This window comes from Pseudochaenichthys georgianus, chromosome 14 (assembly GCF_902827115.2).
Source record: "Pseudochaenichthys georgianus chromosome 14, fPseGeo1.2, whole genome shotgun sequence".
Classification (NCBI taxonomy): domain Eukaryota; kingdom Metazoa; phylum Chordata; class Actinopteri; order Perciformes; family Channichthyidae; genus Pseudochaenichthys; species Pseudochaenichthys georgianus.
In genome coordinates this window covers 20,472,884-20,761,241 of record NC_047516.1, presented here as the reverse complement: position 1 = coordinate 20,761,241, position 288,358 = coordinate 20,472,884, and the positions used below count along the sequence as shown (strand labels likewise).

At 40.8% G+C, this 288,358-nt stretch overlaps 14 protein-coding genes and 1 pseudogene across 25 annotated transcripts; 8 read left to right on the top strand and 7 right to left on the bottom strand.

Moving 5' to 3' along the window:
• Positions 1–8,177: 8,177 nt before the first annotated feature.
• On the bottom strand, positions 8,178–9,883 carry LOC139435052 (putative leucine-rich repeat-containing protein DDB_G0290503). Its single transcript, XM_071205360.1, has 2 exons — positions 8,306–9,883; positions 8,178–8,186 (listed from the first exon to the last, which is right to left on the bottom strand). Exons 1-2 carry the CDS (start codon positions 9,881–9,883, stop codon positions 8,178–8,180), a joined length of 1,587 nt encoding a protein of 528 aa, XP_071061461.1.
• Positions 9,884–65,822: 55,939 nt separating this feature from the next.
• LOC117458773 (nectin-3) lies at positions 65,823–72,989 on the top strand. 2 transcript variants are annotated; one of them, XM_034099433.1, is made up of 7 exons: positions 65,823–65,927; positions 66,152–66,487; positions 66,897–67,006; positions 69,658–69,814; positions 70,893–71,348; positions 72,057–72,165; positions 72,493–72,989. In XM_034099433.1, the coding sequence occupies exons 1-7, from the start codon at positions 65,846–65,848 to the stop codon at positions 72,644–72,646; spliced, it is 1,404 nt and encodes a 467-aa protein (XP_033955324.1). In that variant the 5' UTR covers positions 65,823–65,845; the 3' UTR covers positions 72,647–72,989. The 2 variants fall into 2 exon arrangements, with proteins under 2 accessions (XP_033955324.1, XP_033955323.1); XM_034099432.1 differs by lacking the exon at positions 72,057–72,165.
• Positions 72,990–76,430: 3,441 nt separating this feature from the next.
• On the top strand, positions 76,431–80,374 carry LOC117459028 (uncharacterized). 2 transcript variants are annotated; one of them, XM_034099858.1, is made up of 6 exons: positions 76,431–76,515; positions 77,262–77,360; positions 77,491–77,533; positions 77,671–77,765; positions 78,183–78,241; positions 79,251–80,374. In XM_034099858.1, exons 1-6 carry the CDS (start codon positions 76,509–76,511, stop codon positions 79,725–79,727), a joined length of 780 nt encoding a protein of 259 aa, XP_033955749.1. In that variant the 5' UTR covers positions 76,431–76,508; the 3' UTR covers positions 79,728–80,374. The 2 variants fall into 2 exon arrangements, with proteins under 2 accessions (XP_033955749.1, XP_071061569.1); XM_071205468.1 differs by lacking the exons at positions 76,431–76,515; positions 77,262–77,360; positions 77,491–77,533 and having other exon boundaries at positions 77,680–77,765; positions 78,164–78,241.
• Positions 80,375–82,730: 2,356 nt separating this feature from the next.
• On the top strand, positions 82,731–85,787 carry timm10b (translocase of inner mitochondrial membrane 10 homolog B (yeast)). Its single transcript, XM_034098923.1, has 3 exons — positions 82,731–83,034; positions 83,121–83,216; positions 84,485–85,787. The coding sequence occupies exons 1-3, from the start codon at positions 83,008–83,010 to the stop codon at positions 85,148–85,150; spliced, it is 789 nt and encodes a 262-aa protein (XP_033954814.1). The 5' UTR covers positions 82,731–83,007; the 3' UTR covers positions 85,151–85,787.
• A 2,280-nt stretch (positions 85,788–88,067) lies between these two features.
• Positions 88,068–95,742, top strand: ilk (integrin-linked kinase). 4 transcript variants are annotated; one of them, XM_034099631.2, is made up of 14 exons: positions 88,074–88,206; positions 88,308–88,374; positions 88,768–88,926; positions 90,893–91,058; positions 91,154–91,249; positions 91,422–91,518; positions 91,623–91,706; positions 91,797–91,882; positions 91,963–92,072; positions 93,847–93,974; positions 94,435–94,556; positions 94,643–94,742; positions 94,976–95,106; positions 95,256–95,742. In XM_034099631.2, exons 3-14 carry the CDS (start codon positions 88,838–88,840, stop codon positions 95,403–95,405), a joined length of 1,359 nt encoding a protein of 452 aa, XP_033955522.1. In that variant the 5' UTR covers positions 88,074–88,206; positions 88,308–88,374; positions 88,768–88,837; the 3' UTR covers positions 95,406–95,742. The 4 variants fall into 4 exon arrangements, with proteins under 4 accessions (XP_033955523.1, XP_033955522.1, XP_033955521.1 ...); XM_034099632.1 differs by lacking the exon at positions 88,308–88,374 and having other exon boundaries at positions 88,068–88,206; positions 88,859–88,926; XM_034099630.2 differs by lacking the exon at positions 88,308–88,374 and having other exon boundaries at positions 88,792–88,926.
• Positions 95,743–98,196: 2,454 nt separating this feature from the next.
• smpd1 (sphingomyelin phosphodiesterase 1) lies at positions 98,197–104,642 on the top strand. Its single transcript, XM_034099801.2, has 9 exons — positions 98,197–98,333; positions 98,517–98,772; positions 99,614–99,934; positions 100,577–100,857; positions 101,225–101,398; positions 101,679–101,850; positions 102,057–102,133; positions 102,357–102,502; positions 102,587–104,642. Exons 2-9 carry the CDS (start codon positions 98,566–98,568, stop codon positions 103,003–103,005), a joined length of 1,797 nt encoding a protein of 598 aa, XP_033955692.1. The 5' UTR covers positions 98,197–98,333; positions 98,517–98,565; the 3' UTR covers positions 103,006–104,642.
• A 2,238-nt stretch (positions 104,643–106,880) lies between these two features.
• On the bottom strand, positions 106,881–124,373 carry LOC117458025 (thrombospondin type-1 domain-containing protein 1-like). Its single transcript, XM_071205359.1, has 27 exons — positions 124,234–124,373; positions 123,364–123,480; positions 121,566–121,960; positions 120,319–120,970; positions 119,278–119,439; positions 118,394–118,820; positions 117,785–118,301; positions 117,108–117,694; positions 112,778–112,823; positions 112,234–112,322; positions 111,402–111,482; positions 111,284–111,331; positions 111,028–111,189; positions 110,422–110,541; positions 109,693–109,792; positions 109,482–109,545; positions 109,311–109,375; positions 109,086–109,146; positions 108,921–109,002; positions 108,541–108,629; positions 108,351–108,412; positions 108,182–108,262; positions 107,832–107,937; positions 107,650–107,747; positions 107,468–107,563; positions 107,306–107,376; positions 106,881–107,216 (listed from the first exon to the last, which is right to left on the bottom strand). The coding sequence occupies exons 2-27, from the start codon at positions 123,413–123,415 to the stop codon at positions 107,117–107,119; spliced, it is 4,413 nt and encodes a 1,470-aa protein (XP_071061460.1). The 5' UTR covers positions 123,416–123,480; positions 124,234–124,373; the 3' UTR covers positions 106,881–107,116.
• On the top strand, positions 112,329–117,111 carry fgl1b (fibrinogen like 1B). Its single transcript, XM_034098667.2, has 10 exons — positions 112,329–112,470; positions 113,851–113,943; positions 114,021–114,119; positions 114,395–114,662; positions 114,845–115,004; positions 115,145–115,242; positions 115,333–115,421; positions 115,510–115,635; positions 115,723–115,787; positions 116,080–117,111. The coding sequence occupies exons 2-10, from the start codon at positions 113,938–113,940 to the stop codon at positions 116,258–116,260; spliced, it is 1,092 nt and encodes a 363-aa protein (XP_033954558.1). The 5' UTR covers positions 112,329–112,470; positions 113,851–113,937; the 3' UTR covers positions 116,261–117,111.
• A 1,990-nt stretch (positions 124,374–126,363) lies between the features above and the next one.
• Positions 126,364–132,160, bottom strand: vps36 (vacuolar protein sorting 36 homolog). Its single transcript, XM_034098842.1, has 14 exons — positions 131,994–132,160; positions 131,751–131,819; positions 131,570–131,640; positions 130,884–130,998; positions 130,697–130,786; positions 129,589–129,675; positions 129,128–129,160; positions 128,869–128,946; positions 128,332–128,466; positions 128,152–128,217; positions 127,946–128,010; positions 127,518–127,602; positions 126,989–127,065; positions 126,364–126,840 (listed from the first exon to the last, which is right to left on the bottom strand). The coding sequence occupies exons 1-14, from the start codon at positions 132,087–132,089 to the stop codon at positions 126,750–126,752; spliced, it is 1,158 nt and encodes a 385-aa protein (XP_033954733.1). The 5' UTR covers positions 132,090–132,160; the 3' UTR covers positions 126,364–126,749.
• proser1 (proline and serine rich 1) lies at positions 130,148–147,364 on the top strand. 3 transcript variants are annotated; one of them, XM_034098841.2, is made up of 12 exons: positions 130,148–130,258; positions 133,085–133,150; positions 133,667–133,735; positions 133,942–134,036; positions 134,188–134,281; positions 134,600–134,710; positions 135,060–135,161; positions 135,783–135,861; positions 136,106–136,198; positions 137,168–138,458; positions 145,435–145,579; positions 146,087–147,364. In XM_034098841.2, the coding sequence occupies exons 3-12, from the start codon at positions 133,670–133,672 to the stop codon at positions 146,201–146,203; spliced, it is 2,193 nt and encodes a 730-aa protein (XP_033954732.1). In that variant the 5' UTR covers positions 130,148–130,258; positions 133,085–133,150; positions 133,667–133,669; the 3' UTR covers positions 146,204–147,364. The 3 variants fall into 3 exon arrangements, with proteins under 3 accessions (XP_033954732.1, XP_033954729.1, XP_033954731.1); XM_034098838.1 differs by lacking the exon at positions 130,148–130,258 and adding an exon at positions 132,394–133,007; XM_034098840.1 differs by lacking the exons at positions 130,148–130,258; positions 136,106–136,198 and adding an exon at positions 132,394–133,007.
• Positions 147,365–148,562: 1,198 nt separating this feature from the next.
• On the top strand, positions 148,563–154,317 carry stoml3b (stomatin (EPB72)-like 3b). The gene is made up of 7 exons (XM_034099831.2): positions 148,563–148,682; positions 151,224–151,327; positions 151,438–151,510; positions 151,763–151,845; positions 151,926–152,129; positions 152,903–153,037; positions 153,854–154,317. The coding sequence occupies exons 1-7, from the start codon at positions 148,619–148,621 to the stop codon at positions 154,040–154,042; spliced, it is 852 nt and encodes a 283-aa protein (XP_033955722.1). The 5' UTR covers positions 148,563–148,618; the 3' UTR covers positions 154,043–154,317.
• Positions 154,318–154,794: 477 nt separating this feature from the next.
• On the bottom strand, positions 154,795–207,603 carry mtus2a (microtubule associated tumor suppressor candidate 2a). 4 transcript variants are annotated; one of them, XM_034099091.2, is made up of 17 exons: positions 207,452–207,603; positions 206,516–206,573; positions 191,664–193,904; positions 188,846–189,104; positions 185,116–185,370; positions 167,584–167,748; positions 164,101–164,199; positions 161,604–161,791; positions 161,404–161,529; positions 159,902–159,968; positions 159,372–159,586; positions 159,182–159,287; positions 158,928–159,001; positions 158,745–158,843; positions 158,526–158,645; positions 158,342–158,442; positions 154,795–158,080 (listed from the first exon to the last, which is right to left on the bottom strand). In XM_034099091.2, exons 3-17 carry the CDS (start codon positions 193,665–193,667, stop codon positions 157,657–157,659), a joined length of 4,302 nt encoding a protein of 1,433 aa, XP_033954982.1. In that variant the 5' UTR covers positions 193,668–193,904; positions 206,516–206,573; positions 207,452–207,603; the 3' UTR covers positions 154,795–157,656. The 4 variants fall into 4 exon arrangements, with proteins under 4 accessions (XP_033954982.1, XP_033954984.1, XP_071061591.1 ...); XM_034099093.2 differs by having other exon boundaries at positions 158,342–158,439; XM_071205490.1 differs by lacking the exon at positions 164,101–164,199.
• Positions 207,604–209,536: 1,933 nt separating this feature from the next.
• On the bottom strand, positions 209,537–229,924 carry slc7a1a (solute carrier family 7 member 1a). 2 transcript variants are annotated; one of them, XM_034099095.2, is made up of 13 exons: positions 229,809–229,924; positions 220,479–220,760; positions 220,218–220,400; positions 219,979–220,137; positions 219,552–219,729; positions 219,327–219,460; positions 215,700–215,922; positions 214,261–214,397; positions 213,783–213,885; positions 213,232–213,428; positions 212,964–213,115; positions 212,748–212,856; positions 209,537–211,273 (listed from the first exon to the last, which is right to left on the bottom strand). In XM_034099095.2, the coding sequence occupies exons 2-13, from the start codon at positions 220,663–220,665 to the stop codon at positions 211,089–211,091; spliced, it is 1,947 nt and encodes a 648-aa protein (XP_033954986.1). In that variant the 5' UTR covers positions 220,666–220,760; positions 229,809–229,924; the 3' UTR covers positions 209,537–211,088. The 2 variants fall into 2 exon arrangements, with proteins under 2 accessions (XP_033954986.1, XP_033954985.1); XM_034099094.2 differs by lacking the exon at positions 229,809–229,924 and adding an exon at positions 222,939–223,100.
• A 458-nt stretch (positions 229,925–230,382) lies between these two features.
• Positions 230,383–240,900, bottom strand: paxbp1 (PAX3 and PAX7 binding protein 1). Its single transcript, XM_034098981.1, has 18 exons — positions 240,479–240,900; positions 240,123–240,242; positions 239,341–239,577; positions 238,801–239,022; positions 238,611–238,711; positions 237,960–238,180; positions 237,447–237,636; positions 234,831–234,954; positions 234,127–234,229; positions 233,703–233,818; positions 233,405–233,604; positions 233,161–233,308; positions 232,892–233,013; positions 232,692–232,768; positions 232,537–232,603; positions 232,191–232,337; positions 231,376–231,530; positions 230,383–231,202 (listed from the first exon to the last, which is right to left on the bottom strand). Exons 1-18 carry the CDS (start codon positions 240,789–240,791, stop codon positions 231,082–231,084), a joined length of 2,784 nt encoding a protein of 927 aa, XP_033954872.1. The 5' UTR covers positions 240,792–240,900; the 3' UTR covers positions 230,383–231,081.
• A 4,109-nt stretch (positions 240,901–245,009) lies between these two features.
• Positions 245,010–246,825, bottom strand: LOC117459039 (uncharacterized; annotated as a pseudogene).
• Between the last annotated feature and the right edge of the window lie 41,533 nt (positions 246,826–288,358).

Here is a 288,358-nt window from a genome sequence, read left to right as displayed (position 1 = left end):
ACGTTTAGCTTTAGCCAGCAGTTTAAGATGCGCCTCAACGTCGCCCGCTCTGGCCCCCGGAATGCATGTGACTGTGGAGGCTTCGGTCTCTAAATTCACGTGTCTCATAATAGAGCTACCAATAACCAGAGTTGGCTTCTCAGCGGGTGTCTCGCTGAGTGGGGAATATCTGTTAGATACGTGAACGGGTTGGTGGGGACCTGCGGGTTTCGCGTTATGCCCCTTCTGAACAGTCACCCAGCCTCCCTGCTGCTCGGGAGTTGCCGGGGGACGGCTAAGAGGAGCTTCCTTTTGCCGGTCCGCACATGCTAACATGGGCTTTACTTTAGCTGAGTTACTTTCTAAGATGCGGAGCCGGGCTTCTATGGCTATGATTCCCGCCTCCAACCTAACAACTATACTACATTTAACACATGTATCCTTACCAGTAAGGGAGGCCGGGAAGTAACCAAACATGAGACAGGAAGAGCAGGAAATAGCACCAGAAGGTGGGGAAAGAGCCATGGCTAGCTATCAAGCTAAAGTAGCTACCGTTAGCAAACCCGAAAAGAGTGTAGGCAACTGTGTAGGCAACTGAGTTACAGTCGCTAAGAGAATGAGAGTTGTGAGTGCTTAAGCTGTAGTAACGTGTGATTACAACGTCAGGCAGTTGCCGTGATCAAGAGTTTTAAAACGATCGATTAAGTTTAAGTTAATAAGCTATCAGCAACAGAACAGGCACACGGGATACCCGGAGATGACAACAACAACCGGAAGTTGCAACGTGCTCACCGCAATAGGTTCCTCCTTCCGCTCCTATATCCTACAGTAGATATGTAGGCCTACTAAGTAAATAGCCTACATTAGTTCCTGCTCAAGATTAGATTCAACTTTATTGTTATTGCACAGATTACAGGTACTGAGACAACGAAATGCAGTTTAGCTTCTAACCAGGTGCAACAAGCAGCAGGGTGAATTGCCCTAATGTGGACAATTTTTGCATTTCAGACTTATTGCGACATGAAGCCGATACAATAAATCAAAATCCAGTAACATTCTGAAATCCCCAGGATGTGTCCTAATCAAACCAAAAGAGAACATGCAGATATTAAACTCATACAAGAAATGGTAGACATATTAGTACTCTTAGTGCCAAGTTGTCTCAGACAATCTGTTTTCCTAATGTGGGACAGTTCTGTGCAAAATGTGGGACACTGAAAAGTCTATATTAAAAAGCACCTTCATTCATGTAATACAAAAATCTCAGGCCAGTAACACTCAAAGCTACAGTAAATGTGCAATACCATGCTATGTTACTATTTATAATGTTATTGTTGTTACAACAGAAGATGTTTTTATTTAAATTGAAGTTAAATGCATCAATCTGGTGCACTGAGGGCAAAATTAGTAGATTTGTGGATACGGCTCTCAACACTCATATGAAACAGAACTGTTCTTACAATGTGTGTTGGAAGGTATTAAATTACTATGCATATGTTATTGTGTAAACACACAGCTGATCACCTGAGAGCTGCCGTTTCATTCAGAGCGTTTAAAAAAAACGACGGTCTGATTTCAACAACTCAATGTGTGATTATTATAGCAGTAATATTAGACACTAATAATACAGTAAACTATGAACACTGTACATATTATTGTTTGCCCGTGGGATTAGGATGATCGGTGGAGAGCCGCTGCGTCGGATGTGATATAAAAACAAAGCGATTATTGTCGTTGTTGTAAACTCACGTGGATTAAATTGAGTGCATTCATTTCAACTCGCGAACATATGATACATTAAATGATCGCGAGGATCACGATCGAACATCGTTTGTTTGACCCTGGATGCATTTCCTGATCTAAAAACATAGCGATGGTTTTGTACTTACGCCAACGTGAATTAAACATTATTTTGTTAAATAAAAACATGGTGATGTTTAGTAAATGATTACATGTCTCTTACTTAAGCACAGAATATGATCCTATCCGTGACATATATGGATCTTAACAAATATCCGCTATATCAGATCCCTGTAGATCAGCTGTTTATTTCACATGAGTTCCAGTGTGGCAGCTTTTCACGGCTCCCCCTGGTGGATCCATGATCCATTGCTGCTGGTTTCATTATAATTAAATGTATTTATCAAGGGGGCGTTTCAAATCCTGCGGGGGGGTTTTCCTTTTCAGCAGGGGCCCACCCCGTGCCGATCACGGACCCGCCCGGGTAGGCGTCTGAAACGAAGCGCTACATCTGTAGGTGTAACATGGGTGTAATTATTGTGTAATATGGGTGTAATGCTGGTGCAATAATGGTGTCATATGGTGTAATAAGGGTGTATTAATGGGTAATCGGGTGCAATAACATTGTAATATGGGTGCAATAATAATGGGTGCAATAACAGTGTATGGGTGAAATAATAATGGGTGCAATAACAGTGTAATATGGGTGCAATCAAAGTGTAATATGGGTGAAATAACAGTGTAATATAGGTGCAACAACAGTGTTATATGGGTGCAATACAATTTTAATGTGTGTGTAATAATAGTGTAAATTGGGTGTGCTAATGTGTAATATGGATGTACAAACAGTGTGATATTGGTGCGATAAAATGCAATATGGATGTAATAACAGTATAATATGGGTATTATATTGTTGTAATAACGGTTTAAAATGTATGCAATAGGTATGGATTAATGTGTAATGTCGGTGTATTAACAGTATTATATAGGTGTAATAATGGTGTAATAATTGTGTAATATGGGTGTATTAAGGGTGTAATATGGGTGTAATGCAGGTGCAATAATGGTGTAATAAAGGTGTATTAATGGGTAATAATCGGGTGCAATAACAGTGTAATATGGGTGAAATAACAGTGTAATATGGGCGCAATAACAGTGTAATATGGGTGAAATAACAGTGTAATATGGGTGCAATAACAGTGTAATGTGGGTGTAATAATAGATATGGATGTGTTACGTTCCATCTTTGCTAGGGGTAAGAAAGGGGAACGACACGACCAGTTTGTAATTGGTATTGGTTACCGGTGGGTTTATTTATGACGGTAACTGAACAAAACAATGATAAACACACGAAGGGTGAGGCTGACTATAAACAGTCCCCAAATTGGTCAAATACATTCATCACCTATTGATTATACACAGCCAGTCTTCTCCCTGACAGAGACTTCTGAATCCAAAGTTAATTCTATAATTTCTTCTTTAAACAATTCCAAATCAAAAGACACTTTTGGACTGGATTCTCTGTTTCTAAAGAAACATGCTACTACTCTCACAGGGACAATTACCAAAATAATTAACACCTCTTTTAGGGAGGGAACATTCCCAAAAGACTGGAAGTTAGCCATTGTTGTGCCAGTCCACAAATCCGGGGACACAACTGATGCAAACAACTATAGGCCCATCAGTGTTTTACCTGTCATGTCTAAGATCTCTGAGAAATGTGTAGCTGAGCAATTGACTGGACATCTTAACAGTAGTCCTTTCACACTACACCCCATGCAATTCGGTTTCCGAGCCAATCATTCCACTGAGACCGCAAATTGTTTCCATGTGGAAAATATTAAATTAAAAATGGACAAAGGAGGCATTGTTGGAGCAATCTTCTTAGATCTTAAGAAAGCTTTTGATACAGTCAATCATCAAGTACTCATTCACAAAATGTCCTATTTTAATTTCTCACCCAGTGCAATAGACTGGATGAGCTCCTATCTGTCAGACAGAGTTCAGTGTGTAAGGGTAAGTGGCGAGACATCACCACCCCTGAGGAATGAACTGGGTGTACCCCAGGGATCTATCCTGGGCCCAATACTATTCAGCCTTTATATAAATGACTTGCCCTCAGTGTGCACTGGATGTGAGGTGAAAATGTACGCTGATGACACTGTCATTTATGTCCATGCAAAAACCAAGGCCCAAGCTGCGGCCAAATTAAATGATGCAATGGTTCATGTAAATCAATGGCTTACTGACTCACAGCTATGTCTGAATGTTAAGAAGACAGTCTGTATGTTTTTTAGCAAGACCAACACTGTATCACACTGTGAACCCAAGGTCTATGTGTCTGGGGAGGTCATTCAAACAGTTACACATTTCAAATATCTAGGCATTATCCTTGACACTACTCTATCCTTCAATAAACAAGTGAGAAAGGTAATGCAAATAACTAAATACAATCTAGCAAATGTTAGATATATAAGGAACTGTTTGACAACACCTGTTGCAAAACTCTATATGACTGCCATGATCCTTCCCCACCTAACATACTGTATGACCAGCTGGACCCAGGTGAATAGCACAACATTAAGGCCTATCCTGTCACTTTACAAGCAAGCTCTCAAAGTTTTTGACAAAAAACCAAAGCTATACCACCATTGTAAAATCCTGGACAAACATAACCTGCTCAGCTGGGAAAATATATTAAAACACACTGATGCATGTCTCATTTTTTAAATTCTAAACGGCAAGGCACCCCCACCACTCTGCACTTTTATACAACAGAAAAATTCAAACAGCAGAACCACAAGGTCTGCCCTAAGGGGGGACTGTGTAGTCCCTCTTAGGTCCAGTTCCTTTGGCAAACACTGTTTCTCTGTGAGGGCATCACCACTCTGGAACACACTACCGATACAGATCAGGAATAACACCTCTTATCATACATTTAACCACAATCATAAGAATTGGCTTTTAAACAATCAAAAATGTGAACACTTTTAACTGAATCAAGGTATGATGATATTTCATCTGTTTGCATGTTTGTTTGTTCCTCTCTATTGTTGTACTACTGTTCCTATTTATTGTTGTACTGCTATTTATTTATTGTTGTACTGCTATTTATTTATTGGTGTACTGATGTTGTCTGCTGTACTCTATTTAATTATGTTTTTATTGTCTAGTCTTGTTGTGGTCAGTTAACATCTTGCCAAGGACAACAGTTGAAAATTAGCCTGCTGGCTAATACTGGCTCATTTACAGCAATGTGAATTAATGTGCACTGTCCTTTAAATACAATAAACAAACAAAACAAACAAAAAACGAACAGCCTGGACCAACAACGGACCAAACAACACAGGACTCCAAAAGAGAGTTGCACAGTAGTAGGCTACAAAAGAAAGAACGCACCTCACTTCTAAAGTGGAACAAAACACTAAACAAAAGGAGACTGTGTGGAAACACAGCTGTTGCTGATCAACCGGTGCTAATCACCGGGGTCTAAGCAATATACACAAATGCTGATCTACAGGCGCTAAGCTAACCTGGGTCTAAGCTGTTTCACAATGTCACTAATCTAAATGCGGGTCTACAGGAGCTAAGCAACCTGGATCTACGCAACACACACACACCAACCCTACTCTAAACACAGAATACCAAGACACACTGCTAACCAGTGAGATCGCACAGAACCCTACAGACTATACTGCTAAGCAGTCTAACGAGGCACAGAAAATACACTGTTACGCAGTCTAACAGAATCACAGGATGAAGGCTTTGTCACAAGTAGAGGGTTGAGGCATCTGTCACAAAATACAGGGCCTCCAGACAGATGTTCGTGCCCAGCCTTTATCCTCCTCCCCCGGGTGAGGTGGCAGAAGCGGGCAGGGCTTGAGTGACGTCTGTCCAATCCCCGCGAATGTTGCGAGGTCGGGGCGGCCACTGACAGCATAGGAAGGCACAGCTCATTTGCATACACACAACGTTAAAGGCACAAGGTAGCAGCGGCTGTAACAGGATGTAATAACAGTGTGATATGGGTGTACTAATGCATAATATGGATGTAATAACAGTGTGATATGGGTATTATGCATTCATGTGTAATGTTGGTGTATTAACAGTATTATATAGGTGTAATAATGGTGTAATATGGGTGTAATGATTGTGTAATATGGGTGTAATAATAATAAGGGTATGATATGGTTGTATTAAGAGTGCAATATGGATGTAATGCTGGTGCAATAATTGTGTAATATGGGTGTATTGATGGATAATATGGGTGCAATAACAGTGTAATATGGGTCTTATAACAGTGTAATATAGGTGAAATAACAGTGTAACATGGGTATTATATGGCTGTAATAATGGTTTAAAACGGGTGCAATAGGTATGCATTGATGTGTAATGTCGGTGTATTACCTTACATGTAATTTGTTAGACGCTTTTATCCAAAGTGACTTACATTAATACGTATTAACAGTATTATATAGGTGCAATAATGGTGTAATACGGGTGTAATAATTGTGTAATATGGGTGTAATAAGTGTAATAATGGTGTAATATTGGTGTAATAATTGTGTAATATGGGTGTAATATGGGTGTACTATGGGTGTAATATGGGTGTATTAAGGGTGTATTAAGGGTGTAATATGGGTGTAATGCTGGTGCAATAATGGTGTAATATCGTGTAATATGGGTGTAATAATTGTGTAATATGGGTGTAATAATTGTGTAATATGGGTGTACTATGGGTGTAATAGGTGTAATAATGGTGTAATATGGGTGTATTAAGGGTGTAATATGGGTGTAATGCTGGTGCAATAATGGTGTAATATAGTGTAATAAGGGTGTATTAATGGGTAATCGGGCGCAATAACAGTGTAATATGGGTGTAATAATAGTGTAATATGGGTGCGATAACAGTGTAATATGGGTAGTATGCACTAATGTGTAATGTCGGTGTATTAACAGTATTATATAGGTGTAATATGGGTGTAATGATTGTGTAATATGGGTGAAATAATTGTGTAATATGGGTAGTATAATGCTGGTGCAATAATGGTGTAATATGGTGTAATAAGGGTGTATTAATGGGTAATCGGGTGCAATAACAGTGTAATATGGGTGCAATTACATAGTTATATGGGTGCGATAAAATAGTAATATCGGTGCAAAACAGTGTAATGTGGGTGTAATAATGTGTAATATGAATATAATAACAGTGTAATATGGGTGCGATAACATAGTAATATGGGTGCAATACAATGTAATATGGGTGCAATAAAAGTGTAATGTGGGTGTAATATGTGTGTGATATGGGTGTAATAATAGTGTAATATGGCTGCATTAACAGTGTTATATGAGCCCGTCTCTGGAGGTACTAGCTGTGGCTCGATGTAGCCGCCTCCTGAGATGAAGTCGTCTCTTCCACCATTTCTTTTTTGGCTTTTTGGGAAGCATCTGATTTAAATGAATTGAATAGCAATCTGAATACAGCTAGCCAGTGAAAGTGTGGTCCAACATTTTCGTTTGTTATCAAACTCACAGAGTACTATCGGCTGTGCTTTTAAAAACTGTAAAGTTGAAAGACAGATGTCATCTTAAGGAAGATATCAGGGTGTTTAAACCCTAACCGAGGTGTTGGGAAAACATATTTGAATACAGGAAAACAATTGTGTCCTCCTGCTTATAATAGCATCAGATAAGAACATCACATATTTTCTTCTACTCCAAGAGATAGATGAAAATATTTATTTTACACTCATGTCTGTGTTTAACACAACAGCTAGAACTGCAAGACTATCTAAGTTTAGCATACATTCTGGAAGTAGGTGGAACCAGCCACAACCTCAAAAACCTATACAGTATCAGTACATTTAAAAATCCCAAATCAAAACTTCTCACACCCAAGTCATCGCTGCTGTTTCCAAAGAAATTGTTTCTGTAATGCTTATAATGTCTTGAGATAAAAAAGCCCTGGTTTTCAAAGGGGGGTAAGTTGGATAAAACCGCTAGCCTAGCTAGCTCTTTTTAAAGAGGGAATTTGTTTGATACTCTTATTTGCATTTTCCCCAAGACTTCAATACTTATGCCTGTTTTTGACGGAGCTAAAACTGCAACATTAGCTTAACTTAGCATAAAGTCTGTAGCTGTTTACACCTACTCATGTTCAAACTAATATAATATCCTAAAATGTGAATTGAAAGTAGAGCAGTCATAACTGCAGCTGCCTTTTCTCTCTGATTAGCCGCTGGATCTCCTCCTCCAGTGCGCTGGTCCTACATATGCCCTCTGCTTCTTTTTGGAGCAACAACTTCTCCAGTTTGTTCCTGCTCACCATCTCTGCCACTCTTCTTTGATCGCTGTTCTCCTTCTCCGTCAGCTCCGTCTCGTAGGTTTCTTCCAGAGCCTCGTGTTTACTCTCAACGCTCTTCTGGCTCTCGTGACTGTCTGCGGATGCTCTCATTTTATCAATCAAGCTGGAGATGAGATCTCCTTTTGATTCAATATTCTCTTCCAACTCTTTAAATCTCCCATGCGACGCTTCCTTCGATTCCCTTAATGTTGTGGCAGCTTCCTCCTCTGTGCCTCGGATTACCTCTCTCCAGTGATCCACAGTGGCAGAAATCCTTGCAGAACTCTCCTGTATCTGAATGCTGAAACTTTCTTGAAGAGATGTGATTTCTCTCTCTGCTTCTCTTCTGCTATCCAAGAGCTCCTCCTTCAGATGGTCAATGTTTGAATGAGCATCCAACAGCTCCATCTTTAAGCTTGTCTTATCTTTTTCAAATTCCTCCTCCATCTCATATATCTTGGCCTCCATCTCCTCATTCTCCTCATTGACTTGGGTCTGAAGGTCAAACAATTCCTCAATGGCTTCAGAGGTGCTGTCATCCTTCATCGTCAGCTTGGCAATTTCTTCCTTCAGGTGGTCGATGTGTGACTGAGCATCCAACAGCTCCGTCCCTAAGCTACTAATTTCTTCAAGCCGTTGGCAGTTCAGATCCGACCAAGTTGTTTTCTCTTTATTAAAGTCCTCCTTCATCTGATTTATCTTGGCCTCCATCTCCTCATTCTCCTTCTTGGTCTGGGTCTGAAGGCCCATTAGCTCCTCAAAGGCTTCAGAGGTGCTGTCATCCTTGATCGTCAGCTTGGCATTTTCTTCCTTAAGGTGGTCGATGTGTGACTGAACAACCGACAGCTCCGTTCTCAAGCTTGTCTTCTCTTTATTAAAGTCCTCCTCCATCTGATTTATCTTAGCCTCCATCTCCTCCTTCTCCATCTTGGCCAGGGTCTGAAGGCCCATTAGCTCCTCAAAGGCTTCAGAGGTGCTGTCATCCTTGATCGTCAGCTTGGCATTTTCTTCCTTAAGGTAGTCGATGTGTGACTGAACAACCGACAGCTCCGTCCTCAAGCATGTCTTCTCCTTTTTAAAGTCCTCCTCCACCTCATTTATCTTGGCCTCCATCTCCTCCTTCTCCATCTTGGCCTGGGTTTGAAGGCCCATTAGCTCTTTGAAGGCTTCAGAAGTGCTGTCATCCTTCATCGTCAGCTTTGCATTTTCTTCGATCAGGTGGTCAATGTGTGACTGAGCAACCAACAGCTCCGTCCCTAAGCTACTAATTTCTTCAAGCCGTTGGCAGTTCAGATCCGACCATGTTGTCTTCTCTTTATCAAAGTCCTCCTCCATCTGATTTATCTTGGCCTCCATCTCTGTCTTGAACAGGGTTTGAAGGCCCTTTAGCTCCTCAAGGTTTTCAGATGTGCTGTCATTCTTCATCGTCAGCTTAGCATTTTCTTCGTTCAGGTGGTCGATGTGTGACTGAACAACCGACAGCTCCGTTCTTAAGCTTATCTTTTCTTTTGTCAAGTCCTCCTCCACCTCATTTAATTTCCCCACCATCTCCCCCTTCTCCATCTTGGCCTGGGTTTGAAGGCCCTTTAGCTCCTTGAAGGCTTCAGAAGTGATGTCATCCTTTATCGTCAGCTTAGCATTTTCTTCGTTCAGGTGGTCGATGTGTGACTGAGCATCCGACAGCTCCGTCCTCAAGCTCTTCTTCTCTTTGTTAAAGTCCTCCTCCATCTGATTTACCTTGGCCTCCATCTCCATATTGGCCAGAGTCTGAAGACCCATTAGCTCTTTGAAGGCTTCAGAAGTGCTGTCATCCTTTATCATCAGCTTAGCATTTTCTTCGTTCAGGTGGTCGATATGTGACTGAGCAACCAACAGCTCCGTCCCTAAGCTACTAATTTCTTCACTCAGATCCGACTAAGATATCTTCTCTTTATTAAAGTCCTCCTCCATCTCGTTTAACTTGGCATCCATCTCCTCCTTCTCCATCTTGGCCTGGGTCTGAAGGCCCATTAGCTCCTCGAGGTTTTCAGAGGTGCTGTCATCCTTCATCGTCAGCTTGGCATTTTCTTCCTTCAGGTGGTCGATGTGTGACCGAGCATCCGACAGCTCCGTCCTCAAGCTTGTCTTCTCTTTGTTAAAGTCCTCCTCCATCTGATTTATATTGGCCTCCTTCTCCATCTTGGCCAGGGTTTGAATTAACATTATCTCCTCGAAGGCTTCAGAGGTGCTGTCATCCTTGATCGTCAGCCTGGCATTTTCTTCCTTCAGGTGGTCAATGTGTGACTGAGCAACCGACAGCTCCGTCCCTAAGCTACTAATTTCTTCCAGCCGTTGGCTGCTCAGACCCGACCAAGTTGTCTTCTCTTTATTAAAGTCCTCCTCCATCTGATTTAACTTTGACACCATCTCCTCCTTCTCCATCTTGGCCTGGGTCTGAAGGCCCATTAGCTCTTCGAGGGCTTTAGAGGTGCTGACTTGCTTCAGTGCCATCTTGGCAATTTCTTCCCTCAAGGCGACTTCCTCAAGGCTCTGCTTCTTGAGCTTCTCATCAGCGGAGAGAAGAACTTGATCCAGAGGCTGCAGCAAGGATTTAGGAGACATGGCAAGATGTTCTCCATTGTTGTGACCCTGCACAACATCTGTATGTGCAGATGCAAACATCGGCGCATGCCACGAGCCAAAAAAGGGCTGAGAGCTTTGCTGTTTGGGAAATTAACAATATGATCAGCAATAAATTGACATAATTTAAGCCAAGAAACATATGCACAGATTATATTATATTATGCACAGATTATATTATACTATATTATATATTACATAAGTTCTGATTGAAAAAGTAACAAGGAAATCAAGAAACTGTGATCGCTACTGTGTGAACTCTGATTCAACCACAATTCACTAATCCGATAGTGTCTTCACACTGCACCTTGAACATTTATATTTAATTGAAAATGCTATTTCTTGCACACTTGATGTGAATTATATTCTATGATTAAATGTTGAGCTGTAAATTGGCGCTGCATAGTGTACTGTATATTTGACAGATAGTCTACAGATATATATATATCTTTCACTGTCAATATGCATATATATATATATTTTTTTTGAACTGTTTATTTTCCTCTTAACAAAACAAGACAAGACATATCCTGACATAGGACGTTTTCATTCAAATGGCAGATGATTACATGACAAAGCAAAGTATAGTTAATATTGAAATAAAGCAAATCCATTATAAATTGAAATAATTAAGTAAATAATATAAATAAATACAAACTGGGATATAAAAATAAATAAAGTAAAATCAAATTGTACATAGGGACTGACATCTTTGGCACAGCAGGATCAGTTACACAGGGATTTCTTCCCTAGTATTCATCTTAAGTTCAGTTCAGTTTCAACAACCCTCTTCAACCATTGATTCATCCAGATATATTTTAACACAGTTCCATCTTTGGGTAAAATAGTCCATTTTTATCTGCAGGCTCGCCGTCATTTTTTCCATCGTGTAGACTTGTTTAAGTCTGTGCTTCCACTGAATGATTGTCGGAGATTTTGCATTTTTCCAGTTCACAGTTATAATCTTTTTGGCAATTAATAACAGTATCCGTAATATGTACCTCTGGTCTGAATCGTAAGTGTCTGTAGGTATAGCTCCGAGCAAGAACAACATAGGCTCCAGAGGAACAGTCATTTCCAGGATGTTTCTAATCTCCTCTTTAACAGATTTCCAAAATCCTTCAATTACTGGGCAATCCCAAAAGATATGTGTATGATCCACTATTTTTCCGCATTTCCTCCAACATAATGCGACTGATGGTCCTTGTACATATTTAGAAATTAAAAAAGGAGTGTTAAAAAATCAGATTTTCAGCTTCCAATCAAACTCTTTCCATAACTGACTATTAATCCCTTTATGGCTACCCACACATAAGCTTTCCCAGACTGCATCTTCGATTATAATGTTTAGTTCCAATTCCCATTTATCTCTAACATTCCAGGTGTTTTGGGAGTCGTCTGCCATAAGCCTCTTATATAAGTGAGAGACATGTTTGTTATTTGGGAAGCATTTTTCTGCAATACTAATAAAATATGCTTCTATAATGTTTGGATTTTTTTGGATTGCTTCTCTTTCCTTGTGGCTTGTAATATAGTGTCTTATCTGGAAGTACCTATATAAATCATTTGACGGGAGCCCATATTGTTCTTGAAGTTGGGAGAAGGATTTGACATCTGTTCCATCAAACATTTGGTTAATTGTGATAAAACCTCCATCCCTTATAGATGGAAGAAACTCTATATTGCCTATAATTGGCATGGCTCTTGATATTGATTCTGGGCTCCTGAACATTTTTTTAACTGCCGTGCACAACTTCAGGGTATGCCCTATCCATTCGTTCTCAATCTTAACTTTCTTGACAGATTTTATATCAATAAAAGGCAAAATTGATAATGACAAACCCTTAGTTGCACTCTGCTCAATCTGTGCCCATCCTGTTTCCTCGTCCTTTCTAATCCAGGCCACTATAGCCGTTAACTGAGCAGCCCAATAATAATATTTCAAATTTGGCAGGCTTAAGCCCCCCTTCTCTTTTGGTAGAAAAATAGTTTTAAGTCTTACTCTGGGTCTCTTATTCTGCCAAATAAACTAAGATATAAGTCTATTTAACATGTTGAAGATGGAGGCTGGAATTCCCACGGGAAGGGATTGAAATAGGAAGAGTAATCGAGGGAGTAGGTTCATTCTTACAGTTTCTACCCTTCCGAATAGCGACAGGGGAAGAATTTCCCACCTTATCATGTCATTCTTTATTTGCTTTATTAATGTATTATAGTTAGCCTCAAATAAATGCATTGGGTGGTGAATAATGATAATCCCTAGATATCTAAACCCCTGCTTGGACCAACGGTAAGAAACATCCTTGTTTAATTGTGGAGGCCAACTCCCTGTAATCATCATTGCTTCTGATTTAATTGGATTAATTTTGTATCCCGAAATGGCCCCATACTTAGACAAGCACTGCATAAGAGCTGGAATAGAAGATAGGGGGTGTTTTATAAAGAGTAAAATGTCATCTGCAAATAAGGATATTTTATGTATTGACCCTCCCTCGTCCGCTATTCCTTGAATCTGTTTATTTTGGCGTATAGCCTCCGCTAAGGGTTCAATACTGAGTGCGAAAAGAAGAGGTGACATTGAGTCGCCCTGCCTCACCCCCTCTCTACTTTAAAAAAATCCGAACAATGCTCATTTACTCTTATTATTGATTTAGGATCCTTATAAAGCAAACTAATCCATGTAGTACATTTTTCTCCAAAACCCATTTCCAATAATGTTTGTTTAAGAAATAGCCAGTCCACTCAAATGCTTTCTCAGCATCTAGGCTGAAGGTTGTTTATCTTTTGCTGCTATTGATTGAAGGTTTAAAGCTCTCCTCGCGTTATTTGTCCCTTGACGACCTGAAATAAATCCTGTCTGGTCCGGTTTGATCAACTTCTTTAAAATATGTTGTACTCTGGTTGCTAAGATTGAAGTTAGTATTTTTGTAATCAACGCATAGAAGACTTAGGCGATAACTAGTGCACTGTATGGGGTCCTTTCCCTCTTTATGCAGGACTGTGATGATAGCTTCTGACCACGATTTTGGGGGGTCTCCTGTATTTAATACATAATTATATACTCTACATAATATAGGGGAAAGATCATTTATTAAGGCTCTATAATATTCACCTGCAAACCCATCTACTCCCGGTGATTTGTTGTTTTTTAGTTTAGTAATAGTTTCCTTAATTTCCTCCTCTCTGATAGGCTCTACTAATTTAGATGCTTCGTCAGTTGCCAGTTTATTCATATTGAGGGGCTTTAAAAATGCACTAATTCTTTCTTCCTTAAATTCCTGATCTTCGCTTTTATACAGTTGCGCATAATATTTTGCAAAAGCATCTGATATTTTCCTAGGATCTGTTTCTGTCTGGTTAGTTTCAGGATGTTTAATTTTGGAGATAATGCGGCTGGACTGGGCTTTTCTAAATTGAAATGCCAATAATCTGCTAGCCTTATTTCCCATTTCGTAATATTTTCTATTTATGAACCTGAGGGCTCCCTCTGCTTTGTAAGTTAATTCTGCATCTAGCTTAATTCTAACTTCCTTCAACTTTTTGAGTACTTCCTCTTTTCTAGATGTCTTATGTTCCCTCTCTAATCTTCTAATTTCTGTTTCCAATTCTTGTTGTTTCGCCAGTCTTTGTTTCTTTAATTTAGATCCTATAGAAATAATTTTGCCCCTAATCGTGGCCTTACCAGCATCCCATAGCACCGAGGGGGAGACCTCACCATTATCATTCGTATTCAGATATTGCAGAACGTATTTCCTGTTTTATCAGGTTATCTGCCAATAGTGAGACGTTAAGTCTCCAGTACTTAAACCATTTATCTAACCCCAGATTAATTTTCATAGAGACAGGACTGTGGTCTGAGATTGTTATTGGTTCAATTACACTATCTTTTATCCGGTATGTATCCTTTTTCGACACCAAAAAGTAATCTATTCTTGAATAACTTCCATGTATATGGGACATGAACGTAAAGTCTTTGTCACTTGGGTGTAGGTGTCGCCAGATATCAACTAATCCCAGCTCCTTCATCATGTTTAAGACATTTCTGGACATTTTAGGCAGGGGTCTTATTGTTACGGGTAATCTATCCATTTTGTTGTTCTTCATGTTCGCCCATTTGAACTTTTATATCTAGCACCGTCTGTTCCAGTCGATCCAGAGACATTTTTGTTTGATTATGCCCCTCTTGATTTTCCTTGCGGAGTTTCCCCAGCTCACCCATCAACGTAACTTCATGGTCCGACTCGCACATGTTGCTATCTGTTGTCAAGCTAGCGCTAGCTGGGCTGGCCGGTCTCCGTTGTTTATCGTTTTTTTCCTTTGAGATATCTTGTTTGTTGGGGGCTTTGTTTCTGGTTGACGAACTCATCATGCAGGAGTGCTCTTTCTTATTTTTTAAAACGTCTTATATTACTAGTTGTCTCTATTTTTGTGTATAGTCTGGCGGAGCTCCACTTCTAAGTTGCTGCTTCTCCCATGACGTCACCAGAAGTCAATATGCATATATTTTGAGTTACATTTTATGTTGTATTTTGAAAAGTGTATATTTACTGTTTATGTTTGTTTATTTTATACTCTTTTCATTTACACATTATGTGCAATACCTGTGTTGTTAGCCAAGAGGCAATTGTTCATCTGTAGTACCTGGACAGATGTTTTAAGTCACGCTAAAAACAAATTAAATGTAAAGGTCCCATGTCAAGCTTTTCCGGTTATTCCCTTGTGTGTTATGAAGGTTTTTATGCATGTAAATGGTCTGTAAAGTCACAAACCCTCAAAGTACACCCTGTAGTGAGTAAAACTCTAACACAGAAAATACCTGTCTATGCTGCCCCAGAACGCCTCATTGGAGTTTTCTCTTTGTCCATTGCTTTCTTACTGGGTACAGTGACGTGCCCATACTCAAATGGACCCATTGGTCCTAATTGACCAATCCGCGGACTTCCTCACACACACACACTCAATCTTTTCTCAGCTGCAGCTCCGCCGATTTCTCCTCCCTTAGACGGCGGGATGCGGCGAGGCTGTGAGTCGGTGTGTGAGCACACACACAAACTCCCAGCCAGGCTGCGGGTGTGTGTGTGTGTGTTCGGGCTGGGTTTTGCTGTGTCTCGCTGTCTCGCAGACGGCCACTGGGCTCATAGGGAGGGGGGGGCAGGAGCTCCAACAAGCCGTTTAGGACAGAGAGTGAATACACATACTATACAGAGATGCTGTATGAGAAACCAATGCGATTTTGGAAAATGTCACAATATAAATCTATTTTAGTATACCTCAACAATGGAATTATGATCAGTAGAAATGGACATGACATGGGACCTTTAAAGTAACAAGTAAATAAAATCAGTAAAAACATGCAACATACACTGTAAAAACAAACATACGTACATATTACATAGCAAGAAGATAGCAGCAAGTTAAGGCAGAGGCATTACAGGCAGCCAGTGTGTTGTAAAGTGCAGTAGATTATTGCCAGTTAAACAGGACTGTCATTTGTAACAAAGTATTTTGTACAGTGGTATTGTACTTATAGTTACCTGTTAATACTTCACCCACCACTGATAGTGCACACTGCATAATCACTCCAAGCATAGGAGGACATTACAATTAAAGACTACAGTTAAAACATATTTGTGTTTTTCTTAAACATAATAATAAATGAGCTGATGCTTTGGCACTGGTACCCCTCCTTCAACACTGTGATTACATATCATTGTGTTGGACATTACACAAACACTCCATGAAACTGCACATCAGTCTGAAGCAGCTGAGAAAAGCAATATTATTTATTCCATGTATGTATTATTCCAGTAAAATAGTAGATGTACTGTATCATCTTTATTATTCATCTGTGTATTCTTGGCAATAAAAACATATTGTTAAATCAAAAGAAAGTCCCTCCTGATTGAAGTAATGTTGATCAATATCTCCTTATGTGTCAGTAATATGCAGTTATTGTCAGGACCTCGACACAAACTGATGAACCCAAATGCACGACCCAGAGACAAAGTCTTGAATGTAAAACATTTTAATTGTAATTTCACAGATCAGGTAATCCCTCTCAACAGAGTAGGTTCTGGAAATAATAAAAGGCGCTCACAAAGAGGAAAAAAACTAGGCATAACAAAAAGAGAACCTATCATGCAAAATGCACTTTTGTACATCTTGTATACATGAATATGTATCCCCGGTGTGTCAGGGAACTCACCAAGTGTCAGAAAACACAACCCTCTCTCTTTTCCTCCATACCCAAATCTCTAAAAACGGGGCTGCAATGGATCTGATACAGACTGATACAGATTTGAAATATCTCTGATGTCAGAAACGAGGAGCTCCGCCTGGGCAACTCTCCACCTATCAGGAGGAGACAGCCACGGCCATTGCCGTTCGAAAGCGCTGGAGACGCTGTAGTACATATGCCAGGCCTGTAGGTGGCGCTGTAGTCTGCCACAAAAGCAGCGAAGAAGACTTCCCGCGCATGGTTGCCATGGTTGCCCTTCTGTTTATTCTCCGCTGTGGCTCTTTTTCTCCCTCCCCGAGGCAAGCGTTTGCGCCTCCTACTGCTGTAATTCAATGCAATCCCTCTCCGTCGAGGCAAGCACTGTAATTCTCTCCGGTAGTCCACCAGCAGATGACAAACACCCACCACTCCGCCTCTTCCAAGGAACGAGGGGACCGTGCAGAGTTTCAGTTAAAGTTTAAATCTTCCGGACAAAATTAGAACAGTGCCGGTCAAAGGTCTTATTTATTGAGCTTTAAAGCAAATGAATAATGACTCTATATAATCATATAAGAATAAAACACGGAGGACAGATATCTTTTTTTCTCCCCCTCTTCTGACAGCCGAGCAGCTGATCTCAAAGCATGCTCCCCTCTCCTGCCGGGGGGCGTGGTCAGCTGCAGCTTATTTGCATTAAAGCTACGTCACAGAATCAGCACCTGCAAAAACAGGGCTGGAAAGAGCAAATAGAGCGAAATGAGGCATGGCTAAAATGCAGGATCTGTTTGATATTTTGAAAAAAAAACTATATTTATATACTTTATATAGGTCAAATATAGCATGATAGGTCCACTTTAAGAAAAAACTTAACTTGCTTTCACTGAGTTGAGCTCTTAGCCTGTAACCTAACCTGGTCGGGACCAGGGGGGTATACTACGAAGCAGGATTTTCGCTTAGCCGGCTAAATTCAGGGAAAACTCGGGGTTTCCGGTCCTACGAATAGGCCATAAGGTGAACCCTGTTATCGTTTCAACCCGCTCCACAGAAGTGGAACTACATAATCTTCAGTTCATAAAAAAGAACGAGTCATGCTTATCCACCAAAAACAAGTTCGTCGTTAAAATTCCTGCCAATTCTTCTAGGCACGTAATTATTGGCTGAACTAGTCCCTTCAAAGCGTAATAATATCTTGGTCCAAATTAGTGCCACGGTTCGTCACGTGATCGTGCTACACCAATTGGGTAGCTGCATATTGTCAACAGAAGTGAAAGATGGCCGCCTACATGGTTGCGCTAAACCAGACCAAATGGATTCTAAACAGTGCTGTATGCTTGTTTTATGTCATGTTTTGTCATATGTCTTAATACATCACTAAGTCCGAGGTATTTGCGTTATATACGCGGTATTTGTGAGAGGTTTTACTATCTGGGAACAGAGTTGACCATCGAATCAACATTGACTAGCAGCGTTTATCAGCCAACTCCAGCTACAAACAATTTCCCCACGGGAATTAATAAAGTATATCAAACTCAAATGTATCAAACTATCATTCCTGGACTACCATGTTCGCATCGCTAGGTTCATTGGCTGAGCTCGTGGATTATTCCATTAGACTGAGGACTTTTTGTCTGTCTGTTGTTACCCTGTACACGTTAAATGCACTCTTAAAATGACTTGATTTAATACATAGCTGCGTCCAAGAAGAAGGTTAACTTGTTACGTTAAGTAATTTAGATCAATAAAAAGCAGTACTTCCAGGCTGAAGACTTTTCTTTTTGTCGCTGCTTTTAATTGAACTATTCATATTTTAGACTGCACTGTAACTTTTATCCATGTATTTTTTCTTTTAATGTTTATTTTATTAGCTTTTCTTTTTAATGACTGATTTTAAATGCCATTTTCTTAATGTCTTTCTTAAAACATGACATAAAACAAGCATACAGCACTGTTTAGAATCCATTTGGTCTGGTTTAGCGCAACCATGTAGGCGGCCATCTTTCACTTCTGTTGACAATATGCAGCTACCCAATTGGTGTAGCACAATCACGTGACGAACCGTGGCACTACTTTGGACCACGATATTATTACGCTTTGAAGGGACTAGTTCAGCCAATAATTACGTGCCTAGAAGAATTGGCAGGAATTTTAGCGACGAACTTGTTTTTGGTGGATAAGCATGACTCGTTCTTTTTTATGAACTAAAGATTGTGTAGTTCCACTTCTGTGGAGCGGGATTTATTTTCTAGAGGACTTTTCGAGGTTCACCTTGCGGCCTTTAAGCTGGTTCTCTTTTTAGCAGGCTAGATCTCCATGGTAACTTATGCTTAGCGGCTAACCTGGGGGGTATACTACGAAGCAGGATTTTCGTTTAGCAAGATAACTTCTGGGATTTCCGGTACTAAGAAGCTGGTTCACTTTTTAGCGGGCGAGATCTCCATGGTGACTTATCCTGGAACCTAGTCTGTGCTCCGAAGCAGGATAGGTTCCAGGATAAGAGATCAACTCAGCGAAAGCACCACGCCTGCTGACCAATCAGAGCTCAGTGTGCAGAGGAAATACAGTTTAAACTGCGGTTGCAGGAATGACGGCCGGCCTAAATCACCGACTGTGTGAATGTGAAAATGAATAGAATATCACCTCCCTTCTTCAGAGCAATCGGGCTATTATAACTATCATTATACTATTATGTTAAGAAAGCTTAATTAAATATCTGCCACGACATAAGTAACCAGATCAAAGTAACATTAGCCTACGTAGCCTACAGTCCGCGGCACTGTGAGTGCAGACGTCGATGTGTCCCATTATCATTCATATCACATCATATCACTTTATAATGTATCCAGTGGCGGCGCCAGGGTATGGCTGGGGTAGGCTGGAGGTGAATATGATTTCAAGCGACAAACTAAATGCAACGTGATGGTATCGAAATCTATATTACCTCTCAGCATCGTGGTTAAATGTCCCACATAGTCCACTTAGTCACCCAGATGAATGTGGTTTGATTAATAGGCTACTTCCTGCTAGACACTCACGGGGTGATTGGCAGGCAGTCCCTGTTCTCCTGATCCAGATCTGATCAGCAGAGGCAAGCTAGAAGTTGTCTCAGTTGCCTGACTGGAAGTTTTAAAGATGGCATCAAACAGTAATCTGAGATCTGTTCATTACAGCTCCTCTGATTAAATGCTAATGGTTGTGAATTATGAACAGAGAAAGAGAGAGCATCTGAATGCAGGGCAGTTACATTCACAAACACATTGAGAATCCTTTACTTGCAGTACGTATATTAGATGACACTGAACAGTTTATGATGATAGGACTTGGCCATAAAAATGAAATAAAGTCAATTAAGGCATATCAAATATCCATTCTGGTAAGGAAAACATTTCTCCCAACAACACTTATCACAAATCATTAGCTTCATAATCTCCTTTAAGTTAACTCACTTGACTTCAAGTTCAGCTGCCTTAATGCTCGGGTATTAATCAAAAGTTGAGGCAACAGGAAGTGTATCACCTGTCTTCATATTTAATATATTACCTTGTTTTTCTTGGCATGAATTACAGTCAGTCATTTATTTCAGATGGTCAACAGAGATATCAATTTATCCTTCATATCTTGAATGCAATATACACTGCAGCTAAATGACGCTGATGATGTACCTCACTTAGGTCCTGTTTCCAGTAAGAGCACTACATTAAATCTCTCACTATGTCTTTTAATTTTTGCTGCAGCTCAATCTTCCGCCTCTCTTTTAATTTGATTTAAAGCTGTCCTTGGGTGTGTGTTTTTCTCCAACATAAATCTGTCAAAGATCAATGCAAACTTGTGTTTGACATTGGCCTTTCCTAAATACAGGACAGATTGGTTTCCTATCGAAGTAAATTAGTTTTGCTTATCAAATGTTATTATGGTTTTACTATAGTATATATTGTTACTGCATTTCAGTGTGGAATATGTACTTGCATTACTGTTATTGTATTGGTGTGATTATACTTAAAGGCTATTCCAGAAGATTAAAGACTTGTCTTTTTCACACAAATCATTTTGACGAGAGATAAGATGTATTACTTTCATCCACCTCCAACAGGTGATTCATCAGTAACAAGATCAAATCCTTGGCTGTATCCGTGTTATGTTGACATTAAAATGACTTTTCAGTCATCAATATTGCACTCGTGTCTTCAGGTTGTCTTTAACGGTTGACCTTTGTTGAGTCAATCCACTGATTTACAGCCATTTGCACACTGTTTGTTACGGTTGATGAGCACTTAGAAAAGCTCTGATTTGTGGACGCCTAAAAGCCAAACAAGTTTATTGTAAATGGGCTCTTTGCATTTCTTCACACTGATGGTGGGTTGATTGCTGAGTCTTCATCTGTAATACATCTTGGCCATGTATTAATACCATATGCTGATTTCCAGAATAATCTGAGCCATGCTTTCTGATTGCCATATGGGAGGCATTCATTTCCCTGAGTGGCTGGTGGCCATGTGATGATGTTCCAGATGAATAATCGCATTGGCTTTTATTCACTGGGTTTCTGGCAGAATAGATATGGGTCTAGCTATACGAAGTTTGGCAAATTGAGGTTTGCAACATTTCTTGACTGACGTTCCTATCACAAAGAACATGAGGCATCGCAAAAAAGGAAATTCAAGTGACTGGTTTACTGATTTAAAAAAAGGAGGTCAGGCCAGTTTTCTTATTAGACTTTCATGAAGGCAGTAATGTGCTTTTCAGAGTCTGGAACAGGTGTGATTTGAAGGTGAATAACTGGTGTGAGCTCCTTGGGTTAGAAACCAGGAGCTCAAGTCGGAGGTGTCGAGACGAAAGTCAATATGTAATAATATCTGTGAAAAACTGACTAATAAATAATTATGTGTTTTCATTTAGATTATTATTATTATTATTATTATTAATATTATAGTATTGTGTAATACCAGGAGAGGGTATTTGTTTATTTTGGATAGCGTAGGCTACTTTTCATAAGCGAGCTGTAGAAAAAATATGAATGCCGCTTCCGGCAACATGGCTACAAAAGGGGTGTAGTTTGTGATGGCCGGTCTCAAAGCCACGGAGAGAGAACCAGGCGACAGTGTGTGCGAGGCTCCGGAGACGCCGTTGGTATGTTTATTGTGTTTATGTACTTGATCTGTTGCCGCACTTTGCAAGAGTGCTGTTGCGCAATCAGCTGTTTTTTTTATGCAGCGCGGTCTGCCTGTGCTCCATTTGTTTTCTGTGTAATTTAGACAGCGCAGGTGTTCAGATGAGTTTTTCTCTGGTGCTTGTTTCCAAGTGGAGATAAACACTCTTATTAATTCATTTAAGTTAATGATTAATATTATTATTATTATTATTATTGAGAATGCAGTGAGACCTGCAAAATGTTGTAATTTGTGTAGCATGTGAGCTAACTTTTGTTTGTCCTTTGTGTTTTGAAGGTTTTCAACCTGATCAATTCTTGGAGCTGTCTTGAATAAATAAAGACAAAAAGAACGAATTTGAGTTGAGTCCAAAGCGTCCTCTGTTGCCCTCTAGCCTATCAAGTCAGGCTAAATCACTGGTAGCCTACAGGCCAAAAACCTGAAGGACTTTACAGTAGTCCATGAACAAATGGATCGAAGAAAATACAAAAAAAAACAGTTCTCCTAGTATTTTAGTTCTCATTCATAACACTCCGTTCGGTGTCTCACTATGGGATGCGCCTCATCGCGGAGCAAACGGAAGCATCAATCTCATTACGCCAATCCTGATTGGCTGGTGATCTTGACGTCAGCGTCAGGGGAATCCACCCCCTAAAAGTAGCTTGCGCTACGTTGCATGCGTAATTCAAACACCTCTTCTCGCTTCAGAGCACATCTCTATGGTAGCCCAGGCTAGCTTACCAGTCCACAGACTGAACCCAAATCTAAATTTCGGTCGACGGGCGCTCGCCGGCTACCCTTCCTGCTTCGCAAGAAGACTGCTAATACTAACACACCAGTTAGTATTATAATCAACCTCACCGTTTCTTCCTCGGGAATTAAGGTAAGGTTTTGATTTGTTTTCAAGCTAGCAACACACCTGTCGCTAGCTTGCTTTCCCTCACTACAGACACCACGGTAGCGAGGACGTTTTTATTTTCTCTTTCTCACGGAGGAGGAAAGGATTAAAAGAATATTAACACACCAGTTAATATTCTTTGAGAAAAAATACCTACACCGTCCTTTTTTCTCCGGATTAAAGACAGGTTGGTAACACTTTTTTCTCGACGACGTACCTGTTACGAGCGGGTCCTCTCCACGCGGCGAACAAGATGGACGCCTCTCTCCCTCACACCAGAGGAGTCAGGGACTCGGAGGCTCGACTCGGAGGCTCGACTCTGTGGCTGCGGGTTGAAGATATCAGGCACAGACTCACACCAGGTCTGCTCGTCCTGCCTCGGGCTGGAACACGCCCAGGAGGCTATTGACAACCCCGGCTCGTGCGGGCATTGTGCCCGTTTCACCATAAAGAGCCTCCGCCAACGGTTAGCACGCCAAGCTAGCTTGTCGGGACAGGACCCCCTCATGTCCGTTGATTTACCGGCTGGCAATCAAGACGCGGGGGCGTCCGCCACAGAGATTGAGCCTCGCACTGTGTCGGTCTGGGGCACATCAACAGCGGCAGGTGCAGAACCGGAGTCCCGCGCCGTGTCAGGCTGGGACCCGGTGGCGGCAAGAGACGCGGAAACGGAGCCCCACGCTTTACCAAGCTGGGGCTCCCGGCTGGACCTCACCATGGTTTTGCCCGCGGAGGATGTCCTGGAATTGGAGTTCCTCCTGTCTGATTCGGATGAGCAAGAAGACGATATCTTCATGTCATCGGCTCAGGCTGCAAAGCCGGGAGCGATGGCTGCTCTCCCGGGCGATGGCACACCAGCTTCGCCCTGTCTGAGCATGGACCTGCAGGCCGTGTGTCAGCGTGCCGCGTCCAGACTAGACATCCCGTGGCCCGAAATGGCCAAGGAGACCTCCAGGTCCCGTTACGAGGGGAAACATTTTCCCCAAGCAACGAGGACAAAGAGGCAACTCCTTCCGGTCTTCCCGGATATGTTGGATGAGGTGTCGGTCTCGTGGAGAGACCGGCCCTTTAGCAACAAGGCCCCAATCCAGGGTGCCTCCTCCCTAGACTGTGACTCACTGCTAACCGCATACCAAGCGGAGCTCTGCGAGGATCTGTCAAGCAATCCTGGACCGGCCGTTCTGGACGAAATGGCCGCGATCACAGACATTTGTCTTCGTGTTCAACGCTGCGCCGTCCAGGCCACGGGCAAGGCAATGGGGATCATAGTGGTGCAGGAAAGAGCTAGATGGCTCAACCTCACCAACCTCCCAGACCGGGAAAAGGAGGATGTGCTAGACATGCCCATCGTTCCCGAGGGGATTTTCGGCTCCGCTCTCGCCTCCATGCAGAGGAGATGCGAGTCGAAAAAGAAGGAGGACGAGGCTCTCCACCTCTGTCTCCCTCGAAGGGTCCAGCCGCTGCCTTCACAGCGGCAGTCCTTCGCCCAAGCTGCCTCGAACCCTGCTTGGTTCAAAGTACCGAAACGGCAGAGGTCGCAGCCCGCCCCGAGTCCCCAGCCAAGGCAGGAGACGAGGGTGAGTTGGCCTAGAAAATCTCCGGTTCCGGCTACAGCCCAGGCGCAGCCAACCCAGAATTTCGGCCAGCAGTCGAGGAATAAGAAGCGGGAGGACAGCCCCCCCTTCTCCCCTCTGTGACAGAACTGGAAGTACACGGTTCCCCAGATGTGTTCCCGCTGCCTCAAGAGATGCCTCAACACCATCCTCAAGTCCGCAAAAACACATGTCACAATATTGTTGTTGTTTCTCACATAAACCATTTTCCGCTGTCGCATCCAGGCTTCAGGCCAAGGGCGCAGCTCAAAAAAATGAAAATAAAAACAATAAACAGTCTGTCAACTGTTCCCCTTCTGAGAGCAGCTACGGCCTCTCTTAAAAGGCGGATAATAGACGGGTCTGTGAAGGCACCACCGTCACGCGCAGTGTCGGTGGGGATTGTCGAAATGGGGTACCACCGTGTTCAGACACTAGAGGGCCCCATAACACAACAAATAGAGACTCAGAGGGTAAGAGACGTGACATCTCCGCTGGCTCTAAGGAGCATGCAGTGGAAGATGCTCACAACATCTGCTTGGGTTTTCAAGACAGTAACACGGGGCTACAGACTCCAATTCGCTGTCACCCCCCCTCGCTTCTCGGGCATTCTGTATTCACAAGCCCGAGGAGAGTCAGCCCATATTCTGGAGAGAGAGATCCTCTCACTTCTAGAAAAGAGGGCTATATCTATAGTACCCGCCGAGCAGAGTCAGAGCGGGTTTATTCCAAGTATTTCCTCGTTCCCAAACGGGGAGGGAACGGAATTCGGCCAATACTAGATTTGAGGGCTCTGAACAAATATCTAAAAAGATACAAATTCAGAATGCTCACTCACACATCTCTGCTGCGTCTCGTGCGACAAGACGACTGGTTTACATCAGTCGACCTGAAAGATGCGTATTTCCACATCCCAGTATATTACCCACACAGGAAATATCTGAGGATCGCATTTCAGGGGATCTGTTACGAATACAGAGTACTTCCCTTCGGTCTGTCTCTCAGTCCAATGGTGTTTGTACGATGTACGGAAGCCGCGATAGCCCCGTTAAGACAACAGGGTATTCGCCTGGCGACCTACCTAGACGACTGGCTGCTTCTCGCACAGTCGGAGCAGGAGGCTATTACGCAGACAAATGTCCTCGTAAAGCACCTGCTCAACCTGGTTTTCATAATAAACACAGAGAAGAGCATGTTGTGCCCAGCACAGACTGTACTCTTCCTGGGTTTACACCTGAACTCGGTGCCCTTTACAGCCCGCCTGTCAGCGGAAAGAGTGAAAGCTTTCAGAGCTTGTCTCGCTTTATTCCAGCGTCGCAAACATGTTCTCTTCAGATCATGCCTGTGGTTACTGGGGCTCATGGCGTCAGCCATCCTGGTTGTACGACTAGGACGCTTACACATGAGGGAGTTTCAGCGCTGGGTAGCCGCTCTAAAACTAAACCCCGCGCGGAGAGTAATGGTTACGGTGAAATGCGTAATGGCACTGCGTCACTGGCTGCACCCAACTTTTCTAGTACGTGGCGTGCCTATGGGTGCTGTCCTTTCACGGAAGGTGGTCACCACGGACGCATGTCTGACAGGCTGGGGAGGTATTTACGAAGGTCGCCCGGTGAGGGGTCTCTGGAACAGAGACCTCCAGCAGGCGCACATAAATTACCTGGAGCTTTTAGCGGTGTTCCTCACCCTAAAACGCTTTCTGCCTTTTCTCAAAGGACATCATGTCCTCGTGAGGACAGACAATACGACCACAATATCGTATATAAACCGCCAAGGGGGTTTGCGTTCTCTCCAGTTACACATGCTGGCACGCAAACTGATCTTATGGAGCTGCGGACGTCTCCTCTCTCTGAAAGCGACACACGTACCAGGAGTGATGTACCTTGGGGCAGATCTGCTGTCCAGAGGTGCACCACTATATGCAGACTGGACTCTACATCCAAGGATTGTGATCCAGTTGTGGGTGCGTTACGGCAGAGCCGCGGTAGATCTGTTCGCATCAAAAGAAAATGCGCAATGTCAGCTGTTCTTTTCAATGCGCGATCTAAATGCACCGTTAGGCGTGGACGCGCTCGCGCACGTTTGGCCTCCGGGCCTTCTGTACCCATTCCCACCCCTGGCTCTGATACCCCCAACTCTGGCCAGAGTGAGGGAACAACGCCACACACTTATCCTGATAGCTCCGCACTGGCCCGCAATGTACTGGCTGGCGGAGATATATCAGCTGCTGTGCGGGCAGCCGTGGCAGCTCCTACTACGCAGGGACATACTGTCTCAGGCTGGGGGGGCCATCTTTCACCCACACCCAGAGCGCTTGGCACTATGGGCCTGGCCCGTGAGTGGTACAATCTGAATACAGTGGGACTCCCTCAGAAGGTGATAAACACTATTCAGAGTGCGAGAGCTTCCTCCACCAGGTCTCTTTACGACTGTAAGTGGAGGGTGTTTGAGGAGTGGTGCCTTCAAAAAAGGACACATCTCTTTTCAATGTCCTGTCGGGGTGATTTTATCATTTCTACAGGACTAGATTGATAAACACAGAGCTTTCTCTACGATCAAAGTGTACCTGGCTGCTATTGATATGAGTCAGGGTTTGCAGGCACCTTCGGGTCGGCATGCTCATTCGACTCGTGGTCTGGCTACATCCTGGGCTTTGTTCAAGGGTGTTTCCATCCAAGACATTTGTGCAGCGGCGAGCTGGTCCTCGCCGCTCACTTTTGTCCGCTTTTACAGGCTAGACGTCTCTGCTCCTAGTGTGGCCTGAGCAGTGCTGGGCACCTTGTTGAGTCAGAGCTCTACCTGTTAAGTTCTGGTTGGTTTGGTGAATTTCGAGATAAGCTCGTCTGGCAATACGGGAGCTACAATATCCCATAGTGAGACATCGAACGGAGTGTTATGAATGAGAACTATAGGCTACTTACGTAACCCCAGTCTCAGAGTAACATGTCGTGAGATGTCTCACCAGACGGCCCTCCTTTCTATGGTGAAGCGAGAAGAGGTGCTTATTTTGAATGACGCATGCGACGTAGCGCAAGCTACTTATAGGGGGTGGATTCCCCTGACGCTGACGTCAAGATCACCAGCCAATCAGGATTGGCGTAAAGCTGTGCAGGTTTATTCGATACACTGATGTTGCCTCTTAATTGGTGACACAGTGATCTGTCTTCAAATTCATCTCATATAACTTGTGTATGCCTGGAAGCACTGGGTCCCAGGTTGACTTTTTCTCATTTGGCCATGTTTATCTCTTTTAACTTTTTGATGTTAAACACGACCAAAACTGAAGTTATTGTACTTGGCCCGAAGAATCTACGAAACAAATTATCTAAAGATATACTAACTATGGATGGCATTAATTTGGCCTCCAGTGAGACTGTAAGGAATCTTGGTGTTATATTTGATCAGGATTTATCCTTTAACGCGCACATAAAATCAATTTCAAGGACCGTCTACTTCCATCTACGCAACATTGCAAAAATCAGGCATATCTTGCCTCAAAACGATGCAGAGAAACTAATCCATGCATTTGTTACTTCAAGGCTGGATTATTGTAACTCCTTATTATCAGGGTGTACCAAGAAGTCATTCAAGTCGCTTCAGCTGATTCAAAATGCTGCAGCTCGTGTACTAACCAGAGTTAGGAAAAGGGACCACATTACTCCTATTCTGGCTGCCTTACACTGGCTCCTATAGAACACAGGATAGAATTTAAAATTCTTCTTCTCGCCTACAAAGCCCTTAATGGGCAGGCGCCATCTTACCTTAAATAACTCATTATACCCTACTGTCCTACTAGGGCATTGCGTTCCAAGAATGCAGGGTTGTTGGTTGTTCCTAGAGTCTCTAAAAGTACAATGGGAGCCAGAGCCTTTTCTTATCAAGCTCCACATTTGTGGAATCAGCTTCCAGTTTGTGTTCGGGCGGCAGACACCCTATCCGTTTTTAAGAGTGCGCTTAAGACCTTCCTTTTTGATAAAGCTTATAGTTAGGGCTGATTAGATTCAGACCCTAGTTTTGCTGATATAGGCTTACCCCCTAAACGCACCAGGAGCGTCTGCGACGCGTTACGGCCGCGCCGCGGCGGTCGTAAGGATCGCGGCCACTCTAGTCAATGGGTGCTATTCCACCACACGCGCCGCGTTACGGCTCAGACGCGTCCCAGAAGCGGCTCGGCGCAGCGCTTCTCTAAAATTAGGATGAATCCTATTTTTGCCGCGGCGCAGCCGTAAGGTCGGGCAGGCAGCCCCCCCCTCGCAGGAAGTGGAAAGGTGAGCATCCGGGCCAGGCCCATCCCACATATATACTAATTTAGCAGACCCCCCTCCTTCATCACAACACCTCCACTACGATACGCACAATGGACGACGAGGTGTTCATAATGGATGTGGAGAAACACACCATTTTATACGATGTAACCCATGCTTTTTACAAGGACAACATCAGAAAGGACAAGGCCTGGTTTTTAGTCGCTGCAGTTTGTGGAGTGGAAGGTAACAACTACATATTAATGTTTTAAAGTTAATTAAGAACTGCGAGGCTGCACACACGACGCTCCGCTTCCGCAACGTTTTGAAACGCGGCTGGTGTGTTAGGTCGCAGGAGGAGGTCGCAGCGTGGCGCAGCCGCAGCGTGGCGCAGCCGCAGCGTGGCGCAGCCGCAACGTAACGCGGCGCAGACGCTCCTGGTGCGTTTAGGGGGTTAGTTTGTCGGGGGACATCTTACTTCTTCCTTCTCTCTGTCTATACCTGTGTACTCTCATGTTCCGATTAACCCAGCTTCCCCAAATGTCTTTCTTTTTGGTGTCTATATACACTGGGATCCGGAGTCATGGATGATCCTGCGGTCCTGTGTCCTGCATCGCAAGCCCTGGATCTTGAGTCGTGGCTGTGGTCCTGGATCATAGGTCCTGGATGGATATCCTCGTGGATTCATCTTCCTATTATACACACATGCATTTCCAAACATTTGGACTACCTATGTTGCAAATGTATTATCTTTCAATTTACACACGGCATCTATTGCACGTCTGTCCGTCCTGGGAGAGGGATCCCTCCTCTGTTGCTCTCCCTGAGGTTTCTCCCATGTTCCCTTTAAACTGTGGGTTTTCTCCGGAAGTTTGTCCTTGTACGATGTGAGGGTCTAAGGACAGAGGGTGTCGTATTGTCATACTGATATTCTGTACAAACTGTGAAGTCCACTGAGACAAATGTAACATTTGTGATATTGGGCTATATAAATAAACATTGATAGATTTCTCGCAAACAGTTTCATTATTTTATTGTCTGGGGTTTTCCCAGAATAGACTCAGTCCCCTACCCCCCACAATATATTTGTACTCTCCCATAACCACCTACCGAAATAGTATAGTATCTTCTTGATCAATGAGGATGGATAGATCAAATGCTGTGCCTTAAAGTGTTTCCATTAAAATGAATTAAAGGATGCTTCTGCTAAAGTTCGTAAGCTCTAACACTTTTGGAATCCAACAAATTGAAAGAAATACATTTAAGGTAAGGGGAAGAGGCAGGTTGGGAGGGCAAGGCAAAAGAAGAAAAGTAAAGTGGGAACAGGTTGGCATTTAAGTAAATAAGCAATACAAATGAAATGGCAGCGGAGGGGCCTTAAAGTGGAATTGTGGCTGAGGAAGGGATCAGAGAAGCAGAACGTAAAACTCCAGCTGTCTACTCAGGCTGCCATAACACATTTGTATTTGCATTAATAAGCAAAGGGATTTGGCTAAGTCTTGCAACACAATGCATTACATTCATCGCCAAACGCAATTTAGTCCAAGACCATTCCAACGGGGAATGGAACAAAAGACAGACGACTTCAGAGAGTTATCATCCCTTCCATAAAAACTAGAGTTCAGTGCTTCAGTTACTGTGTGTGTGTGTGTGTGTGTGTGTGTGTGTGTGTGTGTGTGTGTGTGTGTGTGTGTGTGTGTGTGTGTTACATATTTGTTTGTTGCTCACCTTTTGTATTTTTCTATGTTTTAACCCTGTTCTCACGGGGACTACGAAAATAAACCCCATATTTGAAACAAGAACTCAGCCTTGTGTCATTAACTGGAGGGAGCTACAGCTTCATTTTTTCCACCATCAGCTTTATAGAGAGCACATTCGACAGAGCAGCAAACCAGAGTTTGGAGTGTGTGGAGTGCAGATATGGGTGTGTGTGTGTGTGTGTTTGTATTGATTTTTCAATAGAGAATATCTGCCCACTGTAGGAGCAAACACAGTAGTGGTGGCTTAAAGCCCAGCTCTGCTCCGTGCCGTCCGTTAGATGAGCCTGGTCAGATTAATAAGAAAAGGAGTTCAAAACACCGGCATAAAAGTTATAACAATAATCTGATTTTAATGGTAAAAAAACACCAATACAAGTTTACAGAGTACTCTGGACTCCCAGTTCTACTGCTGTGCGATACAGGTATCGGGACCAGCCAGTCAGAAACAGAGGGCATTTGGCATGAATAAACAACAGTATATATGGACATATTTGGGGCGGAGAGTCACTGCTTATCTTCCACCGGATTCTACTCCTTTAATTTCCCAGGGAAGGTTTCACACAAACTATTCTTTCTCAAACAATCAAACATTGTACACAGATATATTGGTATCAAACATTGTACACAGATATATTGGTGCTTGAGATTATATTGGCCGCAAAAAGAACCTTGAAAAGGACATATGTGTGTGTTTGGTAAGAGGAAGTGTATGTGTGTGTGTATGTTGATATCTAGGTCAGGGAGTGTATTGTGCGTGTGTCAGGGTGAGGGGGGAAGTGTGTGTGTGTGTGTGTGTGTGTGTGTGTGTGTGTGTGTGTGTGTGTGTGTGTGTGTGTGTGTGTGTGTGTGTGTGTGTGTGTGTGTGTGTGTGTGTGTGTGTGTGTGTGTGTGTGTGTGTGTGTGTGTGTGTGTGTGTGTGTGTGTGTGTGTGTGTGTGTGTTGATATCTAGGTCAGGGAGTGTATTGTGTGTGTGTCAGGGTGTCTGGGGCATGGAGTGTAAGTAAGAAGGTTTATATATATATAGGATTACTTTAAAACAGTCCCAAATCATACATGTTTACTTCAATACAGTTCAAGATAATACCTGTTTACTTTAATACAGTTTAGAACACTATCTGTTTGCTTTACCACATAGAGTCCATAACTCTACCCAAGGGGTATATCTGCAGTTTCCAGTGGATATACTCAAATATATCTCAACAAAATGGAAATTGGGATAAGATTCTAAAAATATAGCTGAAAATATGGTTACAATAGTCGCTTTCAAACCAAGTACTTAGTGCCCCGGCACTTAGTACCCCAGGGCACTAATCGCGTTCACACCGGAATAAGTTCCGCTGACGTCACTTCGTCTTCTTCTGCTTTGGGTCTACTGGCAGGCCGCAAACAACTTCACGGCGTATACTGCCGCGCGAAGTCCCCGGCCGGAAGTCCCCGGAGTTGGGGACTGTCTTCAGTAGAAGCTGCTGGGACTCCCAGCAGCTTCTACTGAAGCCTTCCGAGTAAATTGCCAGAACGCCGACTCCTCCTCATCACTCCCCTGCTCCCATGTTTTTTTTTGTGTTTCCATAAGTTATTCTCTCTCCGTTGGTGCGCGGGGCTAATGCTAATAATGCTAATGCCACAAATACAATGGCGGCTTCACAACACTTTTCAGAGTTTTACGGGGCGTGGTTTGCAATTCGCCCAGCCAATAGAAATTGGTACTTTTTTGGAACCACCTCTCTAGCAGGCACTAAAAATGGGGGTAAAAGTTCCCGGCACTACAGTAAGTACTCTTTTTGGTGTGAACGCGACATAAGGGGTACTAACGGAACTAAACTGGAAAAGTACGGGGTAAAAGTATTCCGGTGTGAACGCGCCTAAAGTAGTGCAATGCTGGAGTACATTTAAAGTTGCCATCGAGTCTTCATGCAGATAAACAATCTTTTCAACGAGTGTATGAAAACGTGTTAGCAACCAAGCAGGAAAGGTGTTTTTGATTTGATAAATCTCTTTAATACTTATTAAAGTTATTTATTTTTCAATCATCACAACAAAAGCAGAGATAAGTAACAGCAAAGATGACTTGTTTTCAGGCCCTTCATGTGCTCGATGGTTCAGTGTTTCAATGTGCAACAGTCGGAGCAGAATAAAGACGAGTCTTCCTAACATGTAGCAGTCGAGCCTTCATTCATGTGCTTTAACAAAAACCTTAACAACACTGATTAAATAAGGCTATTCTTATTTTCAAACAGCCGCAAATACACAGAGGTGTTAGATAACAGGAGACCTATTGTTGGAAAGTGTGGCACCTGGCTTTTCCATAAGTCTTCGTTTACAATAGCTTTGGTACTAGCGAGAATGAAAACCACATAAGCCAAAACCTTTCAAAAAGAAATTAAATGGGAGGAAAATCTTAGATGATTGGACCATCTCAGTTAGCCTGCTTCTTTGTAGGTTAACAAAACTATCTTTAGTTATTTCCTGTTTGTGTCTGGCAATAGGAAATAATACAACCGTTGATCTTGTTGTCATTTCATGGCGAGGTTGCATTTGTGGCTGATAAACCAGGCTGTGCACTCCGACATTAAACAAAAACCGACTTCAGACAATTGTCATCAGACTTGCTATGAGCACGCTATTAGCTATAGACAACTGAAGGCTGTTGATATTGAGTTGTTTACGTCTATAATATGGATTGCGCCTCCAAATCCTTCAAGCACATTGATGGAATTGATAATCTGCATCCCTCGAGAAATCTATTCAACATAATTACTTTATTCATATTAAGTCTCATTGAATATATCTTAACTGACATACAAATTATACGGCTTCATAAAAAATTATAGCCACACTTCGGATTGTCATAACCAGAGATGGTGACTTTCCACATTTTAGGATTACACAACAGCAGCACTTCTATCAGACATACTAACGTGCTAAATCTCTTTTCAAAGCAAGTATAAAAATGGTAATTTATTCATTTATGTCAAAGAAGAATGTGATCATATGGGGTAGAAAAATGCCTCCCGTGATAGCCGGGGGTTCCTTTTGAGTAGATTGTGTTAATGTAGGTAGTAGGAGGAGGGCATGTCAAATTGAAAAAAAAGCAGCAAGACCGGTAATTGCACTGTGGGGCACAAAAGTAGGATATGAAAAGAAGAAAAACGTTATAATCAATGTCAGTGCCCTCCTGTTCGAACAGAAAGGAGCTCATTTTAGGACCCCTCATCCTCGAGGAATGAAAGAAGTGAGCAGTCTGATCTTTCTCCAGGAGCAGAATAGACAGAAAAAGTATTCACAGTTCTGATTACTTCTCTGATTCTTCACTTTAAGCACTTTGCTGAGAATGTAGGACGCAACGTATTGTACTGCATGATGGTGACAGTGAACAGACTTAATGGTGGTCATTACTATGATGCAGACATAATTGATGGTGCTTATATACAACCAGACTGAAAAACGACTTGCCCAAGGTTCTTTAGGAATCCCAATTGATTTTGCTTATCTTCCACTAGTTTGCTATACAGTCCAACTTGGATGGATGTTCCCCTTTTTTCATTTCAATAGTTGTTCGGAGGCAGTTTGAGGCTATCCAAAAGTTGCCGGTCACAGCTTCTTCGAATTCCCTCTACCAGCCAGACTTTCTCACCCTTACTTTCTGTCTCGCTGTTTCCTGTGAGAAATGTCCAATATGAATTCAACACAAAGAAATACGAGGTTACTGTGGCATGACTGCTGCAATTCAACCCTCTTTACTTTCATCCTCTTCCTCCAGCTACAATATGGACATGTACATGCATTCTACACAGCCTCACTGACAGCTCAATGCCCTGCAACATAAGAAACTGCATGGAAATATACAAAACCGAAGCACATAGAGAATAAATCTTAATACATTTGACTGCACATTTCCATGTATTTCCATCAAAAGCAAAATTGGTGTGTTTTTGTTTTTGTTTTAATTCACACCTATCCAATAGCTTTCAAAATAGAGCTACACACACATACAGCTGTTCACCATTTTCATCACATTTCAATCATTATTCAAATCACCACTTTTTTCCAAAGAGAAACATAGGCTACTTCTTTAATAACCACATTTTAACGTCTGGGTTTTTGCCAACATACTTTGTGTCTTACAAGCATATTTTAGCTCATTTGAGATGTGATAACAGATGTTGGGGACTGCACTTTACTCAATTGACACCATCTCTCCCTCCCTCCCTCCCTCCCTCCCTCCCTCCCTCCCTCTTCCTCTCTTCTTTCAATTATTCCTATCGTATCACTTACTTCCAAACCAAACAGCTACAAACGCAGATACAAATAGGCTAGTAGCTGTAAATAATGTTGTCAATTGATAAAAAATCATGTTAATCACACATTCAAAGTATTAGTCTTTACCTGTTGGGGTGAGTTAAAATACATACACGTGTGGAAAGGTCATGAAAAAATGCATGCAGAAAATTCAGTGGGTCTAAATTATTTGCATGGAGTCCGACAATTTTCCTACACAAAGTTGACAAAGCTGCTGTCTCGAAGAGCCAGCCCTTGTCAGAGGTAATTGTCAATAAAGGCAATAACTGATATCCAAAAGCAGTGAGTAAAGTTAGCACAGAAGCCTGAACTTCCTGGCTTTTAATCAAAAACTGTCTGCTTTTAAGCAAATGTAGGAAAATAGAATTCAAGTTAGTAAATGATACATCTCACATGGAAAGTTAACTAAGGTGGAAATGTATTTTTGATATAATTCAGGAGAGATGCTGGTTTGAAATAATATGGAAGTTATGGAAGTACAAGTCTCCAGAGTTGTATCATGTCGTTCTTTGCTCGGAGAATATTAAACAGAGCAGTCTTTTCAGTGTTAGTTCATTGTTGAGATAGTTTGGAGCTAGCGTTGTTAACTACTCACCAGGGTGGGAATTTCACGACGGCCACGACGGCCATGGCCGTCGTTGCCCCGCACGTTGGCCGTGATGCCCTGTTAAAAAAAATGCAATTCACGGCCAAAGTGGCCTTTGTGCCCCTGTCAAAAGTAAAAAAAAATGTCCTGTGGTATTGGTATTTTGACTAGCAATTTAGTTAAATGGTTCGTTTATCAACGCTACAACATAGCGTTTCGTGAGTCGGTTGTCGTTGTTGGGGGGGGAAAGCAAACAGCTGTTTGCTGCTCGCGGAGCACAGCGCGAGCAGGCTCCCGTGAGCGGGAGGGCGCTCCTTCTTCACTACAGACTATCGCGCCACCTAACCATTCGCCAAAATGTTTTTAATACGAGCGGTAACCGGCCAAGCGCCGGACAAAAAACAATCTTCAAATAAAAGAAAGTCACCGGAGGAGTTAAAGGAGTGACAGGGAGTTGGCTGCAGTGCCGCGTCCTAAAACCCTTTTATAATCTATCGATTAGATTTATGATTCGAAAATTATAAAAGTAGGGTAGACATGTGGAGATTATCCGGCTGAACAAAATGTGCATTTATCAAACAGGTTTGTTTTCCACAGACCTTATTTCCAGCTATTTTCCAAAACCCTGTGGAGAAATTCCATTGCTTTTTGTGGAGGGAACCAGCAGCTTACTTCCTGGTTTCAGGACGCGTCACTGCACCTCTCAATATGATGCCAGTATAAACAAGGTCTTCTGTCGGCTCTGTACATCAATGCCGACCTATGCTGACAAGTAAGTGAAGAGTAGACAATATAAAGGTATTGGCGAAATGTCCCAGCAGTTTAGGATAATGAAGGCTCTAATCAAATCAATTACATATAGCCATTACATGTTGTGGAAATTGATGTGAGATATTGTACCAAAGAAGTGTGATACATGTAAAAGGGCAGAAAGTCTTGTTGCAATGTTCCAGACATTAAAAGAGGTCTGTTGAGTTCCCTGGTAATTATCAAATAGTAGCAGTTAAGTGAATACTGTTCAAGCAATACCTGTGTTTGTGTTTTATAGTGATTTCTCTGTTTTTATCCTTTCATAAATGTGAGGACTAAAATGGCGAGAGACAAAGGGCTGTAAATAAGTTTTATTGCAGTGGGGGATGTCGAGGTATGGAACACAGGGTGTGGGGAGAGGAAATTCTGTTTGAGATCTCTGGCAGGCCAGGTTTTAAGGAAATCTATGTATCTTGAATAAGTATATGTGTGAGTTTATACATTCCTGTGTGTTAATAGTTGAAGGAACAAAAGGTACATTTTTCGATAGGTTTTACAACTGGGGAGGGACATTTTCCTTGAGTTTTAATGAGGTGCCTTCCCAACACCTGTGGCTTTCAAAGCTGCCAGGCGCTGATTTCCCTGTGAGATAGCGTTTTGGTATCTCCCCAATGAAACGCCACCCCTTCTTTTGTATTAGGGAAATGTTTTTCTGGTTGTTGGCTCTCTCTTCATGCGCTGACAAGACGAATAGGATGTCCGCAGTGCGTGAATAAGGGCGGGAGTACTCCACACATTGCTTATATGACTCTTTGAATTGTATAAGTAATGTATTATATTATATCGTATTGCATTATTACTACTTTGTTTAATTAAAACGGATTATTGTTTAACTGGTATCCTGGTGTCTTTTAATTCCTTCCCTGTTATGATTTCAAGCAGGACTCGTCAAAACAACACGCGGTGAGGAGTTGGGTTGTAAACACCCCCACCTCGCAACAATGTCTAACTCCTAATGACAGGAAGGCAGAAAGTGCATTATACAAATAATAATACTCATAATAATAGCAGACATTTTTTAACAATGACCATAATATCATTATTTGAATAAACCAAATATGAATAATTGAGGGAAATGAGGAAGAACTGATGATTAAAATGTTGTAGTACAAGTAGTAATGTAGTTAGTGCATACATTATTGCAACAAATGTGTGATTTTTTTTTTGGTGGACGAATGCTCCGGGCCAGTGGTTACAATGGTGGGGCCAGTGACAATACAATTTTACCCTTACTGTCTACCCCTGACTGACTTATGTGGTTTATGGCTGAACTTAACGTATACGTTTAAGAAACACTATTGCTATTCAGCCGTTTGTAAAACGACTGGTGTTGATGTTAGTGCTACACTTTTCAGTCATGTTTATTGACCAGCGTAATTTAACCAAACAGCCTTTGTGCCCTGTCATGTGGCCTTTGTGCCCTTAAAAAAATGTGAACGGGAAGGCCAAATGGCCTTGCCCCTAAAATGACGAAATTCCAAGCCTGCTACTCACATTAAAAAGAGTTGGCAACACTGCACATGGCACACTGCATTTTGTTTTCCACAAAATTAAGCCTTCATTTTCCATGGAGATCTTAGCCTGTGGCGCTGACAGCATGCACAGGGAACCGATCCAAATACAGATAGTGTCTTTATTCAATCGCGATTACATTTTGAAATCAACATTTACTTTTACTTGAGTGTGTGTGTGTGTGTGTGTGTGTGTGTGTGTGTGTGTGTGTGTGTGTGTGTGTGTGTGTGTGTGTGTGTGTGTGTGTGTGTGTGTGTGTGTGTGTGTGTGTGTGTGTGTGTGTGTGTGTGTGTGTGTGTGTGTGTGTGTGTGTGTGTGTGTGTACACAGAGGGAGGTCCCTTAGGTCACTTATGCAGTTTTTTGGGAAATACTTCAAATCCCATAAACAGCAGAAGTACTCCAGGCCATCCTTTATCAACAGTTCTACTTCCTCTAGCTAACATTAACATGTGGCCTTTCTGAGATTTAATAAAGTCACATTTCCCCTCAGGCCTATTGATTTAATTCCTTAAAACGGGCCAAATAAACACCATTGTTGCGTAGGAGCTGTTGACAAAACTCCTCTTATGTAATGTAGCAGTGCAAGTTTTGAATTTTTGAAAACAATGTGTTTGCAAAATCTAAATCACTCTCTTTTTCACTCAAGTGAGATTAGATTGTGCAAACACATTGTTTTAGGAATTGTCTTTTTAATGCAATAATTCGTGTTGTGCACTCACAATTATTTCCTGCTGTATCATCATCAAATTCTGTCTTTTACAAAGTAATGATCCGAGATAATTATGTTCACTTATGAAGATCGCAGCTCAACCACAACATTATTAAACAGAGAATACAATTTAATTGTGTGTGGGAATTGTAAAATGTTCTAAGCAATAGCTAATAATAGAGCAGGTTCAATATCTGTAAACACAACATTGTTTGTAGCCTTTATTTAATCAGGTGAAGCCCCTTGAGACCAAAAGATCTCTTTTTCAAGGGTGACCTGCAGGACATTAGTTACACATGTAACATAAAAACAACATAACAACAATAAGGAAGACATACAACATAATGTACAGGGTACAGTTTACAAAACTCTATTTACAGTGACAGGTACCATGAGTATCAAACAGCATGTCACCCAGCCGAGTTTCAAAGTGATGCAGGGGAACCAAAGTGCTCAGTTTTAAACAGGTTTGCAGACTGTTCCAATTTAGTGGAGCTGCACATCTAAAAGCTTTCTTCCCTAAGACAGTCCTAGCACTTGGCACATTTAATAAAACAACATCATGAGATCTCAGGCAATACGTACTTTCAATTCGTCGAGAGATCAGAGAGCAGATATAAAAAGGTAGTTTACCCAACATGGCTTTATAAATGAACATGTACCAATGACTGAGCCTCCGTACAGTGATGAGTAAGTGCTTTACAGTTAGTAACACATCTCAGAGCACTGTGATACGCAGCATCTAACTTTTCCAGGCAATGGGCAGGTGCATTCATATAGACCAGATCACCATAGTCCAGCACAGGTGAAAAGGTCACAGTGACTAGCCTTTTCCTGGCTTCAAATGAGAAACAGGACTTGTTCCTGTAGAAGACAACAACAACATTAAAACCACTGGAGTCATTGTACAAACAAATACTCAAAATACTGGACAAAAAATCAGTTTTTTCGCATCACTGCCAATACTCCAAAAATACAACTTGCTAAGCTGGGAAAACCTCATTAAACATGCAAATGCTTGCCTTTTTTACAAGATTGTCAACGGCCTTACCTCACCTCCTCTTAGACAGTTTATTAACATACGCACAACTGCAACTAGGGTAACAAGCGGTGCAGCGAGAAGAGATTGCATTATTCCACTCAGAAAAAGTTCTTTCAGTCAGTCTTCATTTTCTGTTAAAGCTGCTCAGCAATGGAACTCGATCCCACCTCCAATCAGAGACCAGACCACATTCACTTTATTTAAATCAAAACTCAAAATATGGTTAGTGAGGAATCAGCTCTGCCAACACTGACCCAATCTTCTGCTCCTAACCCACTGTCTGTGTTTTAACATGTTATTTTGTTTTGTTTTATTTGTTTTGTTTTAATGTTCTATATTTTAAATTGTTTTATTTAAGTATCCCAGTAATGACTGTTGCTTGTTTTAAATGTATTGTATTTACTTGTTTAAAATGAAATGTGTTTTAGGTTGACTTTTCAAATCTGTCCAGGGACTACAGATGAAAAATAGCCTCTTGGCTAACTCTGGCACGTTTACAGAAATGTTCATTAATGTGCACTGTCCCTGTTAAATAAATTAATAAATAAATACATTTAAAAAAATAAGAAACCTAGCCTAACCCTCAGCTTTTTAAGCAGATTAGTGACCTGAAGTTTAAAAGTAAGACAATCATCAAGCCAGATACCAAGGTATTTGTAACAGGCAACAACTTCAAGTTTTGTTACAATATCAAAAACAGGCTCTGGTGTCTTTTTTGCTTTTGAAAAGAGCATTACCTTGGTTTTATCCACATTTAAAAGAAGCTTTAATTCAGAGAGCTGAGTCTGAATAGTGTTAAAACAGCCTGTAATATAACAACAGCCTCTTTAATGGAGGGACCTGCACAATACATTACAGTATCATCCGCATAAAATCACATCCACATTATCACCTAAACTGTTGATATATATGGAGAATAAAAGTGGTCCTAAAACAGAACCTTGTGGTACACCATTAGAAATGTTTAACCACTCAGAAGACAGTCCATCAAAATGAACACATTGGGACCTTTCAGAGAGGTAGTTCACAAACCACCCCACTGCAAGGCTGGATAGGCCAATACTGAGTAGTCTCTGCTTTAAGATGCGATGATCAACGGTGTCAAACGCTTTGGAAAGGTCAATAAACAGAGCTGCACAACTCTGCTTATTATCTAAAATACTAGTAATGTCATTTACCATTTTCATTGTCGCAGTTATGGTGCTGTGTTTCTTTCAGAATCCTGACTGATGTTTTGACAGGATGTCATTTGTACTTAAAAACTCCTTTACCTGTTCACTCACAAGGCGTTCGAGCACCTTAGCCAGAACTGACAATTTAGAGATTGGCCTATAGTTATTTAAAATAGTTCTCTCCCCTCCTTTCAGTAAAGGCAAGACATAAGCAGACTTCCATACTTTTGGAATTGTATTTGTGCTGAGGGAGAGGTTAAAAAGAGAAGTAAGAGGTGGAGCAATAAAGTCTGCAGCTATCTTTAAAAAGAAAGGTTCTAAGTTGTCCGGGCCAGCCGGTTTCCTAGGATCTAGCTTAGATAAGGCTTCATGAACAACATTGACAGTAAAAGGAGTAAAACTGAAAGGGTTTTCCAGACCACATTGTTCAGAGTCACGGATTGGGGTGTTCACAGAAGCAGAGTTAGTCACAGAATCAAACATAGAACCGCAGGACTCAAAATGCTCATTAAAGCAATTTAGCATAGTAGCCCTGTCCGATATAGTGCCAGATGCTGCGGTAAGGCACGGAGGTAGCTCATTACGGATCTCACCGGTTGATATCGATTTTATTGCTTTCCAAAATGTCCTAGGATTATTTAGGTTTTCTGTGGTAACTGACAAATAGTACTTCGACTTTGCACTTTTGACATTTGAAGTGAAACTATTCCTTAGCTGCCTAAAACGCAGCCACTCTATCTCTGAGCCTGATTTCCTAGCCTTTGCCCAGGCCTTGTTTCTCTCATGAAGGAGACTAGACAGCTCAGTAGAAAACCAAGAATTGTCTCGTCCCTTTACTCTAAATTTACGCAGGGGTGCATGTCTATCAATGATCTCCATAAAACCAAGATCAAAATAAGACCATGCGGTCTCCACATCAGCACACAGATCGATTTTACCCCAATCAAAATCAAACAGATCATGCACAAAACCCTGCTCCACAAAATTATTTATGTCTCTCTTGATGATAATGCGAGGTTTAACCTTTTGGACCTTAGTGTCCCTAATTGTGGCTACAACACAGTGATCGCTCAGATCATTTGCAAATACTCCCACAGATGAATATTTATGGGGAACATTAGTTAAAATGAGATCAATTAGGGAGGATTTATTAGGAGACTTAATATTTGGGCGAGTAGGACTGTCCACAATCTGAGTAACATTCAATGCGATACAAAGGTTTTTAAAATCCTCTGACACTGCAGTTAACCAGTCCCAGTTAAAATCTCCAAGTAGCACTATTTCCTTGTAGTCTAGTTGTGATAAAAGATTTGCTAGTGAAGAAGACAAGGAGTCTTTGACAGCTGAGGGGGGTCTGTAACAGCCCACGAACATGACCTGTTGACCCTTTGCCACTTCTATATTTATGGCTAAAAATTCAAATTGCTTACTGATCGATTTGGAAACTAATGTGGATACACTGAACTTATTCTTAACATAAATGGCAACGCCACCACCTTTATTAGGCCGGTCGGTACGATACACATTAAAACCATTTAAGGCAATGTCAGAGGCCAAAATAGATTTGTTTAGCCATGTTTCTGATAAGACAATGACGTCAGCGTCAGTCGATTTTGCCCAGATACGGACAAAATCTAGTTTACCTAACAGACTGCGCACATTCAAGTGGATGAAACCCAACCCAGACCTAGCTTTAAAATCAGCAGGAGTAGCGATCTGACTATTACTACTGGGCGGACCAGGGTTAGGTTGTACATTTCCTGACAGTAATAACAACAAAAAAAACAGGCATCTTTTCCTCTTAAATGACACAAATACATTGTCATCTAATTTAGAAACACCGGAAAAGTCTGCGAGAGTGTGATTAGAGCTTAAGAAGCAGTCCTGAAGAACCATCATCGCAGGAAAACAAAAAAGACAAACATATTTTGTCGAGCAGATTGACTGTGACAAGGCAACCGGTAATTGTTTGAGCAACACATCCAAACCTTTGCAGGGGATGCCCACAGACCTGAATCCAGTAGTCTTCTCAGAATGACTAGAGGTCTTCTCATAGTCCAAAACAGTTAACAGGCACAGTAGAATCCCGATATGGGCCATTTTCCAAGACCAGCACACAGTATCTGCGATGTTCCTGGAGCAAAATCAGCACAGCAGCAAAGGACAGGCGAAAACAGCAGTGTGGAAGCGCTCCGGTCCGTCCGTGGTATCCCCGAGGTGAAAGCAGGCCTCTACAACAGCAGAACCTGGACAGGTGAAAAGCAGGCCCCAGCGGTGGTAAAATCCTCTTGCGTACAGCAGCACACGCCCGGTGGAAGCAGGCCAAGCCCGAAGCGTGGATCCACTCCGTCTCTCCGCGACGACTCCGGGGTAAAAACCTCTCCAGTACAGCCTCTACAGGTGGGAGCAGGCCTCCGTAGATCGCATATCGCAGGCAGCAAACAGGTGTGTGTGTTTCTCTCTCTCAGGTGTGTGTTTCTCTCTCTCAGGTGTGCGTGTTTCTGATGTGAGATCTTCCTGGATATCATCATAGTTTCCCCATTGTTTGGAACATAATTCTATATAAATAAATAGTATTGAGAAAGGAAGCAAGTCCCCAGTTTGGTGTTTCGTTGCTTGGAGTTTACCCCAGTGGACGAGAGGGTCGCCTCCCTACGCCTGCGGGTTATGGGGGGGAAAACTGTTGTGTGTGCTTATGCACCCAACAGCAGTTCAGAGTATACGGCCTTCTTGGAGACCCTGGAAAGAGTCCTGTATGGGGCTCCTGAAGGGTTCTCTTTAATCTTGCTGGGAGACTTCAACACACATGTGGGCAATGATGGAGACACTTGGAGGAGCGTGATTGGGAGGAACGGCACCCCTGATCTGAACCGGAGTGGTGGTTTGTTACTGGACTTCTGTGCTAGTCATGGATTGGCCATACCAAACACCATGTTCAAACATAAGGATGCTCATAAGTGTACGTGGTACCAGAGCACCCTAGGAAGAAGGTCCATGATCGATTTTGTTATTGTATCATCGGACCTGAGGCCGTATGTTTTGGACAGTCGGGTAAAGAGAGGGGCGGAGTTGTCAACTGATCACCATCTGGTGGTGAGTTGGGTCGAGTGGCGGGGGAAGCCTCTGGATAGACCTGGTAAGCCCAAACGTGTAGTTCGGGTGAACTGGGAACGTCTGGAGGAGGCCCAAGTTCAGGAGGCCTTCAACTCACACCTCCGGCGGAGCTTTTCGGGCATTCCTGTGGAGGTTGGGACATTGAACCAGAGTGGTCGGTGTTCAAAGCCTCTATTGCCGAAGCCGCGGCGGGGAGCTGTGGTCTCAAGGTCTTAGGTGCCTCAAGGGGCGGTAACCCTCGAACCTCCTGGTGGACACTGGTGGTCAGGGAAGCCGTCCGACTGAAGAAGGAGGCCTTCAGGGATTTTTTATCCCGGGGGACTCCCGAGGCAGTTGCAAGGTACCGACAGGTCCGAAGGGCAGCAGCCTCATCTGTGGCCGAGGCAAAGCCGCGGGTGTGGGAGAAGTTCGGAGAAGACATGGAGAAGGACTTTCGGGCGGCACCAAAGTTGTTCTGGAAAACTGTCCGACACCTCAGGAGGGGGAAGCAGGGAACCATCCAAGCTGTGTACAGTAAGGATGGGACGTTGTTGACCTCAACTGATGGAGTGTTAGGGCGTTGGAAGGAACACTTTGAGGAACTCCTGAATCCGACAACTCCGCCCTCTATGTTAGAGGCAGAGCTGGAGTATGACGGGGGATCAACACCAATCTCCGGGGGGAGGTCACTGAGGTCGTCAAACAACTCCACAGTGGCAAAGCCCCGGGGGTGGATGAGATCCGCCCGGAAATGCTGAAGGCTCTGGGTGTTGAGGGACTGTCATGGTTGACACGTCTCATCAACGTTGCGTGGAAGTCGGAAACAGTACCGAAGGAGTGGCAGACCGGGGTGGTGGTTCCCCTTTTTAAAAAGGGGGATCAGAGGGTGTGTGCCAATTACAGAGGCATCACACTACTCAGCCTCCCCGGGAAAGTTTACTCTAAGGTACTCGAAAGGGGGGTCAGCCCGATTGTCGAACCTCAGATTGAGGAGGAACAATCGGATTCCGTCCTGGTCGTGGAACAACGGATCAGCTTTTTACTCTCGCAAGGATCCTGGAAGGGGCCTGGGAGTACGCTTATCCGGTCTACATGTGTTTTGTAGACTTGGAGAAGGCGTATGACCGAGTTCCCAGGGAGTTACTGTGGGAGGTGCTGTGGGAGTATGGGGTGAGGGGGTCTCTACTCAGGGCCATCCAATCTCTGTACTCCCAAAGCGAGAGCTGTGTCCGGGTCCTCGGCAGTAAGTCGGACCCATTTCCGGTGAGGGTTGGCCTCCGCCAGGGCTGCGCTTTGTCACCAATCCTGTTTGTAATATACATGGATCGGATTTCGAGGCGTAGTCGTGGGGGAGGGGGTCTGCAGTTCGGTGGACTAAGGATTGCACCACTGCTTTTTGCAGATTATGTGGTTCTAATGGCTTCATCGGTCTGCGACCTTCAGCACTCACTGGATCGGTTCGCAACCGAGTGTGAAGCGGCTGGGATGAGGATCAGCACCTCCAAATCTGAGGCCATGGTTCTCAGCAGGAAACCGATGGACTGTCCACTCCAAGTAGGGAATGAGTCCTTACCCCAAGTGAAGGAGTTCAAGTATCTCGGGGTCTTGTTCTCGAGTGAGGGAACAATGGAGCGTGAGATGGGCCGGAGAATTGGAGCAGCGGGAGCGGTACTGCAGTCGCTTTACCGCACCGTTGTGACGAAAAGGGAGCTGAGCCAGAAGGCAAAGCTCTCTGTCTACCGGGCCATTTTCGTTCCTACCCTCACCTATGGTCATGAAGGATGGGTCATGACCGAAAGAACGAGATTGCGGATACAAGCGGCCGAGATGCGTTTTCTCCGCAGGGGGGCTGGTGTCTCCCTTAGGGATAAGGTGAGAAGTTCGGTCATCAGGGAGGGAGTCGGAGTTGAGCCGCTCCTCCTTCGCGTCGAAAGGAGCCAGTTGAGGTGGTTCGGGCACCTAGTTAGGATGCCACCTGGGCGCCTCCCTAGGGAGGTGTTCCAGGCACGTCCAGCTGGGAAGAAACCAAGGGGTAGAACTAGGACCAGGTGGAGGGATTATATCTCTTCGCTGGCCTGGGAGCGCCTTGGGACCCCCCAGTCAGAGCTGGTTGATGTCGCCAGGGAAAGGAAAGTTTGGGGCTCTCTGCTGGAACTGCTACCCCCGCGACCCGACCACGGATAGGCGGGAGAAGATGGATGGATGGATGGGTAGAAACATCAACAGGTTGTTTATGGAAATGTACTTGCTCAGAAATTATTGTTGAAGGGTAAAAGACATCGTCATTCATTAAGGCGTGCATATCCAGAGGCCTGGCTGCTTCACATTGCACAACTCATTCCTGAGCTTGTTTGAAACTATATTAAATAATAGATTATTAGAAGTTCTTCTTACACTCCCTGTGGATATTCAGGTAGTGTTTTTTGCTTTTTTAATTTACTGAAGCCTCACTTCTTGCCACTAAGGACAAATAGCAATGTATCCCGTGCTTTTATCAGGGTAGTCACTAATAATGCACCACTATGTTTCTCGGTTTCTTTTCTTTTCACTATATCTGTAAAGCGTCTTTAAGCGCTTACAAAATAAATCTATTATTATTATTATGTATTCTTAGAAAAGTAGAAAGTAATTGCTGTTCTATTAGAGATTCATTATTGCATTGAGGACATGATGTAGAGGACACTACATGCAGGTTATTGGAAGAAGGGTAAAAGTACCAACCTTTTTCAATTATCCCAGCTCATTGAACCACTTCTTAGGTTGTGCATACATAAAAAAGACAAGGTTGAAAACGTTTGGCTCCACCACAGATATGTTAAAAAGTCCCCTATTATACTGTTTTTCATCAATATATTATAGGTTTGGGATATATACAAAACATGTCTCTGAAGTGTTCGGCTCTAAATACCAAACAGATTATTGCAGCATCCCATAATCCCCTCGGTTTCAGCCCTGTTTCAAAAGTGTTGATTCTGTGTCTGTAGCTTTAGATGAAAATAAGGAGCCCCTCCCCACGCCCCTCTGAGAGACATTTGGTTACAAAGAACACAATGGTGCTCTAGGAGGAGATTCAGGTGATAAGGTGGGGGGGGGGGGTTACCTTGGTGGGTGATTGGCTAATGGTTACACAAGCCAAAAAATCGTTATGACATCATAAAGTGGCCAAAATCTGATCAGCTCATTTTCAGACAGGTTTTTATAGAAATGGATCAGGACAAAAAGAGAGAGAATCTTTTTTCCTGAAACTCTCAGAGTCTCTTTCCACAGAGGGGACACATGTTGATGTAGAAGAGACATGAACAAGTGGATTTTGCATAATAGGTTACCTTTAAAGGTGGGGTAGGTAAGTTTGAGAAACCGGCTCGAGATCGCTAGAATTTGAAAATACACAACCGGAGAAAATCTGCCACTTCCTTATAGAGCCCCTCCTCCAACACACACAAACGCGCACATGACCAATGAGGGCACGAGATAAGTTTGTGCCCCGATGGAAGGCTGACAGGCAGGTAGGCCATCCAATCGATTGGTTGTACTTTTTACAGTATTACGGCTTCGACAGATGACATTTTTGTATGGATTTTTTGTCAAAGCACTTCAGATATTCATTGCTATCGGGATGTTAAGAGCATTCCATGGAATATAACAAAAAGTATATCTCGAGCCGGTTTCTGAAACGTACCTAACCCACCTGTAAGGCCAATAATTAATTAATTAATTAATTAATAATTTGAAAGATTCAAGAATACATTATGCCATTTTTAACACTTTGTTATTCCAAATACTCACAAAGTAAAGGATAATTTACTTAATCAGACCTAGGATATAATACTAACATGCCCGCATTTTCAAATGTTGTTTACTGCTGCAGCTTCTACTCCTCCTACCACCTGACCACTTTATAACACATTTCTCCTCGGCTCCGATAAGCGACATATGAACACCTGCCTGCTTTGAGCGCACCTGCTGTCCCTGATGATTGATCACGATTTGTATAGCTTCCCCTACATTTCTCAAATAATGCATTGCAGGAAGAGTAACTAACCTCAACAGCAACAACAACAACAACAACAACAACAACAACAACAACAACAACCATGTCACATGTATTGAGGGAAGAGGATCAGTTATTTATGTCAAAGGGAGAGAAATCACCAGCATGATCATTTTGAAAGAGCAATAGCAACTCATCACAGAGGTTTTTGTTAAAACACAAAGGAATACAAAGTTCTTTAAAGGAGACAGAGATGCATTAAACATCTCCTAAAACACAAGAAGGAATGTAAATCAGGCTTTGTAGGCTGCCTTATTCAAGAAAAAAAGATAATTTAAACTGCACCATTTTATTAGACCCATTCATTCTCAAATACCAGCTTCTGAGGAGTATAATTTCTCCTAACAATGGTTGGAAAATGTCTTGGATGTCGTTTAGCTGTTCAGCAATCATTCATCTTAAATCCCAGATTACATTTTGAAGTAAGGTCACTCAGTCAGTGATTATTCTTAGAAGCTGTACATCATGGCATGTAACCATCAGTGTCACTTCCAGGTCCTTAACTGCACTATAGTATTCGATTAGGCAAAAGCCTGATCAGTAATTAAAGTACACGATTCTGCATCTGCTTCAGTGTCTCATATCTTCCATGTCGATATCACAACAACGAGTAGTGGTAAATATTTTATGAAATGACACAAAACTTTGTTGTATGAAGCAATAGAAAATATTAGCACACTTCTGGAAATGTCTTCATTAGGAGTACACCAGAATATATTCTAGAAAGTAGAAAGATGATGTGCCCTACATACAAAGTAGAGAATATAAAGAGAGCGCCTGTGATACCGTGAATCAGAATTGTTTCTGGAGCTGGATGACCGACATAAAAAAGCCACGGGGGGAAAACACGTATGAATGCATGACATAATCACATAATCATGCTTACATAAACATACAGTACAAGGAGATCAACCGGGAAACAGTCATCTTGTAATGTTTACACCGTCAATTAGGTCATATTCAGGGTTAACTATAATCTTTGAAGAGATAATTTCCTTTGAAAAAAGTAGGACTGCAAGAAAAAGCTATTCTCTTGGCTCCCTACCATAGCTCTCTCCTAAATGCAATTCTCTTTTATTTCAGTATTGACATTCTTTTGTGTGAGATAGAGAATCACTAATTGAGCCAGTTGCCACATATTTTCAAGCTTGGGTGCAGGAAAAGACATCAACAATGGTGGCCAAATTGGATACTGGTATTTATGGTTGCAGACAACAAATTAAACACTGTTGGTTGATAATGATAACGTAAAGCCAATTTGAGGCACCATCTGGAACATCTTGATTTTTAAATTCAATCAAACATCAAATGATAATAGAAATTAAATCGGAATGAATGCATTTTGGAACTCAGTAATCATCTCAATAATACCCGAAATGTCTGAGATTTGACAGATGACTGACTAATGATGGATAATTATGTGTAGCACTTGAGCATAAGTAGTCTCTTATTCCTCACCCCCGACTGCCTCAATGGGCTTGTGTTATCACTCGGTTTATTAAGTTCTCCCCTTTATTACTGATTATAATGGCTGAAGGATTTCAATTCAAATTGAAAGTGTTTGAGTTACAAAGAACAAATGTGTCATAATTAAAACATTTGAAATAAACACCTATAGTATGCAGCACAGTAGTGAAGAAACACGTACAATTGGAGTTACACACTTGTATACCACTACCGTATGTGAGCTGTCCATTAAATCCGTAAAACATCATAAAACCAGAATGTTCACGTAGTAGCCTGCTACAAATATTTGTATTGATTAGATACACAACCACAAGTGTCTATAAGTCTCGACTGAAAATGTCAAGGAGCAACCAAACATTTTACTTTGATATGTATGAAAATATTCAATTTTTTTACTTCCATTAAAAGTAATGCATAATGTGTAACTAAGGTTAAAATATGAGAATAAACTGATGTCAAAAAGAATACATACATAGACATAAGCACACACGGGGAAGAACATATCTAACCCCATTGACAAGAACTGAAGATGTCACTGTCTCCGTTAAGAAGTCATTTAGAAACCTGATTAAATTATGTCCGTCTCTTTTAGACCGCATGCTGAATTGAAACATATAACTGTTGAATTTAATGAGGATGAATGACTCATGGATCCAACTTCGTCTCCCGCCACGATAATGGAAACAGAGGAAGAGGAGTTTGAGGGATCAAGGGAAGTGGGAGTGAGAAAGCTCTTTGAAGAAGTAAAAGAGATTTGTGTGTTGGACCATATCTAAGCCATTTGGTTTCGGCTGTCTTTTGTTCATCCACGACTCTTTGGTATAAGATTCTTTCCCTCACCTCACCTCTGTCAGACAGAGCTGTAGGAAATTTGGTCTGAAATTATACAAAACCGCAAAGATGGTCTCTCCTCAGACACGAACTTACCAAATTATAGAGAATAGAGAGGTAATTGTAAGCAAGCTATTTGAGGAGGAGAATTACAGAATAGATTGGGACAAAAACACCATTTAATCAAAACAAACTGAATATGACAGACTGAAAGAAATGTGGGAGTGTTTTCACATAAGCATTAAAGCTGAAAGTACTGATCTTAGGTTGAAAATAATGCCTAAAGGTACCTTAGGGATTTATAACATAATCAAAGCCAACACTGGTTTCTATTTTCAGGAAGACATGATTCTTTTGAAGCTTAAAAGTACAGCTTCTCCGTTCTGGATGCAATCTTTCTCTTTTGTGTTACTAAAATATTAAACTTTGTAACTACATCTGTGTACTACAATCTGAAAGGTTGTTACAGTAGGTGTGTTTACTTGGTATTTAACTACATGTATGAACATTCACAGCTTGTAACTTGCTTATGATAAACACCTTACAGTTTATAACAGAGCAGATGTTGTTGCGGTACGAAGAAGGGAGCAGAGAAGGAGGTGGTATGTAAACCATATCCTTTATTTTTCATCTACAGATGTCGGATAAGCCTAGGAAAAAAAGGGGGAAATGCTTTTGAGGTCACTTGTGTTATTGACAGCAGTTTAAATGGAGAAGGCGCTGCTTGCTGGACCACAGAGTGAATCTGATGTGTCTAACAAGTGACATGACCTCCTCAAATGTCAGGCACAGCTTGTGTCATCCAGATGTTATGCTCCAAAGTCCGTGAATGCAAATCAAAGCAATGTTTTCACATAGAAGTCACAGAAAAAAGCAGTTCTGTAAGGAGCAGAGGCAGAAAAGGTAAGGCTATAATCATAGTGTGAGAACATGGGAAGTGAAGGACACAGGGTTTTCTTTTCAAGAACTTGAGTTGCAACACTAACAGCCAGAGAGGAGCTGAGGAGAGAGCCCAGATAAACAAATCAGCAATCATCCCAGCTTCACAGTTCATTAAGACTTATTCTGTTGCACGCAGTTAAGCCAGTAATTCATTGAGGGGGACAGCTAGATCGTGCCCTTGTGGGACAGCAGCGCTGAGTGCATTTGGGACTGCAGTGAAACAGCAAGCTCCTGTCACAACAGGGCCTGTCACGTAATGCTTCCAGGGATTACTAAATTAAAACAATTCCATAGTGCATATTAAGCTGTTACTTGTTGGAAGTTGTTGGTATAAAGGAGGCTTCTTTTCTGATCCGCGAGGCTTCATAGTTAATTGTGTCGTGCTGAATGCAGATGAGTTCTCAAAGTCAGACTGGATTTAAATATATTCAGGAATTAATTGCCTTCTTCTGGAAATTACATTTATTTAATTGTTTTATATGCAGCTAAAATGCTATGCCAAGAATGCACATGCTAAAAGTATGCCCTGTATCAACAGAGAAAGGTCATGGTTTCTGTTATACTGTATGAGACTCTCAAAATGTAGCCATACATTTCAGACGATACCCATCCCTACTTATTCTGAGGACTTTTCTTTTTGCCGCTGCTTTTAATTGAACTATTCCCATCTTACACTGCACTGTAACTTGTATTCATGTACCTGTGTTATTCATGTTTTATTATCTTTGCTTTTGAATGTTTCTTATGTGTTTCCGCTGCACTATTTCCTAATTCTCTTAATGTCTGTCATTGTTGTACAGCACTTTGAATTGCCTTGTGTTTAAAGGTGCTGTATAAATAAACTTAATCAAGTGCTTCCACAAATGAGAAACAACCAGTTAGAATGGTGCTTGGAAAACATAGAGGTTGTTTGAAGCAATGGTTTTTCTGATGAGGACAGTCTCTGGAAATTGCTTTATAATGTGTTGCAGGTTTCATGTACGTTTCAAAAATCCACCATCATCGTGTTCTGTAATTGAAAAGAGGCAAGGAGGCGGATGATTAGGATCTGAGTCAAAGCAACCATTCAACTTTATTTCATATATTTTAAAAGAGACGGTTGATTTAAATCAGTCTCTTAGTGATTTGTATGATGTATTTATGTAAATGACTCTCCGCTTGTTGTATGTTACATTGGCAGAGCATACACTTCAAATAGAGCAGCCAGCAGTATAGCTTGGAGTCCAGATGCACACACCATGACCATGCCATATTTCAATATGCAAATATGGGAAATTCTGTTGCTGCTCTGCTGTACACAAGATAACTAACTGGCTGTTTGCCTGAGCAAGAAGAGTGGAAGTTACATAAGGCTCGATGTGGGTAGAGGACTCCTGATTTTTGTCTAATGTATAATTGTCTTTGGCATTACATTAGCAGTCTCTGTTTTTTAAAGTGGGAGAGGACAATCCAATTTAACGTGGGTTATTTTGTAAAAATGTGTAGGTCTATCTTAGGTTAGTGAAGTTGACTTGAGATCTGTTGTCTTGCAGTCATGTTTTTTGTTGAGAAAGATTTCAAATATAGTAAACAACACGGGAAAATAAGCTATTTACATTGGTTAATGTGTTTTATTAATGACTTCGCAGAGGAGTCTTTGTGGCAGTTTCATACTTTATAGACTTGGTCACTTATCAAACAAAACCCAAGAGGAATACAAAGAAAATCAAATCAAGGTTTCTGAACAATTTGCTTCTTTCCCCTCTCCTTTAGCCTCGTTATTCTCAACCTTAGACGACCTCTCTGGGGCTTTTGGCACATTAAAGCAGGGAACGCTTTACATTACTGTCAGCTATTGAAAACAAAAATTGCTTTTACATTATTCCAGAGTCATTTTCTGAATTGGTCTCTCCTAGAGGAATATACAGGCCGGTTGAACTTTCATAATTAGGAATGTCTTCATGGTGAATGCTTAGCAGGCTGAGGTCAGATCCAACCATTTAAGTAGCTATTACGAACGTTCAGAGAAATCCTGCTGTCACAGAGCACTTTCATTGTGTCCGCAGCAGTGGCGTAGCCAGGAATTATTGTGTGGGCGGGCCTGGAGAAATGTAGGTGGGCCAGGGGGGGACTTCTTAAGCGTGGGGTATGAGCTGAAACTTCATTCATTATTTTATTTATTTTTTAATGCACTAATTAAACATAAGCATAAGCATAAACTAGCAGTGACAAAAACATAGGCACGGCGGCCTCAGAATGTGTGCAAAACTGACATCCACATGGCTGGCTCGGCGGCCACAGGTTGTTTATCCTTGACAGTCGCACAGTGGGCACACAATGAGAGTCTTTTCATATTCAGCAAATGTGTACACGCTTCACTGAAGACCTCAAGAAGAAATAAGGCTTTCATTCACTCACGGAAAAACGTACTTTACTTACTAATTTACCCACTGTAAAAAAATGCACTCCCTAATCCATTGTCATGAAGGTGGAATCTAACTATATCCAGAATAAGTTTTATTGGATCCAGGCTAGAAACATGTGTATTTCTGCTGTAAAGTTGGGCATTTGAACATGGGGGTCTATGGAAATTGCTCCTTTCTGCATCCGTCTCCTGTCAGCCATTGGATGAACTGCGGTTTGTGGCACTTCCTTCTGGGCTTGTCAGGAACGTCAAAATCGCTATGACGCGCTGATTGGCTGTGGGTGGGCCAGACGTGCATGTGGGTGGGCCCGGGCCCACCCACAGCTACGCCACTGGTCCACAGTACTTTTAACGACTAGCCTGACGCTCATCAATGAAGTGGCAAACGTGAGAAAATAACCTCTGGCAAAGTGAATAACAAGATACAAAGGGCCATTGCAGCACCATCTGAGCCCTGATGATGTAACATCACTGTCTTTCTAGCAGGTAGTTTTAGTAGACCAAGATATAAAAAATACCTTGTTGTAATTATATCTAAAATATTAGGATTTTAGGGTTGTTAAGATGCCCATAATCCTGACTTCAAGGAAAATGCATTTTTGTATTATTATCCGAACTCAGACTTTGACTGTAACAAAACCATTATTTTAGAAACTTCATTACCAAATGGTGACGGAGCAAAATACTGTAACCTTCCCAAAACCATTTATACTTTCTCTTTATCTCTCTATGATTCATGCCACCTCTAATCGATAACACTAAAACTGACATTTTGATGCTTAAAAGCAAACTTAATGGAATCGTGATCATGAGCAGATGTAATTTTGCTGCTCTTAAAGCTGTTCTGTAGTGGTGAAGTAATTCATTATGGGAGATGTTGTGTCAATCAGATGGAGCTTGAGTGGAGATTATAATGATGACTAGTATAAGAGGATGGTTGAAGAAGTGGAAGTGAATTATCGATATGATTCATGTCTCAATGTGAGTCTGTAACGCTATCACAGCAGCACCTTATGTCCCACATAAACACTGCTGCTGTCACGATCTGTCTGTGTTGTGTTTTGTCTAGATCTGTCTTTGGTCCCCCCCGTCTTGCCTGTTGCTTCCTGTCTGTGTGTTCCCTCCTACCTGATTACCTGATTGTGTTCACCTTGTGCCCCTGTGTTTTCTCCTCCCTCCTCACCTGTGTCTTGTTTGTGTGATTAGTCTTGTGTGCATTTAAGTTCTGTTTTTTCTGTCTGTCGTTGTGAGATTATTGATGTTGTTGGAAGGATTTTGTTCAGAGGGATTTTTATGTTTTGCCTTGCCTTATTTGACTTTGTTGCCTGGCCTAGTTCTGCAATAAAAGTATTTTGGATTTCAAACAATATTCTGCATTTGGGTCCTGTGTACCTTGCCCTCCAGCCGTGACAGCTGCCTTGTAGGGCTACATGATATAAGAAAAACATGCAATATGGGATAAAGCTGTTGATCATTGTGATGACGATATCACATGCGATATTTAATCACGTACTTAAATATAGAGTGTTAATATCTTTCTGCTTTGGGTTGAGTGCCAACATATACCCCTCTCTGATCACTTCTTGTTAGTCAGAGTGGACTTGAGAAATCCTCATGGTGCTTCGTTTGCAGTCTATCATCGAGAAAGATGTAATTGTATGGAGAGAAAAAACATTGTATGAATCCGGTAAGTACGATTTGCTACTTAAACACAAGACTGGGAGGAACAAGGAAGTAAAAGTTAAGCATTTTGGAAGAAAATACGGGATTTATTTCCCAGTAGTGTAATGCAAAGGTTCCTTTCTTTTACAGAAACATAAGTGATACTTCCTCTTGTCCTGACCATACACATTTTTGTTTGTGTTGTTCCTTTAGAGGCAATAGTGAGTCAACAATACCATGGTCTTTAGTTTGCTGGATATGGAACTCATTTCTTCACCTGTTTATAAAAAAATGGTCTGTTTTGTGCTGCAAATGTAGAGTACAGCAAGTTAAACAGACTTTATTTTTTAAGAACAGCTGGCTGTTGCTGCTATAAATGAGAATGATATGTGAATCAGGCCAAGGTTGAAAGAAATTGCATTATTGATACTAAGGAATTATACGTGAGATGGACCGTCTCATTACAGTTGAATAGGGTTCCAATGTGCCTCAACTGTAATGAGACGGTCAATCAATGAATGCAACAGCATGCTGAAGGGAGAGACATGGAAAAGTATAAGTTGAAGTGAGGGGTTGAACAGAAGAACTGCGTGTATCAGAATAGTAATGAGCTTACATTTGTAGCCTGAGGTTCTCATCTGTTGGGTTCATTCTTCCTCAACGCACTACAGTCCCAGGAGACTTGCATTCAAGCAAGAAGCCTGGAGACGTGACAGTAAGGATAGTAGCAAACATTACCATACTCCATTAATTCAGGGTTTCTTTCATATCACACGAAAACTCTGGTTAATTTCTTGCTTGAGTGTTGAGGTACTGGAAGATAAATTGTACTAATAACTGAATGGATAAGCCACAACAAATAAGTAACAATTGTTCATGTCAATGCATAAGACTGTTAAGAGAAGCACGTCTCCCCCACCAAAAGTAGACGATACAAATGAAAAGTCGTAGCATAAGACAGAAGTCTGAGTGTTTGTGTGTGTTTGTATCTGAGTTTTAATTTTCTTGCCAACCCTTGAACTGATTTATTTCATGCTTGGCTTGCCCGTTGATGAGGACTGGAGGGTGTGCAGTGTGCAGTGCCACGTGTGAAGTTTTTAGGATTAGCAGATCTGTAAAAAACTGTGTTAACCTATTCCACCCAGCTAGGCTTTAGCTAGTGCCTGAATGTAGCTGTGAACGAGCAAATGGACGTGAATCATAATCCACACAACAGCACGGCCATGTCTGCTGACAGCAGCTATGAGACATCTGTATGTTTACTTTCCCAAATAGGGCTCATATAAGTGCCATTACAATGAGGTGTGTTTGTATTTTAAAAACTTTGCACGTTTATCCATACCGTTAAGTTACAGGTTACAAACAAGTGCATCTCCCTTTAAATGAAGACGTCTCCATGTCAGTCAGTAAATGCATGCATAGGCTCACAACGGAACCAAGAGGTAGTGGCACAACACATCGCAAAAGTCACTGCACCAGTTAGGATAAACAAGAAAATTAAATGACTTATAGATAGAGGGAATTTAATATCCCACACTGCCAGCAGAATCTCTTGTATTAACCTTCTGTGCTTTTTTTTTATAGATTTGTTTTTCTCATGCCCGGGGGATAATTGGGGTTTCATTGGCTCTAACTGAATTTAAATTTGCTCTGAGACAACCATTAGTGTGTTTCTAAATATTGTATTATTATGGGCTTATCTGTACGAGAGGGAGACGTTGTGAAAACATAATGGAGTAACCTCAAACTGGAATGAAGTTGCCCACTCGATTTAATCCGTCTGTTATTGTTGTGTAAACTATTGAATTGGTCGTTGTCTTAAAGATACTATATATTTTGAATGTATTTAGTTTGTCCTCAGTGAATCAAAAGCTGTAGGGGTATCATACTACTTATTTTTAAAGGTGCTCATTGGATTGGCCATCACTGATAACAACCTTCAACAAAGCCACTGATGATGTATGGAAATGCATTATAATGAATTCTCCATAAATCCCACCATTCTTACAGGTATGGTGCACTTTGTGTCTCTCAACCGCAAAAAACAAGTTAAAGTTCACCTAACATGCTATTTTTAGGCAATAGCATAGGTCTCAGATATATAAAAAACATGTCTATGAAGTGTTTTGCTCAAAATACCAAACAGATCACCCATTCTAGCCATGCCACATAACGCTCTATTTCACTTCCTGTTTCAAAAGTGTTGATTTTGGGTCTAAAGCTTTAAAAAATTAAAAAATTGTTAAAAAATTAAAAAGGAGGGTGCTGAGCTCATGCGGGACCCGGCAGCTACTCTCTAAACTAAATACTGCCGTGATGAAATGCCATATCATGGATTATCAAGGATTCTTTCTGAAACAGTTTGGTGCTCAAAGGCTTTCTCTCTTGCCGGTTACAAGGTGAGTTCCTTTTTATTTCCTGCTTCTTCACACACATGCTCTATCCAGTACAGGTTAGCTCTGAGTGTTAGCGATGCTAATGTAAACATGCACCGACCATATTACGTCCAAAACAGTCAGGCATTGTTTCTGATAGCAACATTTCTGATTGGGCCGTGGGTCCACATTTCCGATTTGACGTCATATCGGACGCAAATCTGGATCAGCTCCATTGTACCCCCGTTTTTAGAGATTTGGGTGCGGAGGAAAAGAGAGAGGGGTTTATTTTCTGACGCTGCGTGAGTTCCCCGACACACCGGGGACACATCTTTATGTATAAAAGAAATCAAAAAGTGCATTTTGCTTGATGGGTCCCCTTTAAGAAAATAACAAGAATTACATCATTCAAGAACATGCAGTTAAATATTTTTGTGAATAAAGTGAATAAAATAGGCTAATTAATAATATGTTTCAGGCCTAAATATTCAAACAGTGCAACCATTAGGATAAATATATGAACAGCTCCCCGTCCTATTAGTTATAATAAGTTCAGTTATTATTTTACTATTCAGTTCATTTGCGTTTCTGGTCTGGCTTCTAGTTGTGTCATCTGTTTTTGTACAAGGATGTGAGTGAGTATTGAATTGAAAAGTTGCATTTTTGTTTTTGCCATCCCATCTTACACCTCCATACACTATTCACCATTGTAAACCTCTAGTTCATCATCCCATTGTGTACAATCCTGACAAGTTATGAAACCTATTTTGATTCTGAACAACGGCTCTCGCATTGTGTCTCCTAAATCTTCTTCAATCACGCTCACACTACCAACCATCTCCAAAATGTCAGAAAATGTTCAGAAAGTTTGCTGTTGTTCAGAGTTTTGAGTTGCTCAGTGATTGCAGTGCTTGTTATTTGTATCCACCCAATCATCCTTTGAACGAAAAGTAAATGTGTGTTTCTTTCTTGGTGTTCTGACGTACTATCTCAACATGTAGTGACTGAAAGTGAAAAGCAAAACGTTTTTTAAACAAACCAACAACTCTAACAACATATTAGAGTTGATGTAGTGTTCCCACATTTTCGACTTTCGAAGTGACTCTTCTTGCTAAATTCCATCCAAAAACTCCAACATAGTTTTAGAAAAAGGTCAATGTTAATTATGGTTACAACCCTTAGAATTGTTATATTTACCTGAAAGGACTGCCATGTCCAAGACAGGACCATTATCTACCACAACATTATTTTTACAAACCTATGTATTGCTTTAGTCATTGTGTGGACATAGATCACCCCTATCAACACACCAGAACTGACAATTTAACATTAGCACAATCACAATTTAACTGGGTGTCCCATCTCCAAAAGCTTTTTATCGTAAAGAGCTGACAAGGAGAAACAATTAATTGGGTTTGATCTCTACAAAATGTAATGTTATTATGAGAGAAAGAAATGTGTGTTATTTTAAAAGGTTCCAGCATAATTTCACAGATGTCTGAACCAGCTCTGCCCGGGTATGAAAGGTTAATGGACTGCATTTGTCTTTGAGCACCTGTAAAAGCGCTAACAAAAAACAAAAAACAAAAATGTATAGAGCGCTTTACGAACCGCTCAAAGTACTTTTTCTTATACAAATCAGCATTCTACCATTTCCACACATTCAATCAGAGGCAGCGGCTGCCATACAAGAAACGACCTGAACGACGACCTTCCTATTGGTAGATAACCACATTCGCCCTTGTCAACATCGGATCCTCTAATAAAATGTTTTCCATTAAAGAAATAACCATATATCAATTTTATTTTCAGCGAATAACGCTTCTCTTGCTTCCTTTAATAGAACCGCCAGAGGTCGCTGTATACCTATATCCGCCAACGGGTAAAGTTTACCCGCTATTGATTTCCAAGGTACAATGTACCATACAGAACGGTGAGTTTTGATCGCACAGGGATGAAATGTATACCAATATAATCTGTGGACTCTCAGTTTTTCATAATATATGTGACCCGCTCTATCGAAATCAGTCGGAAGACGCAACGGCTCATTTCAGAATAAACGTGGATTTACGTAAAAAACTATTTTTCAGGGTTCGGGTGTTTTGTTTGATTTTAAACAAACAAAGTCTTGGCTTTCAGAATATGAAACTTTTATTTCCAAAATCACACGGTAAATACATTTTTGAAGCTTGTAAAGGGACGAAGACAAGCACCTCTCACTCGCAATCTGCTCTTCCAGCAGCGCCGCCCCCCCCTCCCTCCGGCTGAAATTATGAACGTAAGAGTATCGTAATCATAGATAACACGGCAGGGTCCGTTACAGTTTGTTTTCATCCGATTTAAATTAAACAAAGTCTTGGCTTTCAGAATATTAAACTTGTTTCGGCAAATTCAGATGATACATATAACTTTGAAAGCTAGTAACGGCATAATTACAAGCGGAGAACGGAGTAATTTAACGTCACAGCAGGCATAACAACAGCCGGTGTTTCTCATGAGGGTTTTCCCCGGGAAACAAACACAATACACACAAACGCAAAAATACACAAACACACACACGTATACACACACACTCGCGAGCTTCCCCTCCAAACGAAAATATCTTCCCTCCGTAGTATTTTGATCATTTTGATCGCGAAATCAATAGCGCGAGGAGCGCTGCATTTCTATGAGGTAAATATTACCCGCTGGCGGAAATAGGTATAAATAGCAATTTTTTTGGGCGATTTTTTCAATCTGACTTCATATTGACAATTTTTAACAACACAGGGTGTTACATAACACACTTTCAGGAAAAGTCACGGACTGGGAGACGTTAATATTTTATTGAAAAAAAGTTACATACAATAAAAAAAACAGCTGCGGGTAAAATGTACCCGTTGGCGGTTCTAGTGTTACTCAGATCTATATCACTTTGTACAGATGTGAAGATTAAAAATAGATAGAAAGCATTTTATCATCTCGCTAGAATACAAAAGCAGTATACTCTTTGTTATATTTAGAACATTAAATAATCTATCAGGGCTTTCAGTGTTTTGTAGTCAGACAGTCTGTGCAACATGCTCAGATTTAATGATACATTGCCTCTACAAATCACACTCATTTACTGAGATAACACTCCGCTCCCAGCAAAACTGAGCAGTGAATGTGGCTAAACGATGTTTGCACAAAGTGAGTAAATACAGCTCACACATCCCATTGAGGTCAACAGTCTAGCACACCCCCACACACATATACATAACGTTTTAATCCCAGACTTTTCAAAAAGGTGTTCTGTTGCAATATGCCACGAAAGGTGCAATTGTGCAGCTCGCAGGGGTATTCAGGAGCCCTCGAGCCCTCATTGTGAAACTACTATGGTATTCAGGAGGTGCAGGGGGCACCAGCAGGTCACAGCACTTTCTTTCCTTTTTATCAGACCAGTCAATGGGGGTAAATCCTTTGCTTCAGTATTATTTAATTGAGAATTACAATCGTTTTTATTTTACTTTTTTCAGTTGAACTATATAAAGCGACTACAGGCTAAAATAATACGTATCAGCCAAATGCACAACGTTTTTAATAATTGTGTCACTGCCACTGCAATGTTAAAGGTGGGGTATGTAATTTTGGAGAAACCAGCTCGAGAGCGCTAGAATTTGAAAATACACAACCGGAAAAAATCTGCCCCTTCCTTCAGACTTCCTTACAGAGCCCCTCCTCCAACACACACGAACGTGCACATGACCAATGAGGGCACGAGATAAATTTGTGCACAGAGGAAGGCTGACAGGCAGGTAGGCCAGCGCCATATAGATAGAATAGTTACGACAACGGAAGTCCAAAAACGGTTATCGTCACGTGGTTCATGACGAGGATCGTTCCCCAGAAGTTCATGGCGGGCAATGTGAATGCATTGATAACAAGAGATAGAACTACGATTTTTGGTAATTAATAGTGAATAAAGGTTTTGATTTGCAATATTTATACAACAAATCGATATGTGTATGTATTTACATCAATATGTTTTTAAAAATAAAATAGAATTTGCTAATATTAAGTGATATTAGGATTAGTGTGAACAACTAGTTTACATGTTACTAACAGTGCCTTGGTTAAAGAGCCTGTTGCTGTTTATTTATAGCTTTGAATTCTTTAAAACCAATATTATCTTCTTAAACTTGTTTGGTAGTCAGGAGCATCACTTTCTAATGTTTATTGATATATTTAGCGGGAGGGGATCTAAAGTAATGCTTTACAATTCAGATTAGATTAATTTCTACCATTTTCTTAAATTCATGGTAGTTTCAGTAATCCCCTGGTAACTGAGGACACAAGTTACCTAAATGACTAATGTCATCTTTATGGCTTTCAGAAAGGACAGGAGACCGACAGGTGACTATCAAAGGACTAGCAGCAGCAGCAGCAGCAGCAGCATGATGATGATGATGATGTTAAATGTGTTGTTTTAGGAACATCCATTGCAAATACATGGAATTCAATAAACATTGCATATCATGCAGTTTGTCGGTGCCTTTTCCTCCGTGTTGTCCTGGTTTGCTGTGCTGCCTCCTAGTCGCCTCCATGGTTTGCTGTGCTGCCTGGGGATGCTCAAATCGCTCGGAGAAAGGAGTACGAATGTACGGCTTCCCCACTGACACGGAGTGGAGGAGAAAATGGCTGGCTCAAGTCAGCAGGAGCAATTTCACGACCAACAGCAAAAAAATATGTGATGTAATTATATACAAACACTGCATTTGCACTTTTTCACAAAACGAAAACCACACCATTGGGAAAGCTTAATGTTTTGTTTAATACAAAAAAACAGGGAAAGGCTTGAAAAACACTGAGAGTTGAGACTCAGGGTGCAGGGTGAGGGTCTCAGTGTAGGTATTCAGGCTCCATCGAATCCCCCTCTGATTCTTGTGCTGAAAGAGGGAGAAACAGACAGGAGAAAGGGTTATACACACCTATATAGCACACCTATTGCCTTTGGGAGATAAGGTGTTTACTTATATAAAACAGTAGTATTAAACTTACCTTGTGTTTTCACTCTCACTTAAGTCCCTCTCCCTTTGCCATCAATCCAAAATCAGCTGAGCTGCAACATTATACAGACAGGTAATAATCAACATAATCACAAGGACACAATATGGCTCTGCTAAAAACACTCACTCTTACACGCACCAAAGTTATATTTATCTAATATTTAACTCCCTCCACCCCCGCATACAATCCCGTTTAGAAGCCCCTCTTCTCTAATTCAACAACGTTGGACGAAATGACATTAAGAGAACAGAATTTACAATTAAAAGGCTGTTCAACGTGTGTTGCTAACTTGCTTCGGTATCCTAGCCTAATCTGTTATCTGTAAACGTTCCCTAAATCTACTAATTTAGGGATAATCCACTGACATCCTTTAATACACATGTTAATTTGAATCAGATGTACTGATAATATCTGCAATATAAATCTTTAAACTTCTTCTTACCTTTAAAAGTCCGTCACGAACGGTGTATTATGCTGCAACTCCACAGCTCTGCTAGCCTTGGCGCTAACTTCCGGGGAACGATTGAGAGGCTCCACGATCCGCCATTGCTGTAAAAAAGTGGTCCATTGGAGTGAACGGAGATGTCGTAACTCTTCTATTATATGGCTCTGAGGTAGGCCATCCAGTTATTTAAAATGATTGGTCGTGCTTTTTACAGCGCCACGGCTTCCACAGATTAGACCCTCCATAAAAACGCGGGCAAAAATCCTTGATTATGCGGGCTAAAATCCTTGATTATGCGATTAAACATGCAGGGTTTTTATGTGATTTTATGCGGTGAAATTGCGGAAAGTTGCGAAAAATGCGGAAAGTTGCGAAATATGCTAAATATTTGTTTGGAAATATTGGGCTGACTTATTTATTCTTTCTCACAAATAACCTGCCACTACCGTTAAACCCCTTTACTATTCAATTAAACACTTTCAATGTTTATTTATTGTAAAAGCAATAGGGCTATTTTAATGACACTCTCTCTCACACACACACACACACACACACACACTACTCCGCCTCATTCTGTTTGCATTTACTTGTTCGTTATCTGACCAGCCTCAATCTTGTAGGCTTCTCACCTCGTTTCTTGTAGCCCTCGAAAGGGTTTTGGAGGTTGATGCCTCGGTGAACGTGAGTTGTTTGGCTTTCTTGTCCGCAGCAGCAGAAAGCATTTTCGAATACTTGAATGAATCAAAGTGGGTCGTCACCGTCGATTTTCTCTTATGCTCCAACACACAGTTGCACGGGGTGCAGAATAGTTTCCCCCCACTTTCGTGCAAGACATCGGGGTACTGCTTTGCCCGGTCTTTAGCAGAAATGTTCGTCGGAAATGAGATGGATTAGATTTTTTCATCTTGGTGTTCTCTCTCGTGTGAGTTCCACACGTTGTTTACCTTCTGTGATGCACGAGCTGATGACGTTGCGTCATCATCATCATCATCATCATCATCATCATCATCATCATCATCATCATCATCACTACTTCACGTCAAGACGAGTTAACTTTTTTTTGTTCAACTTTGTGTGGAAAAATGCTGGGATTATGCGACATTTTGATAAATATGCGGCCTTTTAAAAATCGCGTTTTTCTGGAGGGTCTAAACATTTATTGTCAAAGCATTTAATATATTCATTGCTATCAGGATGTTAGAGCATTCCATGACAAAAAGTGTTTCTGAAATAAATTACATACCCCACCTTTAAGTTCTATCAGAAACCCTTGAGATGTCCACAAATCCGTGGGGAAGTGGTGCTGCCCTTATGAAATGGAGCAATGTGGCATTGTCCTTATCGTCGTGATACACTTTGAAAATGCACTGTCAGAATACTGACTGATATCTTCTTAAGGATAGCTATTCTTAGCTCTCATTTAAGTTAAAAGAAAGGTCATGCTCAATATATTACTGCAATGTCTGATCCATACTAGTAACTGATAACATTGTTTTCTTTTAGCTAATACATTTAGACATGAGATAATTTGACAAGTATATCAACAGAATTACCTTAAATCCTTGCAAAACCTTTCTACAAAAAACATGTTTACAATCAACAGAAGTTTTTTAGTCTTAGATTCAACCAGAGTTTATTCTTATGATTTGCGCAAATTGGATGTAGTTGTATGAATCTCGAAGCTGCAGACAAATCATTTAATTATTTGATTAATTCATTAGAAGTCCAGAAATTTGACATTATATCTTACAGAAATTATGTTGCTCTTCCTTTAAAGGGCCCATGTCATGCTTTTCCGGTTATTACCCGTCCCCTTGTGTGTTATGTAGCTTTATATGCATGTAAACAGTCTGCAGAGTCAAAAACCCTCAAAGTACACCCTGTAGCGAGGACAACTCTAACAGTCTATGCTGCCTCAAAACGCCTCGTTTTTACTTCCTGGGTAGTACTCTGACGTATTTATTTCCGACCAATCAAAGCACACTGGGCTCACAGGGAGGGGGGGGGGGGCAGGAGCTCCAACAAGCCGTTTAGGACAGAGTGAATACACATACTCGAGATGCTGTATGAGAAACCAATGTGAGTTTGGAAAATTGCACAGTATAAATCTATTCTAGTAGACCTCAACAATGGAATTATGATCAGTAGAAATGGCCATGACATGGGACCTTTAAAATGAACTAATCAGTTAATTGGAGAACCTATTGGACTTACAATTTCCAAAGTTGCCCATTATTAATAATGTCATGTTTATTTTATCTCTTCATCCCAGTGCAAGTGACATTAACCACCAACAAGCACAGAGGACAACACTGATCATGTACAAGCCGTGCCTATGTCATTATTATACAAGACGGTGAACCGAGTAAGGGGAGAAAGAGATCTCTAGATTGTATTGTATGTTGAGTATGTTTTGACCAACAGATGGAGCTAAAAGGAGAGTATGGACATGATAGATATACAATTACTGTATACAGGATGTGTCTTCTTGGTTTTAGAATGTACTTTGTATGCGTTTGTGTCTCAGTGTCTTATCTTGAATCTTAAATGATCAGTTATGTTAACCAAAATTAAATGAGTCAATTCTCTAGCTTGGTATTTAGATCAAAGTCTATCCTCTTTGTCTCGTCAGTTAGTCCTGACCAATAGAATAAATAGTGATAGCTCTGTGGAGATTTTCTATTGCAAGAACCTGCTTTGCACCAGAGGTTTTTTTCGCCGCAAAGCGCTAAACATATGACTCGCTCAGTGTGGTTTCCTGTGAACATATGTCATCCTGTTGTCTGTCTCACAGGCTCTATCCCACTCTTTAACCTCAGTTTGCAGTCTACTCTTTCTGTCTTTGCTGAACCTCTCAATGGATGGTCTGATTGATCGTGATGAGTTTGGAGAGCTTGAACATGGCTGGAGGTGTCCTGGGAACGGCCTTCTCTCTCCTGCTTCTTGCCTCTATTACACAAGGTAATCCTAAACCACTGATGCTCGTGTAAAATCCCAGCATTCTCGGGATATCCACAATGGGTTTGTAATGTGTATTGGTATTTGTTTTGACATGCTATGTTAGCATAATGCTATGATAGTGTCTGCCTGCATTCCAGCAGACTTCAGTCTGTAATATCAACTTCAAAATGTAAGTGATTGTGTCTCTAACTTGTACTGCTTCCAATGTCTGATGTGCTTGACAGGGCTCCAGCAGGATGTTGACATTTTACATTATGAAAAGATGGAGGCAGTAGTGGGGGAGAATGTTACCTTACCCTGTATTATCCAAAGCAGTCCTTCTCTCACGATCGTAAGTGTTGAATGGAGAAAGAACAAGAGCGGAAACACAAAGCTGGCTGTGTACTCCCCAAATCTTGGACTCTGGAAGTTCTGGCCTAATGTCACCATGCAGAATGTGCCCAACGGCTCCTATCTACACCTTCATCATGTAGAAACATGGGACAGTGGTTTCTATATTTGTGAAATTGCGACTTTTCCTCTGGGGGCCATCAGGAGCGAAACAGAGCTAAAGATCAAAGGTAAGACGAAAAGCATGCGGAGAAGTTCCCAGTCAGCACATCATTTTATATTTAGTTACAAATGAGCAGTTCTATCTTATTGTTTAATGCTTATTTTTCATTTTGCTCTTGAATGCATCAGAGCCCATAAGCCAATATCAGCCCTTCTAAGAAAATGTATGTAATATTTGCAAGAACACATTTAAGAGCTTTGTTTCGCTCACTTATTTTCCCCTTATACACCTTCTTTCCAGCCTTAACAATGGTATGTTATGCACAAAATAAAGGGAGAAGACAATTCCAGAAGGTGCCATTCATGTGAATTGCATCTGATAATAATCCTTCTGCCACTTTCATTTTACAGCAGATGTTTGACATGCCCATGCTTGTGTTTTAAATCCAAATTCATCTCATATTTTCTCTCCTCTAGATGAAGTTAAATTATTGTGTGATGCGGAGAGCATTGTCGAAGTTCCTTCTGGAGAAAATGTGACAATTTCATGCACAGCGTTTCCTGCTGATCATTACAAGTGGACCAAGGTGATGGAAAATATAAAAACTATAACTCAGCCCACGATGAAATTCACTTAATTCATCAAACGTTACAACCCAGTCTCACGGCATTTCGTGTTCACCAACACGATTTTTATTCTATTGATTCGTGTTCACCAACACGATTTTCCCCTTTTCTTCGTGTTGCACAGCACGATTTTAAAAGCAATGTATTTCTACTGGTAACGTGTTTCGTGCCTGCAGCACGTCTTTTTCTCCGGTCGGGTCGTGGAAGACCGGAAGCTGTGTGGTTCATAAAAACATGTTCTTACTCAATATCAAGCCACAATTATTGCTTTTATTTTAAATCGTATAATATCGGACTTTTGTTTCCGTCTGTGAGGAAAATAAATGGGGCACAGAGCCTCAGGATACTGAAATCTGTATTTTTAAATCTTTTTTTCCTTATAATTTGTTATTCTTTTCAAAATAACATACTGTTATTTACTCACCAATAACACACAATTATCCTTGCTTTTATTTATTGGTTTAATTCCATAATCTCTGGCTTTTTTGGCGTCCGTCAGGAACTGATTTTCAAAATAAAAATAACCGAAACAGACGTAGGCATTTCGAGCGATTACCCAAGATTCTCAGCTATGGTTTAAGTTCGCTGATTGGATGTTTTAGCTGCAATGCATGCTGGGATTTGGTGTTTATATGATATGAAATCCAGACAATCCGCAACATTTTGTGAAACACAATAGCCAGCATGTAGTTCTGGGGGGGCATTCGATTCCAGTTTTGGATAGTCTGGCGTGGTTTCGTTCCATTTCAAACAGCTGTTTTGTTGCCACTCCAACATCCAATCGCAGGTTGCGTTCCGATAATCCAAATATCAGCTCCTAAATTCTAACCCTATCTCCTATTCCTTGACCTCTGAGTGAAACGTCACAGGGTTAAGGGATAGTGGATAGGAGAATTCAAAAGGACTTAGGAGAAGAGACTGCGGTACTTTAGAGAATCCGAATGCACTCTCACTATCCGACGTGTTTATGATGCGCCAGCGGATGTCATTTTGTGCGTCTGCTGCTGCTGTGGGGAAACTATGGAAACTACAGTTTTCTATACAGCGGACTACAACATGGATGTTTAATAAGAAGGAGGGACTACTGTAAACTCATCTAGAGACTCTGCACCGTGCTCTGATGCTGTTGCTTTATGCTTTATGAACATGGACAACAGAGAAACATATTCTTCATGACCAAAGTTGGAATTGAAATAAAAAATGAAAGTGAAACTTATGCTCGTCACCCTCTCCCTCCGGTCCACATTAATACCAATGATCCCAATACGTATGATTGTATGAACTATGAAAAGATCTTAAAGTTATTACAAATGTATTTATTATAAACGTTAGTCTTTAACACCTATCAATGTGTACATTCAAACATCTTTTAAAAGTTGAACAAACTCCACACAGCTCAGTAAAGACTGTGAAATGTTGACTTTATTTGATCATTTCAGTAAAAACTAACGTTCATATTTCTCTTTTTGATTATAATACTGATGAACGTTCAGAACAAATCACTTTGGCAACTTACCACATACGTTTTAAAATGCTTAATAAGCACCGTAACGTTCATGATATAATTTCTCGGTCATAATCGGTTGTTTCCGTGAACGGCCGACTGTTGAGTGACGGCAAATGCTGCGGCTGCAAGGCATTGTGGGGCAGCATTTTCTCCTCTCCTTTCGTCAAGGGAGGTCCAGTGGTGCCTAAGCTAAAGGAGGTTATAAAGGAAGTTTGAAACCTCCTTTCCTTTCATTTGGAGAATTGGAACGGCACTTATCATGGCTGCCACTGAGGGACCTCCGGGTCATTTCACTCCGTTAGGAAGGTTCCTAAGCTAAATGGACTATTGGAACGCAACCCCAGAGTTTGAAGATTAATCATGGGGACTGTAGTCCTAAACGATAGCTGGGGATTATGTGTAGTGTAGTGTCTTCGGCCATCCTAAACTCAGAAATGTTGACAATCGCAATGATGCTCGAAATGTCCCTTATAGGCCTACGTCTGTTTCCGGTTATTTTTATTTTGAAATTCAGTTCCTGACGGACGACAAAAAAGCCAGAGATTATGGAATTAAACCAATAAATAAAAGAAAGGATAATTGTGTGTTATTGGTGAGTAAATAACAGTGTGTTATTTTGAAAAGAATAACAAATTAGAAGGAAAAAAATATTTAAAAATACAGATTTCAGTATCCTGAGGCTCTGAGCCCCATTTCTTTTCCTCACAGACGGCAACAAAAGTCCGAAATTATACGATTTAAAATAAAAGCAATAATTGTGGCTTGATATTGAGTAAGAACATGTTTTTATGAACCACACAGCTTCCGGTCTTCCACGACCCGACCGGAGAAAAAGACGTGTTGCAGGAACGAAACACATTACCAGTAGAAATGCATTGCTTTTAAAATCGTGCTGTGCAACACGAAAAAAAGGGGAAATCAATAGATTAAAAATCGTGTTGGTGAACACAAATCAATAGATTAAAAATCGTGTTGGTGAACACAAATCAATAGATTAAAAATCGTGTTGGTGAACACAAAAAAACCATGAGACTGGGTTGAACGTTATTGATCACCTCTGATGTCTGATGTTTCTTAATGCTTCATAACCTTGTTTTATCCTAGAACAACACACTGGTTTCAGAGAGTGAATCTCTGGAGCTCTGGTTGGTGACTGAAGCTCACTCAGGGATTTATACACTGACTGTCATCACAGGAAACAAAAGTGTGCATAAAAGGTTCTCCATCACGGTGCTAACAGCAACCACAAGCCTGAGGACGGGTGAGCATTTCTCTCTGTACGGTGTACTCTATTTCAGCGTTTCCTCTGGGCCGAGTTATTGGAACAAAGAGCTGATACTTGGCTTTTGTTTTTATACTGAAGCTCACTCAATTTTAGGTTTTTATTTAGGATAAGGGAACAGATTCGCACAGCTATGAGAATGCACCAACTGTGAACACATTGGAAGCTTTAAGAGTGAAACTCGTCATTCTTTGCTGCAAATCAAATACCCTGCAGGATTAGGGTGAACACTGAATTAACTAAACGACTGTTTGTACAGTTGTAGATCATGAAACAACAAAACTGCATGTTGTCTGCCTTACACTGGTGATATAGCACTGTCTAGTTCTCTTCCTGTGTACGTTTCTCACTTTAACGTTAACACGTAGCAATAGGAACAAAAGAAAAAGCCACTTCTCAAACCCTGAGAACAAACACACTCAGCAGAGTCACAACAGAGTCTATACACCGCGACATGGGGTGAGAGCACAATCTGTTGGACACATTTGAGTAGTACAGCCCGGTGACGGTTTGGAATAACACTGAGAATACTGACTAAATGTACTCATCATTAGTTAAGTATATGTGTATAATCCATACCATACTGTTGGATTTGCCCCTGGCTTCAGGCTCCAGGTTTTTTAATGACCTCTTCACCTTATTTTACCCAATGATTACGCACAGAGCTCATACATGCCATGTGGGTCCATTTCAATGATGTATTAAATGACTACGTATTTCGATAGGGATTAACTACAATACTTATAGTTTCAACCCAATTTAGGTACAAAATAGGTACGAAAAACAAAGCCAGATTGGAGTGTCTTATATTTCTTTGTTTAAACCTTCGCAAGAGAACAACTGAGCATATTTCCCAACATATTAAACCATATTAACAGGAACTTAATGTAAAAGATGTGTCTTTTAATCCAGTTTCCCATGTCAGGTATTTCTTTTCTCACAAGTGAGAGCTGTGCAGGTCCAAAGAAAGAATGTTATTTGATGCAGTGACAACATCAAAATAGTAGAAAACATTTTTGCCGACAGCATGTCTACCGTGGTGTTTTGCTACTTTCAGATCTCATGACAGCTCCACCACAGTCCAATGTGACCGAGGAGGGTTTGATCACATCACCGACCACCCGGAGGCCAAATATTGATGGCAATGTGACTTGGACCATGAATATGAGCACTGATATAACAGATGATCCCAACTCTAGAAATGTCACAGATGGAGCGCATATGACCCATTTAACAGATTATACACATATCAGTGTCACGTCATCCCCTGTCACACACACTGACAGCTATCACTTTAACAGCTCCACTGATCAGGAGATTAACAGCACTCACAATCCAAACACATCCACTTTTTCTGACCAATCAGTGGCCAGCAATCCAACCACAACTTTAAGTAATGGTAATAAGGTGTTCAGATCAACACAGGAGACAAAGAATGAGTCCATGGGAGGCAATCCTGTTGCCACGCCAACTCCGAACACTGGAAATACAACGGTAGTCATTGAGGATGGAGGTAATAATTACTTTGTGTATCACAGTTTATTGATTTTGGAAAATTGTTATTTTGCTCTCTTTCTCTAATTTAAAATGAACATTTCAAGGAAAACCATGTGCCCTTTATCTACCGTACAACAAATACAGTTTAAATAAAAATAAAATAAAATAATTGATAATACTAAACATGCACTTTGTCTGGGACTGAGAATTATCAACAGCCCTTTGTTTCCCTGAAATAGGCTTTAAGTAGTGCTCTAAGACTGTGGCACATTAGTCTCTTTGGGGTCTGCGTGCAGTGTGGTTATCTTTGTCTGTGGCAATAAGTGAAGTGAGCTACAGCAGTGTTGGAAAATTAAAAGTAGAAATGGTTTAAAAATGAATACAGACCAAAGACCTGAATGCTCGATAGGCAAGACCTACTTATAAACCTTCATATGAAGAACTTCTGCAGTTTCTTTGCCTTCAGCTTCTGAATTCTTATCACATGCTGAGGCTCTGCAGATACCAGTTCTCTCTGCCTCGGGCCAGATGCCCTCACAGGGTAGAAATGTCATTAAAAAGGAGACAACTTCTTAACGCGGACAGCTCAGTGGGAGGACAGCAAAACACACTTTTCTGCCTAAGGCACAATGCTTTTTTATACTGGACATCTATTATCAATATATTTATTTTAAATGTTGCTGTTGCTGTTCTCCTTAATGACACTTTTTCACTTGTCTCTCAGATTTTGGAGGTTTACAGAGTGATGTGTTGTTGGCGCTAATCATTGTTCCAATCCTACTACTGATCGTTTTGGCTGGCTTTCTCTACAGGAGAAAAATTAAAAGGGAAAAGTAAAATGTTCATTACCTATCCATGCAACCATCGTTTGCACCTGCGACCGAGTACAACTGATATCTCTCTCTTACAGGCACACTTTATCCATCATATCTGCATGCTTTTTAGATACAGCTACCAATCTTTGCCAATGCAACCTGTCTCTGTCTCTCTCTGTCTCTCTGTCTCTCTCTGTCTCTCTCTCTCTCTCTCTCTCTCTCTCTCTCTCTCTCTCTCTCTCTCTCTCTCTCTCTCTCTCTCTCTCTCTCTCTCTCTCTCTCTCTCTCTGTCTCTCTCTCTCTCTCTCTCTCTCTCTCTCTCTCTCTCTCTCTCTCTCTCTCTAGGATGGATCTACCGCCTCCGTTCAAACCACCTCCTCCGACGATCAAGTATACAGCTGCAAGACGTCATGATATTTACACAGGGCCCTTGCTCACTTCAAGGTGTAACTCTGTGATAGAGCCTAAAGATATGAAACAAATGTTCATGGATATTTAATGCCTACTATATAGCGGGATGAATGTGTATAGTTTGCATTCTGTAATTGTTGGGATATAGTGAACACTCTGATTGTCACATGCGAAAAATAAAAATGTAGGTGTTTAGGTCGGTAATATCGAACTGACGTTACAACAAATTTGCAGGCAATTGTACAAACAAGGGCTGTGTTTTTATGTAGGCTGTGTTATTTGTTATTGTATATAAATTAATTAAATAATCTAATATTGTCAAAGAAAGTTGACTTTGAGCTATTACTGGCTATTAACATTTCACTCTGTCATATTTGCAATAACACTGTATATATTCACTATTACGTTCTAATAAAGTCACATTTACTGTATTTTATGTATCCTTGAGTTTGTTTTGAACCAAAACTGTCTGAACTATATTTGTGCTGTTCTCGTTTTCAACGTGTGGATATTGAAACTTAACAACCAGCTAAACTTTCCTCAAGGCAAGGCAAGGCAAGTTTATTTATATAGCACTTTTCAACGCAAGGCAATTCAAAGTGCTTTACAAAAAAAAAATGAAAGACATTAAGCATTAAAAAAGAAAAGCTAATAAAATAAACATTAAGGAAAAATACATGGATAAAAGTTACAGTGCAGTCTAAAATATGAATAGTTCAATTAAACATTACAAGAAAAAGTACATGGATAAAAGTTACAGTGCAGTTTAAGATATGAATAGTTCAATTAAAAGCAGCGACAAAAAGAAAAGTCTTCAGCCTGGATTTAAAAGTAGTAAGAGTTGCAGCAGACCTGCAGGTTTCTGGGAGTTTGTTCCAGATATTTGGAGCATAATAACTGAACGCTGCTTTACTATGTTTAGTTCTGACTCTGGGGACAGAAAGCTGACCAGTCCCTGAAGACCTGAGAGATCTGGATGGTTCATAGTTTAGCAGGAGGTCAGTAATGTATTTTGGGCCTAAACCATTCAGTGCTTTATAAACCAGCAGCAATATTTTGAAATCTATTCTTTGACACACAGGAAGCCAGTGTAAAGACTTCAGAACAGGAGTGATGTGATCCACTTTCTTAGTGTTAGTGAGGACTCGAGCAGCGGCGTTCTGAATCAGCTGCAGCTTTCTAATAGATGTTTTAGTGAGACCTGTGAAGACACCATTGCAGTAGTCGAGTCTACTGAAGATAAAGGCATGGACAAGTTTTTCCAAATCCTGCTGTGACATTAGTCTTTTAATCCTAGATATATTCTTTAGGTGATAGTAGGCTGATTTAGTAACTGTTTAATGTGACTGTTGAAACTCAGGTCAGAGTCCATGACTACACCTAGATTTCTGGCTTTATCTGTTGCTTTGAACATTGCAGACTGAAGCTCAGCGCTAACTTTTATACGTTCTGCCTTGGCTCCAAAAACCATTACCTCAGTTTTATCTTTGTTTAATTGGAGAAAGTTCTGACACATCCAGTCATTGATTTGTTCAATGCACTTACTCAGTGTTTGAATTGGAGCATAGTCTCCTGGTGAAATTGTTACGTAAATGTGTGTGTCATCTGCATAGCTATGGTAACTTATTTTGTTGTTCTTCATTATCTGAGCCAGTGGTAGCATGTAGATGTTAAAGAGAAGAGGCCCCAAGATGGAGCCTTGAGGAACCCCACATGTCATATTTGTCAACTCAGATGTGTATTTACCTATAGAAACAAAGTTGTTTCTATCCTTTAAGTAGGATTTAAACCAATTTAGAACTGTTTCCGAAAGTCCCACCCAGTTTTCCAGTCGGTCTAGTAATATGCTGTGGTCAACAGTGTCAAACGCAGTACTGAGATCTAATAATACTAACACTGAAGTTCTGCCACTGTCTGTGTTTAAGTGGATGTCATTAAAGACCTCAGCATCATTCCTCCAAGTAACAGGCAGGTGTTGTATTTGGCAGAGATTTTAATGGTAAGAAGTGTGAAACTGAAACAAAATACATTTCTCCATAAGTACACATAAAACAATGATATGTTCTTAACATTTACAGAATAAATGTACTTTTTACATATGCGATGCAACATTACACAGCATTATGTAACACACTATAACACAGCAACAAGTTCTTACAAAAATTATAATTATCCTTACTACAAAATTATATTACCACAAATAATATCAAACACTTGTAGCTAAGATAATAATTAGTAACTTGACTTACTGATAATGACACGTTTAGGGCTTAGAACAAAGGATGGATGGGATTCTGGAGCGAGTGCTCCCATTACATGCTTATTGCATTAGTGTCCATGTGTAAAAGGACTTCCTGGAACTTAAGGAAGTGGTCATAGCCACAAAGGAAGTGCCATCTCTTTCAAAGTACATTTCAAAATAAAAGCTGCCTTCTAACTGCTAATACATTCCAAGAGGCCCTAATTTAGCCTTTTCCCTTTCATGTAGTATGTTATTTAGCTTTTTGTGCATTTCAATGGTCAGCAAAGGCTAAGCAGTTGGCCAATCACAACAGAGCCGGTCAGCTAACCAATCAGAGCAGACTGGACTCTGGTTTCAGACAGAGGGTGAAAAGAGGTGCTGCAGCACAGGCAGTATGAGAAAAATAAAGAGCTTTTTGAACATTAAAGCGTGTGATCATATCACAGTAGAGGCACTCAATACAAATATGAAATTGAGTATAAGCATTAAAGGGGCCTTTTAAAGCAAAGTAATAGTTTAGTATTAGTAGTAGTTCAAATGAGTTATGTCAATCAGCTGTTTGCTGTGGGATGGAGGGTTTGTTGCCCAGTAGCCCAATGATTTCCTCCTATGCAATTCTTCATTGCTGATTGACTGACAATATCAAAGAGTCAAGACCCCGTTGTCTACGTGTGACACTTGAGTTTACAAAGTGGGGCTTAAACCACAAACCACATGGGCTAAATGGCTAACACGAAGAACAACCACTGGTTAGCATTATACACAAAAAGGAAGTGATATAGCTTCTCATATTTCTGAGAGTTTGCTGATTATATAAAACATGTTTTATTCCTGTGTGTTGATCATGTCTTTAATCATTCAAATGTAGTTTTTCCTTTTCAGGTCAAACTAAGAGGACCCTGCTAAATTGGGTTGGTCAGTAAAACAATATTTCACACACACACATAAACACACACACACACATGCACACACACGCATTCACTTGTGCATTTGGCTGTGCTGAGAACGCTTTCATTCCTGCTTTTTTTTCAGATTTTCCGACCACAGTAGCAAAACCACAATGTGCTTCGCACGCAAGCTGTAGCTACATTCTTAATACTGAAGGCCCGTGCACATTAACAAGAATTATTACATAAACGCTTTGTTTTAATCTACCCAAACCAAATCTACATGTGTGCCTGTAAAAGTTAAAAAGTGTGGTAACAGCTCGAGACTTAGTGTTATTACTATTATTACTAGTGTTAAGTTCAGTGAGGTGTGGCAAAAAATAGGGATGGAGTTTTTTGTATTTTGTATTTATTTATTAGATTCAATGACATTAGAACATAAGTAAAGTACATATGTGTCTGTCTTTTAAAAAAAGGTGCATTGTTTTTCTTCTACTCATTTGTTTGTGTGCAGACATGTTCCTATTAGATTAAAAGTATTGAAGTCTTAACAGAAATTATAAACCATTAATGTGGCAATCTATTTGATATCCTAATGTACCTCACAATGGGATTGAGACTGGGTGCCTCAGAATGAGGTTACGTTGCTTCCTGTTTGTAACTGAAGAGTAGTTTTCAAAGCACTGTGTCAAAAGAGAGGTAACTAAGGCAAAGTATAAATAGACGACAGGCCCACCTCACTCTCTTAACACGGTGATGTGTCGTAGACTCAGATACGTCGTTTCAGACAAACAATCCGTTTGGTTTGAGACGGCTGGAATATGGAAGGTACGATCACAACTATCTTTTTTTATAAGATTCAGATTTATAAACTTGTATCTACTATTCCTACATTGTACATGTGCTGATATTCTATCCCTTAGTGTGTTTCGACTTTCACCACAAAAACGCTAAAGCGCATTTAACAGAATGTGGTGTTACTTGTGTATGTTAGGTTACACGCTCTGTTTATTGACTCTTAGTATACACACATAACTTTTTGTTTTACATTGTGTTAATGTCAAAGTAAGCACATTGATCAAACCATGTGTAGCATACTTAATCATTTTAAAGCTTGTGAACTGCAGTATATATAAATATTATGATATAAAGATTAGATATTATTAACAATAATAAATACGTTTTATATATGTTTCTCATATTTGAGAGAATTGGTAATAACAATTTAGCTTGTGTGATATATTTTTAAAGCCGTCTTCAAATGTCTCATATGCAGTAGCACCCTGTAGACACTTTAAAGTTAAAGTCATATCATTTAAATGAACAATAGCTTCTTTGTGTCTATGGTTTTTACATCTTAAAAGGTCAGGGATGGGATTTCCCAGTCTCTGAGAAGCATTTGATTACATCTGTGCTTCGTGCACAAATAATGACGCAAATGTTTTTTCTTTTCTGTTTATCATTGAGACATACTGAAGGAACAAACTGTTGTTAGCAGATAACATTATGGACCATTAGTTTCGCACACTGACTTAAAAAGTTTAAGATGTTGATAGTGGTTTTGTCTTTTACAGGTGAAGCGGTAGCTCTGGCGCTGTTATCTCTGGCCTTGTTGATCTCTGTCTGTCTCAATGTCTTCTTCTGCATCAGACAAAAAGACACTTTGTGCAAAGGTATGGTTGCATTTAAAATGTTTATTAAATTGCTTTGTTACTTTTTTACGTGTTTACCATAACTGTAAACCTCTCTCTGCTTTTAAAAGAACAGGGCCTTTATAAATGTATACATATTGTGTTCCAACAGACACGGACGAGTGCTGCTTCAGAAATACTAATACAGGAGCAAGGTATGCGTTGGCTTGCGTGCATGTCAGCCCATTATAAGTGCAATACAATGAGAAATAATGTATACAAAGGGCATTATTTGCTGTACATCTACGAATGACCTCTTATTATAGAACTAACCTGTGATATGTTGTTGAAGCCCCTCACAGGATGAAGGGCATTATTTTCATGAACACAATCACGAAGAGCTGCAGGAAAATCCAATCTACGGCAACATCAGCTCAGACAGAGGAGGTGAGAGCAAAGCCAGACGTCAATTTGTATATAACATAACGATATAAATAATAACATTAGTCTCTGAATGACAAGCATGACACAATATATATCTTTGTCTGTGATACTGTTTGATTACACAATTAATTTATGTTAGAATCACCTTTATGACTATTTCCTTTTTGCTGTATTTGTAGGCAGTATATTTGATCAAATGTATTATATCAGTGTGTATCATAACAAGTTGAAAGGATCAATATCATGCAAGCTTAAGATAGATGTATAAGTCAATGCATCCAAAAATGTTTACTTCCTTTTCAACCACAGTTCAAAATAGTTAGATTTCCAATATGTTGTAATTGATTCTAGATCCTTCTCTTTTCTATTTAACGTGACTCCATATGTGTGCTCATTACAAGCCGAATGACTTGTGTTCAGATTCTGTCGAGGTTTGCTATGAGACGATGACCATGGAACGCGCAACAGATCGCATGAAGGTAATTGAAAGTGTGACAGAATAACGGCAAAAAAAGGAAATATTTTGAACGTGCTTTTGTGAGCTGAGGTGCAAAATTCAGTTTTCACCCCGTTGATGTTATTTATTTGCACGGGTTATTCACACTCGTACATGTGATATCGTGTGGATTTCATGCTCGGGTAATGACATCTTTAAACCTCTCTTAAGCTTTGCATCTGCAATACGCATGATAAAATGTGAATGTATCGGGTACTAATGTTGCCTAATAATATTCTAAACCGCTTTATTCGCTTTTACTACTTTATTTTGTTATTATTTTATCTATGTATGAATGCTGCGTGTCTTTGTTGTATGTTGTCTATTCTGAATGTATTGATGGCACCTAAAAAAGGAGTAGCTTTACTCTCTTCGTTGTACTTCTACAATAAATATAAATGCGTCTAAAATGTGCAAATATAGTATTCTAGTATTTATTTTTATTGTAGGTCTAGTATTCGTTTTATTTGTCCCCGAGGGGAAAATGGGTTGCAGCACATCACAAAGGCATTTAAAAAGATAAGACAATATGTCACTGACAACAACATAGACCCAGATTAAAACAAACAGACATAATAAACCCAGATATCGGCAGACATGACAAGGGGCCTATAGGCCCTCATTTGCGAAATAGGGGGGACAGGGCCAGACCAGCTGGGTAAACAGTGCGTGTGTTGCAACTATAAATACATATATAACAGCATTGTATTTAAAAAATACACATGCAGACCTGTTTAAACCCATGCTGAGAGATTTGCTTTCAAAGCGGAAGGCAGCTAAACCCTTTGAAGTTGTGGTCAATTTAACTCTGAACCAATGCACAGAATAAGGCACATGGTGTTCTAAAAATAAACTAGGCTTACAGAAATACATGAGAGTTAACAACCACAAGACCTAGAAGATCACACCGGTGTTTACTGCTGATGCTTTGTTTGGTTATCTACGCAAACAGCATTTCACTAACCCATGTTTTCTCTACTGTCTTAAACCAGTCCATAGCGCCTGACCTGAATTATGCCTCATTGGATCTTAAGTTGGTAAAGAAACGCATGAAGAAGAATCGCCATCAGCAAGGCCCCACTCAGAGAAGAAGCAAACTTCCAGAGGAGCTGCCGGGCCACCTCACTCCCACCCTGAATACTTTCTTAGAGGTGGAAGCAGACATGGATGCTCACCTTCCTTCCAGAAACACCAGCACCATGGTTTCACACAGCAGCATCTACCTGAACAGTCAACAGATAGCCCAGGAGACAGAGGAGCTGGAGAGGGACAGGGGTGCAAACATAGAGAGGGAGATCGTGGGTTGGGGGGGAATAAGAAAGGGGCAAAGTAGAGAGTGGAAAGGAGAGCAAGAGTTTGAGGGAAGAAAAGATAGACATGATGCTAATGGGGTTGTATGCACACAGCTTTCAGAAGTAGAGGCTATTCAGAACAGCAGCTTTAGCCATGATAGTGAACATCAAGATTAAGATTCAAGTGTTTGACCTACCTAAGAAAAGCTAACTGACCATTATTGTGTCTGAAAGAATGAATGAATGTTACCTTCAATATTTAACAAGCTTTTTGCGCAATTTCCTCTTTGATGTAAATACATTTGAACTCTCCAGATTGAGCAACAGAGGAACAAAAGGTGTACATCTCTGTGCAGCGGAGGTACAACACTGAGAATAAAGAAAGAAATGAAACTCAGTGTGTGACATTTAGAGGTCAAGGACCCAGTGGAAATGTATATGTTTTGAAAGACAAGGAAGACATCACAACATCACAGGACATGGAATATCTTTCACTGTTTTGATGTCTCATAGCAGATGTCTCAGAAAGGTGTGAAGGAAAGCAATCTAACATTTGTTTTCCACGCTATAGGCGATATAACAATATACTTGCCTATGCACACGTAAATCTGCTTTTCAGTTATATTACCATAAATTATACAAATGAACATGAAGATTTGATTAAAGGTTGGAAAGTAAAAAGCGGAAAGCTAAGTGAGATACTAATAATGTCGTTTTATTTTCCCTGTGGGCATATTGTAGGAAATGTCACCCACAGAAGATTTCCCACGTCAACGTTACCATTATGGTCATTACTTTTAGGATTGATTGCACTCAAGAGCTAATGCGCCATCTGCTTAAATGATTATTTCCCTCTCTTGGGAAGGATAATTTACTGCACTGCTTCCTGCTGAGGGAGCTGAGCTCTGAAGTGAACTCAGCAGTCAGAGGTCCGCAGTATACTAACTGTTCGATGACAGCTTTGCAATAACTCACCACGGCCTCCCACACCTCTATGGATTCATTTTTGGCTTCACTATTGCTGACAAAGCAGCATAAAAAGTGAAATAGCAAAGCATTATTCATATCTGCCTAAAAGCGTGTTAAATACTTGACTAATGCTTCCGTAGAGACTAGCACTTTACATTTGTTTCAATAAAGTGTTAATGAGCAGAGTTTTATCATGAAACATAAGGACTACAGTATAGTCTGATTTAAACAGTCGCCAAGAATCCTTTTACATTATTGCATCAGTCTAGCATTCTCTTAATGCACAGAAAACAAATGACAGGAAAGGAGGGGGGTGGGTGACATGTGATAAAAGTCCCATGGCTGACATGAGACATAACTGTAACACCTGTCAGGTCACACCAAAAAGTAATGGAAAAGTGACTAACATTGAGTCACCAGTGTGTTTTTGATCTGCCACCCTATGGCTAACAAGACTAACTACATGCTTAATTAATTAGAAAAGGTCATATTGGTCATGATTGATTACGGGAAGATTCCGATCATTTTTCAAAAGCATTAAAGCCTTATGCTTTAGGATCCAACCATCTCCTTCCAATATGGGCTTGCACACCAGAAATAAAAACAAATTTCATATTGTGTGTGAGGTCTGAAGGCCTTAGTGCAGTGGTGTCAAACTCAAGGCCTGTGGGCCGAATCCGGCCCGCGACCTCATGTTATGTGGCCCGCAAAAGCTTGCAAAGAATATTATATACAATACAATTGGTGTGATTGTTGAATATTTGCTTTCAATTATTTGCCCTAGACTTCTGCTTTCAGACGTAGTTATTTATGAAGTTATTACCAGAACTGATAATAATCCAACGCGGAGCCAATAATGTAATAGAATACATTATTTAATATATATTATATATTTATATAGAAAATCTGTGTGCAAAGCTGTCCTCAAGGCAAAAGGGGACTAATTTGAAGAATCTAAAATATAAATAATATTCTGGATTTTGTAACACTTTTTTGTTTACTAGGCAAGGCAAGTTTATTTATATAGCACTTTTCAACACAAGGCAATTCAAAGTGCTTTACAAAAAATGAAAGACATTAATAAAATGGCATTTAAAATCAGTCATTAAAAAGAAAAGCTAATAAAATAAACATTAAAAGAAAAAATACATGGATAAAAGTTACAGTGCAGTTTAAGATATGAATAGTTCAATTAAAAGCAGCGGCAAAAAGAAAAGTCTTCAGCCTGGATTTAAAAGTAGTCAGAGTTGCAGCGGACCTGCAGGTTTCTGGGAGTTTGTTCCAGATATTTGGAGCATAATAACTGAACGCTGCCGAATGAGAAGGTGTGTCCAAACTTTCGACTGACTGTATATTTATATAGTTACAACCGGCCCTTTGAGTGTAACCATAATGCTAATGTGGCCCGCGATGAAATTGAGTTTGACACCCGTGCCTAAGTGCAAGAAATCATGACATCTGTTTGAAAGCCACTGATTACATTTGCAAACAATAGCTTGTTCTGCCTATATGAGGCAGATTATATTATGATGCTCACATTTGCAAAGAGTAACATGGGAAGAAAATCAATTGTTTTAAGTGTAAATAAACAACATATGCTTATAAATTAAGACTTATTACGTTCAAACCCATGTATGAAGTGCATTTTTAAAAACAGTACTTTGAAGAAAAACGTCTTCATTTCAGTAGGCCTTGTACTTTGAGATATTGATCACTTACCTGTTTAGGTTGCATTCATGGCTCATTCATTCTCCAGGAAGAGGTTTGGATAGCTCTTTAGCTTTGTGACTGTGACGAATTCAATAAAAACAATGTTTCAATGGTTAGCATTCAATTAGTTTGTTGAACTTTTACGTTCCAATCATTTTAATTACTGATAATGAAACATTTGACAGAGAAGGCACCCCCCAGAAGGCTTGGATGTCATGATGCTAATGGACCTTAATCCATTAGCATTAATTGCCAGTGTGCTAGTTTTGTAAAAGGGTGAGACTTGTAACAATTCTCTAATTTTGTAATAGGAATTAAACACACATTTGGGCTTCTTACTATAAAGACAATTAAGAAAAATAACAAATAAATGAATATCTTACAATTAGGTGCAAGTTACTATGTTTGTTTGTCTGGCTGTTTGAGTACAAACTTCGAAAACTGTAACTAATCAAAATAGCATGACTTGTTTTCCTCTTGCTTTCAAACGACCGGAAATGGAACAGAGTGAGGCGTCTTTCAGGACGGAGACGATCCTTTTTTCAAACATGGCAGCTCGCATGTGAATGTCATGCCATCTTAATATATTCCCTGAACCGGTTCATGTTTGGCTACGATAAGTGATGCGTTGGTGCTGACATTTTGCGGGATTGTGATATATTCACCGGAGAGACCTAAGGCTTGGAGAAAACCATAATAACCTTGTTGATTCATTAACGGACCAGCTCTGGATGTTAGCATTTTAGCTAACCAGCAGTCAACTTAAGACGTGATCACGATGGAGCCTGAAAATCAACTAAGAAATGTAAGTAACATGTATATGCAATGTCAGATACACAATTAAAAGTTAACCGTTTTGAAGGTAATTTGGGTTGGTTTTGTTTCTTGCAGCTGAGGGACTTCCTTTTGGTTTACAACCGAATGACTGAAGTCTGTTTCCAAAAATGCAGCAGCAACTTCAACTACAGAAGCCTGACGATGGACGAGGTGAGATACATTCACCCATTGCATTTAATTGAACTGATATGTTTCTGCATAACCTTACTAAACGTGGCTTAAAGTACGTAGCCTGAATACCTGTACATTACACCCATACAACGCAACTGTATCCATCCATCCATCCATCTTCTCCCGCTTATCCGTGGTCGGGTCGCGGGGGTAGCAGTTCCAGCAGAGAGCCCCAAACTTTCTTTTCCCTGGCGACATCAACCAGCTCTGACTGGGGGATCCCAAGGCGCTCCCAGGCCAGCGAAGAGATATAATCCCTCCACCTGGTCCTAGGTCTACCCCTTGGTCTCTTCCCAGCTGGACGTGCCTGGAACGCCTCCCTAGGGAGGCGCTCAGGTGGCATCCTAACTAGGTGCCCGAACCACCTCAACTGGCTCCTTTCGACGCGAAGGAGGAGCGGCTCAACTCCGAGTCCCTCCCGGATGACCGAACTTCTCACCTTATCCCTAAGGGAGACACCAGCCACCCTGCGGAGAAAACCCATCTCGGCCGCTTGTATCCGCGATCTCGTTCTTTCGGTCATGACCATAGGTGAGGGTAGGAACGAAAATGGCCCGGTAGACAGAGAGCTTTGCCTTCTGGCTCAGCTCCCTTTTCGTCACAACGGTGCGGTAAAGCGACTGCAGTACCGCTCCCGCTGCTCCGATTCTCCGGCCCATCTCACGCTCCATTGTTCCCTCACTCGAGAACAAGACCCCGAGATACTTTAACTCCTTCACTTGGGGTAAGGACTCATTCCCTACTTGGAGTGGACAGTCCATCAGTTTCCTGCAACTGTATGTCAGTGGTAATTATGAAGAAAAGCATGAGCTGCTGTAAAAACAGACTCATTCTTCAGGATCTCTACATTAAGCCAAAAGAGCAGCAGTTAAGGGGACGTATCATCACGTGATAGGCTTTATGATCTGGCTAGAAGTCATCCTTTTTAATTCATCCCTAACTAAGACTTGTATGATCAGGTCAGGTCTCTGTGAAGGTCATTGACTTGACATCAAAGTCATTGTCATATTGAAAAAGGTCTCCACCAAACCGCTGCTATAAAGGTGTTCGCATCCTGTTGTCTCAAATTCTTTACTTTATTTTCTTTTGGTTAATATGGCTGTCTTTGGCTTGAAAAAAGTATGTTTTACTCCCCCTTTCCACAAACTTTAGATTAATATCGTATCAACAGCACTTTTCAAACCGTTTTAGTTTAGTTACAAATGGCTTTCTGTTGTTTTCACCTCTTATTGCTGTTGTCTGTCCAGGAGCGGTGTGTGGACAACTGTGCGGGGAAGCTGATTCGCTCCAACCACCGTCTGATGGGCTCCTATGTGCAGCTGATGCCTAAGATGATGCAGCGCCGGGTGGATGAGATGGAGAGCAAGGCGGCAGAAAGTGCCAAGGCTGCAGAGGCCACTGCTTCTGCAAATGTTGAGCCAGCTGTCACAGAGGCCTCTGCAGCATCTCAAACCCCCATCACCTTATCTCCACCCCCAGAAGTACCCTCAATGTTGGATCAACCTTTTACCTCAATGACGATCGACGATGTCGGAACCGAGGCCCAAAGCTCAGTCTTAAAGCCAGCAGGATTGGATATCCAAAATGACTTTGACACTGCTTTTCTCAAATCGACAACTTCAACAGATGTCAGATTATCAGCTGCCTCACCATTCACACCTCTGGTTGAGACAGTGAGTCTACCAGCGCCCAATGAAGCTGGCAATGGACCGTCTTACATAGCAAACTTTCCCCCGCCACCAATAGCTGGTCCCCACTTTGAGTCTGAGATCTCAGCGCCTGTGTTTATGCCATCTAAACCAATATCCTTATCAGAAGATGTTCCCATACCAACAGTAGCTGCTCCCACAGTCTGTAAATCTATTGAGAGCCTGTCAGGCCAAGAGAAACCCCCAGTGGTTCCCCCACCTTAGGACCCTTAATGATGGTCAATCTGGGTCTGAATCAGGTCTCTCTGTTAGCAACATGACTACCATGATGAGTAACTCTCACTGGCAGTACATGTGATATTCCCCATATTGCTGAAAAGAATAGTTTACTAATAGTTCAACATAAATTATTAGCTAAATCAGAAATGGTTATACATTATATCATGATGGCATATAACATTTTCTGGCTACAGTCAAACTTTTCTTTTTCTGTAAATTAAAAGTATGTTGCTTTAGCTTGACAACATTAGCAGCTTAAAGACCTCACACGAATTGAGCAGGAGTCGTTATGTTTAGATTTTCTTTTTTTTTTAAACTTAAAAAAAACATTGTTAGCTCAACTGCCCTGCAATCTACCAGGAGAACAATGTAAACCCCTATGGAGAGAAACACATATTCAAGCATGTCCCTCATGATTATTTAAATATATGCAGATATTATAAATCCTTGGTGTATGTGCTTATATGGTAAAGAAAGAAAGGAGGTTGTTGTAGCAGCAGTGTATATGAGTGTAGGTGTGTGCAAGACAGTTACGTGAATCATATTCAGTCATGAACATTTGTTTTGAAAGGTTACAGTAAATGCGGAAATAAGATTTAACAATAAAAATAACATTCATTCAGTTTTTCTTGATGTTACATTTTCTTTTGACAACCTTTTTCATTTGTTGTTTGACAAAATGAAATGCCCTCATGCTGCCGGATGCTCAGCAGTGGTTTGGGCGTATTCCACTCACTTTCACTGTTGTGGGTGTAAATTCAGTTCATGACCTTCATCACCTTCTCCTCCCATCATTTCCTGTATTTGCACCAAACACGCGACAGTCTATAATCCAGCAGCAAAGCCATGATAAGCAATCTTAAACACCATTGCCATTAGCATCTTTCCAAAACCAGAAGGTAGTGAAGTTCTTCAGTGTAACTGTCAGCTGGGATGTTAAAGGATGCTAGAATAAATGATGAAGATATGAAAGGGGTTCATTAAAACCACTTATTTTCCAGGTTGGAGAATGTGGTCATGCAATAGTCCAAAATATTTAAAAAATGTCTTAACATCTTGCTATTGCAACAATAGGCAGACATAACTTATGGACAACCTATACACATGTCCTGATAAGTTTGGCTCATTGTATTTTTTCCTTTGTTGATGTAATAAAAAATGTCAGGTGATATATTGTTGTGATTTTCTACTCTCAAGCTTTGGTATTGGCCTCAACAATCCACTTTCTGTCAGTCTCCATGCAACAGGCCTTTATTATGGAAGATAGCCTGACTTGTCATCGTAGGATAAGTACATGTTTTAAGTAACATTTAACTTTGCGCAGTTCTATTAAAGTGTGGCGATAAGTCCTGACAAGTGTAACGGCGAGCCAGCATGCACAAACCAGCACTCTGAGACTAAAGCGGCTAAATAGCATTCAGATGAAATCATTCGTTACATGATTTACACTCCTCTCATTCCTGCTGTGACAGTTCAGAATGGCTTCTGTAAATCTTATAATAATCACTACTGGAAAACATCAAGGCAGACCAATATGTCAGTCATGTCGGATATTTTCTTATGACAGATTGACAGTATATATGTTGGCCAACAAGTTGCAAGAAACCTAGGAAATGTTTACAGTAAATTAGACACAGGCTCAACATTACGTGATAGCCACAAGAGAGCACTGACGCATGTGTAAGAAATCAAGAGAACCAGTTATCCTTCATTGGTTCCAAAGCAGGGACATCTACATTATTACAGCAACAACAACAAAAAGCATTGTTATTTCGCAGCAACGTTTTTTTCTGTTGTTATCTGTTGTAAATGATGAGTAGACCAGCATTTAACTACTGTGAATAGTACTTCTGCTATAAATAGTAATAAAACAATAAATAAATAAAAAATAAGAATCAAATGCTAACGTTTAAACAAAATAAAAACATAAATACATTGTCTCTTTCAAAAATCTAGTATTGGCTCTATCTCAAATGATTGGTAAACTGCGGAGTTTAAGTACATTTACTCAAGTACTGTACTTAAGTACAATTTTGAGATACTTGTACTTTACTTGAGTATTTCCATTGTATGCTATATTGTACTTCTACTCTACAACTCAGAGGTCAATCGTGTACTTTTACTCCACTACATTTATTTAATACCTTTAGTTACTTTTCAGATTTAGATTCATAATGTGAAATATAATCAACACTGAAATAAGACTTTAGTTACACCTGGAGTAAATTCACATGCCAACCTGCAGGATCAAAGTTAGTACGTGTGCATAATAAGTACTTGTAATGCTAATACTTGTTTACTCGAGTAACATTTTGAATGCAGGACTTTTACTTGTAACAAAGTATTCCTACACTCTGGTACAAGTACAAGATCTGAGTACTTCTCCCAACTGTGAGGAAACGAAAATTCAATCAATAATAATACCTGTGGATTGTATATGTGTCTTCAAGAGGTTTGTTTTTCATATTCAGGAATTTGGAAAATATGTTATTCATGTATGAAATGAAAAAATTAAAGAATAAATTAATGCTTAATAGGCCTACATGTCCTAAAGCGGGTCTACTTCCTTTAATTTCATATTCTGTTCTTATATCATATTCTATTTACATGTATATTGTAGTGCCGAGAGATAGGGAGTCAGAGGCGGTGCAAGGAAGGTGCAAAAGGGTACTTTATTTATTTACTTTATTTATTTATGCATTGTTGGAGGAGCTCAGTTCAGAAGAATGTAATTGCCGTTTCTACACTGTAGCTTATGTGCATATGACAATAAAACCTTTGAAATTGAATTTGAACATCCCTTGGTTCGCCCTCGTGTTGTTATGCAGCATCAGCGCATAGCCTCCAGCAGGGGGCGCTGCCTGGTCGCTGTCTTGGGACAGGCTGCCAGTAGCTGGGCTGACTCCTCACCAGTAGCCGCATATACTCCGAGGAGCGGGGCGTGGACTCAGACAAACTATTCTCTGCTCTTAAATTTGAGGAGACGACCGACTTTCGGACAAATAAAAGAAACTGACAAGAAATCGATCGATTTGCAGCTGGTAAGAGTTTTAACTAAGTTAACGTATGCGTTTTGTTTCCATTGTGTGTGAGGAAGTTGTGTTGTGGATGTCCAACTTCACTTTTGACTTTTTAACAATAGATTTCAAAAGTGATCCCAAAGGCCAGCCCATCCGATTCCACGGAGGAGGATAGAGCAAAGGGGAAATGTAGGAATGTGCAGCTATTTCAGGATTTGACTTTATAATTTCACATCTGGTTGGATGTTTATGTGTCTCTGTGCATCAGATAGTGTTTATGTTGCATTTAAGAATAAGTGACTTGAAGATTGGTCAGCTATTACAATTCATGTTTAGCCTTACACTAATAAAACAAAAGACAAACTAATAAATACAGATTATGCTTTTGACACATTGACACACGATCCTAATAGAAGACCTAATAGAAGTCAACCTATGCTCAAAAGACAATGAGTGATGTCTGATTACCTACATCAGTGTCCTGAAATATGTGCAATACCTGGCAGAATCTTTTGTACAGACCTCCAGGAGCTTAACCAAACCAACTTTATAAAAGGAGTCTTTGTGTAATATATTGTGTAGGCTACATGTTCCTGATCTCAACAGAGATTGAAAGAGCAAGCAGACAAGAGAGGCGACCCGCAGCATAACCATGGATGACATCTTCACACAGTGTCGAGAAGGGAACTCTGTTGCTGTTCGTCTGTGGTTGGACAACACAGAGAATGACCTCAACTTGGGGTAAGCAGATATACCATCACCATTCAACAAAAATACATACAGCTTTGGGGAAGAATGCCTTGTTCTTCTCTGAGATTTGAGGGTCTGGCTTTCTTTGCAATGATAAATGGAGTACGGCCCTCCAATGAATGGAGTTGACCTTGTATGAAACGCACCTCATTTGGTAGGGAGGCTGAGTAATTCTGTGCTGGAGTGTGTGTGTGCATACAGAGCACATTAGAGGTAGTCAAATACTTTCCATATTGTGCTCTCCCTGCAACTCCACACTCTGCTGAACGTCATCCAGCTTTGGTAATTCCAGTCCACTTTTTGTCTCCTTATGATGTCATCCCTCAAAACTGTGTGTGTATAAAAATAAGTGGGCAATCCTTTGAGGTTGTGGGTTAAATGACCTACACTCGTCATCCTACACCAGACTGAAAAAGTATCACAGACTTAAGCTGGAATTTCAGAAGTTAAAACAGAAAATGTATCACTAGTACATCTGATAATCACATAACCATTTTAAATAGAATATGCTGCATTTTTATACTGACTAAACAACCACTTTGAAGATGTCACCCTATTGTCTCGGAACAATGATGGACTTTTATATTACATTAGTAACATGTTAAAAATAAATATCATTAAATGTAAGTGTTAGACACATTTACAATGGCCCCAAGTTAAAGCTCTATTAGATATTATAGGATATACACACCACTTCTGCCTGTTTACATAATTTCCTTGAGCCACAAGACCTCACTGCTAAAGACCTCGGTTATCTCATTCTTGAGCCAGGCCATATATGTGCAGATTGTTGACGTTGACTTTGAGTGCTGCAGAGCTGCTAGCCAACCACGCAACAGCCAAGGCCATTTCCTCTGTTCAAGTCCATACAGGGCCAGGCCCTCGCTGGCAGAGCTTCTCCGGCAGCTAGTTGCAATCCCACATAAACATCTGAGAGACCAGTCATTATGCTGGAGGCCGGCTTTAGCTGTAAATCTGAAGAGGCTTAATGGTTTGTGTAAAACAGTCCTTTTTTCCCCTTCAGAATATCCAATAATGTGTAAGAAGTGTCATATGTTGGTGGGAAAATACCCAATTATGTGAGTGAGTCCACCAAGACAAACATTAAATGTCCCTCCAGAAGACACCGGGAACAAAAAGAGAGGGGGGCTCACAGAGAATGTAGTTGAAGATTCCACTGTGTATTTTCCGCTCTGTCATTCCTGAGTTTTTTTACCGTTACTTATTATAGCACACAGGGTTAGTCAGACTATGCGCTGGCTGTCCACAGTGCTGGATCAGAATTGGCAGAATTGCTATTTCACTTCAATCAATCAATCAATCAATCAATGTTTATTTATATAGCCCAATATCACAAATGTTACATTTGTCTCAGTGGTCTTCACAGTGTGTACAGAATATCAGTATGACAATACGACTTGAGTGTGAGCTAGTACTGCAGCCATTTCCTACAGGCTATACAAGCCCTGTTGAGGTTTATTGTCAAACAGAGTGTAGTGTTTTTGGCTTTGCAGGAAGCTGCGAGGAGCCCCAGCAGCTGCCTCGGGGTCAGCCAATGTAAAGGAGTCACTCGGGTGAAGGGGCCGGTCACACATAGGTGACAGCCCGGCTCCCTGTAGACTGCAGCAGTGCCATGTACGCTGTCTTCGTGTTGGCATGTTTGCGTATGTTAGCAGGCATTCCAGGTCCCCCAGACATATTTATCACAGGGCCAGGCCTCAGATGCGTAAACGCTGCAGGCGGCACGGGAAAGCATGTGCTTGAGTCTAAATAAAGATTGGAAGGTAGTGGGTGTGAGAACCTGAACCGAGTTAATAAGATAGCGGCCTCCTATGCATGTTTTTGGGGACAACTAACCTCCAAATAGTTCATCTTAAATAAATATTCAAATGAAGTGTATCAAACCAAGTTTATCTCTTTGCAAATATGAATGATCCTCCTGTGTCTTGTGTTTTAGTGATGATCATGGCTTCAGTCCCCTCCACTGGGCGTGCAGGGAAGGGAGGAGCGGAGTTGTTGACATGCTCATCATGAGAGGCGCTCGTATTAATGTGATGAACCGAGGAGACGATACCCCGTTACACCTCGCTTCCAGTCATGGACATAAAGATATTGTGGCAAAGGTAAACATACTTTGGTTACAGCTGGACTATTTATGCCCTGTTTACACTGCCTGGTAGGTTCAATTTGACTCACTTTATGACATGTTTAATGCCAGCTGATTCAGTGCAAAGCCGACCCCAATACAGTCAACGAGCATGGGAACACGCCACTCCACTACGCCTGCTTCTGGGGCAAAGACGAGGTGGCTGAGGTACAGTACAAAATACAAATAAACAGATACTGTGCACTTCTTTTAGCACAATCAAGTCCCTCTTCTGCGGAGAAATGGACACTACAGTGCCTTTTATATCAGTGTCGTTGCATTTCATGCAAATCCTATTCCTCAAATCTAATCTATAATAAATATAACCCCTATATTCTAGGACCTGGTGAACATTGGTGCCCAGGTGTGTGTGTGTAACAGGTATGGACAGACACCAATGGACAAGGCCAAGCCTCACCTAAAGCAGCTCCTTCAAGGTCAGAGGTCATTTCAAGGAATATTTTCTTGGAATAGTGAATCATTCATGTCAAAAAGAAATTGCTCACATCTCTCTTCTTGTATTAATACTTCTTTTATATAGAAAAGGGAGAGAAAATGGGCCAGAATATGTCCAAAGTCCCCTATAAAGAAAAGTTCTGGAAGGGCACCATGCGAACACGACCTCGTGAGTAACGTTCATTTGATAAAAAGGAACAAAGTCATCGTATCAAATTGAAATATTTGTTTCATTATTCCTTTTTTGGGCCCTCTTTAGGTAATGGGACTCTCAACAAGCAGGCTGGCATTGATTATAAGCAGCTTTCGCTCCTGGCAAAAATCAATGAAAACCAGTCCGGTGAGGTCAGTGGAACTCTTTAATTACTGCCATGGCAGTCTTTTTTATTGTCTTTTCAGCGCTTGACTGTGTGCTCTCTCTGTAGTTATGGCAGGGTCGGTGGCAAGGGGATGAGATTATAGTGAAGGTGCTACAGGTGAGAGACTGGACCACCAGGAAGAGCAGAGACTTCAATGAGGAGCATCCAAAACTCAGGTAATATCCACCTGGTATCTTAATAAATAAAGAGTGGTATCGTTTGACTAGTATCAGTAGTTCTCGTTGTGTATGCTAGGGCTGCACAATATATATTTTTTAATCGCAAGGTCAACTGCGAACTTTTTTGAATAAGTTAAAAGACAGATTCAATTGAAAATGTTTCAAAGCGTAATGTTTTACTTTAAAATGTATTCTTTTTTGCATTGGTGTTAAGTTAAATGTTCAATTTGTCAGTAAAGGATGTTGAGAATAATTCCCATTATTTTGTATTTTAGCAAGTATCCAAATTTCCCCTCTGGGATTAAAAAAAGTTGATAAAGATCTTGATCTTGAAGTATTGAAAGTAATATCCTTTTCGCAATATTCAACCACATTATTGCATTATGATTTTCCTCATGTTGTGCGGCCATTCTGTCTGCACACAGAATTGAATACCGGGGTTCATTTGTTGGCATCACATGATTGCATGCTGTCAAACTGATTGCTCACAAAAAAAAAAACTATTACATTTGTTAATGCTGTTTAAAACTCATAAAAGCCTGTTTATCTAAACCAGTGTTTCTCAAACTTTTTCATACCAAGGACCACTTAACCAATAAAAAAACACTCGCGGACCACCTAACTCCACAAATATCCGAAATCACAACGTTTTTCTAGAACAGATTACAAATCGCCTGAAAATGGTACAAACACGTGGTAACATGTGTGATGAAGGTGTTGCGCTGGGCTATATCATGCAATCAAAAGAAAACGTAAGCTCGCTCCATTGCGGAGATATTCCTGCGAGAGTACGGAAAACTTTAATTTATCTATTTATTTCAAATGTGAAATGTTACCAATATACTCACGCAACACTAGGGGGCGCTCACGGACCACCAGTGGTCCGCAGACCACACTTTGAGAAGCACTGATAAACCATAAATCGTCTAACACATCCTGGTAAACAAAGGGCTTCTGTGAGGATGGATGTGATTGATTGGTGGCCATTGAGGTTGCCGTGGTCAAAGAGAATTCAGGATCTGGTGCAGGATTCTTGTGCAACGAGAAGAGGAGTTTTTCCTGCTAGAGGTCAAGGACCTGCTCGAGAATCGGAAAAGCAAATTCCAGAAACCTCCCCCATCAAAGTAATAATGTAATACATCATAACGTAGAATTCAATCAATTACAGTGGGAAAACAACATGTGTTCAATCCTGTTTGTCATATTAATGTTCTTGTGTAAGTGTTTATATTGTGCTTTTACTGGCTGCTGCACCCTATTATTGCCCAAAAGGCAGAAAAATGTGCCTTTGCTTACATTGTAGTATGTACAGACAATTTCAAGAGAAGTTATGCAGGCATGTTAAGACATGTGCCCTCGGGCCCACAAAAACACATCTGCATTAGTGAATCATTTTTGACATCATTATGGCGGTTTTATTGCATAGTTTAAAAGCAGCAGCAGTTTGCCTTCATGTTGCCTTCAGTCCCTGTTGTCTTTTAAGATTTGAAGCATACGCATGGAAGTACTTGGGATGACCATGATACAATATTTAGAGACACTTATTGGGCTGTATTGCAAACATGAAAAAGCTTCATCCTAACTTTAAAGAGCCTGAGGTAGTCACATGATACAAATGGGAAGCCTTTTGAAGAGTTGAGCAAGCTTTAAGGACATTTCTTGTCTTAAGGTTGAAGTTGTTCATTTCTAATCATCTGAGAAAGCCCTCTGTGTTCTAAGCTTACATAATCATGTACTTTTATTTCTCTCTCTTTCTATCTTGCCTCCATAGAATTTTTTCCCATCCAAACATCCTGCCTGTTCTTGGGGCCTGTCAGGCTCCTCCCTCCCCTCACCCCATCGTCATCACCCACTACATGCCATACGGATCCCTCTTCAACATACTGCACCAGGGCACAAGTAACTCATTTGTGTTTATATACATGTATAAAATCACATTGGCTAAATCTCACATTTAAAGGTCACCTATTATGCTAGACCCACTTCTTCATGTCTTTTCTACATCAACACGTGTCCCCTCTGTGTAAATAGATTCTGCAAGTTTCAGGAAAAAAGATTCTCTCTTTTTGTCCTGATCCATTTATATAAAAACCTGTCTGAAAATGAGATGATCAGATGTTGGCCACTTTACTGTATGCTTGTCTTATGTAACCATTAGCCAATCACCAACCAAGGTAACCCCCCCCCCCCCCCCACCTTATCACCTGAATCTCCTCCTAGAGCACCATTGTGTTCTTTGTAACCAAATATCCCTCAGAGGGGAGTGGCTCCTTAAGCGACCTATAATATATTGATGAAAAAGAGTATAATAGGAGACCTTTAAGTTATCATTTTTGTCTTTTTTCCTTTTCTTCCTCAGCTTTGGTGGTGGACCAAAACCAAGCAGTGAAGTTTGCATTGGACATTGCCAGTGGCATGGCTTTCCTCCACACCTTGGAACCAATGGTTTCACGGCTTTACCTCAACAGTAAGCATGTCATGGTAAGACTGACTTAGAAGCAACCAAGGGTGTAGTCTATTAGTTAATGGTATACTGTGAGTTACAAGCTGATGTGGTTCATTTGCAGATCGATGAGGACATGACAGCCAGGATAAGCATGTCAGATGCTAAGTTCTCCTTCCAGTGTCCTGGTCGTATGTACTCTCCGGCATGGATGGCTCCTGAAGGTATTTACCCCTTTTCTCCTTCTTCCTTCTCTTTCCCTTCGCCTTCTTCCTCCTCCGCCTTCTTCCTCCTCTGACTTTATGAGTCATTAAGTAAGGAACACACTCTACTATATAATTTAGTCGCAGTAAAGTGGTCGTCATCTGGTGTGTTGCCGTTGTTACAAAATAAAAACAAACCAACAAATGAGTTGTCCCGCTGTGTTTTATGGTTTTCTTGTCCCTCTGGTTTTCAGCCCTGCAGAAGAGGCCTGAAGATATTAACAGAAGGTCGGCTGACATGTGGAGCTTTGCGGTGTTACTGTGGGAGCTGGTTACCAGAGAGGTCCCCTTTGCTGACCTCTCACAGATGGAGATAGGCATGAAGGTAAGTGGGCACAGTATTTATCTACCCACAGGCCTGGTACTGTGTGTTCACATATCTGCATTATTCGATAATTGCGTGACAAATACCATACCTTCAAAGTATTCCAGGGCTTTTTCTGTTTCTGACTTTGTATCTTTGTCACTTTGCAGGTTGCTCTTGAAGGTCTTCGGCCAACCATTCCCCCAGGGATTTCTCCTCATATTTGTAAGCTGATGAGGCTCTGCATGAACGAAGACCCGGCAAAGAGACCCAAGTTTGATATGATCGTCCCCATCCTGGACAAGATGCAAGACAAGTGAACGCCTTCCCTGCAACCTGTACACTGCTATTACCATGTTTTATCATCCAACCACTCTATCTTCACTTCAATCATGTATCTGCTAAGCTACTGTAAATAATGTCAGAGACCACTTACGCTACACAACTCAAACAATAACTATATTTTTGCTTTACCTGTATAATTTAAATCTGAGGTATAAATGTTCTTTTGCCTATGTGCTTTTTTATTATGACGCGTTCACTGAAATATTGGTGATGAGTCCGACTGAAACAGATCCAAAGAAATGTGTAAAGACAGAATGCTTTTATACACATTAACCAATACCAAAAACAATAAATGTTTTATATTTATGACAATTCCTTGTTTATTTATTTATTTTGAGACAGTATCTTCCTGATGTATAACGCTTACAAAATATTTCTTATCACAAGGATGGCTTGTTAGTAAGTGTTCGGCCAAATCTTGTGGCTTTCTTCAGTTGTTGGGATGATTCAGCTGATAGTCCACCTGAGCAAACTCTCGGCTGATGAAGGCCACAAGATGGGGCTGAAAGCTCCAGAAAATCTTACACCACATGTACCATCTCTAAATACCTAAGGTCAATAGGGAATATTCAAGCTCAGTTAATAGGCTATGGTTGCAGATTTCTTAGAGAACATAAGTTGAATTGCTCTGTAGAAATATTTTCTCTTTTAATGCAGAGTAAGAATCAGCCATTTGTACATTATGTTGATCAAAAATATGTCCTTTTTATACTGTAGGGTTTAGGGTGCAAGGAACATAAAAACGTGTGCCCACTGCCCAGATAAATAAAAAAGTGGAAAAAGTACTTAGATCTTGTTTAAATTGGAGTAGAAGTACCAGAGTGTAGGAATACTCTGTTATAAGTACGATACGATACACTTTATTGTCCCCGTAAGGAAATTTGTTCTGGACTTCATCCTGCAGTTCCGCATACATATACAAACATAAACATTAAAAATACATACACATATCATCACTCAAACACCGTTTGAACAAACACAATACAGACGCACATACTGACAATGGTGAATTATTGCACAACCATGCCAACAGAAAGGCCTCGAGTAAAAGTCCTGCAATCAAAAGGTTACTCAAGTAAAAAAGTAGTTTTTATTCAGAATGGCCCATTTCAGTATAATATAGATTCAGGCCTGCCAACATTTGAGTTCAGCTTGGAGTGAGATTTTTTTTTGATGAACCGAAAAAACAAACGTTCATGTGTGCAGTGTTACAAATGTATTGAACATGTACAAACTAGAGTTTCCCACGGGCGCTACAGTGGAACACGCACATCCACAGTGTACCCGCGACTCTAGGCTCGATAATCAGCTCACAGCATATACAATGGTATAGGTGTAAGCAGAGGTAAAGTGCTATTTTACAAGAGTGAGTTGTTTTACAAATCACTCACCTTTTAAACTGTATTCTTGCTTTACTGTCATATAGTATTTCATGACTGTTTTTCATTTATTCTCATAAATGGTGACCAAACCGATTGAGACTGACTGAGATAACTAGACTAAAGTTATCTAAACAGAGAGTCCCTTACCTCACTGAGCTGTAGTTATCTCTCAGTCTGACTGGACAGAGCTCTCCCTCTCATTGATTTAGAAACAGCTTCTAATATCCGTTAAGCTAACCAGATGCTAACAACAACAATGCAAATAATGAGTTTGGTAGAGATATACTGTATAATAGTAAAGTTATTTAAGATGATGCCATAGTTATTGAAGATTTAGAAATATTCCCCACAATTATTCAAAAGCATATTCTTCCAAACTCCTTGCATGACACACAGGAGAATATTGATGTGTGTGGTGAGTTTGTGTAATAGTGATTGAATATTATTGTATTCTCTTTTTTCGGAGTTGCACTTTGCACTCGTTTCTTCTCCGGCTGCAGATAGAGACCAATGTAATGTGTCCAGCTCGGAGGACGGCGCGTATTGGCTTTTTTTTATCAAAATGTGATTGTAGTTGATTGATAGTTCGTTGTCATCCTTACAACGGTACTTAGGTGTCGTCATTTGTGTCTGAATAACGTTTTGTTCATGAGTTATTGATCCGTGAAATCAGATTCTCCCAATATCGTTCCAACTTTACTGAACTAAGCCAGAAGACCGTCTCATTTCGTAGACCGCTCGGTTTGCTGTTCATTCACTTTATTTGTATATTTATATACATTTATTTTGGACGAAAACTTAGCATGAGGAAAGGCAAGTGTGGCGTGAGTGCGTGAGATATGGGTTAATTGCGTGACTCTCACGCTCAATGGGTGAGTGTTGGCAGCCCTGATAGATTATTTCCAATCTTTATTCCAGACTCAAGGTCCATATCACATACAAAAAGAAAAAACACACATCAATAAATAAGATACAAAGCTAAACACATGAGTACATGTTCTGATTATAATTATTGATATGTTTAAGTGTTATCAAAGCTGGTCAAAGTTAAATACTTTGTATGCTGCAGAGCTTGTGATGTAAATGAAGTCTTATTTAAGTGTTGATTATTTTTCACATCATTAGACACATCTTCAAAGTAACTAAAGGTACTAAAAACCATAGGGTAAAACATTAAAATACTCTAGTAAAGTATACTTTCCTAACAATTTTAATTAAGTGCATTACTTGAGTAAATCTACTTAGTTACTTTGCATCACTGCAAACATATCTCTCAGAACACCAGAGCTAAATTGATCCACCAGCTGATGTGAGTTAGAATTTTCTCTGGAGAAAAAAAATGTGCCACGTGACGAGTCAGCTGACTTTCTGTGGCTTTCATAAATCCCAGCAGAGAGGCTCACTTCATAACAAGTCAAGCCCCCACCGAAGAGTACACAGCAGGGCTTTTTTCTTCAGCGCCTTGTGTTAACTCCACCCGGGGAAGAAGACAACGACCCTCCGGTCTGCACTTGTTTGAAGGTACAGTAGCAAAAAGAGCGCAAGCTAGCTTCTTGTTAGCAAGCCTGGTTTTGTGTCGAAACGCTTTTAAATGTGTTTGTGTGTGATTCATTTATTCTCAGGTTGAAGTTTCTAACTACTAACTGAGTTGTACTTCCTTGACACACCTCGCCTTTTGTTCTGCTTTTCTCGTGTTTCTCACAGAGGCTGCAAACAAACATTTGTCACCGGACACCTGCTGTCACTCGGGACAATGCTGCTCCCCTCGCTGCCCTCCTGGTTCCTGCTCACCTGCTCTCTGGTGCTGTTGTTCGGGTCCTGTGATCCAGCACCGACCTCAGAGCAGTCCAGGCTGGTGTTGATGGAGCAGTTTAGCCGCCCGGAGGTCGGATTTAACTGGAGGAATGTCACCTGCCCCTTGTGCAAAGCAGTGTTTACCATCCTTGATATCGCCCTTTTGGTATGTTTGAAGATGTGTCCTACTCGTGCTACTAAAAAAGATGCTTGCATTTTTTTTGTAACATATGTTGTAAACACACAGTTGCCATTATACATTTATCATTATTTCAGGGTCATTTTTGACAGACAGTTGTGGGTCCTCTTTTTAAGGTAATTATTTTTATATTGTTGTAACTGAGAGCTGTTGATTCATCGTAAGGGTCCCTCAAGTTTTATAACTTAACAGTTTAATCTTCATCATGGTAGTTTAATCAAAATGTATCGCAGTGTCAAAGCAACAAACATGTTGTCTTTTTACATGCATGGTTCGCTTGGTTGCTTGACCTCTTGGATTGGTGTCACTGCAGCTTATTATTTTTGGACAATATTTAATTTATTATTTGAACATTGTGACGTGAGCAAAGTTGAGATGATGATTTGACTAACTTCCGTTTCCATTATGCAAAAACAATTGCTTATAAAAGTTAATATCAATTATTTGGTGACTAAAGTTTGCAAACTACTGTGTGACCCTAGCACATATGGGAAAGGTGTTGATTGCTGATCATGCACTGAAACTCCCTCACGAAATCTTGATCATGTGGTCACTTTCTGGACCCAAAGTGTTCCTGTAGCTGTTACCCTCCAAAAAAACACTTCCTAAATTGGTTTGATACATTTTTATTCTAATAAAAAATGTAAACATTATACTGAAGTGTGACTTGTAAAATAGTGTTACAGTGTCTTCTAATCTAATGAGTTGGAATTTCAGAATAAAACAGATTTTGGCTTGGCTCATTTCTTTAGGGAGTTTTTAAGCTTTCACTTCTCTCATCCTACTCTGCCTATGTTACCTCTCCTAGAGTGACACCAACGAAGAGCGAGTGGCGAGTGCAGTGAGAGAAGTGTGTATCCGTCTCCACCTGGCTGATGAGCAGGTCTGTCGACAAATAACGGAGTTGTTCCGGGACGACTTCATCCGGGCCCTGCAGCAGTCCTTGCTGTGGCCCACTGAAGCGTGTGCCCTGCTGGTGGGGCCCTCCTGCGGCACATTTGACATCTACGCCCCCTGGAACATCACCCTGCCGAAGGTCCCTAAACCTCCTGTTACACCACCCTCTCCTCCCAAACCTGGATCTCCACAGAGCAGAGTCCTGTTTCTAACTGACATCCACTGGGACCAGGTGAGAATCATTAGCAGATTAGCAAAAGCTGAATTTAACTGCATTGCTTCCACCTCAAATATTGGTATAAAGTTTGCTTTAGTGACTTTTTGGCCAGGATCCATGAAATACTTGAAATAACTAAAGGATAAGTTAAAAAATAAAGTAGAAATGAGGTCAACGAGAACTCTTTCTGCTATAAAGTGAGCAATGTCAGACCTACACATTTCAGATGTGTGTATCTCGCACTGTAGGTTTTATTTATGTACCTTTTTGTTATTCATGTTATATTATCTTTGCTTTAAAAATGCCCTTTTTATAATATGTTAATGTATTTCATTTTTGTAAAGCACTTTGAATTGCCTTGTGTCGAAAGGTGCTATATAAATAAACTTGCCTTAGTACTGACAAATTACCTTATTTTACCTGCTTTTTTTGTTCATGTAAACACAGATTAAATGAGTTTCATATTGCTAGTGGACAACAACAAAAAAGGACCACAATCTACCCCAATCCTAAACTGAAGTTACTGATTTACTAGAAAAAATGTTTGCAGTTATTCCAGGAATTTTGGATTGACTAAACACAATACTCCCGGAGAATAAAGGTCACATGATTGTGTTTTGGAGCCCTAATTAAAAAAATAATCCCCTCTACCCACAGGCGTATGCAGTGGGAAGCGCCGCAGACTGCAAGGACCCTCTGTGCTGTCGTGCAGACTCGCAAGCTCCCAAGTGGAGGCGCAGGGAGGCGGGGTTTTGGGGAACCTACAGTAAGTGTGACCTGCCTCTGAGGACCGTGGAGAACCTTCTGGAGAACGCTGCCAGAGACGGACCCTGGGACTGGGTCTACTGGACCGGAGACATCCCAGCGCACAATATTTGGTCTCAAACCAGGAAACAGCAGCTGTCAGAGCTTACTGTCATCACCAGGCTCATCCAAAAGTAATGTTTTATGTTATTTTACATAAAGGGGAACATATTTGCTCCTTTCATACAGTACATAATGGATTTGAAGTCTTGCTATAACTGCAGATAACTTTGCCATTTAGATTATCTAGTTAGAAATGCAATACTATTTGAAACATGGTGTTAAAATGTCAGACCTTTTAGCCATGTTGCTGGTGAGGATTGTTTTGCTGGTTGATCGTCAATTCCACCCTCAAATAAGTGTTGTTGTACTCTGACCCAATACCTTGATAACATACAGGATTGTTTTTAACTGCAGCTTTGCTCAGATGTTTGTCATGTGCTACCTGGAATTGATCCGAACGACCATTGACGCTGTTCTTCTTCCTTATCTCCTGTCCAGATACCTGGGACCCCATGTGACAGTGTACCCTGCTATAGGGAACCATGAGAGCACCCCAGTGAACAGCTTCCCCCCGCCCTTTGTTCATGGCAACAGGTCCATGTCCTGGCTTTACGACACGATGGCAGAGGAATGGTCCGCATGGTTACCAGAGCAGGCTTTGAAAACGTTGAGGTTTATATTTTTATTATATCTAAAAACGTTGTTGTACAAGTCAGGCCACCCTGTAGATAAGACATAAGTCACGTTTTTAAATACAGTAGTGACAGAAAACGAGATCATAAAATGTGTTGACTTCCTGCAATTTCACTTTTAGTTCCGATCACATTGTGAACAGAAGTGGTCACATTTCTCAGAATGTTGTTCCCTATAAAGAGGATGTTGTGTAATGGTATGTGGCCCTAGTGGTGAATTTGACTTTGAGTCCTTCAGCTAAGTGTTGGTGTGATTTCAGATACGGAGGCTTCTACACAGTGGAGATTCAGCCTGGTCTGAGGCTGGTCTCTGTCAACATGAACTTCTGTGCTCGAGAGAACTTCTGGCTGATGGTGAACTCTACAGATCCTGCTAACCAGCTGCAGTGGCTGGTCCATATCCTCCAGGACAGTGAGAACAAGGGAGAGAAGGTGAGTACAGCAGCTAAAACAAAAGATGACGGAAGATGTCGGATCAGTTTGGGTTTGCCACGCTTAATGTTGAATGTGACTCCATGGCTTTTTCATTTTATTTCCTTATAGTCGCTGGTGTGATCATGTGATTGCAATATAATGTTTTTTACTAGAGCAATCCTTTTTTATGGTTTACTTGCTGACATTTTTTTTTTTTTATTTAGGTTCATATCATCGGTCACATCCCACCGGGCCTCTGTCTTAGCAGCTGGAGCTGGAACTATTATCACATTCTAAACAGGTAGCTGCATTAATCATTTAGACCTAAAGAATCCCTGAACTGATAATAATTAAAATGCCAATTTATAGCATAGCAATCCATACGGTCAGTAGTCTGGAGGTCTTGCCTGATGATCACTTCCAAGTTAGCTTGGCTGTTTTGTGTCTTTTAAAAAAAAAGAATTATAATAAATGAATAGGTGAGTATTATTGAATGTTTTTGTTTATTGTATTTTTTTTTTCAGATATGAAAATACAATTTCTGGGCAGTTCTTTGGCCATACACACTTGGATGAGTTCCAAATGTTTTATGACGAGTCGACAATGAGCCGCCCATTAGGAGTGGCTTTCATTGCTCCCAGTGCCACTACTTACATCAATCTTAACCCAGGTGAGTTCATAAACTATTAAAATGGCATCCCAACATTTCAGAAGCACGCGGTATAAAAATTGTAAATACTTTGTCCTTTTTCAGGTTTCCGTGTTTATTATGTGGATGGGAATTACAAAGGCAGCTCTCGGTTTGTTCTTGACCATGAAACCTACATCCTGAACCTCACAACGGCAAACCAAAGTCCAGGAGCGCCGAGTACCCCGGAGCAGAACCCCAAATGGACCCTGCTGTACCGCGCCACCGAGGCCTACGGTCTGACCAGCCTCTTTCCGTCTGACTGCGACGGGCTGATGCAGACCTTCATCAAGGACGACCGCAGCTTCCAGAAGTTCTGGTACTACAGACATAAAGGGCATGTGTCGCAGCTCTGCAAGGAGATGTGCAAAACTACAGTGTTGTGCTTCCTGCGCAGCGGGCGCTACGACGAGCTGGAGCAGTGCGACCTCTTCAACGGCTTTAAAGGAGAGATGGCCCGCGCTGCCAGAAAAACCCTCTGTTGACCTGAGGACGTTTGGACTTAATGTGTGGGTGAGGGGAAAAGCAATAGGCGCATTCACACTGCGGTACTTTTCCCACAAAGGTTCATGCGAACTTAGTTCATGCGAACTCTGTAGTTCTCATGAACTAAGTACAGATCGCGGTCACACCGGAAAAAGTCCCTGGGGGTGGATTAGGCAAATGAAGCCGTTGACGTCACTTCTTCTTCTGCTTTGGGTTTACTGGCAGGCCGCAAACCACTTCACGGCGTATACTGCCGCCCAAAGTCCCCGGCCGGAAGTCCCCGGAGTTGAGGACTGGCTTCAGTAGAAGCTGCTGGGAGTCCCAGCGGCTTCTACTGAAGCCTTCCGAGTAAATCGCCAGAACGCCGACACCTCCTCATCTCCACCGCTCCCATGTTTTATTTTGTGTTGCCATAAGTTAGTCTCTCTGCGTTTCTGCGCTATGCTAATAATGCTAATGCGAGGATAATAAAATGGCGGCTTCACAAAACTTTTTGGGAGTTTTACTGGGCGTGGTTTGCAATCCGCCCAGCCAATCAGAAATATAGCTCTTTTCTCACAAAAGAGCCGCTAAAAAGGTTCGCATGAACTCATTTTAGTACCGGCTCTTTTTGGTGTGAACGCGATCATGAGCTAAGTTCGCATGAACCTTTGTGGGAAAAGTACCGCAGTGTGAATGCGCCCAATATGACCAAATGTGAAAAAGAGCTGAACCTGTGAAAAGAGGAAAGACCTTTTTCCACTGTGGGGCAACAGTTGCTTTTGTTAAAGTATAAAGACTATTCTCACAATTGTCAAGGGTTTTGTCGGCCTGACTTTATATTCTCAGTTGTCCTTGTATTAGCAGTAATGTTTTTACAAAGATTATCACAGCCTTGGGTTTTTTAAATGCTATTTTGCAATGCCAATTTGGTAAAGACGGGTTTTGTTTACTTAAAGTCAGGTCAGGGTTGTCATGACTTTAATTATATTGTACTGATTGAGTGCCTTGTATCAGGAAAAATGTGTTCAACATATCTCTCCTTATCGAACATAATGCAACTTTAAAATGCCTTGAATCTACACAGAAGATTCATCATAATCTCTAAATGTTTATCAATGTTAAAGTCCTTGAGATTTATCAAGATTAAGGGCTTCATGACCTCTCAAGACTACCAAAGAAATATAAATCCTTTCTTGTAAATTGTAAAAAAATAACAGGAACTTTTATTTTGGGCTGTCTCACCCTTCAAAGGTTGTAAAGCAAATCAATAGTCCACTTTATGTATTGCATCTGGTGTATACATTTTTCAGGTTTGAGCTTGGCAGAGTTGCTATGCAGCACACGGTACCTTCACCCAATCATTTTGACTCATCAGCACCTGTGGACTTAGGTTAAATTATTTACTTATCACCATCTGCCTCAGCATAGACAACAATGTAAACCAACAGTATTTCTCATTAAGGTTTACTTCTGTCTGCACTTTATTTGTTGTCTAAAGTCTAGGTTTGATAGACCCAAAGTGGGACAAGCATTGGAAGGCTTTCAGCTCTTGGTTTGCTACCTGTGGTGTATTATAAGTGTGACAAGTAATGCAACTTGTAAAATGAGCAATGATTTAAAGAATGTATTAATGAATAAAATATGTGTTTGGAGATATGTCTACTTTTTCTTTGTCAAAGATGTTAACACAATTGGGGGGGATACATTGACATCTCAAAAAAGTAAGCACTTAACTTTTATTTTGTATCTGCTGCCTAGTCTTAAATGTGAAATACAAATCATAGGAGATGACCATTAATATCTCAAGTGCCAGTATATAAAACATGATGGGCCTTCAGTAGTATAGATGTTCAAGAACAAATCTTCTAAATACTTCAGGGGGGGTAGTGATGGCAAAATGAAGCGTTGAACCACTTGGACAATTGTGTCGGAAACATAGGTCGGAAATAGGTTCATTTCTCGAAAATTCAGTTACAACGACCGCTCCTGGCAAAGTGCAAGGCTGCAGTGGGTTTAACGTATATTTGCCTTGAAAAATATTCGATGCACACACAAAGACTGAATATCATGTTCTATTTGCAATTAAAGATTGATAATTGTGTGTATTGGGTTACTGAGAAGAGACTAGAGCAGTGGTTCTCAAACTTTTTCTGTCAGGCCCCCCCTTTGGAGAAAAAAAAAAGTCGGGCCCCCCCCAACACAAATAGTCAGGCTCAGTGGCGGTGCCAGATTTATTTTGGGGGTGCTGTGGGCTAGCTTGACGTTTCATAGAGGGTGCTCAAACATTTAGGGTTTCCCATTAATGTACCGGTCGCTACAGTTAAATGTTCTACTGCAACACTCCCCACACAAATACAGTGTACCCGCGACTGTTACAATGAAGGCTCGATAATCAGCTCACGGCATATAGCTGTAAGCAGGGGTAAAGTGCTATTTTTATAGGTGGTGTGTGGACCTAACATAGGGGGGTCTGGGGGCAAGCTCCCCCGGGAAGATATTTTTTTCAATCTTGAAGTTAAAAGCATCAATCTGGTGCACTTTGAGAGCAACATGAATAGATCAATGGATACATCTCTCAACACCCATTTGAAACAGAACTGTAAACAGATTTTCTATTTCTTTATAGATATTTTACAAATCACTCCCCTTTTAAACTTTATTCTCGTTTTACTGTCATAGTATTTCATAGCTGTTTTTCATTTATTCTCTTTTTTTTTAAACTATAATAATCATATAAATGTGTACCTCGGAAATAATTGCTTACATTAATGGTGACCAAAACGTTTAAGACCCACTGAGATAACACTCAGAGAGTCCTTTAGTTCACTGAGTCTCTCAGTCTGACAGGAGAGGACTCTCCTCCACTTGTTGAAAAAACTCCTTATATCCGTTAGCGTAGCTCGCTAGCACCAGAAGCTAATAACAACGATCTCCGGTACCGGTGCGCTCTCTCTCGCGCACACAAAATGGCTCGTTCCACACACACACACAGAGTCGAGCTTTAATGAAACAGACGTAATAGTACTGTACTGCATCACATTATTTTCGAATCAATAATTTTTCAAATTCAGATTTTTTTTTTTTTTATAACCATTTTTACTCCTGGTCTCTCGCGCCCCCCCTGGCATGCCTCTGCGCCCCCTACTTTGAGAACCACTGGACTAGAGTGCTGGAATTTTTTTGGGGAGGAGAGGGCCTTTTATCAGTTATTAAAGTTGAAAAGCAATGATTAAAATACATCCATTCCGGGCTTATCGCCGCATACCGGCCGCCGGCTCTACCCACTGGGCTATCTATTCCTTCAAACATTGAACTGTTTTTATATTACTCATTGTCTTTTTGTTCACAACTTCTCCACATTTGGAAGTGTTTCCCGAGCCAGAACGTCTTATCTTTCTTCCTGGCTTGCTCTAATGATTGATAATACAATTCAAATGCAATACCAACAACTCAACAACGCAAACTATGACAACAACCCACACATTGCGCATTGTTTAGAGCGGTCATAAAGTGTTGAAGCGCTCAAATTTGAAACTGTTTCAACCTGTCACCTGTCAGAATCGAGACGAGGCGGTGCATTGAATCGCGTGAATGGACCGCGAACCAGTCAAGTGATTCATTCGGGAAATGAAGCAGTTGTTGCTTCGGACGTCACATGTCACGTGATTTTAAGCAAGCTTCAGTGTCAAACTGCCATCACTACAGGGGGGATTAATTAATACTGGCACTGGCAGTAAGTAGTGCTTTTGTCCAAAAAAATATACTGTCAAAGACAACTGCAGCATAACCTTTTAGCATTATAATGTCTTCAGGGGCAAATGTTTTTGACTTCTTTTGAATGACTTTTTCAGTTATATTTTAAGATGCTTAAAACAGTTACACCACAAACTGATTCACTGGAAGACATAACATTTAATGGGAATTATTCACATTATTATACATTTCAGTTTAAGTGCCTCAGCGCTGCAGTCTGACTTGGTTCCTTTCAGATTGTACAACATTTGATTCATGTAATGCCTCTTCAATTTTAACATTAAACTCATGGTATTCACTGTACCCATTCCAGCTCACCATCAATACAAGTAAAACTAACAAGTCATTTTATCATCTTCAGCTTTCTAAAGGATTTTATTCAGAGAAGATCATAGACACACCAAAGTCCTCCTTGTACAGGTTCCAGGTCTTGGGTTTGTGAGGGTTGTCCAGCTCTTCTCTGGGTAGAAACAGCCTGTGGATGGAAAACAGCACTAATGTCAACACAGACTAGCAAAAGATTTGAAATGCAGGGCTTAATAAACAATTGCATGAGAAACATACTTGTTATCCTCTATGAAGGAGGTATTGAACCAGAAGTAGAACGGAACATCTTCATATCCTTTCGGAAGACCCTAAGGGGAATGAAAACGAAAGAAGTGAATCATCACGCTAAACACCATCTTAACTGACGTGTAGTTCTGAGGTGTAAATGCAAGCACTCACAGCACTCGACTCAAACATGACTTTGACATCCCCTTCAACCACAGGCCCGTTCAGTAGACTGATGACTGCTGCATTGCTGCCCACATCAGGAAATACCTTTTTTTTTTTGAAAAACACATTCACACTCAACAAATGTATCGGTATGACATGGGGAGTGAATGTGTCGAGTGTGTGAAACTTACTGCGCAATTCTCCTGTTTGGCACACACACATTGAAACACCAGCTCTTTCTTCACAATTATCTTCACCATGAGATCACTGCCATTACCTTTACCCACACCTGGACAGAGCAGAAAAAAACTGTTAGATATTACAACGAAGAGATATATAAAAGGATCAATTACCCTGACCATTTTGAGTTCACCTGAAATTGAGTGGATGCGGATGCTCTTGATCCTGAGGCTCTTGGGTGGAGGCATCTGTCTGTTGAACTTGGTCTTCATGACCTCGTAGTACCCCACGTACCGACTCTATTGTTCAGACAGTAAAGAGCTGAAACATCTTCACCCAGTGTCCAATGTTTTATATGAGGAAATATCACATGATACGATTGTGTTTTAAGAAAGGTAAATCCTGTTTATACAGTATGTTGCTTTCACCACATCGTAGTTTCATTTTACCACAGGGAGGCGCCAGTCAGGTATATTTTTGTTATGTTCTAAAGTCCTAAAGAAATGCCTCTTTACAAATATTTCCGTCAGAGTGACTTCTTACCTGAGAGGGCGTCTCTACTCCCTGAAACTTTGAGCTTTGACTCTTGTCTGTCCTCCTCTCACCAAAAAAGTCCAAACTATCCTGGTAGACAAACGGAAAGGAATGTAAGAAAGTGTTGGCAAATGTTTTCCTTATTCATTAACCTTGCCTGTACAAATCTGAACGGTACCTGTGCGCTCTCGAACTGGTCGCTGTCAATAAGCCAGGTGCACACCAGAGTACCTGTGCGTCCTGTAAAGGAGAGCAGCAGAAGTTAAACTAAGAGTGAACGTAAACAAATGTACACCAAACTAATGATTTATTTAACTCAAGTTGTTCACAAAACTGATAATTAAACAAGAAGAGATATGTGTCATCACCTTTCCCTCCTTTGCAGTGAATGGCAATGATGTTTTTGGGATCAGCAGACATCCACTCCCTCACGTTTGCTGTGTATTTCAGCATGTCCCTGAGACAGATAGTGGTAAAAGAAAAAACATTGAGATAAACTGGCACACTATTACAACACATACTGCTGGTTAATGATACATTTAGTTTAATTTGGTGTTAAAATACTTTGTGGAAAACATTGCAGTCATTTCACACGCCTTAAAACCTTGGGTTGTCAACCCGGTCAACCTAATACAGCAATATCATGACTGTGATAGTAGAAGGGCCTATTGTGAAGCTGTAATCTCTCAGTATAATTACAAACAAAGGGGAGAGTGAAACAAGACATCACACAGGAAATGTGACTCACTCCAACGCGGGAACATTGTGGTCATCAATGAACACCCGCTCAACCTTGTAGTGGAAGAACTGCGGGTCGTAGCCCTTCTCACCTGGAAACAAAATATGTTTGTATGGTTTGTGTAGTTCTATTTACAAGGAATGCGACATGCGACGAGAGGAGGTGCCTACTTACTGCACAGGTTGTAAACTTTATAGTGGTCTTCATGTTTAGTGTCTAGGAACCTCGCCACCTCCTGCACAAAAAGGGAGGAAGGATAGGTTTTAGCTCCTGTGGAGGTGTGTAAGAACTGTGGGATTATTTTATGTTAAGTTCCTTGAAATAATTATGCCTATGATTGTATTTGTTTTAAAAATTGCTAAGTGTTATTAGATAAACCTTAAGTGTGCCCAGACTTACCCTGATTGGATTCCTGTAGAAGGACTGCTTTCCAGAGGAGGGGAAAGACATAGCAATGACACGGTCTAGAAAACAAAAGTTCCACTTTTAAAAATGTTTTGTCATGTATTTGTATTTTCTGTCATGCACTTACGGAGCTTTTTTTTAAGTCATACATCATTTAACACCTACCCGTCACATAGGTAAGGTCAAGGTCAAATCCATCCTTCTGATAGCGACGCTTGTTCTCAGAAACCTGGAAACAAGAATAATGAAATGATGGAAAAGTAGTAGACATTCTCCCAATGATGCAGACGCTATTTCTACACAGCCGCTGTCCTCCAGTTAACTTAAGTACATTCAATGTTTACAGTTTTTTATGCATCCATGGTGTTGACCTTACCATCCTTCTGGTGACCTTCTCCAGCTCTTTCCTCTGAGCTGCCAGTCTGAAAACCCTCACCAGGATTATTATTCTCAGGAAACGGAAAAACGTCACCACCCTGAGGAAGAAAGAAGTAATATATACTCTTGAATCATTACTCATCATTTCAAAAAATATCGTCAGCGGCAAAGTGTATACTGTAGAGTGATGCTATATATGGGGTTAGGATTGGTTGAAATAAAAATGACATGAACATACTGGAGTAACTGTGTATCCAAATAACATTATTAAAAACAAAAACTCTTCTGAAGCATTATCTTTTTTGTAGTAATCCCTTGTCAAATTAACAGTTGTCACACAGAGCTCATTAAGAACTTGTTACTTTGACAGGTTTTTTTTTATTTATTTATTTTTTTTTTTTTAAAAATAGTGTTTAGGGGACTGGACACCAACACAGGTGTTTTTACGATTACCCGACTGATTACACCTACAGTCAGGTGGAAGCTGGGACTTACGTGATGTCCCCAATCTCTATGAACAGAGGTTAAAACTAATCAATCACAGTTAGTTCACAGACCTGGGGAGCAGTCTAATCAGGAAACATAGGTAAAAACAACTGTGTGGGTGGACTATGAGTGTGTGTGTGCGTGTGTGAGTGTTAATCATTTTTTACCCACTACAATAAAACCAAAGCTTCTAGTCAGCCATGTCTATCAGGTGCATGGAAACGCAGGGGAAAGCAAGTACCTGGGGATCAGATCGGCTCCTGACAGGTCACTGAAGGTGTAGACCATGGTGACCACCAGCGTGATTGCCACAACACATGCGTCTATGATGTTCAACTTGGAGCTGAAGTAAACTTTGAACCTAAAAGGTCAATTAAACAAAATATTAGACAATCAAACCACCCATATCATGCAACTAATAGAGTCTGAATCCAACATTACTGTAATACAAGTATTTTTCAGGCAGGCTGCACTTAAACTCTGAGTCATTATGTTTCCCAAACATGGCATCCATTTCCTGTCCAGCTTCCTGTTCTTAGTTTCCTGTTTAACAGCTAATCACACTTGATTTCTGCTGACAGGGGACTCTGGGAATGTTTGCGTCACTCAACCGTTTCTTAAATTCACTAGGAAGCAATTGTGCAGCTCAAGGAGTAGATAAATTACATGTGAATTTTGGGAAGTAGATTACAAAATATTTCATCCTGTTACAGCAACTACCCAACAGTGCTGCAACTGTCCACCTCCTTACAAAGTCTCATCACACAATTAACATAAGCTTCACAAAAGACAAGATGTTTAAGTGTCTGCACTCCAACTGCATGCAAAGTCTTCTTTTGTCACTTACCCTTCCACATACACCCGCAGGAGAACGTCAGCGAGAAAGAATAAGGAGATGATGAGGGACACGGCTTCTATGACATCTCCAACCTCTCTGCTCTTGGTTGGCAGTGCCAAGTCCACAACCACCAGCACAAAGTCCACTATGATCAGTATCACTCCAAATATACTGGAGGAAAAGACAGATAGTTCAGCATCATCAAACAAAAACAGGCAACAAGAAAAACACCATTGGCATTTACTCCAAAAGAGTTCACACTCACCGAAATCCAAAAGACATAACAAACGGTGCAATCGTCTTGCGGAAATTGCTGAAAGAACGAGAAATAATTAATGCTTTTCACTTAATGAATGTACAATGTCCAATCTGAATAAACGTACTGGTACATTGTGTCTGGGTCCACACTGTCATCCTTTCCATCTTCAATCTTCACGTTGGCATCCTCCATCTTTGCAACATTTCTAATTGATAAAAAGAAAGATGGTTAGACATAAAGAGTGATAAAAGATATGCACACCTTAGATGCACGAGTGACTGGACCCTACACTCTTCCATAAGTGGGTCAAAAAGGACCCGTATTAGAATACTATGTGTTTTTAAGCCATTTTTGTCATTTTGGTTAAGAAAAATCATTTGTATAATATTTAGTATTATATTTTGGTTCACACTAGAAATATTTAATTTTTCACTATTTATAATTTTAGAAATAAAATTTACATTTAAAAAAAAAAACGTTGTCCCATACTGTAGGATTCCAAAGAAAATGCATGCGGGTCATTTTTTACCCACTTATGGAAGCTTGGGGTAGTAATACAAAAACTACAATTTCTTAAAATTAGAATGGCATGATATCCAAAGCATGTTTTTTGAGGAATAGCTGGAATATGAAATGATAATAAAATGTAATTACAAAGATACTTCAAGAAAACCACCTCACCGGGTCAAAAAAGACCCACTTATGGAAGCTTGGGTTAGTAATACAAAGACTACAATTTCTTAAAATGTATAACATTTCGAATTTAAAATTTGAATGGCATGATATCCAAAACATTTTTTTGAGGAATAGCTGGAATATGAAATGATAACATGTAATTTCAAAGATACTTCAAGAAAACCACCTCACCGAGTCCAAAAAGACCCACTTATGCATCTAAGGGTTAAGCAAGCTCAAATAACAACCCTTGCAAAACAGCATGATTAAATAGTCCTCACCCATTTACACCTGAATCTGACCCTGGACTGAAATACACCGAGGACATGATGAGAATGTCTTCCTTCTTGCTTTGTTCAGAACGTGCGGTCTTTGAAAACAAGAGTTCACAACGATTAAAACTCCCTTGTTCAGCATGTTGCTTTTATGTTACAAAGAAAAAGAACAGCTAGAGGGCAAAGACGCTGTGTCCTGTCCTGAAAACGGTATCTCTTCAGGAAAAGTCCACCCTTTAAAAAGTGAGACAAATTTATCATGATACTTACAGGATGCATTCGTGCTGCTTTCCTAGCACTAATCACTTAGCAACCTCATTAGTTCTGATTAGCGGTAGATGCAAAACATGTAAGCAAGCAATTAGCAGTTTGTTTAAGAGAAGTTAATTATCTAGCATTCCTCATAAACCTCTAAAAACAACAAGCTCGATTTAACTACACAAACCACCCGCTATTCAGCGTCTCTAACCCGAGCACAGTCGCTTCTCCCCCTTGTTTGTTGACCCAAATTAGCCCCCAAAATCTAGCTAAACTCTCGCCGCCTGCTTACCGTTAGGACAGTCATTCGTATAATTTTACGGGAGTTTGTCTTGTGACTTCATCTTGTGAGGACAAAGGAAGACGGTTCAAAGGTTAACCGGGTAGATTTGTTTTCTGTCCATCCACTTTCCTCTTCGTTTTTATGCTCACGTAGCGGTTTTGGACTTCCTGGAGCACTGAGTGAAAAACGCTCAGCTCTTTTCTCGATACTCTCTTTTCTCATCACAACCACTTTCACACGAAAACATTCCATTTCAGAACTTTCTACCATTATCTGATTTAAAACAGGCTGCTGCAGCCCTCTCATATCTCCCTCCTCTCTGCAACATCTGGTTTTAATTTAAATCGCATTCTCAAACACCAACATATTCCTTACCGAGTTGGAGTATTTCAATGGCAACAGTGTGGAACATGTGTGGAAATTATAATTCACAATGAAAGGTGAGAGCCATTGAAGTCCATATTGATAAAAGGGAAAAGCAAAATGTAGGCCAAACTGGAGAAAATATGGTGGGGTAAATTCTTTAAAAAGTCACAGTGCTTAAAAAACCCGTAGAAAAACCAACTGATAGGCTATATTGAATAAAACAATTAAATGGATTACTGAAAATAGATTGTAACTTTACCATAACACAAACTAACACAAGGGGGAGCCATATCCAGAGAACACATTGTGAACTTGCTACTTTGTTGTTGTACCTTTTCAAATGTACTTTTGGTCTTTTGAAATTATCAAGTTGAAAACATTTTTACTGCAAGGCTGACAACTCCCTCTTTCTCTCAGTTATGACTTTCTCTATTCTATCTTCTGCATTACTTTGAATCAATGTCCTCATTTTTTTTTATGTTGAAGGGAGGTTAACCCTCATCAACTGAACCCTTTTTGCAAGGGTCAAATTGATTTATTTTCAATTAAGACATTGGGTCCTACATTGGCATATATAATTGATTTAAGGGGAAAAGTGGTATATTCATAAAATATGTATTCTCCAAAAAAGGAGAGTACTTTGTTAGTACGTCAAACTGGCTCGAGTTCAGTGTCCAGGTTGGTCCATTCTGGATCCTCTAATGTGTACCATGCAGAACCAGCCCAGCCTATAAATAATACTGACGCATATTTTGAGGAAAAGAACACTGCACTTGGAGAAAACAAGGGAGACGTTTCGTAATATGAAGGTAGGCTGGTGCACAGATTTGTAATCAAAGTAGCTTATCTTGATATTCTTAAATACATAATTTGTTTATTATTTCAGACTCACAATGCAGTAAGGGACTTTTTGCAAAAGGTCATGCCGGTGTTGCTGTTGTTAGCTCTGGTGTGCCCAACCATGGCTTCTTCTTCTCCGGTGTCAGTATGTAGCTTTTCCTACTTTTTAAGCACTGCAGGTTCCCTCCTTTTGTATTGATATTGAAAATGGAAAACATATCTTTTAAGCAAAAATGACAAGCAGAGCTGCTAAAGAACTGTCCTTCTTAGAAAGTCGAGATTCCACGTGAATAAAAACTGATTTATAGATGGCTTTAGATGCGGCCCTTAGCTTTTGCTGGCTCCTCCATGGGTACAAGTATAGTATTGAACAAAGGTAGAAATGTCATTTATAAGCTGAAATTGTTTTCCTAATTGAAGGCATCGGACTCATGTGGGCCAGAAGTTGCAGCTCTCAAGCGCAGCATAAGAAAACTGGAGAATCAACTCTTGATCGGGACTTGGCAGGTGGAGCACATGCAGACACACAAATACTTTCAGGCATTTCAACCTCCCATGTCTGATCCTGAGCCTGAAACGGACACAGCCCTCGGTGTAAACCACACCAGCAGTGGGATATTAGACAACTCTAATATGACACTGATGAATCCACTTCCACCAGCAGGAAACTTAATTGTCCATGACAAAGGTAAGAAAAGCTCACAGATGATTATTTGAAATGTAAGAGTTGTGATGTGCAGTGATGTACAGAGTCTACAGTGCATGATAGACTCACATAGCTCCATATTATGCAACATGAAGTATATTATGGAGGTACGGATGACAATCAGCAACCGTTAAGGCCTTTTCAATGCTATTTCATCTCATCAGACTGTTCGGAGCTGTTTGACAGGCTGAAACCACCAAGTGGCTTTTACCGCATCAGACCAAAAATACACCAGGAGCCTTTTTTGGCCTACTGCGATATGGAGGATGGAGGAGGATGGACTGTGTTTCAGAGGCGTCGGCATGGAAAAGTTGACTTCAACAGGTATTTAAGCAAATAAACTAACCTACGTATGTGGGGGAAAACAATTAAAGTCCTAAAAGCCTTGAATGCCTATATTATCATTGGGGAGCTTACACAGCTGTTTCAGTTGAGGTAAATATCTGTCTCAATTCTCTTTTTAGAGACTGGGTGGACTACAGAGATGGCTTTGGTGACTTCAAGCTGTGGAATGATGAGTTTTGGTTGGGGAATGAGCACATGTATTCTCTACTCTCAGATGGTCAGAAAAGAATGAAATGCCAGAATATCTTTTTATAATGTTCTGCCTGTTTGGTTTCTCATATTTTGCTTATTCATTGTTCCCCTGAAGGTAAGAACCTAGTGAAGATAGATCTCATGGACTGGGACGGGAAGAGAAGTTATGCATTTTATAACAACTTCAGGATCACTGACGAAGCCGTAAGATATGGTTTTACAGTTTTGTTCAATCCTGTCAGAAGTTACAACGTTTCCCAACAAACATCACTTCCTCTAATGCCTATTGCAGGACAAGTATCGTCTCCAGTATGGGCTCTATAGTGGGCAAGCTGGAGATGCTCTGACAGGAGGTGGGGGGATGGTGGAGCAGTGGTCTGCTGGCCTCAGTGGCATGCAGTTCAGCACTAGAGATCAGGTTGGTCTTCTATTAACATTGTCAATTTATAATTTTAATAACTGTAAGATTATAGACTATTTTAACACTGATGATAATCATTGACAGGACAATGACCGTTACGTTCAAGGCAGCTGTGCTCAGGAGAATAAGGCAGGCTGGTGGTTCAACAGGTGAGGCCTTTCAGATATATCCATGTGTTGATCTGTCTGTTATCTTCCTGCTGCTTGTTTGCACAAACATTATAACATTCTGGAAAAAAAATTATTACTGTATCGGGTTTTGTGTGCATAACGAATCACGGAAAAATACTGCAGAGGACACATTTCTTTACAATTTATTCCAAAATCAAAAAATAAGTTTAAGACACAAAAGCTTTAAAAAAAGAAGAAGGTTAAATCGCTTTGATTTTCATTTTAGAAAATGTAACATCCTTGACATTTTGTACTAACCTTTTATCTACAGATGTCATGCAGCCAACCTTAATGGGAATTTCTACCGCAAAGGGAAGTACAAGGGCCAGCAGGACAATGGTGTGGTGTGGGGGACCTGGAGGGGCCTTTGGTATTCCCTCAGACACACCGCCATGAAGGTGCGGCCTCTGGTTTTCTTGGATGTCATGGGCAGTGGAGCAGGAGAAATGTAAACGTCACACTTCATATTCCCTTGTGTGTCTCAAAAGTGAGGGCAAAGACTGATTAATATCTTTGTGTTCAATTGTTTGGCTTTGCTTCACACCTTGAAACCATTATCAAATGTTAATGATAGTAAAGTATCTTCTACTTTCCAGTAAGTACTATTTTCTATAAGTGTATTTTCTAAGTGTATAATGTTACTCATAATAATAAAACAATCTTCAAAACAGCCACAATGCCTCACTGACATTTATAAATTTGTTTGCTCAAAAACATAACTGCATACTTTTGCTCTTCCTTGTGCATTTCTGCAGAAAATACATGACAATTTCTTGACACTGCATGACAATTTTTCCCTAAACAACATAGCATATCATCGTGAAAGTGGTTTTCACCAAAGCAACGTTTTCTATGCTTACTGTACAGCAAAACTTCACAGCTTAAAATCAGCAAATTCAGTAGTGTCGAACAAAAAGACTAATATGTCTTCTTTAGTCTTTTGAATACTGTCATGATAGGGCTTGTGTTTAACAGTGCATACACCGGTACAATGGCAGTTATGTTTGACTTATAGTGGTAAACAGTAAACCATTACATTTGAACAAAGATAATTTTTTCTTAAGAAGTACAAATGTTTTCGAACGCATATCAACTTTGGCATATTAAAAAGTAACAGTTAAAAAAAATAAAATGTTCCAGTTAAAAAAGGAAACTAAATGTGTTAGCATCTGTTCTTATAGATAAACTCTTGTTTAATGTACTGTACAAAACCATTTTCAAGTTTCACAGATACATCAGAAAGGAATAATGTAAGGAAAGGATAAACGCTAATGGCAATTCCTGTGTAGTACAAAGCTCTACTCCTCTTCCCCTACATATGCTGAGGACAGATCGAGGTCCAGCATCCTCTGCTCGGCCTCACTCAGCCTGTAGCCTCCGGACATGGGCAGAGAGTTGCAGCGACCTGTCCTCTGCTCCGTGGGCGTGGCACTAAAGGTGGAGCTGCGCTGCCGGCCCCTGACCCCCGAGCACGACTGAGCCTCCTTTAGTTTGCGAGCCAGGATGTTCCTCTGGATAGGCGACGGGCCGCGGCGGTTCCAGTTCTGCTCGGCCCGCTCTGCCCGATCAACACTCAGGTGTTGAGGCCCTGCTGCCGGACCCCCTATCCCAGAGATTCCCTGTCCACCTCCAGCACCACTGAGGTCTGCTTTAACATGTTTCTCAGAGGCTGAAATGCTGTTTGTGTTGGCACCTGTGTGTTTGATTTCATTGTTGTGTGAAGTCGCCGCTGTGTCTATCCACGGTTTCCTTTGGTCATTCCTCTGGGGTCTGGATTTAGCCCAGTCTGGGGTCCCGTGCTCTGGAATGGGGTAGGAGCTGTATGGCTGCCAATCTCGTCCTCCTTTATTCCAACAACTACCTTCAGGAAAGGTCCGAGATCCCACCTAAACAAGAGATGGTTGTTAATTAAAAAAGGCAGACTACAAATGATAACCCCATATACAGTAATATATACATAGATGTAGATAGAATACCTGTGTCATGCTCCTTTCTCTAAACTGCCTGGAGTGTACAGAGGATAGAGGTTGGGGTTTGGTGTCATTGAAACTGGAGGTCCGGCGGAAATTTGGATTCTTATGATAGGAGTTTCCCATCTCTGCATCTCCCGCTCCTCCTCTGGGACCTGATAACCCACTCCTCTCTACCATCTCCACCCAGTCTGCAGTGCGGTCCCGCCTATTTGAGCTGCCCCCTCTTGCATGGGCGGAGGCAGAAGGACCTAAGACCAGCTCCACTCTGGGACTCAGTCGGTCCGGCATGGCCCTAGGAGTCTGCGATTGAAAATAATTGTGGTTGGCGTCGTCCTGGAGGTCTAACGGGATCGCGGGGTGAGTAAATCCAGTTGGTGTAGGGATAAGCGAGCTTGTGGGCGAAGCAGATGTCTCTACCAGGGTGTCATGGACTGGGCTTGAAGAGACATGGTAGAGCTGAATGGCCTCTCTTATACCCTTCTTCTTCATCTCTTTCAACTGCTGCTGAGCCAATCGGTACCTAAAGACAATAATATTGATATTTATTTTACTGAATGACAGAATACGTTTCCCAATGATGTGTAATAAGAGAAAGCATTATTCTAAACATACCCGAATATTGGTGGCAACAGCTTCTGACATGTGGGGGAAAGCCTTTCTGGGTCCTGTGAGAGAGGTACAACCAGGGTCTGTGGGAGAGGCTGACTACCCAAAGAAGGCCTGTCTTTCTGGGCTACACCCACACCCACACCTATACCCCCCTGTAGTCCATGGCCATCAATCAGGCTGGGTCTTTGGAGGCTGTGGCCAAAAATGGAAGCCTCATCGGAGAGCTTGCGCCCTCCAGGGGAATGCATGGAGCCTCTGCGGACAGAGTTGCACTGGGGGGTCTTGCAAAGCTTCCTCCACAAAGTCACCACAACAGTAGCCAGAATCACAGCCAGGCAAAGGGAGATACCGGCCACCACAACTATGTTACCACCAAGGGGTGCTGCACCAACACCCACAGGGGGGAGGGATGGAGAAGGAGTAGGCAACACTGGGACGAAAGGGAGACAATTATGTTAAGTATGCATCACATCGTTTTTTGTTTGATTTTCTAGTCTAGAAAAGATGAGGGAATGTGACATTTTCTGGAGAAATTGTAGGAACAGAGAATCAGAATCAGAATTACGTTTATTGCCAGGTACCTTTACACATACAAGGAATTTGCTTTTGTATCTGGTGGTGCGAACATAAACAATGTAACAAAATAAGTTGCAAAGTAAGTAAAAAAATAATATATATAAGTATAATAAAAAATATGTATTTTTAAGAAACAATTTAGCATTAAAAAAGGATGCTAAAGTATTTACACCACATTTAAATGTAACTATACAAATAAACTTAAAAGTTAAAAGTAAAAAAACACTTTATGGCAAACTACAGTGTATTATATTTTGTGGAGGGATGTGCAAAAAGAGTAAAGCAAGGAGTTAAGGGATGAAGAGACTGACCCACACAGCTCTCCAGTGAGCAGAGGGACTGTTCCTTCACCATGCCCGTGCACTGCATCCCCCCCACACCTGAGGGCAGCAAACACTCGCGCTCTCGCTCCCTCACCCCCTCTCCACAGCTCACACTGCACACACTCCATGGCAGCCACGGGCCCCATGACTCTGCAAAACACACATTCGATTTTTAAATTGCAGATACTTTGTAAATGTAAAAGCATTAACTTTGAGTTCTTTTCATGCAATGCTAGGATCATAAAAGAAAAACTACGACATGGAGTTAAAAAAGGCTCAACCATCATATAACATTGACTAGTTAATGCTTTGTCCCCAAAATAGACAAAGTGAGGACAGAGTGAAAGAAGCAACTTTATATAACAAGAATGTGATAGTTCAATGAATCTCCATTTAATGTGTTATGTCATAAAATATGTGTGGCCTACATATAAACAAAACATGTGTTGGTTGCTGTATCTGAATACATCGACAATGTGTGATCTCATTACAGTAGGTCACCCTTCACTTTAATACCAAAAAAAAGATTATAAGTATTTTAGTCTTGCAATCCCTAAAATATAATGTATTAAAACGGTTTTTTTTTTAAGTTTAACTGCATAATTACTATTGGTGAACCTTATGAGGTTGTCATCTTTTGTCACGATGCAATGTCCACCCTAAACAGGATAGTGCTATTTTTAAATATGGAATGACAGCGTGACAATGAGCCGCAGATACAATACCAGGAACTGGAGAGCCTCGCAGCTCAATGGTATCCAGCCATCATTCATTTGTATTGTAACACCTGTGCTTCTGATATTGTGACGATATGATGTAGTTAAGTAAAAATGACTTATATGGAAAATGCCTAGTCTTTAATGAGGCAATTTCTTAACCATTGACTTTCCAGCAACAGATGCATTTTTGGAAAACGTGGAAGAATAAGAAAAAATATATTTTCCCTTCAAAATGAATGTTATAAAACATCACAGTGTAAATGTTCATTGCAGCTGTCAAATGTAAATGTATGAATTAATTAAATCTCACCTGCACTCTTGTGAACCACCAAACAGGTCTGTGCGGGACTAGGGGAACGACTGAAGTTGAAAACGAAGCGAAAGCAGTACTTGTACCTCCCTGGGTCAAACACAGAACAGTTGAACTCAGTCTCATTCTCTCCCTGAGTCAGCCAGTTATAGGCCAACAGAGGTGAGGAGGGCTCCTCTGGTCCTGGTGCTGTTCCTCCTGCATCCATCCCAGAGGAGACAGCAACGCCTCTCCCAACACCTGCATCCTTATAAAGCATCACTTTCCCATTGACTTGCACACAAGGTGGGGTTATCAGTTTAACAGTCATAGTTCCTTCACAACCACTCCTGTAGGCATTGGTGTTTTCCACTAGCAGCTTATAGGAGAAGATACGGGACAGGTAGAGAGGCCCGGAGCTCTTCACATCCTGCGCTGCATGAGGAGAGCGTAGAGACACTCGTATGAAGTCTCGTTCTGTGAAGGGGAAGGCGCAGGACAGCTTTACACTCTGGGAGCGGAGGGGTTTGATTGAGTATTGTTTGCGGGCTTTGACCTTGTCGATGGTGATCCGTCCTATCTGGTTGTACTCCATGTAGCTGACTTCTAGGAGGAGAGCCGAGTCAATACCGCTGGAGCAAGCCTGAAAGTGTTCATTGGTGGATATCCCAACCTGGAGAGAAACAGGCAAAAGTATGAATCACTGTGGTGATTATTCTGCAGCAAAAGAAAGACTTACCTAAAGGTCAACTATTATGCAAAATCCACTTCTTCATGTCTTTTATACATCAACATGTGTCCCCTCAGTGGAAAGATATTCTGGAAGTTTCAGGAAAAAAGATTCTCTCTCTCTTTGTCCTGATCCATTTCTATAAAAACCTGCCTCAAAATGAGCCGATCACATTTTGGCCACTTTATGATGTCATAAGGTTTGTTTGGCTTGTGTAACCATTAGCCAATCACCAACCAAGGTACCCCCCCCCCCCCCCCACCTGAATCTCCTCCTAGAGCACCATTGTGGTCTTTGTAACCAAATGTCTCTCAGAGGGGCGTGGGGAGTGGCTCCTTATTTTCATCTAAAGTAACAGACAGAGAATCAGCACTTTTGAAACAGGGCTGAAACAGAGGGGGTTATGGGTAATGCTACAATGATCTGTTTGGTTTTACGAGCCAAACACTTCAGAAACATGTTTTGTATATATCTGAGAGCTATAATATATTGATGACAAAGAGTATAATAGGGGACCTTTAAGAGCAGTTTCTCTTGCCTGAAAAGATCCCGAGTGGTTTCCGGCCCTGTCCACAGCGATGTGAAAGGTGGGCCACTGCACCTGCAGTTCTGAACTCCACCACCAGGTAGTACTTTCCACTCGACTGTCATGTGTGCCATTAGCAGGAGAAACAGCCGAGTTGCTGGTCTGCCTCAACTGGAACCGGAAAGTTCCTGCGTACAGGAAGCAAGAACAGTTGAACTCCACCCTGCCAGCCGATTGGTTGTCGGGGAGAGTCCTGGTCTGAACGGTGGTGTTGGTTTCCGTGTTGACCAGAGAGAGGCTCGTGGTGCAGGCCGTGCTGCTGTTGGATTTTGTGCTGAAGTCCACAAATACACTGGCATTGCTAAGGGCAACGTGCAAGGAGGGCCAGATATTGAGCCCTGCAAAAGCTACAGGAAAGGATGCACAGAAGTGAGAGAGAGCAAAATGAGAGATCATGTTACATTTTTGTTCATGCATCCTACACAAAAATGGTCAACCGATGAAAAAATGTTGTGTCACAGATATTTTTGTTGTTTCTTTGCGTATTTTATATCTGCTTTTGTATATATTTCTTTATATGACTTTGTAAGTTGTCTGTTACTGTGGATAAAGTGTGTTTCACTGAAGAAAAATTACTTCAGTGATTTAATAACATGACATTTAAATGAAAAATGATTTATCATAACGTTTGTCTGGAATTAGACATAGTCTGGAATTGTATAGGACAGCTTGTGTAGTTAATGTTTCCAATGTATTTATAATACAAACAAATGTAATTTACAATATTCAATCATTACAACAAATAATTATGTATAGGCCTACTGTCTTTTTCCAAGTCACATTCACTTCCATTGTATTGACCACAAAGCCACTAATGATGGAATTTGCCCTTTACAACTTAATAATAAATGTTAAGCACAGACACTGTGGGTCCACTAAAACAACTGATAGGCATCAGTAGTTATGCCCTTCATATTTTACACAATTACACAAAATAGGTTAAACATTTAGTACCGGTACTTCTGAGTATTTTAACCTATTACAATAACCCCACCAGAGGAAAAGTTAATATACTGAAGCACGGTAACATATTTTAAGAGCAATTGTCCTGCGTATTGTTTGAAACATGTCTGCATCCTCACAGAGCAAAGAGGGCGTGGGACGAGGAAGAGGAGCACCTTTTATTGCCCCGTCATTCCTTTCTCCAGGGTGTTAGAACATGTTTAATTTATGATGTTTTAGCATGTTCAGATGAAATAGAAATCTGCCATCCTTGCAAACATGTAGTCATGTTATTAAGATAGTTTAGTTCAGGGGTGTCCACACTTTTTTCAGCGAGGGCCACATTCTGAAAAATATACGAAGGGCTGGGCCGCTCACGAGAGGTATATTGCCTCATAAGTTCAGTTACTTAGTAAATTATTCTTGTGAGTGTTGGCAGCTCATCCCTTAAAACAGGAGCCTCAGATTGATTATAATAAGGAGAAATAGGAAGGGTATATTTCAAGCTTGTTATGTAAATAAGTCATTGGGCTTTTTTCTTATCAACTAAGATATGTTAGAAAATGTTTCCAACTTTAATTGACTGAATTTATTTGAAAAGTGGTCTTATTAACACATGAATACTACTGTGTAATATATGTTTACATTTATAGTTAAGAAGTACAGTATAAGACAAGCTCAAGTTTCATTTGTGGGCCATATTTCATTATAATGTTTGTAATTTGCTGAGGGCCCATTCAAAATGGTCCGCGGGCCGCATTTGGCCCCCGGGTCGTAGTTTGGACACCACTGGTTTAGTGAGACTCACCATATCCCATGAGCGCCAGCAGGAAGGGCAGCAGTGAGACAGCTTGTGGCATTCCGATGTCTGTGCCTCTGTTTTCTCCTTCACCACATGACCTTCCTCTTCCACCATCCCTGACCTCTACAAATCAGAAATCCAAAATATAGAAATATTCCACGAGAAAGCAGCAGGCAATAAGAAAACACACTTGTTGGAGTTAGCAGACAGGAGAAGGTATGGAAGGCGTAGCACACTGATCTGAGGTCTGCAAGACAGGAAGGCTAATGGAGCTGTGACCCTGGGTTCTCTGGATTTACAGTGGCGTCTTCCTTTTCCTCCCAACTTCACAATGGGTAGCCCGTGGAGAGCTGCCATCAACACAGAACTGTAGAAGTTGCCAATAACAAATATTTGTCCAAATTGTTGTTTGGATGGTTTGTTTGGGTTTTCTCGATTTTTCCTTAGTCACACAATAAACTTCTTACTATCTCTGAAACAAATCCCAAACTTGATATTTGGCACCAGATTGCTACAATTTACATTTGAAACTCCTATTTAAATATGAAAACAATTTGGGCCTGCTTTATTTCAGCCATAGACTAGTCTAATCAAAAACGTTGTGGTTGCAATTAATCACATCAAATGGATCAAAAAGTGTGCCTAATATTAATTCTCATGGTGAAGACTCTTATAGCCTACAGAGTCAACTCAACACCCATTATCTTTTTCATACGTCCATTATACTTTACTGAAATGTGTGCTTAGCCACTGGGAAGACCGAATTTATAAAAATAATATCACACATCATTCTAAACCTGAGGTATTGCACAGAGTGCTAAAGATAAGGGGTCATAATCGTCATGGTTTTTAAGATGGATAATACGGATTACTCACATTTCTTGTTGACTCAGCACAGCATTATTTCTATCCAATATTCCAACACAGAAACCGGCAACAACACTCCCTCCATGCGCTGGTAATGCATTTCTTGTCAGAACGGCAGTGGCAGTCGACGGGACAGAATCAGCCCAACAGAGTTCTCCGGAGGCGCGCGCCTGTGTCGGGAGCGCGTGAGAGAGATCCGCTCACAGCTGAGATACTTCACGGTCAGCGGGCCTATTGAATACTCTTTTTGAGACTCACAAATGTGTTCCTTACATGTTTTTTTTGTGTATGTATATACAATTCTGATAAAACATTAAGAGACCACTGCAACATTATCCGTTTTTCTGGTTTTACTATTTATAGGTATGTGTTTGAGTAAAATGAACATTTTTGTAATTCTATAAACTACTGACAGCATTTCTCTGTGGTGAAATTCAAAAGACACTATATGGAATGGCTGCCAGTAGATATTGAGATTTAAGACAAATGTGGTCTCTTAATTTTTTTCAGAGCTGTATATAATTGTGTCATTGAATAAACATTCAAATGCACAAACATATCATGCCTAGTAGCTACTTACCAATACTAACTCCGCGTAGCATAATTATGACGATTAAAACAGACATCAGCTAAATAAAGTTTAATGTAAATCGAATTACAGAATACAAGAAATCATTATTCGTACTGTTTGATAGTTTTATCGTTTTGTGTATGAAAGTGTTTAACACTTTAAAAGTATTATTTAAACTCACATTAGGATCCAATACATTTGGGGGTAACTTGTTTTATGTAAAACGTTTACCATAAATGAAACGTCAGGCCAAACTATTGGTTTGGTAGTTTTTCTTATAAAATGAATAGTCCAATTCATCTCCAAAATATTGCTGCACAAATATAGAATTGTTCCTAGATCACATTCACAGGCATTCATTTGTGAAAGTTGAAGTTGACTTACAGTAGGTTAAAGCTTAAGCACATGATAGAAAACTGAAGCACAAATGAAAGATTATTTCCTCACCGCCTATTGCACTGTTTTAAGTGAATCATGAAAGAGATTGTTATCAGTTTTAAAAAGACTCCTGGGTCATTTAAAAAAGTGACTAAATGCAGAAATATCTGCAATTCAACGGTTTGAACTATAATTCACGCCTTCAAGAGGCAGTAAAATACATCTTTCTTTATGGCAAAGGTTGTTTAAAGATTCCATCTGAAAAGAAACTCATGATGAAGTCATATGAAAATTCAGAAACGATAGCATGTGACCCCAGTTGTCCCAGGAGGCAGGCAGGGTAACAAAATTAATCTTTGTTCATGCAGTCACGATAGTAAACAGCAGAACTATTTATCTCACAAAAGCAGATGAACTTCCCCTATACAGACGAGTGAAGAGTTTTCCTTCTCTAAACCCCAGATCAAGGAAAACCATGATTTGTGCAGATAGAAAATCAGCATATTGATTAACTTAAAAATGCATCATTGAGTAAATCCATTTTAGCATGGACAAACAGGACCTATTTTGTTTAGAAAAACGGTGTCAATGTCGTACACGAGTCCGGTCCTAATTATTGTATTCAGAAGGGCCTCAGGTCAGCTCTCAAGCTTCCTTGAAAACAATTACGTTTTAACTCTATCAATATATGAACAGCATGTCAGGGTAATCTAATCAGCTGCAGACCTTCATTTTCTCCAGACAGTCGGTGAAAACAGGAAGCTTCTTTTGCGATGGATCCCCCTTTAATCTTCAGCTCAGTTCACAATAGGAGCAAAGAAGAAGCCTTCCAGGGACAAAGATTGAAAAACAAGAATGGAGGTAGCACTCCCAGCAGAAAGTAAAGTTTCAACATTTAGACTAGAAGTAACTAAAATCAAGTGGGATTTATTTAGATAACTTCTGCAGTTGAAGGGGTTCATTCGCTGTGAATCAAACTGGCAGCAGATCAGGCATTTTATCTTGGTCTTTTCTTGGATGTAGACAAAACCTATTGGATGAAATGAAAGTTTGACTGTAGAAAAAATAAATATAACGCTGTTTATGGACAAGACTGAGAGACTAAAACAAGATAAAGGATGTCATGGTAGGGTATTCAAATGAATCTGTGCATGTTCTCTCCGCTCTCAGAAGATGAGACGGATGCTCCATTACGTAATTATTTATAACAAAACATTTTATTTTGAATTCAGAAACAGTTTTTTTAAACAAGGTTTGAGCTCTGTGACAAAACGCACGGTGTATATTCCAGTAGGCCAATTTTCCCACGTGATGGTCACGCCATCAAGCAAAGCAATTTGGGAACACTTTGCTGCATGTTCAGTATTTATTTGCAGAATTCTTTACCCCCTTATCGGCTCTTAGACCTAAAGAAAAGAGCTTGTTATACAGTGGATTGTAATATAGCACTAACGGAACTACAACCGTTTAAAAAACAATGACTAAATACACTCTGCCGCTGTAGCCAACATCAGCCAACCAGCAAAGACAGTATAGCCCAGTTGAAGATATGTTTTTCTATCTTAGTATAATAACTCTAAGCTGTTGAAAAGAGATTTGGGTAGAATCTCAGACCCTCCACAGAGTCATCTCGACAGAGGTGGCCCACCTTCTCAGCCAGCAACAACCTGAAGATGAAGAGGGGACACAAGGACACGAAGAAGAAAAAACATGAGTGATTGAAAGCAATAATGAACAATAACATGAGAAAACAGTGAATCTTTTCTTTGTTTAACAATTGTATGTACCCTAACAGACAGACAGTTATTTACTGACCGCTCTTTAGACAGAAGAACAGAGAGACCCAAGAGCTTTGCAAACTCCTCTGCTGTCAAAGAGCCTTTGTCGGTCACCTGAACACGGGAGAGATGAGAGAGGGAATTCATCACAAAACTTTAAAACCTAAAAGTGTTTGCTCCATATTTAAAATATATTTACAGAACCAGTCAAACGTTTGGACACACCTTCAATGGTTTTTGTTTATTATATATTTGTTCTACTTAAGACTGAAGACATGAAAACTATGAAAGAACACATATGGAATTATCTAGTTCACAAAAAAGTGTTACAAAATCCAGAATATGATTTATATGTTGTTGGCTACTGCAGAATGCTGTGGTAGCCATGCTGGTTAAGTGTGCCTTGAATTTTTTGAACAGTGTCACCAGCAAATATAAATAAAAAAACTTCGAATGAGAAGGTGTGTCCAAACTTTTGACTGGTCGTGTGCATCTCAGACAGCAGTCTGCATGATCAGTCAAAAGCGTGTCAATGTCAGTATAGTGTTTGTAACTGTGAAGCTTACATTGTCCAGTGCTGAGGCGATCATTTCCTCTTCGCTGTGAGACTGCAGCTGGACCACCATCACACCACTGTCAAACACACGTAGCCTACAAAGAAGACAAAATGCATGAAGGAAAGTGTGAGACGAATTTATACTGAATTAATTTCTATGAAACTAAAATAGTGAGTTTAAGAAAAGCAGCCAGTCTGGGGTCATTGGCCTGTTGGAGAAACAGGCCAGAGTTTCTTTTGGAAACCCTGGGTACTGACAGGAAATGACAGTCACAAAGGGCTGGACAATACTTCCAACAACAGGAAGCCAGGCAGGAAAAGTCTGGACTTTGTGAAGCAGGCGCCAACACCCTGCCTTGTATGCCTATAATAATCCCAGAAGCTGGTCTATACATGAAGGAATGTATAAAAGTGCGCACAAAGACAAACAATGCTCACCTCAACGGTAGCTTCAACGACTCAAACATCTTGCATGCGTTTACCAAATCTTCTGGAGATAAAAGCTGTGCAAAGAGAAAGAAGAGTAACCTCAGTTTCTGACAGGCTACCAAAGATATGTGTGTGTAGCATGGATGTATAGATTGCAGTGTTGTGTATCACCAGTTCAACCAGAATGGACATGCTCTGTAGTCAATTGAGTTTACCTCCATCCCTCTGGCGCGGTTTACGAGACAGTACACCTCAGTGAGAGCCATCATACCGCCACGCTCCTGAGAGAGGACAGAGTGATGGAAACAGAGGCAAACATACATAGCATTGTCAACAGTGTTTGATACAAGCCAGTATAGATGAGAAAAACGTGACACACACACATTCACACCTACCTCTAGAGGGGCCTGCAGCATATCTCCCAGCTGCTTAGCCAGCTGCATATGGTAATGTGTACCCGTCCCATACGTGTCTCTGGTAACAGGGTTGGCAATACCCATGCTGAGCAGGTAGGACTTGAACCGTATCGTCTATAAAGCAAAACATACCAGTTAAAGGTCACCTATTGTGCAAAATCCACTTTTTCATGTATATGTATGTATATGTGTAAAGATATTCTGATCTGTTTGGTATTTCGAGCCAAACACTTCAGAGAAATGTTTTGTATATAACCGTATTGTATAATATATTGATGAAAAAGAGTATAATAGGGGACCTTTAAAAATGTATGGAAAAACCAAATTGTGGGCAGTTAAGAGGTAACATTGCATGGTGTAGCAACATCATGCAGTCTTTATCACTTGTTTAAAATCTTCCAGTGAGGTGTGAGAGTAATACGAAGATGTTTTAACTATTGCTGAATGTACAGTCATTTGAAACCACGTCCATTGTCCTTCAGTTTCTGTGTGTGATTATGTTGGTCAAGCTCTTACCTCGTCTTCTGAAATGTCTCCCTGCTTGTCTTTGATCTTGTTGGCGATAGATCTGGACAGCTCCACCATCTCCTTGGCCTGTTAGACAGTCACAATTCACCTCACGTCAGTATATGAGCTTAACAGAGATATCAATGGTTAAGATGTTTAAATGATCATATAGTATAATGGATTACATTTGAGAATACTTGTATTATTATATTTTGTAAGAAATTATGCTAGAGGGAAGGTGAACATACAAAATGGGAGCATTCGTTACCTTCACCATCAGCTTACTGAGGTCCTCAAAAGCCTGGAAAAAAGAGACTAAATTGGTTATCGTGCTAAAAAATGTTAATAATTAAATTAACAACAACACTTTATGGCTACAGATATAAATTTGAATATAATTCCAGAGCAATCCCACCACTCCTCTAGCTGATAATAAAACTAAATGGTCTGCCTAGACGTAAACCCACATTTATTTTCTGTGTCAAATCTTTTAAAAAGCTAAAAATAGCTTTTATTTTATCTTTATTGTATGTAATACACACATAAAGTGTATCTTACAGCAGTTGTGTAACTTTTGAGATGCCTTACGTGTGTCAGCCTCAGTGGCTGTGTTCAGCTTAAATAAATTCCAATGGTTTTACAGTTATTTTTGTCAAAATATGGAAAAACACAAAACTTAAGCTTGAAGCTTTGAGGATAAATATATCTAAATATTTCAGTTGATAGTACCTCACAAATGTTTTTGTCTGTTTCTTTCCTCTTCTCCTCTATCTTCCTCTCAATGCCAACAATACCCACGGCACGCGTTCTTCCCGCCTACATGACCACAAAGGGAAAAAAGAAAACATACTTGGTGAAGCATGCAGGCAATTCAAAAGAAGCCCAAAAATGACAAGGAATGTCAAACAGTGAGGAGGAGGGAACATATTGTGGTTCACAGCTGTTAGAGAACATACAGTGGGGCAAAAAAGTATTTAGTCAGCTGTGCAAGTTCTCCCACTTAAAAAGATGAGAGAGGCCTGTAATTTTCATCCTAGGTACACTTCAACTATGAGAGACAGAATGGGGGGAAAGAATCCAGGAAATCACATTGTAGGATTTTTAATGAATGAATTGGTAAATTCCTCGGTAAAATAAGTATTTGGTCACCTACAAACAAACAAGATTTCTGGCTCTCACAGACCTGTAACTTCTTCTTTAAGAACCTCCTCTGTCCTCCACTTGTTAACTGTATTAATGGCACCTGTTTGAACTCGTTATCAGTATAAAAGACACCTGTCCACAACCTCAAACAGTCACACTCCAAACTCCACTATGGCCAAGACCAAAGAGCTGTCAAAGGGCACCAGAAACTAAATTGTAGACCTGCACCAGGCTGGGAAGACTGAATCTGCAATAGGTAAGCAGCTTGGTGTGAAGAAATCAACTGTGGGAGCAATTATTAGAAGATGAAAGACATACAAGACCACTGATAATCTCCCTCGATCTGGGGCTCCACGCACGACACATGAGTGAATGCAAGTGAAATTACAAGAGAGTAACAGCCTACACACAGACGCTTACTTTCACTCCGGTGCGAGTCGTGCTTTGATATATTCTACTTATATTAATTGTAAAAGCTATTGATATATATGTGTCACTTTCCTATATCAGTAAATAGTTAGAGGCAGAAGTTCTGAATATTTAAGGCCAAGAATAAAGAAACAACACTGCCATCAGGTAGAATAACATTTGAACTGACATTATTCTTATCAAGCATCTTAAAAGACATTCTCAAAGACATTTAGAGGAACATATATTAGTTTGATTAAAAAGGAGCCTTTATTGGGCTTCTTACCTGTGAGCTAGTTCCTGCGGAGATGGGTTGTGACACCGGTGTATTCTCCCATCTCTTCTGAGTCATTTCCTCTGTTAGTCTCCTGTGAAACTGCAAGACAATGACACCTAGTCAGGTTCATGCAATAAATCGTTGGTGAATACAAGTTAGAAAAAGCATTTTTAACTACTTATAACAATAGAAGTACCTCAATCTGCCCGTGTTCCTTGAAGGAAAGCTTGATGAAGGAGTACTTGCTGTTTTGGTATGGACCCGGCTCCTTATTGACAGTTGTTTCTTGCAGGTGGATAACTATTTTTGCACTAAAGGATCAAATATACCAAAAGTTATTAATACATCATTTCAATCCTTTACATTTAAGTTGCTGTTATTAACAGTGAAAAGGTATTCTATCTCAAGTTCCCCCAACTCAATAGAGTTTGTCCAGAGCTTTCAACTGCTGGGGCCAATAGAAACTATGATATTCTATGATAGTCTACCCAGTAACAAACATCAGTTATACCCTGACCAAAGTTCCCCACTTAATTCACATGATGACAACTACGCCATACCTTGGTTGGTGATTGGCTAATGGTTACACAAGCCAAAAAACCTTATGACATCATAAAGTAGCCACAATCTGATCAGCTCATTTTCAGACAGGTTTTTATATAAATGGACCAGGACAAAAAGTGAAACTTTCAGAATCTCTTTACACAGAGGGGACCCATGTTTATGTATAAAAGACATGCAAAAGTGAATTTTGCATAATAGGTGACCTTTAAGGTAAGAAAACACAAAACATATAAAATGTGCTTATTCGTAATGAATTACTTAAACAATACTTCTCAATTATGTTGATAGAAAACACACAATATACTTCCTGACACTCACCTCTTTCCTATCCCTGCAGCCATCTCCTCAAATAAAATAATCTGTGACAGAGGCATGGCAATACAGCATTCCTACAGGTGACAGGAGAAATAGTGAATCGTCATGAGAGTCGGCAAATGTGAAAATACAAATGTATGAAAAATAGCACAAACTCTCCGCAATGCTATCAATGCTGTCTTACATGGTTTTTAACGTCCCTCCAGATCAACCGATGTGTGCTCAACAAGGCCACTCCAACATCCAGTTTAGCCTGGTACAACGACAACAAAATACATTGTGTACATATCTGATCACCTAGACTTTAACTATGTAGCTAGCTGCACATCATTACCAAATGTGCACCATCAAAATTGGTGTGTTATTATTAAGCTTTTCAATGTTGCATGTAAGTTTGAGGTATTGTGTTGTTGTATCAGAAGTGTACCTTATCATCGCCGTCATACAGCCTGACACCCCGCTGCTGAATCACCAAAGTTTCGTTAATTTCTAAGAGCCCATTTGACCACGAAAAGCGGTCCATTTTTGGTATTTTAGATAATATTCCTAATTCTACTCCTCTGCCGAGACCATTTTATGTTTACTTCCTGTACGCTTTCCACAACTGGCCTGACTGTGCCTGATTGGAATCACTCAAACAGAACATACAAATAATACAAGTTATATTTAATTATTTTAATGATTATGTTGGATGTAGCCATAACAATACCAAAAGTATCTGTAATAGAGTTATTTGTTTACAATATGTGATACTCGGGGTCTTTTTAGACAGGCAGCCTCTCGTGGGTCCTTCCCTGGTGTTGACGTTACTAGCGCCAGCTGTCAGAGGAAGCTACAGAGCATCTGTGCTGCTATCTATCCTTGCGCGTTATTATGAATTTGTTCATGAATTTCCACATTTTCCAATCTCCATCGTAACTATCGCTTGCATCAAATTTAAGCTAAGCCTGAATGAACAGATGCGTAAAGAAATCCGCTTCATTTAGTGTATTTTTCGTGAGCTGTGATCAGAATTAAGGTAGCTTTAGCTGGCTAGCTTGTTGTTAGCTGCGGACAATTCTGGTGAAGACAGGGTTTGCTCTGCAGACACAGCTTCTGTTGTTTGGAAGTCATTGTTCGCTGGTGGAAAGTAGTTTTTTACACATGGACTGTAAAGATCATGCAACTTTATTAGGGAGCTAATGTTTTACTGCGAATATGCAATGTTATAAACTAAGCTTTTGCAGCATTATGAATTTAAATCAATAGCGTTGGATCATTGACATAGTATTAAGTCATCCGAATGCATTTTATGTTAAAGCATATAGTCTTTTGTACTGTTAAAACTGTGTTTACCAACTGCGTGGTATAATAACTTTATTGATAAAGAGACGAAGGTTTGTTTTAATAAACAAACATGGATAAGAAGTCATTTGATATAGTTTTGGATGAAATAAAAAAGGTAAGGTGTGTCCTATCTCAAATACACTAAGCAATTTAACATTTAAATGTTTGTTAATGTATGACTCTGTGTTTCAGTGCGTCCTGACTGATCAGCGGATCAAAGCCATAGAGCAGGTGCATGGATATTTCTCCAGTGAGCAGGTAACTGTCCAAACGTCACGTGGTGTTTATCCCTCATTTATATGCAAGGAGAAACATGCAGAACCTCTTGCTGACTATTAAGTATGTTTACCACACTCGGTAGATAGGGTCCCCACACATTTGTAAAAAATCCACTTGTTTCGTCTGTCACAAAGCTTATAAACAGACATTAAATAAAAGGATAGGCTTCATAATCACTCGCGTGCCCTCCTTTTAATATCTGTATCATTACTTACATTTAACCAACGCTACTTATAGGTCGACTTTAAAATGTATGTATTAGGTAAATGGAGCAATTGTTGTTATGGTGTTATGTTATATCAATACATACAGCATTACAATGTATTTGCAATAGTTGGTTTCATGCGAACAACTTGATATAGGAACACTCATAGCCTATAGTGTTGATATATCTTTTTGACAAATAAAGTTGGCAGTGCAGTACTACTTACTTCATACTAAACCTACTGTATACAGCTCTATTGTACATTGTAACACTGTCTTGAACATCTTCAGGTGATGGAGATACTGAAGTATTTCTCATGGGCAGAGCCACAGATCAAAGCAGTTAAAGCTCTTCAGCATGTGAGTATCTTCTGTTTTTAATTCAAAGTGTGTGTTCCACATTTACACATTTGTTTTCTAGAAACTGAGGTAATTTATTTCTGTTAGAACAACTACAACATCAATATAAATGATGCTGTTGAAAGTTTAATATTCTCTTTAAAATCCCCACCTCTGTGATTTGTATTTTTTAAGTGTTAATGTTAAATATGTTCTGTTGCCTTTAGAAAATGGTTGCAGTCCCTACAACCAAAGTTGCAAATATCCTGAACTGCTTCACCTTCTCTAAGGACAGACTGGTTGTCCTGGAACTAATAGCTTTGTGAGTACATTTTGAAAATGCATTTGAGCACCCTCAATGGATTTTAAAACACTTAAAGTGAAATGTGTTACTGTAATATCAACCGCTTTGGTTTGACCAATTGGTTACTTGTTAAAGATTTGATTTTTGTTCCCATTCTTGAACCACACAGGAACATTTCAGATGCTCAGAATTATCGTCCTGTGGAGGATCTGTTTCGCATACACTTGTCTGAGAAGAAGCGGGCTCGCAGGATACTGGAGCAAGTGAGTTCACTTTTGCAAGTTGTGTGAAGAAACCCTGTTTTTTTTTTTATTGTGTGTCTTAGTATAAAAATACCTTGTGGAATCCCTATTGGTACCGTAAGCCCTGAGGAACAACTGTTGCCTAGCGAAATGTACAGGGCAAAGCAATTGAAGCAATTAAAAAAAAATTATAAAGCAATCTAAAATCAAGCTTTTACAATAGCGGTACAGAATGTGTTAATGCCTAATCTCTAATATTGATCTTATGTTTATTGCATGCTTTACACACAAGCAAACACACACTTGTTTTCTAATATAAAACTACATCTGTTTCTCCAGGTATGCAAGGTTGGCTGCAAGGCTCCTGTTGCCATGATCTCCTCCTGTGGTATGATACCTGGAAATCCATACCCTAAAGGCAAACCCAGCCTGGTCACTGGCACATTCCCTGTGAGTATATGCATGGCCACCACCATCTAATGACTTAAAGATGCGGTTTATGCTTTATTTAGGGGCTTTAGAATACATCTTAATTAGATTTGTAATGTACATTTTACTTTGAATACTGTAAACTAAAGTTGTAATTATTAACATTGTGTATATAACATATGAAAGCTGAAGAAGTAATGTTATTGTTGATATCAGGTTGAAACTCTGTGGCGTAGAAAATGACACACTGGGTTTATTTCTTTGACTGGAAGACGGCAAAAAAGTGGCAAATAATGATTATTAATGATACAATAAATAATGTTCAAAAGTTGCGTGTGTTTTTAATAATGTATTGTGTTTATGGTCACAGGGAATCCCACCAGTGAAGAAAGAAGGCGATAAGAAAGAGGACACTTCGAACAATATGGAGGGGAAAGGAATTTCTGCTCGTATTATTGGACCGTTCAAACCTGTAAGCACAAGAATGGTTACTCTTTGGATGATGTAATTAGGCATGGAGTCCCCAGAGAAACCTTATGACGAGGCATGACCAATTATATTGCTTTCATTTGATAAAAAAAACAACCTCAATGTCAAGTCATGGTTATATAAGCTATTGATATATGACAGCAAGTGTGGTAAATGGACTGAATTAAAGACTGTACGATAGAGGGCCTACGCACAATAATGCTTATGCATACAGAGGGAAATGAGTAAATATGAGTAAGGTCAAATATCCGGTTACTCATTATATAAAAATGGAACGCATGGAAACGTTTGAACTTCTGTTTCTCTTAATACAAATCAGCTTGGACTGTGGGAAAATTATATAAAAAACAACCACATTATGTTGCATAATAATGCCTGATTTGTTGAGCTTTAAAGTGACCATCAAGAGCACTGGTTTGAAATGTGTTCTATTTACTCTGTGGTTTCTACTCCGTTTTATCATCAATGTATTCAATCTGTTAGTTGTCTTTTTTTTTTTTGGGACTTTTATCGCCTTTGAAAACTTGCATTTCGGAATCACAGAACGAGACGGAAGTTGTTATTAACTTAAATCTTTTGTAACTTTTTCTTATATTTTTTCTAGTTTCCATCGACCTACAACCCTCATCGGCCTGTGCCATACCCTATACCCCCGTGCCGCCCACATGCCACCATCGCACCAAGTAAGAAAAGACCCACTTACACACCCTAATGCCTACCTTCTCCCGCCCACCCTGTAATCGATCACTGTTTGCAAGTTGTCTGATAACACGGATATGTTAGATACAGGAGGAACTCATTTTGCTGCTTTGAGTGGTTTGAGTTACAATAAGACTTTTTGTTTTGGTTCAGGTAGTAAGGTGTGTTGTGTGTGATTACTACAGCTGTGTGTGGTGGATGCTGTTAATATTTGCAACTGCTACTCAGGTGCGTACAACAACGCAGGCCTTCTTTCTATGGGAGGGGTTATAACATCCAGCGTGGCCCCTCCCTCCTACAACTCCACCCACAAAGTAGCAGGTATGATTCGATAGAAGCTTGTGTGTGTGTGACAGAAAAATTATCACTCCTTGAAGCTTGCTGCCTAACTAGTTGGCCTGCTGCTTATCTGCATTTATCAAGTGTTGACAAGCGATGATCTGATAGAGAATGTGCTTCTTACTTCTGGAGTACACTGAGTGACCAGAAAAGTAAACCCCCTTCGCACCATACATCGTTTATATCCTATTTTTTTAGGGGGATTTTGGCATATTACAACTCAATGGAACTACATTACTGTATATTTTATATAATCATGTATTTATTCTCCTCTAACATGTAAGTGAATCAAACACAACGGTCAATATAAAACAGTCGAACACAACACCACTGGATGATATCTTCAAACAAATATCTATAACCGTGGTCAAAAACTGTTCTTACTTTTTTGTCAGTGCAACTGTTTTCTGGTCAGTCGGTGTAGAGTATGCTTTAGTGAACTGGGACGAGTCTGTGGGCGCCTGGACTGGGAATAGCTTCAAACTAATGTCCTTAATCTTTTTTTTTCTTGAATCATCGCTATGTGCTGGCATTTAACATGCATCGCTTGGGTTGACATTTGTTTTTGAACGCACTCTCATCAGTTTTCACGGTTGAAATGCATCTTTCAGGGCCTTTGGGGAGATACGTGGTTTGAAGTTTACAAATGTCAGTAGCAGTGTTGGCGTAAACACTGTACATGCAGGCTTGCTCTCTTTGGCTATTCCTCCTGCTGTGTGTGTCCTCTTTTTTAAGATGTGAGTGGATTGCTTCTTCTACAAAAGTTTTTGGTTTGAACATATTCCCTCTTTCTTTTGGAATGAAAAAATAACCCTACATCAGAAATTAAAACCAAAAATTATTAAGTCAAACCGTGTTGTCATTTTGTATTTCAGTTTTGATTATGTCGGATACAAGAAGGCATTATTTTAAAAGACTTCCTCACTAACTCTGATCTTTTTCTCCCTCCAGGTTACGCCAAGCCAGGCAATCCTCTGCACACCACACCTGGAGTCAAAAGCGGGCCCCTCCTCATTCCTCATGGGTCCACGCCTTCAACCCCGAACCCACATCAGGCTTCTCCTGCTCAGCCTCCTCCCACGACCCCTATCACACCAGTGTTCCCCGGCATGGTGCCCTCTCACAACCCTAATGTCCCCTCTCTCTCGCCTGCTCCATCCCCATCTGTGATCAAAGCCGGTCCTCAGACCCCCAGTGGCCATTCTACACCTACACCTTCATCTGTCATTAAAGCCCACACCCCTTCAGGCACTCCTTGTGGAACCCCTGTCCCCGGCAGGAGCTACTCCCCTTCCCCCTTCCACGCCATTTCCCGACCGGGCACCCCAGCCTCCCGTGGCGCCCCCGACCCATTATCCCAGACGAACTCCATGGGCTCGACTCAGCAGAGAGCGTTTTCTCAGTCCGCAGATCACCAGTCGGGACTCGGCCACCCTGGCATGCACCTACAAGCAGGTAATCCCTCTGGGTCAGTGATCCGAAGTTACACCCCCTCTGGACCCTCCACTCCAGTTCATCCGAGCAATTCCTCCCAAGGCCTCAGTCCCAAACCCTCCTCGGCTCACTCTGCACAGATTCAGGCTGCTATGATGCAGGCGGGGGTCCTGAACAGACACACTGGGGGAAGCAACAGTGGCAGCAACAGCCCTGTGCACTCGGCATTCAAGGGCACCTCCCGCTCCGGCCCCCCGTCTGTGAGCTCTCTTGTGGTTCCAGGTTCTTCGCAGGCGGCCCTGGCCCGTTCCTTTGGTCTTTCCCACCCCTCAGGTTCTCCTCAAGTATCACTCGCTAATGCAGTAGCTCTCTCCGGCCTCCAAGCCCTGTCCTCCAGCCAAGCACCCTCTCATTATCCTGGCCTGTCCCACTTCCCCTCACTCCCTCCTTCCTCCATGCCTTCATCCATGCCTCCCAGCTCCAACATGTCTAACCATCAACAAGCCTCCATGTACCAAAGCCTGGCTCACAACGTTGCCCCCGGCGGAGGGTCCCCTTTCGGTCTGGGCCTCACCTCTGCCACCTCCATGTTCCCAGGCCTTCCGCCCGGTCATAGCCCCGCTGGCTACCCAGGGTTGGGGGTTTCAGGAGGGCACGGTGCTGGGAGCCCTGTGTTGTCTTCATTCATGGGACTGCAGGGGGCCTCGGCCGCTTCAGTAGCGTCAGCAGCAGCCGCAGCTGGAATTCCATCATCATCGCCGGTTTTACCAGGCTTTGCGTCTGCTTTCAGCTCCAACTTCCAGCCTGGGTCAGTGAATCTTTAAACACTTTTACTGCACAGAAGCCAGAAGCCAACTAAACAAATACAATCCTCATCATAACTGTGAAAGGCTGTGTGTGTGTCTATGTTAGCGAAAGTACCATATTCCTGCATGTGTTTAAAAAAACCTATGAATCGGTGTGCTGCTGTATGTTTACCATTTCAGCCCTGTTTGAGAACTGCTGATTCTGAGTCCGTAGCTTAAAAAAAAAAAAAAATAGCAGGAGAATTCTACCAAGACACTCAGCTAAATGCTGCCGTGAATAAATGCCAAATCATGTTCAAAACCACATCAAGGATTTTTTTCTCTTGCGGGTTTACCACAAGGTGGGTTCCTTTTTATTTCCTGCTTTTTTACACATACTCTCTCCAGTACAGGTTAGCTCTGAGTGTTAGCGATGCTTGCTAATAAACAAAGACCATATTACGTCCAAAACACGTCACGCATTGTTTCTGATGGCAACGTTTCTGATAGTGCCTTGGCGTAAAGCCATCCCACATTTCCGATATTACGTCATATCGGCTGCAAATCTGTATCGGCTCTGTTGTACCCCAATTTTTTTAGATTTTGGTACGGATGAAAAGAGAGGGTTTTGTTCCTTGACTCTCCGGGGACACATATTTATGTATAAAAGACATAACAAAGTGCATTTTGCATGATAGGAGACCTTTAATATTCTAATTTATGAATTAAGCCTACATGAAAATGCCACAGTTTCAACTGACTAATAATGTTATTCTGTGTTAGAAAACTGTGCTAGCTGGTCCATTAGTCCCATGGAGTTTCTTAATATCCAGTAACCAAGTAGTTTGTAGTCAGAATTCTTTTTTTAGATAATTTCCACTTAGTTTGGTAAGCGGTTGCAAAAAGGACGTCATAAATGTAGATAGATTTTCCACTCAACGTTTTCTAAGTGGAGACTGTGCAAAGTCCACTTAGCCTAGACTTTGGTTTGTGTCTCAGAGAAATTGTTCCATCCAATATACATAATTAGTATGTTATCTTGCCAAGGTACAAGTGTTGCGCAAACTTGAGCCTCACCTTATGTTGACATTTCATGCCCATAAGAGTTAGGCGTAGGGATGCCAGCGATTATTCGATTATTCGAATATTCGTTACAGTCTCCATAATCGAATATTATTTTTAAAAATCGATTTTATTTATATATTTTATTATTTATGTATTTTTTTTTTTCTGGCTTAGTTTCAACCAAAATATATATATATATATATATATATATATATATATATATACTAGTAATAGTATTAATAATTGGAAATGGCCATTGGTCACACCACCAGTTTGTTTTACTGTAAACTTGGAGGAAGCCTGCATGCAGAGCAGACTGCTGCTGCAGCACGCTACACACTGATCCCGCCCCCACCCCCCTCTCCCTCACACGTGCGACTAAAGATGAACAAAGCGGCAGGTAAAAAGAGTTCCTCCTCGTGGAACTACTTCGAACTTACAAGTCCAAAGGAAGTTAAATGCAAGCTCTGCGAAAAGACGTTGGTCTATCACAACTCAACCTCAACAATGCGTTCGCATTTGAGTGCGAAGCAGCCAAAGAGGTTACAGAGAAAGACGCAGCACAGCCGGCCATTACCAACTTCACTTCAAGGCCACGTCGTTGTGATGACATGCTTGTTTGTTGTTTGTACTGTTAAACATGTTCTAGTAAAGACAACAACGGAATTCCTTTTGTCTGAGGGTTTTTATTTTTCCTTTTTTTTTTTTTCTTGTCCCGCGCGGGGGGGTCGAATAATCGATTATTATTCGCCAGGGCTGCCGAATAATCGATTTTGATCATGGTCAGTTTCTGGCAACCCTAGTTAGGCGGTGGCTTTTTTTCAAGATCAGGTAAATAAAAGCAAGAGAAATATAAACACATTAACACACATTTAAAATATGTATGTAACTCTTTCCCACCTGTTCACTAGTATGTTGTTGAGTAGTGTGTAAGAAAAAGTATCCACTCATACGTATAACACAGCCAGTTTACAATTGTGTGGGTATTATACAAACTTGAACCAGGTCAGAGAATGTGTTGCAGTTGGACGTAGCCTGGCTGTTTCAAATGTTTGTGCTCAGCTTATTTAAAGGCTAAGCTTTAGACTTATTGTTAAAGATTCAAAGGTTTTATTGTCATGTGCACATAATCTACAGTGTAGAAATGGCAATGAAATTCTTCTGACCCGAGCTCCTCCAACAATGCAACATATATAATATAATACAAAAATATGAATAAAGAATGTCTATATACAGTACATGTAAATAGAATATGATTATGTACAAGAACAGAATATGAAATTAAATAATGTTCATTAAGACAAGATGAAATGCGGTTCAGTGGTCCCCACAGAATTGACATATACTTGGGGAGGTGGTAGTGGGGGGGGGGGGGGGGTGTTAAGGTGATGTGCAACAACATTCACATTAACCTTTCTGTTGGTCGCTTGTTAGCAGACCCTTCACGCGATGGCAGAGCGAACAGGTACAGGCAGGGCCCATAGTGATAGCCCTATAGTTTAAATCTACTACCCACAAATAAACATATGGACACTATCCATGTGATTTTAAGTGGGGGTGGACTTCAAATCCTCCAGGGCGGTCCGGGGGCATGCTCCCCAGTAAGATTTTTGGAAAATAAAGAAACTAGATATATGGGAACACCGATATGAAACGCAACTGTATATATTTCAATAATCATAAAATCATGGCTATAACCAATAACATATCCAATATGAAAAAACACTGACACCCTCAAATGGAAATATGTGTTTACATAAATGGTGACCAAACCGTTTGAGACCCACTGAGAACTTAGATTAAGTTAACTATCCAAACACTCAGAGTCCTTTACCTCGCCTGAGCTGAGGTTATCCCGAGCTTGAATGACACACAGAGACCAATCAAGGGCTTTGATTTATGATCTGTATGACAGTGGCCATGTCGGCAGGCCACATCATGTAGACAGCCAGTCACCCTGTGTGAGGCAGGCCACTTAACAGGCCAGTCCATCGGGAAACCCCCCGGCCCTCCCGATGGCCAGTCCGGGACTGGGTACAGGAGGCGTAGAGCGAGGGATCATTGTCCACAAGTTAACAGGGCTCAAGTTTTGAACAGAGTTCAGAGTGAGATTTTGGCAGCGGCGGGGCTTTGGGTGGGGACGGTGGTCTTATCTGATAAATGACACATAAATTCATATAAAAACATATTTATTTCATTCTTAGTGTGTGTGTGTGTGTGTGTGTGTGTGTGTGTGTGTGTGTGTGTGGGCATTAGAGTGAGGGAGCACTAGAACAAGTTGAGCTATTTTAGTGAGCCTCCCAAACTGGCTCAAACCGGTCACCTTTAAAAAAAGGAACCATGGGGATATCCATCAGCTGATATTCCAGGAACTCCTCACACACCTAAGGTGTGAGAAAAAGTTTTTAGAGAGTACTTGTCCATGGACAAGTGAGTTTGGAAATGTACTTGTCCGAATACATTTTTCACTTGTCCAGAATGGACAAAAATTGGGGCCACTGGAATCTTCTTCTTCGTCATCGTATTTTACACTTTCCCACGGTTTTTACAACACCGCTAACGTAAGTGAGATTTTACTGCATCACACATAGGGTTGGGTATCGTTTGGATTTTAACGATTCCGGTTCTGCTTTTCGATTCCGGTTATTTTCGGTTCCGGTTCTTTGAGAGGGTAAAAATAAGTCCCATGACAAACTGGGAGAAAAATATATTTATGAAAACATTAAGTCAAATCTGTATTCCTATTTACAAATCACATACTGTTTAATTTCTTACGGTTATTGAATACAATTATATAAAAATAATCTCTGCATTGTTTAGTTAGTTCTAAGTGGTGCAGTTTGAGAATGTACAGTTGGCCCAGTCTCCTCTGATGTTACACTGCCTGTGAGACAGAGTCCAACCACACATGTCCAACACATAGGACATAACCTAATAATAATAATACATTATATTTATAGCTTATAGGCCTAGCGCTTTTCTACAACGCAAAGACGCTTGCACGCTTACACACGTCCTGCAATACACATGCTGCAGCTGCTCACTGTTTGTAAAAGTAAAGAAATAGTATTTTCATTTCCATAATGTACTTTCTATACCCTGCTTCATAAACAATACTGACATCCTGCTCCTCCGAGTCTGGGGGTCCGGGGATGTGAGGACAGCGCGAGGACAGACAGGGAGGCTGCTTCACTTCATAAAGGAAATGGTGGTTAATATTAACAACACAGGAGTTAAAACGCTTAATAACCTTCATTGTGTTCGAGAAAGAACATAAGAAAGTTTGACAAAGATGAGGCTGTTAAACGGGCAGCGGATCCGCTGTGTGTAGAAAGAGAGAGAGAGAGAGAGAGAGAGAGACGCTGAGCCGCAGCGATCAGCTGATACGGAGCATAGAGAGAGCTGCAGTCCGCGGGGCTCGGCCTCGCCTCCTGTCCTCACAACTCTTATTAATCCCGTTACCGGAAATTGTTATTTGTTCCTACTCGGAACCGAGTGTTGCTTCCCAAGCCTGCCACTGTGCTACACTTCCCGCCCCGCTCCGCCCCCGTCTAACTGTACGGAAAGCGGCGAGATGCATTTCCTTAGGAATCGACAAGCAGAACCGAAACTAACACTTCTAAACGAACAATGTCGGACACGTACAATTTGCGAATGAGTTCTGCCTTTTGTAAACTGAATGTATCAATAATTTGTCAATAAATCAGGTCTAAAAACGTCACTTGTCCGCCGGACAAGTCAATTGAAAGATCTACTTGTCCGATATTGTAAATAACACGTCCCGGACACACTTGTCCTGTTCCTCCGGCCCATGGAAAGGTAGTAGTTCCTGAAATCTAAAAAGAGCACCATGTGTAAAGAACTCATTAATATATTCAATCAAAGTATTGAAATCCTGGAAAATGTTGAAACCCTTACCTGTCTATAAAGTATAGGGCAGAATGTCTAAATCCTACCCGGATACAGCCATGTTATTTTCTAATTGGCTGTTCGACAGCTTACATTCTTTTGATTGGTTGATGCGTGGCTACAGTGATTCTGTACTAGTTTGTTTACAAAATTGCGGCGCAACTTGGTGGGCGGTACCCTGGAAAGAAATCTCTGCGTGAGAAATACAATGTGAATGGAGTGGAATGCGTGTGTCTCACGCCAAATGCGTGAGACTTGAGAGCCATCGATCGCAGATGGCGTCGTGGTCACGGACGATTATTATAATTAAAAAAAAAACTAAATGGGTCGCGAAATATACTTGGGCGGCTGTTAATATACCTGGGCGGCCTGCCCAAGCATAGTCTGTGTGGGAAACCCTGCCGGTTTAATGCGGTGATAACTATTTATATAATCGAGAGTGATATAGATTTAGTCCTAGAAAAAGTGCCTTTCCAGATCAACAAGGGATCAATTTTAGCATCCCATCCGATTTACTAGGATGTTTAGTATAGATATGTAAGAACTGTAAGTATTATGTTGTTGTAAAACCCAGTCAATACAGATCAATGTGGCATAGTGTAATTAAGATAACAATGTAGCCATGGCAAATCGAACCCCTATCAATTGCGTTTAAATCGGCCAGCTTTACACAAGGAATTACCAGATATGGCTCTGAACACATACTCTCGTTATACACTGACGATTTACTATTGTTCATTTCTAACCCTATATCTACCATTCCTCAGATAATAGATCTGTTAACCCGATTCGGAACCTTCTCAGGGTACAAGCTAAACTTTTCCAAGAGTGAGTGTTTCCCCGTAAATGACCTGGGGCCTCATTTATAACGCCGTGCGTAGGATTCACGTGGGAAGGTTGCTTACGTAGTAGAAATCCAAAAAATAGGTACAGAAATGTTCCGACATTTTCCGATTCACCAAACATTGCGTACCGGCGAGGAAAGTGCGTACAGCACTTCCTACACCGGTTTCCCTTTATAAATCACAATCGACTCGAAATGCGGTGCAGCTTTTGCGGGCTTCACGTAACGCCCAGATTTGCCTATAGATAGTCAAAGAAACGTCCATTCATTCATTTTGACTGACTTTATGAAGAAGATCGCAGGAAATGACGACATAACAGCTAAAAAAGACATCTCACATCGTGCAAGATTTTGGTTATTTTGGGGAGGATGAGAGAAATCATATTGTTTGGTGGATGCAGTTTGAACCAGAGTAGCAGCATGGAGATCGGATCGTCACCAAAATAAATAAATAAGTGGTCCGAAAAAGGTTAATGACAAAAAAAAATACACGTAGCCTTCCTCAGGCAGTGTGTTTGTACCGGGGACAGGAGACACCCCCTTGATGAGAAACTGTAAGAAATGATCGGGGAATCCCTCATGACGGATCTGAATTATGTTTCTGTATTTGGTGGTTTGTGTCCCAGCTGTCGATCAGCTGTGCGCAGCCTGTGCGTCTCAACCCCCCCCCCCCCCCCCCCCCCCGCAGCAATCCACCAGTTAAAGGAAATACAACTAGGTGTTGTGTTATATTAGCTGTACAATTGAAAGCGGTAAAAAATTAGCGAGGCACAGGAGGACAATACCTTCATCTGGTTAAATATAGTTAAAAAAAAACGCAATATATATCGCAGGGGGGGGGGAAATCGCAATGTCAGTTTTTTTCAATATCGTGCAGCCCTAATACACACGTATGTGGGTATACATATGTGAGTATATGGGTACAAGTATTACTGTTGCTATTCTTTATTCCCTTATCTGTACATTTTCTTTTAATATTATCTTCTACATTACTTTACTTTTACCTATACATGTATCTATTTTATTTAGTCAGTTATTTAATTTACTAGCTAGGACCGGGAGGGGGGAAAGGGGAAAAATAAATACAAATATTGACTGTATAAATGTAAACTCATTGTGCCTGACTCAATAAAAAAAGATAACAATGTAGAGCCGGGCAGTAATGATGCTGCATGTCACAGGTTGAGCAGCGGGCTCCAGCCTCCAGGCAGCAGCGGGTTCCCCGGCCTGCTGTCCTTCCCCGGGATGCCGGGCTTCTCTCCCTCTGCCTCTCCTGCTGGCCTCAGTGGCCTCCACAACCAAGCCATGCAGTCTGCCCTGCTACAGGTACACACACACACACACACACACACACACACACACACACACACACACACACACACACACACACACACACACACACACACACACACACACACACACACACACACACACACACACACACACACACACACACACACACACACACACACACACACAACTATGGCAGTCCAAAAGAAACTGACATTCAAATACTTTTCCAAAGCCCCCCCACTGACACTTCACCTCAGCCACAACGCAGACTCTATGCATTACATTAATGCACACAGTGTTGACAATATCTGTTTTTTTACTGCACATATTTTATTCCATTCTATTTCAATGTAAATACTGCTTTATTTTTTTACTATATTTGTCTTATTTTTTTATGTTTTATAGTGTTCTTTAAATAGTTCTCTATCTGTGTTTTTACATTTGTTTTAATTTTATGTATGCACCACAACACCAAGTCAAATTCCTCGTACGTGTCAACCTACCTGGTAATCTCGTTTCTGATTCTTTGTCTTGTTTCAGGGTCATCCCGCATCTTTAGAGAACTTCCCTCCCAATAGCTTCGCCAATTACCCTCCAGGCCCAGGGAACCCTTTCCCCCTCCAGCCGGGCCTGCACCCCCAGCTGGGTTGGCAGTGAAACCCACAACACACTTTGAAAAACACGGAGAACAGTTACTCATGGTGGACCACTAGCATAAACCCTGCCCTACCCTTCAGCAGTTGACATTTTCTATGTTTTGTCCTTGAACCCTGATGGGCGCAGGACAGATAGTAGGGTTTCATTATCATGTATGTTACAGCCAGACTTACCACTACATGTAACACTATCATGAAATCATGTGAAATAGTGTTTGGGGGAGATTACATATTTCACATTTTATTCATAAACAGTTGTAAATATCAGGTTTCGAAGTTGTTAGGTTTTAACATATACCGTGACCTCTTTAAATGTTAGCTGGACTTGGCTGTTTTTAATCAAGTTTATCAACATTTATTAGTGAATCATGAATAATAGAAATGAAATGTAAAACTCTATATGCTATCATGAATTGACACTATCCTCATGTAGTATTTGATCCAATGTCCAGTCTCGGTGGAAAAGACAATACGAAGGATAATGACAGTCTCTCCTGAAATGAACATTGTATTATGACATTTAAATTGACTTTTGAAATGGGCCCAACATAAATATTTTGTACTTCTGGTGCTGTGTGCTGCTCCTCTGTGTGTTATTTTCAGTGAACTGTCACTACCCTTTGGCCTGTCCGCAGTTAACTGTGATTCACATTTGTTTACAAGTTCATTTAAAAAGATTTCACCCCTGTTTTTACAGTACTGACCAGATTTACTGTCTGAAGATTTTCCTGAGAATCAGCAAATGTTGATTTATAAGTGGATTTGAGGTATAAAATGTTGGTATACTTAAGTAATGCTGTGCAACATCGTGGAAATGGTTTACCTCATTTACTGTACATGTAAGAACATGGGGAGAAATTTGAGATGAACAGACTTTTTATTTTCCTTTGTTTATTGTCCTTTTTTTCTGTATTTGCACCGGTTTTATTATTTTGTCAGTAAACTGCTGGTTGCTGTAGCTGTTACTGTATCTCTATTCTGTGTGATGCCATGTCTAATAGGAAAGCCCTTTGTTTAATTAATGAAGGTGGATAGAACAATGTGTAGATAAATAATTATGCTATGAAGGAGTGGCTGTTATTTACTTTTTAACTGGTGTAACAATCATCAACTATGTGACTTTTTAATAAAAGGGTGCCAAGATCAAGGCCAAAAAGTCTCATAGGCTCATGCACATGTGTTATCAGCAAAGTAAAGGTCTGAAATATACATTCATTGACAAAGAAAGACTCAATCAACTGTATACTTATATATATATAATCAAAAACAGGCGGATAAGGTTACCTTCTTTGATTTATTTTCAGTTGTTTAATGAGTATCATAAACGTTACGGTTTTACAGCCTACGTAAAGTCCACTTAAGACTCTACGCATGGCTTCAGGAGCATCCGTAATATTACACAATACACAAGTGATGCCATCAGTCACGAGACCCAACACCAAGTCATGGGATCTCCTTTGAGCAAATCCCATTTTCCATTACTCAAATATGTTCCATTCAATTCAAACTTTGACCACTGTCGTCTTCCTTACAAAACCTGTTAAATGACAGCCTTCATTATGGATGATGGAAACATATTTATTTTCTCAAAGATCCTATTAACTTTCATTTAAAACAAATCTGATTTTGTATAAAGAAAATCATGCATGCTTACATTTATACATTCTATAATTTCACCTAGAAATGCTACAATTATTTGACTATCAGGTCCTTCACAGGCTCCCAACAAGTGCATTACATATTTTGTTCTTTACAATCAGCAAATGATGGCCTCCCTTAAGCCAGCTTATTTAAAAGTCATAATGAATTTTCAATAAATAATTAACATCTTTGAAGAGACAGAAAGCTGACATAACATTTGAAATCTCAACCCACACGAATAAATAGTTTTAAGATAACTGCAGTGTGAATAGCACTGTACAAAAGACATACAGAAAGAAATCTATCAAATACAATCTAGTGTAAACTGAGATCAAAATATAGCAGTTGCTCATTCTAGTAGGAAGTAACATTAGGAAAGTATAGCATTTCAACATTTATTTTGCAATGTGTGATCCGGTTGCGAGTGGTAGGTTAGCTAAGCAAAGTAACAATGGGGAAACCTCTTAGCATATAAGTAACTATAATTATTATCCATATTATTAGTATTTAACCTAACCTCCTCTTATATACAACTAAAAATGATGTATTTCTGTCATGAAAACCTCGCTAAATATAATAAACAAACACTGAGATTATCCAGTTGTGTACTATTAACTACATGATAACTTTTGATGGTCAAGTTTATGTCAGAGCCACACCTCTGAGCTGGATTTGAAAACAGCATTGCAGCTTTAAAAGGCTGGGTGACTCCCACTTGATCCGACACACTTCAACAAACCCTCTCGACACACTTCCCCTCACTCTGAACCAACACATGGAAATGGAGGGCCAGGTGGAAAGCCAGAAGAGACGCGGAGTGAGCAAAGAAGATTTAATATGTAAGATAAACCAGATTTTCTTTTACTGTCTTTTTTTCTGAGCTTAAATGTTTCACACTTGTGTTTAATTATTAATTTTCTATTGAACTATTACCAAAACCAGACTTGTTTAAGGCTTAAATCAACAAAGGGGTTGTTTGCCTTTCCCTGAAGCATGAGTTGAATGTACATTGTCATTATATTGTTAGCTATGTAAGCAGCAGTGTATTGTATGTGCGATGCATACATTGGAGCTCACCTGTGCGAGGCAGGGGGGCAAAAGTAGAACTCCATCGTCATAGAGACATAAATCACATGTCACCAAGATAAAATTCACAAAGGCATGTGACTGAGTGTGTGTGCTACCCTTCAATTGCGTGCGTGTGTGTGTGTGTGTGTGTGTGTGTGTGTGTGTGTGTGTGTGTGTGTGTGTGTGTGTGTGTGTGTGTGTGTGTGTGTGTGTGTGTGTGTGTGTGTGGCCATGCTATGTGAAGTCAGGCAATAAGAGCTGTCATGTCACGCAGTTGGCTTCTGTGTAAATGCCCATTAGTTGGATGGGATCGGGCTACATAGAGTGCTGTGTACACTTCAACCTCTTTCACTGAGGTGACGGATACATCATTTGTATAATTCCAATTAAAATGTCTTCCATCAAAACACATAGTGAGGATTGCCACAGTGAAGCTATCATTACATTGCAGCAATCATCATAAGTTGCTTTTCACCAAATACCACATTACGATCGATCATGGGGATCAGTCAGCAAATGCATTTAGACTCTAAATGCATTTGCAATGCTCTGTAACGTGCACTAATGCTTGCAACATTTCCTGAAAACTGCATTTCCTGTGGTTTGACCTAGAAAGACAGTTTAATGGTACACATAACAATGTCAGGAAATGAAAACCAGAGGGACAGCCATGAAGTTGGCCATGAATGCGTACTGATTAGAATATAATCAGCCATTTCTGACTTTGATGTGCTGAAGTATGAACCATAGAGACATGTGACTTTGACTCTGTGTGACCATGTCCAAATGAAAGCTGTTGTGTCTAAAAACATGAGGGCTTCTGTGTATAATGTAATCGTTCTTAGATAAAGACTAAACGGTACCACTTTACAATAAGACTACCCTTATAAAGGATAATAAAGGGTTTCTAATTAGGTTATTAATTAGGTTGTAAACACTTTATTAATCTTTAAGAACCAGTTCTAACATAGTTTTCATACATCAACACAGGCTCACTATTTGGCAAGATGACTAAGCCTTATATTGTTTACCTACAGAAATGTTCTTGAGCTTGTCTGTGACGTTTGGGCAACTCCCCTGCACCCCTATCTTTCTCTTTAATCAGCTCAATAATTTCTAACTAACATATTTTCCTCATTGTAGCTTACTTCGTCTTCTTCACCAGCCAGCATCCTTGGTATCTGTTGTTCACTGAGTTCCAACTAGATGTTTCTTGGCATCTCTTTATGACCATGTATTTACGAGTTACTAACATTTATAGTTGCCAAAATTGAGCCTTATTGTAAAGTGTAAAACACATTCCCATTTATTAATGACTTACTAGGACCATTTATAATTTGGCTTATCAGTACAGATAAATGTGGGCTCACTATTTAGCAAGCAACTGGTCACAGTTGCCCTGTTTATCTCATGTCTTATAAAAGCTTATTAGGATTTATAAAGAGTTCACAATCTAATTAATAAATGAATGACAAACTATTCGTAAAGTCGTACTCTTATTGTAAAGTGGTACCGACTAAACAAATAGCTGGAAACTGTGGTACAACCTTTCCCTTCCTTAATGACTTCCTTTATTACAGAAGCACATGATCATGTTTCACTGGTAAACATTTCACTGATTGCACTCTTTGTGTGAGAGTTCCTCTGTTTGTAAACCGCGTCCATCAGTGTAAGATCTTGAAAACTGATCTGTTAATGGTGGTTAAAACTATGAGGGGTTTCAGTGCAATACAGATATAATAGTTTGCAGAGTGTTGTGTCATTAGCTAAGGGGTAAAAGCTTTCCTTATCTCCTGTGTGTTAGTTAAAAAGGGGCCAAAACACATCACTTCCACTTCAATGTGATTTCAAACTTGGATTTTTAAGACAGATGTTGATATATCCACTCTCCATATTCCTTTATGGTAAATGGACTGTATTTATATAGCGCTTTATCCAGTCTTTATGACCCCTCAAAGCACTTTACATACTGCATGTCATTCACCCATTCACACCCATGCACACAGAGCAGTGTACCTAACTCTAGGAACTAACATTCATACACATTCACACACCGTTGGCAACTCAGGGTTAAGTATCTTGCCCAATAAGGATACATCGACATGTTGACTGCATGGGCTGGGATTGAACCCACAACCTTCTGGTTGAAAGACGACCGCAGCCCCTCGCAGCAACAGTCGCCCCATCATCCTTCTCTTTCATGACACAAGCCTGTTCAGTTCTCTACATTTGCATTTCCTTTATTTTCATTTCATATTTGTTTTGGAGTTTGCACAGTTTTGTCAACACACACTGTCACTTTGTCTCTATAGCTGAACGGACAGGATCTTTGGGATGCATTGGTTGGTTCCTGGTCATTCTCTCTGGGTTTTTCACAATACTCCTCAGTCCCTTCACCATCTGGTTTTGTCTGAAGGTGAGTACGCTACAGTAAATGAGCACAGTGGGTTGAAGAGCAAAAAAAACGGTGTTGCCTTTCAAGTGTGAACTGCTGACGCCGTGCTGTTCCTGCTGGTGTGTTTGCAGATTGTCAAGGAGTATGAGCGCGCTGTCATCTTCAGACTGGGCCGTATCCCAGACAAGAAGGCTAAGGGACCAGGTAGGAAAACATACCATTTAAATGTGAATTATTTATTTTTGGCTAAAAAAAAAGAATCTGTTAATTGTATCGAATGTATTATTAGCCAATGTATCCGAGAGCCATGTTTGTTTCAATGATTTGAAGTTACTGTGTGAACCTGTAGGGACTTTTGAGAACCTCTTTTTTTTTAAATAATTATAAAAAAAAAAAAAAAATAAGGGTTACATTTCATATCGATGCAAAATAGTAAATTCATGGTTTTTTTTACAGGGATTTTCTTTATTTTGCCGTGCACTGATGACATTGTGAAAGTGGATTTGCGAACAGTTTCATTTGACATCCCACCACAAGAGGTAGGGTTTGGCACACTGAAAAACAAATTCAATATTTCAAATCTTCAGGCTTAAAAACATGTCATGTTTCCCCGCTCTAGATCCTGACCAAGGACTCAGTTACAGTATCGGTGGACGGAGTAGTGTACTTCCGGGTCAGTGACCCCATCGCCTCTGTGGCCAACGTTGCTAATGCTGACTTCGCCACCCGTCTGCTGGCTCAAACCACCCTCAGAAATGTCCTGGGGACTAAGAATCTGGCTGAGCTCCTGTCCGACCGTGAGGGCATCGCTCACAGCATGCAGGTACAGGAAACTCTCACAGGAAATCATAATGTGGACTGAACAAAAGAGAAGTGTTTTCATTTGTTTTTGCTCTATCTCTCTCAGAGATGGCTAAAGTGCACACATCCTTTACTCAAGTAGAAGTAGAGATACTTGTGATTAAAAATACTCTGGTAAAAGTAGAAGTACTGACTAAACTTCCTTACTCAAGTGAAAGTAAAGAGGGCTTTGAAATGTAATTAAGTAAAAAGTACCCATAACTAGCAGCTGCTTTAAAGAGTACCTGACCTCCTTTTATATTAATAGAACACTAAAGTCATTGTTAGCTAATGAATGTTTCCATGCTGAACGACGGCAACATGACAACGTTTTCATTGGTCCCTCTTCTTTAGAGAAGACCAGGAAGTGATGGATACACGGATCGTGTTCAAATCAATAGGCACGCAATGACTCTAAAGAATAATGATCACGCCACCAAACACACATTCAAACTAAAATAACCAGCCTGTTTTGAAAATGTGAGAAGTAGAAAGTACAGGTATTTGTGTTAAAAATGTAAGAAGTCAAAGTAAAAAGTCACCAGAAAAATGTACTTAAGTACAGTAATGAAGTATTTGTACACCTCTGATCTCTCTAAGGAGGGCACAATTGTGAGAGACATTTGTTCAGCTAATTTCCCTTGATTATTCATCTCTGATGGAAAGCTCTTTGTTTAATTTTTTGGATAGTATAGAAACATCACTGAATCAATTCCATTGTAAGCTGCAGTTTTGAGCACTGTCTGTGTTTTTCAGGCCAATTTGGATGAAGCCACAGACGACTGGGGCATCAAGGTGGAGCGCGTGGAGATTAAAGACGTGAAGCTGCCCCATCAGCTGCAGAGAGCCATGGCAGCAGAAGCAGAGGCTACACGAGAGGCCAGAGCTAAGGTCGGGTCACATCGCAAGACACATAGCCCACCTACAGTTTTATATAATTCCCTGTAAAACCCAATGTGCATTATTTTTTATTATTATATTTTAGGTTTTCGCTTTAAAGGTCACCTATTATACAAAATCCACTTTTTCATGTCTTTTATACATAAGCATGTGCCCCCTCTGCATTAAGACATTACATGTTACTTAAATGCTTTTTATACACATTCAATACTGTGGGCAATCCCCACTGGAGCAATTTGGGGTGAAGTGTCTTGCCCAGGGACACCTGATCCGAACACTAACGCACTAGTCCACTGCACCACACACCTCCCTAAGACAATCTGAAAGTTTCAGCAACAAAGATTCTCTCTTTTTTTGTCCTGATCCATTTCTATAAAAACCTGTCTGAAAATGAGCTGATCAGTTTTTGGCCACTTTATGATGTCATAACGATTTTCCGGCTTGTGTAACCATTAGCCAATCACCAACCAAGGTAACTCCCCCCCCCCTTATCACCTGAATCTCCTCTTAGAGCACCATTGTGTTCTTTTTAACCAAATCTCTCTCAGAGGGGCGTGGGGAGGGGCTCCTTATTTTCATATAAAGTAACAGACACAGAATCAGCACTTTTGAAACAGGGCTGAAACAGAGGGGATTATGGGTAATGCTGCAATGATCTGTTTGGTGTTTGGAGCCAAACACTTCAGATACATGTTTTGTATACATCTGAGACCTGTAATATATTGATGAAAAACAGTATAATAAGTGACCTTTAAGGATAGTTTATTTAAATGCCATACTAATCTCTCTTTCTTGATCAACGTCCAGGTGATCGCAGCAGAGGGTGAGATGAATGCGTCCCGGGCCCTGAAGGAGGCGTCCCTGGTGATCTCAGAGTCTCCGTCAGGCCTGCAGCTCCGCTACCTGCAGACTCTCAGCACCATCGCAGCAGAGAAGAACTCCACCATCATCTTCCCCCTGCCCATGGATATGTTGACTCCCTTCCTGCGAAAGTGACACCTCAGTTTGCCCAACCTCTTAAACATGCGTGACTCTTTGTAAAATAAACAGTCAGGATAGAAATTACTATTTATGCATGGTTGACATTTTATTTAGACTCATCATAAAAAGCCTTTGTGGTTTAAACAGTCAAGCTGTGATCAGGCATGGCCTACTAACTTTTTATAAACTTCAGAGTTATCTGAAAAAAGTGTACGTGTTATTGACAAAAAAATAATTCTGAAAACAATGTGTGTTGTTAAAACTATAATAAATGTGCCTGATTCATATTATATGATGTTGTGTTGTTCAATTGCATATTTTATACTGACTACATGCAATATACTTCAAACTAACAGTTGAGGCTTTATTCATAATCAAAATGCTTACATCTTAAATCCCTGACATGATGTCTGCGATATTAGTCTATGTTGTACTTTTTACTTTCCAACAGCATACTTTTGGTAACTTTAGAATGTGTGAGAAATATAAGAGAAGCATTTTATCTGTGTCTTTGTTGAAAGAAAGTCGAAATATCCACATATCCAATGTCTATAAGGGTAACACTAGCCAACTCTAAACCTATTAGTTTTGTCCAAGTACATGCTTGTGTTGTAGACCTGTCTTGAATATTTACAGTATGCTGTTTACTACAATCCTTGTATCCAGAATACATACAACACCTAATGAACTACAATTTAGAGCAGGACTGATCTGTACGGTAAAAAAAACATCATGTTGGTTTTCTTGAATATCTTTTAATACTGTGTTCTCCCCAAAAAGTAGAAATCAAAGCATCAACACACTTCGTATACATTACATGTTGAACTATCTCATTCCCCGTCCTCCCGGCCTCCTACGCTACGGTTACATTTTGACACCACAGATGCAGAGAGGTAAAAATAAGTGAAAGGGAGAACAAGAAACAGCAAAGACAGAAAAAACATGCTTCTATTACTTCGTTGGTGCACTAAGACACTACTCATGTCGTAAATGTATTTACATTCAAACATACAATCAGTGCCAAAACAAACTAATTCAGCAAACGTTGTCTCTGGACCAAATCTACAAAGGTTAATTATATAGCTTACCTCCATAAATTCAAATTGTAGTGCTGAAAGTTGACAAGCCATGGGAATATTTGCTACGAGAGCAGTTCAACATAAACACGGTCGTTTTAATCCCTAATGGATAAGATCAATTACCCATGTTTCTTGTGGGGAGGCTCTACAAGTGCTACATATGAAATGGCTGCTACATAGTGGTCAGACGAGAGTCCTTCTGATAAAATCACATGACTGACTCGTATAAAATGCAGTCATTACATGTTTGACATTCAGCGCATAGTGAGACAGAGATGTCCACAGGACACATTGAACGGTCATTACAGTACCAGTTCTTTGTTTAGTTATCATCATTCAGGTGAAATATTAAATTAATAAGAAATCTATGACTTTACCCTGTCATTTGTAAACAATAGCTTCTGTTGCATTCTTGCAGCTTTGTTGAGCTTGACGTTACCTTTCAGAGGACCCTTAAGAATCCTTCAATGACGTAGGAGAACAGCATTTCTAAAAACATTTGAAAACACAGAGACTCTCTGACTGGTATATTTTTTACAATTGATCGTTATGCAAAGACATTCTCAAAAGTCATCAGTGTAGGTATAAAATAAGTGACAATCGAGATACATTTTCCCAAATCTTATGCTGTAATTGACATTCTTTCGTGTTAAGAGTATTCAACCCTTTGTGAGTGTCATACAAAAACATCTTGAAGATCTATGAAAGATATGTTTTCACGGCCGTCAAAGTGCTGGTATAGCAATTAAAGATCCACAACACATACACGTCATTCTCTACATGCTGGCAAGGTTACATTTACCCAACCTGTAACTTAACCCAAAAAAGTGATAAACCCTAAACCATCCTCTAATTAGCATTGTTGCCATGACTGCCAACACAGATTGACCCTAATCCCTACAAACTGGCCTTGTTTATTTACAGCGGCTCAAATTCATGTGTGTTTTGAACAGCATTGTTTGTCCATGTGCGATTAAATCACTGAGATAACACTGCAGTTGTCAATGCAAAAGCCAGAAGAGAAATTAGGACCCTGAGGGTACGTGAGTTAGTAGAGTAGGAGGCAGCTATGACAAACTGTATGCTATAAAATAATTTGTTTAATATCCCAAAGGCTGGTTTCTCTATAGTATTTCATATAAGAGGAAAATGATATTGAGTTTATAATGTTCTGTAGAGAAGTTATATAAAATAATTTCTAATCTAAATTTAGAAAGTAATTCCCTGAACAATATTTCTTGAAAAATATCAGTGTAGCCTGAACTTTATACTCAAAAGATAAAAAGAGTCATTGAGATAAAGAAACCAGCAGAGGTTATGAAGAGGTTGAGAAAGGGCGACACTAATCTTTGCCACACTCGTCATAAAAAGGTAAACAGAGAGTTAACCTGTGTTTTGTTTAACCTACTTAGCTTATAGACCTATATTACATCATAAGACAGTCCCACCTATGTATGTGTGATGACAACAAGTTAGTATATCTCCCTTTTCTTCGGGTACATCACATATTCCACTTGTGTCCCATAGGTGATATCTTCAGTTACAAACACTGTTCGTTTCCTCCACACCTCAAGCTTAATAAATAAACAGAGCAATAATCATTTTCACATTAAAACTGGAAGACCTTCACAGTACATGCTTGCCTAAGCAAAACACATGTAACAAATAAATAAGATATAAACATCACATTTTAAACATTTTTTGAGCTCCCTGGTACCGTAGCTGTGTGTTTAAGTTGTAATTGTTGGTGCTGTTGAGCCACGGACAGAACAGACTGCACATTCCCGCTGAGGTAAATACAAAACGGCAAAGCGTAGTTTTTGCAAGTTGACCTGAGGGATCCCAAAGGAGAGTAGCTCATGTGACACGACGCTGTAGGAAGACCTGGCAAAAAGCAGATACAATGGCTGGGGTTCCAGGTTTCAGTGTTGAACTAATATCAAGATGTCAAATACACCTTGAGGCTGAAAATCATTGCTTTACAGACCAATTCTTTATCCTATAGTCCTTTATGAAATCAAATCGTGGTCGTTCTCTGCCGGGGAAATAGCAGGACTGAGTATAAGGCGCTTTGTTGGGGGGAACATTTGGGAAACTTATCCCTATGAGAGTATAGCTTATTTTCTATTGAGTATGTTGTTTAACACCAGATGATTGTGTTCTGGTGGAATGAGTGTGCCACTTTCCATGTGTACTGTTTCTGTGTTTGCAGGACTGTGCAGGGAGGTTTCACCACATGTCGATCTGTGTCACTATCATACAGTATGTACAGTCTGCGTTTCAAGACTTTGGATCTATACAAGCAGGCATTGGGGACAGAGAATGTATCAGTTTACAATATGTATGTGTGTTAATGTTGTGTTTCACTTGATGGACAACACCAACTGTCGAGAACTTCTTCAGGCTTTGACGAGTAATGTCTGCCCAGAATGTCACGAGACGACAAGAGACCACGGTGCTTTGTTTTTCCTCCAACATGTACTTAATTAAATGCCACTCACATTCAAACATCATGGAAATAAAAGAGAAATTAAATACAGACATGTGAGTTTATCTCTGAAAAGAGCCGACGCAAGCGGCTGAGTTACAGCGATTGGGTGACACTCTGTGTGTGGGCGTGGCCGGGCCAGGGGAGTAATTCTGATTGGTCGCTGCCCTGTGAGTGGGTGTCCCTGGTCCAGGGGAGAGATTTTGATTGGCTCTGTGGGATGGGGAGCAGTATTGAGCCTGCTGCTGACAGCCGTGGCAGTGGGTGGGAGAGTCACACCCTGCGACCGGTGAGGAGGAAAAGAAAGAGGATGAGGGGACCGGGGAGGTGGAGAAGGAGCGGTGCAGAGGGGAGGAGGCAGGGGAAATGAGGGGGCTGGTCTGCAGACGCCACAGAAGCTCGTCGTTGTTGCGACTAAGCCTCTTTTTCTCAGTGCTCTCCTTCTCCACCGAATCGTGGAGGTTAGCGTTCTCCTCTGACAGTTGCCTGCAGGGAAAACATCACAGAGGAAGTTAACAAAGCAGCCCATGAGCAAGGAAATTAAAGGTATTATATGCTCTAGGAGGAGATTCAGGTGATAAGGGGGGGGGGGAACCTTGGTTGGTGATTGGGGTTACACAAGACAAAAAATCGTTATGACATCATAAAGTGGCCACAATCTGATCAGCTCATTGTCAGACAGGTTTTTATATAAATGGATCAGAGACAGACCAAATGTATGGGATGAAGATTCAGAATGTATCTCACCGGGAAAGGCTTCGGTTATTGTCAATACGAGCCTTGAGATCTTCATTCTGCTGCTGTAGAACCTGCACCTTCTCCTCAAGGAACACGTTCTTTTGGGCCTGCTCAAAAGTAGAATACAACCACAGTGTAATCTTCATTCAATATACCGTCATGCGCATGAGTGTGTTGAGTTTTCTGAGCCTACCACTTTCTCCAGGTCCGAGATCTTTTTCTCTTGCTGGTGGATCTGCTGGTTCTTCATTTCCACGACCTCCTTTAAGCTCTTTAGATCTTGCTGAATGTGCTGGTAGGGAGCCAAAGCATCCTGTGACAGACAGACACATCACAGGAATAAGATAAAGATGAATGGTGTTTAGAAGTATAGCAGTGCCTTTGAATTTCCCAAAGCCTGTGGTGAACTCACAACTATCTGTTCGTCTGTGCTCCTCCTCAAAGCTTCCTCAAAGCGTTTGGCTTTGTTCTTCAGAGTTTCGTTTTGAAATGTGAGGGTATCCACTTGATCCTGAAAAAGCATCCAAACACAATAACAAACACGGCTAGAATACAGCAGCCACAAAAAGAAAAACCCAGAATAATGGAAACAAACCTGTAGAGCAAGCCGGAGTTTCTCAAAATCCTCCTCTAGAAGCATCTTCTGTTGCTCATGAGCTTTTCTTAAGTCTGCACAGATTCAGAATAGTAAAAGAGATTCAACGTTTCAAGCAATGCTCATTCCTTTACAGAAAAGAAACGCAGTTATTTTGTTTTCTCCTCCCCCCCATCTCTCTTCATTCTTACCCACACTTTATTTTGCTCTCAATATTATTATTATTTTTGTTTAAATGGGCTCTAAAATCTCACCTCTCATGGTGCGGGCGTGCTCCTCGTGCAGCGTTGCCATGGTGATGTTATGCATGTCTCTGAGCTCTTGAACAGCTGCCTGGTGGTTGACAGTTATTTCCTCCACCTAAAAACACACACATACACTCACTGATCAGATTTCACGTCAAGGGTAAAACAAAAGTCTCCCGTGATGCCTTTCTTCTGTCACCTGTTCTTGTTGCTGAGTCCTCAGCTCCTCCATCTCCGAGCGATGCTCCTCCTTCAGGTGTTCGGCCTCGGCTGAGTGACCCTTCCTGAGCCCCTCCTCCACGGCGGCGAGCTCGGCCTCCTGCTGCAGCTGCAGCTCAGTCAGCTCTCGCTCAAACGCCTCCTCCAGCGCCGTCTTCTCCCGGTGGAGTCTCTCCCAGCGCGCTGAGTTGGACGCTGTGTAGGAAGCAGAGAATCTCTAATGATGTGTTCTTATGAGAGAGGGCAGAATGAAGCACTTCAACGGTACACAACTGACTACAAACTACTACTACTGAACAAGGTAATGTGGGATTTAAGTCAACATGAAATTAACCTAATTTATATTGCACTGAGGGTAGACATATGATTTATAAATCTCTTAAGAATAAACAAAGCAGAATGAAATTGGTAGTCTTTCAAACTCTGTCAAAACAAATCACCTGGTGTTAGTGATATTGGAAACACCTGTGTGGTTCTCATCTATTTAGTTAAATGTTGGGTTTCACTCACCCATTTCCTCTCGGATCATTTGCATTTCCAAGGACAATTTTCTTTGATTTTCATTTGTGGTTTTATTCTGGAAAAAAAGGATATACAACATGTTCACAAAGTGTACCATCTATGCAATTCATTCTGGAGAGTGGATTCTCTCTCTCTCTCTCTCTCTCTCTCTCTCTCTCTCTCTCTCTCTCTCTCTCTCTCTCTCTCTCTCTCTCTCTCTCTCTCTCTCTCTCTCTCTCTCCTCACTGCACAGGTGTTCCTGGTCTTTAATTATCACCAGTTTAAAAAAAGAAAGGCTGGAGGAGAAGGAGCTGTCTCTCTGTTGCCTGACACTGTAGTCATTTAGCCTTAGTTTAGGATTTGGCTTTTTATTGTGTAATGTCTTTTTGTTTTTTTATGCAATTTCCTTTTCCGCCATCCTTTTGTTCTTTTTGGCCAGACAGACTTGTGTCATCTGAGTTGAATTAAATAATGTCAGAACAATCTTATAGTTGTAAACTCTCATCAGGTTTTGCATTTTAAATGCATTTTCTCAGGTCACAACCTGAGGCACAAATGTTGTTTTTATGCTGTGGCCATAGCATATTTACATATACCGGACGAGCCTCAACATATGTGGTGGACAGATCCTCCATACAAAAAGACATGACTAAATAAACAGCGAAATCCTAAACTAAGGGTAAATGACTGCTGCAGTGTCAGGCAACAGAGAGACAGCTCCTTCCTTCATACTAGTAATTAGTGGAGATCAGGAACACCTGAGCAGAGCAGATCAGGTGTTCAGTGAGGAGAGAGAACAGAAAGTCAGTGATTAAAATAAATAAACTCATGCATATACTGCCTTCTGTCATCTAAGGCCATACAGTAGCTGTTGAGTCTGAGGAATACCAGCAGAGGGAGCTCAAACCTATACAGACCTGCACTTCAACCAATCCTGCCTCATATGAATCTGCATTGTGGGCTGGTGGTTGCATCAACCAGACTATGACCATAAAAAAGGCAGACAGTCCGTGGGCTGTCTGGAAGCAGTATCACCTTAGAGGCGTAATCCTTCCATTAGACACATAAAGCTGGATGAAACCAGCTCAGTGACACATTGAACTCTGGAGGACACTTCCCACAATCACTGTCCTTCATAGTGCTGCTCGTGGACCCTGCTGTGAATCTCAACTGACCTCATGTTAAATACTGCATGTGTTCTTGTACGTTTGAGTATGTGCTTCCTGCGATCCAGGCTCTGAGTAAGACGAAAGGTTTAGGCACTAATGTTCATCTACATAGGTTAACAGAGTCACATTCAGACCAGGTAATTAAGAGGTTAGATTTTAAGCTAAATAGAAACATTATTATGGTGATTATGATATCTACTTCCCACTGAGGAGTAATTTACCATTTTAGGCCTATAAATAATTTAATAAAAGATGTGATTTCAAAACATTGCAGGTGCCACGGTTATTATGGTGTAAGACAATGTTATTTTGTGTCTGTATTGTATCATTAAAGATGGCTACCTTGAGGCAGTAATGCTGAGTGGTGATGATGAAGGCTTCCAGACCCAAGGATGTCTTCTTCAGTTCTTCTCTCAGAGCTCCCAGCTGCCTCTCCTGCTGCGCACAGCGTCCCTGCAGCCTCTGAACCTGAACGGAAATAATAAAGTAGAATGCAACGGTGCCAACGCCAAGCGGAGTTTCACATTTTCTCAGTTACTGACCTCCTCCCTTTCCTTTTCTTTTTCTCTCTCCTCTGCTTGTCTTTCTCTCTCTTTCTGTTGAGCCTCCTCTTTCTCTCTCTGCAGGCTCTCCTGCTGTTCCTGCTGCGGCCTGAGGGGGGCCACGCGGAGAGGGGACCCCGGGGGAGCTGACCCCCGCACGGCTGCTGCGGGCCGCTGCCCAGACTGGACTGTGGGGAGGGAAAAACCAAACATAGAAAATTAAATTAAGTAAGAAATCTGTCTGCAAGAGCATGTTGGGATCGTTTTTCTATTCAAATCAAATACTATATCTCCCATATGTCATGAATTAGTCATGTTCTAATTCTAAAATCTAACCAGCATAGATCTAATAATTCAATTGATGGGCATTAAATCAGAGGAGATTTGACCCGACCTATTGCTAATGACTGTTCTCACATGATAAATGATAGCAGGTTAATTGAATCTTTTCTACAGAGCAAGCCTTTGGGGCAATGTTCAGTCTGCTGTTCCTCATGATGGACCACCACCTCTTGCCATGAATATGATCATTATCAAGCAATGATTGAGCTGCGGCATGTAATAACGTATAGACACTGTTCATTATATACATGCAATGTTGCACTATTTGTATTGTAATTGTAGAAAAACATTAGCACATATAAGTAAAGGCCCTTAATGATGGAGGTCATTTAAAGGCTAGTCAAACACGTGAAAGCCATTTTCCTTCGGAGGGGGCCCCACCATTAAGCTGCAGTTGACATACAGGCGGGCCTTTTCACCTCTGTGTGAGTCACCTTGTCATGTAGTGTGAGCACATACTATAGCCTGCGGAGAGACAGAGCTTCACCCGGGTAGAGGAAATGATTTCAAAATGTACCGTCTGTTTGTTCACACAGACTGAAAACGAGTGAGAGTGTCTGCACACACAATATCAGAACCTCTGCAGCTCAGCATCACCTGCCTGAACCGTATCATTCAGGCCTATTGAAGCACGAGGCGCGGTCTCCATGACAACGTGAGGCTGCGCTTGGGGTGCAGGGTCCCAGGTAATGAGTGAAAGATCGCTTAGAGGGAGGTGGGGGGATAATATGGGAGGAGCGCTATGGGAGGAGCGCTATGGGAGGAGCGCTATGGGAGGAGTGCTATGGGAGGAGCGCTATGGGCAACGGGTGGGGGCATAATAGGAGCGCTATGGGCAACGGGTGGGGGGATAATATGGGAGGAGCGCTATGGGCAACGGGTGAGTGGAGAGACAAAGAATTCAGGAAGAAATGGGGGAGGTACCTGAAGGTATGTTGGTGGTTTAAAGCCATATTTATAGAAAAGAGAAGAGCTTAAAGTACACATACTTGCAAGTACATGCGTGAAGGTAAAACATAAAATGTGAGCATTTCGCAAAAAAAAAGTCATAACCACGAAAAGACATAAAACAAAGGCTTGCTGTTTTTTAATGTGCTAAACTCCTATAAGCAACTGTTCCAATATTTCATCTTCATCAGTGTCTTTGCCTTAAAGCCACATTAGGATTCCCCGTCTTTGAGAACGACTTCTAAAAGTCTTATGCAAATGATGTCTTCCTCTTTTGCAGACGCACGCACGCACGCACGCACGCACGCACACACACGCACACACACACGCACGCACGCACGCACGCAAGCGCACACACACACACACACACACACACCTGTATGAAAGGTTAGGGAGAGTTGAGTGAATACTAAATGAGTGTATGTGACTGAATGCGAGGGCAGCATGCAGATGATAACAGACGGTTTGATGAAGGAGTATTAATGATGCGAGAAATAATGGGAAAAGGTGATGGCAGTCCCCTGTGTGGAGGAGAGAGCTGTGTGTGTGTGTGTGTGTGTGTGTGTGTGTGTGTGTGTGTGTGTGTGTGTGTGTGTGTGTGTGTGTGTGTGTGTGTGTGTGTGTGTGTGTGTGTGTGTGTGTGTGTGTGTGTGTGTGTGTGTGTGTGTGTGTGTGTGTGTGTGTGTCTGTTCCTGCCAGGGTGTGGTTACAGGGTTATTCATGTCAACACATTTCCCTCACACTGTCCAGATTCGCTTCAAGAAAGAGTGTCTAACTTTCAATCCCTATCAAATCTTCCTAAACAACAGTAAAAAACACAGTGCTGAGGATCATAAGGAATACAATGTTGTTATGTTTGTGTGGGAGGAAAAAAGGTCCAGCAAAAGATGCAGCAAAGAAGACTGAAAAATAACAGCTAGAGAGAAAAGAGAGGTGAAGCCGGAGGAGATGTGTTTCAACTCTTCAAGGAAAGATGGAGAGGCCCTCTACAATCCTGTAAGAAAGTGATTTTACCACTGCCGAGCCAAGGGGAATAAAGGTGCAGACTGCATGGATCAAAGTAAAGATATTTGAAATGGATGCAAGCTGCTTCTGGGTGCTGCTTCAGGAAAGGCTTGGGAAGATTGGACTGGACTGGAAGAACAGGATAATACGCGACAGAAAATGTATGTGCATTTTGTTTGATATGTATTCCTTAAAGACTCACCCGGGGACTGAGGTTTGGGAGGAACCACCGCCAGCCTCTTTGGGGAGGAGGGGAGAGAACGAGTGACCTCTGAACTCCGCTGAAACTCCTTCCTGACAACTGTCAATCAAAGCCAGAACAGACGACAAAGTAAATACAGCAGTGACATCTTAAGTGACGCTACCTTATATTTAAAATGTCAATCAAACTTCCACTGACACAAAATGCAGCAAACCAGCCATCATACCCCGTCAACTCCTTGCTCTCTTTTCAATTTATTTCGCTGCTTGTTCCCCTCTCCTAACCTTTCCCAATCTTTCTGTCACTCTCCTGCTTTCATCTTCAGCTATCTTCCCCCCTGCTGCGTGGTATAACTATGTCCCCCGGGTCTCTGGGTCAAAGAGAAGTTGCGCATACTGGGGAAGATGTGTGCCCATCACCTCCCTGCTCTCTGTGCCATGATACACTTTGCAGGAAAGACAGAGAAGGTGGGGTGTGTGGGAGTAGTGAAAATACCTGAAATTGAAAAATGTGTGCTTCCCAGGAGAGAGAAGCAGATGATAGTGAATAAAGAAAGGAGGTTTTAGAAGGTTAGCAGGAAATCTGTTGCAGAGATGAGAAAAGGAGAGAGGCCTTGAAAAGGAACTAATTAAACCCATAACGGGAGAGAAGCCTCTGATCCTGAACAAATCCCCAAATAACCCTAGAGAGATACTTTAGGCCTGCATAGATGTGTGTCTGTGTGTGTGTCTTCACTCTTTACTGTGCATGTATTGCTGTGGTCTTGCAAATGTGGCTCTGAGTGTGACTCCTTTCTGCCGCCTAAACCCCAAACTAAAAAAATCACTGCTCTGCCACCATACTGTTACTAAAACCCAGCAAGTGTCAACTGTCTCCAACGTTTTCTTGAATTGGTAGCGTACTTAAAACAAACACTTCTCCAGAATGTTTTTGGGCAATTTGTACTTGTGAGTGAGTACAACGATTTGAAGCTGGGGTAAACAAAACATAATTAACATGACTTCCAGCAACTCTAAAATGTTAGTCGGTTAAAGTAACCAAATACAATATGTTTCTATCTATTTGTAACAATGATCTCAACAGTACTGATGTAAACTGATAAACATACGGTCGTTTGTTAAGGGCTGATTAATAAAACAAGACTTATAGAACAAGCATGGCACTCTAATCCCCCTTCCCCCAATCCTGTTGTTTCGCCCTAATATCTGGTGTGCCGTTTGTTCTTAATTTATTATGCCTTTTGCAAACAAAGAACAAACAGTAACAGATTATTTTTCTTTGTGTCAGAGCCTCAACAGGACACACGTCTCTGTCAACTGATAGACATGTGCACTTGTCTAACAAACTGTGTGAGATCTGTCACATCCTGGCCCTGGCTGATCGCCTCACTCCCTCACCTGTGTATTTTCGCTCCCTGTTCATCACCTGCCTGGTCTCGATGAGCCTCAGCTGTCCCTAATGATCACTCCTCACCTGTGTATTTAGTCTGTGCTGTTTCCTTGGTCAGTGCCAGTTCGTCTTGTCTGTATAGCAGAAAGTGCTTCATGTTTCTCTCCTGACGTAAGCTATTGTTCTAGCTGCTTAGCATTCGTACCAACCTAGTTTTTTTGTTGCTTCTCTAGTAGTTTTCCTTCAACTTAGTTCGTTGTTTTTCGTTACTTCAAGTCAGTATATTTTTTGATCATTGCCTGTTTTATTTTTACCTTTTGGATTAAACGCTTGACTAAATACCGTATTGCCTGGTTGTGCTCTTGAGTCCTATTTTTTGCTAGTGCCCGTACTTGTGCTTGATAAGATTGTGCTCTATTGAGAAAGACGGACAACAATGGCATATAAAGAAAATATAAAAGTAGTGTCTGTGCACCACTTGCAGGTTGACAGGGACTCCTCAAGTATTTCCCCATCAATAATTTACAGCAGATTTAAAGTCAGCTCGGGCCTACGGATACACAATGTGAGAGAGATGTTCACTACACTGTCTGCATACCCAGCGTGGGAAACATGTCGAGAACATCACAAGAATGATCTTCACACTGTTCTGCTGTCTAGAATCCATTTTGTTCTGTTCACACCGCAGCATAAAGCAGAGTTCTGTGTCTTTTATTCAATAAGCTGCTATAAAAGTGTAAAGACATGAGATAACTGTGAGTGAGAGAAGTGTGATACTACAGGGCCTCTGGTGTTCATTTCCATGTGTGAAGAATACATGTGTGTGAAAAGCATCACTGCCTGTGCGCCTCCTCGAGCAGAATGTGTCGCCATCGTCTACCAGGACAGTTGTGACGCCACAAGATCATACAAATGAATTAACACCAACATTACTGACTGTGGGTATAATCTGGTTAATGTGTAGTGTTCGTGTTTAATGGTACTTCTTTATAGATTTCATGAATAAATGGCCTAAATACAAAATGAAAGTCAATTCCACAATTGCATGTCTCTAATGCAGTTCAACAGATTCTAAAAGTGATCTTGTAAGTGAAGTCAAGTGTTAAAATGTTAAGTTAGTGCCTTGAAGCATTTGCCAAAATGAATTTCAACAACCCCCCAAAAGCAGGGGCTTGTGCTCAGTTAGGTACTACACTGTATATTGAGGCAGAAAAGGGTGGACAAATAGAAATTGTAGAGTATTTGCAGGAAGAACACTGAATGCCTCTTCTGTCATGGATTTCTCCCTATTCAGATATTTTACATTTGTATTTTTAACAATAACCAAACGTGTTTTTCTTTGTTTTCCAAGTACCAACAATAAAACATGATGTTTAATATTTACTTTTTGGAGACTATGATTTATTATAAATGAATATTCCTTTGCGCCTGAATACCAGTACATGCATAATACATCATGTATGGTTTGCTGGATATTAAATAGTTTACCACATATGTGAAAACAGCATGTGACAAAAGGACACAATCTGTTGCTGGTGGAAAATGCTCTCTCTCTCAGATAGTATTCACATAAAGGGGTGAATTCCCTGCAAGTCCCCTGTATGATTACATTTCATTGTTCCTGCATGAACTTGGTATTCATTTATGTAAAAACTATGCTGATAAAATCTAACGGTGTATAACATTTCTAACAAACTATAGCGTTATTCGAACCAAGAATCTAGCTTTATTCTCCTTAAAAGGTCTATGTCATATTTACCACACATATATAGTGATAAATAGTGAAATGCATACCCCACAGTATATACTGTACTGGCGAAACTCCACTACACCCAGACTATTACCCTACTGTTGAACAGATGACTTGCAATATAGACTTTTACATTTTTAAATGTTGTCACCTGTTGCTACCTCATCACTTCATATGTTCACTTACTCTTTAGAATGCTGCTACTTATTTCCATGAATGTGTCTTCATCTTAATTTCTTTATGAACGTGTGTTTGCCTCTATGTCATATTGCACTTTCCATTTGCTGTAACATTGAAAATGTCCCCGCTGTGGGATGAATAAAGGACCTCTGATTCCAACTGACCTCCAGGGGAGCTTCTTGGCGGGGCGGGCAGGAAGCGTCGGGGCAGGGCGGGGGTGGAGGGCGGCTGGAGGCTCTGGCTGCGACATGGGACCCCCCTCTGGTGGTCTGTGGACGGAGGGCTGGTGGTCACTCTGTGGAGGGGGGGCTCCTCGCTCACACTCAGACCTGGAATACAGAAAATAATTGTTTATATCCTCAATCATTTAGAGCAGGGGTGTCAAACTCAATTTCATCCCGGGCCACATCAGCATTATGGTTGCACTCAAAGGGCCGGTTGTAATTGTAATTATATATAAATATACATATGTAAATATATATATTAAATAATGTATTATATTACATTGTTGGCCCTGCATTGGATTATTATCAGTTCTGGTAATATCTTCCTAAATAACTACGTCTGAAAGCAGAAGTCGAGGGCAAATAATTGAAAGTAAATATTCAACAATTACACCATTTGTATTGTATATTATATTCTTTGCAAGCTCTTGCGGGCCACATCAAATTAGGTCGCGGGCCAGATTTGGCCCCCGGGCCTTGAGTTTGACACCCAAATGTTAGAGTATATCAGTGTATATCTTCAGAGCTTATGTTCTGATTCTCTTTATCTGAATTGTCTCTCACTCCTTTTCACATGTTTTTTGGGCAGTATCACAGGGCGGTGTTATGTCTGAACTTGTCTGATAAATGGTTTGTAACCTCTTGGTCTCTCTGCTGCTGCTCTCAATCTTCCTTTCGTTAACCTCAAGCAGCACACAAACACACAGTCATGTTTACCCACACAATGCTTCCACATGTGCACACACAAACAAGGTAGTATGCAATGCACTCACACAGAGGCGCACTGCTATCGTGCCTATCGTGCAGCTATAATCTATTTAATGACCAGCAGATAGTTTACACAATTGCAGGCACACACTCTCGCACACTGCGTATATCCTGCTCATCTCCGCCCGATCAATAGGGACTCAACAGATTGCCTGCACTTCTCCACCTCAGTCATGTGCCAGCAGGGGATGACACATTTATTGTAAAGCTGCTTGTAATGCCCCGGCCACACGAGGACGAAAACGGTCGTTTGCGTTACTGTTTAGTGTCAAATAGACCGTTCGGCCACACGAGGACGACCGAATACGGCAAACGACTGCGGAAACGATAACGGGTCCCAAGGTGGATAGAACGGCATACGCAACGCTCTGGGGGGGTCCAACGGCTCCGTGTGTACGCCCTATACGATAATTTTCTGATAATGATGAGGCGCAATAGCCCCGTGAAGTCTAATCTGACAGGACGGAGACACCTCTCAAACTCCCTAAACTAGTTATAAATATGTTTATTACTGTCGGCCGGGTCACTCATTACTGGATCAGCTGCTGCATGAGACAGACACTGGCGCTGTCCGAAGAGAGGGAGGAAAAAGAGAGGCTCCGTGTATTTTATTATTATATAGATTCGTTATTCATTTGTTTTAAAGCTCAATAAATAACAAAGAAGACCTTTGACCGGCACTTTTATAATTTTGTCCGGAAGATTTAAACTTTAATACACGTTGACTGGCGAAAAACTCTGCCCGGTTCCCTCGGCCCCCACCGCGGAGAATAAACAGAAGGGCAACCATGACAACCATGCTTCTTCGCTGCTTTTGTGGAGGAAGTTACAGTGCCACGTACAGGCTCCTGCATATGTACTGCAGCTTCTCCAGCGGTTGGAGCTAAACGGAGCGGTCTCGTGTGGACAGACACTATCTGGTGAATATTGCGTGTGGACGGAAGATTTTTTGCGATTGCGTTTGCATTAATCCTATGCGTTTAGCCGTTTTCGTCCTTGTGTGGCCGGGGCAAGAAGCCATGAGATTGGTGATTAAGCCGTGTAGCACAACCCCTCCACATCCACAGATATCAGTACACTTAAGAGGAAGGAATGGAATCGTGAAAATGTAGATATCAACAGTCTCTTTTGGCCTGCATTGTCTTAAATCCATGAGGCGCTGAGGATTAGAAGAGAGCTGCGCAGCGGGGAGCCTCATTTATTCAGAGCAGCTTTGCCTTTGGTGTGAATTTCTTCCGTGACCAGATCTACCTTTCTCCCTGAGCATAAACAAAGAGCAGGCAGACTAAACACACATTTATAACCACACTCTTTCATTTGCTGCATTGTACCAATATTGCTGTGAATAGAGTGGGAAGTTGGTGTGACATTGACTCATTAGGTTGCTATCAAAGAATAAGTGCAGCCACTGCAGAACTGAGAAGACCTGTGCTGCATTTCTGCTGCATGGCACGCCTCTACTCAACTTTATTGGCTTTTTTTTGGTTATCCATTTGTAGATTTCCTAAACAAGCTAAGAAAAAACGAGAAGGTGCAGTCAAAAAAACACCTTTTTTTAAGAATGCTCATATTCAGTGCTCATTAACACAGTTGGCTTTTTCTTGATAAATGATATATGTAAGATGAATCGTACACACTGCAAATGTAGCCCAGCAGCAAGCAGAAGTGGTCAGGGAGGGCAGGGTATTGAACTACCGAGTATGCAATCAGTGGAGAGTGTGCTCCATCTCCTGAGCCACAGGAGGGGTTTGAATGTTGGGAATAATGATGTGCCTGAATCAACTGATGATTAAAATGATATGTTTGTGCAAAATATTCCAGAATGCATAATAATTGGAGCATCACGATAACAGCTCATAGGGTTAAAAATAGCAGCAACATAGCAGAGCACTGTACACAACAAGACATTGATTGTGATTTGAGACTCATTTGTGTTGTAAGCCATTGAGCAGTTGAGCAGTCCAGAGTATTTATAACTCATGTGTATAAAGTTTAAACATAGAATATACACCATCTTGAAGTAAAAAAGGTTGTGTTACTAATTTGGATTACAATATTTGTTTATGTATCATGGTAAACATTTGCCAGATAGATAGGTAGATAGATGGATGGATAGATAGATAGATAGATAGATAGATAGATAGATAGATAGATAGATAGATAGATAGATAGATAGATAGATAGATAGATAGATAGATAGATAGATAGATAGATAGATAGATAGATAGATAGATAGATATATATATGGATATATGGATATATGAATAGATGGATAGATATATGGATAGATGGATAGATAGATAGATGGATATATGGATAGATAGATGGATAGATGGATAGATAGATAGATGGATATATGGATAGATAGGTAGATGGATAGATAGATAGATGGATATATGGATAGATAGATAGATAGATAGATAGATAGATGGATATATGGATAGATGGATAGATAGATAGATAGATAGATAGATAGATAGATAGATAGATAGATAGATAGATGGATAGATGGATAGATGGATAGATAGATAGATAGATAGATAGATAGATAGATAGATAGATAGATAGATAGATAGATAGATAGATAGATAGATAGATAGATGGATATATGGATAGATGGATAGATGGATAGATGGATAGATGGATAGATGGATAGATAGATAGATAGATGGATATATGGATAGATGGATAGATAGATAGATAGATAGATAGATGGATAGATAGATAGATGGATATATGGATAGATAGATGGATAGATGGATAGATAGGTAGATGGATAGATGGATAGATAGATAGATAGATAGATAGATAGATAGATAGATAGATAGATAGATAGATAGATAGATAGATAGATAGATAGATAGATAGATAGATAGATAGATAGATAGATAGATAGATAGATGGATAGATAGATGGATGGATAGATAGATGGATGGATAGATAGATAGCAACAAGTCCTCCAACTCATACGACAAAATGGGTCGATTGTTTAAGCCCTTATTACGACCAAATATGTCGTTTGTTCAAGCGCTTAATACGACCTATAATTACGTTTGAAAATTGTCGGCCTCGAGTGCTCCCGTTGAATGCAAACGTTACAGAGGGTTGTTTATTCACAAATAACCCTCTCTGTAAAATCCTAAATTGTAGGATAGTTTGGCCATTAAAACGCTTTATGATTAGATTTCTAGCGAGAAGTATATATTGTACTTTTAGAATCCACGTCCAGTCGATATGTAGGATCTATAGTTTGATAGATATTACGAAGATGATTTGAGATTTCGTCCGGAGAACGTGTATATGCGGCAAGCTTCCATGTAAAGTTACGGGTTGAAAACAGTATTTCCGGTCTCGCCGTTTTCATAATAAAACCAATGATCAAATGATTTAACAGTGATATCTGCACTACTCATCCACTAAAAAAACATCAGTTTATCCTAGTTAATTATACGACATTAATTGGTTTAAATTGTGTACAATGCTTTTGTGTTTTTCCCATAGGTTTTTCTCTTTCGATTCTGAGAGACACATTTCTTTTTTCAGAGGTTTTGATCACGCCGCAATGCACGTCGGGATATGGTGTTTATGTGATATGAAATCGGAAAACATTAAAAAAAATAATAATAATACTTTATTCCGAGTGTTCTTGCTTTTCTCTTTGAAAGTCATCACATAACGGCATTGTAATACACGGTTCGGCTGCATTAAATATTACATATCTGCCCTAGATATGTATTTATAGAGCCCTGATCAGAAGACCTTTTGACAAACTGGAAGAGATGCCGCCAAAACTGAATACGTGACGTGGACCATAAATATATCAACAATTAAACAACATCTTCCATTTCTTTTCACACAATACGTCTCCTTGCAGTATCAACACTAATTCGGCTGACTTTTATATTTGATCCAATTAGTAGATAGTCTGTATTTACACCATAACGGTGCACAGCTGATAGAAAGGGACTTTTTTGTAGTTTTTAAAGATATTACTGATTTTCTGAACTACCTTTCCAACTCCTCATGCAGTTGACTGTTACAGGTCTATACAAGTTCATGGTACAATGCATAAGCTTCACATCGAGAGACTGAAACTGTATTTTCCTTTACCGTTCTGTTTTAAACTCACAATAAAGTGAATAGTCATATTATGTACGATATTATTATGTTTTATTAACTAGACCACTGGTCTAAACCGCACCTCCTAGTGGTTAAAGCACGTTATTGAATGTAGTTGTTGAATAAGTTATATTTATTTAGTTATTGATGAAAACATTTAAATATTAAGAGTAGCCTACATACACAATAGGGGTCAATGATAGAAATATAGAATGGAAAATATATAGAAGATACTGTAGTGATCTCTACAATAAAACAGTTTAGTGCAGGACGTCCAAAGATATTAACAGGAGGATGTGCAAAACAGACAAACTGATAAGGCTGAATTTTACTCAGGTGTAACTAAAGTCTGATTTAAGGGTTGTTTATATTTCACATCATTAATCAGAATCTGCAAAGTAACAAACATAAATGTAGTAGAGTAAAAATACCAGGTTAACCTCTGAATTGTAGTGGAGTAGAACAAAGTAGGACATGCTGCTGTAACAAAAACATTTCCCAACTTGGGATCAATAAAGTATCTTATCTTAAGATGATCGATGTCTACTGCCATATTTGCTAAATGTGCATCTGAACCTTGACAAGTGCATGTTTCAGGCTTATCAATTAACAACAGGAGGGGTCACAGACATAAGACCAGCTGTCATGTGGTATTAATGCTGCCCATTATGGACACAAGCAATTGTCACCCATGTATTAATTATATGTTTTAAATTTGATAACACCAATGTGTTTCGTGTCCGCTAAACCTCCAGGGATGTATACAGTTTAATACTGGCAACTTCTAATTGTGGGAAATACGAAAACGTCTTTTAAAACTACATTTCCCAGTAGAGACGTGCCATAGAACATGTTGCGAAACACACAAGAGCCAGCAAGTGTAATTCTGGGGGGGAGGGCCGGGCTGGACCCGTCCAAGTCCAGTTTTGGATAGTCTGGCGTGGTTCCATTCCATTTCAAAGAGCTTTGACGCTCAGCATAACCTTGTCGCACCACAGGGTTTGTAAAGCAAGGCGGATGTTGTAGTCCCAAACGATAGCTGGGGATTCTGGGTAGTGTAGTGTCTTCGGAAACTCTGTAGTGTCTAAACTCCGAAAAAACAATTTGTTTCTCCGAATCGAAGGTTAAAAACACAAAAGCATTGTACACAATTTAAAACAATCAATATTGTGTAATTAACGAGGATAAACTGATGTTTTTTAGTGGATGAGTAATGGAGATATCACTGCGTAATCATTTGACAGTGTGGGGAATACTTCCGGTTTTATTATGAAAACTTCGAGACCGGAAATACTGTTTTCACCCACGCTAACTTTACATGGAAGTTGCCCCATATACAGTACACGTTCTCCTGGCGAGACCTCAAATCATCTTCGTATATCTATCAAACTGTAGATCCTACACATCCACTGGACGTGGATTATAAAAGTACAATATACACTTCTCGCTAGAAATCTAATAAAAAAGCATTTTAATGGCCAAACTATTCCACAATTTAGGATTTTCCAGAGAGGGTTATTTGTGAATAAACGACCCTCCGGAGCGTTTGCAATCGACAGGAGCATGTTGTTTCTTACACGACCACTAGAGGGGCTACACTTTAAAACGTGTCTCTGGGTCGTATTTAGCTGCTGAACAATCGACCTATATGGTCGTTTTTTGTAGGAGTTCAGGCTGATAGATAGATAGATAGATAGATAGATAGATAGATAGATAGATAGATAGATAGATAGATAGATAGATAGATAGATAGATAGATAGATAGATAGATAGATAGATAGATAGATAGATAGATAGATAGATAGATATATGGATATATGGATAGATGGATATATAGATGGATAGATAGATAGATAGATATATGGATAGATAGATAGATAGATAGATAGATGGATAGATGGATATATGGATAGATGGATATATGGATAGATGGATATATAGATAGATAGATAGATAGATAGATAGATAGATAGATAGATAGATAGATAGATAGATAGATAGATAGATAGATAGATGGATGGATAGATAGATGGATAGGTGGATGGATAGATAGATAGATAGATGAATATATAGGTAGATAGATAGATAGATAGATGGATAGATGGATAGATAGATGGATAGATGGATAGATAGATGGATGGATAGATAGATAGATATATAGATGGATAGATGGATATATAGATAGATGGATATATGGATAGATGAATAGATAGATGGATAGATAGATAGATAGATAGATAGATAGATAGATAGATAGATAGATAGATAGATAGATAGATAGATAGATAGATAGATAGATAGATAGATAGATAGATAGATAGATGGATGGATAGATAGATAGATGTATAGATAGATGGATAGATAGATAGATAGATAGATAGATAGATAGATAGATAGATAGATAGATAGATAGATAGATAGATAGATAGATAGATGGATATATGGATAGATAGATAGATAGATGTATAGATAGATGGATAGATAGATAGATAGATAGATAGATAGATAGATAGATAGATAGATAGATAGATAGATAGATAGGTAGGTAGATTAGATAGACTTTATTAATCCCGAATTGGGAAATTATTTTGTTACAGGAATTAAAATACAAATACTTAAATGTAGAAAAGAGTTAACAATTAAAATGAAAGTGAAAAATAGTATAAACAAACATAAACAATATAAACAGTATACACAATTCTAGACATAGTGTTTGTATTTGTTTATACTATTTTTCATTTTATTTGTATGATATTTTACAAATCATACATGTTATGGTAATACATATGAAAAGCAAATATTCTGGAAATGTGCAAAAAAACTAGTGCTGTCAAAATGATCGCGTTAACGGCGGTAATGAATTTTTTTAATTAATTGCGTTAAAATATTTAACGCATTTAACGCATGTGCAGAATGGCCCGCCCCATACACCAGTGGCAGCGCCAGGGTATGGCTGGGGTAGGCTACACCCATACCAAGAAATGGCTTAGCCCCACCATGAGAAATGATGTTAAAGTAAGCAAAATAAAGTCTGCCAACTCGCGGAGTAAATTGCACAGACAGCAGTTAGTAAGATTGATTTCAGTAGCCACGGTTTTGAAAACTTTTGTCACGTAGTGATCGTCTTCTCAATAGAACATCTTTGATAACGGCGTGGTGTTGTTGCAGGAAGTCCCGACGGAGAATACTCTTGCTGTAGTTCAGGGCAGAGCCATATAATAGTAATAATATGGCTCTGGTACAGGGGTGCACATAACTGGTACGCAGCCGGTTATGTGCGTAATCTGAAATGCGTACCGTCACTTGTGTCACAAAGCGCATTTGCGTACCGACGTACTTGTGAAGCTTTTCCAGAAGGCTAACCGCCTTCTGGAAAAGCTTCACAAGTACGTCGGTACGCAAATCTAACCGATCACCGGACGACAGAGTCGGTCTCCGTGTGCACAGACAGGGCTGCTGTTAACGTCGGTCTGTACAACGGAACTGTGCCAAAACTACGCCAACCGGCTGCGGAGGGAGACTCCCCCCTTCACTGGAGAACTGCGCTAAAACAGCTGATCACAACGTACACCCCCCCCCCCCCCCCCCCCGTTTGACAGCCCTAAAAAAAACATGTAATACTTATCTGCAATTTAATCTGTGTACAATAAAGTGTCTCTTGTGGATTTAGGGGATGCACAAGGAGTGGTTGCTTTAGATATTCCTCAATGTAAGAAACAAAAAAGCTATTTAAATTGGCTGTTAAAAGATACCCCCTCATGTTGCTGCCTCACCGTATAACAGTGATGCATGTTACATTCCCAGAAGCTTCATTAGTCGACCCAGAGCTCCAGCAGGCTTTGATTAGTGAGGATGCTCTCAGTATATTCCCTCCTCGTGAACCAGTCAAGGTCGTAACCTTGTTCACTAGCAGAGTGTCCAGGGCAGATTCTGGACAGAGTACTGCATTGCTATGACGGAGCTCCTCAATTCCTGCTGTCAACATCAACACTTCCACTGGTTACAGTCGTAGAGATGTGTGTGCAAAACACAAATGCTTTGACTGGTGCCTCGTCTCTGAGTTGACAAAAATCTATTTGCTGGTTGATATGAACTGAGATGCGCTCATTAGTCATAGGTCAAGTATGTACCAAACAAATTCCCAGAGCAGCGAGACGAAGAGTAAATGATGGCGTTGGGCAGTCAGACAGACTCAATTGAAGAATGCTATGAATGATAAATAGAAGAGTGCCATTCAGTGTTAGAGGAAGGGAGACAAGGGGATGTATTTCATTAACGGTAACGCTAGCTGATATGCATCACTGACTGGCAAAATGCCAGCCGGTAATGGATAACCGAGCAGGAGGAGCAGGATAGGAAGAGGGAAGGAAGAGGCTGGCTGTTTGGAATCAGTGTGAAGAATATAACAGAGAGGAACCTGTGGCAAACTAAGCGTATTATAAAGACGGATTGAAAAACAGAACATATTAAAAAGGGACCGGGAGCTGTAGAAGAATCAGCTGAGGACAAAGACAGCAGGTTTTTCAGCTCAGTCGGAGGCCATATTGGAGCAGATGCACCTCACAGCAAAACCAATGCAGGTAGAATAATGCTGACTCTTATAATAATAATATATAATATTTTTATAGCGCCTTTCAGGAAACCCAAGGTCGCTTTACAAGTCGGGTAGGGGGGGGGGAGTAGGGGAAAAAAGAAAAAAGGCAGACAGGTTAAGGGGGTGGGGGGGGGGGAAGTAGCAGAAAAAAGAAACCTATTAAACTAACTATACAGTGGGGAAAGCCTTGGTAAAAAGGTTATGGATCTATACAGCGACTGGAGAGGAAAAGAGATAAGTGTATCCTTAGAGTTTCACTTGGAGTATATAGAAAATGGCAATGTACCTAAACATCACTTACATGAGTATCAGTTATAATTTGTTTTAGAAATAGCAAAATAAAGGCCTTTCAATTTCATTTCACTGTAGCATGGACCACTCTGCTTGTCAGCTTAATCAGCAAGTTCACATTCTGCAGATCAACACTTCTGCTGTCCTAAAGGAATTGATCATGCTGTAATTCATCCAGGTGGCAAACACGCAAGCAGGACCACTTTAAAACTGGAGGTGCTGCACAGACTGCAGTGCTGACATGTCAAGGAAATAACTCTTATTTCTCAGAAACACGAAGCCCTTGGGAAATAATGGTGCACTTTATTTTGCACTGCATGCTTAAAAAACAGCAGCATCTGGTACAAATGGACTTATTGGGATATTTCATTATATCTAAGTATTATTTTAAGGATACAACTGAAATCATCTCATCCCACAGAGACACATTTCATATTTCTTTGAAGGAATATGAAAGCTTTTTGAAATGATGATATCATTTCGGTAGAGGTCTAACTCTATGAGTGTCTGTTTAATTAGTTCTCACAGACAGATGTCAGCTCCATTCAGCGCTGTTAAATAAAGGACACATTGTGTGTAATTAAAATTGAAGTTTGCCTTCATCACAGCCTACAATTAGTCCTGCTTATTAATTGTTGCTTCCTGTCATTCTTTTAAAGCTGCTTTATCTGTCTACCTGTCACTCTTCATCCATCAATCATAATGTGCAGTAACTCGTTCCCTTATAATCCTGTATTTTTAAAAATGTCATTTATATACTCATCATGTAGATTAAAGTTTCTTGCCGTCATGACTCATGAGAGGAATATGGACATCTATAGTGTGTGAAAGTCAAGATTAAAGCCGTATATATAAAGCAACAAATAATGGCCGTGCAGAGACCTGGGTTGCAGCCGGCGAGATATATTAGATAATATATACTGGAGCTCACAGCAACATCCAAAGGCCTCCTGTCCTCTGTCAGGACCCAGAAGCCAGGAGATTAAAGGGTCAGTCCAACCAAAAGGGACACAGAGTATTTCTCTTCTTATGGCCAATAAGAGAGTGATGTATCGCTGTGGTAGACAAACACACGTATGAAGAGGCATTGCAAGTATGACATCAATCACAGACTTTTTCCCGTACAATTGTATTTTAGGATTTATTGTATAATCTCAGAAGTTTGGAGATTAAAAAGATCCAATATTGCTTCCTAAAATCTGCTGTGCACAATAATAGTATATCCTAAACAAGAAAAGGCTTAGAGCAAGTGAAAAAGCCACAAAAGGATAAAGCCAGATCAGGAAAGAATGGAGGATTTATGGGTAAGAGTGACCTTCTTTTAACTGGGTTCAAACCCCAAAAGAGAGCCACGACTACTCCGGCTGAAGTGTTATTACGAGCCACTGGGGGCCAGTTTTACGTACAGCAGGCTACAAAGAAGCTCACACAAACATGACCCGAGCAAGCTATATGAAAGTTATTGTAGGAATCAAGAGGAGGTTGAGTTTGTGGGTTATGATCCAGCTTGATGAGCTGCGTGAAATCTGAAATTGAACGAATGTGGATGCTGTTTGAGGAAAGTAAAAAAAAGAAATAGAAAATCACAACAAAAAGGCTTTTTTAACAATAAAATGCCCAATCAGGATTGTATACATGTTAATCAGATTGTTAAACTCCTGTATCCATATTCATCATAGTTGTAGTAGTTTATCACGTTTTAAATGCTTTGAACTATTAAAAAATAGAAACATTTGAAAGAATCAGAAGACCAGTGTGAAACAAGATTTAGCGCACACACTTATATGAGGAGTACACAGTACCAAAATAAAGGAATCATTATAGAACATAAAATTAAAAGGGGCCCCTGTCTTGTTCAAATTAGGCGACGATCCTCTCAGATACACCTCTAATCTGAGAGTGGAAGGTGGTTGGAGCAGGAGAATTCCACTCGATCATTCCCAATGTTTGTGTCGGCCCGGACCATCAGTTAAGCTCATAAACAGTGGTTAACACGGGGCTGGATACAATCCTGGGAAGTTATCAGCTAATGAACGGGCCCATCGAGCCCCTCCTCACTGCCACTGCTGCTTCAATAAGCCTCTCCCATGTTAGCTCTCCTCTCCTCAGCTGCATAATGGCAGCCATATCTAATTGGCCAATCTAATTTGCTGCTCTACTAGTGTGTGATTGTGTGTGTGTGTGTGTGTGTGTGTGTGTGTGTGTGTGTGTGTGTGTGTGTGTGTGTGTGTGTGTGTGTGTGTGTGTGTGTGTGTGTGTGTGTGTGTGTGTGTGTGTGTGTGTGTGTGTGTGTGTGTGTGTGTGTGTGTGTGTGTGTGTGTCCACGTTCTGAAATATCTGTGTGCGTGCATGCACCATAGAAACCATCTGCTCACAGTGAGCTAGCATGAGTCACAGACCAGATCCAAGCCAAGGCATCCTGGGTATGGCATCCTCTCTCCTCCCCGCGCCAATCCCTGCATGCATCTCTCTTTCTGCTCTTTTCTCTCATACATTCTGCCTTCCTCGCTCCCCTCTGCTCATTTGGTTTCATTGAGTTTTCTTTTATCACCACATCTCCCTTTAGCTCTTCTGCTCCCGTCTGCACGCTTTTCCTTTCCGTTCATTTGATTTCCAGCCAAAGAGAAGACAGATCGAGGTGATGATGCTCTAATAATAAAGTTTGTTTTGCAGATTGAGTTTCCATCATAGAGTCAGCGTGGCTCAAAGGCACAGCTTCCTCCTCCCAGCGATGTAATGGAGTGTGTCAATCACAGTGGAATGAACACCGTATCCCCATAGGTTTTCTACAAGCATGGATGCTCTGTCTCTAACACACACATCCCCGAAACACCATCGGGGATGTCAGCAACTGGGTTAAAGGGGGGATTGTGTTAATGGCCAATCAATGTCAAATAGAGTAACCTATAGCCCCCCCAGAAGCTAGACAAACACACACATAATTGGATGCAAACTCATATGCAAACAAGCGATAAGAATCAATCAAGGCCAGAGCCGTTAAGCACAATGTCACCTTGGTTACATGGAGGTGGGAAGATTGTCTCTTTTTCCATGATTTCCCCCGTCCAATAATAATAGTTGACATTAAAAACAACATTTTTGAAAATCCTTATTAAATAAAAATAGCATATCAGATGTATTTTTTAAATTAAATAAATATGTTTCTTATCTCTGCATAAATATACCAAATTAAATTCCTATTTGATTACAATCTATAGCATCATTTGGAATCTGTTTCTGATTGGGTTCAATCCAAACATTGGGTTTTAAGCATTGGAAATCAATAACTACTTTCTACCTCAGAAATAGTCCCCATAAGTCATACAGTCGACCAACCCAGTCTCACGGCATTTCGTGTTATAGTCACGAAATTAATTTAATCTATTGATTCGTGTCACACAGAACGATTTTAAAAGCAATGTATTTATATTGGTAGTATGTTTCGTGCCTGCACCACGTCTTTTTGTCCGGTCGGGTCTTGGAAGACCGGAAGCTGTGGGGTTCATAAAAACATTTTCTTACTCAATATCTTACCCTAAGCCTAACCCTATCCCTTTTATTTTAAATTGTATAATGTCGGAGTTTTTTTGCCGTCCGCGAGGAAAATAAATGAGGCTCAGAGCCTCAGAATACTGAAATCTGTATTTTTTGTCATCTTTTTTTCCTTCTAATTTGTTATTATTTACATTGCTTTTAATCATTCTGTGTGACACGAAAAAAATTGCAAAATCGTGAACACGAATCAATAGATACATTTTGTGACTATAACATGAAATGCCGTGAGACTGTGTTGAATCGACAGTGTGTTCAGTAGATTATTCAAACTATCCAGGACAAGAGATTATACTGTTGAATGATTTTTTTCTGTAATTTGTTAATGAGTTCTCAAACGATATAACATTAAATTCCCCGTTATTGGGATAAAGGCAGAAACTGTGTGAGTACTTTGGGTGAACCAACCCTTTAACATTGTGAATCCGACCTAAAGACTGTGCAAATGATAGAAGATCCTCACAACCCAAGTCGTTTCCTTTGCCTCTCCACTCTCTCCTCACATCTGCACGATAACCATTGATCAGTGCGGGTTGACGAGCTACGACAGTTTACACTCAAGGGATCCTTCCTCTAACCCACTTACTAGCTTACTAGAGCCAGGAAATCCTTTCTCTCCCCCTCACTCTATTCCTTAATGAATCCTCCTATCATCCGGTGCCCTAGTGGAGTCTGTTTTGCTTGCTGATCAATGGGGAAACGAGCAGCTGAGCCGGCTTCTTCTCTCTGTTACGGAGGGAGGTGCTGGGTTGCTGCGGCTCCCTCAACAGCCTTGATGGAAGCATGTGTGTGAACTCCTCTGTCAATCTGTCTGTTCTTTGATCTGAGTGGAGCGCAGTGAGGGGGGGGGGGCAAAGATCCCGAGTGGTAGAGGAAAATCACGGAAACACATTTATCACCACATGCACACTTCACATATTTCCAAACACCTGCATGCAGAAAGAAAATGCAGAATTAACAGAAAGGGAGCTATTAGGAATTAGAAACTGAACCGTGGTTAACACTTTCATTTAACTTATCCGTCCCCATATTTCACCATCTTGCTGCGAGTCAAAACATCACTTTACAAATTGGTTTGTGCAGTCACTTAGAAACATGCCCTAATAATAATTAACAAAACACCTTGGGCTTTAAAATGATTTCCAAATGCAATCATTTTAGGGTAAAGTTGATTATATCTAAAATTCAAATAAGGCAATAGCTTAACTTTAAACAAAAAGTCACTCCTACTTTAAAAGATTTGTATACATTCCCCCAGGGGAAAAAAGAAAACTAATCAAACCCTCATTTCCTCATGACATACCCAAAATTAAGGGTTGAGGCAAATGTTTGTATCTGGCACAATTCTTACATAGTTTTGCGCCGGACAGTCAAATGTAGGAGAACTAAATCCAGGTTCAGAGAACAGGTGACAAAGGGTTTCATCTCAAAGAACACGTTTCAAATCTCCCAAAAGTGAGACAAGAAGACCCCAGACGACCTGATGGTTAAAGCTCAACACACGCTCACACACTGAGAGAGACGGAGTGGGATCCATAGTCAGGCCCCTGATGGGTTCAAAAAGAGCGTACAGTTCAAATGCCTCACAGCTAAAGGTCACAAGCACCACACAGCGAGTCAAAAGTGAAGGTACATGTTCCTGCTTCCCCCTCCTGCCTCTCGCTCTGTCTCAAACACACACACACACACACACAAATTCAAACATCAAAGGCCCTTAATCTTTCGCCTCTCATGTCTATCTTCCTCAATTCCATCCTGGTCTCATGCTCCGAGCGGCAGCAGTGTGACAGCAGGAAGTGGAACATCGTGCTGCAGGCACTACTTTTAAAGTTTATTTTCTTTCACTTACCCCTGTGCTCTGTCGCTGTGTGTTGACGGATGTAATAAAGCAGTCAAAATGCATATACTGTAGAGTTTTCGACTTTGTAAGTGAAACTGAAGTCAATTAGCAAATTAATATTGGCAGCTGCTTGAATATAAAATACAAAAACAAGCATTATGATGTTAGGTCTGTGCTATTATGAGTATATTTATGTTTAGGGTTTAGTGAAAACAGAAAACGAGTCGTACTTAATTTGATATGTAATGCTTTCGTGATCTTTGGCCAAGAGGGTACAGCAGAATCTCATTGATTCATGATATTGATATTTGCCAGCCAATGCATCTATAATACTATTCTACTTTGATTAAGTCGCATTAATCCCCAATAACAAACCGAACCAGAAATGATCCAAACTAAATATGTAGCTGAAAGTGTGAGTTGGTGGCATGCGAGTACTCGAGTGGAAACGTTTTCCAGCTCATTACTTTTCTGTCTCACACTTCTTCTCGACATTTCACTGCACAGATTCACTTAAGATGCTGCAGGGATGTGAGCTTTGAGCAATTGATTGCTACAGTGTCAACACTTTGAATGCTTATCTAAATGTAGTTGGAGATAAGGGTTTGAAATGTACGAGGAGCTTTAAAATTCAAGTTGGTGAAAAGTATGTATGTATGTATGTAACAGAAGAAGACAAAATAAGAACACTAGAGATGGTTGCATTTGCTATTGTTGAAAGCTAAACCTGCAACGGATGATAATTATCTATCTTAATAAATAGTCTGATCAAAGCATGTTCATCACAATTTCCCAAAGCTCCAGTTTTAATATGGCTTGTATATAAGCAATATATTAGGAACAGGTTAATGTCTGGTATTTATGTCTAAAGAATGACTTAAACAATGAAAGTCTCAAATTCTGCAAATTGATAAATCGAGTAATCATTGTAGACTTATCGTATACTAGCCAACACGTTCGATCAATACCCACAATGCAATTAGGGCACTGCTCATTGATTGGTGCCTTTCACTACAATTGTTCTAACGATGCAGAATCCATCATAACAAATAATTATAACATGAATAGGCCTAGCTGTATGAATGATGTCAAGCTTTTCAAAAATGAAAATCGACACAATTATTCTACTTTTTTCAATTCAATCTGCTGTGGAAACCCGGGGGAGTGCTCTCTCCCCCTGGTCCACACTCCACGGTAGCTGAGCATTTGCCTCCCCCACATTACCGCACAGTTTGTGTTCATTTTAAACCACTGTGAGAGAGAGAAAAGATGAAAAAAGTACAAAAGGGGGGACTGAGAGAGAGGAGTGATGACATAACAGGGGGGCTGAGGTGCGTGAGAATGGAGGTGCTTACGTCAACTGTAACTGGGAGAAGAAGAGCAAGCATTCCCTATGTAGGTCACATTAAAAACACATGCAGCTACCACAGATTCATCCAACTAACCAACCAGCCTGCCAAGCAGCATTGAAATCACAACTGTAAGTACACTATAGCTGTTAACTCTACTATCCATACCATACTGTTATCTAACAGTCCTGACTAAATCTGAAGCACCGGCCCAGCTGAAAGGCCTGTTAAATTACTGATGAGTCTGGGGAGATGACATCATGTGCTTTGTTATTTTTACTTACATTAAAGACAAAAAAAAGGTTTTAAGCCGAGACGTCAATGGGGGATGCCTCGTGACTCGTCTTCAATCGATTTTGTTGTAAATTCATATTGTATTTTCGTTTTTTTCGCAGAGTCCCATTCATCCTGACTTCTTGACTGTATACTCACACCAACTTCCCACCATGTCATCACCTTTTACTCATGAATCCTAAGACATATTATACATCAAATGAAACCATTAGTAAAACGACAATATACTGGTCTTAATGATGATGACTTTAATTAACTAATATTAGCGCCCCATTAGGGTTAATCATGATTACACAGGCACAAACAATAATGATTGCACGGAAGCATTGTCTAATCAATGTACCCAGCTGTTTATAATTAAATATACAGGGAATGTGATTTCTAGAAACATCCCTTATATTGTGTCCTGATGAGTTACAGAAATGCGCTCTGCAAACCTTCCGCTCTACAGTCGTTATTGACCTGGAGCTTAATTGTAAGCGGGGTGGAGCACAGGAAGAAGAAGCTAACTGAAACATAATGAACGCAGGAGGGGGCTGTCTATGCAAATTCATGAGGGGAATACATATAAAAGGGCAATGAAGGCAGTATGCTGATGCTAACTCATGGAGTTCTGATACCAGCACATTATGTAACCACTACAGATCTGTACAGAGAGCACTCACTGTGAGCCGTCCTGCAGGAGTCACTCTGTGAGCTCTCAGCAGAGTGGGCGGAGGAGGCGGACGACACGCTGGAGCTCCGGACGAAGCCGAACGCTGCCAGGCGGCCGGCGGGGAGGCGGCTGCAGCTGAAGCCGGGGGGGCGAAGGCCGGACTGGCTCACTTTGGGCATCAGAGATCTGGAGGCCACGGCTTGTGGCTGGGCTGCTGCTGACACTGGAGCAGGAGGAGGAGCGAGATGGGTGAAAACCTCATCTTCTATAAAAGAAGAAAAACAAGCTTTCAGTATCCAATAATAATTATCTTTATTTGTATAGCAAATTTTTTTTTTTTCAAGGATTCAAGGCTTTTATTGTCATTCGTACATAGCTACAATGTAGTTATGTCGATGAAAATCTTAGGTCCCTGGCTCCACCAACAGTGCAACAGATAAAATAGTGCAAGTAAATACAATAAAATGGAATAAAAGTAGAACCTTTCATACGATGGTGCAGTTCAAGGTGCTTCACATAGACATTTCACAGAAAATTGATATCACACAGAATACAGTAACCAGGAAAAGACATAAAAACTAACTAAAAATAGCATAGAGTAGACATATACATTTAGATAAAAGGTACAACGATGAAAATTGTGCATTAAAAGGAGGATGCAACAATATTTGAAAACATTTTAGAAAAGAAAGTTGTTCAGGAGTCGGGTTTGTTACATGGTGTGTCCTTAGCTGAACTCATATCACAGAAGCTTCCAGAAAGCTCCCTGTGTTTCAACTTTTCTGGTAATCAGCTGCTCATGTTGTTGTAGCTGCAGCATGTGTTGCTGAACGGACAGCTCCATGAGAAAGGCTACACTAAATGATGTGCTTGTGCTTGTGTTTGTGTTGAGAGACTGCTGTCGACTCATTAACTCAATAACACTCACATACCAACCAAATACAGGCGATTCAAAATACAGGCGATGCTGTTTCTATCCCCAGTGATTAATTCATCATCCTGTGTTGACTAAGCTCTCAGTGGGTGGCAGGAAGTTTTCAGTGTTATGACTCCGACTGCTAGAGCAAGCAAATATAATAACAGTATACACAACAAGCTGCTAACAGCTGCTTTTGTCTTTGGCTGTGCTCGCAGACTGGGCTGGAAGCCAGCACTTCCTTTAATGCAAACACTGTTATGACGTTTAATCTGACAACAACAATCTAGGACACAGATGATACAGTATATTGTTCCATTGCATACGTTGTGTTTACCCGTGTTTAAACGCCAGTACATAATCAGTAATTCCTCATGAGTATATCAAGTATTACAGTGATTCTAACGGCATGAAACCATAGCTTTACCATTCAGGTTTCTGGACTGTAAACCAACAAAATGAAGGTTGATTAAAAGAGAGATGATACATCGTCCTTACAAAGTCAGAGAAAGAAAAAACAGTGAATCTCAGAGAGAAAGGATGAAGGATGAAAAAGTAATCATAGCTCCATGATGGGAGCTATTGTCCGGTAGCAATGGGGAGAAATCCTCCCTCTTGGTAATCTATGGTTTCCAACTGAAAAACAGATGAAATGTGCAAACCACGGCTGCACACATTTACACTGAGGGCAGCGAGCAAATCCTCAGGCCTTGGACAGAAGCCCCATCTTTTGCTACCCTAGCCTGCGGATAAGGTTTAGATTTGGGGTGGGAAGGGAACCATTATCCCCTGCTGGCTGCAGAGATAAGGTAGGCCGCCCTCCTTTCCTCAACTCTTTGGCACAGCTGTGTGCTCCAGTTCGGCTACAGGGTGCCCACCACATCAATACCAGAAGGGAGCACCTCTGAGAGAGAGAGAGCTGTGTTGGTGGAGAAAGACAAAGTGGGACAATAAGAGGGAGAAAAGCCTCCAGTGTAACTTATTACCTCATTCCTCAATATCTGCCTGTGTGCCACGTGGAATATGTATTAGATTGGAGCTCGCTCCTCTTGAGAAAGATAAATGTCCTAATTTCCCTCTCGCCTCCTACCACTCCCTCTGCGAGACGAGGGAGGAAAGAGAGTGTGACAAACATCTTAAGCCAATAAGTCACAGACCTAAGATCCTTCTAAATGTAGATACACATTATGTGTCACAATATAAAGACAATACATTGAGATTCGATGGAAATATTTATATGACTTTTACATGTTGGCGGTCTCTCCCTTAACCATGGTTTTTATTCAAAGAAATACACTCAGCCAAAGCGGCTTTTAAAAAAAAGACGGACATTTATGAAAATGTGAATTTCCATGATAAATCGTAAAACCCTGGGTGTTGAAACTCACACCTGGGCTTGCAGTTTTCTCCCTTCATCCATTCCAGATTTTAAAATAAAACCACTTAATTTCCCCCCTATGTCTGAACCACTCCCTACAGCCCCTGAGAAATGAAAACATCTTCATACATCCACCTTTACTGACAGAAAAGCATCACAACTTGAGACGATTATGTCAAGTGGTTTCACAAAAGTCAATGAGACAGCTGGGATACGCATTTTAATGACCAACCGATTTTAACTACAGGACGAGGTAACCTCCATGGATTTCCTCCACAAAGCATTAAATTGTTATTAAATGATAGCTGAGAGCATTGCAATCTCTGTAGAACTACTCGAGCAAAGTAGAGCTGCTGTGAAGATGAGAGTCTCGATATGCAGAAGTTATAGTAGATCACAAAAAGACTGTCCAGTTAGTGGATGATCCTCATTATCATAACAACTTTCAAACCATGGTAATTATGTGAGTAGTTTGAGTATGTTGACTGCCATACACAGTATAATTACTATAATGTATGTACACAAGATGGAGTGATTTCCTTTCACTTAAGTCTGAGACGTTGTAATTAACAGTGATGAAGGGAAGAAAGGAAAGTGTTGGATGGCACAAGGGTTACTCAGATGTATCCATACATGGATGAAATGCACAATAATAAAATCAACAGAAACCCCCTCATAACAACCTGACAAACATAAGTACAGGTACATGCTACGTGTGAGCTGGTGTTTATCCGTTCCGTGTGTGTTAGGCAGGAAACAGCAGAGACGAGGCATGATTCCTGCATGCAGATACTGACGTTACTTAAAAGTTAATTGCATTTCACTTCAAAGCCTGTAATCTCCAGAGGGCCAAGCAGCACTGAGACAACATACATATGTATTAATGGGGATTATGATGAGGAAGCCTGGCACATCATTATTATAAGTTAATATAATTAATTATATTAATTTGAGGTATCCATTCATATATATTTAGCATATTATGCTAAACATTTCTGTATGTGCAGTTTTGGGTCATCTGTATCTGTACGTATGAACATGCATGTTTCTGTGTTTCTGTAAAATGTGTCTTGGGTGCTGAGCTGTGATGTAAATCTGACTTCAGCAGTCAGGTGTGTAGGGAAAGAAAACGTGAGCAAGCTTTTATTTATTCATTTTTGTTTTGTAGGTGGAAGCCTTCTGGAGCAGAAAAGTCCCCTCAGAGTATTTCCTTCTTAAAGCCCTCCAATCAGATCAGCCAAAAGGAAATCTCAGAAAATGCATATTAATGAGCTGCCTTCATCTCAAGCCAATATGTTTCAATGGGAATGAGATAGCTCTCTAGTGTGTCAGATGTTGGGTTGCTGAAATAAGATCTGACAGACAGTGTAGCACAAAAGAGCCCGTCTGATATTCTGTGAGGAAATGTCTACTCACTCTAAAACATAATGCGGGGAAATCTCTTACCTGTGTTATCTTGGATTTTCTGAGTGCTTGCTGGGTTGACAGGTTGGACTGGCTGGCTGAAGACCAGTGTTGACCTCTGACCTTGAACAGGTACTCTGCCCTTGGCTGAGCACGTGGTCGTCCTGGCGACAGCTCCCAGACCGAGACGCATCCCCCGCCCCGTGCGCAGGAGGCTGCCGCTCCCCCCCGCCTGGGCAGCCGTGCGGGACTGCAGCGCGTCCTCACCAGAACTCACTTTGAAACTGGCAGACCGTCCAACCTGGAGTTCAAAGCAATTCAATTAGATGAAAAATACTATTATAAATATTCTGTGAAAAATCGATGCGGTACCCTTGGACCAGAACTGAAAAGAAACGGGTCAGGCTAAGGTTCAAAGTTAAAGAGAGAATACTTTTTTGATTCATGCATGTGTTGCAAAAAAAAACGTTAAGCTTTCACAATTGTAATAGTCTGTGCCATAAAAACAGGGTTTCCTGCTTACATTTGCGTTCATCCTTATGTGTTTACCATCCAAGACTGGCTAGAATGATATTATTATTGTTAAAACTAATATACTTAGCCTATAATAGCTTGGACAGACAGCAACAGAACATTGAGGAACAGTATAGAGGCTTCTCAATACTCAAATTTCCCCTCCTCAACTCCTCGACTCCTCGGTCCTCCGGTAGTGACCCGGAAATGAATTTCAGCGCGCCATTTTGAAGGACGTCTCATTTCTCTAAATGCACACCGAGGACCGAGGATCGAGCGTCGAGGAGGCTCTCTGGAGGAGCTATAACCGAGGATACACTGATGGTTCCTCCACGGCTCCTCCGCGGATGCATTTCCGGGAACGGTGGAGGCGTGACGCACGGCCGGACTTATCTCAGCCAATGACAGCTCTGCATGCATCCCCTGGATATTATTTTAGAAACTGCTCTCATCGCAACGTGATGTTTACAGTGAGAACAGCTGTGAGGCCCGTGCAGAAAGCAGAGCAGTGTGTAAAATATATATCACTCAGTATAACAGACCTGCTCTCTTTATTTGCTTTAGTTTAGTAGATATCTACAAAGAGTCGATATTTTTCTAAGACCATTTAGTGCTTCACATAATAAAATACACAACGGCTGTAGCCTGATTATGCGTTAGGAGCTGTAGGTGTGTGTGGTACAGTGTCGGTGCGTGTTGTACAGTGTTTAGGTGTGTGTTGTACAGTGCGCAGATGCGGCGGACAGACAGGTCTCAGTTGGTTTGGTGTCCTCTGCTTACTTGTAATACTTGCAAATACAACTTTTGGCCCGTAATTTCAATTCCCCATTTCAGCGACCAGAGAGAGGGGGGGATATATCCAGTCTCTGTTACGTTATTATGAGAGTGCTCTCATACTTTAAATTGCATATATTTATATAAATATATTTGTGTGTGTGTGTCCGCATCTGTAGCCTGTTATTGTCTCATTATACCGCACTCTCAATGAATTAAAAGTACATATGTGGGGGAACAATGTTCAGCTGATCTAACAGAGATTATAAAATATGACAAAACACTCGACAGCTGATGCAGCTGTTGCCACGTAATAATGAACGGACGTCGCTTTAATATGACCGCTCAGAGGAGAGGAGTTCTCATTTCTTTAAACGTCTGCTGCTTCCCCTCCTCTCTCCTCGGTTCCCCTCCTCGGTCCTCCGCTCGCATCTCCTGTGGGCGGGTCTAAGTATCGAGGAGGGGAGTCGAGGAGGGGAGTCGAGGAGGGGAAATGTGAGTATTGAGAAGCCTCTAGTATATGTATAACCATGTGCAGTAGATAACAACACTTCTGCATCTTGGAGTGTGTCCATAGACCTTCTGTATGCTGTGAGTAGAAGTGTTAAACATTATAATGACATGCAGGGATACTAAGATCAGGCAACATGAACTGTTTAACATCATCAGCTTAATTCAAGTGCAAGTGTTTCTCTCTAGAGCTTGTGTGCAGAACAAAATGCTAACGAACATTCAGTGACACAGAAGGCATTGAGATTCCTCTTGTCCCTCTGGCTTTGTTCTTCAACATGCATTAACTATTTATTTCTGCGTGTTGGTGTTTGATGCTGCAGGAATATGAATGCCAAATTAAGCTATTTAATCAGAATCAATAAGGGCTAATGAGCAGCTCTTGAAAGAGTAGGAATAAAATGCAAAATATATTTGATCAATTATACATGGTCTACTGAGGGAGCGAAACCATGGGCTTCAGCCTCTGAAACAGAATCAACAAACTGAACAGAATAGGTTTGTCTTTGTATGTGATGTGTGTGACATAACGGATATAATAAAGTAATTCTCTCCTGCTAATGAAAAGGGAACCGTCGTAATTGAATCTCGTCTTTTCTTCACTGTTACGGCGATTGTGCTTAATCCTAGAAAGGCCTTTTTCAATAAGAATGAGCACAAGCCAGAACAACAAGAGAAATGAAAGTTGAATTCATCTAAGGGTGTGGTTAGGGATACTGTCAAATATCTGGAACAACCAGAAACCTGCAGGTCCGCTGCAACTCTTACTACTTTGAAATCTAGGCTCAAGACCTTTCTTTTTGCCGCTGCTTCTAATTGAACTATTCACATCTTACACTGCACTGTAACCTTTATTCATGTACCTGTGTTATTCATGTTTTACTATCTTTGCTTTTTAATGTTTCTAATGTGTTTTATGCTCTCAATGTCCTTCATTTTTGTAAAGCACTTTGAATTGCTTTGTGTTGAAAAGTGCTATATAAATAAACTTGCCTTGCCTTAAGAAACATTTATTATAAAACCTTGAAATCCAACACTCATAGTTCTGACAAACATTACTCACCTCTGCCCTGTAGAAGGAGTCTGCTTTGCTGCCTAGCTTCGGGGGTGCTGAATGGCTGTGTGTGTGTGCAGGCGGGACGGTGTGTGTGTGTCCGGGCGGCCTGATACTCCTGCTCATTATTCCTGATGGATAGATGTTTGTCTGCATGTCTTGGCGGTATTTGTCATAAAGCAGATTGGAGGCACTGAGCACTGGGGGTCCTCTGGTGTCTGAGTCTGGCTTGGAGTGGTCATTTATATTGTCTTTACAGGAAGTGGCTGCTTGGCCGTGTGTGTACGCTGACAGCCTGGATGGTAGAGAGGAAACCTGATAAGGCCCGTCAGCAGCCTGGGGCTTAAACTGAGGATTCTTTCGGACCGAGGTAATGATTTTGGGCCGGACTCCTTTGGGTCTGAGTTTAGGTGATGGGGAGCTCTCTTTGGGGTTGTGGCTGGAGCTCTGCTGGTTGTTAGGAGGCGCTTTGGGAATTCCACTTGTGCTTAAATTGGTTTTCACCGGTGCTCTCATGCAACTGTTGCCATAGCCCTGAGCTGATGTTGCTACAGCGGGGTTGCATCCTGACGGGAGGTGTCGAACCACTCCAGGGATATTCCTGGAAACGGGGAACATGGAGGGTTCCCTGCGAGGTGAACCCTGGGGTGTCCTGAGAGGAGAGTGGGGAGGGGTAGATGACCTTGGATCAATCCCCATCCTGTTGGGACTAGAGCAATTCCTTCTGTATATGAACTGAGTCTGGGGTCTCTTCTCAATAGTGGAAGGACTTGAATTTCGCCATGCAGTTGTAGCAGGCTGTTTTTCTACAGGAGGAGGTGCCTGGTGGCTTTGCCAGGGCTGTGAGACTCCAGTAGGGTTGTACAGGTTGGAGAAATCTGAGGGTTCACGTAAAGCTGACTTTGTAAACTTCCTGTTTGAATCTGGGAAGGGGTTGGGGGAAGAAGGTTGCCCTGTCTGAGTTTGATAAGTGTTGGGCTCTGCTAAGCTCCTGGCTCTTCCCATCTCCGTCTGACAGAGGGGTCTGACAAGCTGCTGTCGTCTTGGTGGCAGCACCCTCTCCTCAAATCCTGCCTTCCTCCTTTGGCCCAGCCCACCGTCAAAAGACAATCCATTTCTATACTGACCTACATCCTCTTGTCTCTGATCCTGCCTGTACAGTTGAGGATGGTCGTGTTTCTCTTGGGAATACGGTGGTGGGGAGTTCTGGTTGGCATCCACAGGGCCTGCCCTTGTTCTGGTCTGGGCTGAGGTAGTTTGGTTTGTATGGGAATAAGGGTTGGTCTTGGAGTAGGACAGAGAGATGAGGGACTGCGCCTCTCCGCCACTATCCAGCACATTTGACAGACTCCCGCTGAAAGAAACAGCTGACAGACTGGAGACGAATACATTTGTCTCAGACTTGGACTCCTTCAGACCCCCCTTCCGTCTCTCCCTGTCTCTCCCTGACCTGCTGTCCCGTTTCTCTATTGAGCCTGTCACACATATGTCCAAGTCGTCAGTGCTATGACAGGCCATCCTTTTCTGCACCTCTGCGTCCCGGTGTGTTCTGCTCTCCACTTTGTTGTTGTCGTTGTCATTTCTCCTCACGCCGGTCGAAGCAGAGCTGACAGTTGAGCTTGAGGATATGGACATGGGACCGTCATCTCTTCCGTCCCTCAAACTTGCCCCATCGTCATCGTCATCATCCTGATCTCTGTTTCCCAAGAATGTATGTATCTCCTGACAGTCCAAAAGCTCAAACTTTTCGAGGTCAGGCTCCAAACAACGCTGCTCGGAGCCCCAGATCACTAACTTGTCCGGGGAATCACATTGTGAAACCAAAGGAGGAATGGAGCGTGTGCTATATCCTGTGTCATGTATCAATCTTCTTCCTTCTTGATCGGTAGTCGAAGATAATCGATAAGCATTATCATTCCCAGATCGGGGAAACTGGATCTGGGTTTTGTTTCCAATCTTTTCTCCTTTTTCAACATTGACCCGAAGTCCCTGGAAACCAGTTGGTATGCTCATGTTCGATCGATTCTTTTTGCACGCTTAAAGACACCTACAGGGTGCTGAGTCCATTTAGGGAGACACAAGGGTTCCCTGTCTCTCGTCTTCAGAAACTGTGTAATGATGGCCCTTCACTCGATTGTTCCAAGGACACAATGTCATCTCAAGGAAGCAGTTTCACTTTAACTCGCCACTTATCTTGCATTGACTATGAGTTAACAAAGCTGTCTTTGAGCAGATGGGGGTCTCTTCAATCTGAAATGAAAGAAAAGAAAGAAAACTGTAAGAAAGGGTAATAAGTGTGCCTGGGAAGCAGCCCATTCTTTTCTCTCCCCCAAGCCACTTAACATGTTTTATTTTTAGTCTGGTCTTGGTAGCGCCAATTTCTGAAATCATCTGTGCACAGCTCACAATATTGCTCTCTTTAGTTCCTGCCCATGGGACAAAAAGATACTGGGTGCAAAACAGGAAGTGACAGTCTTGGAACCATTTTTTTAATTCTATATATAGCAATCGTTTAATGTTCATGGTTTAACCACCAGGCAGAGTACAGCAATAGTAAGAGGATGCAATTATCAAATTATGATTGGATGTTTACTGTAGAGCAGGAAGAAAATAGATAAGTGAAGAGATAAATGGTAGATAGCTGAGGCGACATACTGTTTGTATGTAAGTGAAGGATTCACCCCGGGGGTGTCTGATGAAGACAGGCGAGGAGGAAGACAGGCAAGGGTGCGAAGTGTTTTATAATGAGCTTTTTCTCTCAAGAGACATTGAAAAAGAGAAGGTAGTATCAAGATAGGGTAAAAACTTCTGCAATAAAATATGTTTTAATGTTTTTTTTAAATAATACAGTGCAAGCAAACTGTCTCTCTTATATGCTCAAGTGCAAGCATGTTCCCAGCATGGAAAACATGAACATTATGTGTGGGTGTTGTCATGGGCGCATTGGAAAAACACCAGCTCAAGAGGGATAAATCCATACCGTAGGTTTGATCACAGCAGGAGACACTCTTCTCTCAACACGTCCTCTCTAACATGCCATATGGGTAGTTTAGCCAATGCCAGGATTTGATTTTACACCGCAACAGAACATCCTGCTTCATTTAACGGCAACTAATTGCAGGGGGTAGGCTACAGATATGTTAATGGTTGTGTCCCTTTGAAGAGACACCAATTCAAAGTAACGGTGGTGCCATAGAAACAGGTTCAGTCCATAGATGAGTCGTGGCAGGGAGGGCAAAGAGCTTTGTCATGTCAAGTCAGGGCAGTGCGGTCGCAGCATGGTTTAATCACATCAGATTTAATAAAAAAACACACAACAAGACACCCAAGACACTTGAGTGATTCTGACAACATGGAATAACTCTGTGTTTGTTCTCAGAGGAAAGACTTCTGGGCGTCTCCATCAACTATCCATAATTATGCAAGAGTTATAGGAGGAATTTTCCTTATGCCTATGCACATTATAACCGCAGAATATTAATGAACTCAATATCATTTTCCTTGTAAGGAGAGTATCTTTTGTTTGCTTGTGAGTAAAACTGCTTCCACATACTCTTATAGGCTTAAATTAAAATCACATTTCCTCTCATTTCGTAGTATTTTCCGGCCAAGAGCATCATTAGGTAGACAAATATGTATCTTTAAACCATCACTCTGAATATGAATGAGCAGTTTTAAGTTCAAATAGGACTCCCACCCTCTAATTATCCGTGCAGTGAGGGAGTCTGTAGTCATTAGCAGGTGCTCCTCTGTGTGTCCTGTGGCTCGATATAAGTGAACTGCTCTGTCCCCGCCTGTGGTGTATCTGACGCTGCTGAAATCGGGTGCTGAGCTCCAGTTTGTCCAATGGCACTGGAAGGGGAAACATTCATGGATAGTATTTGTATTCCTGAAAGTCATCTTAGAAGTGATTTGGAGATCTGAAAGTCAGTTTATAGAATCTTTTGGGAATCTGTAAAATAAAATGCCAAACATTGTAACACTATCAAAACATGTTTACTTGCCATTATAGTAATTGTATCAGATGTGTTATCAGCTATTGGCAGAGGTGAGAAGTAGTGGAGTACACAGTACTTTACTCCACTACTTATTTTTCGACCTTTTTCTTTTACTTCTTACATTTTTAACACAAATACCTGTACTTTCTAATTCTTACATTTTTAACACAAATACCTTTACTTTCTAATTCTTACATTTTCCAAACAGCTGGTTACTTTAGTTTTTAATGTGTGTTTGGTGCGTGATCATTATTCTTTAGAGTCATTGCGTGCCTATTGATTTGAACACGATCCGTGTATCCATCACTTCCTGGTCTTCTCTAAAGAAGAGGGACCAATGGAAACGTTGTAATTTTGCGGGCATGTATGCATGTTGGTATGGATGTGTGAGCATGTTTAATGTGTATATGTTGATATAGATAATATATTTATTCGTTTTATGTGGAAATGCACTGCGAGGATTGCTTTTTTAAATTTCGTTGTACCTGGTGCGATGACAATAAAGGAATTATATTCTATTCTATTCTATTTTGCCGTTGTTCAGCATCGAAACATTCATTAGCTAACAATGACATTATTGTTAATATAAAGGGAGGTCAGTTGTGTTTACTTTTGCCATCTCTGGATATTGATCGATGTCCTTACTCTACTCGTTATATTCTGCAGGGATTCTAGAAAAAGGGAAACTACAAATTACAAACTACAAATAGACAAACAACATGTATTACCATCCACACACTGTCGTCTATACTCTCTGTGAACTCTACTAATATTTACTCTCAGCTGGTGCACACAATCAAATAATTAGCTAATTATAAAACACACGATTCACAGAGGCGGGAAGGGGAGGGATTGGGAGAGGGAGGGAGACAGAGAGTTGTGTTAGAGAGGCACAGAACTCTCGGACATGGTGGCAGATCAATTACGGCACTGATGTAGTACTGGAGGTTGTGCTGATGACAGCAGTCCTGGCTGAGCTCGGTCACAGTGGCTGAACAACAATAAGTTAGGCTTCACCTCGCAGAAGAGCCCCACAAAACCAATCTGAACATAAACCCTGCACATAATCAGACAGGGAACAAAAAACCTGTCTGTGACTATGTGAATGAAATGACCTGTTGTAATGATAAACGTTTTTTAAAAAACAGGAGTATTTTTAGATGCTTTATGAGACTTTGTGTGAGAAAAAAGAGACAGGCTTTCCCTGCTGTCGCGTTAACTTAGAAGTGAAGAGAAGAAGCAGGACAGATGTTGGCGAGGAGCTGATAAATGGATAATGAATTATGCAACTACAAGTGTAACACATGTGGATATCTTTGATCATCAAGCTCCTTCTTCTTTTAGCAGAGGAAACACGGCAGCAGTACACTGTGACCATTATTGGCTGTATGCGTTGTATATGCACTGCTGCCAACAGTGCTCCAAGCAAATGTAGTAGCTAATTCATTTTTTACACAACATCCATTTATAAATGAGATGTATATTGTGTATGTTGCTGTGGTAACTAATTTCAGAATGAAAAAGTCTACTTAGTTCTATACTTAGTTTGACTTTTTGGTTGCTGTGTGATTTTTTTCTGAGCATAAAGGACTGATATACTTCCTGCATAAATGCATGCCGAGTTGATCTGGGCTGGAATATGTAACGATGTCAGACTTTGTTTCAGCAAGTTGACATAATTACTCGGGGAAACAGCAGGAAGAAAAGGGGGGGGGAAATCAAAAGTCCTGCTTGTGTTGTCATGGCAATGCCATATCTCAGGGAATTGGAGAATAGACATCCTGACCCCTGCAGCTTCCATCGGGGAAAAAAGGTCAGCGTTAGAAAGAGACTGTCCTGAAGGTCAGCTGTATGCTTTACACTCACAGCTCACGCATACATTCTGCTGTGAAACAGTTTCACATGTGAACTCACACATATATGCACTACACAACATACACACAGTGGACAAGATGAGTGAAAGCAAGGGATTTGCCCCCCCTCCAGGTACATAGTGCTCATCTAGGAGCAATCATCTCCCTGAGTGGTTAGATAGAAGGATTGCTGAAGTGCTGAGAGCATGGGGCGGGATGAGACCATATCTCAGCGGTGATCAAATTCAGTGAAGGATAGGAATGTGTGGTTTTCACCGGGCTCCTTACCCATCAAGTGCTGCATTTAACCACAGCAAGATTTGGAAAATGATGGGCTGAGAGTGACACTTGATGAGGGACTCATTGGAAATGAAGGGCAAAATCAAGTCTAGGAGAATTAGAAAAGAGAATGGCTGTCCTTATCCTTAATCCTTTTTCTTCTCTGAGCATGTCTGTGTGGGTGAGAAATGAGAAGCAGACAGAGGTGGGAGGGATGAGACATGCAGATGGATACAGAAAGGAAGTTGATGCAGGAGAGCCACTGCTTTCTAATTAGGTTGATGGAAGGGAATATATCATATGGACCTCCATAGTACGAGCTATAGGACACCGTTTCTGAAGTGTCTTTCTGAATCAAGCCCAAGAGAGCAGAGAACAGTAATTAATGAAATGCCTTTATATATAATGCTAATGAGCACTTCATTACTCCCATTGGTGAAACTGGTAACATATATTTCTGTTTCATGCATTGTTGTTCTGCAGGTTGCTCAAATAGCAGAGAAGCCCAGAATAAACTGTATCCGATGCGTGTTTCTCTCTTAGGAACTGTATTTAAATATTGGTAGGGGAGAGGGGTCCGAGAAGGGTGATGGATTTCCATTTCTTAAATTTGATGTAGGGAACGTAGGCTTTTTAAAGAGAGAAGGGGAAAGTCCACTTTCTGATCCCAAATTCTTTATTTTTTGTGAATAGAAAAGAAAAAATGTATATAAAATACTCACACTATAAAGATAGCTTTCATTTTTGAGTCCTGTATCATTTAATTGATCTGAGGCACAATCGGATCACAATCGGATCCGATCGGATCACAATCGGATCTCACACACATATCCAGGATTGTCTTTTTTATTTTCCTGCGATGATGGTTCTTCAGGACTGCTTCTTAAGCTCTAATCACACTCTCGCAGACTTTTCCGGTGTTTCTAAATTAGATGACAATGTATTTGTGTCATTTAAGAGGAAAAGATGCCTGGTTTTTTTGTTGTTATTACTGTCAGGAAATGTACAACCTGGTCCGCCCAGTAGTAGTAGTCAGATCGCTACTCCTGCTGATTTTAAAGCTAGGTCTGGGTTGGATTTCATCCACTTGAATGTGTGCAGTCTGTTAGGTAAACTAGATTTTGTCCGTATCTGGGCGAGCTCGACTGACGCTGACGTCATTTTCTTATCTGAAACATGGCTAAATAAGTCTATTTTGACGTCTGACATTACCTTAACTGGTTTTAATGTGTATTGTACCAACCGGCCTAATAAAGGCGGTGGCGTTGCCATTTATGTTAAGAATAAGTTCAGTGTAACCACATTAGTTTCCAAATCGATCAGTAAGCAATTTGAATGTTTAGCCATAAATATAGAAGTGGCAAAGGGTCAACAGGTCATGGTTGTGGGCTGTTACAGACCCCCCTCAGCTGTCAAAGACTCCTTGTCTTCACTAGCAAATCTTTTATCACAACTAGACTACAAGGAAATATTGCTACTTGGAGATTTTAACTGGGACTGGTTAACTGCAGTGTCAGAGGATTTTAAAAACCTCTTTAAATGTTACTCAGATTGTGGACAGTCCTACTCGCCCAAATATTAAGTCTCCTAATAAATCCTCCCTAATTGATCTCATTCTAACTAATGTTCCCCATAAATATTCATCTGTGGGAGTATTTGCAAATGATCTGAGCGATCACTGTGTTGTAGCCACAATTAGGGACACTAAGGTCCAAAAGGTTAAACCACGCATTATCATCAAGAGAGACATAAAACATTTTGTGGAGCAGGGTTTTGTGCATGATCTGTTTGATTTTGATTGGGGTAAAATCGATCTGTGTGCTGATGTGGAAACCGCATGGTCTTATTTTTATCTTGGTTTTATGGAGATCATTGATAGACATGCACCCCTGTGTAACTTTAGAGTAAAGGGACGAGACAATCCTTGGTTTTCTGCTGAGCTGTCTAGTCTCCTTCATGAGAGAAACAAGGCCTGGGCAAAGGCTAGGCAATCAGGCTCAGAGATAGAGTGGCTGCGTTTTAGGCAGCTAAGGAATAGTTTCACTTCAAATGTCAAAAGTGCAAAGTCGAAGTACTATTTGTCAGTTACCACAGAAAACCTAAATAATCCTAGGACATTTTGGAAAGCAATAAAATCGATATCAACCGGTGAGATCCGTAATGAGCTACCTCCCTGCCTTACCACAGCATCTGGCACTATATCGGACAGGGCCACTATGCTAAATTGCTTTAATGAGCATTTTGAATCCTGTGGTTCTATGTTTGATTCTGTGACTAACTCTGCTTCTGTGAACACCACAGTCTGTGACTCTGAACAACGTGGTCTGGAAAACCCTTTCAGTTTTACCCCTTTTACTGTCAATGTTGTTCATGAAGCCTTATCTAAGCTAGATCCTAGGAAACCGGCTGGCCCGGACAACTTAGAACCTTTCTTTTTAAAGATAGCTGCAGATTTTATTGCTCCACCTCTTACTTCTCTTTTTAACCTCTCCCTCAGCACGAACACAATTCCAAAAGTATGGAAGTCTGCTTATGTCTTGCCTTTACTGAAAGGAGGGGAGGCAACTATTTTAAATAACTATAGGCCAATCTCTAAATTGTCAGTTCTGGCTAAGGTTCTTGAACGCCTTGTAAGTGAACAGGTAAAGGAGTTTTTAAGTACAAATGACATCCTGTCTAAACATCAGTCAGGATTCTGAAAGAAACACAGCACCATCACTGCGACAATGAAAGTGGTGAATGACATTACTAGTATTTTAGATAATAAGCAGAGTTGTGCAGCTCTGTTTATTAACCTTTCCAAAGCGTTTGACACCGTCGATCATCGCATCTTAAAGCAGAGGCTACTCAGTATTGGCATATCCAGCCTTGCAGTGGGGTGGTTTGTGAACTACCTCTCTGAAAGGTCCCAATGTGTTCATTTTGATGGACTGTCTTCTGAATGGTTAAACATTTATAATGGTGTACCACAAGGTTCTGTTTTAGGACCACTTTTATTCTCCATATATATCAACAGTTTAGGTGATAATGTGGATGAAGCTACTTTACATTTTTATGCGGATGATACTGTAATATATTGTGCAGGTCCCACCATTAAAGAGGCTGTTGTTAAATTACAGGCTGTTTTTAACACTATTCAGACTCAGCTCTCTGAATTAAAGCTTCTTTTAAATGTGGATAAAACTAAGGTAATGCTCTTTTCAAAAGCAAAAAAGACTAACTGTACGGAGGCTCAGTCATTGGTACATGTTCATTTATAAAGCCATGTTGGGTAAACTACCTTTTTATATCTGCTCTCTGATCTCTCGACGAATTGAAAGTACGTATTGCCTGAGATCTCATGATGTTGTTTTATTAAATGTGCCAAGTGCTAGGACTGTCTTAGGGAAGAAAGCTTTTAGATGTGCAGCTCTACTAAATTGGAACAGTCTGCAAACCTGTTTAAAACTGAGCACTTTGGTTCCCCTGCATCATTTTAAAACTCGGCTGGGTGACATGCTGTTTGATACTCATGGTACCTGTCACTGTAAATAGAATTTTGTAAACTGTACCCTGTACATTATGTTGTATGTCTTCCTTATTGTTGTTCTGTTGTTTTTATGTTACATGTGTAACTAATGTCCTGCAGGTCACCCTTGAAAAAGGGATCTTTTGATCTCAAGGGGCTTCACCTGGTTAAATAAAGGCTACAGGATAGCATCGCCTTATCTAATGAATATATTATTTAAATAGTGGAATCAGTGAGTTTGGTTGAAAAAAAGAGAAGAGGGGAAAAAAGGGAAATATTTATAATGATGGGGATTTATATAGAAGCATATGGAGTCTTATTGTCAAGGCTGTGGGGAAGTCAGGCCATGCAGGAAATGTAAGAAACAACTATTTCCATGTCAGTGACAGTCTTTGTGTACACATGTGACAACACGAAGACTGTATGCAAATGAGCACATTGTTCCTCACTTGACCACACTCACCTGAAAAGACACACACATCAACACGTGCACACACATACACACTGGTGGCGCCTTTGTTGTCGGTCCAGCAGCACATGTGGCTATAACAGGGGCCATTTGTCATTGGCACTTTGCGTTATTCCTCTCCTCCCCCACTGGAGAGCAGACAGGTTTTATAGCTCGCTGGTCCCAGGGGAACCCCAACAACACACACACTCCCCCTGTGCCATCTCTCTTTCATTCACACACACACACACACACACACACACACACACACACACACACACACACACACACACACACACACACACACACACACACACACACACACACACACACACACATCTGTAGAGATGTAAATTCCAGCACACTGGAAAATAAACAAAAGGGATGGAGGGAACACAAACGGACAGAGCGTTGACGTGTGTGTAACCGTAATGTATGACTCCTAAGCGTTAGCACATGACATAATTAGATTTATTGCAGGATTTACATTATAATGCACTGTAGCTGTTACCTTTCAAGATAAAGCTCCAATCCTCGATGCATTACATGCTGTGTCTTTGCAAGCATGTAATGAATCTCTAATGACATCATCCTTGCATGTCCTTGTACACTGTCCTGGATTGTGTTGGTGTGTGTGAGAGTGTGAGCTGAATATGAGTGTGAACTTGTGAACATTTACACTCTGCAGAATGTGGATGCATTTACACATACGAAAATAAACCGAGAAATTCTGCACATAGAGACAATCTTCATTTTGTACATTTTGGGAGTCACAAAAATCTGTATTCGTCTCTCCTTGTACTTTGTATTCTATTCACATATAATCATCCAGCAGGATAAGGCTTAGTGAGGAAGTCTATTCAGAAATAAGCTAAGCTTTAGTCATCCATTCCTTCTCCTCCCCATCCCTGTCAGCAACACAACACAGAAATAGCACCGAAATAAGCTAAATGCTCGTTTTCACAGAAGACACAACGGGTAGACAGAATTTCACAAGTGATGATTCATTAAACTCTGCCTTGTATGTGTGAAGCAAGCACCAGCTCACCATGCACAGCAGAGGGATTACCATCACAGAGAACAGTGAGGCAGAACTGGGAAATATCCAGAAATAGTACCCTCCAGTTGCTCTGCACTTTGAGCGCATCAAAAAAACAACAGACACTCCTTGTCAACAATCTTTGCTTCCCTCACTGTAGTTTCAAATAGCTCCAAACTGTATTAAATTAAGCGTTATCCCCGCAGTTATTCCCATGTGTTTTATTGCTTTCTCAAAAATATTTGTATCATGTGTGTCTCTATGTCTTCCTCCTCTCTTCTCCCTCCCTCCATCAACCCTTCCACCTTAATAATACAGAGTTAATGAGGGCAGGGTGAAGTGATGAATCCCATCTCCATCCTTACAGATGCCACATTAGCAGACTACATCTGCCCAAATAATCCCCGCTCTCTTCCCCTCTACCTCTCTCTCCCACTTCTCTCCCACATACACACAGTTGGACCCCAGGGGGAATCACTCTGTATCGCCAGGGGGAACTGTAACAGGATTTCTGCCGGATCTAGGGTCAGAGTGGGTGGTCATACCTAACTGAATAAGCAGAATGATATAATTGGATCATCTGCAATAAAGGATGATTTATTTTCCGTATGAAATGGTATTTGCGACCTGCTATGAAATCTTCGGGAAAAGCAAAAGATGCTGATAACAGGATTTATTAGCCGAGGCTAAATGAAAAATTAAGCCACGTGTTCACACATCCATCAATGCCTGTTCACACGCAATGATGTTATTCACACTGTGGACAAGATGACAAACTGCATCAAAAAGGAAATAGAGTAACCCCAAAGAACATTCAAAACCTAAACTGACAAGATTGATTTCCGATGTGAGCTCAATGAATGCACTTGCTTGTGTGTCTGCAAAGTTACACATGGCTTCATCCTACTCACACTCAGGCCGAGACTACTGCTGCAGCAGGAGCAGAGACAAAGAGACAGCTTCTCACTGGGAGAAAATGTGTCTTGCAGAAGCACACTTGGAAGAATCTCCTTAATTATCATTTTCTTTTAGCTTTGCTTTTAGCACTTGGAAATGAATCTCCACTAAATCAGACGTGGTCCTGCATTTCCTTTCTGGTTTCGCTCTGCCAAGCAGCCTGGGAGAATGGATGTAAGTTCAGATGGATAAAGGGAAGACAAATGTGCATGAAATGAGAAGAGAAATGACAATGAGCTGGGAACAATAAGCAAAGAGGAACCGGTAAAAAGATTAGCGTGATAAGAAATACTGTCTGCTGCAGTCTGGGGAGAGAATTAGGAACCGATACGAGACGTATGAGTTATTGGTTCATTGAGTCCTACAGTTAAAGCATAGATGCAGACAAGGGTGGCATGGAGGAGAGGAGAGAAAGGGGTGTCCACGCTGTTTGCCGCTTGCACCGCATTGTTATTAGCAAAGCCCCTCCACCCACTACCCTCACTCCTGTCGCAGAGAAAAATATTAACTCTTGCATGGCTGGAGGATGAAACTGTATGAGGGGACAAAGAGGAGAGGGAAGGTGTTCACTTCAAATGCAAAGCAGTTGCAGCAAAAAACATTCTGCAATAGTAGAATTCTCTGTGGGACTGTGAGGAAGTTTACACACACGCAGACGTACACAGTCAGACATACAGCTGGCGAGATGAGGCAGCCCAGACAAAGAGAGGCAACTTAGACTGGCTGAGTCACTTCTGTTTATTTTGAGAAAATGCTTAACAAATGAAGCTGCAGAGAGCCAGGGGATGGGGTTGGGAGGTGATATAGGGTCGAGGGGGATCTATTTTGTATTGCAATGTGTGAGAGTGTGTATGCATGTGTAATGTGCAAGTGGCAAACCCCAGGGGTGTGGGGGAGGGAAAACTGGCAAAGGATCAGTGAGAGGTGAGCGGAGAATAGAGCGAGCTGAGGGTTTGTGAGGTGGTAGCGATGTGCAAAAAAAAGAATATGGAAAGGGTTTGAAGCGGCTGTGTGCGGGGAAGAAACAGACTGTTTTCATACATTGGACAAAGAAAGGTGAGAGAGCGCAGGACGGGGCAAAGAACTCAGGATGGCTGCTCTGAAAGATACGTTTATCTTTGGGAACACGGAAGAGGTTTCAAAAAGAATGTACTGTCTGGTAAAGTATCGTACAAAAGAAATGACTGTGGCTTTTCTGAAGTCAAGTTAAGTACAGCACTTACTGCTACAGTTTTTCCTGATGAACAAATTAAACTGCTGCACACATCCAGTCAAGCTTCATTTATAGCATTGGTTTCATTAATAAGGGTGGCATCTTGCTGACTAATGTTATTTAAATGCACCAAAATACATTTGCACTTCCCTTAAACTGAGTGTATATACTCAGCAAATTGACGCTCATGTATACACACACACAAGTGAAAAGGGTATTGTGTGTGTGTGTGTGTGTGTGTGTGTGTGTGTGTGTGTGTGTGTGTGTGTGTGTGTGTGTGTGTGTGTGTGTGTGTGTGTGTGTGTGTGTGTGTGTGTGTGTGTGTGTGTGTGTGTGTGTGTGTGTGTGTGTGTGTGTGTGTGTGTGTGTGTGTGTGTGTGTGTGTGTGTGTGTGTGTGTGTGTGTGTGTGTGTGTGTGTGTGTGTGGAGGCGTGCCCCTGCTCAGCCTCTGATGTCCTGCCTGTGACTGCAGGGGAGGAGCTACAACAAGCTCATTGCCACCTCACAGACAAAGGCAGCGAGAATTTGAAAATGTGTGTTTGCACGTGTGTTGAGATCTACACACACATATGCACCATTCTTCTACTGAGCAAAGAGATGCCTCTAAAATGTTTCAATTGTGAGTTATCACAACACAGGTGAGAGGAATAACTGCAGCCTCATCTTTCTGTCATTCTGTCTTTTGAGGAACCAATGTAGTATCAATGTGCACACCACTTGTGTATGAATAAAGGAGAACGAATACATACAACGCATCACATACATTAGAGAGGCTACTTTCCTCCTGTTTCTCCTTCACTTATCATCTCAGTGTTCTCCCTCCCTCATCCTTCCTCTCCTCCGTGTTGTCCTATAAAATGACCTTGAGGCTACACTCGTGGGCTTTGTGACAAATGGTCTCACCTGCAGGAACACTCGCACCTGAGCCCGAGAACTACAACACAACACGCACACACACGCATATATTATACACACTACTGCGAGTGGATTTCCTGGCAGAGATTTGCTGAATTGATCGCCGTTCAGACTCTGCAGAGGTCAGATGTGATGAATCAATCACACATGCATCAGCATCTAACAGCAGCTACAGCCGAGGCTCTGCTGCCCTACTTTGATGCAGCGTCAAACTCCACATCAACATGACTGGGAGGGAATGGCAAGATTTAGCAAGATGGAATGGATGATCCATACGTGGGAAGTCTGTGATATCCGGATCGATATTGGCAGCAGACAATTCCAATAAACGCAAAAAAAAACACTTATAAAACCCATTTTATGCACAGGGTCCATCGACCACATGTCTGGACAGCCAAGCCAAGTGCTAAACTATGAACTCATGCAAAGTTAATCAACTAAACAAGTTTAATTTCAGTAAGGGAAGATATGTGATGCACACTAACAAATACAGGAAAACTGCCCCCCCCCCCCCCCCCACACACACACACACACACACACACACACACACTCACACACACAGTTTCAAGGACAAACCTGATCATCAGACACCAATCACTCAGAACTGGAGACAGCTGAGTGTGAAAGACATGCCGCCTTCATTGTGCTCACCTTAACTTGATCCGCCCCTTTCTGTCTTTCTATCCTCCCCAGTAGCCTAAAGGTGAGGCTGAGGACATGAGTATTGTTAATAAAGTAGCTAAAGCACATACACATACTGCATTTCAGTTGCATTCGGCTTTGCACATCAGTTATGCGAAGAGAAATGTGGAATAATAAGGTGAAGTGAGGAAACGGGAAGATTAAGAATGGAGGAATTTGACAAAAATAAAACCAATATCTGTGCAAAGAAAGTCCTTGATGAGTTAGAGAGAGCCTTGTCCTCATTCTCTACACTGCTCTTTAAAAACACTTCCATTAAATGGCTATGTCAGCACTTCAATACAGCTATAAAACAATTGGCAACCCTTCTAGCATGTCATCATTTAAGATTTGTTTGTCTTGATGCTGGAAATTAAAATACAAATTGGTGACCACAAATAACTAACACATTAATAATAATAATAATAGAAATGAAAAAAAATGCACATTCTAAATGATTTAGTTTGTCTCAGTACAGTGGATCATGGTCAGGTTATGTCTAAAGCCTGGATAATCTACGTGTGATCATTAGCTTCACCCGCAGAGACTTGACCCGCTGCATCACAGCCGCTCTTCCCGTCTGACCTCACTCTCTCTCCAGCCACAATATGCTCTGCTCTACTGCTCCACTTACACTGCGATCTGCGGCTCAACTTCAATATTACGGGGTTTCGGTTTGTTTTTCTGCAGAAACACAACTCCCCCTGCAAGCTGCACGGCATTGTGCGTGCTCAAAATCAATGTATCAGATTCGTATGTATCTAAACATGCGTATAGCGAACCGAGTCAACACCAAGACCCAAATCATACAATCAAAGTACCTGCGACACTTCTTAAAGAGACCGATGCGGGACTTCGAATAATCAAATGCAACAAACCCGAAGTGTTTTCAGTTGTGCGACTTACCTTCAGGTTTCTCTGGTGTTGAATCATCCAAGAATGCAGGTCATATGCAGTGGAGTTGCGAAACGAAACACAACGCGTGTGTGTCCACTCTCTCTCTATCTCTCTTTCTGACTCGCAGTGCAAGGAGAGAGAGAGAGAGGGAGAGAGAGAGAAGAGAGAGAGAGAGATCTTGCGGACAGCAGGAAGAGGAGGAGGAGCGGTGCTGATGCTGCAGCCGACACCTGGCAGAGCATCCTTCTGCTCCTCTGTCTCTCTGTCTGTCTGTCAACACATTTGCGCTCTCTGCTGGATCATGTGAGAAGTAGCCTATTATGAAAAGTCTGTTCCTGGATTTCAGAATGAAAAGCCACCTAATGTAGCAGCCTGTAAGTTGAAAAGCTTGATTTATTTACAGTAAGGCATGAAGCAAACAAATACAAAAAAGGGAAACAAAAAGTGGACACAAGCTAAAATAATGTGTCTTTACTTTATGAGTAAATGCCTACTATTAAGCCAACATGTTGACATTGGTAAAAATTGAAATAAGTATATTGGGTTTTTAACATGTACAGTTATAAAGCCACGAAAAGCTTTTAACGACCAAGAAAAAATAGGAAATAAAGTCTTAGAAAGTGATGAAATTATAGTAAAAGATAAAGCAAGCATGTCATCAACATTTGGATTTGAAACATCAATAATAATAATAATATTGGGAGGGATGAAACCCTCTTTAATGGCCACACATGCAGAGCACACAGCACACACAGTGACATTGAACCCATCCTAGTACCAGGAGTCTAGTACTAGGAGCAGTGGGCAGCTATTGCACAGCCCCATTATGTGACACACGTTATGTAAAAGGGAGCTATAGGTCAGTTGGGGTTTAAAGCCGCATCATAGGAGAAATAAATAAGCTCCTACTTTTTTTTCACATCTGACTTTAACATTAAAACTGAAGTTTGACGTTATGTAAAGGAAGAAAGTAGCCACTGTTTATTCATATACACATCCATTTGTATATTTACACCTAATAAGGCAAATTTAAGTTGAAACTTAAATCAGAGGCTATGTAATTATGTGCGGAAATAGTTATTTGAAGAAAATAATATGGTAAATGAGATTACAAGTAAGTAAATGAAGAAATATTACCAAAACAAATGCTCAATTCAGTATATTTGGGTTCAGAAAAGGTCCTACTATTAAAAGTAAAGACATGGCAGCCCACTATAACCCCACATAAATGCATTCTGCCAAATCATGCTAATATGCCATATGTATAGTCTCATCACAGCACTCTTTTGCTATAAAGGCACCAATGGATAAAGTGAGGACAAAGGAAGGTGAAGACAGACCCTGAGGAAACAAGGTTTCAGTTGCACTGACCTTGTGAACACAATATAAGCAAAACAATGTCAGACACAGATAGGGCAAAACAGATTATAAACCTCTTCTAATTTACAAATAATTTACTGCAAGAAATATAAACAAAATCAAATATAAACTTTGTTGTACGTGTTTCTTCATAGACAGACAGCTAATTTGTAGTAAAGGACCCACAGAACCGCAATATATTCACCTAAAGGTTCAAACTAAATGTGAAAATGATACAAGTGCACACAGTCTGATAGATGTGATGTCACTTCAGGTCCTATAGGTTAGGTCTGAATAATACAAGAAATAAAAATAAATTAAATTGGGGCAACATGGAGTCACATAAAGTGAGTTTACAGTACAATAATTCGAAGCTAGCTGCGCATCACTGTTTGAAGCCAGAAGCTATAAGCTCAAGGGTATGTTAGACACTTAGCAAAACAAACTACAACTGAACTGTTGGAAGTTGAATTGCATTGTGGGCAATGTAGGCATGAGAGAGCCTTGATAAATCTATGGATTAATCGTGTATGTCTATAAAGAGAAAAACATTATGCTAACAACAAGTTTATGTTGATAAATGTACAAGTGTAGAAAGTACCTGATCAAAGTATTCCTATCAATGTGAAACAGATGTGTGATCTGAAAAGCACAATGAAAATGACCGCTGGGAATAAAAAGACATTCATAAACATCAGAAAAGGCGTGAAATCAGATAACAAATACCAAATTGGACATTTTAAGAAAATAAAGTTGCACTGCTTTATTTTTGAAAAGAGAAGTTCAATGTTACAAGCTACAGATGCAAAGTTACACAGCAGCCAGCACTGTGAATACACGCTTTTATCTAATTTCACATTACAAGAACTGACATTCAGCAGCTGTCAATGTCTTCACCTGATGCTCAACATGTATCAGGATTCCATTCAATTACAAGGGTACTGAATATCTCAAATAAGAGAGCATATTCTAACAACTGTCATTATTACTTTGATGGTGTTTAATCAGATAGCAGGTACACGATGTGTAGTCCCATGATCCTGTGGGGGTTTGGATGGAATTACTCGTCTCACAATAAGGAACCGTCCAACAGGATGTGTTGTTTAATGTCTTGTACAGCCTTGTCTGCATCATTATTTGCAGATCCATGGCATATTATTGATGTTGCTTGTTTCTTGCAAATACATATGCCTGTATTTGAGCCATATTGTAGAACCACAGTAGGATGCAAGTAGGGCTGAGCATTAACTCAATAAGATAATTTATCGTCTTTCAAAGGAAGCGTAAAGTCATCAAATATTTATATTGAAATATTGTGATACACAATGAATCAGTCTAAATTGAAAATAACAGCTCTTACTATAACATTTATACAAAGGAGCATACAACAATAGGCCAGAAAACATGCTACATATCTCTATGCTTTATCATGACAGAAGACTTCGGCCATATTGCCCAGCCCCAAACGCCGACCTTTCCCTTTTGCAAGTTAAAGCCTGGGCCCTCAGACGGCATCAATGCAATCCTTCTGACCTAAAATTGGACTTTTTGGAAACTGTAAGCTTCATCTTCCTGCTGGATCACTTAAACTGTTGGTGCAGCCAAATGCCAGACCACCCTTTGCTTCTGTTGAACAGGGGTAATAACATCATTGACAAATGTGTTGCAGTGTATTTTGCAAGCTTTCTTTTGTTGTCAGAGACGGCTGGAAGAGCTGCGATTCAACAGTCAGTAACATTTAAAGAGAGCTATCAGGTTTTTGAAAATATAGCATTTGGTACCAAGCTGTATTTAATACTGACTGTGAATTATGTAGATGGTAGAGTAATTATTATATAAGAAAGAAACACAAAACGTTTATTACTGTTAAACCTTCTGGCACCCATATGAAAGCTGCATCACATCGCCCTCCTGCCAACAATGTAAGCCCGATCCATGAGACACTAAAATGTTCCTCATCCAACATGAGCCCTCCCCCCTCAAACAGCCAAGCTATAACCACCAGTTAAAGCTCAAGGCCATGCAAAAAGGGTAACAAGCCGATTCAAAAATACCAAATAATACATGTCACATATGGCTTAAGGAGCGTCAAGGGGGCAGTTGTCTGAATCTTTACCCAGTAGTCTCGGCGAAGGTCACAGGTGTGTGAATTTTAGGTCAATGTTATTTATCATTGCTTTCACAAAAAGGAAGTAATGATAGGGAGTCGTCTAGTCCAAAAGACTCTTATGCAGACAGACTTGCGTTGGGGGAGTTTGAAATCTAAACAGCATGTTAAAATGCTTTCCTACAAATCTCCATCGTCCTCTTCCTCGCCATCAATACCACTGTTCAGGAAGGCCTCTTTTTCATGGGACCTGGCCTGTGGATCATTGTTGCCTTTGAAACCGTTCATCTCGGTGCCTGGAGGCAAGCGGGACAATTTTCCCTCAACGCTGTGATGAATGCCGTACGAGAAGTAGATCACGAAACCTACGAATACAAAGCCATGAAGAACAGGTTCAGTACAGTTACAGCTTGCAACTGTGTTCAAATACAATGACGACATAAGGCTGACTCTTTTTGGCTTGACCTTTTCAAGCTACTAAAGGAAATAAAGTTACGGGTAATCAGTCAGAGTGTATGAGACGGATGATGCTTTATCCAGCCATCTTATCTTCCACATGATAGTGATATCACAATTATACACTATACAGTTGCAGGAAAAAGTATGTGAACCCTTTGGATTCTCCGCACATAGCGTTGTGTGTTCCTTCCAAACAACTCAACGTTGGTTTCATCTGTCCACAGAATATGTTGCCAGTAGTGCTGTGGAACATCCAGGAGCTCTTTTGCAAACTTCAAACGTGCAGCAATGTTTTTTCTGGACAGCAGTGGCTTCCTCCGTGGTGTCCTCCCATGAACTCCATTCTTGTTCAGTGTTTTACGTATCGTAGATTCCTCAACAGACATGTTAGCATGTGCCAGAGATTTCTTTAAGTCTCTAGCTGACACTCTAGGATTCTTCTTCACCTCATTGAGCATTCTGAGCTGTGCTCTTGCAGTCATTTTACAGGACGGCCACTCCTAGTATAGGGAGAGTAGCAACAGTGCTGAACTTTCTCCATGTATAGACAACTTGTCTTACCGTGGACTGATGACCATCAAGGCTTTCAGAGATACTTGTGTAACCCTTTCCAGCTTTATGCAAGTCAACAATTCTTAATCGTAGGTCTTCTGAGAGCTCTTTTGTGCGAGGCATGGTTCACATCTGGCAAGGCTTCTTAAGAATAGCAAATTCAAAACTGGTGTGTATTTTTTATAGGGCAGGGCAGCTTCAACCAACACCTCCAATCTCGTCTCATTGATGGACTCCAGGTTGGCTGACTCCTCACTCCAATTAGCTCTTGAAGAAGTCTTTAGCCTAGGGGTTCACATACTTTGTCCACCCTGCACCGTGAATGTTTACATGGTGTGTTCAATGAAAACATGAAAACATATAATTGTTTGTGTGGTATTAGTTTAAGCAGACTGTGTTTGTCTATTGTTGTGACTTAGATGAAGATCAGAACGCATTTTATGACCAACTTATGCAGAAATCCAGGTCATTCCAAAGGGTTCACTTTTTCTTGCAACTGTATATAGGTAGAAAGTGGTGCCAGGGCATGCCAGTGATTCCCAGGCTGCACTGATGGTGCAGGGATACACAAAGCACAGATACAAGAGACCAGAAACACTGACCAATCACAGCAGACTGAGTTTTCTGGGATGGGCTCAAAGAGAACAAATACCAGTACATTTTTACAGACGGTCTGAATTATATTTAGTTTTTTGAAGATTAAAGCATGTAAACATGTTCTGATAGAAACACAAATACGGGTATGCACTTTAAAAATGGGCATAACAAGTCTCCCTAAAGGGGTTCAACATATTTCCTGACACTGTGATATAAATAGAGATGACCTACCTATTGCCATCCAGACAGAAAACCGTATCCAAGTTCCTCTGTCCAGCTGCATCATCAGGTAAACATTCACAAACATGCTGATCACTGGAATGAAGGGTAGCAGAGGGACCTAAAGAGAGAAATTAAACAACCTCTGTTAAGACATTGTAAACAATAAATGTTAAGGCAAAAAATGTCTGTTTCTGATGCACAAAGACTGCGTTTCTGGAATCAAACCTTGAATGAAAGTTTCGTCTTGCTCTCAGGCTGTCTCCAGATGATGAAGGTGAGGACGAGACACACCATGAAGATGACGCTGATGGCTACAATGTTCCACACAGCAAAGCCTCCCTGCACCGCCAGTATACAGAACGCCAGGATCAATGTTCCTGCAGAAGCACATACATTGTAATAGAGTTTAATACGACACAAGCACTTAATCTAACACTCAGGACTCAGTAAAAATGTATTTTTGAATGAATACACTGAATCTGCGATCACCTACCCATGATAGAGGTACAGATGTTGACAGAGAAGCCCGACAGAGTGGATGGCTCAGTGTTGTCTGGAAACAGGAGGGTCTTGAAGCTGAAACTCTGCTCCATCCCAGGCAGGATGCCCATACTGGGGACACTGAGGCGGTCGCTCTGCTCCCCCTCATCATGGGTATTAGCCATTTCATACACCAGCTCAGGCTGATACCTAACACATTCAAAAACAAACAACAAGATGTTTTGTCATCACGACTTTACCAGATAGTTCCAGTTGTAACTTAGAGAAATGGAGCATGTACAGTGCACTGTTTATGAGTTGTCAATTATAGTATAATGTCAGCTGCAGTCACATTTAACGTGTAAATTAACAGAGTATGAAACAGCTTTCAATAGAATGCAGGGCTGGGTTTCAAGTGTTGCTAAAAAAAGATATAAACATTTGTGGAAACAGGAAGCTGGTCATGGAACCAACTCCCAAATTAATCTGATACCCTAAATCGGTGTCCCAGGTTAAACCCTATGTTCCTATGTCGTCGTGTCCCCCCCCCCCACCCATACTGACCTGAGCACCAGGACACAGGCAGCCACTAATGTGTAGGCCAGCAGCGTCCCTATCGACATCAGGTCCACCAGGTCCTTCAGCTCGAACAAAAACGCCATGATAGCTTCAAAACGAAAGAAAATAAAAAGAGAGGGAAAGAAGGTGGAAAGATTAGATTAGTTTAATCCTAAGAACTCCAAAGAAGACACAATTGATAACACTGCACTATGTTCTCTGATTGTCCATAAAGATGTCTGGGGTTTAAATGTCTTGTGTTATTTTCATTTCATTTTAGCTACAGAAGCTAGCAAGCTACCATGCTGAATCCAGACAGTTAACATGGTTATATCTGCAGAACATTAGCATGTCAGCATTGGTGTTTAACTCCGCTGTGTAGAGCAACCTTACAACGATGTAGGTGTACAGCGTAAAGGTCACAAAGGCAGATAATAGTGAGAACATTCCCCTGTAACCCATGACAAATAGATGTCCATCTTACCAGACATGACCCCGGCGGCCATAGTGGCGCTTACGGGGGATTTCCTCTTGCTGATACGGGCCAGGAAGGAGAAGAGCAGGCCATCCCGAGCCATGGCAAAGATGATGCGGGGTAGTGGGAACATGGAACCCAACAAACTGGGGAGGAAAACATCAGATTGGGATGACAGTTGTAGGTGTAGAACAGAGGAACAAGGAGAAAGGAAACATTGCTAGAGGTCTGAAGAGGACAAGGGCGAAGAATTAGCACAAGGAAACATACGATTGGTGAGAAAAGAGTTGCAGATTAGGAGTGGAGAACATGCATAGGGAGAGTAACATGAGCATGATGTTGGTCAAAGGATATTCTAATATCAGCATGCAAAAAAATGTCAGCTGATATAAAAATATTGTGATCCACATGTGGTCACTCTCCATTTGTTTCATTAATCTGTGGTTACTTCCGCAAGCAGTTTAGTTTGAAGTTTACATATCTTAACCACCAAATACAAGTAGGAAACAAATCACTTTGAGGGTAAGCCCTGTAGAAACGGACCCATTATTAAAATAACAATAAATAACCAGGACGGCATCAACCAATTACAGAGAGACCTGACCATGACAGTCAGTTAGTGATGTTCTTTTCATGCTGGAGCTCTGTTTTTGGCAAGTTTGTTCAAAACACAGTTCAAATAAACTCTGCAATCAGAAGGCCAGAGTATTTTTAACCAAGCGGAGCTCAGCCATGTAGCATGAAAAAAACTTAATTTAAAATTAATGCTGTTTTAAAACATGCGTGTTAGTGTCTCACCTGCCCCTACGCCAGAGGTGAGGGTTGCAGTTAGCAGGGTTTTGGTGCGGGGGCTGATCTCGGCCATGAACTTGAAAAGCAGCTCATCGTCGGCCATAGCCCAGATCACACAGCCCATAAGGAACATAGCACCAAGCGAGCTACCAGGGGGAAGACCAGGATATAAAGTATCCACACTTACACCAACCAGACGACCGTGAAACACACATGAATAGAGACACCAGCTCAGAGACACCAGTAACAACATCCAGTACATTTACGTAACATGATATACTGTAGATTATGCTTCAAATATACAATGAAAATAAAAGATGCATACAGGAAAATGATTAACATCAAAGCACACGTCTAAATAAACCTTAGAAATAGTATGTACATATTTATAATTTTAAGATAAAAAAGTAGCTACTGTAGGTTCCTGAGCACCACCATTAAAACAACATTAAAAACTGATATTAAAAAAACGATCCTTGTGGTGGCCTTTGGTGACATGAGTAGCATAATCACATACTGAGTGTGCAATGTATATTCTTAGCAGTGTTCTTATTTTTAGTCAAGGGATCACATTTCTTCTGAAGTTCAATATAAATTCACACACACAGAGAGAACTAGATAACATGAGCATGCATGTAACGTGTGTTACTGCTTACCTAGTAGACAGAGCACAAAGAGAGCCAACAGCCACAGCGTATTTGGCTCCTCCCCAGCCCACATATTTAAAAGCCACAGGCAGAGGGCTTTTGCCGTCCAGCAGGTAGTACGGCATCATGAGAGTGAGGGCCGCAGAAACACCAAAGTACGCCACAAAGCAGATGAGCAGGGAGGACACGATGCCGATAGGGATCGCTCTCTGGGGGTTCTTCACCTCTTCCCCTGAGGTCATAGACGAGCAAAAGGCACAGTTAAATAGGGAACAAGTAGTATAATACGTCTTTATTAATACTACTAATACTTCTTTCATAGTGCTAGGCATGGATTGATATTAAATGGCCAAATTAATAATAATATTATCCTGGTAATCATTACGTATAGTTACAACACATACTGTTGTGACTTAATTATATTGCGTTACAATACTATATTTTGTATTGCACCAGAGATACACTGTAAAATATTACCATGATTTCAAAATATTTAGCTGTAATATTTTACAATAAATTACTGTTTTACCACTTTACAGTCTTTACCGGTAATGTTCACAATATAACACTGTAATTTAGAATTTCACAGTGAAATCAATACAGGCACAGTTAATTACTGTGAATGTACAGGATAAATGATTACCAGGATTTCACAACATGTTACTGTATTATTACATAGTAAAATACTGTATTCAGACCCTCCTCTGTGATAACACAACAAATTAAGTGATTTTCTTGCTTTTATCGCTCTTGCTTGGCTTTAAATACTAATTTCTTTCTGTGGTGCAGGTTTTACTTAAATTGAAAGGGGCATCGCTGCATCTGCCTTCAAATAAACTATGCAACATATACATCTGTAACATTTAAATTGTTGTCTTGGCTTAGTGTTTTCAGGTGCATCCTGGGCATTAATCCTGAGACGGGCTAGAAAGCCACAAAGAGGCATGGCAATTTAAACCCCTATGTCTGCACATTCTTCAGAAAAATTGTTGACTTTGAGTGGATGTCTGTGTAGACATGTGTTAAGTGCTCCCCTCCTTGTTTTCTGTCTCCCTGGCTCCGCCTCTTCCCAGGTGCACCTGGTCTGCCCCTGGCTCCGCCTCTGCCCAGGTGTTCCAAATTCCACTCAGCCGTGTGTATATATAAAGAGAAGCTGGAGGAGAAGGATGTCTCGCCTGTCCTAACGCCGGGAGACACTCTCCTTAGAATACCTCTTTGCCATGCTGAGCTGTAGGCCATATTTTTGCAGATGTGTTTATGTTTAGCCTGGAGGACCTGGTAGTCCAGTTTTCGCGGCTTTATTTTGTTTCCCATAGGGTTTATATTTGATTTTTGGTTAGGCGGGGGAGCTCTGGGTCCTACGGCCCGTGGTGTGGCTGGCTCGGGTTCCCTCCTTCTGTTTGTTCCGTTTGGCCAGTCCTCCAGACCTCTTTTTGTTTCGCTTGTGTGAGCAAACGGCTGATTAAATAAATGCTCGTTACCAAGTACCGGTTATTGCGTGTATTCTTTCATGTTGCGGGTCTCAGCACAAGCCACTACCGCGGAGTAGAGGTTGGGGCCGTAACAACATTTCCAAGACACTGTGAAATGTACTTTGCACTTCAATGGAGTAATACAAAGTTAAAATGGGCATTTTCTTCAGCTGATTGAATTGTGTAGTTATGGTACAATCCCAGTCAAATTTACAATATATTATCGTATTATTTAGATTTGTATATTTACAGTAAATTATTGGCTACTGTGTTGCATTACTTCTACAGTAAGTGTGAACATACAGGTAATTACTGTAATTTATGTACAGCAAGGTACCATAATACCACAGCTCTGTACTGCTATATCACAGTAATTCCATGGGCATGACAACTGTAAAGTCACAGTATTTAGTTATACTTGTATTCTAATTAACTGTAAAATATATACAGTAAATTACTGTTAAATATTTACAGTCAATTACTGTGAAATCCATGCAACTAGTAGCCAGTAATTTACTGTAATTTTACAGCCAAACATTTTACAGTGTAGAACACATGTGACTTTTAGAGAGCATCATTTCGGGTGAAAAGTAATCATTAACAATAAGGTTCCAATGTATAAATAAAGGAATAAATAAATAAATAAGCAAGTCATACGCCTGTATTTGTAAAAGCTTGCTCTATGTTACAATTTTTATCAAAAATAGTAGGATAGACAGCTTTTCCAAGTCCCTTGTGTTAGGATATTCACAACTATGTCAATAAATAAAATTCCCCACGATCTACTTATTTTTAGTGTTTTTTCCAAGACACAAATCTGCATGATCAACTGCTCAATAACATTGGGCGTTGCTACAAATGACTGTCAGCAACCGAGGATGCAGGAATACTAACTGCATACATTTGGGTGACTTTACAATTTTTCTAAAACGGTAACTTTTGACACTTTAATGAAAGGTTTGAGCAACTTGAAAACACCTTACACTCTTTTATGGGGATATCGGCAGAAATGAGTTAATGTGGAAACTGAACAAGGAGCTTATTTTTCCGTGCACCCACAAGACTGAAACTATTCCACTGCAGGTGATTATGCAACAGACGAACACTCAAGTCTTGTTCTGCAGTGAAATCACACGCGATGATGGAGTGTGTCTGTCACTGTCTGGATCTTCTCCTACAACAGTGACCGTGACAAGTGACAGCTGCTGATCCGCCCAGATTATTGGAAGGTCCGGGTCATATGCATAACAGTGGTGACAGTTGTATGGATACACGCCTATGAGTGTGTGTGTGTGTGTGTGTGTGTGTGTGTGTGTGTGTGTGTGTGTGTGTGTGTGTGTGTGTGTGTGTGTGTGTGTGTGTGTGTGTGTGTGTGTGTGTGTGTGTGTGTGTGTGTGTGTGTGTGTGTGTGTGTGTGTGTGTGTGTGGGTGGGTGTGTGTGTGTGTGTGTGTGTGTGTGTGTGTGTGTGTGTGGGTGTGTGGGTGGGTGGGTTTGTGGGTGGGTGTGTGTGTGTGTAGGGGGAGGGGATGATGGCTACATGCCAACTTAACTCTGTGTAGCCAGAGTATTCACACACATGATAAATTGGTTTAGCGATCCCTGTGAGTGTGTGTGACAGACATGCCCCAACAAGACAAGTCAAGCACCCATTCAGGGTTAATGTCACGTTAACCAATAAGAATCTAGGAACCAGAGGGGTGTGAAAAGCCGGGGGCCAGAAAGCAGGCAAACTGGAAGAATCGCTCTCTTTTTCACTTTTTCAACTCAGGGGCCTTGAATTGATTTAACAGAACTAAACTACAAGCGTGTACACATATACCCATTCACAGGTGTAGATCTGCACAGCGTTGAAAAAAATCATAAGGCACATCTTCTTCCATCCCAAAGCCCATATCCTTATGTGCGCTCTAACTTGCGTCACCGTGCTTTTAAATCCACCGAGAGCAAAATTGGGCCAGAAGCACTAAACTGCATCTTTTCACTCTGACCTGCATCTCTTATGTAACACTCGAGGATGTTTAGACAAGCTTAAGATGGAAAGGGTCCCAACTCCATATTTAGTTACATCAACCCCCTTGAACTGAAGCAAACCCATGCGGCAGGATAAAGGAATACGAGAAGTGGAACAAGAAAATCAAAGGGCTGAGTGAGTGTTTTACTGACCTGTTGTAGCAATGCAGTCGAAACCCACAAAGGCATAGAAGCAAGTCGCAGCTCCGGAGAGGACGCCTGAGAAACCAAACGGCATGAAGCCGCCTTTCCCCAAACTCTCTCTGGTTGGAAGAATTTCTGTCACACTGAAAATAAAGGAACGTCATGATTAAAAGCAGAAAACATAACCTGTATTTGACGATGAATCAGGATATGTGGATATGACCATGTTATTACTTGAGACTGGAGTCACTGGTATAATTGCGGTTTAGGATCTCTTCAGGGTCCAGCTGCCAGTTCTTCATAGAACCTTTGACTAGGCCAGAGACCACCATGAACATTAAGACAAGGACGTTTATACAGGTGAAAACCTTGTTCACAATCGCTGACTCTTTGACCCCAAATGCCAGCAGCCCTGAGAAATGAAGAAGACATGGAAAGGAAACACAAAAAGACAACTTGATTGATAAAGAGAATATACTTGTTGGACAAGTTTTGTACTTAAGTTTGGCAATAGAGTATCTGCAGTGAATATCTGCCACTGAAGCAATGTTGCGAAGTGAAACATTCAAGATTTAAACACTGCGTTCAGGCAAAGATTAAATATTGTCAATGTGAAATTAAAGTGAAAACACAAGACAAGGAGAGGGGCAGAACAACCAACCTGTGAGGGTGAATATGATGAGAACAGCAAACATGTCAGGGTACTCTGCTAATATACCCGGTGCATGCATGGGCATGTTCTCTCTGTAGAACTCCTCTATGCGCTTCCCAACCAACTCGTCGAAGGTAGCGCTCCATGCTCGGGCCACACTGGAAGTCCCTGACATAGAGAAACAATCTGTGATATCTGAGACTTTTTCAGGTGAACAAACAACAACAAGGATTTGTTGTGCTGTTTACCAATGATATAGGAGAGGATGAGGTTCCATCCAGTGATGAAGGCCCATAGTTCCCCTACAGTCACATAGGAGTAAAGATAAGCTGAACCAGTCTTGGGAACACGGGCTCCAAACTCAGCGTAGCACAGACCGGCTAACACTGAAGCTAACGCTGCTATCAGGAAAGACAGCACAATCGCAGGACCTATGGGGAGAACAATAATGCATATGATTAGAACCTTTAAGATGCATATTTGAGTTGTTTGCAGTAATGTCAACGCACCTGAATTCTCTCTTGCAACAGCCCCGGCTAGCACGTAGACGCCAGCGCCTAGCGTGCTGCCCACCCCGAGGGCCACCAGGTCGAAAGTGTTCAGGCATCGGGACAGATGGGAGTCCTCAGCGTTACAGTCCACCACCTTCACCCTCAGCAACTGCTTCCCGAAACCCAGGAGCTTCTCCAACGCCATGGATCTCAGTGCGGCCTCAGGGAGGGGAGGGGAGGAGGTGAAGGTCAACCAGGATACAGGGGTCACAGGGGGCAGAGGGAGAAGTCACACACACCCTAGTGGGAGGCAGAGGAGGGAGACAAGATGAGGGAGAGTGATTTAAAGTACCTCTTAACGTTAGGTTGACCCGCGTTCTTTAAATAAGCGCAGGACTTTATTTTCAGTCTTTCAATAAACACAAGTCACACAGTGGTGAAGTGTTGCCCTTGAGGGGAATGTGTGTTGGGCTTGAGTTGACAAACTTGTAAGTAGAACCCTCTTTTCCTGGGTTGTTACATAATGCAACAGAAATCCACAATGTTTGAGTGCTAGCCAAAAACACAGAGGCCTATTGGGATAATCCATCTTATTGCTGGATGCTTTGCTGACATGTGTTAGGTAACGCCACTCACAGGAGACCAGACAAAGGCCTCGAACAGATTGTTCTACACAAAGAGAATCAGGACTCACAGCACAGAAAACACTGTCTTGAAAAATGCCTTGGAGGATCGTCCCATTGCATCGCTCCAACAAATCACAGAAGAAAATAAACCTATCAAGACTCTCTGTATTTACCTCTGCTTCGGGTCATACAGCACATGCAAGGACAGCTCTCTATTGAGCAGTCAACACAGTTTGAAGCAATGTCTACCCTATTGAGGGGGAAAAAAACTGTCAGACTCCTTTTCTAAAAAGGTCAAATCTATCCATCAAGTCATGCACATTCCGCAGCTCTGAGCTCTGATACTGAGTGGTAATAATTGATATCATGGAGGGGAAAAAATATGGAGGGCAGGGGGAAGTAAGAGGGGAGGGGGTATAAACAATGTCCTCGTGCTATGCTAGTGAAGTTGTGGAGGTTTGGCAGAAGTCCAGTAGTATTTCCCAGAGAAGAGAGCTCAGGGAATTCAGTGGGTGACATGCAGCAGATTAACATTACCGCAGTTCGAGATAATGGCAGCCCTCCACATGAGGACACAAATCCAGAAAGGTCATGTGATGTGGACAGTGCAACAGTTATGTCACACATCATGGAAACTTCCACATAAGGGTAAGCTAAGGTGACAACCTTGTTCCCTTTTCTTTCTTGGCAGAACACATCAAGCCTCAGATACAACTTTCCAACCTGGCCTATTAGATCACATATAGGAAATGTATATTTGGAGTTTTGTTAAATGCCCAATACCAAATGAACTTTTGCAGGGGTATATGTTTACTGTGTTGGTTTTCCTAGAAACCCTATAAAACTGTCAAACACAACACCTACCCAGCTTTTGTTTACAATACAGTATATAGCATATAGTAGTATGCATGGCATGCAACCTTACCTATAACAGTTTACTAAAAAAGATGAAATACAAAATAGTTTGAACTTGAATGTAGTCTTGATTGATCCACAAAATAAAATAGAGCCCTCTACATAAAAACAGAACCACGGCGACCCCAAAGTATTACCACTGCTACTGAAACAATAATGTTCTTGTTGCACCACATTTTACACCGTAATAAAATCCCAAAAATAATTTAAAAACGGAAGTTATTAAAAACAGCTTCTCCCATTTACAGCATAACATTGTGTTCACAGTGTCAATGGATGATAAACAACGTAGCTTGTCAGAAATAAAGCGCGCGGGATGTTTTTTGTTAGTGCATTTTTTTCTGTTTGGTTACATACAGTATATGGTTTATATTAAATAAGGAGCCACTTTTCATGACTACAGGAGAAAATAAAATATCCCAATATCGTTTTCTTTCAGAACTAAATCATGTTCTTGTGATGATATTTTAAGCCTGTCTATTGATGGTTTCACAAAATACTTACACAATGAGATTTTTGATAGATGATCATGAGTAATAACTAACTAGGTAAAGGCAAACGATAGAATAGCTCGTACTTTGGTAAGTTCTGAAAACAACATATTTGTTTTGTAATGCAGCCTTTAAACCACACAAATACAGAACTAAGGCCATAATACTGAATGGATTAAGAGGGCTCCTTTGCAACAATATTGTAAAACCAGGGAAGGTCGTTAAGAAAAGCTTAAAATAAAAACACAATTGAATGACCAATAATAAAGCACTATTTAGTTGCAACAAAATAAAGCACTTACAGGAACAAGCACACACATGCACACAATCTGAATATTGCATACAACCCCATGGCAAAGTTAAAATGCCAATGCAGTAGATCAATGTCAAAATGACAATAACCTCTTCCTGCATGGCGGAAATCAGAAAATACATGCAGTACTCACTCAAAACCACCTACAGATACGCTTGACCTGTTGATCTGAGCGGAAAGTTTGAAATAATGATGACAGATAGAAAGATTAAAGGATCAATTTGATAACTCATCTTCAAGCGGCAGTAAAGACTGCAGAGCGTCTGATGGCAGCCGTTCTGAAATAGAAGCTGGAGGAATCACATGGCTTGGCTATTCCAAGCAGCACATGCACGCACGTTCAAACTTTAGTATGGAGAGTTGATCGTGAAAACCTTACTGAAAACGTTTTTACAGAAATGATATTGGATTCCTTTAAAATCGTATATAACCAGAGTTGCAGCCTTGTACATGGTCTCAGAAACACATTTTAAAACGTTTTTTCTGTTACAGAAATACCACAGAGCAAGCCTTAACACTTAGCTACATCCAGACAAGCCTGTTCATCCTGACATGCATCAAAGTACATGCATTTATACATGCATGCTCTGCACTGTATTGAAATGTGCATATCGTATCAGGGGGGGGGGGGGGGGGGGGGGGGGAGTGTACAGGGGTGTGATCCTCGAGAACCAATCGAAATAAACCATGAACATGTCACTGTTTGACATTAAGAAAGGCAGGGACTCTTTTTTTGTATTACTTTACCTTCAACATAACTATATTTAGGGCAGTCATTTTGTTAAGTGCATCTCTTAAAAGCATCACCATTTTGTCCGCTGTGTTGGTGGATTGTTTTACTGTTTTGGGGTCAATCAGTTCAGCTATAAGCAGCTGCTCACATGCATGCACTCACAATAGGTGTCCAGCTAACTGAGGGAATTGCTTTCTGACTTGGGTTCACTGAAGAGAAAGAACGGCATGCAACCGTTGAGTGTTGAATGATGCTTGTTGACATTTCCAATGTATGTTTCCATCCCATGCATCGTAAAGGCACTCCTTCCTCCTAAATACCCAACAAACATGCACAGATTTTACCTTTAGGTCTGCAGTGGCACATGTAAACAAAATTATATGTTGCTTCTAGACTGACCCAGGGCCGTCCCTGGGTAACTTGGGGCCCCAAGCGACATTGTGAGATGAGCCCCCCCCCTCCCCTCCACCAACAGGAGTGAAAAAATATGTTTTGGAAACAAAGTACTTTGCCAATATAATTCAACACAGTTACTTTTTTATACAGTGAGGTAAATGGTAAATGTGCATGTATGTCATTCAGTATGCGTTTACAGATGAATATGTCTGCATTTCCTGCCAAATACTAGCCTCAAAAAGATTAAAGTATAATTAATGCAAATAAACTACTTCTTCTAATAATCATAATCAATTCAATAATATAAATACTATATTCTTTTATTATAATATAGTTGTAATATAGTGGGGTGCGCGGAGAACTGCGCACAAGCCGAGCTCATAAGCCGAGGCCCCCTGCGCGAGGCCCTCTGCGCGATGTGAGGCCCCATGCAGCCTGCATGATCGGCCTGTAGGGAGGGACGGCCCTGGACTGACCACATGACTTACTGGGACACCTTGAACTTTTAGTGCATTTGGATTTCAAAATGCCTGTCAGTGAGTGTGTCAGGATAAAGCAAAGTCATAGGCAGCCAAGTCTTTACACGTTAAGAATTTAAATCTGTTTCTATTCCAGCAACAAATCATTTCCCAAGCATGAATGTGTATTAAAGGGGACCCATCAAGCAAAATGCACTTGTTGATGTCTTTTATACATAAATATGTGTCCCCGGTGTGTGGGGGAACTCACGCAGCGTCAGGGAAAAAAAACCCTCTCTCTTTTCCTCCGTACCCACATCTCTAAAAACGGGGGTACAACGGAGCTGATCCAGATTTGCGTCCGATATGACGTAATATCTGAAATGTGGACCCACGACACTATCAGAAAGTTGCTATCAGAAACAACGCCTGACTGTTTTGGAGGTAATATGGTCGGTGTTTACATTAGCATCGCTAACACTCAGAGCTAACATGTACTGGATAGAGCATGTGTGTGAAGAAGCAGGAAATAAAAAGGAACTCACCTTGTGGTATAACCGGCAAGAGAGAAAGCCTTTGAGCTCCAAACTGTTTCAGAAATAGTCCTTGATAATCCATGATATGGCGTTTCATCACGGCAGTATTTAGTTTAGACAGTAGCTGCCGGGTCCCGCATGAGCTCAGCCCCCTTCTTTTTTTTTATCTATTTTATTTTATTTTTTTAAAGCTTTATACCCAAAATCAGCACTTTTGAAACAGGAAGTGAAATAGAGGGATATGAGGCATCGCTAGAATGGATGATCTGTTTGGTATTTTGAGCAAAACACTTCATAGACATGTTTTTTATATATTTGCATATATCTGAGACCTGAGTCATTCTACAGAAAAGGTGGAATCTGGGTGATACAAATCTGCTGAAATATATTCCTTCTAAACACATCTAAAACCTGTTGAATTGCAAAACTAACTCTTAACTTTTAATTATTGTAATTATTGTTATACATTATACAAAGCTTATTTATATAGGAATGTCACTGGTGTTACCAGGAAGAAGAGTAACACCATGCAGTGACGGTAACACCAGTGACAATTTGGAGAAAACACTACCATTTTAACAAAATGGCTGCAATGTGTCAGACCAAATATGGCTTCAGTCAATATCAAAATGGTTTAACTCTTCAATACAATACATTTTCCCATTCAAATGTTCACCTCTAGAGCTATGCAATGAGTAACACTAATGACAGACTTGAAAGACGCATGTAACATTTGAAGATAAAATGACACCTTTAACAAACAAAGTAAGAAGTATCTGACTTTCCTCATGTCTTTGTCCACTGCACTGCCTCAAATGATCTCTTGTTACAGGAGGCACTTCAGAGACAGTACATTACTTCAAAATAAAAGTGTTTTGTGTGTAACACCAATGACGTAATGTTGGGTGACTAACATTTAGTACCATTGCAAAGGCAATCTCTATTTATTCAACATATATAATGAATGTGAGTATTAGGTCAACGTCATGTATTTTGGTGTCTGCAAAAGTAAGTGACAGTACTTCCACCTTTTCTGTAGAATGACCCACCTGGTTATGTTGAATAAATAGAGATTGTCTTTGCAATGGAAGGCTACTAAATAAAAAATAAATAAAAAATGGTTTGATACGTAAATGGCAATTTATTTAAAATGCCAAGTACAAGGAACTGCCTTGTCACTTTGATCATACATGGAAGTGGAGCCTATAATTGTAATATAACATAAATTACATTTTTATCACAAAAAACAATGGACACTTCCATTGTTAAATTTGATCTAGCAAAGAGTATTTTCAAAAACTAATCATATATTTCATTTATATTGTTGGGGAATGAGTTAAAGACAATATATATAAGGAATTGTGCATGTTGAATTTTGTTCTGTATTTTTTTTAAACGCTGAAAATTATGTCCCGGGTCAATTTCACCCGAACATTACCAAAGGGTGCGAAATGTGAACATAACACAAGGATTTATTTTTTTCAATAAATAAATCTAATTTATATTTACATAACATTACAAGCATTAAATATAACACTGAAATGGTAAAAAAAACGCAAATTATTATTAATAATATCAAATAAATGTCAGTCACCCAAAATTACATCATTGGTGTTACTGCTACACAAAACGCTTTTATTTTGAAGTAATGTACTGTCTCTGAAGTGCCTCCTGCAACAAGTAATCATTTGAGGCAGTGCAGTGGACAAAGACATAAGGAAAGTCAGATACTTCTACTTTGTTTGTTAAAGGTGTCATTTTATCTTCAAATTGTACATGCGTCTTTCAAGTCTGTCATTAGTGTTAAGGCTGCGGCCACACGAGGACGAAAACGGCTAAACGCATAGGATTAACGCAAACACAATCACAAACAACCTTCCGTCCACACGCAATAGTTATCCGGATAGTGTCTGTCCACACGAGACCGCTCCGTTTAGCTCCAACCGCTGGAGAAGCTGCAGTACATATGCAGGAGCCTGTACGTGGCGCTGTAACTTCCTCCACAAAAGCAGCGAAGAAGCATGGTTGTCATGGTTGCCCTTCTGTTTATTCTCCGCGGTGGGGGCCGAGGGAACCGGGCAGAGTTTTTCGCCAGTCAACGTGTATTAAAGTTTAAATCTTCCGGACAAAATTATAAAAGTGCCGGTCAAAGGTCTTCTTTGTTATTTATTGAGCTTTAAAACAAATGAATAACGACTATATATTATAATAATAAAATACACGGAGCCTCTCTTTTTCCTCCTTCTCTTCGGACAGCGTCAGTGTCTGTCTCATGCAGCAGCTGATCCAGTAATGAGTGACCCGGCCGACAGTAAAAAATAAACATATTTATAACTAGTTCAGGGAGTTTGAGAGGTAATTAAAATAGATAAGGGTGATGACTTGAAGTGTGTGTTTTGCTGCAGCGGGAGGAGCTGCAGGTGAGCAGAGCTGCGTGTCTCCGTCCTGTCAGATTAGACTTCACTCGCGTTTAGGTCCATATCGAGAGAAAGATAAATAATCTGAATTCAGGGTGTAGTTTACTTTGACGCGGGGGTGAGCAGCAGAGGTGGGGAGAGGCGGGGCTATTGCCTCATCATTATTGCTGTAGATGTTGCACAAACAACTGTAGCATGGTCAATAGCGTCCGGAGCACGATAGCAACTCTGCGATCCGCCATTGTTGTTGTTGTTGGTGGCGAAACACTTTAGCAATAGCGCGGAGTAAGCGGAGGTGAGCAGAAGAGGTGGGGCTATTGCGCAATCACTATCAGTGATCTGAAAATGTTCGGATAGGGCGTACACACGGAGCCGTTTGACCCCCCAGAGAGTTGCGTATGCCTTTCTATCCACCTTGGGACCCGTTATCGTTTCCTTAGTCGTTTAGTGCCGTATTCGGTCGTCCTCGTGTGGCCGAACGGTCTATATGACACTAAACAGTAACGCAAACGACCGAATTCGTCCTCGTGTGGCCGCAGCCTTACTCATTGCATAGCCCTAGGGGTGAACATTTGAATGGGAAAATGTATTGTATTGAAGAGTTAAACGATTTTGATATTGACTGAAGCCATATTTGGTCTGACACATTGCAGCCATTTTGTTAAAATGGTTTTAACAACATTTGGAGAAATGTTTTCTACAAATTGTCACTGGTGTTACTCTTCTTCCTGGTAACACGTAACACCAGTGACATTCCTATACAAATAAGCTTTGTATAAAGTATACAAATAATTAAAAAAATGTGGATTCATCAAGTTAAGAGTTAGTTATTGCTATTTAACAGGTTTTAGATGTTTTTAGAAGGAATATATTTCAGCAGATTTGTATCACCCAGATTCCACCTTTTCTGTAGAATGACCCACCTATGTTATTGCCTAAAAACAGCATGATAGGTGACCTTTAATATTACCCAACATCGTATTAAGCCCTTGATCCATGTGTTGTATACACTGGAATATATTTACTGCAGCTACAGTTGTTCACATTTTACACACAGCTCTAGCAAGTCAATGTCAAAAACATCACCTGCAACTTTTTCATGTGACAGTATAAACAAAAAGCAAAACACTGTTCTGAGAAAAGTATGCTGGTTTTACTAATTTTATAGCAAAAAGGAAATATGAAGCCCCAGCATCTCCTGAACCTGGAAAGCATCCACACCAACACTTCACCGATCTGTATAGGACACCCACACACCCACACCCACACCCACACACACACACTTCAGTGCAGCAACCTGCACGCTAGTGACCCACTTTCAGACCAGCTAAAGTTAGACCAACTATTGGTCTTGCCACGTATCTAAAAGGTCAAATCTTGCTGCCGAGTCATTCTTAAAATACAGAGAAACTTAGAATATAAAGTCAGTTGCAAATTGACTAGTTAATTATCTCTCCCTGTCAGACGTTTTAAGTGATTGTGCTTTAACTGAATACTATTAAAGTGCTTAACCTGTATTTAAATCAGTTTTTTTAGTCATACCTCCATCAAACTATCAGTCAGACTTGAACACTAAGCTTTATAAGACTTATGATTTACACTGCTCTTGCACATTGTATAGGCTACTTTACCGTCTACAATATATTTAATTGTTCTACTTGTGTGTTCTGACTGGGTACAGACAGTGAATCAATAATTTAAACCTGAAGCTTTCATTTCAATTAAAAACAAGTTTAACATTTGAAGCCACTGCGTCCTTTCTTTCTCTTTATGTTGCTTTCCCTTTTCTGAGTGACTAAATTGTCCACAACTTCTGTTTTGCAGCTCTGGATGTCAATGTGTGGCCACTTGTTGCCTTCACTCCAGACTACATTCACCACCATCCCCCCACACACTGGTGTAAACCTCTCATGGCTGGTTTCAGAACAGTTTTTGAGTACCGTACAGTTGCATCCCTACTCCAAATCTCACAGCTACTACCTCACTGATGCATCCCCAGCCCTTCTCAGACTGCCTTCACTAAAGCCCCATCACACCCCAGGGATAATTTCTCTCCATGATTACATCCATGGTTAAAGAACATTGACTTGGAGTTCCCTCTAAATGTACAAACTAGACTTAAAATGGTTGATTCTACAACGGCGGGCACGGAGTTGCATGACACAAACAAATATACAACTCAGCTGTAGCATTTCTCCAGCTTGCCAAGCCACATTCACATGCTGCGGGACACAGTAGCACTCACTGTGAAGCGTAAAATGGGGTCTGAGCGAAACGAGCATGTGGTTTAGAGCATGGTCGTGTTTTTACGCACAACTCAACTTTACGCACGATAACGTTTGTGCATCCCCTGGAAACCATCAAACCAGGGGCACAGATTCTAGAAAGTAATTCATTACGAACTGTTAAACATTTGCATGCAGCTATTTAGCATAATGCAACGTTGTAAGAGGAGCTCTTTACCTTGAGGACCCTGCGCGAGCGCATGAAGCAGTGATCCAAGACAGTGACCGCTTTAAAGTATAAATATTGGAACTTGAAGAAAGCAAAGCAGCGTCCACACAGTAGGTCCGCAGAGTCCTGTCTCTATACAGGTGGTGGAGGAATTTAAAGGTTTCGGGTTGCTGTGTTACGCGTTCAGATGGAGGAGGGGATCCAGAGGCAAAACAAGCAGCCCCGCCCGCTCATTACCATTACAGTTGTGCAATAGCCATTACCCTCCATCTGTATTAGTGACCACGATGACACACGGGCAACTGCCTGACAATCAGCATCAAATTCATGATAATTTCACACGGATTAAATGGCTAAGAGTTAGGTCGATGTGACAGGCAATCAGCCATTTTGGAGAAGATCAACAACGAATGTAGACAGCTCATCCATTAAAGCTTACACAAGTAAACTTGGCTTCATGAAATAAGTTCAAATAGAGGTACCTTTCAGTCTATAGAAGAGTTATCAAACTTAAGGAAACTATTCTTAAATTAAACATTGGAAATAATGTCACAGCTTTAAAATGATTGCAAGGAGACACAAGTTATTTCAATGGGTAGTTTATTCACAGGCAAATAAAATGCTAAAACAAAATTCTTACAAATGTGAATACAAACTTCTCAGCTGTGTGTGTGTGTGTGTGTGTGTGTGTGTGTGGGGGGGGGGGGTCATTGGGGCAGTCTGTAGGTGACACAGGGGACCTGTAGGGTGAAGTGGAGGTCCAAAAACAACCAAACCTACTGTCCTTCAGAGTACTGGAAGGCAAGCTGATTGTCCATCTTAATTAGTTTTGGAGTTTCCTTATGGCCAATTAGAAAGTTATTAAGTCGCACATGGAAAACTAGTAAAGTAAAGGGGCAGTTTCTACAGCTAGCCGAGGAGAATATGGTGTCAATTTAGACGAACAAATGCCAGAAAATTGTTTCAACAATTGTTTACTCCGAATAAATAATGCATTTAAAATATTGTCACCAGTATAACCAAGCAGTGTTGTTTTGCTGACAATAAACGGCCCCATTTTAGCATCCGTCATATGTTGAGCATATGAGCAAACATTTCTATACATTATTCACAATATTTACACCAAACATTTGTACCTTCTGTTTTTCAGGCAAGGTAGCACCCGTCAAGTTTGATATCAATTTTTTTAAATTTTTCAAAGAATCCAACTTTAGTCGTCCAAGTGTTCAAATGTGTTCGTCCACCTCAAGATCAAGAAAAGTTGATTTTGCCGGGTCCTCCTCTACGACTTTGCTTCCAAAAGTGGCTTGATGTCTTTAATGCCATGCTCAGCTGCCACGGTGATGATGTGGTCCAGAGCATTCATCTGGCCCAACATCTTCACAACCTCTTTGATCAGGTCCCTGTAGGCAGAAGAACTTGTATTACAAGCAGTACGGACAAAACTCCCCTGGCAGTGCATTCTTCCATTGTATGCCTTCCAAAGAACCTTCCATGACATGCCAGCAGATGGAGCAATTACTGAATTCAAATGTCCAAATTCAGACGGATAAACTGTATATGCAGAGCCTCTTACTTGGCAGAGCGCCGTTCCAAATCAGACCCGCCCAAACTGCCGCGGTGAAACGAGCTGGCCAGGTGGGTGAGGTAGCGACAAAACGGCTCCAACTGAGGCAACGTCTTCTGGCCCTTCAGTCCAGAGAACCACTGCACGGGCAAACACTCCACCACCTGGAACACAACAAAGGACGAGGAGGATGTAAACACCGGCTCTGCATCACTTGCTCCTCCGCTGCAGGTGTGTTTGGGAAACGAAGACGGCTAACCGTAAACACAGGAAGGCAGACAGCAGCCATCGTATTGATGTGGGCTGAGAGGCTTCTGTTATACACTATATACACACACACTACTCAGGTGGCTAAATCTAATCCACTCTCCCAACCTTTGAGGGAATCGGAACAGATATAAATTAATAAGAAATGACTTTAAAGTGACTAGGGGTGTCAAATTGTAACGGTAATAAGCTTTTGATCTGGATGAATCGAAAGTAGGATCAGCAGTTATTTTACAGGGAGCCTGCAGTTGCACTTTTTTTGGAGAAGCCAAATAACGGAAGACGACGGAAAGCCAACAAAACGGGAACATCTCAGCTTCCCAGAATTGACGGTGTGGCAATAAAAACTAAAACCAGTGCAGGATCTGGAGGCTTTTTGTAAATAAAACGTAATGCCATCTAGTGGCTGTTACTCTCTGTCTGTCAGGGTCACAGCACAAGACAACACGTATGGGACTTCCATGGGAAAAAAGAAATCCCTTCAAAACAAGTTAATCTAAAAACCCAGTTTGACTTATTGAGTTCTCCTGTGATTACTGCTGCGGTGTCACTCCTACCTTCTGGCACTTGGGAACATTGTCCTCCCCTGTGTCGGTGGTCTGCAGAGCGGAGAGGATGTATCTGTTCAGAGTGCTGTCCAATGCCAGGTCCCTCAGACAGGAACCTGACAGGATGCCTTCCCACTGCAGGATGTTGCCCAGCAGCTAGGACAGAAACACCACGTCAATATCCACAATGTAAAGGTTTATTATATCAAGGATACAAAACCTGTCATGGATGGTTAGCATTTGTATCTGTAATGTGTATTATCCCCTTTCTATATGTGTCAGGAGATTAATCATTCATACTTTATTGAAGATGACCATTTAAATAAATAATTGCATACATCTAAAAACAACATACCTTCACACAGGACCAGAACTGCCTCTGGTAGAATAAGTAAGGGCCGCCATTCTTGTTCTCCAAGACACTGAAAAAAAGCAAAACCACTTTCAGTATCCATCATACAGTTTGAATAAATACACACAGAAACCCTTCTATTGTTTATAATTAAGTACTTTTTGGGGTAGAGTGGAAGGAAGACATCTTCATCCAGAGTCCGCCTGATCCTGAAGACAATCATTTTCAGAAGCTCCTGATAGAGCGGGGCGAAAAAATGAAGATCAAGACGACAATACTTATACCACAAGAAGAAAAGTCATCTCTTATTTTGCCGATCAAATTATGACTTTTTCTATGCAATAAAAGCGCACAATACCTGTGTGTATCGGTTTTCTCCATGCAGCACAGTGGGGTAACTTTTCATTAGTCTCCGAATGAAGCCCACCACCCTGGCTGTCTGACTGTTGGACAGCGGGTCCCATACTTGCTCTGCCAACACTGACACACACACACACACACACACACACACACACACACACACACACACACACACACACGAATACACATGACATACTTTGTTCGAGCCTGCCTTTTTATGCCGAGCAAACCTTAGTATTCTGGGAGCAGCTGTGTGGGTTACTCTACCTGTCAGTTTGGAGAGAACGACCTTCTCCACAATAGAAGGCAGCAGGCTGATGTCCCCGTCTCCTCTCTGCAGCACGCTGTTCTCCTCGAAGCCGTAGAACAGCAGCGACTCAAACCACAGCATGTACTCAAAATTTGCACACTGAGCCTGGGCAGAAAAAAAAAAAAAAAGACAAGTTGATTTCAGAGTTACGGCCATTTCCAAAAGAGAAAACGTTGAAGCAAAAGAACGGACGGGCCTTACCTCGAGAGGGTTCCACATCATGAGCTGCAGGCGGACTAAAGGGTTGAAGAGTTTGGGCAGGCAGAGTCCGATGTAAGCGTCTCTGTAGCAGTCGGCATATTCTCTCCTCCACACTTCAAAATGGGATTTGATGCAGTCGAGTGAATGGAAGTCCTCCACGACATCCTCAAATGCTTTCTTACATTCCCGGATGATCCGATCTGGGTGAGAAAAGACTTCAGTTATTGTTTTAATTCCAATGTGCCTTATGTCTGTGTTTAATCACATGTTATCAGCAAGTTCTCCTCGTTATATGTACCTCTCTCCATGTTGACGCTGGTTATGTCAGTGGATGTCTCCTCGTCATCAGATGATAAGCCTTCTTTATGCTCGGCCCTTTTTCCATTCTGCTCTCTAGCTTGTCGCCGCCGAGTTCTGCACCCACGGGCACAAAGGCAGGTCATTAAAACCAAGGACAGACTTGACGACAGTAACCACCGTAGTGGCCCTGAAATGACTCCCCCATAGTCAGAATGTATGATGGCTTGCATGGTCAAATGAAGCTACAATTAGAGCTGTCATTTTGCATGTAAAAGCACAACGAGATAATCTCAACTTTTAGCATCAGGATGAGGTTAGCAATAAAACACAGCCAACAGTGACAATCCACCCTGTTGTCCTAGAAACTCGATGCATACAAACACCCTGGAAAGATATATTTTTAGCACGATTGAGCTTCATACCGTCGTGCTTCTCTTTCTGCTATCCTCCTCTGACGGCTGTTCTCTTGGTATACTGCGCGGTCTCGACCGAATGAGTCCAGATTAGGAGCCATGACAGCTTTATCTGCAAGAGACAGGAGCCATGTTAGGACCAGCAATGACAAGATGAGACATCCCATAACCTTCATTTTTATTCTAGGCCCTCAACATCCCACAGAACAGAGAGCACTCCAATTGATTAAAAATAAAATAAAGGCAATAAATAGGCAGTCAAAGTTTTCAAAAGAATTTATTCAGTTTAGAATTTTAAACTAAATCTTCTAATATACAAAAGGGGACCACAAGCAATAAGACATCATACTTGTAACAAATCATTTTGGTATCATTCATTTTCTAGTCACTTACCTTGCCGCAACTTCCAACATTTTACAGTGCAAGTGACAGACGACAAGTCACTAACAGGTAAGTGTTTATCTTTACCAAGTGACTGATTGTTCGGCCAATAAAGAGCAGCCGAAACAGCTCCTCACATAAAACAGTTCTCATACGTACATGCATACATGCTCGCTCACTCAAATTCATACCTCAATAACTCTTAATCATACTTATGAGGGAAACGTAAAGAGGGTGGCGGGAAATGAGAATGTGAACAGCATACACGCTCACATACAGAGAACTAACGAGGCCGTTCAAGTAAATCATAAAAACCTTCAAGATGGACTGACTTGAAAGGCTTGCAAACTCCGACGATTCATCTTTAATATCATCCTGTCTTCTCTGGACAAGTCGTGAGGCCCGTTGCCTTAGTAACTGGTGCATGGCAGCCTCCAACTCCAGAACAGCAGGCACCTGAAAGATATGATGCCTTTTGTGACCTTTGACCCAAACAAAAGTGGGGCTCCAAGTCACAGTGGTGTCTTGCTGGAGGGACAAGAGGAGCATGATGGACACAATAATGGAACCAAAATATCACTAGTGTTGGGTGAAAACTCAGTATCTCAAACATGTGGTTTGGTTTTGTTTAAAAGGAAAGGACACTTTAGACCAGGGGCCGGCAACCTTTTTGATATGAGGTGCAATTACAAAAAAATGTTGTCATCAGCGTGCCGACGAACGTGAATTATCAACCGGGGGGGGGGGGGGGGGAGCTCGACGCTTGTGAACTGCCAACAGGAGGGCGGGGGAGCCTCGCTGCGGGGAAGCAGTGTGTGGAACTGTCAGCGCAACTTGCATGATGCAGAATTTAAAGTGGACCTATCTTGCAAAATGCACTGTACGTCTTTTATACATGAATATGTGTCCCCGGTGTTCCAGGGAACTCACCAAGTGTCAGAAAACAAAACAACCCTCTCTCTTTTCCTCCATAACCAAATATTTTAAAAACGTGGCTGCAACGAGCGGATACAGATTCCATCCGAGCTGACGTCAGCCCGGAATAGTGGGCGGTGACGCTCCGCCTACATGGGCAACGCTCCACCTATCAGGGGAATGAGAGGTTGCCGTGGCATGGTAACATGACGCTCGTGCCTCGCCCCCCGTCAGCTGCAGCTCATTTGCCACAGAATCAGCCCCTGCAAAAACAGGGCTGGAATAGAGCAAATAGAGCGAAATGAGGCATGGCTAAAATGCATGATCTGTTTGGTATTTTGAAAAAAAACCTTCACAGACATGTTTTATATAGGTATGGCCCTACAATGTATGTTTCAAATATAGCATGATGGGTCCACTTTAACAAACAAATTGAAATAATTGTTTTTTGAACGGCATAATAATAAGGACGATCGTCCGTTCTGTGATTCTCCAGAACACACGTTGTGATATTGGGGTCATGCTGAGTGAGATGAGATCGCGGTCCCTTTAAGAGAGAGAGAGAGAGCGGTGTGGCGTGTGTGGATGGTAGAGCGAGAGCGAGCGAGCGCGTGTATGTTTCTGGAAGTGAAACGAGGCAGCAGAAAAACAGAGGTCTGTGATGTATTTTGTGAAACAGAAGAACAGCTAAATAAATGCAGCGGCCTCCCAAGAAGAGCTCGCCTCTCTCCAGTCATTGAAGCTAAAGTGGGTTATTGAACCTGAAGCTTGTTGCTTCTGCCCTCCTCGACTACGGTCTGGGAGCCGACAGGAAAGTTCAACACACAGATGGCCAGTCCGCCCCTTTGTAGCATATTATTTCAATGAGAGATGAGCAGATCGCCACTGGGCTTTCAACGAAAGACACAGCCACAAAAAAACTGCGGCATGTGTACAGCTCCTTATGGTTAGGCTACTGCAATTAGTGAAGTGCTTTCCTCTGTGGTGAAACGATCAGCACCACGGAGGAAAGCGGCAGAAAGTCGCCTGGAGTTAAAGAGAGCGGGGCTGCGTTGCGTGCATGGCTTCCTTCTGCAGGTAATGGGGAGACGCGCCCTGGCGGCGGTCTCGTTCAGGATCCGAAAATACAATTTAAATATTTTGCACACTTATTCCTAGTGTGCCGCGTGACAATGGTGGCACGCGTGCCAGGGGTTGCCGACCCCTGCTTTAGACTTTTGTTCTGCCAATGCTTTAGGATTCAAATGCATTGTTAAATGCTTGGTGAAGCATTAAAACCAACACATTGTAGAGGTGATGGTCTTTACCCAACATTACCAATAATCAGTTCCAGTCTATATGTTAATACTGTATTCACGCCATACTAAGTCATACTGATAAAGGTTGGTTAGTGTCCCGTTTCCATCACCTAATAGGGTCAAAACAGAAATTAATGTTGAGGAACCAGAAGGCCAGCTCCCCCTCTGCTCCATGTGGTTCTGCTCTGCTGCTGCAGGATCAAGATGATATTATTCTGTGTAACCATGCATTAAGCAAGTAGCTATTGGTGTGTGTCAGAGACAACCTTTTGTTATGTTCGAACACATTGGGTTCAGATTCACTAAGGTATATTGTTGGCTATTGTGGGTTCTCTTAGTTTACCTTTTGGAAGTAATGACGAAATGCACTCTTCTTTTAAGAAGCGGAAGACGTTTAAAAGATCAAATTCATTATGGAGTAAGCTAAAGCATGTTGCTGAGATAATAGATACACAATAATGTCTGAGACTCAAATGAGAGCAGCTGTGAAGCAACTGGGACAAACATGTGGAGAGTGATCCAAGGGATGCATTTGCAGGCACATGTCAATATATAAGTCATGTCAGCACTGTTCACTAGAAATAATGGTCTCTAAAAAGTAACTTTTATGGCTCCCAATTGATTCTTCAGAATATGGATTTCCTATTAGATTCTACCACTTTAAAATCCTTATTATGTAGTCAGTGACACAAAACAAAGACTGGCTAATCGGACAGCAGACAAATTCTCCCTTACCTTTTCACTGAAACACTCAAGCAAGTCTCCAACATACCCTCGCATCTCTTGCAAGAATTTATATTGATTTGAATTGTTATTGGATGAGCCCTCCAGCTGCTCTATGGCACTCTCAGAGGAGGCCAAGTCTTCTTCGATCTGTTTGTTGCGCCTGGCGTTTGCATCGTGGCCCACACGCATTTGGCTGAGCCTAGACACACAACACACAGGGAAAGAAAGTCATGATGAATTAAGATGGGGCTGAGGACAAACAAAGCTAGCATAATCCTTACTACTACAAATTGAAATTTGCACAGACGTCATGAAAACGTAAAACCAAGGGGACAAAGAGTTATAAAAAAAACACTCTTTTTTGTAATGTAACCCCCCTACAGAGCCCCACACTTCATCTCAGGCCTTTCCAGCTGTGGATAGTTTGGCTGGGTTTTCAGGACCACAGCACACACAGATGGCAGCTGCTGAGCTGAAGACTGATTCAGATTAGGTGTTGCTGCAGTGTCCCTCTGAACCTACCTATCCTGCAGGCGTTTCTTTACCAGATCAATGGATATCGGGGTTAGATCGCTAATAGGGGTCCCGTAGTGAACAGAGCCGTTGTCTGCTCGGCCGGTGGGCTTGGGCTGCTGGACCACAGTGCTGTAGGTAAAGGGCATGCTGTAGGAGGAGCCATAGGGCTGGGTCTCGTAGCTGTTCTGGTAGTAGACCGCGTTGTCCTCTGGCTGGCTGCTTTGGACCTAGTCATTAGAAACATAATGGCTTTAATACGACAGCTGCTACCAACTAATAAGTGATAGTATATATATATATATATATAATGACTTGCTTTATACTTTGAATTTGTAATTCAACATGTATATTTTCTTGTTTATTTCAAGTCTTTACATTTTTATTGTACAATGCCATGTCTTTTTATGCTGCTGCTGCAACACAAACATTTCCCAAATTGGGATCAATAAAGTAGATTTTATCTTTTAAAGTGATGCATGCTATACATCAATCCATTGAAACTTCTTTCGATTAATTGTAGTGTTTAAAATGTCAAGAAATTGCTAAAGTGCTTGTGTTTTCAGACCGACATAAAAAATAAATAAAATGAGTTTGACACAGAGAGATAGAAAAGCATTTAGCAGTGTTCTACAGGTGTTCAGAGATTCATTAGTTTACCTGGGGTATGCTGATTCCTTTCCTAATCTGCTCCTGCTCCCAGCGGCTCGACTCCTCATCCTGACCTGTATCCAGCGCCTCGTCATCGCTACCCTCAATACCTGTACATGTGAAGGGGATGTTCATGTATTAGAGACAAACTGATAACAATATATAATCAAAGAACATTCAGTGGAACTTTTGACTGTACCTATTTCTTCAGCGATCTTTTGTCTCTGGGTTATGTTCTTGACTCCGCTGAAGCGAATCCTCTTCTCATCCTCGTCTTCGTCGTCGCTAGCGCCTTGGTCTTCTTGTGCCATACGCTTTTTGGGATTCTCCGTCTCTACCAGAGGCGGTTCCCCCCCCTGTTCTCTGGCCTGTTGCCGGCGCTTTCTGGCAGCGTGAATAAATGCCGCATCGGGGATCTCCCCTAGAGTAAACACAACAAAAAGTGTGTTACAAGGATTCAAGGCTTTTGTTGTCATAGCTACAGTGTAGATATGTCAACGAAAAAAACCGTAGGTCAAAGGCTCCCCCAACAGTGCAACAATTAAAACAGAAAAAAAATTAAAAAATATAAATAAAGTAGAAAAGAAATAGTGCAAGTAAATGGAATATGCCATTTTAGATAAATAATTTGTAAGTTGCAAACAGACTTTCAAAAGTTCAGGTGTCATTGCTGAATGATAAAAGAAACTGAACAAGCATTTAAATGAGTTAGTGCATGCGTGTGTGTTTGTGTAGCTACCTGGTTTCAGGCTGCCCAGAGTTGAAAGTGTGTTGAATGATGATGTAGTGATGTTGCTCTTGGACACTTGACTCTGTGCCTGGCCAACGTGACTCTGTGCCTGGCCAACGTGACTCTTTGCCTCTTCCTGCTGATGCTCATCAGTACTGTCCACCTCCATCTCTTCCTCCCCCTGTTCACTGCCGGCTCTGCTGGTAACTTCCTCTTTGATTGAAACCGCAGGCTGAAATGGAGCATCTAGAAAAACAAAAAAAACAGGTGCAGAGAAAGGTGAGCTTTAATAAATGTACTCTGCAACCATTTAACTGCTGATATGGGTGGATGATGTTGTGCTCCGTGTTACAGGGCAGGTCTATCATTTGGATAACCTGCTAGCATTAAGACAATTGGAATTGTAAGGGTAAAGCAGGTAGGGTTCATATTCGAGGATGACAATACTCTGGGAAAATGCGCTGAAAACATGTCTAACAGTACAACTGAAAAAACTTAGATTTCATTAGGGAGGAAAAAATAGATAATTCTCGTAATCGTATCTATAGATGTAATGCAATATGATGCATATTGTTGTACAACTACATGTGCCGCTTAACACAAGGAGGTCCTAGTATTTGCTTAGATATGCCCTAATGTCACAGTTAAAGTATACTTAAACACAACTTTCCGATTAGCATCTTTATAGCTTTACACTTTTACATTTTTAAGTGATCCACGTTTCCTATGCAAAGTTAGTTGGTAGGTTAGAGTATTGATGTGACAGCATAGATGACAGTTGAATATCCCACCTGATTTGTGTTCCTGTTTGACTCCGGACTTCTCCAAATCCTCCTTATATTCTTTCTTCAGTTGTTTGACAATCTTCTTACTGTGAGTGGGCTTCTTCACTCTGAACACCTCGGATTCATCTGTTTACAAACATGACATCATGTGGTAAAGATAGCGGGAAGTCGCGTAAACCATGTACATCAAACAGGTTCAGTTATACGTAGTAATTTAGCTAACGTATATAGTTTGTATTTAACATTTCTGCATTCTAAAACAAAACAAAAAAAGGCAACGTTAATATCTAAACATGAGGACCACAAGCATTCCTAAGCTAACCCGCTAGCTAACTTAGCACTGGTTTTCCCAGCTAGCTTACCTTCATCATCGTCGAAACTCAGCAAACTGGCTTTCGTGGGTCCAGGCACCGTAGCTGCAATGATAGGTGTATCTTTAACCTTCTTCTCTTTCTTGATAGCTCTAAACGTGTTCACGTTGGCCGGAAACCCGTTGCTGTGAAAGTTATCGATGCTAATAGGTGCTGCTGTAACGCTGATGGAAGTCTCCATAAACGGGATTTCCTCCACGGCAGGCCCGCTGGATATCGGCGGCACTGACCGACCCTCCTCCAGTTCTTCCTCGTCGGATTCATTCCTCCGTCGGAAGTTAGCTCGTTTCGCTTTCTTAAACATTATTCCTCTTTGCTAAATGCAACAACTCATGATTTCAACCACGGGTTCTTTAAAGTTGTGCTCTGAGCAGAAGGAAATTGTCCCCGCACTGCCAGTCAGCCATTTTCTAAATGTGTCTTCTTCTGCAATATTTAAAGCTGAACATGTGCATCTCGCGCATCATACTGACACCAGCTGGTCAAAACTGATACAGCTATGTATATCAGTAATGACGTACACAACAATTTACTGACTGAACAATAAATAAATAAATCGGAGTGCTATTTACAGGCATCCCATGATGGAAAGTACATGTGCTGATGAAAAGTATTGTTTTTAAAAGTACCTTTTTATTGAGTCTATTTGTTTGTTTGTGGTTTCAACTTATAAAGCCACACAAGGGTGGGGCATGAAATCATTTGTAAAACGAATTTGTACTGTATATTATAAATACAAGTGTAATTGTGTCTTTCAGAATGCTGAAGCCCTGGTAAAAGACACAGATCCTGTCAGCGTCCAGCAGGACCACATGAAGAGCCTCATGGAGTATTAATTAGACTGATTGGGGCACAATTACATCATTTATTGTTTAGTCACTGTTTACTGTTGTAGTATTTTGTAAATAAACATACTAAAATTCATCACGTCTCATAACTTCTTTCCGACTATTACGTTGCAGATGAATTAACCCCCTTTCATCAGGGGAGTCTGTGGGATATGTATTACCTAACAGCCATGTTCACAATATAGCAAAGTTTCTTGTCAATGATGTTCAGGTAACCTTACAAATAGTCCGGCAGTGAGAAGCTTGACCCCAAATTCTCTGATAACGTTTTTTTCTCTGCTGATTATTCATATATAGGGTCTATAAAGATATCTAGGGTGGTGTGGAGTTCTCACCCTTGGGCAATTTGAATTGTTCACGATTTTGTGCAGGTACCCTTATTCGCGATATTCGTGAATCGCTGAATTAGGGGGTAGGGCTACTCTTTGACGTCAAGTGTAATGTAAAGGCCCTGACACACCAACCCGATTTTGGGAGTCAGAGGCCGTCAGAGGCTGTCGGGCATTCGCGGCGCCGTAGTCAGGTTGGTGTGTCCCGCACCGTCGACCGTGACACGCCTTATTTGGACTGCCAGACCAAATAATCACTCTGATTGGCTGTTCAGCTAGCGAATCAGTGCATGAGAAGCGAAGCGGAAGTGAGGGACGTAAACAAACGATTTAAGAAGGCACACACAGACTGCTATTCATTTTCATCTCATCATGGCGATCTGGAATGATGCAAACGAAGACCTGCTCATCACCTTGATCCAGGAGAGGCCAGGGGCCTATACTACGAACCTGGTTCAACCTAACCTGGATGTGTTTGAGTTAGCCGGTTGGCCTAATCCAAAACATACGCGCTCTCGCTAAACTGTACTACGACGCTGGTTATTAAGTGGATCGCTCAAGCCAGCCGTGTCCTATCTAGTTAGGTGCGCGTTCACATGAAAGGGGTGGTATTTGGAGCATTCGACCAATCACAAACATGGAGAAGCGTACTGACAGCGCAGCGTCATACTTCCTGAATGAAAAGTGAACTTTAATACTAGTCAAAAATGAAGAAGTTAAACTTTAAACATCCATGACTTAAACACTTGATCCAGGATCAAAGCCACAGAGCTGCACCTGCAAGGTGAATACAGCTGGCAAAAGAAAAAGTGTTTGAATGCGTACATTAACAGGTTTATGATATGATATCACTGCCCCGTCTAAAACACGATCTGACTTTAATTACATTTGTCTCGAGTGTTTCGTCAACTTAATGTGTTGCTTAAAATAATACTTCTGCATACAGTATGTGACACTGTGAGTGTTGCACGGCCAGATACGGCTCAGCTGACTCAGATAAGGAGATATATGATACATTATGAAGTGATATGCCGCGGACTGTACTTAATGTACTCTGATCCGGTTACTTATGTTGTGGCCGATATTTAAGTAAGCTTTCTTAACGCTAATGTTATAATAGTCAGATTGCTCTGAAGATGGGAGGTGATATTCTATTGATGTTCACGTTCACGTTCACACAGTCGGTGATTTTTGCCGGCCGTCTTTCCTGCCACGGCAGTTTTTCTGTATTTCCTTTCTCCTGTAATATGACTTGATCGCTTTAAACTCCGCACACTGAGCTCTGATTGGTCAGCAGGCGGTGCTTTCACTGAATTGAGCTCTTAGCCTGCAACCTAACCTGGTCCCGACCAGGTTAGCCGCTAAACATAAATTACCATGGAGATCTAGCCTGCTAAAAAGAGAACCAGCTTCGTAGGACCGGAAAGCCGGAGTTTCCCCTGAATTTAGCCGGCTAAGCGAAAATCCTGCTTCGTAGTATACCCCCCAGCTCTGTATGATATTACGGAGAAAATATACTCTAACCGAGTAGTGAAAACCGGACTCTGGCGAGAGATTGAAACGCAACTTGGTTTCTCGGGTAAGATTATCTTTTTCATCAATTGAGCTCTTTAGCAGATACTGTTGGCTTTTTATTGTTTGCCAGCGTACACGTGACGTTAACACGTGACGTTAACGTGAAATGTAATTTGTTATTTCAACCTTGTGTTTTGTTATCTTGTTGCTAGCTGTGCAGTTTGGCACTGCATATAGATATGAATTGGACATGCTAACTAGCCACAATGCTTACATCGTTTATTTGTGTGCTTCAGAGAAAGAGCTGAGGAATTGGGATTCTCTGCGAACCCAGTACACCCGGTACAGGAGACTTGCCCCTTCGGGTAGTTGTGGAGCACAAAGGACGGGCAGACAGCAGTGGATCATAACCAGGCTGCCGTTTTTAGAGCCCTACACAAGAAGGAAGGAGAGTACTTCGAACCTCACCATCACGGTAACTATTTTATTTGTTGAGTACAAATAAGTGTTTCTTGCTTCTTTCATTTACAAAAACATTATTTTCATTCATTTGGTGGTTACAGTGTTAAATATAACAATAACAGAATAATATATATATTATTCTGTATCTTCTATATCTAATAACAGAATAATATATATATTATTCTGTTATAATTATTGATGTGCTCATCACCTTAATGTTGCAGCTGGTAAAGGAGGAGCTAATTGAAATTACATGATATAGCCTACTGCTGGGTAGCTTATGAAATGCACCATGGGATCAATAACGCTTTTATCTTAACCTATAATAATACATGATAAAATATGTCTTTTATATTTTGTAGTGTTCTGAATCTTCTAGAAGTATGTCTTTAGCATCTGAATAGAGCATCACAATGTACCTCTCACACTTGACCACACTCCAAACTAATGGCACACACATTTCAGGGTATTGTTTTGTTATGAATGCTTAGTAAACAGTTTTAAGAAGCCATGGTATTAAATCTAACTAACTGTGAATGTATTTAAAAAAAATTAAGGAATGTCCGGTGGCTGCAGAATCAACCCCCGGTGGCACCAGCAGTGAAACCTCGACCAGCACCACCGAGGAGTCCTTCCACTTTGATGCGGAGTCCTGCACTCCCCTGGCAGAATCCACCATCTGCACCACACCGGCACCGCTCGGAGAGAGGCCAAGCACACTCAGCACTCGAAGGCCTCCGGCGAAGCGCAGGATGATGATACTAAATGAGATACTGTCTACCGCTGTTCATTGTTCAAGATTGAAATGTAAATGTGCAAGCCGTTTTTCTGCCCCTCTATTCACATGTAGCCTTTCATACGTGATGGTTTCTTCATTCTCGAACTGTTGTGGAGCAGAACTATACAGTTGCAGGATTAGTCTCAAGTACCTCAATATAATGATAGTATGTCTGCACTTTATCTGCTCATTTCATCATTCATTCATGTATTTTATATTCTACTAAAACTGAATCAAACCATAAACAAGGTGGCCGGTTGGGATTACTATATATATATATACATAAAATATATCTGCATTATTTGATCCCACTTTATGCTTTGCTCTTGCTGCTTATTTTACACTGATTTGATATCTTATGTTTCTGCCCCTCCCATTATCCTCCTCAATCTGCCTAGAAGTATTTTAATGTTGTAGCTGTTACTATAAACAATACTAATGCTAGGGCTGCAACTGACAGTTATGTAGCAACATTGTTATTGCTTCTTATCACTGTGTGATTAAAAGAATAAACACAAATAGCAGGATAGGCAATGCTAAACTTTATTTCGTACCTTCATACACACATAACACAACATTAGAATGAGCTTTTATCAACGCCTACATGATGATGACCTGTGAACATGACAGGAAAATCCACATGACATTAATACAGAGCGGGCAGAACTGAAATCTGCATTCAAAGAATACACTTTACCAAAGCTTGAGGAAAATATCACAACACAACCCCTTTGAGCCAAACCACCATGAAAGAAAACTATGGTGCTATATCTTATCCCACTGAAAAGTCACTGCACCGATACCGTTAAAATATTGGCATAGTTCATCCCTGTGATGCTTGGCTCGAGCTGGATTATTGGTGGTGGGTGGCAGGGTGGCTTGCCGTAGGTCAGGGTCTTGTCTCCAGCTTCCTGGGACAGTGCCATGATCGGGTCCTTCCTGGTCAACAACTCCCGCCATGTATGTGCTACAGTTCTCTGTGCGCAGGAAGTTGTGCAGCAAGCCAAAACAATGGCCTCCACTTTGGCAGTGTCTTGAATGTTTATGGTGGTTAGGAAGACCCGAAAACGGTTGGCTAGGATGCCAAAGGCATTTTCTACCACCCTCCGAGCCCGTGACAGCCTGTAGTTGAAGATGCGTTGCTCTACAGCTAGCCTGCGGTTCGGATAGGGCTTCATGAGGTACTCTTTCTCCCATTACAACCTACATCTACATACAAGAACTTGTAGTTGCTGTCGACCAGTGCCATTAGCACTATTGAAAATGTATGTTTGTAGTTGAAGTAGGTTGATCCAGTTCCTGGAGGCGGGCGGATGTTGATGTGTTTCCCATCCAGGGCACCTAGGCAGTTTGGGAAGTCCCACTGAGCCTGGAATCCATCAGCTACTTGCTGCCACTCTTCCACTGTGTCTGGGCACTGAAAAACAAAACGTATATTTTTTAAGACCCATACTTCATATGGCAAACCAAACATTTGCTGTTCAAATGCCTACAGACCTCACTGTATTACATAGAGTTTGCACAGTAAAACCAGTAAGTATCCACACATACCTTCAGGTATTTCTCTTTTAAAACCTCGTAAATGGCTGTACAGGTCTCAGGAACGAATTGCCGGATGGTTGACACTCCCACTCGGAACTGGTAGGAAAGGCTCCTGAAGCTTTCCCCTGCAAATATTAACAAACACATAACTGAGTTATCTACACAAGCAGCTGAACAAAACACTCATTAGCTACAACACAACAGGTTATAGTTTGATTACTTTAGCTACTATGAAGATTCAGACAAATGATACAAAATATAATAATGAAATATTTTAACAAGCATTATTATAGGAAGAAGATAACGCTTTATTGATCCCTTGGTAAATTCTCAAGCAACCAAGCAGTACTTTGGTTTTGTACTTACACTAGTACATCTACATTACACTGCGGTATTACTACTTACTAAAGCAAAATATACAATAATATACAAAGTGCTGCAATTTTAAATATAGCAACATCTTTAGCTTGCATACCTGTTGCCAAGAATCGCAGCGTAACCATCAGACGTGTCCCCACGGAGATGCAATCCCGGTAGTTGGTGTTTTCCCTCTGGATGATTGGAGTGATGAGTTCCTCCAACATGTGGAACTGCACAGGAAAAAGCCGAGCGAAATTTCTGAAATCTGGCACTTCATTGAATTCCAGCTCTCGACACAGGTTCGGGAAAGCCCCATGAGCTTCTCGCTGTAGTATCCATGACTTCACCCATTTCGTGCGGTTTCTCCTAATTCTTCGCTTCCGCTTCTTGAGAGACTGTTGCTTGAGAATGTCTTCCACAAGTAACACTGCAATGGCTGATAGCTCCAGTGCCGCACGAAACATGTTTTAGATGGACGAGAGGGAAAATGGAACGCACACGCTATTTGTTGTTGTTTATAGAGAGGCGAAGTCACGCCCATCTACTTCCGGCCCATGGGACCCCGGAAACGAAACATTTACATTGAATTCAATGGAGAGAGAAAACGTATCTTTTGATCCCGTTTGAATTGTGCCACGAACTACACATATGATGTTTGTCAATCTTAAACAATAAGTTCCATGTCAAAAAAGTCACATTTTGTCGTAAAACTGTTGAAATATAAGACTATGAAAAATACGCGACTACAAAGACTACAAATCCCAAATCCCATTCTGGCTCGCGTAAGTGATGTCATAGGCGATAATGCTCCAAGTGGTTGCGACTCGTAATTAAAGCGAAGAAGAAGAAGAAGATCTCATAACTGATTTATTCCCTCCAATAAATAAGAGATTGCTAAAAATAAATTCACTTTTACAAGATGCATGTGTGCTTTGTGCCAGGTTGTAATCACATAAGTGATCATACCACTTGCTCGTTCTATCGATTCCCGTCTGATGAAAGGACCAGGGGTCGCTGGATCAGACATATCAGGTAATACACATGTTTTGCATGGAACATAGTCAAGTTAGCTACCTAGCTAGTAGCGATGAGTAGCGAGCACGTTAGTTAGCATTACATTACTTAGCCTTGTCACTTTTTGTAGCCTTACCATGAAGTTATTATTTTATTACATGAAGTAAACCAACATTTTAAACAGTCATGATGGTAAGTATTTCGTGAAACATTTGAAGAGCCTACTGCGCCATCCACCGGGTGCTAAGGAAGCAGTCAGGGAGAGTCGAAGGCAGGCAGGGAGCTTTGCATGACATTCTTCTGGACGTGTTTCATTGTGATGACAGTAAGGGTGAGTCAATCTGTTTGTTGGAAAGACAGTAGTTGAGTGATTACTGAGAGAAAATTATTAGAAGAGATAATTATTCAAAGTGTTGTTACTTTAAAGTGTTGTTACTGACCTTTATCTCTTTTATTTCCTTTCCCTCACCTGTAACTGCTGAGACCCTGAGGAACATGCACACTGACCTGCTCTGGCAACCTGATTTCCACTGTACGTAATAGTATTTGGTTATGGTATATTATTTATATACATCAAAGGCACAATGCACCCCCCAGAGACACACATGTATTGAGTGTGATATTGTGCATAGGTCAAGTGAAATCATCTTTACACACTAGAAAACTGTAGGAGCGGCAACTTGTTTTGAAATTGAATTTTTAATATCCGATAATAAAGTTGATCTGTTTTCTTTATTCTTCTCTCTTCCCAGCTCCATCCATCACCATTCTCTGTTCCTGCAGGTCCTGCTTGCTAATCAATGCTTTATTTTTGTACACAATTACAAATAAAGTCAATGTATTGTATGACATGAAGTTGTGCTTCATTCGGAGTCAATAATAAATTCATTCTGCCTTCAACTGCACAATGACTGTGGACTGCACCGACATCCATGTAGCTACCCCCCAGTAAGATGAACCAAGCAAAGAGGGTCACCATCATGCCCAAGGACATCCAGCTGGCCCGCCGCATCCGCGGAGAGAGGGCTTAGACTGACCCGAGACCAGCACACCCAAACACCACGGCTCTTTTAAGAGCCACCTACAGTTTCAAAGAGTTGCAATCCTACGTTATTATAATTATTAAACATGTATGACTTAGTTTACTGAACCGTGATGAATGAAAGAAATGAGTGAGGTAGTGGTTTAAAAGAAGTTACAAAGACATTAATATATGAGTGACAGGTCAGTGTAAACACAAGCTTCTGTCAATTATGGATCATTCAAACTATATACAAATAATATGTAATAAAGTTCTAAAATAAGTATTCGGTATATTCCTTGATAGCTTTTGGAGAAGGTTGTTTTTAAGTTTACTAAAATCTATCGTTTCAACTGTTTCACTTTATAAAAAGGAACAGGTGAGTAGAGCATTATTGAGTTTCTTATTCTGTCAGTAAATTATCCAAATGAAATGTTTATCATTATTTTAGTCAACCCTAAACAAATTGATTGTACCTTTTTAATAATGACCTTACATGGTTAAGTTAAATTAACTTCAGAAAATCAAATCTGTTCTGAGAAAAAACTAATACATGTTTAAAGATAGGAACTTGCCATCCCACTGAAAAACAGTAATACATCCACTGCACACATAATCTGAAATAACAACTCATATTTCTCGCATCAAATGACATCAAAGGGCATTTTAATCGCCAAACTAACCTTAAATAGGCATTTTCCACCGAGAATAAAACGAATGTCGGCCATGTTTTTTTTTTCTGCAGGGAGAAATGTGAAGATCACGTGACATAGACGCCAGCCATTGGAATGAATGGTGAAAAAAACGTAGGCATTTTACAATTTCAGAGGCGTTTTCGTAGAAATACTACGTCCTACGTTGTGGACCAACGTAGTTATTACACGTTTTTTTATGAGACTGGGTTGGATATACCATAGTAAAAAGGAATAACATACCTTTCCAACGGTGTATTATACATGTCTTTGTGATGAATAATAACGTCACATGACACTGGAATGTATGTCTTGCAAGGACGATCTACGGACATTTTTATAATAGTTTCCTAAAAATAAGGGGAAATATCGATTATTATATGTGCGGTATCACTGGAGGTCTGCTAATATGGTGTATTGATGTGTATTATAATAACTGAATGCCTCATTATTAAAATTATGCGTTACAATGGTCGTTTCTGTATTTTATTTCAATTTTGCCGAGTCAGCATATTTGTATTATCGCTTGTAAATCACATGTAAGGCATTCAGGGCAACTCTGCAAATTAAAGTTTTCTGCTCATACAAACAATTTACCAATTAGTTTTGCTTAATCTGGTATTAAGATATATGAGGGTTATTGTTGTTATTCTCACAAGCAAGCAAGCAAGCACATGCACACATATTATTGCACTCTACTTTACTAATGTTATGACCAGTATTGATAACAAAGACAATTTTATTGCTGAAGGCAAAATAAAGAAAATTACAACAGTCAAGAACCACAGAAGTCATTTTAGCTTAACTAGCACATAAATGTTATATACTGTACGTATGTGCATATATAGTCTGCTATTGTCAGTGTTCGTTTCACATGTTTTCATCCTCGGTCTCTGCTTGGAGACATTCCCTGGTCTTTTGATTAAAACAACCATGTCCACCTTCACATTTACAGAATGATGTACATGCCATTCCGGCAAGGTAACAGCCACATCGCTTAGTTTTACAAGGTACGGCACTGTCACACGAGCATTTGATCACTTTCAGCAGCTCTTCTGGGGCGAAGGCAACCTTTTCTGCTGCAATTGTTGGATACAGAGAAGAGCTACCTTCATCCTTGGACCAGCCATAATTCAGAGGGTCCATAAGTGGAGGGTTAGGCTGAATGGCTTGTCTCCATATCGCTACTTGGAGGTGAGCTCTTGCCACATTTTCTCTGAATGTCTTGTTTGTTGGAGGAAGAGTTTGGAGTTTTGGAGCACCACCAATGCTGCGGGACACTTTCGTTGACCATATCTTTTGTCTGGCTTCCGTCATTGACTCGCATTCGGGGTGACCATAGCAGGAAAGTAGAAATCGTGTCTATTGTTGAACGGCATCTTCAACAGAACAGTTGATGTCGCCAACATTGGACAGTGAGTGGACATTGGACCTCAGAACCTTCAGTGCCACTCCCTTCCCGATGCCATAATACGTTGCGACGGTATCACAGCCGGTTACGCCTTGAGCAGCTAATAAGTTGCCCATCACATCACGGTTCTTTTCAACGCTTGCGTTAATGTCAATGAAAGACCTTCCTTTCACCGGAGAAACCATCATGACATGGCCAGTGATGTCACCCTCGAACACAAAGTGGCATAGCAGAACAAAGACGTCTGTGTCGTCGGCAACAACAAGGACTTCTGAAGCTCCGACATATGAAATCTGTCGGATTATCATTGTGTCAGCCTCTTCATGTGTTATGGACATGTCCTCTCTTCTGGTGACCACACCTCGACTGATTTGAACTGGAACTGGATCATTCCCAGTGACAACCAATGATGCTGTCAACACATCTTTATGGGCTACAAGGTCATCCACTATCAAATCAATCAGTTGTTTCTTGTTGCTGCTAACAGTAAGCAACACCTTCTGCGGTGGCAGTCGGGCTGTTGGGCGAAGTGTGTACACTCTACTGGCTCCCTTGTCCCGGTCACTTCTAGTAGACTCCTTAATGACCTCCTTAGACTATAGTGACCATTGCATGTATACAAAATATGTGTAATGTGTATATGTAAAGCGCTTTGAGCATCTGGAAAAGCGCTATAATAAATATAAGGAATTATTATTATTATTATTAATGCTACCCTCGTTGTACCTATGAACAAAATGTTATATTCCACATCCCATAATGTTATATAGTATATACAGACACAGCGTGATTAGTTCTAGTTTTGTTTTATGTTATATAGAATATACAAACCTGGCATATGTTACTAATTAGTGTTAGACTACGTGTAGTTTTACAAAGTTATATAGTATATACAAACCTATCGAAGATTAGGTACACGTCACTCGTCTGTAGATGAACCTGGATGTGTCGACGAAAGTTGTCGAAGAAGTCTTGCACAGTACCACCACTGGTAGGCCAGCTTACTACCCACATAACTGCACATCCATCCAGGAATGAAGCAGTAACATCAGCATGCCTCAATGACACTTCAACTTTCAGAGCGTTTTTCAGGGTTGACTTAGACCTTCATGTGCCCGCTGTCATCAAACATTGATGTTGGTTTTGGGGACAGTTCGTGTGACATCAGATTGTTCGTATCGAATTTTCGATGGCTGGACTGCAAAGCCATAGCTCTGGCATAGATCATCTCTGTTACATTACATTACATTGCATTTACATCGCTTTTATCCAAAGCGACTTACAATAAGTACATTCGACCAGGAAGACACAACCCTGAAGAAAACAGAATCATATAAGTACATCAGGTTTCATAGAGCCAAGTATTTCAAGTGCTACTCAACTGGCTATAGATAAGCCAGTCCTTTATTAGTATATAAGTGCTCTGTTAGCAGTTCTTTGTTAGTAATTCTATTGCTCGAGGTGGAGTCGAAAGAGATGAGTTTTCAGTCTGCGCCGGAAGGTGTGTAAGCTTTCTGCCGTCCTGATGTCAATGGGGAGCTCATTCCACCATTTTGGAGCCAGGATAGCAAACTCTGTGTCAAATAGTTTCATATCACCAACTTTGATATGCTTGCGAAACGCTGCCATCGTCGTGACACATTTCTGAATTGGCGCATGGAAGCTCGCTGGCCAACCTACTTCCACTGTTTCCATTTGCTTTGTTCCCAGCTCCACAGCTTTGTCAACATTCACAGAGGGATGGTCAACTACCTTTCCTGTCACAATGTTTACTAGTCCCTCTGGGTGTTGATCATTGTTGAGTGGATCAATGCAAAGTTCTAACTTCTCTCGAAGATGTTTTCTGTCCTCTCCGTCTGATTTCATTCTCGCTTTCATCTCTTCCTTGTGATGGGTCTGTGATGGACATTTCTGTTGCTCATGGTCCCTCATCGAATCCAGATTCCCGACAACTTTGTTACACGCATGCATGCTGTAGGCCCATGTTTTCAGAGTTTCTGACCGTAGTGTGATCCCGATGAAGCCATTCTGACCATGTCCATATCTCATGAACGTTGTTTCAATGGCCATATCCCGTTGAACAAACCTGATCTGTGATGCATCGTATGCTGACCTTTCATGAAGTGTTCGCGTACTTCCTCGGGCATTTATTCCATTGCTCGGAGATAATATAAACCATATCGGGCATAATTGAAGTGAGCAGCTGCATAGAACAGAGGCATCATCTCCTTAACTGTAGCCAGATGAAGTGGCCAGTCTACTTCCCTTTCCGCCCGAATATATTGCATAATTGTGAAGACCGGCTTGATCAAACAATCGACCCACAGCTTAGTCGTTCTGTTTTTTGATGCTGCATCCTCCAAGATCTTCATTAGGTCACCCATCCTCTCCAACTCATGTTTCCCAAAGACTGGTTTGAGGAGTTCCTCCACCAACATTCTCAATGCTCTTACGTTCTCAGGGAACTTCTTTCCTATCAGCATCTTCAGCACACCACCGAATGATGAACTCAGTACCTCCACTATACCACTGTCCGCCATAAGGGACCCAATGCATCCTACGTAGCTCATCAAGAGATGCATGCCCCCTAGTTGAATATATAAGTTGCTGAAAAGAGCCTGATTCTCCCATTGCACATTTACCGCTATCCTGTACAGTTGTTGGTCAGCGGTGAATATTACATAACCTTGACCTGTTCGTTCCGTCAACGCTTTTGCTTTTAACATAGAAGTCATGATGGTTGCTGGATCTGCAGGAGCTTCGTCGATTAGTGGTAAGTATACGACCTGTGTCTTGGGCTTTGGCGTATGTCCTTGTTCGCGGCAGATTTGTGAATTGTATCCGTTATATTCTGGACATTCTTGTATTTCATGTATGTCCTTGCAGAATTGAAAGTCTAACTCTCTAGGCCTAGCAGTGGATATGTCTTGGTATCTTGAAAAGTCAGAAGGAAGATTTGACGTGGGTACTTCTGGCATTGGAGGGTTTTTGTGACCAACATAGTGAGTGATGACTTCCTCGTTGGTGTTTATTGACACTTTCATGTCAACATGCTTCAGCCGAACAATAGTCTCTTCAGCTTTATCCTCGTCGTTTGACATACCAGACGGCTGTGTCATTATCATTGCCAGTGAGTGAGTTGACAGCTTTCCATTTGGCGAATGTATATCAGCGTCAAAGTTGTCAACTACAGTTTGGACCAAACCATTTTCTGTTGTGGATATTCCTTGCATAATAGGGTCTTTCATCGCTGAAACTGCTGCTGATTTCTTGAAGCAGAGCACTTCATCGTAGCTGCATGTTATGCCGAAGTCATATGTATATCCAAGGAGCATCTTGGAGTGTCTGAGTATCATCAATAAACCATAATAGCAGACTTCCAGTGATACCGCACATATAATAATCGATATTTCCCCTTATTTTTAGGAAACTATTATAAAAATGTCCGTAGATCGTCCTTGCAAGACATACATTCCAGTGTCATGTGACGTTATTATTCATCACAAAGACATGTATAATACACCGTTGGAAAGGTATGTTATTCCTTTTTACTATGGTATATCATAGGCTGTAATATGTGAATGTTACATTACACTAGATGTCAAAGAGTAGCCCTACCCCCTAATTCAGCGATTCACGAATATCGCGAATAAGGGTACCTGCACAAAATCGTGAATAATTCAAATTGCCCAAGGATGAGAACTCCACACCACCCTAGATATCTTTATATAGACCCTATATATGAATAATCAGCAGAGAAAAAAACTTTATCAGAGAATTTGGGGTTAGGGTAAAAATAGCCCTTTGACTGCCGGACTAAAAGCAATCGTCGAAAGAGCAAGAAGAAATGCATACATTACAACACCCGGGTGTAGTGTAGCTACAGTGATTAAGATAAGATGTGCCTTTATACATCCACAATAGGGGAATTACAATTTGACGCAGCAGCACAAGGGAATGAAGTTATCAAAGAAACATTTCCGTATACCTATACATCCAAAACAGTATAGATACTGTTTTGGATGTATAGGTATGTATGGAAATGTTTTATTTGACATTACACATTAGATCTAATGTGTAGCACATGTGTAAATAGCAGTGTTAGCTACGGACACTTGGGTGTAAATGGCACTGTTAACTACAGATAATAGTATTTGCCTAAATAAATACATGTAAAACACAAGCAGAAATGTGTAATGACCTAGATGTGACCTTCTATTCTCAGACTAGTGGTATAGTCTCCTTTGATACTTTGTTGTGTATTAAACGAGACCAACTATAATTCAAGGGGCTGTTTTTTCAACCATTTCTGTTTTGTAGTTGTTTTGCAAAGCTCATGGTATAGGCTACAAACACAACAATCAAGTTTCAGTTTTTTTATTTATCTGTTTTGTTTTGTTGTCCATGTGTTGATTTAAATGAGGTGAAAGTAACAGCTTTACATATATCTCATGATGTCAACTGTGCCTCATTTGAGATTACAGTAAATAATTTATATTCTGTGAACATGGAAAGTCTTCTGTGGTTCATGTCAGCCTGAAAGACATATTTTGATGTGTCCTGCATTTGTGTCTTAACTCAAAACACAGAGAATTTGACAGTGTAAAAACACAACACGCCTATATTCCTATAAAACTGCAGAACTCAAATATTGCATTCAAGGTCAAGGGGATTATTGATGACACTCACTGTAATAACAAACAGGATTCACTTTGACTAACACATTCACGGTTCATTTGTTTTTGTCAGTGAAGCCTGCCATGACAGGGTACGCAGCATGTCCCCTTATTTAAAATCAAATTGCCAACATTGCACTGAAAGGGACATTATCAACTGAATGGCTCTTGACATCTGTCATAAATATTCATAAAACAGTAAACCAAAATAAATAAAACAGTCCAGCGCCCACCAGGTTTCAGGGATAGACGGTGTTTTAAAACAAACACATTCAAACAAGAAAGCGAATCTGAAAAATCCACATATGAAGAACATAGTTTGCTCATTTTTGTTTTTATATGTTATTCCAATTTTGTGTTCAACAGTGTCCTGGTGTGCACTAGAATTATACATTGATTTATTTTGGTTTATCCTGCACCAGCTGGCATCCAGAGAAGCACTGTTGGAGAGAAGCACTGCTGTGCAAAAGGTACCTTCAGTTTTGTTGATCCTTCGCCTAAGTATTTGTTTTTTTTAGCACACTAGAATTCGTGTTTATAAGGCATCGGACATATTCACGAGACATAAATGATTGAATCCCATTTTGGATCCACATTTAGCATATAATATATGTGTTGTGGGCTACCTATAGCCTTTGGTAATTAGTATATTTCAAATAAGTTATATACACAGACAGATATGGCAGGAAAAGCACAATTGAAACTGTTGAAAGATTTTCAATCATGTGACATTCAAACATATTTTCCTATTGATAAAATATTATTATATTATATTGATCACCTTTCATTTAAGTTTACTGTCATTCACCCTTCATTATATTTAGGCTATTTCTTTCACTTCTTACATATCTGATGACAGATTTTCTGAGAAATAGTCTGGAGAAGATTACCGATCCAAATACAACATTCTGAAATCGCACCTGATTTCTATGTATGCTGCAATGTCAAACAATGTTTTGTATAATAGAAGAGTTGAGAGAAGCATATGTCTATCCTGATAGGAACAGATAATATGTATTCTGGACTAGGGCAGTGTTCGGTTCCTTTAATAAATGCCAGACATGAGCTGCAGTTAGTGAGGGTCATTACAGAGCCATTACTTGACACAGTGTAGTGTGCGCTGTGGTACTAGTATTAACTGCTGGAATTAAAGTGTCACCACCGATGAAGCCGGAGTGATATGTTGTGATAAATTAACATCAAGATGACCCTTTGCCATTAAAACCATAATTGGAGATAAATATCTTCCAATTAAGGGTAGCATTTCAGTTTTAAAGTCCAAGAGTACCCTTTTTGTCTCCATAACACATACATTTAAAAAAAAAAATCATCATTCGGGCAGAAAACACTGAGTAAGAAGTTTCATCGAACCAACCAGTTATACTGACAAAGCTTCTTCCTCATCATGATTTGACTTGAAAAACTTGATTTGAAATGCAATAAAGGCCAGAGTATGCTTGAAACGAATGATTATTGTCAACAGAAAGTCAAGGAATATACTATGTGTGCAAATTAATGTACAGCAAATCTGTATAAAATATATTAACTCCTCTGAATGAGGGACTTTATTTTGAAGTACTAAGTAGAAGTACGTTCTTTTATGTACAATGTTAAATCAAAAGAATACTGCAACATGTCCATGGTTGTTATATAGTATTTTTTTATTGTGGGATCTTAACAACTAATATTTTGAGCTTCCAGGGACCTTACATCTCAAGAGCTCTGATTTACATTTCTTTCATTAGCAGTGCACCATTCATTTTGACACCTTTCTTAATTCTGACATTATGAAGTCATTAATGACTAGATAGTCTTATAGTAGCTGGATGATCCATGACAGTAAAGCAGTATCATCATTTGAAACGAATTTGGAAAGAAGAAAGTGTCTTTGCCTTGATCCCAAAATAAATCACTCAAAGTTTAAACGAGACACATACAATTAATAATAATAATAATAATAATAATAATAATAATAATAATAATAATAATAATAATACATTACATTTATAAAGACACAAGACACTTGGAAAACGTTGGCTGATAGTTCTTCAGTGCTTCAACAACATTCATCTTAAAACCACTTGGGGGCACTGGAGTTCCTCGTAAGCAAAAAGCTGTGTCTTATTTGTGGCCAAGGTGCGCTCATAGTTCACTCATGTATAAATGCTAATGAAATACAATGACATTTCCTGATCCGGTGAATGTATCTGAAACCAGCAAGCATGAATATAGATGACATCAATACTGCTACTCAAAGGTTCATAAGGCTCATCAAATCACTCTTCTTATCGTTAAGAGGAGGCTGTCGCTATGTGACCATCTTAGGTGATTATTTGTGTAAGAAAAGCTATTTAATTTGCATGAGACAGATATCATTATTTGTTTGCTTGCTGTGTGTGCAGAGGACCGTGGTGAAAAGGAGCAGAGTCTTTCTTCTCTGAGTGGTGCAGCAGGAGTGATGCCACATTAAATTGCCACCGCAGGATACAGTAACTATAAAAGCAAAGTTATAGAAGCCAAGTTTTCATTTGCACTGATGGAACAAACATCAGGGTTGAATAACCCGGCTTATTAAATACTCTGTGTGCCTGTCAAGAGGTAATGAAGATGGAATGAGAATGAAACAAAAGAGGCGCTGTAATGGTAGGACAAGGAGATCAACAACTCCCACCTCTTACTGAGGACTCACAATAATGCAAGGCTATGTATATAAACTCAGATTAAATCAAGATGTCACAATTCATCAGTCTTAAAAACAAACATGTCATCCTTTTAATGGAGGTCTATCTATGAATCATACGAAACATGTGGTTTTGCTTTCATGAATGCAATCTTGTTTTTTTAATGGTGGAGTCCATTTTCTCTAAAGACAGAAATCTAATTTTGGAATAAGCTCTTCATACGTCCCAGTTCTCTCAGGTAATGGTGTCCTTTGAAGACAGGTGATTAATGTTTTGATAGCAGCATACATGTACAAAGCTGCAAAAAATGACTACTGTGGATAACTAATTATACTTATCTCTAACAGGGGATCAGGATTCACTGAGGTAATTTGTGTTTAGACGGTCTGTATGCTTTGTGCGAGGAGGAGAGTACATTATTCCTCCTCCAACAGCAGAGGAATAACAAGTGCGTGTGACTGGCTATTCCTACTATCAATCACTAAGAAGAAATCAAGACAGTAACTGCATCTGTTACCACCAGAAACAAAAGCTATTTGAACATAAATGGACCTATAAGCTCTGACAAACAACAACACGCATTTGAAGCAGGTGTGGACTGTCTGACAGTTACAGTATAGAAGAAAATAGTAACATCTATTGTCTTATACCACTTTGTGTCAGATTTCTCCTTTGCTCGTGTCACATCGAGGAGCCTTGTAGATGTGGCAGCGATCTGACTGTATTACAGCACAGGGATGTGTTTGTCTCAGGTGTTAACCCACACTTGTGAATACTGCAGTGACCTCCATCTGCCTTCTTTATGCATTAGAATAAAAGTTGACATTAACGTTTCATGCTCCTTTCCAATCCCCTTAAAGCGCCGCCCCACACCATTTCCAGTTTATCCTCTTCCCATCTTAAAGTGAAGCAGTTGTTTTTTTGTGTCGAGTTCTAGAATGGCATATAGAAAAGTGGCAAAGGCTTTTTCTTTTAGTATGAAGAAGAAAGTTGTCTCAAACTGCGGTGTCAGCAACATCACCTTTCCTCTCCTCCAACCCTCCACCTCCCTTTCCTCTCTCATCTATCACTCAAGGTAACATCAAAGCCTAATCAATGGGAGCTATAGTTACACATCCTGTCCAGGCACACACACACACACACACACACACACACACACACACACACACACACACACACACACACACACACACACACACACACACACACACACACACACACACACACACACACACACACACACACACACACACACACACACACACACACACACACACACACACACACACACACACACACACACACACACACACACACACACACACACACACACACACACACACACACACACACACACACACACACACACACACACCATGTATACATCACTTCAGGGGACATTACATTGACTTACATGCATTTCCTGGAGACTTATCCTAACCTTAACCATAACCAACACATGGCTAACCCTAACCCTAACCCTTACCAAGTCTTCACCCTAAAATTAATGATCCCCCTCATGGGGACCTCCAATTTGTCCCCATAAGGGAAGCCAGTCCCCACACGTGACTATGTAAACAGATTTAGGTCCCCACAAGTATAGTAATGCTAGTCCACACACACACACACACACACACACACACACACACACACACACACACACACACACACACACACACACACACACACACACACACACACACACACACACACACACACACACACACACACACACACACACACACACACACACACACACACACACACACACACACACACACACACACACACACACACACACACACACACACACACACACACACACACACACACACCCCTTCCCACTTGGCATAGGAGTATTTCAAAGACAGTCTCTTTCCTGACAAATTCTCCCCGCCAGTGGAGCAGGCATTGGACTTGAGCATTTAAGAAAACTAGCACTCCATGGTTTCCAACCCCCTGACAAGGGAGAAACAAAAACATGCTTTCGGAGGCTTACTTCCTCCCAGCACCTTAGAGCAAATCGGATGGAGAGTTGAGGAAGGGGGTGGAGAAGATGATGTGCCTGATTCAAGAGAACACAGAGGAAATGATGATATTTAAACCCGTTTTGAAGCCTCAAACTTGTAAATAAATGATGCGCTGAAGAAGACTCAAGAAATGGCTGTGGCTCCTATACACCTGCGGCTCAATGCTTAAATATTAATTTCCTGTCATAGTCACAAACACTTCAGTACGTGTACAGCTTATCCGAGTGAGTGTGTGTGTTTAAGATGCATGTTGAATAAGAAGGATGTGTGCGCTGAAAGATGTTGCTCACAAACTTCTGTGTTCAAGTGCAAGAGGAAGAGAAGGAGAAGAGAAGAGAGGGAATTCAGGATTAATTTTCTCCTTAATGATCTATACTCAAACATCCTTGAAACCCCCTCATCAGCGGACAGCACAGTGGAGAAGAAGCAAAAGCCCTCCGTGCTTTTTATCCGCTCTCTTACCATTCTTTCATCCCTTCAATGCTCATAATGTCGCTGAGATTAGTGCTGGATGTTAACTAAACTTTTCATTTGGCTGAAAGGGAGAAGACTGCTGTCGGACAGAATTACTGCGGGGGAAAATGAAAAGAGAGAATTTTCAATGTGGATGTTTAGAAGATGAAAGGGGGGATGATTCAAAGAGGAATTTCAACAACATTTAAGGATAAACTAAAGAAATAAGTATGTCTTTGTACCAAATTGCACACATTCAGAAACATATGCACTTCAGCAGCAGCTGTTCCCACTCACCGCTGGCCAAACAGTGCACCACATTAAAGCAGTGAGTACGTTTTGTAAGATTCCAATACATTTAAATTCAATTTCGCTCATTGTTCTTGCATTGACAATCTTTGACGCCTGAAAGAAACACATTCTGAAGGAGAACATTTTGCCTTTTCTCGCATTAGACTGCACTTAAGCTGACATGTTTTTTAAGTACACCTTCCCGACACTCCACTCTTCATCACTGTCTGCTGATTCATCATTGTATCCGACTGCTCATTAGACCATATTTTTTTAAAACGGCTTGACCTGGTATCAACCTCCATCCTCTCTCATCTTTTCATTTCTTTCTCCGATTTGCCTCTCTTCTCCAATCCTCCATTTGTGTTCTCTCGGATGCTTTTCTCTTCCTTCTGCCTGAGTAGGTATTTCAGCACCCTTGATTTTAGAGTAATTACACAAATCATGACTCTCCCTGAATGCATCGCTCCCCTCTTTCTGTCAACCCATCACCAAAAGGACCCGGGGCAAAGCAATCAGTCACTTCTTCTCTGCAGGAGGGATTTTAAATCTCCTAAAGTAAAGACAAAAATATTTTTTTATTATTTCAGAGTAATTACATGAGAATGAGTCTCCTGAATGCATCCCCCTTCTTTCTGTCAGACTGACAGTAACATGACCTGGGGCACAGCAATCACTCGCTAATGCTCCGCAGGAGGGAGTTGCAATCTTTTAAAGTTTGAAGATTCTTTTTTTTTTTCTGATTTACCTTTTCAATCTCTACTTGGTAAGGATCTTCAGCTGAGCATGCATGCCTTTTTTCAGCACCATACTGTGTCACATTCATACGGTCATATAGATTCCCACCTGGGAGTTGCCAAGGGCAACTGCATTCAGCTGTTTGCCGCTGAGCAGAACTGCTAGGGATTGCTCATAGGTACTTCAACTAAAGGTGTGGAGAGGGACAGCTCATTTACACCTGACCCTGACTTTCTCACCGGCACCTCCGTTTCAATCCTGACAAGATACATTTAAGCTTAAGTATGCTTTACATAATTCTCAAGGTTCTGTGGTGAAATAAAAAATGGGAATAATGTAATACATTCTGTTATGTGTGCCATGTGTACAACTCAAGAATATCAAGTGAAGGGCTTTTCAAACCAGCCTTTTGACTTGAGATTACCTTTCTGTGATTCATGTCTGTTGTTCTGCAAGTCCAAGGGCTATGTGAAGTATATCATTGAAGAGCATCAAAAGCCAGCCTGATCTTACGTTTGATATCCAGCAGGTTAACAATAACAACTTGAGATTCTGAGCAGGTGAGGGACATCTGTGAGTGATGCATTTGGCCCATGGTAGAGGATACAAAAAGAGTCCTGTGAGGGAATTTACAATGAATTCAGAAAACAAATAACAGGTGCTCTGTCACATCTCTTCTAAGGGACACAGCTGAGCCCTCTGGGGTAGAAGCCCACTGCTGCCCCAGCAGAAGGCCTCTCACCAGGGCCTTGATTTAATCACTGCCCAGCAAGGGGAGAGAGCACGCAGGCAACAAAGCTGCCCTCCAGCCTTCCATCCTACTGCCATCGCCGCTCCCTGTAGGTCGACCCAGGAGAGGCCATCCCTCACCCTCCACCCTCCAACCCCGGTTGTTTGAAGATGAGAGGAGTGAGCGTGAGGGGAGGGACGGTCGAGAGGAGGAGAGGTAGATGAAACCCTGGTTGTTCTCTTTGAACTGCTAATCACTGTGTTTAAAGCTGACCTCGCTTCCTGTCTATCTTTCTGTGTTTGGCTCATTAAAATATGCACCGTGATAAAGGCTCCAGATGGGAGATCACTATGAAACACGATTCCTCCTTTCCAGTCAACCGCATGCATGCCTCACGTTATCCCACAAAGATAACAAAATAAGCAGCTTTAAATCACATATCAAGGACTGGTTCCTTTCTGCTGCTCAACCCAAATGCCCAGAGGAATGCAGTTTGCATTGAGATGAGTGATTTTGAATGCCCTGCACACTTTGGTGATGTCTTGTTAAGTGGCTCTAAAGACAAACCATGTTTTTGAGTATTGGATTACCCAATCAATATTCCCTGTATAACTATCATAAACACATTTGTATCAGAGGAAAGGTACCGTCACAACAAAAATATGTCCAGACACCAATGTGTATCTTTTTTTTTTTCATCAACCAATTACAATTTTATTAAAAGTAAAATCCAGAAGTAGTGTTAGAAGTCTGACTAAATCTATACCATGCCAGCTCAATCCTTTTTTTGTGAAGGCATAGCAATGATAGGTTGTTTTTGTAAAGATCTCCATCCTCCCTCAAAGGCCAAAACAACGTTTTAATATTCAGTTCATCACTCAGGGGTATTGAATATTAATAAACATTACTGTAAGTATGCCAGAATTAGCCAGGAGGGGCAACCCGATAGCTGAGTGGGTTTGTAAATGCCCTGAGCGACGAGACCTGGGTTTGACTTTTCCTGTCTTTCTCCACTGATGAAGAAAGAAAGGCATACAATTCTCAGAAAATCATATTTAAAAACAATACAGAAAAGCTTTGTAATGACAGACATAAGCAAAGACAGACATGAGCAACAGAACAGCAGTTGCATAAAGCTAAATTAAGCAACATTTTAGTGGCATAGAGCAGACATCTTTTTCCTGTAGTTCCTTCAGTAAATAAACAAATTGTTGATTCTGTTTCAATGTAGATGAACTGCCATGTCAGTTCTTGTCATTTACACATATGTATTTATGTTGTTGTCCTGTCCCTATTTTATGATTTCAGTCAGAATAATGAAAACACATACAAATAAATGTTTATGGGCAGAATTATTGAAAACCCACTGTTGTCATTGTTGTCATTCCCAAAAGGTGTATCTATCCATACCAAAATGATGTCGCTATATTCATCCTGTCTGAAGAGCGGTTTGAGTTTGTTGCTGGTGTTTGAACTGCAGTCCATGTTTACTGCATCTTGATCCAATTTGGCTACATTTGCACTGAAGATACTAGGACTGAACAAGCCCAGAGAGACTGCGGGGAGGAGGGAAGGCTGGGTGTGGAAGGATGACATGATGAGGCGGAGGAGAGAAGGAGAGGGTAGCAGGGGATCAATCAATCAATCGCTCCTGTTGGTTTATATTGACTCTGCAGTCCCACTGGGCTTCCACGGTCAATGTGCTTTCAGGCATTTTGCGTGGGTCGATGAAGGAGCGTGCCTGGCGTAACACTCACCTTTTAGGGATACGTGTATGTTTGTTTGTGTAATATATTAGATGATGTTATGCGTGTATCAACAGATTTGTTCAATACATATGTGTGATGTGGAAGGTGTGACCATTAATGTATGATAAGTAAATACATGTATTAGAAATGGCAACATAACCACAGTGTGGCCACGGGGCATCAGACTCTGCTGTTTGCTGAAGATTGAGCTCTTTTAAAACTGTGTTGACCTTGCTACCAAACTGCATCGTGCCCAAAGGCGACTTCCCATAAACCGACAACAACAAGGTTGGCAGTGGATGATCGACTGTGCTTAACATTCATTCTGTCCGATAAATAGATAGATGAAGGGTTATCTACACCACACGATGCAAATGTGTAATTCTTATCATATTTACGGTGTATAACCTGTGTAACCCGTTAGACAACACTGAGGTCGTGTTTGAACTAATGATTACAATTAATAATGATTGCCTTGATCAGTTGATTGGATGTCAGCAGATTTAATGGAACTTTATATTTTTAGAAATGATGGCAAACATTTTTCTCAAATAGGTCAACCTAAGACATAATGTTGTTGTCTTCACAATTGTAATGCCCTTTGTCTTATGTGTAGAAATATGTTCTAAATGGGTTTGGGTATTATGGATAAGATCTTTTATCATGGTATACGTACATACATGTTCTAGTACAATGATATTGATCCAATGTGATATGGTACATATTCTGGAAAGCCATTAAAGACAATTTATTGTATGCTTTTGGGTAATAAAGTCAATAACATAAATGCAAAATAAAGGAAATCAATTACATGTTTGCATACCAATCATTTCTAGTTCTTCATGGTGCACACTATTCATCTATTTAGAAATCAATTCCAATTTCTTAGTTTTAATACTTAAAATGCATGTTTCTTTGCTTTGCAAAATGGATGATGAACAATTACTAGAGAAAGTGGAAGTGAGCAGTAATGTCAGTCATTCAGAAACATCATGACTGTGTTTCCAGAGAGGAACAGTTTGTAGTTAATAGTACAGTGTATGCCCAATCAAAATCTAATTTGTTGTTGCAAAATATCTTAGGCTGAGGAGTCATTATGTAGCCGATAATGTCACTTCTTATTCATTCAGTGAAATATTGTTATGTAACCGCTAACAGGGCGGCAACAGCTAAATCACTGTCACTGATCAAGGTCAGTATGATCTTCCCTCTCCCACTACACCGATGAGAACATTAAATCAAACACAAATGAAAAGAAAATGTACTTTATGCACAAAGGTAATAAGTATTATCAGTTATCAGCGATCTGTTTGCAAGAGAGAATAGTCCGATTATCTTGGACATAAAAACGAATAGATGTCAGGCAGTGAGATATTGTTTATTTTGACTGATGGTGCAGGTTTTAGAATATTTGAACGTAATGTAGGTTGATTTAGCTGAACAACTAAATGTAATTCAGACACGATTAAAACTTAATTTTACTTCACTTAAAACTCATCAAATGGATTTTGTCACTTCACAAGCGCTGGTAGTCAATAATTACTGGACTCTCTCCAGGAAACTCAATTTACACATGTCACCATTAGTTACCGTGACTGATCTTTTTAGAGCATTTTAAATGAATACAAGTCAGCGATGATGTTAGATAACTATTGTCCCTGTCTGTCTGATTTGCATAACAGCTGTTGATGTAACTTTACAGACAAGGTCATTTAATATGGACCGCCTGTCTCTTTTGTAGACCATCACTTAGCTATCAGTAGCTCATTCGAACACAAAGTAAATAATAATATGACTAGACACACCGGTTTAATTATGACTCACTGTGTCACACTGGTGTGTAACAGTAGAATATATGTTGCCACAGTCATCTATTTTTTAGTGAATGAGTTTTCATGAACGTGCGTGTTGAGTATTTGTTAGAAAAAAGATTGTAGGACACTTTTTTTAACCGAACCCGTCATCAATCACCTACATGATGTGATAATAATAATAATAATAATACATTTTATTTTTAGGCGCCTTTCATGACACCCAAGGACACCGTACGTTTAAAAAATTTTTTTTTTAAAAAATGATGATGCCATGAGCATGTACTGCTGAGTGATGGATGATTGACAACCCATGATTACCTGAGCTGAGGGGTGTTTCTGGTCCTGAGGGTAAACCTCTCCGGGGCTTTTACCTTGTTGGTTCAGATTGCAAGATGACTTGAGATGGACTGAGAGGAAAACAAATTTAGATTAGATAAATCAAATAAATCGATATATTTGCAAACAACGTGCATGTCTTATACTAGGTCTCATAACTATCTGTTCACTCTTAATAAGCACGTTATAGTTGAATTCTTAATTTAGAAGTTAGAAAACCTTTCTGAATCATTGAAGGACTGCATTATTCATAAATCTGAAAAGCCAAATAGGGTGCTGAACGGATAAGCGGTGCTTTTAAAAAGTAAAGTTCTATCCACACTCAGTTGGTCACTGACAGCAACTGCACAATGTTCTGCATTTTAAATGTAGTCTGTTTTAAGCTTATCAAACACATTTTTGACAATGAAGTTATATTATTATGAACGCTGAACTGTCAAAACTAGTTGCTTGTAGTTAAATATGCAAGTCATTTGTTTTAGGAAAACACGATTGTTTAAAGGTGGGGTAGGTAAGTGTGACGACCCCTCCCCCCTTCTGCCTGGCTGTGCTCCCTGCCTAGCTGTCCTCTGGCAGGTACTGGGAGTGTCGTCCTGTTGTGCCCGCCCATCTAGAGGCGGAGCCACAAGAAGGTATAAAGGTTGCCCCGCTGCAAGGATCACTCTCTGATTCAGATCCTGGCATGCTGCAGCAACCTCAGCCTACAGCCTGTGCTAGGTTTGATGCACCCTCCAACATGCTACAACACCCTTCCACACACCCACACACTGCTCACACTACTGACAGTCTGATTCTTACATACATTATTCATCAGAGGTGTTCTTCTATAACCTGTTAAATAAACACATATTTGCCATTTAACTCTGTGTGGCCTCCCTATTTGTTCCAGCCTTTGGAAGGTTGTAACAAGTGGGGGATCGTCCGGGATTGAACCTTCCAAAGGCTGGAACAAATAGGGAGGCCACACAGAGTTAAATGGCAAATATGTGTTTATTTAACAGGTTATAGAAGAACACCTCGGATGAATAATGTATGTAAGAATCAGACTGTCAGTAGTGTGAGCAGTGTGTGGGTGTGTGGAAGGGTGTTGTAGCATGTTGGAGGGTGCATCAAACCTAGCACAGGCTGTAGGCTGAGGTTGCTGCAGCATGCCAGGATCTGAATCAGAGAGTGATCCTTGCAGCGGGGCAACCTTTATACCTTCTTGTGGCTCCGCCTCTAGATGGGCGGGCACAACAGGACGACACTCCCAGTACCTGCCAGAGGACAGCTCGGCAGGGAGCACAGCCAGGCAGAAGGGGGGAGGGGTCGTCACATAAGTTTCAGAAACCGGCTCGAGATACACTTTTTGTTATATTTCATGGAATGCTCTTAACATCCCGATAGCAATGAATATCTTAAGTGCTTTGACAAAAAATCCATACAAAAATGTCATCTGTAGAAGCCGTAATACTGTAAAAAGTACAACCTGCCTGTCAGCCTTCCATCGGGGCACAAACTTATCTCGTGCCCTCATTGGTCATGTGTGCGTTCGTGTGTGTTGGAGGAGGGGCTCTATAAGGAAGTGGCAGATTTTCTCCGGTTGTGTATTTTCAAATTCTAGCGAACTCGAGCTGGTTTCTCAAACTTACCTACCCCACCTTTAAGTCAGAAATTAAACTTTCATATTTGTTCCCCCATGGTCATTAAAACAACAATAAATAGTGACAACTACGTCATCATAGGTAGATTTATGACTTTTTTCTTACATATTTAGCCAGATAGCATACGTGTCCAAAATAGGCTAACTCATATTTTCTAATATCAACCTCAAGTCACCCAAAAGAAGAAATGTTTCTTTTCTTCTTATTTACTGTATATTATTCAGCCTTTAAGAGCTAAGAAAATCTTTTTTTTTTTAAATTGACAAAATGTCTTCAGTCCACAGATTTAAAAGCCCACAAGTGGTAAATGTCAGTAGGAAGTGCCATACTTGACAGAGGCATTGTGGAGGTTTGCTCTTAACTTCATACTTTATAAAGTGTACTTTTTCCACCACCCAATTTGCTGAGCATCTCTGACACCGTGACCCTTCTTTTATGAAGAGTCGGAGGAGTGTAAGAGTGGACAACGTTTCTTTGAGCTGGCAGGCCCACTCAATAGACTCAAGGTAATAAAGACGGGATTGAGAGGAAGGCTGAAAACAACGAGAGTTGGATTGAATTGTGCAGTAGCAGGTGAACTGGCCAAGAAGTGAAAACGCTTCTTTTTTTTTCTGACAGGTTATTGATCGGCTCAAACTTCCAAAAAGGAACCTGCATTACTTTTAAAAGGAAGAACGGATACTCAAGCAAACACTCCTCTTTCATCTTCTGTGCTCTTTCCTCTAAACACTTGACATTATTTGAAATCTTTATTGTATTTCAGACAGTCAGAAAAGATGAAGATAAGTAGAGTACACAAAACATAAAGAACCGGCACTGTAAGACAACAGAGTTCTTTGGTGATTTCAGGCTGCAGACGTTATTGGGGTGGAGATGGGAGCTGAACATTGTGTCTCTTTATAAATAAATAAACAAAGCCCGCGGGTTAATACTCTTTTCTTCTAACCATCATATTGACTGAAGGAAAGACATGTCATACCAACGACATATCTAATAGCCTGATATAGCCTAATCGTGCTGATTTGTTGAGCTTAATATATGAATGGTACTGGTTATAATGTTGCAAAAGAAGGCTGAAAAATATATGAATATAGAATAATAATAAAAGGACTTTATATTATCTCCAAAAATATCAGGCTAGCCTATACCTGTAGATGAGTTAATACTATACACATCCCATATTTTCTCACATGTTCTTTGTCCCTAAGTTAAATTGCAAGTAAATTGCTTTTATCTTTAAAATAAAACATTTTTTCTGACTGACTGAGTTGTTGTTGATCTGTGGTATTTGGTATGTGCTATTTTGTCTTTCTTTCATGTTCTATATGAAAATCGTCATACTGAAAATATCATTGTCTATGAATAGGTAACGCTCATATAATTATAAAGGATGATGCAAGTAAGACTGATATGAAAGCTTTTCAGGAAGCGGCTGAATGCGGGCCCTGAAAAGACTCATGAGAATGACCATTATTGATCTTTAATATTTGGAGTCATGAAGCTATATTTCCCAAGTGGCAAAGAGAGGATACCAAACTGCCACAAGCTACATGGTGTGTACCGAAGAGACAACGTTATTTATAGTCTAAGCCAAATGAAAAAGCTGGGACCTGCATCATGTCACAGTACAGTGTTATACGGTGTAGTTGGAAAGGTTAGAACACAGCACTCTGCAAAAACAGCTGGGTGCTGCTTCTCTTGAAGTGTACGGTATATTAAATGTAAATGACGTAACAAAGTTGCCTTAATTAAAAAGAATAACACAATTAATTTAATAGTTAAATTCAATAAATAAATACTTTATTTCATGTAATATTATAATCGTTAAATATGGCATGATTTAATACTTTTTTTTTTAATATGTTACACCAATATGCGTAAGTGTTTGCTGTTTCTTGTGCCTAGGAACTAATGTGTATTCATGCGCTGGTACTGCATGTTTTGTTGATAAACTGGACAACTCAACGTGGGTTGGCGTCTTTATTGAAGCTCTGCTGCAGTCTGTGACAAGTTATCATTGTGACAAAGTTATTCAGAAAAGGAACTTTAAAGATTAATCTCCTTTTACGACAAGCGGCCAACGAGGTATTTGTTTTATGTTTTCATGTGGGCATCATGTCCTATTTTCCTTTATATATTTTCATTCATATATGTGTAGCACAATATGCTAATGTGTTTGGTTATGTATACGTGTTATTCGTTGTTGTATTTCTCACGGCGTAACGGCAGAGGGGAGGCCACAAGATTAAAACTCAAAGAACGCCCGTTTCAAAGAACCGACCTGTGTCTGTGTCATGAAGAGAGCTACAATTGACATGCATTAAGCATATTTTCAAAAGTTAACATACAGTACATTCTGTATATGCAATGCACTCTCATATGGTTAAAAAACGTACATGCTGAGAGTCCATTAAAGTTAAATTATAACCTTTCCTGCAGTCCCCATTTGGTCTTCACACATCCCATTTTCCTCTTGACACATTTCAATTAAGCTGCCTTCGATTTGATGGGTGTGTATGTGGAAGTCTGTCTGTTAAGAATGAGAATTGCCTTTTGACATTACACGTGAAAATAAATGAAGTTGTGCATTTGAAAACATTATCAATTTCTAGTCTTTGGAGAATAAATAAGAAAATGTGACACCTTTGACGGTCCTGTCTTAATTCACGCTCAGGTTCCAAACTCAATATAAATACAGTTTTTCCCGCAATTTTGAGGGGTTAAACATGAACATAGAAGATGAGGAAGATGAGGATGTTTCAATATACAGTAGGTGCTCTCCCTCAGAAACCATCAAGAAGGATTTTTTTAAGCAAACAGTAGATACAGAAAGGGGTTTTCTTGTTGCATCATGCGATAAGCAAATTGTGTATTCATGTCTTTTTGTTATCTTAAAACTTTAGATACAAAATGTCCACTCACACAGCCTGAAACCCTCAGGTAAATCCCAGTGGGATCAGTGTGAACAGTAGAGGCTGGAATAATACAGTATGTATAAGAGTTATCACTGTATGAGTGATGTGAAACTTCTCTTTAAGACTGAGCAGTCTATTGGCGCAAGTCCCAGACCACTGAGGTACTTTTATTCTTGAGACCTCTGACACCAGGTCCTAGCTTTGGTTGTTATTGTTCTACAGTATAAGATTAAACATGCAATGTCTGATACAACTCGCTTTTTGAGCTGCTGTGTAAACTGTTTTCAGTCGAAGAGGTCAGGTTCGCCTTAGCCTATGATTAATGGCACAGTTTGTTTTTTGAACAGGACCAACAAGAAAGTTGAACCGAATTGGATGAAATAACATGAAGTAAGTATAAGCCCAGAAACCTGGTGGTGATATAACGTAGTTTCTAGGTTCTAATGTACTACTTATTGATGCAGAGAGTGTGTGTGCAGTGGCTCGTTTCTGAGCAGTCAAAGGCATACATTGATAAACATTTGTAAATTCCCCAGCTACAAACAATCTTAATGAAACGTCCAGGCCTGCAACATAAGGCCTTATTAAAATACCATCAAAGATAGTTGTAATGAAATGCTTGCATGGATGAATGCGGCTACGTTAGCATACTTTACGAGTTCGGTCTTTGATCACTCGTAAAAAAAAGTCTGCTAAAACATCATCCATCGCCTCTGATTAGAGCTTTGTTTGGCAGAGTTGCATGCATGGAGCGTAAGCAAACACACACACACACACACACACACACACACACACACACACACACACACACACACACACACACACACACACACACACACACACACACACACACACACACACACACACACACACACGCACACACACACACACACACACACACGCACACACACCTCACAAAAACATGTCCTAACTCAACTTATCTCACAACTCACACATAATCAAAACTAACACTCGTTGCATCCCCCTCCCCTCCCCACCTTCCTCCTTTCTGCTCTCACATCCCAAAATACCAGGCTACTGAACACCAGACTCTCCCTGTAAGCCCCAGGCCAATTAGTGTGGTGTTGCTGTTGCAGCATTGTTATCTGCCAGTCATGGTAGGTTTCTCCTGCCTTCTTTCTGCTCGTGGAAACACAAACCGCTGCTGCCGAGGGGTCAAAGGCGTCATGAGGACATGTGAGGATGGGAGGAGGAAACTAAAGGGTGTGTGAGCAGTGGGAGGAATTATCCTATTTAAGTTTATAATATTGTGCAGAACGATTTATCCAGTCAGGCTTTCTTTCTATGCTAGCGTACAAAATGACACACAGCACAAGGAACAGGTTACTTCCCAGATGAGGGAAGTATCATCATTGCATTACACTACCTAGATAATCCTCATGTTCTAGGGGTGATAATGAGACTATGAATAAGGATGGAGGTTAAAGTGGTGGATTAAGCCATTTTATAAAGCTTAATTGAGCTAAGTATGAATAAAGATAGGTTCGATTGTGTGTAGAAAGCGGTCATCATATCTCAGACAGCAAAGTATAACAAACTAAAGTACTTAACAATGCAGTGGTCTCACCAAAATCTCATTTAAAACCCATTTATTTCCCCTTGCATTTACAGACCAGGTGACACTTGTGCTGTTAAATTTGGGTTTTTATCTTACTAGTGTTTTGTATTCAGTCTGTGGCTTCTAGGGGTGTAATGGTTCACAGAAGTCACGGTTCGGTTCGTACCTCGGTTTGGGGGTCACGGTTCGGTACAACAAGAAAAAGCAAAAAAAAGTCCCAAATGCATAATTCCAGGTTTGTTGTTATTTATTTTTAACAGTAGTGCAAGTTTCAGTCTCAAAATAAGGAACTCTGACATTTTGAATAATTAACTGTATTAAACAGTTAAAAACAAACCATAAACAGTACCACACACACTCAGGTGGCCATATTATCTATAATGGCTGATGTCAAACAAAAAGGTTTCATCAAGCTGTAAAACTAAAAAGAATGTCTTACATCATAAATAATAAGAAAGTGTTTCAAGAGCGCAAAGTCGTTGAAAAACATATGCCAAAAGCTTCCGTTATTTATTTTGGTTTCACGGCTCTCATGTCTATTGGCTTCTTAAAAACAGCGGGGATCAGCTGTTGAACTGCTGTTGTCTTTTGCCGGGCTCTGGTGATTGGCAAATCTGGGTGATCCCTTCTGATATGATTTAGCATGTTTGGCGTGTGTAGCCATTAGCATACCGCACTGCTATCGAACAACGCCGACACACCGTCCTCGTCCGATCCACCACTCGCACACTTCATCGTTATTGTAGTCCACAGGGAACCCGAAATGTTCCCACACAGCTGATTTAAAAGAAGCAGGTGGGTTCTAGCTCCTGTGTGTTATCTGAAATCGCCATACTAACTTTTCTTCTTCTTGTATTTAGTTCGTTTTGTTGTTGTGTTTCTTCTTGTTCTTCATTTGTTGTTTAAGGGCGGCTGGCAAACAGCTTTTAGGCGCAATACCGCCCCCTGGATTATAAATAGTGTAGTGGATGCTGCCCTGAAGGACAGACTTTTTTCCCACTCGTAAAAAAAAAGGCGTATTCGCCGTGTGACTGCATGTGCCGAACCGTGACGTCCGAACCGTGACGGTACGGGACGAATACGGATACCGTTACACCCCTAGTGGCTTCTGATCTGGTTTCATTGTCTCCTGTTTTACATTCATGTCTGTTTCCTATGTATTTATGCTATGTCTTTATACAGTTGTTGATGTACAGCACTTTGTTCAACTCTGTTGTTTTTAAATGTGCTATAGAAATAAAGTGGATTGGATTGGATAAAAAAACACTTATAACTAACAAGGTAAAGCAACAGTAGGGAAAGAGAACAGGCAAGATGATGATTCTCACGCATTCAGAGTGTTATGCCGACAACAATAGCTTCAGCAGTCACCAAGAATAATAATGATGTGTGTAGATAACTGCTATACGATTCCTTTTACTCTGAAGAATAACACCAACAAAAAGACTGTGAAACAGAGGAAGCATATCACAATGTGGACTCTGAGGGAAACACTGTGATGGTGTTAACACACTGATGTTGTCGCTGGAAGGTTTAGCGGAAGAGCAATATTTTTTCTGTCCTTTGATAATGAAAGGCATACTAAAAAAATATATACCACATTCAGTGTAAAAATAAGTCATCCAAATATGACAAGATTACACAGACGAGCACAGTTAAGGCACACACAAGCTGATACGACCTCTTATTTAATGAAGTATTTTGTTAATGTAATAGAGATATGAAAAAGTCGTCAGATAGAATAACAATACAAGAAAACATCCATCCATCCATCTTCTCCCGCTTATCCGTGGTCGGGTCGCGGGGGTAGCAGTTCCAGCAGAGAGCCCCAAACTTCCTTTTCCCTGGCGACATCAACCAGCTCTGACTGGGGGATCCCAAGGCGCTCCCAGGCCAGCGAAGAGATATAATCCTCCACCTGGTCCTAGGTCTACCCCTTGGTCTCTTCCCAGCTGGACGTGCCTGGAACACCTCCCTAGGGAGGCGCCCAGGTGGCATCCTAACTAGGTGCCCGAACCACCTCAACTGGATCCTTTCGACGCGAAGGAGGAGCGGCTCAACTCCGAGTCCCTCCCGGATGACTGAACTTCTCACCTTATCCCTAAGGGAGACACCAGCCACCCTGCGGAGAAAACCCATCTCGGCCGCTTGTATCCGCGATCTCGTTCAAAACATGCCTCAGTCAAAGCTATTTATTCCTCTGCTCTTAGTTTAAGGTGATTGTATTCTATCAATCCTTGGTCTCAAAAGCAATGACAGACTTTCTTTTAATTAGTACTTAAGAAGCCCCGATAAAAAAGATGTGGCTTTCATGGGGATTGTCTAAAGGAATAACAAGAAAATAAATATAGCCCGACAACTGTCTAGAATGTAATTCTGATACGAAGCGAACTTGAGTCCCGAAGCTCTTACTTGAACTTTGCTTTGTCAAGAGACATTTGTGCTGCTTAAATTTCACACCCAGGCATTTTCGCAACATGCACAGAGGGTAGAGAAGAAGAATACTGATGATTATTCGTCCGTGCACATGGATCTGATGTAACTGTGGTGTTAAGGACGAGAGACTTTGGAGGAAACTTGCTTTCATGTTGAGAGATGGGATGAGGGTTGATACATTAGAGCTGGCACTTTCTTTTGCCATTGGTGTTATCATGGGTGTGAGGGAATAATGTTGTCTTTACTCCTAGATATTTAACCTTATTGCCTGTTGTTAATAACCAACCAATATTCTGTTATCTCCTTTAAGGAATGTGCTCCAGCACTTAAGTGTCCGTTTTATGGCCTGATGGGGGGGTTTACGACTGTGGGAATGCTGGTTTCTAAACACACTGACAAGTGATTGAGTATTTCTATTTGGGGGATATCTCCTCTAGCTCCACAGATGTTTACGCCTCCCCCAATATGCTGATTAACTCTCTGTAAACTAGTTAAAAGGTCTATCGAGAGATAGGCTGATCAGAATTGACATGACAACCCACCCATGCAGTCAGAACCTTTTGCTGCTGTGACTTGTGATATGAATTCTCCGGCCGTTGACTTGTAATAAACTACCAGTGTTTGACATCAAAGCTGCAAATCTCCTCGTGTCTCTCTGAGTCCTAACTCCATTGCTGCAGAAGTTTCCCTTACAATGGGTACCTCCCCCTTAAGATACTTTCATCTTTTCTGTTTCTGTTTTCGTGTTTTAAGCATATGCCCACACAAACTCCTAGAGACTTTGATAAACAGAGGCCCACTTGTTCACATCCCCCATCATTGTTGATCAGACGTGCAATCATCCACAACAGAGGCCGACATTAAATCAGAATCAGGACACACGTGGGACAGGAGCGTAGCTGCGTTGTGTGGTTGGGAGTCGGACAAGACGAGGCTACGTTTTTGTCTTGGGAGTGGATGAAAGTTAGAAGAACATTTGCATGTCATTATAAGTGTTAGGGAAATAATTATCTCAGACTCCTAGATGTGACATACAGGACCAACCTTGACGTCTATTTATATCCTTTAAGGACACAGGCTGCTTCAGCCAATAATGTTATTGTTCCCATTCTGTGACCGGTCAATACTAGGTCACAGATGGTCTTTGTTGTGGGTGCACCGGGACACTTCCTTCTTTGTTGTTTGTGGACTCCAGGGTATGACATATTCGAGGCCATAAGTGGCGGACGCAGGTAACTCAGTGTGCCCAAACTGTCTAAAGCTATCTTATCAAAACATGTTGATTACTCTCTTTTGAAACCAGTTAAATGGGCTAGCAAGAGAGAGGCGCTCCAGAATTGACGTAGCAACTCTCCCGTGCAGTCAGACCGTGACTGCTGTGAATTGTGATGTGAATGCTCCGGCCGAAACTCCAAATAAATCATCAGTGGTTTGACATCAAAGCTCCTGCTCTACCTTGTCTCTTTCCTGAGTCGGTGACTCCCCTGCAATGCTACACAGAAGTTTCCTCAACAATAAGTAAAAAGAAACCGGGTCTGTAAGCTATTTTAGCACAGTCTAAGGATGTATAATCCTTTGTTAAACATGAGTTTGGAATACATTGGCCAAAGTTGCATGAAGTTTAGCATGATCAGGAGCGGTAAGGGAGTCCCAAAGAAGAGGCAGTAGCAGTTTGAAAACATTTGAAAAAATGACCAAGGGGGAAACGTCAAAGGTGTAGGATGGTACACTTTTACTGCATTCTTCATAAAACAGGAACTGTATGGAAAATGTGATGAATTCCTGTGAGTCTGGGACAATAGCTTTTCCGCTGCAACACTAAGTGATTCATTCATTTCCATATATTTGACTCCAACATCCCTTCTTTCTTTCTTTAAGTTTAGTTTATTTGTTTATAGTGTCGTGGACAGTCCCCATTGATCAACTGTCACAAAAAACAGGAAATGGTGCAGCTTTAGCAAACATGGCTAATTTCCAGCTGTTGTGTAAAATCACAACATATCAAAAGCATTATTTATACAAAAAGGACGAAAGACAAGTAGATAGAGGCGAAAGGGTACAAGAGAACAATAAACAACACACGTTACTACATACAGTACATGTCACATATAGCACATCACAAGTCTCTGTATGTCCTTGTTGGCCCCATCTACAAATCTTGAAACTCATTCACACATGGCATACAAATCCACGAAGGGCCCTCATCCATTCCTGTCGTAGCAGGGTGACTCTAGCGAGTAAACAGAGGGGCTGAGTGTTGGACAGTAATTCAGATTCAGGCCTCAGGCTGCTGCTGACAATCTCTGGTGGGAGTGGGACTGCAAGTTGCTTTCATTTGTCTGCTTCAGTTAAAAATTCTCTCGTAGCTGTCTTAACATACACCTACTCAATAATAAATTTGTCCTGACTTCAGCACAAGTTTCAACTCCTACCACTAGCTCCTGACTCATAGCTTCAGAAACTAATTTGTGCTGATGCCTTCTGATCTCTGAACATGAGCAGCAGGGTGTGTGTTGCTGTTTACCATAATGGGAGCTAGAGTTGTAATGGGAGTGATGCCGTTGGAGTTACTGGGGCCTTCTGCGTGCATTTTTATTTGCTATGTATTTCCCTTAATGTTTTTTATATACCTGTGCATATCATTCTTGAAATATATGTTTTTATGTTCATTTTAATTGTGTTGTTGCTCTCTTTTTATTTGCCGTCTTTCTGCAGCTAAAATCACCCTCTTGGTAAAAAACAGCAATTTGTACCAACTGTTTTCTAAGATAAAACACTTCTAGTCAAAGTTCAACAGGAAGACAATTATCTTTCTCATTTACTCACCTGGGGGGTATACCACGAAGCAGGATTTTCGCTTAGCCGGCTAAATTCAGGGAAAACTCCGGCTTTCCGGTCCTACGAAGCTGGTTCTCTCTTTAGCAGGCTAGATCTCCATGGTAACTTATGCTTAGCGGCTAACCTGGGGGGTATACTGCGAAGCAGGATTTTCGCTTAGCCGGCTAAATTCAGGGGAAACTCCGGCTTTCCGGTCATCCGAAGCTGGTTCTCTTTTTAGCAGGCTAGATCTCCATGGTAATATATGCTAAGCAGCTAACCTGGTCGGGACCAGGTTAGGTTGCAGGCTAAGAGCTCAACTCAGTGAAAGCACTGCCTGCTGACCAATCAGAGCTCAGTGTGCGGAGTTTAAAGCGATCAAGTCATATTACAGGAGAAAGGAAATACAGAAAAGCTGCTGTTGCAGGAAAGACGGCCGGCAAAAATCACCGACTGTGTGAACGTGAACATTAATAGAATATCACCTCCCATCTTCAGAGCAATCTGACTATTATAACATTACCGTTAAGAAAGCTTACTTAAATATCTGCCACAACATAAGTAACCGGATCAGAGTAACATTAAGTACAGTCCGCGGCATATCACTTCATAATGTATCATATATTTTCTTATCTGAGTCAGCTGAGCCGTATCTGGCCGTGCAACACTCACCGTGTCACATACTGTATGCAGAAGTATTACTGTATTTTAAGCAACACATTAAGTTGACGAAACACTCAAGACAAATGTAGCCCAATTAAAGTCAGATCCACTCGTGTTTTAGACGGGGCAGTGATATCATAAACCTGTTAATGTATGCATTCACCTTGCAGGTGCAGCTATGTGGCTTTTATCCTGGATAAAGTGTTTAAGTCATGGATGTTTAAAGTTTAACTTCTTCATATGTCTAATATTATAGTTCACTTTTCATTCAGGAAGTATGACGCACTGCGCTGTCAGTGCGCTTCTCCATGTTTGTGATTGGTCGAATGCTCCAGATACCACCGCTTTCATGTGAACGCGCACCTAACGAGATAGGACACGGCTGGCTTGAGCGATCCACTTGATAACCCGCGTCGTAGTACCGTTTAGCAACAGCGCGTATGTTTCGGATTAGGCCAACCGGCTAACTCAAACATATCCAGGTTAGGTTGAACCAGCTTCGTAGTACAGGCCCCTGGTCTACACCTCTTCATTACCGTTTGTTTGACACATGGGTTACATTCACAAGATTTTCTGTTTCTTTACTGTCAGTGCAGTGTATGATGCCGTGACCCTCGACTTTAGCACCTATACTTTTGTCAAGGACTCATCAATAACTCCACAGAAGGAGGCCACTTGAAAATGCATGAAAACAACTTGTTGATTGTTATCAGTCCCAATGGTAAAACATTTCCGTGTACTGTGAGTTGCTGTGTTGCCATGGAAAAAAGAGTAATTGCATCCTGGCAGGATATGTCGGAGGTAATGGGTACAGGTGGCAACTGGCTGGAGATTTTGCTTTCAACACTTTTTTGGCGAAACCTTGATGCTTCTCTCCGGAAATGTATTTTCACAATGGGGGCTGCTTTGTGACACACAGGTGTGCTTGTGTGATGAACAAAACGGCCATAGTATTGTTACTCTTGCTTTGCATCAGTCCTGTTTTTTAGGGACTGTTTAGGGCTCACTGTGAAGATTCCGAAATTGCAGGTCAGTGCATTATAATTATTTGGATATATGATTTCTCAGACTTAGGCTGCCAAAGTCACCAAAATAAACTTTTCTGTGTGGGAGAAATCGGAGGAACATTCCGCTTATTTTAAGCAGAGGTGTAAGAGACCCATGAATAGAAAGCCTCATTACTTTGGTAAATGAATAAATGCCCCGTGGCCGGTACCACCTACTGTATTCCAGCTGCAGGCGCAAATTGGTCTCCAGGGATTCATAGACAGCTGTGTGTGTGCGTGTCAGAAAGTGTCAGAGCGAGAGATATAACGATTGGCAGAGAAGCAAATACAAAAGAGTGAAGTCACATAAACAAAAACACAACACAACTTGCCAATGACAAAATAAAACACTGACCTCCTGTGTGACTCCCTTCCATCCATGCATGAAGCAAACAGCAGCTCTGTAAGAAAAAAGGATATTTTTCTTTAACTTCAAACTTGGAAACCCTTCAATCTCTCTGCAGCACTGTCAGAAATAGTTGGCGAGAAAAGACATGTTACCTCACCGCAGGGTCGGCTCTAGAACAAATGAAATGGGGGGGCAATCATTTACCAAGGGGGGCACACACTGCCGTCAACAACCAACACACAAACACCAACGCAACTTCAATTTTAAAAAACATGCTGTAAAGTCTATTGTCTTTCACACACACTGCAGGGTGTAGTGCTATTTTATAGCGCACCTATGACCTGTGCATACATGCACGGTTGTGGCACGACCACCAAAACAGAAACATATGGACATAGGCCACCATATAAAAAGTGTGCAAATGTATTTAGTATCCTATCCATGTGAACATGTTTTAGGTGGGGGTGGACCTAACCTCCTCTAGGAGGAGCTTCCCCGGGAAGATTATTTTTAAAATATTGAAGTTAAATGCATCAATCTGGTGCACTTTGAGAGCAACATGAAGAGATCTATGGATAGCCTACATCTCTCAACATCCATATGAAACAGAACTGTACACAGATTTACTTTTTCTTTATGGATATTTTACTAATCACTCCCCTTTTAAACTGTATTCTTGTGTTACTGTCCTATAGTATTTCATACCCGTTTTTCATTTATTCTCTTAATAACTATATGATCATATAAAGGTAGCCTATTCCTCGCAAATACTTGTTTACATAAATGGTGACCAAACCGTTTGAGACCCAGAGATAAGTTAACCTACACTAAAGTTAACTATCTAAATACTGAGAGAGTCCTTACCTCACTGAGCTGACGTTATAAGATCCTCTCACGGAGCGTCCACACTACAGCTCCAAAAATAGCTTTGAGCTGGGCGTGTCTGGAGCTTGGAGATTTTATTCAAGCAACACGGCCAACAACCAATCACATGAATCTCCCGCCCCCGACATACAAAGCAAAAACCCCCGGGGATTTTATGCGAGCAATATATATATAAACTCCCCAAACAGGCGAAAACCTACCAGTTTCCCCCACTGTCTCTGCCACCTCCCTCCATGCTGGTTCCTCCGGTTTGTATCCCGGTAGGTGAAGTCTCTGGTCATACAAAACCGGGTGATTCGCTACGGCGATAGTTAGTTTCTCCTCCGAATTTTTTTGAAATATAGAAATGAACGGCGGGATATCTCTCCCAGCTTAGACGCGGTTTGATTGGCTAGCGCTTCAGCTGTCAGATTTTGGGAAACGGGATTTGATTGGCTGGCGCTGGCTACTCCGGCGTCCAGGCGACCAGAAGTTGAACAATGTTCAACTTCTGGTCGCCTGGGACGCCTGAGACGCCTCGCTCTGCTACCCACAATTCAGTTCGGCGAAAAAGCGCGGCTACGTGACGTCACCCCATTGAAAGTGAATGGGCAGCTTGGAGCAGCTTGGAGCTTTCGACGCTGTCGACGCTGTAGTGTAGACGGGCCGTGTCTGACAGGAGAGGACTCTCCTCCACCTTGGTGTAGAAACAGCCCTTTATATCCGTTAGCATAGCTAGCTAACCAGATGCTAACAACAACATTCCACGTTACCACTCACAAAATGCGCTCCTGCCACACACACAGAGAGCCGAGCTTGAATGAAACACAGAGACCCAGAAGTAGGCTACTTGTAGGCTACTCATATTATTTTCGATGGCTTTACTGTATAATCAGTGTAACAGATGAACAGATTGCCATTGGGCTTTCATCTAAACACACAGCCACGTAATGATAACAAAACAAACGTCGGGGGTCATTGGTCAAGCAACACACCAATCAGAGAGCAGCAGTGAGCACACCTCAGGCTGTGTTTCATATTTGTATTATTTATTTCTGATGTATTTCACACAAAAAAACTTTAGTGGAAACGTTTTCACTTATATGATTTAAAAAAAAAAACGGCAAAGTGGCAAAGCTTGCCCACCCTGCGTTGGGGGGGCACAGTGACTCATTTGGGGGGGCATGGCCCGCGAATGACCCCCCATGACACCGACCCTGCCTCACCGCTCTTTAATTGAGCTCAACTTGTTATAGCATTAATGTCGTGCTGTTAGGTTAGTTGATGAGTCAGCTTTCCCCCTATCCTTAGCATATATCCATATCCATAAGATATCCTCGGTTATTTACTAGCCTTCACAGTATTACAGTAGGCTACTGTTAAAACAATAGCTGTTGATATACAACTATGAAGTGAGCTGATGTATTATTCACATAAAACGAAAAGAAAGGAATTCTGATATTTTTAATAAGTCATTGAATATGGTAACGTCTGTCCGTCAATTAGTTTTTTTGTCTGTGATCAGCATATCTTGAACTTTTACATTTGGTGTGCACACTTACACTCCCAACAAAAAAATGAAATCAGTTCGACTTTGACAGTGTAAACTCCTGAAAATGCTTAAAATATTCCAAATGAGCCGTTATATTAGTAATATAACTTGTATTTAATAGATTACAGAACAGTTATAAGAGGCTAAATCATAATTTCCTGAGCCAGCATCATAATCACTTAGTAGAGAAACAATTTCCCCACGAGGGATTAATAAAAGTCCATCTTATCTTATCTTATAGCTAAAGCAAAGTGGATTCTTACATTTTTGTGTTCCTAGAATTATAGCTCCATTGGATAAGAATGGTCTATAAATTAAAACTGTTAAATTAAACAAATTGAATTAAAGACCGTAAATACATTTCTCAGAAAGGCAATAAGTGTAATACATATGCTGGTCAGAGATAAAGATTGTCTATGAATATTATCTACATTTAAATATAATAATAATAACAATAATTATTAAAACAACCATACATAAATAATAATTTACAAGGTTTATCTTTCACAGGCATCCGTGTTATGAGCAGCAGTGTATCCAAGGAAGTCTTTTGTATATGTTGTATGTTTGCTCTTTGTGCTCTATAAAGTGTTGTTTGGGTTGTCGCAGTGTGTCTGGAAAAAGAATGTTTTCACTTGGCCTGGTTAAATGTACGCCGCTCAGTACCCAGTTGCTTTTTCTACAGCCGACTGATTCTCTGTCAGCCCCGGAAAGTTTGCCACCAAGGTCAGGAAGTACAGTCAGCCTGAGCAGATATATACAGATACCAACAAAAGGGATGAGAGAGAGAGAGAGAGAGAGAGAGAGAGAGAGAGCTTAAACCAAAGAGAGACCTATTTTCTGTATTAAAAAAAAACCTTCCACTCCTGTGAGCCAGACACACAGAAACAAAGCGGAGCCACCCAAACAGACACACTAAGTCTGTGCTTTTTATGAAAGGTGAAAGAAGTCACATAAAGAAAAGCACAAATAAATACCTTCCCACTGGGCCTCAGACATAAACTGCAACTCACACACAAACACACACATTTGTTCTCATCCATGACACTGAGGTGGCCTTCCCCTCCTGAAGTGTGTGTGATGAGTCGAATCATCTTCTGGAGCTGAAGGCCCCAGTCAATGGCAGGAGGCCGTGAGATCACAGCTCAGTTTTCGATACATTTCATTTCTTTATCCGTCAACCATAGGCTGGGGGCTACAAAGTAATTGATACCATTTCCAATATGTAATGGCAAACATTTGTGGACCTCAAGATGGTTCTTATATAACTGAAATTGAACATTGAATAGATGATTGAAATGTCCTATTGTTTGTTTTTTCACACTATACTGACAATCATGGATAAGAATTTAGGTGTGGAATTCATATGAAGGAATAACACGGTTAAAGAGAGCCTCATATTTTATTGAGTGAACTTTTCTGATGTTTTTCTTGATAGTTTTTAATTTAATCTTGAATTAATTAAGTTGATTATGCTTCTAAAATGTTTATTTTCATCCTTTAATGTCCGACAATTCACCACTATACTACAAATGCCAATTTATGTAATGAAGGATTTCACTATCATTTATTATTATTTCCTTCGGTAGTGATTACACAGTGACATCTATCAACCGTTAAACACGAAAAATAAATGATGCGTCTATGATTGAGAACTTTTAGCAAAAGGTGACAAAATGTATATATTATAGAAAACACATTTTTGGACACAAATGTTCATCATTCCAATCGTGTGTTAGGGAAGGACCGACCTTCTATCAACACAATTTGGCCCTTGTAAAAAAGGGTTAGACACCACTGCCCTAAAGCCTAACGAAAACTGAATTAATTCTCTGTGTGCTTTAAGATATAGGTTTTTGCACGCATCTGATCTCAGTGAGAGTTTAGGTGTGTCAGGGTGTGACAGAAGGGCTTGGTGTCAGGTGTGAGTGTGTGATTGGTCGACAACCTCTCATTTCCTCCAACTGTCTGAATGCAAAGTGAAGTTAACAATTAAAGATCGTGATTTCCCAAAAGCAGAAAGCTCAGACTAAATCAATAGCTATTGCCTGAGGACAACTGCCCCATTTCTTTTAATCTGGCAGGCAATTAGGTTGCTTTTATTTTTCTGTTGGCTATTCTATTTGTTAACGTCATGTTGAGGGCCACCATTGGACTGACTGAATACAAAACACTTTCTGTCTGAATGAAATTCCAACGCAAACCAAGTTACTTTAAAAGCTTTTTGGTAAAATAGTCGGCTGTAATATTGTGATTAAACAAATACTTTTTAATTTGTCTCTATGCTTGCCAGCTGACAAGCTTTTTGCAATTTGCAATGCCAAGTGGGAGATATCGGAGCCAACATACATTCCCACACATCCTGCTTGTAATTAGCACTAGGAGGTTGACATGCCCATTTTTTCCCAGTTGGTTTCTCACATTTATGGTAAATTTGATATGACGTGAATGCAGAATCAGCATCAGAGTGAAGATGTCAGCAGAGAGGCTATAGCCGAATGCCAGGTCCCTTCATTTCTATTCAATCCACATCTTAATGGGATTTTTAGGCTGTAATCAGCTTCAGAATTCTTAAGCACTGACATACCTCTGTCAAATATGGATCCAATTTTAGTCTTGTCCTGGGGTTTAAAAGAAGCTTTGAATGTAGAGTAAAATATCATTTGAAAAATTGTGTTTCTATTCAGTTTCCATTATTACATTTTTGTCAATTAAAATAGACAGTACCCTTATCAAATGTATATGTATCCGATATAAGAACATCACATTCGTCTACTGACAAATGTGTTTTAAACTGTTTTTAAATGGCAGAAAGTGAGTAGTGATCGACAGTGTGTGGTATTTTCTGTCCCTCCCCAGAGTTTTGTTGGAATTGGTTGTTACTGAAATGTTGGGAACCTTAACAAAGAAGTTACCCTAATGCAAATAAATGTAATGGTACAATGGCCAAACAAAGCACATTACAAACATGATTATTTAAATATATACTTGAATAAGCACAACCAATTGTCCAGTGAAGCCATTTAAAGGACACATATTTGAAAGATCTAGCCAAGCAGCTGGAACGGAATAAAGGTGGCACACCTCTGCAAATGAAGCATTTCAGTGTTAATGCATATTCAGCCGAGTGATTTAACAAGAGCAGCTTTTGTTATAGGGCTATAGATGGTGCCCTCTCTCTCCCCTGCTCACACAATCTCTCACGTTGCAAACACACACCCGAGAACACACACCTATTCACAAAGACACTTTACTAGCTAGTTGTCCTTGATGTGTCTCATAAAGACAGGCTGAGGAGGCCAGGGTAGTTTCAGGCAGTAAAAGCAGCCTGTGAAATTACATCGCATGTGAATTCACAACAGATGGCTCCGACTGCTTCGTCCTCACTGACACAGGAACGACACTGAACGTGAGAGGCACTTTCTGCAGCTACGCTTCCCCGAGTGAGGACATGAAATCTTGTTAAAAACAAGGTTGCATATTGAAAGCTATTCTCAACAGATGCTTATTGTGCTGTAAAGTGAAGAATTAGAATAACATTAAATGAATAAAACGACAAGTCCCAGAAGGGGGCAGAATTGGTCCAGAAAAAATAGACGAGGGAGGAGAAATGAATGGGTAGAAAGTATGGATCTGGCTAAACAACAATACAGGAATGTCACATGGTTTGCTTCTAGTCATGATTAGAGGCAGGTGGATTCTATAGATGTTGCTTTTATCTCCATGGTTACCAGTGTTTTTTTTTCTTCTTCAGGCTTTCAACTAAAACATACATTTCTCCTACTAAGAGTTAGGGAGGGAAGGGGATGGATTATGTCTGTGTTGTTCAATGGATCAGCGGCCTAATTGTTCCTCTGGGGGGTTGGGACAAAACGGGGAAAAAAGAAAAAGAGTGAAGGGTGGAGAAGAAAGGGGATGGCTGAGATGACACGACAAACCCACTTTACTTAATTATCTTAAGTGAATTATCTCAGTCATCGCTATTCTGTAGCTGAATATGCATCGGGCAAATAATGATTATGGAGACGATGAAAGCACCTTAATGGCCCAGTCGGGTTTTCAAGCGCCAGTGCTTTTCAGCATGGCCAGAGAAGAAGAAGAACAATAAGAAGAAGCACTTAAACCCTCCGACTGAAGAGGCATGCTGGGTAGAGCTTTAAGGCAAAACAAAGAAACCTTGAATCTCTACAGTATCTTGTACTTTGCAAATGCATATTAGACTAAATAGAATATTCATTTTTCATTAAATGAAATGTGGAAAACGGTCACAAATATATAGGATTACTAAAAGAGGAGTAATTGATCGATATTTGACATTTTAAACATGGTTTTTCGGTAATCACAACAAGAGGAGGCAGTTGCCGTTTATTTTCTAAAAATGTGCAGGCATTGATAGTCCAAATCTATTCCTCTCCTGATGAGCTTAGGCCTGTAGAATTAGGGGGGAACTGTACAATTTAGGCATGATAATCAATAACTCAGGGAGAAACGTAGAAACACAGGCAGAGAAAGAAACTGTAGCATCATCTCTGTATTGTAATATCTTTGTCCTCCATCAGAGGACTGAGATCACTCTAAACTCGAAAAGCTGAGTGAACAATTGTGAAAAGTGTTGGAGAGATTTTTGGACGTGGGAAAAAGGAATCTGAACCTAATGAGCTAATGAATGAGATTTCCTCCTGAAAAGTTGAAAAGAAAAGGTGTCGTCTTTTTAGAGGTGAGAGTGTTAGGTTGAATGTGTGAACTTTTGAGGATAAATGAGAAAAGCAGAGGGACATTGCAGACATCTGCCTCTGCTACGAGACCTCATTTATCCATTATTACCTGCATTTGATAACCACCTCTCTCATCCTACCACTCTTCCTTTCTCGGAGTTCAGAAACTCAGGGAGCTTAGAGTAAGGTATCGGGAGAAGCTAAGAAAAAAGTATAAAAGGTAATTCTACTGTGAATGCTAGAGTCATTGATTCCCATGAAAAACTTAATTGACACTGTGCTGGCTTGCTTGTGTACATTTTCGCACTTGAGGAAAATTCGAAAGGCTTTTGAAAATGTGATTCGGATTTGCATTAAGCAGCCATGAGCCTTTTGGTGAGTGCATGTTCTGTGCCAGCAGCAGGGAGATTTAGACAAGGACACCGGTAATGTCAAAACCTAGAATAATAAACTTGCTTTAATTACATGTTTGTACTCACACTTACATTTCTTTTATTTCCCTACTGCTCACAAGGTGTTGTATCGAATGACATCTAAAATTGCTCTTGTTTTCTTTCATTCCTCTGACTGTGTGTCATTATTTAGCTGCAACACAGGTGTTACCCCCGCAACCCAGTGATATACTGTACAGCCTGGAGGTGGCTCTTATTAAATATAATGCCATCAAATCAATAGGCTTCTTTACACCAAGGAAGGTTAGACAGGAAGTAGCGCTACTACTAAAAAGAGACACAGAAAAAACACTAATTTCTTTGCTTAATGAGGAAGCATCAATTTCGCTGAAGTGTTTTTGAGCTAAACACTACATTGCCAAAAGGGTTGCTTTATTGTTGATGATTGCATTCTCCCTGCAAAGGGCCAAAATAATGAACTAATAAACAATGCAGGTATAATTACAAAACAATGGTAGGGTATACTTTCGCATATGCAGTATCGCGCCTGCCTTGCTATCTTTCCTCAGTGGATAGTCACCTAGTGACCATTTTGGAAAGATACGCGTCATTAGATGTTGAATTGAGGAAAAGAAGACTGGAAAAACAACCAAAGAAGGTATAGAGCCTTTTGGGATGCAGATCCTAAAGTCCACATCTGTTTGTTGTTTTGCAAACTCAGACTTGCTGAAAGTGTTTTTATGCAGTTTGTGCATTTCAAGTGGATTAGCTTGGGAGGCATTTTGTTTTTAATTGTGCCATCTTATTAGCTCTGAGCCTCCAAAATACACTGACGTAATGTGTCAGCAAATACATTAACTTTTTTTGATGGAACTAATTGTTAGCAGGATTGCCACTTTGAAACAGGAAGCACAAACAAAGTACAATTCTGTGTTCACATCATCCGTTTATTGTTTGCATGTGCTTGCTTTTGCTCACTCAAAAGTCGGTTTTCTATCCTGGCTCCAAAATGGTGGAACGGCTCCCCATTGAAATCAGGACAGCAGAAAGCTTGCACATCTTCCGGCGCAGACTGAAAACTCATCTCTTTCGACTCCACTTCGAGCAATAGAATTACTAACAAAGCACTTATATACTAACAAAGGACTGGCTTATCTAAAGCCAGTTGAGTAGTACTTGAAATGTTTTGGCTCTATGAAACCTGATTATATGATTCTGTTTTCTTCAAGTTTGTATCTTCTTGGTCGAATGCACTTATTGTAAGTCGCTTTGGATAAAAGCGTCAGCTAAATGCAATGTAATGTAATGTAAGGGGACTTACATTTGCCTTATTGTAGTGAATTTGCATTGTTTGATAATAATCTAGAAGTGTAGGAGTTGTGGATCCCTAGACATTGCTCCATCTGGTCTTCAATTCATGCAAGGTATAAA

Excerpts from the sequence above, each read along its gene's own strand:
- LOC139435052 (XM_071205360.1), bottom strand. The coding sequence starts at position 9,883 with ATGATAAAGGATGACAGCACTTCTGAAGCCTTCAAAGAGCTAATGGGT.
- LOC117458773 (XM_034099433.1), top strand. The coding sequence starts at position 65,846 with ATGAGTTTGGAGAGCTTGAACATGGCTGGAGGTGTCCTGGGAACGGCC. Across the intron at positions 69,815-70,892 it reads AACCACAAGCCTGAGGACGG|ATCTCATGACAGCTCCACCA; the intron begins GTGAGCATTTCT and ends TGCTACTTTCAG. Across the intron at positions 72,166-72,492 it reads AGAAAAATTAAAAGGGAAAA|GATGGATCTACCGCCTCCGT; the intron begins GTAAAATGTTCA and ends CTCTCTCTCTAG.
- LOC117459028 (XM_034099858.1), top strand. Across the intron at positions 77,766-78,182 it reads CATCAGCTCAGACAGAGGAG|ATTCTGTCGAGGTTTGCTAT; the intron begins GTGAGAGCAAAG and ends ACTTGTGTTCAG. Across the intron at positions 78,242-79,250 it reads GCGCAACAGATCGCATGAAG|TCCATAGCGCCTGACCTGAA; the intron begins GTAATTGAAAGT and ends GTCTTAAACCAG.
- timm10b (XM_034098923.1), top strand. The coding sequence starts at position 83,008 with ATGGAGCCTGAAAATCAACTAAGAAAT. Across the intron at positions 83,035-83,120 it reads CTGAAAATCAACTAAGAAAT|CTGAGGGACTTCCTTTTGGT; the intron begins GTAAGTAACATG and ends TGTTTCTTGCAG. Across the intron at positions 83,217-84,484 it reads GAAGCCTGACGATGGACGAG|GAGCGGTGTGTGGACAACTG; the intron begins GTGAGATACATT and ends TTGTCTGTCCAG.
- ilk (XM_034099630.2), top strand. The coding sequence starts at position 88,838 with ATGGATGACATCTTCACACAGTGTCGAGAAGGGAACTCTGTTGCTGTT. Across the intron at positions 91,250-91,421 it reads GCAAAGACGAGGTGGCTGAG|GACCTGGTGAACATTGGTGC; the intron begins GTACAGTACAAA and ends CCTATATTCTAG. Across the intron at positions 93,975-94,434 it reads CATACTGCACCAGGGCACAA|CTTTGGTGGTGGACCAAAAC; the intron begins GTAACTCATTTG and ends TTTCTTCCTCAG.
- smpd1 (XM_034099801.2), top strand. The coding sequence starts at position 98,566 with ATGCTGCTCCCCTCGCTGCCCTCCTGGTTCCTGCTCACCTGCTCTCTG. Across the intron at positions 99,935-100,576 it reads CTGACATCCACTGGGACCAG|GCGTATGCAGTGGGAAGCGC; the intron begins GTGAGAATCATT and ends CTCTACCCACAG. Across the intron at positions 102,134-102,356 it reads TATTATCACATTCTAAACAG|ATATGAAAATACAATTTCTG; the intron begins GTAGCTGCATTA and ends TTTTTTTTTCAG.
- fgl1b (XM_034098667.2), top strand. Across the intron at positions 115,243-115,332 it reads GTATTCTCTACTCTCAGATG|GTAAGAACCTAGTGAAGATA; the intron begins GTCAGAAAAGAA and ends GTTCCCCTGAAG. Across the intron at positions 115,422-115,509 it reads TCAGGATCACTGACGAAGCC|GACAAGTATCGTCTCCAGTA; the intron begins GTAAGATATGGT and ends TGCCTATTGCAG.
- LOC117458025 (XM_071205359.1), bottom strand. The coding sequence starts at position 123,415 with ATGCCACAAGCTGTCTCACTGCTGCCCTTCCTGCTGGCGCTCATGGGA. Across the intron at positions 118,821-119,277 it reads CTCACTGGAGAGCTGTGTGG|TGTTGCCTACTCCTTCTCCA; the intron begins GTCAGTCTCTTC and ends CTTTCGTCCCAG. Across the intron at positions 111,190-111,283 it reads GTTATGTCTTTTGGATTTCG|TATATTTGGAGTGATACTGA; the intron begins GTGAGTGTGAAC and ends CTTTTCCTCCAG.
- vps36 (XM_034098842.1), bottom strand. The coding sequence starts at position 132,089 with ATGGACCGCTTTTCGTGGTCAAATGGGCTCTTAGAAATTAACGAAACT. Across the intron at positions 130,787-130,883 it reads AGGAACACGGGCAGATTGAG|TTTCACAGGAGACTAACAGA; the intron begins GTACTTCTATTG and ends ATTGTCTTGCAG. Across the intron at positions 128,011-128,151 it reads ACCGCGCCAGAGGGATGGAG|CTTTTATCTCCAGAAGATTT; the intron begins GTAAACTCAATT and ends CTCTTTGCACAG.
- proser1 (XM_034098838.1), top strand. The coding sequence starts at position 132,963 with ATGGATAAGAAGTCATTTGATATAGTTTTGGATGAAATAAAAAAG. Across the intron at positions 133,736-133,941 it reads CAGTTAAAGCTCTTCAGCAT|AAAATGGTTGCAGTCCCTAC; the intron begins GTGAGTATCTTC and ends TGTTGCCTTTAG. Across the intron at positions 134,282-134,599 it reads CTCGCAGGATACTGGAGCAA|GTATGCAAGGTTGGCTGCAA; the intron begins GTGAGTTCACTT and ends CTGTTTCTCCAG.
- stoml3b (XM_034099831.2), top strand. The coding sequence starts at position 148,619 with ATGGAAATGGAGGGCCAGGTGGAAAGCCAGAAGAGACGCGGAGTGAGC. Across the intron at positions 148,683-151,223 it reads GAGCAAAGAAGATTTAATAT|CTGAACGGACAGGATCTTTG; the intron begins GTAAGATAAACC and ends TTGTCTCTATAG. Across the intron at positions 153,038-153,853 it reads CACGAGAGGCCAGAGCTAAG|GTGATCGCAGCAGAGGGTGA; the intron begins GTCGGGTCACAT and ends ATCAACGTCCAG.
- mtus2a (XM_034099091.2), bottom strand. The coding sequence starts at position 193,667 with ATGAGCATACCAACTGGTTTCCAGGGACTTCGGGTCAATGTTGAAAAA. Across the intron at positions 185,371-188,845 it reads GAAAATCCAAGATAACACAG|AAGATGAGGTTTTCACCCAT; the intron begins GTAAGAGATTTC and ends CTTCTTTTATAG. Across the intron at positions 161,530-161,603 it reads AAGAAAAGGAAAGGGAGGAG|GTTCAGAGGCTGCAGGGACG; the intron begins GTCAGTAACTGA and ends ATTTCCGTTCAG.
- slc7a1a (XM_034099095.2), bottom strand. The coding sequence starts at position 220,665 with ATGGCGTTGGAGAAGCTCCTGGGTTTCGGGAAGCAGTTGCTGAGGGTG. Across the intron at positions 212,857-212,963 it reads AGACGAAACTTTCATTCAAG|GTCCCTCTGCTACCCTTCAT; the intron begins GTTTGATTCCAG and ends TTCTCTCTTTAG. Across the intron at positions 211,274-212,747 it reads TTCTGTCTGGATGGCAATAG|GTTTCGTGATCTACTTCTCG; the intron begins GTAGGTCATCTC and ends TTGTATTCGTAG.
- paxbp1 (XM_034098981.1), bottom strand. The coding sequence starts at position 240,791 with ATGTTTAAGAAAGCGAAACGAGCTAACTTCCGACGGAGGAATGAATCC. Across the intron at positions 233,014-233,160 it reads CGTTCTCTCCAAACTGACAG|TGTTGGCAGAGCAAGTATGG; the intron begins GTAGAGTAACCC and ends TGTGTGTGTCAG. Across the intron at positions 231,531-232,190 it reads ATGTTCCCAAGTGCCAGAAG|GTGGTGGAGTGTTTGCCCGT; the intron begins GTAGGAGTGACA and ends GTTGTGTTCCAG.